We start from the raw sequence: 243,793 nt of genomic DNA on the forward strand, positions 1-243,793 counted from the left end.
TATTATTTATTTTACTTTCGTGTGGAGAACCTGAAACAAAGAAGCATTAAGGTGCTATTGTATTTTTTATAGCATGTGCCTTTTGGTGGACTCTAAGCCTTGTAAAATTGTAATATAATTTCATTTGCTAGCCCTGAGTTGTAACCTTGATGTTTTTTTGCAAAACAAATTCCACAGAATTCTTTTTTGTTTGTTTGTTTGTTTGTTTTCAGTCCTAGTTATAGTCAATTGCCCAAATAACAGACACTGAAGCTGACAGTGAATTGTAAAGATGGATGTTTTAAGTCCTGTGCACAAATGCACAATGTATTCTACATAGATTCCTGGTGTTGTTTTGCAAATATGTTCATCTTTTCTATACCATCTGCTTACCTGAACTGAACATGTGCTCATTTGCATTTCCAATCCATCATAAAAAAAAAGGCCTCAAACCTACATAAACCCATCTTCTCTTTGCCTCTCTCGTACAAACACATCCACCCTGAAGGAGCCTTGTTATCTGCACAGGGCATGTTCTCATTGCATATCCAATACATCATTTGCTGTGCACAAACCAAGACTTCTGTGTCCTACTTCACAAAGTGAAGTCAGGGCAGCTTTCACTTCAGGGGCTATGAGTCAGTATTGACTAAGAAATGGTATTCTTCACAGGCCCACCCACACTCTCTAAGCCAGCAATCACACCAGTGCTGTCTAATGTTGCAGTAACACACTTTATCTATGTTTTGCTTTTATATTAATTGATAGGTGCAGGTATATTAAAACTGGCAGCTGGTATTGTTCCTCATGATAAGAGTGTTTTCCAAAAATGGCAACATGAACACACAGCTGCTGATGGGGAAATAAACACATTTTTTTTATTATGCTACCGTGGGGACAATGACTCAGGGTGTCAGAAGACAAATAGGCAACAGTATTTTACCTTTTTATTTTATTTTATTTTTTTACTCAAATGAAACAGGGTAGCTGTGGCCTACTGTACATACTTGACTTCAGGGCATGTGAATCACTATTAGCTACTGTGTTATTCAGTGCACAACACAACATAAAAGTCATTGTAGCCATACTAACATGTTTGTTAGCTTCATTTTAATCTCTATAAATATATATATATATATTAAAGTTTTATAATATTTATAGCCTCCGGGGGATGTAACCTGTTTATTTTGGTGATCCCCTGATATTTGTCCTTTTTTCAAACATGCATCAGATATTCATAGTGCCCAGGGGGTGAACCCTAACAACAACAACAACAACAACAACAACAACAACAACGACACCATTACTTCATTTTGTGACACAATCGGTGAAACAGCTATTGGCCCACTTGGCAAAACATTTTTCACTTTGTGGTCCTCAGATAATGAATTCTTATGACTCTGATGGTTGCCTGATCTTACTACTGTGGCAACATGACGTTTTTGGTGTAAATTTCCCACAAATTTAGAACATATGATCATGACATTTTGCAGACACATTCACACTCACCTTAGTATGAATGAATCTAATCCTAATGTCCCTAGTCCCCAACGCCTAGTGCATTGCACTGCTGCATGAGGTGTTGCTCAAGTCACCAACTTCTATATGTCAAGGTGTAGCCAGTTTCTGTTCTAGGCAGAGGCTTGTAAATGTAACTCTCAGATGATCTTTAATATATGAAGTGATGAAATTTTTAATACACACCACAGAATTGCAAAATGCATCGTAACTCAATGTCAGTGTGACACTATTCTAGAGTGCAACATTGTGTTAGTCAGCCTAAAGACAGGAAAGCCCAACTTGATCAGTGATACAGATCAGTGGTTAGAGGGCCATGACAGCATACTGTAGCTGTAATATTATGGAAATGATACAACTTGACATTAAGCTTCAGTATGTGACACTGGTGTGCCTTTCCACTCATTTACCACATCATTAACTTTCACTTAAAGTCTCAATTGGCATACAGAGAACTTGCTGTTAAGAATAATTTGTGATCCTTGAAATCATGAAATCCATACTTCTAGGGGTTGCAATATTTTATGTGGGGGAAAAAAAGTGGTGTGGTTTTGGAAGCAGTTCAAAGACAGAACACTTTTGGCTTTAGGCACATACAAGAAATAGGTTTCAAAAAAATCATCCACATCACGTAGAGTGAAAACTTCTTTCACAGACTGCAGAAATTAATAACCTTTTAAGTTTCTCCCACACCTATTATAACATTTTACATTATTAGAAATAAAGTTGCTGTTGATTGGAACTCTGCTGTAACAGCATACAGCCTTGACTTCTGTGGGGTATTGAAAGCTTAAGAAACAATTGAACTAAAATTAATCCTAAAGAAAAAAAGCTGTCCTCACCTGTCCTCGTTTTTCTCATTTTGCAGAGTTCAGTAAGAACATTACAGCAGCCCTTCACCTTGGATAATCCACATATAATACATACTTATATGAGCTCAGACAGCCATGTAGTACTTCATAAGGCAATGTCAAGGTAGCTGTTACCCTGGGGCATGTGAATGACCATTAACCAAGACACTGTGCACAGCATCCAGGCTCTCCCGCTGAAGCCATATGTACATCACAAGCTGTGTCCAGCACTGAAAAGCCCTTTAATAAATATACAAGGAAGGCAGAGCATCATTGACAGGGCTGTCAGTGAAAAAAAAAAAAAAAGCATAATACCAATTATGTCTTAATTCAAATTGGAGATTAGTGCCTAATAAGGGGCAGCCAGTGTGGAAGTGAAGTGAGCAAATGGTTGGCAGGAATGACATCTGTCTGTAACAAAAGGCCAAGAGAGAACAGCGGGTTACGTTGAGGCTGATGGCCATAACGTACAGAAAGACATGGATATACACATGCATCTAAATTCACATAGACACACTCACATCACCCTCTTAAATTTTCTAAACTACTGTCCATAAACAAAGAAATTAATTTCATGTAGACCACTGGGAATGATTGTTTTGTTTTGTTTTTTATTGTTAAAATCAGCAAAAGAAAAGAAAAAAAAAAATCAATGGGAAAACCTTTTCATTTTGCTCAATTTGACAGACCACAAAAGGGCTAGAACACGAGTACTAGTGTGTGCATGAGAGAGAGAGGGAGGAGAAAGGTAAAAGGCTTTGGATTTCTTTTGGCAATTTGTTTCTTGGCAGTATTCTCCGAATCGCTCAATACAATCTCTCTAAAAGTTTTCATTTATCAATTGTTTTCTGTTTCTTCTGTCCTCTTTCCCCTTTCTTTTTTCCAAAGGCTTCAGAACTAGAGAGCCGCGGCCAGGGAAAATCCTTCATTCATTAATGAAAGGCATCCATTACTGTCGAACGGCGACAGAGTTAATGTAAATAAATGAATTCTCCAACCCACTTAACTGTGGTTTATTATGAGCGAGCAAGGCATAATTGTGTTTCTGATCAGTTCAGATAAATTCAGACGCACAATACCCCCACCCCCAGTGCCACTTCTCATTTGCATGCCAGGGTCTGCAACTAAAAGGGATATATCACATGGCTTATTACCAAGGCTTCAGTTAATGACACTGGAATATGAGAAGAAATATATTGAGTTGAATGTGGTAATGCTTGGCTTTGTAGGGGAAAGCCTCTTAAGTAAGTCAGCGAGCGCTGCTTGTGCTGCTTATAAGTTCTAAAAAAAAAAAAAAAGAAGCATATTTTTGTATGTTCTAATCATAAGAAACCCATCTGTTTTGGGTGTTTTAATTCAAGCCAACCTATAACTCTGACTAAAATGATGTGATTTCACTTTCAGCGCCTGCAACCCCGACATGAGGTAAATGGCGTTTCAGTAAATGTGGGCTCCAAAGGATAATGTAAGTGGGGATTTAATAGGAAAAAAAAAACATGCAACTCTAAGATGCAATTTAACTCGAAGTACTGTATCATAAGCACATGCATATTTAGCATAAGTTGTCCCAGTGGGAATAGAGCCCAGAACCTGTCAGACTTTACACACAGCAGCTGAATGTCACAATATGTTGTGACTGCTACCAAGCTGTCACTGGCATGATTTAAAGTCACTCAACTTATGAGAGCAGGTCTCTTAAGGTTGGGTTCCCACTGGATCAGAACGACACTCATTAATAATCTCTATCCTAAAGGCCTCCCTCGCTATGACACAGACCCTATTGATGGCGTACAGGTATTATGAGCCTGATGGAATAGAACACAATAAGAGTAATAATCGTCTTTAAATCTCGACCCATTTTGAGCAGTGTCGAGGATATTGTAACAATGCCAGCTGTGAAACACTGAATTATGGAATTTCTTGTGGGAACGCTGAGTCTCATCTCCCACACAGAGCTTCCGACACTTGTACGAGCTCTGCCAAGGCATGCAATACTCGTGTGAATGCTGTTAAACTCTGCCCACTGTTGTACATTTCTATTTTTCAGACTGACAGGCAACCATAAATCTGGTTTCACTTGTAACATGTTGCCAACTGTTGCATACGATGTGGCCCCGCTGATGTCACTCACACATGCTTTTTGTGCAGTCAGCCCCGTTTGACATTTTTATCTGAAAAATGTTGGCATACAGATGCCACATGTGAACCTCAATTAAAGCAGGTATGTACTGTAAGTGTTTTTGTTTTTTGCAGTCACTATTTATTGGGTGTCTGGTATTTTGTCTCTAGCCAGGGGTGCTCCATGTGGAGCAGCAGTTGCTTGAAAACACTATTAGTTAAGGTTCTATAATAGTGTACCAGGTCAACATTTGGGTCTTTTTCTGCAAGCCTCACAACGTGTTGCTACCACTACCATCATATATATATATATTTTTTTTTTTTACTGGAGAGACCTCTCCTCTGCAGAGATGGCGATTACCACTAAGGTTATAAAGTGAACAAAATGTTGTTGCTAAATATTTTAACAAGCTATTATTACTTTCTTTATAATCACTCCCACATCCATGTCCTCCAAATGCATATTATCGTTTTCTATATGGGACCTTTACAACAGACAACCAGTTATACTCTAGTCCAGTTTAGTCTGTATTCACAGAGAAAGGCTGCACGGCCCTGCTGCTGTGATCAAGTTTGATTCACATTAAGAAGTTTAATTTAAGTTTGCATGTAACTAATTTTAATTGCAGTGTAGAAACTCAAGTACAGTTGTCATTGATTGTGTTCAGTTACATTCGGATCTATTTGACCAATGTATGTCATATCTGACACATCAACAAGCTGCAGAATTGGAGAGACTTGTAAAGGATGTTCAGGATGTGAGTGGTTGGAGGAAAGCAGCAGAAGAAGGTGGACAGTTCTTCGGTCATACAGCCCATCATGTATTATTATGCTAAACCAGAACACAGTCAGGGTCTTGATCCTTATATGCTCATGTTTTCTTTAACATGCATCAACTGTATTTGAGTCCATATTAAATGTCTTCAAGGTGCAATTCCCCAAACTAGAACCATAAGTTAGGTTGGTGAAGTCAACCTTAAAACATATATTGTGATGTTTAGTCAATTACAGTAGCAAAACAGTTTAGCAGTTAATGAACACAAATCCTCAAAGCGAGAGTTGTTCACGTGCTGCACTTGCTGGGTGGTGCATTTGGACCCCACATCCCAAATACATGTATTGTTGCCAAATGAAGAAAATTGTAATTTGTACCACAGATACAAATTAGTTATCTGTTGTAGAAGAAGCATGACCAGAGTTAATTGTGTTTGTTTGTTGTTTTCACCTTGCTGCTTTGCATTCATTTACACGCACAGTTGGAACTGCCCAGTAAATTCCGAGTTTTTCCACAGTTGGCCACTGTTCATCTGTAATGGAGCATGAACGGGTGCTTCAGTGTTTTGCTGATGGTGCCAACTAAGTTGTTAACTATAACTCATTCACTTCCCTAAGCTATAGTAGCTTTTGATGCAATAATAGTGCAAAAAAAATGCAAAATAGTGTACTTGTTGATATCCCACACAGCTATATGTTGAGTAAATAAAGGCAGTTTAACAGTAAAATAAGTAATTTCACGGAGTCAGGGGACATTTACAGTAGAATATTACATTTTTATTGTTAGAATTCTCTGCAGTATATTTATCCGTACTCCATTCATATTCCACTAAATCCACTATACACATAATTTCACCAAGATATTTTTTTAAATGCACAACAATGCCTGTAGCAGGGATCAAATGCATTTACAAGATTTATGTTTGTTCTTTTCATGTCTCTTGGGGCAGACGTGCCACAAGTTTAGGACTCAACTTTCCCTTTTTGCATTTCAAGGGCTGTAAGCAGAGCACGTAGAGCCCATTGAGGGAATATGTGTATAATGAATCAGTAAGAAAACAATAAGCGTTCAGAGGTCGTTTGGTGTGTGAGTGTCTTTTCAATCATCACCACCAACAACTCTGAGGTGAAATTCCCAAGGCGGGAGCTCTCACCATTTGTCAGACAGTTTCCAGATATTCATGTCAGCTCAAGAACAAGGGAAGTGTTGTTTGTGGAAGCGGATGTATGCTGTATCGTGTCTACGCCTACATATGCACTACTGTACAATATATGTGCATATAAACATACAGGCTTTCTTACAAATCCAGAATGTTTCACAGCTACATGCAGAGCTCCAAATTATCTCAAGAAATACTTTTTTCAGGTGGTCTTTATAAATCTTGTTTAAACATGTTAGGGTGTAGAAATCCACACATATGCTACATTATAAGCATTACATCATGAATCATAACATGACATAAGAAACACGCTGATTTCCAGCAACAGATGAAAATAAAGTATTTGCCTATTATAAAAAAACAGTGGGTAAGCCGGCTGCAGTTGCACCTCAGGTCTGCACACCAATAGGAAGAGATTAAGTTTGAGGCTCCATAAATGAGGCGCCTCACATACATTAGGAACGCACAAATTGTACACACACACACACACACACACACAGTGGTCAGGAATTGAACCAGCTCCTATATGTGTATATATGTATGTATGTGTGTGTGTGTGTGTTTGTGTGTGTGTGTGTGTGTGTGTGTGTGTGTGTGTGTGTGTGTGTGTGTGTGTGTGTGTGTGTGTGTGTGCTATGTTACACGCGCGCGCGTAAACAAGTTTTGACTGACCATCACTGGCATGTTCCGGGGAGGCCAGTGTTCACAACTGTTCTTTTAGAACCAAATGTTGCACGACGATGTGCAGATTCTCGCCCCCTTTATTAGTGTTTCCTTGCTGTTACACAAAACTCTTTCCAAACTTGGCAGAATGACCCAAGCTACATTCAATAGCCCAAAACTTTTCGGGGCATTTGCAGCGTTACGAAACATAACTGACAGCAGCCTGCTCTATTTGAACTTTCCCCATCCCAGAATAGAGCCTTAATTTCAGCTGCCAGTTGTTGAGCAGACATCAAACACTCTGCTCTAAAAAAGGAAAAAGGAAAACACATATCAATATATAACAATTTTCTCTCATCTCCCATGATTTTTTTCCATGACTGGAAAAATACTCCACACATATGGGAGCCCTGGCATTATTCTGCTCCATTGACTCTGCTGTTGGTAGAGAAATTGGTACTCCTTCTCTACCTCCACTGCAAAGGGTTTCACTCTGCTGAATGTTGGCGCAAAGTGGCGGGTCTAGCATGGTTCTTTGAACCGGAGGATAGCAAACCTCATGCTTACCACTGAACTTTAACAGTTTTTATTTGGCCAACGGTATTTCTCAAAATACACCAGAAAATAACACACTGTACTGTGTCCACAATAGGCAGCTTAACAGTAAAGTCAGGTGTTTGCCCTGCTTGCATAAAGCTCTTTATGTGTATACCTGTGCTTCAATTAAGTTGTAGAACCTAAAACAATCAGCATTGTTTGAGGTAGCCATTGAGAGCTGGCATCCTACTTCATTTCCCCACTATATTATTATGCATTAGCACTAGCCTTACTTTTGGTCATACCACAGTACAGGGTGTTCTAGCTTTTAATACAGATTAAAGATTCAGCCCCATTGTTCCTTCCCAAGAGCACTGTAACAGTGGTTTGCAAATGGAGCTGCGAGTTATATCCCATGTGCAATGAAATATGTAGTTTGCAGTGTGTGAGCATGTTTGTGCCTACTGCACATGTGTACGAGAGTCTGTGTGCGTGCATGTGTTAGAGGTGTCTCTCTTACTTATTTATGCCAGAGAGATGCTTTAGTGCAAGAGAGGCTGCACAGAGTCCCTTCATCTGTAACAAGAGCCTTTGTATCGACACATGCTCAGTTCTCAAGTAGAAGAATGGATACACAGAGCTTATCGGCATAATTGGGTACAAAGAATCCTGGCAGAACTTTGGATAGTTTTCTTTTTTCCTTTTTCAATTTCCTGTTGAAATTATACAATTCTTGCATTCAACAATAATAATGATATTTAGTAAGATACAGTAGCTTGTGAATATTTATGAGGGAGAAGACTTGCATGAATAGCATTACTCAGGGTTACTGTGGGAGGTATACAGGCAATAACATAACTGCGGTATGTGAAATATTATGAAATAAATTTAATTATTTATTATTCTAAATTATTCCTATAAAATACAGTGAAGCCATAAAATTTACTGTAAGCGGCTTAAGCTATTTCAGGCTTTTGATTCAATTTCAAAACCATCATCATTTTGGTGATGATGGTTTAGAAACTATGACCAACTAATGAACCACCAGCTAATACTGTATATCAGTGTGCTGTGTGCCAGCAGATTACTAAGTTGCATCAACTTGAATGTCAGAGGACATTGAAATTACACTACATCACAACATGGCCTGTTTTGCTAGTTTGTGCATTAACACACTGCTTGAAACTTTGCAAAAGAAAAAAAACATTCTGTACTGCCACCTGCACCTCTTGATTGTCCGACACTAGGGAGGCGGAAAGAAATTTTACTAAATTGACAAATGAATATTGAATTACAAATCATCACTGTGCAGGCCCATGACATCATCAGCCTAATTAATGATACCCAATTAAATACACTGTTGTAGTTATTGCACTCCAACACCTCCACCTGCTCCTAATTATGGTTTTAAATTAAAAGTTGTAAACAGAGGAAACATTCTTGTTTTGTTATTGAACACTGAACCCTGTCCTGTTCCACTATGTAAATCCCAAAGTGATTCTCATTCTTATTAAAAATCTGATCTCAATCTTAATGTTTTTTGCTTAATTTAATCTAGGGTAGACTGATACAGACATATAATCTGTGGATGTCATTTAAAAAATATTATAGCTTTAAATCCTATGTACAATAGCATCGCAGTGCGTGGTATGATAACTAGTTGTGGTTGAATTGACAGCTTCTTACTTCTCAATATGTAAATTACTTTGGTGCCTAAGCTTACACAGTGGGAGTCACAGAATACACTGAAAGTTGCTCCAGCATGCCAGGCATCACCCCCTGTGGTTGTATTTATGTTTATGCACCATGTATTCAGTCCCAATGATCACGATGGCCCCGGCGCTGATGCATTCCAGACAGGCCCTGAATGTTAATGAACAATAAACTGCAGCAGCCCTGGACGTAAAAAAACATAAACTTTACCCCTCTGAGTAGGTCAAGCACCACACAATGAGCAGAGTTTAGTAGATTCAAAAGTTATGATGGAGGTTAAAAAATCTATTTGGACTGGTAACATTTTCCTCTGAGCAGCTGATTAATTCAATGTCTGCTTCTATTTAGATACACTGCCTTCGCCTTCACCATCTCCTGGGTAGCGAGCAAGCTGCAAGGTTACCCCCATCGTATGGTGCCATACCTCAAGAGCTTGCTCTTGCTTGAAGTATGTTTGCATGCAAATGTAATGAATAAACAAAGGCAGGCGAGGAGGATGCGATAACAAAGTCGAAAGTAAATGCCAGCTGTCTGCTTTATCACACAGATAATAAATGGGCTTGAGACAGACACTTCAATCAGCTGCATTAAAATACTTGCAGCAACATTTCAGAACTCAATAGCTTGGATCATTGCCAAGGATTTTAACTATAGCTAATCAGTTTTATTTTACTCCTCATAACTTAGCAGATCCAAGTGACAGAAATGAATAGCAGTTTTTGAAAATCCACACTGGCTACTGCAGAAAGTACAGTGATGGGGGTTTTATTTGACTAGAGTGACCTTCAGATATACCACACTTTGGAGTATTGATGGAACCATAAGGCTTCTAGAAAACTGTATAATAAAATACTGTTTACTACTTACTGCCAATGGCAATCTACTAATTCCATCCTTTATGTTCATATTTTGTGGACACATTGTTTACTTTGTTGCTCCTCACAGTTTGTGACCTTGTAAGCTCTGTGGGTGGTGTGTCTGTTCAATTTGCAATGTCAAACCACATTAAGAAATCAAGCTTTTGCAGGCAGGACAGTCAGCTCCAAGCTTCATATTTTTGCACACTGTCCACCCATACTTGTCCTCTCATTTCAAGCGAAACAGACAACATTTCCAATCACTGAAAACAGAACTTTTTTTTTGTCCTCCACATCCATTTCAGATCTCCACCGAGGCACACTGTAGTTTTGTGTGGGTATGTGTTGGATGCAAGCGTACTGTAGAACCTTTTAAAACAGCAATCCTGGAGACCACAAACATCACAGAAGGATAAATCAGTCCCACCCAGCAGATAACTGCACGTAGGCCCCAGCTAACTTAATTAATTAGCGTTATTATTTTTTTTATGAGAAGTGGAACACTTAAGTAAAGGCTGAGTCTGCATGCAAAAGGGCAGCGTATGAGACAAACTAGATGCAGTTAGGTTTATAATGCCACCAGTGCTTTGTGATGATAGTGATACTGGTGGCAGAAGCGACTTATCATAGCTCCTCTCAAGCTGGAGTCTCTCTGTGGACTGTAATCACCACATTTGTTGGGTACAGACACTCTGAGAAACAGTTATCGACCTTGTAAACAAGCCGGCGCTGCCTGACTAGCTAGCACATTGCTAAATGTCAAGGGAGAGAATGAAAGCAAGAGAGAGAAAAAATAAATAGAGAGAATTTTGGTGTGTATTGCATGATGCAGGATAATTATTAGTTACGATCGTTCAGATCAATAACTTACCGGGGTCAAGGTTGCAAAGGTCGTTTATGTGCATGCATATAGAACTATGTATTGATAAGTAAATCCATTTATTATTGCCCCCAGGTCACCAAGAAACGAATCAATAATAATAGTAATAACAAAAACAAAAACAATGTTTAATGTTTAATAAGAGAATTCAAAAGATATTTCTTTAAAAAAAATGTATATTTCATTTGGATTGGATCACAGGGATGAGTATTGAAATATGATTACGTTCAACAGCTTTTAAGACCATAATATAGTGCATGCTGTCTATTAGGGCAAATTAAAGATGTAAAACACTAATGTGATAAATCAAACCACATAACAAGAACATATGAAAAACGAGTCATGGATGTTTCTGCCAATATCAGATACACTAGTCTGGACAAATAAAGACATACCTTCTGTTTCTCTGTTGAGAATCTATGGAAGCAGTACATACAGACATGAACAAAATTGTTGGTAGCCTTCCGTTGAAGAAAGAGAAACCCATAATGGTCACTGAAATAACTTCAACTGAAAAAAAGCAATAATAAATAAAATGTACTAAAAATTAACTCATGAAAATCAGACATTGCTTTTGAGTTGTGGTTCAATAGAAGCATTTTAAAAAACTAAATAATGAAACTGGCCTAAACAAAAATGATGGTACCCCTAGAAATAATTTGACCATTAGGCAAGTGTGTCCTGTAATTAGAATCACGGATGTCTTGTAATCAGTTAGTTTGCATAGTCAGTCTTTAAAGGGTGAAAAGTGGTCGCTGTGCTGTTTGGTATCATGGTGTGTCCCACACTCAACATGAACCACAGAAAACTAAAGAGAGATGTCTCAGGAGATTAGAGAAAAAAATGATAGACAAACCTTGTAGAGGTAAAGGCTATAAGATCATCTCGAAGCAGCTTTATGTTCCTGTGACTGCAGTTGAACGTAATATTCATGAGTTTAAAGGTCCACAGGACTGTAGCTGACCTCCCTGCATGTGACACTTGTGTTGCATGTAATGGAATTCCTTTCAGGTCATCCTGAGATATTGTATTTATGAAACTGGGATTTAACAAATGAATGGACATTTCCATTTTTCTCCACTGTTCTAAGTTGTGGAGTACCTCAAGTATCTAATCTAGGTCCCCGGTTATTGTCTATCTGCATTGTTTATTTTAAGTACCACAGGTAAATGGAGAGCAGTCTTGTCCAATATACTTTTCTGTATACATACATACATACATACATACATACATACATACATACAAATATTACTCAAAGTAATTTTGTTGTGAATAGGCTGCATTCAAACAATCAGTGTTACATTGTAAGATGTTTAACAACAATGGATGCCAGGAATGAAATGCAATTAGGCTTTTCCTCATTGAGACATATAATTGTAATATTTAAAGAAAAAAAAAAAGAACCATTCAAAATCACTTTTAAAATTCCTCATTTTTTTTCTTCCTCATTTTAATTACAGAAATAATTACTAGAAGACTTGTACAGAAGCATCAGCAAGTTTTAAAAAAGCGCAATTAGCCATGTGTGAACAGCATTTAAAATGTCTCAATCAGAAAGCACTGACAGCATTATCTGCAGTGGCACTGAGAATGGAGAATGGTTGCCTTGTGAAGTAGCTCTGAAGTTTCCACAAGGCTTCACCCAAACAAATGGCATGTTTTATTAATTGATTCGCTCAATTTCCCTTTCCTCCTTTTTCTACATTAGCATCAATTACTTCTTTGTGTCTGTGAGGTATTCTGCAGAGCTTGTCTTTTTTTTAGTGGTGCACTGCATATCAGCATGAACAGACATGGAAAACAAACACACACACACACACACACACACACACACACAGGATTCATCATCAGATCATTGGAGCTTCAATTATTTGTCATGTTCTCTGATCTGGACACCTAAACAAGCAGATTTTCACCTAAAATCACACTCAACCATGTGATGTTTTTGTTTTGATTTGAGATTTGCTCTGTGAGAGTTAGAGACAGCAGTAGCGCTGGAGGCAGATGATGTTCTTGGGGGTCATTAATTAACTCATCCAGAGCCTTTATTAGCTCCTTAATGGATCTGGTTAGAGCGTATCAGGGCTTTGATTACCTCCCGTTGGCTATGCGGAGAGGTTGACTACATACATAGGCTTGCTTGTGAGTAAGTGTGTGTGAGTAGCTGTGGGAGTGTGAGCTGGGGTTTGCAAGCATGTGTGTTTTTATATGCACACTGATGCATGGGCATTTGCTCATACACCTCATATGATTGACGCCGACAAGGGTAGAAAGGAAGAAAGTTGAGCTTGTTATGCCAATTTAACCCTTTGCTACTACAAATACCTTGACCTCTTAGTGTACAGTATAACAACCATGGAGTTCAGATGTTTAGGAAGGAGCTCAATCTGCACTGAAGAGATCATAATGGGTTCTGTTGTGTTTTGATCTGCTGTATATAGCTCATATTTTATGCAATATACTCATCTTTAACACAGTGGAGGTAACATTGCTTGACATTTACAATATGGGGCAATGATCTTGCCACAGTATAGCACATGTGCATGTGTGTGTGAATGCATTCATCCAGTAAGTCTCCAGGCCTTTTAGCTGCATGTGGTGGATGTTCTTAATTGAGAGACAGAGGAGTTCTGGGCCACATGCTACATCCTCTCCCTCTCTCTCTCTCTCTCTCTCACACTCACACACACCTCCAACTGGCAGTATTCCTTCGATATCAAACACGTCGTCCTCGCCCCAGGTCTCTTCACTGCCTCACTCTCAGTTCCTCGCCGAGTCTGCACACTTTCACCCCTGAGCTTTTTTACCTGACAGTTCCTACAGAGGCTGCCGGATTGATCGGGGGCACTTAAATTCACCGGAGAGATAAGAGGGAAAGAGATGGTTTATTAAAAGGACATGTTGTGGAAAAGCATTACTCAATGTGTTTACATGCACTCAAGTAACCAGGTAACAGTCATCATTCTCGAGAAAGCTGATTTCATATGTTATATACATATAGTGTTATGTATGTGTGTCTAAATAAGTCCCTGTTCACAGTATATTTTTTATTAAGACAATTTGTGCTGTAAAAGGAACACTGTGACTGACTGATTATCGCTGCGTGTGTGTCCCTCTCTCTCACAGCTCTGTCAATCGCCTCCCCTGACGGGGACAGGAAACGTCTTTTCTGTCTCCATTCAGTTAAAATCTATAACCAGGCTTCCAAAAACAGCCCAGGGCAGAGGAGAACTCAGATTACTCTTTTACTGCATGTATACTCACATTTCCAGTAATAGTTCAGCATTAGTTCTTGAGTGCATGGAAACTCGTAACCAATTACATGTGAAACCTGATTTCTCTCAGTAACCCTGTTACTTGAGTGCATGTAAAAACACTGATTCTTATGCAGCTAAACCTCAGAAGACTGGCTTGTGGTTAATACATCCACCAGATTTTGCATGTAGTTTCACAAGAAACAGACAGGGAAGAGTAGTGGTGCAGCAAAGAATTTCCTTCTTTCTTTTTTTGACCCTACATTATAGTAACGTGAATATTTTTGGGTTGGTTAGACAAAACAAGAGACTTGAAGCCATCACCATGGAGTGTGGAAAACTGGGATGGACATTTTTCAAGTGTGTGTAACCAGCTGGCTTATATAGAGTTCTTGACAAGCTGATGCAGAGCAGGTGAGTGAGTGGTTGGGGTGGGGTGGAGCTGGTGAAAGTGGAGGGAAAAACAGACAAAGGAATGGGAGGAGCTGAGTGAGTTTCAGAGGACTGGGAGCAGTGCAGGAAGGGGTTGTTTGAAAATAATTCATGCAAGAGTTAATGATGCTGGATTACGCCAATTGAAAATCACTGAAATTAATGTGGAATCAATGTGTAAGTTGCAAAAATGATGTCAGACTCCATAGTTTTCTATGGATGCCTTCCCAATCTGATCAGTTGGCCGCATGTCGTCATTTAACCCCTGGCTGTCTAAGTGAAGTCTCTTTAAGCAACGTAGGCTACAGAGACAATTGGGAAAATATTTTGGAGAAAACCTGGGCTGATTAGAAGAGACGGCATCCATCCCACTTTAGATAGTGCATCTCTACTATCTAGAAATATGGCCGAACTTGCCCTGACATCTCGGAGTGGAGCCTAGTACGCAGAGAAGCACACGCCCTCTGCAGTTTCCTTACAGCTGCTGCCCCCTAAAACTACCAAAACCCTATAGAGACAGTGTCTGCTCCCCGACCACCTAAATTATTTATATCAAAGACCAACCCAAGAGGAGTTATTCATAAGAAACTAATAAAAATAAAGACGACTCCTCTCACAGAACAAAATAAAAAGAAAACAATCAAATGAGGACTCTTAAATATCAGATCGCTCTCGTCTAAATCCCTGTTAGAACATGATTTGATAAGTGACTATCAAATAGATTTATTCTGTCTTATTGAAACCTGGCTGCAGCAGGAAGAATATGTCAGTCTCAATGAGTGAACCCCCCCCAACCCCCAAGTCATATTAATTATCAGGTTCCTAGAAGCACAGGTCGGGGTGGTGGAGTAGCAGCAATCTTTCAGTCAAGCCTATTAATCAACCCCAGACTTAAACATAGTTTTAATTCATTTGAGAGCCTGACTCTTAGCCTCTCTAATCCAAAGTGGAAAAGTAAAAAAAAAAAAAACAGTCCTGTTTGTTATTGTGTACCGTCCTCCAATCATAACTATTGGAGAAAAAAATGATCCGATCCTCCCTGCAACAGAAACAGCACTGATAAAGGTCCCTAATGATCTTCTTTTAGCGTCAGACAAAGGACTTCTCTTTATGCTCATGTTGTCAGATCTTAGTGCCGCTTGCTTGCTCAAGTGGGGTTGTTGGGTTTTTATATAATTCTGTATACAGTTACATTTTGTAAGGTATTTAACCCTAAACACTGTAAAGTGCCTTAAGATTACTTCTGTTTGCTATTTGGTGCTATAGAAATAAAATTAAATTGAAAAATTTAATAGCGTGATCAGGTGATGTGTGTAAGTGCTGGATGAGAAAACTAAGGCTAAAACAAAGACATGGATCATATCAGTAATCCACCTGTCAGTGCAGACATTCCTCCTTATTTCATAAATGAGATAGTTTACCATTTTTATATAAAATAGACGTTCCAGTTCTTAATATTAAGCTAGTTGGGTTCAAACTCGGTGCTGCAAGAACATGCAGTCTAAATGGACCTGACAACATTATCTTTTTATCTGCCACAAAAGTAACTGTAACTAGGAAACGAATCAGCCATGTGTAAATGTCAAAGTGAAACCCTCTATTTCAGTTAGAAACTAGTTCTGACCTCACAGTGGTTCAGTCTGCTGGTATTCATGGAAGTTGACATCTACAGCATATGGAAAAATTGTTACACAAAAACTGTGATCTTCAAAGATATGTATATACAATATAAAACATTTGCCCAGTTAATTATGTCTGAACTCTTTCTTTGGTGGCCTTTCCTCACATGGGGAATGCCCTCTTCACAAAGTTTATCTTCCTATCAAGAGAGCATTTCCATTTAATCCCACTTCTTTCCCACTTTAACCTTTGATACATTGGTTCAGTATGCAAATGATCATCTTCATATTGTTAGTGAGGTGAATTAGCATTTGCTTTTTTGCCATATTATCTCACTTTGGGTTTACATAAACGTTCATTGTCAGTGTAGCAGTGGCTATTTGAATTATGCATGAGGCCCTTCTCTCGCCTGAATCCTAAAACTTGAGATCAGCATATTTGAGATATTTTCCCATTTTTCTTACTATGTTTGGCATTAATATGTAGTCCTTATCTGAAACTGTGATAGTACTCTCCCATAACATATCTTAAAAAATAGCAAAATACATAAGAAACAAAAAGACGAACACATTTATATTTTGTAACTTTGTAGTTTGACAGGAAGCGGATGAAATACTGCCGTGCTGTTTGAAATAGGTAAGATGGTTTTTACTCTTAAAATGTTTTTCCTTATCTTTCTGCATACTCAAACATAGTAATAATACTGGTCTTGGCTGAATGTAAACCAAATGCAAATACAGCGTAGTTAACCATGGGCACCTTTGATATCATATTTTAAATTTAAGTGATACTTGAAATGTCAAGTCACAGATCATGAAACTTGAAACAGTGGATGATTTCCACTCACAACTGACCTTTCTTTTTATCACTTTAACAACAAACACAGAAAATGCAGCATTAGACAAAGCAATAACAAAATCTAGAATAAAATATAGTACAGGTACAGAAAAGTAATGACATGTCAGACAAAATGTAACTATATGGAAATACCTTACCGCAGGATGAACAGTGGCATAGAATTGTCACTAATGACATCTTATAAAGAACTGCACATTTACATTTAATAAATTGTTCATGCTGGATATGCAAAGAGGCTGTCACAACAGATCCACACTGACAAGTACATGACATATTATAGAACACTGTGCAAAATATTAAAGGAATGATCAAGGAAGCTGTAACCCTAGGCTGTGGTTTCTCAATGTGAAAGAACGTAGCTGTCAAACTAAATGCTTTACACATTTTAATGTTGCACTGTGCACTCCAATGTATAGGTAAAACTTAATATAGTAAAAATCTAATATTGGTGTCGCAACTTACTTTTTGATGTGAAAAGTAATTGGTGCCTGAATTTTAATTCCTGGCAGTATTTTGTATTTCTAGTCAGTTTCTATAGAAATACCACAATATTTCACCAATTCTAACCATGAAAGAATTTTAAGTTATTTAGCTGCTATGAGCAGTATTGATTTGTGAGAGTAAATGTTGTTAGAAAACAAATTAAATACACTGTCAGAAAAGATTTTACTGACTAAACTCACTTACCCGCAGCATGGCTCTTAGTGTTGGCAGCTTTAAATGAATTGTGCCTTTTCCAATATGTACAGTGTACATATAGTATTGGAACAGTAAAGAGTCAAGTACAAGTAAAGATCCAGAGCTCCTCTTTTAAGGGGGCTGAGAGGTAAAGGCAATGACACTGTTTGCTTTTGAAAGATGTTGGAGTGTTCAGAAAAAGTCATATGAAATAGTTTTATTACAGTTGTTCATGAACCCATCAAAGCATACGTTTGTTTTTGTTTTTGTTTTATTCAGTTGTTAAATTCAGTTATTTAATGTATGAGTTTGCATGCTTGTGCAATTCTATTTCCATTAAAAGATAATGTCTGTAAAACACTAGAATGATCGTGGAAATATTTAAAATATGCTGAAGCTGCTAAAGCTTTTTACCAAACTAATGAGCTCATGCAAATTACTAGCAACTTTAACATAATGCCCTGTTTTACAATTAATCCAGTAAAACAACGTTTGCTTAGTGAATCCAAATTTGAATATTTATAGCAATATAACCAGAGAGCAAACTTTAAGAAAAGGAAAAGTGAGGAAATTGCTTCTTGGAAACTATTAATTAAAAAACAACAAACAAACAAACAAACAAACAAACAAAAAACACGTTTGCATAATTAGGAAACAGCGTAAAATTCAAATATTATATATTATTGTTTAAATTAACTACATTTATCGTATCTAAGAGTCGAATTGTTTATGATTAGTTTTGCATGCTGATCAGCACACCAGTGGTTTCTTTCTTTTCCAAATTGCTCTATTGGTTGTGCCCAATATTTGTGCAATGAATATGACTGATTTTCATAATAGCTTGCTTTTCTGTCTTTGTGTTGAGGTTGAGTTCACTGGTAAAACCCAAGGCTAAAATCAAGTGTAGCCATTTAGAACTAGTTTTTATTCTCAGTCTTCTTCAATTTCACAGGAGAAACATATTCTATTACTTTTCTCTCTTACATTTTGGGAAGTCCAGTACAATAGGTTTTATGTTGTTTAGTATATCAAGATGTAAATTCCAGCAAATAAAAGCTGAAATTCTGTATATGTTGCTCACGTTCAGCTTTTTGATCTTAAACTCAAATGTTTTTAGTGTACAGCAAACTCATTCCAAAACGTGAGTGTGATTCTTAACCTAAACTACAGGCCTGCTTTGCAACATGAGCACAATGTTGCTGGAAGCAAGTTGTGATAGTTGTTTGATTTTTCAGTTAATCTGCAAAAAGTAAAAATCCAGTATCAACCACACAAATGCTGCAGTCCCTCTCATAGTCAGTCAATAGCACACGCATGTCAGCTTGTCTTACATTTTCAACAGTCAGTTAACATACTGTGAATTCACAAAAATACAAAGGTGAGTTGCATCATTTTGAAGTTTCATCAAATTCCAATCAGCAGTGTCTGGGATATCTGATCTATAGTCCAAAGAATCAGGCATTGTTACAAAGCCGCCATTCCCCCACGCATATTAACATCCATCTCTTCTCAGCAGCAGGCAAATATGCACACAAGGCTCCTCTGGTACCAAGGCCGACATAAAAATCACAGATCAGAAAAGGCTACTCAAAGAAAATCCAATCTCATAAAACATTTTTATTAGAGTAAGTGCAATTTACTGTGGGAACAATCAAAGTAACTTACCATTTATAATTGGTAGTACTCTTAAGAGGGCGAAGATGGACAATAATAGCAAGATAATGATGATGGGAAGACAATAGAAAGACTGAACTGGGTAAGGAATAAAAAATATCTGAATTTATGATCTTTATACACAACTGGTCAGTGAGGCATTCATGTATATGATTATGACATCGCTTCATTTTTATAGCAGCTATATTTGGAAAAGAAGAAGACATTCTGAGACATTGTTTCACAGGTCAAAACTGCATTAGGTGGCTTCTTGACCTGAATTATGTTATCTGTGACTAGACTAAATAGAAAAGTGTGAAGGAAGTGGCACAACTCTACTTTGAACATCCACAGCTTGACATAAAAAATAGGTTGATCTTGGCTGCCTCAGTGTGATCCACTTTGTGTGTATTAAGAGCCAGAGGGAAAACATCTTCACTGAGATCATGCACACGACAGAAGTTGGAATCAAAGCTGTAAAATCCTGTCTTCATTTGCCCTACCACGGGAAAATATTCCCTTGCCTTAGCTGCCGCCACCACTGGTGGGCAGTTGTTGACTGAAAATGCCATCTGTAGCCAACGGAGAGGGCTTTACCTTATAGCATCCACCAAACATAGTAACTTCCCAGAGAGACGCCTTTATTATCAGTTTTTTAGTCCAGTCCAGCGCTGTCCACATGCAGGTTTAGGTGGGGAATATTGATTCTACATACTGGCCACTGGCCTACCAGCGTAGCAGCAGCTAGCTCCAAAGGCCCCACTTGGCAAGGTCAAATATATTATTAACTGACAAAAAAATATAGAGCGGAGAAGGAGAGCTGAAATAAATAAATCTAGAATTGATCAGTTCTGAGTAAATCATGTGGATGTGCTGTCTGTATATCTCTAAGTATAGATGCATTGTCAGCAAAATGCATTTAAAGTATTAAAAGTTAAAGAATAGTGGCTCCTGTGAGTGGCATATGTTTGATTGATATTGAGGAACTAATGTTTAAAGCATTTCTCACTATTTCATATGTCACTAGGTAGTTAGTTCAGTTGTTGGGTTTAGTTTTAAGATGAGCCAGCTGCACAAGACTTTGTCAGAAGTCACAGACTTTGCATTGCTTTTAGAGTTTGTCATATGTATGCATACGAATTTGCATATATTTGTCAGAGTGAATATGAAAATAGTGATCATGATGCTGGCTGGTTAGTGTAGTGGTAACATCACCACCTCCCATGTGGGAGACTGGGGTTCAAATCCCAGCTATGGCTACCTCCAGTAGGGGTCCTTAGGCAAGACCTCCTCACGCTGCCCTGCCTACCCTTGTAACTTGTAATGACTTGTAAGTCGCTTTGGATAAAAGCGTCTGCTAAATGACTGTAATGTAATGATGCTACTTTTTTTTTTATGCATCCATATTATTGTGTTATGATCTGTATAGATGTATACCATTTCAGCAGTTGAAACCCAGATGAATGGAGAATTCATATCCTGTGAAGTTTTGCTGCCATTCCACCTATTGAGCTAATCATGTCAATCTTTTATTGTCTGGGTATCTCCTGAGTGAATTTGAATCTCTAACTGAGATTAACTGGCAAATATCCTAAGTACAAATCCATTTTAAAATTACAAGAGTGCAAGTGGACAAATGTAGTCACATCCATCCAACAATTTCCACTGCACATGTTGGGTACAGTGGCAAATGGATGTTCCGAATATCATATCAGCTGGGAAGCATCTTTTACTTTGCCACAGTAAGGAGTGTTGCAATATAGGAGCTGCTTATAACCATCCATACAGTTACTCCCACCACTGCAGTTTACAATGAAATTTATCATTTAAAACATTAATCGAATAGAGATATATGGTATAGTTCTCGATCTTAGCTCCACTAGCATTTCATTTCCCTTTCCCTTTGAGGAATGCCCTATACTGACTTACAGAGGCCGACACATTTACATTTGGCTACTGAACTGCTCTCGTGAAACAGTAGGAGGTTAAACACCTCACCTACGGGCACTTCAGCAATGGTACATGAGCGAGAGGAGAGCATTTCTGATTTAACTCCCCACTGAGATCTTCATAAGTATTTCCTGCATCAGAATCACTGGCCCTGCTCCCCCATGCAACATAACCCAACCATAATAATGTGAAATAGACGAGCACTTATTCTTACATAATAAGTTGTTTTGCCAGTCCACAGATCAACAGTGATGAAAAAGTTGGATTTGTAAACTATTTATGGCACAAGTCTCAATATTATGTACCAGCTGGTGCTGGAATACAGACAGCATACAGAGGGATTGTCCCTTATCGGGCAAAAGCTCAGCAGTCATTCTGTCTTATTCACAGTTTGACAAACATTTGGCTTAACCCCAAGTCAATATGCAATTACCCATGGCCAAGTGCTTACAATAGTCCAAAGCTACACAGAATTCAATTTGATAGTGATTCATTATTCATGTGAGCCTTGCAATATTTATATCCTGATGAGAATAAATAATTCAAGCCAAGATTATCAATTATATATAGATTTGATACACCTAAATACAGTATTTCTATCTACAGAGCTACACACATGGAACGCTAAGGAAAATGCAATAATTAAGAGACAGAGGATTTTCTTTGTGCTAAGGTTTCAACTGTCAATCAGCGAGCATTCAGTCAATAGAAACTCATTTGACTCTATAGATTCAGGCTGCTTAGTCTATACATTACAAGCTCTCAAGCCTACGCTTGGCATGGATTTTGCAGCTCTATCCATTTTGACAGTCTCAAATGCTGTGTGCACTGCATGCTACCGCAGTGTAGAACTTCATAATTGCTCTATCACTGAGATTAATTATGCAGAAAATTCTCATTTTCTTCACTTCAGCTATCAGAAGGTGTGAGGTGTAACATGCCAAACAGAGGACTGAAAGACATGGGCTTTGTGGCTCACAACAACCCAAAACGTTGATATACACACTTGTACAAACATGTTCTGGCATCACTGAAGCAGTTCCAAGCAACACCTGGAAATTTAAACATTAACAGTTATTCTAATAGCAAAAATTCCAACATACAGTTTTCTTGTTGCATTATTTTTGGATATAGTTCCTACTTTAGCCAAAAAAAATTTCTGTTCTATCATTTAGAAATTCAACTGCAAAAATATTGAATAAAAATCTATATACACATTGCATTGGTATTTATGTACACTGATAAATCAAACTGTCAAAAACGTATACATCTTTAAAAGAACATTAGTTCAGCTTCGCTCTTTGCTTTTGTGATTATCATCATCTACCTTCTCATTTTTTAAAAAGATGTTTTGGCCTCCTAGAGCTTTTAAGCAATTAGATAATCATTCCACGTATTAAAATCAAATCACCACAAATTTTAAACAGCAAAGAAATGCAAGCACTTTAAATGACACTTAACACCTGCAACCTCTTGAAATGAAAGAACACATTGTGATTTATATGTTGTTATGCAAACAAACATCTTTGTGGCCAGTTTACTGGGCTAGAGCATGTCTGGAAAAGCAAGGCCTGTGGTGTAGGTGGTGAAACAGTGGTTCACGGAGAGGAAACAGACACAAACTGGCTGCAGGGTGTACTTACATGCAATGGAACTAGTCTGATCTACCGTCTCTAGAAATTACAAATCCAGTTACTAATGTCTTAGTGCCACATACCACAGGATACTTTCATTGGTCTTGTAGAATCTATGCTTTATTGGGTCAAAGGCATCTTGGCATCCTGTAATAAGACAAACATGATTTTGGGCAAAGATAGTATGCATAAATGAGAGAAATACAGCATCTCCAAGGCAGAAGTCCTGGTCTTCCCAGATAGACCTTCTATACAACACAGCAACACATCAACTGATCAACTTCGGATCTTCAACAAATCCTGGAGGTCATCACTAATGATCAACAAAGCACTGACCCTATGCTACCCAACTCCTCATGCTATCATCTCTCATCTCAATGACTGCAGTGTCCTAATCTAACTTCACCAGATTATCCAAAATGCAACACTTCATCTCATTCTTGCATGTCATTTTAGGTTGCTTGGATCAGGTTGAAAGCTCTGACACACACTCAACACTCACACTCCTTTTATTTTTAGGTTCCATGTATCTATATTAATGGTATTAAACAAAAAAAAAAAAAACAGCTAGAAACTCATCTAGGTTACATAAGCTGGACTATCTTTTATCCAAAAAGGCACATCCACATGTTTCTGTTCAATAAAAAAAGTATTTGGTTTAAGTAACAAAGGGTTTTTATCTGTCTGCAATCCCAAATCACAGACGTTTTTAAATATTAGTGCTTACAAAGATGGATTTTTGTGAGTAAGGGTGAAGTGGAGCTCGGGTGCTTCAGAGGTTTCAGAGAGTGCTGTGTTGAACCAGGTTTTCTTCTGCACACAGTTGCAATTGGAAGTGAAACAACTTGTTGTGCCTCACATCTTGATAAGGAGAATTAAATGAAGCTAAATTACCTAAATTGCTTTTAAGTGCAATTCAGCTCTTGAGTAATTTTTACATTCATTAAATCAAAATATCAGATCACGCATTAATTACACAGCAGGTAGAACACTGTAGAGAGGGCAAGAAAAATATCAAATGGGATGACTGCCTTTGAAAAAGTGGGTGAGGTGAAGATATATTTGATTCTATTTTTACAGGATAACTCTTTAGCTGTGTGATGACAAATGACTTTCACTGTGTCATAGAAAACAAAGTGCCCTACTGGGAGCCCTGTGCTATTTCACGGTTTCTCTGACCCTGGCAGTGACAAAATGAAAGTAAAGGGACTGGTGACAGCCTCACAGTATTGGAAATAAAGTGTAGGATTATGGTGCACGTTTACATGTAACAGGCAGCTTTTGTGGTATACAGGTGTTTGTGCGAGGGAGTAAATAGGAGATGCCCAGATAATTGATGAAAACAGCATGGGATGATTACACAGTGTGACAGTGTCAATAACCAACTGCATAACTACTGGACAGAATGTGTAATCAATGCCATTTGCTTTAGGAAGGAAGGACAGGTATTAATCCCATGAGCTGTGTCTTGCATTTGACATTGTTGACTCTCATTACTAACCTCAATTTTTCAAAGGGGCCTGGAAATCAATTTGTTCTTGAGATGTTCCGACCTCTTCGCCCACCTTTTGATTCCTTCAAAATTCCTATTGATTACTCCAACATACAAAGCCCCAGCCACATTTGCTGTAGCCTTTCCTTGGATTATTGGATTTTGATTGGTTTGCAATGTTTTTCCTTTACTTAAAGCTACAATAATCAATATTTATTGATATTAACATTAGGTTAAGTTACTCCCCAACAATGTGAAATTTCTATTCCGTTTTGGTTTTGGTCCAATTTGTCAAAGAGCCAAAGGAAAGAGGTGGCTCATGAAGAGAGGTAAATATCTCACACCACAAAGTCAGCCAGCTTGTTTTTGTAATCTTTGTTTAACCACAGTGGTCTCTGGAGTTTAAAAACTCTAAAAATGGGACTGGGAACACCAAGCAAAAAACGAACCAACCACAAAATAGGCACAAATAGATACAACTAACTAATAGTCATGTCCCCCTGTGTACCCACTCAAACTGCCTTCTCCTTTATTTTAACTGATATCCTGTTTGTAGACAGTTGGAGTGATATAAAGATGTTTTCCTCACTTTATTTAAGAAGTAAAGAAGTAAAGATGTTGTTCTTGAAAACCACTATAGATGCCAGAGATTCCAGCAAATGATTCTCTAAAGAAGTCAAAGTGAGAAGTGTACAAAAGAAAAAAAAGACGCACAAGTCATCTAATATATTTCAATTTGATTGACTTGTGAATAAAAATGTTACATAAAGGAATGTGAAAGAAGGTCATTTCAAGCTTTTTACTTTATTTAAAAGGAGGAAACAAAAGGTAAAAACTAGATCTTCATATGTTGAAGGTATGGTTTTATGCACAAAACCTCAAGTTAATTAAACATTTGTAACATTTGAATGGACATCTGTATATTGTGGACATAGATGGAAGATGCAATACAACTTCACAGCAAAACCCCAACGAGTATTAATGAATTCAAGGGATTGTGCAAACCCTAATGTGGAATTAAACTATGAGTAACTAAAAAATGATGCATTCACTCTAAATATTTTTGCTTTAATATTTTTCTACTCTTTAATAGCACTCATGCTCATGAGTTCTGAGATTATGTGCAGAATCAGACTGCAGCTATAAGAAATAAATCTGACCACAGGCTCCTCGGCTGACTTTCATGTGAAAATATTAGCAGTGTTAATGCTCAGCTAGTCAAACAAATGGGAAGTTTTACTGTGCATATCAAACATTATATTATCACAAATTAAGATCTGTCTGAGATAGCAGACTCCGCACACATCTCTAAAGAAGAGTTTTTAAGAACCATTTAGAAAAAAATCTGTGAAATGGATTGCAGGTCAAGATCTTGGCACTGGTCGAGTTGCTTTAAATGATTTCAAATATAATGTTGATGCACTATATTAGGGATGCGACTGATGCCTTATTTCTATGAGCGGGTAAGGTGGAAGGAATACTGAGAGGGTAAAACAGGAAGAAAATGAGACGAGGCAAACAAATGTGATTAAAGTAAACAAGAATGTGGAATTGGTCTGAGATTTGGGGGATAACTTAATTTCTTTCAAAAATCAAAATTCACCCATTGGAAAATCAGCATGTTAGAAGCTGAATTTATTCTTGGTTTTATTATAAATTAGCAGTTGCTTATTCACAACTAAATAATTTCACTGTGGCTCATGAGATCATGTGTCTTTTGAAAAAGTGTATATGATTGAAGGACAGTTTAAGATTTCCACATAAAAAGGCTACCTATATGTGTCTTGCTAATTGGCCTCTGCTAAACAGAACGTATGATAAATTGTCTAATTAGACATGATTAATTCAAATTAAGATATCAAATGATTTGGGGGATGCTGGGGAAGATATGTGATTCACTGAACCTTCATTGAGGTTAAATGAATTAATACAAGAATTACCTTCCGTGATGGGGTCTCCAAAAAGCCCTTCACCTAGCCAACAGGCAGGAAATGGGACTGCGTCTGGGGGGAAATTAACAAGGATGTACAACGAACATGGCTTTTCAAACAGATATTAAATTACAAGAGTTTAGCGATAGCACAAGTGCTTATGGCAATTTACTTTGAGAAAGCAGCCGGTTGACAAAATTTCAGTTTTCACCTAAGTCCACTTGGTTTGGACCTTTTGACTTTTTCTAAATTTGAAATGTGGTCATGGATGCTGCTATAAAAATGGAAGGAAAGTATACAAATCCTTCCAAAACATCAAAAACATGCACCTATAACATCATTAGTGCTGTGCATGACTATATTGAGTTGACTGTAATCAAAAGAATAGAGCTTCCCATTTTCATAAAGACACTTTGCTGAGCCTTCAATTATGTTCCAGCGATGGCTTTCTTCCTGTGCATGTTAGTGAAACTGTAAGATCTGAAAAGGGGTCAATGAATGTTGAACCAGATAAGAACCAGGAACAGATGATTCAGTTTTTCCTTGGATGTGTCACGATTAGAGGCCTAAGTGGAAGTCTGTGGTCTAAGGCCACTCTTTTTGGCCTCATGCGGCGCCATTCGGGCTTGATCTTATAAACCTAGCCTCAAGTGGACCGAAAGAGCACTTGCTCCCTCTCTAAGCCAAAGCAAGCATCTGCTGACTTAATTGACAATGACTTAAGAGGTCTGCCCAATGGGCTCTTGAGAGGCTACTTTGGAGAAAGCCTTGAACAGTGTAAACAGGAATACGATACAGTGCTGTACTATTTTAGGCAGAGATGCCCAACATCTGTTTCTGAGAAAAAGTTTTACTTTGAATAAGTGAAATCTAATACAGCAGTGCAACAGAGTTTTGGAAATAGTACCTAAAACTACAATGAATATTACAATATTGCTGGACTAGAGAATAAGGAAGAAGCCAATGCACAAAGCTTGAGTGAAGAAAATTGGTCTGAATCCACTCCTTTTAGACACTGTCAAGAAAAAACATATCGCCATTACAAGTAAAAAAATTTCAAAACTTATCATCCAATAGTAACATATTTGATCATTTCAGCTTCTTGAGTTTTTGATGAATTATTGATTATTTACACAGATCCTACACATTCATTTAATTTATACATCTAGAAAAGTGTAACTTTAGATTCAATATCATCGATTTGACTATTCTAAATGAACACATACAAGCAAAGTATCAAGTTCCTGAGATATATGCAAGTAATTAAAACCTAGTTTGCATTTGATGAGTAACAAATGGATGCAATATGCCTTACATATTTAGAAAAGTGAGTCCTACTGCTCTTGTAATCACTGCATAGTTAAGTGACTGCTCATTTGGCAGTCTGTCCACAAGTTTTAAACTAACAGGTTGGCTGTTTCATATGTTTTGCAAATTATATTGATGTATCTAGACTTTGGAAGGATTCCTTACAAAGTAAACATGGCTACTAACGCAATTGTCTCCCTAGGGACTCACAGCAAGTGCAGCAATATCAGAGGGGCTGCTGGGGAATGCCAACTGAGCACAGTTTGTGGCAACTGCCATTAAACTGGGAATTACCTTGTGTTATGTACTAGGGTTTTTGCTCTCTTACATACAGATTTCCCCCTGAAACCATTCATTGATCATGGAAATTAAGCCCAAGCATATTTATTTGCCAGCCAGCCTTTCCTACTCAAGTCAGCTCAACATTTGTTTCCTTGGTTGTCACCATGTCTCCAGGGAACCATGTACCACCTGTTTCCGGGCGGAAAATGATTGCAGGGAAGTGGGAGTTTTTTTTTTTGTTTTTTTTTGTCTCCACATTTTCAGTGAGACTTTGGTGGCATATTAGCCTGCAGCCTCGGCTCTCAATGCACCATGAACAAACCAGAAACCTTACAGCAAAAATGACTGATGAGTGGCTCTGAGCAAAAAACTCTCAGGGGTGTTTTCTGGAAAACTTTTAAATTAGGAAAAGCTAGTTGATTTGTTTTCTTTGTCTCTCGAACCTTACCATAATGCAAGAACGTTTTAATAGTAATAATTATTAAATTATTATGCCATTTAATAATATATACTATAAATAAACTGCTAAGTATAGAGCTAAAGGTCATTTATTAAAGGAACTGTTAACACTTGGGATGATGGAACAAGTTTTACTTTAGTTTTTTGGTTGATATTTTTGTTTGATATCCCCTTACAATTTTATGTCCACTAGCCTTTGCTGTTTGTAAGTTAGCGATTAATGATGCTGCTTGTTTGTGCGATAGTAATACAAGAGATATGGTTTTACAAGCAGGCACAATTAATGTTATTAGTAAATCAATTGATTAAGCAGCAAGTGCTCTAACCTCTAACTGAATTTGACACCTGATTTACATTAGTTACTTGCATTTACAGTCAAGCGAAAGAATAATGAGCCCTGGGGCCTCCTTTGTCAAAGCATTCTTGATCATTATTAATGTTCAGGGACATTTTCTTTCATAAATAAACACTTGTTTTAAAATGACCCCACACATCAAGATTTAAAAATGTAATACTAACTTGTGGACATACAGACTTCTTGGCCTGCCATAGGAACTCCAATAATCTTACTGGAGTAAAACTTGTTTTCCAGTTTTACAGGAAATCTAAATATAGTGCTAACATCTATAATTACCAGCAAGACTCCCTAAAAGATTTCATGTTAGTTCATACTTATCTAAATTGAGCACAGCACCCCAGCAGTTTGCACTGTTGCCCTGCATCAAATAAATCTGAACCACAGTTAATTGACTATGCACTTAGCATTTTCTCTTTACAGCCTGCTCAAATGTCCTCCCATTGTCCATAGACACACAGGTCAGGAGGACTGCAGAATCAAAACAACCAACAATAAGAATTTCTTTGTGTTTGTGTACTTTGGCCAAAAACCAGCAGCATCTGAGCAACATGTCGGCTGTTCTGTTAAAACTAATGTTCAGACCAATACCATGGGTATTTAGTGCTTCTGTTTTTTTTTAGGGACAGTAGTGGTGTGGTTAGAATAATCCTCCTTGTAGTTGTATGCCAGAACTCCTTATCAGTTCATCCAAGTGTTTAGGTGGATGTTTGTGTCAAATGTAACAAAATTCTCTCCAGGAGATTCGGACATATTGCATTGATGAGAATGAGATAGATATGAGGTCATGAGGAGCTTGAGCTTTGACAAACAGAATCTAATCAGTTCATCACTGAATCCAAGCGGACATGTAGTACAAATTTGAAAAAATTCCCTCAAGACTTTTCTTCTATCCTTTTCAATGACTATACTGCTAGTACTAGTATACAACCTTGAAATATTATGCCTCTGGTCTCGAGGATTAAAAAGGTTTATGTTAAAACACTAGTTGTAGATGGGGCATTCTGATGTACTTTGTTTATGGTTTGTGTGTAGATCGTGTGATCTCCGTTAGGGCCCTTACAACCTACTAGTGTTTCCCAAATTGTTTACATGACAAAGGAAGAACACCACATTCCACATAAAAGGTGTGCAATTCTCTCTGATGCCTACACAATACCTATCAGGGCAGAAAATGTCTGGTGAAAACCATACAAAGGGTCTGAAATCTTTGCACTGCCAAGTGAAATTCCAAAGATAGCCGTTTGACATATCTTCTGTATACTTCTAGTTGATTGTGCTACTTTTCTATAAATGAGGCCCCTCATTGAGTCCTCCCCGCAGCTGTGTAAGGCCAAGCTAGGATAAGGAATGGATACAGAATAGAGCAGAAACAGAAAACACCCACAGAGGAAGTGGAAGATTAAAAAGAAGTGTTCAAGTTGTTTTTTTATGGTGTCAAAAATTCTAGTGATTTAGTTTCATAGGAGCAGGCCGGGGTCTGAGGGGGCAGCGCCACTTTTGGTCATGAACCTTTGCTGTGTTAACCTTCAAAAAGAGTAGCGAGAAACGGGCTGAAAAAAGGAGAGAAAGTCAAGTCAAATAAGTAGGGATGTAGAGCAGAGAAACTACAGGGAAAGGTGGTGATGAAAAGAGGAAATGACACACGGAGAGAAACAGCCGAAGAAAAGGAGAGCGGGGCAGAGAAAAGAGCACGGCCTTCTGTAATGAGCCCTGGTTAAGAAGCAGCAGTATACTGTCTGTCGGGTTTCATTTTGTATCGATGCCTCTGTGCATTTTCTCTTTCAGTCCCTGTGCTGTAATCATGTTGTCCTGTAGAACTTCTAGAAAAAAAAAAAAAAAACATTAGAAATGTTGTGTTGCTTCAGCTCCCATAGTAGGGGGCTCTGTTCACTTCCCATTTCAGATATCCAGACTGGAAATGTGCACAGTGTTCTGATGTTTCCATTCGTGGACTTGCTCCGTTGTCTCTCCTCCATCAAATGCTTTGAGTTGACACAACGCCGCCTTTGCACATCCTTTATCCAGATGCAAATAGGCCTTCATAGTTAGCACTCCGAGGTGGGTTTGTCTCCTTATCACAGTGGTCTCTGGTGGCTTTTCTTCAAGATGATGGAACTGTAGCTTTGTCAAGATCAGAGTAATTGTGGATGATCATTTGAATACGAATAGGTAAGTGGAGGTTCTTCTCTCTTACTGAACAGAAGAGTTCCAAGGATCCGAGTGCCCTCAATCTTGAAAAGTTCCCCTCAAATTCCAAATTTCCAAAAGTTTTTGACAGCATGAATTGGGATATTTGCCCCAACAGTGTACAACTGCATCAGACCAGAAATACCACAGATCTCTTTGAGTTGCTGATGGCAAGAAAACTTGAATTCGCAATCGCTGTTCTAATTGTGTGGATGAAGGCTGATGTGTGAGAAGAACAGTGACTTTGACATCTGTCTGACTGCACATTCGCTGTTATTCTGAAAAAAATAAATAAAAATGACTTGGCTAATTACAAGGTTTCAAAAATGTATCCTGTTTTTAAAGACGTCTAATAAAAAAGGCATCGGTGTATGGTTAGAGAATAACTTGAAGATCAAATCTGAGCTTTTCTAATTACTTAAAAGCCAGGGGAGTCATTTTTGAGAACAGCTTGTGCTTTATTTATCCACAGCATATATGCTTGTGTCTATATTCCTGTGTGACAAGTTTTATTGCTCTCTGAGAAGCCGTCCAGCTCCCATTGTCGCTTTTACTTGTAAGGGGGTCGGGGGGGGGGGTGTTCAGACTCCTTCCATATCCCCAATGTTATTTTTATTTGTGTATCTCTGCCTTTTATCACTATGCTGTTTCTACTGACACATACAAAACGGGACTCCCTACGGACCAATTATTTTAGCTTTCTCATTGGCAGCGCAGTTTCTCTATTAGTGCGAGCTTATGGATGTAGCCAAAGCACTGTATTATGGCCTGTGTTTGTGTCAGGCGGTGTACGCGCACATTTGCGTGTGCATGTTAAAACTGACAGGTCAGTGCATCAGTGTGCTTCTATTATGAGTCTCCTCCAGAGTTCTAACAATAAGAGCTCTGTTTCCTGAGGGAGGCTGTCCAGCTCCACTAAAGAATCCAAATAAATAAGATGCTGCTGAGGAAAAAAAAAAAAAAAAAAAGAGTGGCGTTGTCAATGAAACATGAAGAGAGAACACGCAGGCCTGATGAAACTGGCAACATGAACACAGAAGACATTTCATGGCGATCTCATGCCAGGGTAACGATTGTGCACCTTGGATTGTGCAAAATCCAGCCAATTTAAGACAGGTGTTTACTCCAACTGTGTGGCCATTGCCTACGGCTTTCCACACAACAACACATTTCATTTAGATTGGTAGGCGCTATCACAGTGGAGCGGGGGGTACGGGCTGCTGCCTTACTGTCTATTGAAGTTTACTTGAAACATTCTACACACGCATGCTTCCAAGAGAGCTTTATCCAGCCAGCTGTTTTTTTTTTTTTAATTGAAAATATTACATCTTCAAAGGGTTTCACAAAAGTTCCTCAAACCATGCATGCCTTTTTAAATTCCAATGGGAAAGTGAGACTGAATGGAAAAAAAACTTCATGAAATGCAGTAGTCCTCCTGTGAGGTCATGCAAAATAACTTTCACAGGTAGTCATAAAAATATAGCTGTTGTTTTTTTTGTCTCTATCAACACAATTTGTCACAAGATAAAACACTCAAGGACTGGCCTCTTGCTGCCATGGTAACAAATGTCCAAATAGCTTACCCCTAGCGTGTGGTGGTGAGACAAGGTGAGCTACTGGTGTAAGGGGAAAGTAAAAGATGTAACCTCAAAACGGAGGTCAATTATGTTGAAAGTTATCCACGGCTTAGAGCAGGGACATTGCTGCCGTCACACAGGATAATAGCTATTACTGACAGCTTGGTAAAAGTCATGGAGTACAGCGCGGAGCTATAATTTCTTGGAGGCAATATGCCATTGATGTCAACTTGCATCTGGAAGGTAGTGTTCTCTACAAAAAAGGAAAGAAAAAGAAGCCGTTCTTATAGGTCACAGACAACAAGCCTCTAGAAATTTTGATAAATAGTTCCTGGCAAGTCTTTTGTGCAGTGCTTTTCTCTCCAATTTGTTTATTTGCTCAGGCCTGTTGTGATGCATTACAGATCTATACTGTTCCTAATCCTCTGCAGTCCTAGCTTTGACAGCTTTTGTAAAGGCATACAGAGCCGAGAGCAGCAAATTCCCTCCTTTTGTTTTGTTTGGAGTGCTAAACTTGTAGAGAAAGTGTCTGAGGCAGAGTGTGTGTGCCGTATGTTGGTGCGCACACACTTGCAATTAAGTATACTTGTGTAAATCAATCTGTATGTGGATATTAAAATAAAAATTGCCATATATTTTATATTTTATATCTTTTTTTCCTGTTTATTAGAGCCTCAGCACCACTGCAGACCCATAAAGATTCAAATGAGACGTGTGTTTAAAGAATAATCTAGAAACCAACTGTAATGCTGGAAAAATGAAAGCTCTCTCACTGCCTTTCTGTCTTGTTATCTCTTTAATTCTTTTTCCTTACATCTGTTTCTCTTTCTTCCATTGTTTTTTTTTTTTCCAACACTCTTGTTTTGCCTTTGTTTCAGTTTCCCCTTTCTTGAAAAATATTTGAAAATATCTCCTTCACCATACGCTCACTCTCTCCCCTCCCTCTGACTTGTTCCTTCCTTCCTTTTCCCCTGTCTGAAGATGGCTTTCATGCAGAGTGAAGGGGAAAATGAGCTCGGTGAGAGGCCAGCCCGGCGCAGTGTAGTCAGACAAAGAAACGAGCGGCAAACTGACAGTTCACACACCTACACCCATGTCTAAGGCTACATTAATTGAGGTAAGCTCTGCAGGTATGCTCAGGTGGCGCTATCCGCTGTTGGGAAGTGCTGATGCTTCAAAAATGACCACAGCTGGTAGTAATGCTCCTGTCATGCATCAGTCAGCGCAGCCATCAGTATAGACACGAAGGGCAAAGACTGCGTGTTCTGCTAATATCGCAAACTTAAAGGCTTTGAAAATAACATCAGGACTGTGATTGGTGAGAGTTGACTTTTAGGTACGATGCTGGGGAGCTGCTGGAGAGCATAAATCTTTTCTGATGTATCATCTGCAAGCGTAACTTCCCAGTTTTAATGTTCCTAACAGATGAGCTCACATTTGCTCTGTGGCTTGTTTACAATTGATACATTAAAAACCACAATGTCAGCACACAAACACTTTATAGTTTCACTGTTTTTTAATCAAACTATCCTCTTTTTACATCAGTTTCTGCATTATTTTCCCACCTGCTGTCAGTGTTCTGAGACTATTGGGGTATAATTGGCCATTCCAATGACATATTTTGGATTCAAAAAAAAAAAAAAATTATATATTGCACGCTCCAGGCATCTGTGAATTTAATAAGGTTTGTTTTGGCCCATTTAACACATTTGCACATCTTGCAAATGATGACTGATACAAGATACAACAGTAGTAGTCATGATAGATGTTCTGAGCAGCTGCCTGGGAAAATACTTGTTGTTTTGGAAAGCAACAGTCAAGTTGAAAAGTAACACACATTTTTAACAGAATTTCCAGAAATTCTGAAAAAGAAAATGCAAAGTAATCAGCACTTCCATCCCACACTGTCATATCACTTTTTGAAGTCGGGGGGGTGTCAGGTTAAAACCACTGCTTGTGTGTTCTAATGCTGTTTGGATGACATTAAGGCAATGCAGAATAAAAGGGTAACATAATAAAGTCTGAAAAACACAGTAAAGACTGAACTGGTGAAGAGTAATGTGGATAAAGTGATGGAAATACACACATGGCTAAAATACCAATTCTCTTTAACCCAAGGAGACTTAAACCATGAACAGAAAAAAAATACTTTACCTATTTTGCAGAAAACCCCATTTGAGGCAATCACTGCAATCAACTGCTTTCACTCTTAATTAGACTTCTCAACTTTTGCTGAGCAAACTACTGCATTCAGGTATATTTTCCAGGTATATTTTCCCATCTGCAAGTTTCAGCTCTTTCAACGGTTCCAGCTTTCCCAGCTTCTTACCGTTCTTGTTTGTGTCATTATCCTGTTGGAGGACCCATGACCTGTGACAGAGACAGAGCTGTGTCACTGGCCAGTATGTTTCCAGGAGGGCTTGGCAATCTCGAGATTTCATCATGCTCTGCACAGAGTCAAAGCACCCTGTGCCAGATAGAGTTTGTTTCCCAGTGGGGGATGCTGCTCTTTTCTTGGAAAGCTTCATTTTTTTTTTTCCTATGGTGAACATAGAGCTGATGTGACTTACCAAGCATTCTTGTTCATCTGTCCAAAGGACATTCTCCCAGGAGCCTTGTGAGTTGTCAACATGTATTTTAGATAACTCCCTAGCCCACTTTCAGATAGAAATGTATGGTGCAGCCAGACTCTGTTGTGTCCTAAACTTAGAGGTCATCTTTAATCTGTTTAGAAGTGTTCTTTGGTTCTTTCCTCATCATTCAAATTGGTTCAATGAGGTGTAAGAGTAGAAACAATTATAGCTGGATCTGTATCTGTTTCATGTATGTTTGCATCTGCAATGATTTTACATGATGATTGGTTTTGCCATGATCTCGTGGCGGACATTTGAGTGATGTGGAACCTCATAAATAAATATATGTAATCCTGATTTTTTAAGTCTGTTTCCATGGCATTTCCATAGATGATTAACCTCAATGTTGCCATTAATAGAGACAGTTGAAAGCTAGAATTTTCTAATTGCTTTATTCCTTTATTTCAGATGCAAACATAATCTTTCAGATTTGCTATGTTGAGAAGTAGTAAAAGGCCAATCATTGTTATTTTTCCTTTCACTGTCACAATTATCTCATTTCTGAAGAAACATGTAAATTTGCTCAACTAGGTGGAGCTCAGGGTTAAAGTACTGCCATCCACCATGACCAACCCTATAATAGGCTGAGCCACCTCAAGGCAACCAAGGCAAATATCCCTTGAAGCCCACTTATCTCTTAAAAGATAAACTAATTTTGCAAAATCAGCAGCATAACCACAAAGTATAGAGTTGGCATTTACTATCCAGCCCTTAACTTCTCACTGACATTTTATTTGAAAAAGTTGGGGGTTTTAACTTGGATGCAGGATCCAATGACATCATTATATATATGTGCTGGTTGATCACATTCAAGTAAAAAGAAAGAAAACAAAAAACAACAACAAAAAAACACAAGGTACATGAATGAGTGGGAGGAGAAACATTTTAGAACTAATTGGTGGGAGACGCCAATTGCCAACCGCCATTTTGTAGTAATTACACAAAAGGTAACAACAGTTAATATGAAAATCCTCTTGGAAACATTTAAAGGTTTAACATAACTGCAGTGCATGCTGTAATAACATGCGAGCCCCCTCTGACATATCCGTCGCCTCTGTTAAGCATTTAATGTGACACGAACACACCTCCTTACAATACGATGCATGTGTGGGAAGTCGTCTCTGATACTTTAAAGAGACACATTAAATGACACATCCTTTTAGGAACAAAGAGGTATTTCATCTGCAAAAAGCACCTTACTGATAGTAAAAATCACAAAGGAAAACCTTGCAATCTAATGTGGAAGCCAAGATAGGTAAATGACAGATCTAAATGGCATTACTTTGGCCTCAATATTCCATTTTCACTTAAACAAACAGCACTCTGAAGAGACGTTTTGGTTTCAAATACTGAGAGATATGAAATTAGCGCAGGTCACCCACTTGTGGGAGCTACAGTATTTGAAAGGGTGGAGAGGCTGCACTAAATAAAGGAGAAGCTGCTTTTTATATATGTGATGCAGCCATATACAGTAAACATTTTCATGATCACAGAAAGTAGCAAGGATGAAATTCAGAATCTTTAATTTAACCACGCTAGGCTGAAAACTTGAGGGTCGGTAAATTTCGAATGCAAACAGTTGCAACAGTCCAACAACGAGGACGACTGACAGGAGTAAACACTATCAACAAACAACCCTTGTGATTATGCAGCTCATAAGGGATGTCCCTCAATTAAAGGAAGGGATCCTCTTTTCAAATCAGACTTTCCACATTAGGAGGGAGCTTTACTTGCTTTTGGAGCTGCAAGACTTTTCTCACATTCAGATTCTTAATCCAGTAGCAGTCGCTAGCGGATGAGTAAACTCCTGGTCAAGTGATAAAAAGACTGATTCATCCCCATAGTAGGAGTTGCAGGAAATGTGAGTAACGTTCATCCAATTTGACTTCTCGGGCTGCTGATGTCCTCATCCTTCCAAGAGATTTCAGATGGGACCTCACAAAAGGAGAAATTAAGATAGAAATCCAAGAATGAGCACTCAGAAACCTTGAAATGTACAGGTTCCACCCCTAGATGTGCCCATTATGTAGACAAATGACTACCATTTGCATGGGCATGCCTCCATAACACTGGAGCAACAGACACTAAGCTTTTCACAGCAGTTGGCTAACTATGAGTCAACCAACCTGTGAAAGTTGTTTGATTCGGCTCCAAATATGAGGCATCACTGTGGAAACATGATCAAACCAAATATCAAAGACTAGCTCCAAATTCAAATGCACATTTCAAATGTTTGCAAACAGCCTTTTTATGCCCGTCTCAATGAATTTCTACTTTTGGCTCGCGGTATTTTGGTACTTATTCTTCTTTTACTTACTATCAAATGATGTGCAAGTGCAGCATAACATTTTTAAAAAATAAACAGACATAAAAAATGCAATAGCCTCTCGCCAAATTCGTCATTTATCTGTACCTGAGTGAGAACTACCTCACACAGCAATCATCCAGACGAAAAAAAAAAAAAAATCTATAAAATCAATGTGTGTAGGCAAATCCTAACTTTTCTCCCGACACCGCCTTGACAGAAATGAAACGATCCCTCTGTTCACTTGTTTACACTGCCGCTGATTGTCTCAGATACAACTGGGTGAGAAAATCATACATATCGCCTGCATTCTGATGAGTTGTTATCGGCCAATTATTTTCCTCTGGCTGTCAACAGAAATGAAGCTGTATTTCTGCAAGCATGGCTAACAACCCGCAGGGAGGCCTGTCTGTCGGGTGGAAGTGGTGCGTGCGCGCGTGCGTGTTTGGTGGGGGGGGGGGGTGGGAGGGGTGTGCTACATAAGCCTAACAAATAGTCTGCCATCTTATTTTACACCTCCCCTCCCTCTTGCCATTCCCCCCTCTTTGTATTTCCAGTTTTTTATGTTCCTGTTCACATTCCTGCACTCCTTTTTATATTCTTCTACTCCTTCATTCCCTGAGCTTCTACTAGTTTTTCCTTATTATAGTTTCACGGCTCTCTACGTGCAGCCATGTCTCTGGTTTTAGTACAGACTGTTCCTCTGTCTCGTTTTTTTTTTTCCTTGAGTTTTCGGTGTCTCATTTATACTGCTCCTGTCCTACTCCTGCTGTCTTCATATGCCTCTCATGCTGGTTTTAAGTTTGCTGTCGTGATTTATTTGTCTTTTTTCTCTTCAGTTTTCTTGTCTCTTGCAAAACACGTGCGTACGTATATTCAGAAAATAATACGTCTCTCAACAGACGTGCTCCGAGTCACACACACACACACACATGCGCGCCATCTATGCGAGGCACGCGCAGTCATCGGTGCAACACACAGGCAAAATAAACAAGAGCAAGCAACAGACACAGTCTCAGACTCCGTGCAAGGGAGCAAAGGCATAACAGGCCAGAAACAATTAAGCACAGAGAAGAGATGGACCCGCTAGTGAGGGACATTTACATTATTGAAAAGGACTTTGAGGGGAACCGTGGAAGCTGCATGCCCAGAAAACACACAAGCTTCCTGCTTCACTGTTGGACATGCCAAACAATGATCCATCCTCTGACTCTGTCCCTCGTTCTCCCCCTGGTATCTCTGTCTTCGTCTGTGCTCTCTACCACGTCTGCCTCTCTCACTATCCTCACTCTCTATTAGATGTGCCCTCTAGTATCATCCAAATCACCATCTAATCTTTACAAATGGCATACCTACGGAGCTGCGTGATGTGTCACTCCACATCAGAAACTAGGCCCAAAACAGGAGCGGACGTCTATTGTGCTTGACATTCCCCTCCCTCCTCTGTCATTTCATCATGTTAAATGTCAATGTGTGTGTGTGTGTGTGTGTGTGTGTTTATGTAAGCATGCATATAAATGTGCGCAACTGAGCTCTTGTAGGGGTGTTTGTGTGGCTGTGAACGAGATTATGTGCATTTGTTTTTGTCTCGCTCGATGCTTTCTTCGCTGCAACACGCTGTAGGAAAACTATCACATCATCTACTAAACTGCACACTAAAGGGTGGGTGTGTGTGTGTGTGTGTGTGTGTGTGTGTGTGTGTGTGTGTGTGTGTGTGTGTATGCGCACTATTGTATGGCTCGTCGTGGCTGTTTGAGTACAGTGAGGATGCATTTGATTTACCTTTAGGTGAGGACATTTTGACAAAGTGAGGAACCCTTCAAAGGGCTTAAGGAGGATAAAGACTTTAGGGGTTTTAACGTTAGAGCTAGATTGCTTGTTTGTCGTTATTGAGATTAGGCATGTAGATCCTGTAGCATCTTTTGTGCATTTTTGTTTTGTCTTTTTAAAGTTTGTCACTTAATGCATGTAAACACTTTTTCACTTGAACTTTTTTTTTTGTTTTGGAATACATACATGTGCATTCATGTCTGAGAAATCTTTTTGATAAGCAGAATTGTCTGTGCGGTGGCATCAGACTAGTGCTTTTGTAGTTTAAGTGTGTATGTTCGGGCTGGAATGTATGTGTCCTTGGGGATGTGCGTGTGTGAGAGCAAGTCTGACTGGGATAGGAGGAGACATGGGACTCATGGAAATGGTCGGCTAAAGGCAGCTCACAGGCAACCTGCCCCCTGGAGGGGAAGAATTCAGTGTGCTGTTCTTAGCAAGAGCTTGTCAGCTGAAGCAGCCAGGGGTCCAAAAATCACAAATGATTACATAATCTATAAGAACACACACACACACACACACACACACACACACACACACACACACACACACACACACACACACACACACACTCTCCCACAGACGGGGACACGTGGTGAGCTGCTCTGGTATTGGTAAGAAGTGAAATGAAGACAGCATTTTAGCCACAGGTAGCAGCAAAAAGGTTGAAACTGCAACTGTTGTTAAGCTTGAAAATGTCAAGGAAAGCACATTCATCAACACTGTGGAGACATTTTTCCCTTTTACCACTAGGTTTTCATGATGACATGGCTTTTTTTATCTTTAATATGCTGTAGCTTAGGCTCCAGCACTCTGCTACCCTTGAGAAGAAAAAGCAGTTAGGATAATGAATGGATGCTGTTAAATTCGTACAGCATGTGCAGCATATCCCACATCATACGCCGCATCCCTGCATCTGCAATTGCCCAATTTTTCTGCAAGGATCATTAAAGTATCATCTCACCTTATGTAATCTGATTTCCAAACAGCAAAACTTGTAATATTTAGACGACAGGAAAATAACGACCCTTCTTTTGTTGGAATAAAGGAAAAGAAGAGATTCATTTATATCATTAAATATCGTTTTTGACTATATAGGGAGATGTTCAGGCTAATATGAGATACTGACCTTTGATTCAGGGATTTCTGATAGTTGCCGTTTGGCGTTTTCTTGTCCAATAACTGCACGCTGGGATAAAATGAGCAGCACGACAGCAGGGAGGTGCAAATCAAAGCTGAAAAAGTACAAAGTACCATTTTAAACTTTTCGCATGCAAATCTCTCTTTTATTGTGTTTGCTTTTTGGAAAAAGAACGATAACCATTTAGTGTTGACAGTGCTGACTGCACTTTAAAGCTGAATTTCATCTGAAGTTGGCTTGCGGCCCCTCAGGGATCAAAGCTTGAAGTATTGATCTGATTGTGTGGTCACTTTTGGTCTGCCTGATCGTGCTTTGGATACAACTGATCCAGTTCCCTTAGAAACCTTCAGTCCAGGCATCATTTGATGCTGAGAAGTTGCTCTTTGCTTAGAATAACAATTTGACTTCTGACAATTTCACTTAGTTCTGATGCCGTGTTTCCCACTATCCCAGTGCTGCTTGAGGCGCAGCCATGTTTATGATAGGTGAGCAATGGCTGCATGTTGATGTGCTTGATTACACCTCTGATGAATAGATTGCATCCACCTGTGTGTTGTGTGAACATGTGCTTCAATTGCAGTGGAAAACACAAGGAGATCCTTTGAACAAAGGGGTTAACATGGTCAGTTGCAAATTTGCATAAATTTGATTTCAGACTTAGAACTAGTGCAGAATCTTAAACATTTAGTTTTACGTGTTGAAACCTTTGTTTCTAAATAATAAAACGTCCTCATTATTTTCAGAAAACCGCTACTAATCCTAACAACATTTATCTTACTGATATAGTCTGTGTATCTCATTCATCCGTCCAACAGAGCTAAATAATGGTGTATTTGAATACAGTACTGCAGGTGTAAATACCAAATCTCTATTAATCCACAGCTGAAAATAATCCCCAATGAATACACAATGTACTTCTTGGACTTTCACACAGGGATGTTACTTCTTACATGCAGCTCACGTCTCCCTTTCAGTCCACTCCGACTCCGACCTGCGTTCAGCAACTCTGTCAACACAACAGTACCCTGTGTGTCCGTCTGTCAGCAGGACAAAAGGGACAGCGGTCGAACAAACGGTGTCCCCCAGGCTGATCGACAGCAAAATTTGACTGCACAAACATAGTTTTCATGTTGATTTGAAAAAAAAAACTGGGATGTGTTCATGCCCAATTTTATTAATTTTCCATTGTCTGCTGCAGATGGTGGAGAAAATGAAACCACAAAGCTCCCAGTGACAGAGAATCACATCAGTCATTATAGATACCAGTAAAAAAAGTGTGCAACAAATTTCAAACAGCTGTCTGCGGAGATCACGCTTCACTAAACACGCCCGGGGAGAAAAACAAATAGACCTGAAGCGTAAGAAATGGTCAGGTTCCAGGAGTGACGCACATCTCACGCCTGTGTCTTGGAGTCGGTTTCGACTGATACATATGTGAAAATAGAATTCTTTCGGGTCTGTGACACGTGACAGACATAAAAACGCATCTACAAACCCTTTCTTTGTGAACTGGCCTTTAAAAATGACCTATAGCAGCTGATGTTGCTGGTCGGAAACTTGAAACATGAAACTGCTTGGCCCAGAATGCTATTCATGCATATTTCTACTGAGAAATATTATGTTGTCTTCTAAAAGACTACTCGTAAGTGGCCCCTTCCATCAAACCCACACCTCCATCTTGTAATTTGGTGCCATTGAAGACTATCCAGAAGTTTTCCATGCTGATTAGCTCCCATCATGACCAGTATACAGAACTTCATTTTAAATTTTTATTGTATAAATTAGTCATAATCATTCTAAATGCTCCCGATCGCAGTCCTTGCAGTTGTTGCTGCTGCTGGCATTAACTCCCAGCAAATTCCTCTCGCATCCTCACAGGCATTCAGCTGAGGAATAATAAAAGTCAGCTCCATAATAAACTGCCTCACTGTACCAGAAACACCAGAGTGAGACAAGAAAAAATGGTGGGAGTGCCCTGTGGTAAATATCGAAAGGAGAGCTTCAATATTTTTTTTTCATTATACAACAGCGACTTGGTACTTAGCACTTAGTGTGGGTCTAACTGCTTGTGTGAAGATGTAGTGTGTGAGGCATAGATAATTCAACCCCAAGTGATTTCCCTCAGCCGCGTGTAGGTAGCTGGTGAACCCGGTCACCCCGGCCTGATCTACCTCCTCTCTGCTGCCTGTGCTTCCTTTACACAGAAATGGCAGCACGAGTCCCGACTCTGTCGTGAACACAGAAGCTGCAGGTGCACATTTGATGTGTTTTCTTTGATTGGTCTTGGTTTTTCAACAGCAACTCCAGCATTGCGGCCACGGACATCTAAACTCCCCTATGCACATATACAAGTTTCTGCAAATGCTACACTCTAGACTAGTACACAAATTGCACAAGCACACACTCAGACATCTCATTCAGATGCTCAGCTGCCTGCCTAACCTCCCCCACAGTGCTGTTGCTGGGGAGTGGCTTGCTGAAATATCACCTTGAGTCTTGCCATTTCCCAACCTCATTTACTTTATTACAGCAAGTGTCTGCCACAAGCGAGGGGGAAACAAATGGGAGAAATAGAAAACTAGAGAAAGGAAACACACACACACACACACACACACACACACACACACACACACACACACACACACGCACACACACACACACAGTAGCTATTGTGCCAACACACAGTAATCAGTCTCGAGGGGGACTCCATGCTAACGTGGACACAAGAGAGAGGAGATTAATAGAAGGAGAAGGGGAGAGTGTGTGAGTTTGTATGAAAATATGAGGGTAGGGTGAAGTGTGTGTGTGTGTGTAGGTGTCGCGGGAGGGGGGGAGATCTGTTAGCACCAGTAGCATGAGCCAGAAGGAAATGACATCGTCGGGGTTGCCACACCAGTGGAGATCCCCCCAGTCTCTCTCTTTCACTTCATCCATCACTCGCTTGCTCACGCACTCTTCTTCCATCTATCTTTATTTTTTTTCCCTTCTACTTGCTCTCTATCTTTGCCCCACCCCTCTTCACCCTGTGTCTCTTTATCCCATCAGTCCACTCTCCGTCCTGTCCTTCCCCCCCCGCCGTCGTCTGGCGGAGCTCTCTATAAACATGCCAGAGACAGAGCCTCCTCTCTCCTCTTCCAAATTGTCTTCCTCCGTCTGAAACGGCCGTGATGATTGCATTCTCACACTCCATTGTAAAACAACAAAAAAAGGCGAAAGAAAGGAACAGAAAAAAGAAAAGGAAGAGCGGATAGTCACTGTGCGACTTGGCCCTTTTGTGGACCGCTGGAATCTGAATTGCCTGTCAAGAAGGGGACTTTCCAGCAGACACAATGAAGCTGTTTTGACGGGGAAGGGGGGGGGGGGATGCAAAGCAGAAGACTGTTCTCCACAATGCCGAGCAGTCATTATGATGTCCTGACTCATTGCTTGGCGGCCCTGCGTCATATTGCAACACACACGCGCGCACACACGCACACACACACACATGATGTGGCCCATGTAAATTATAGCTTGATGGTACAAATCAAATGCAAATTGCATACACAAACAGATGGAAACTGAGTGAATGTTAATGATATGACAGTCAAATGTGTTTAGAAATGTCGTTTGGCAAATACCAATTAAAGGGCAAAAAGAGCAACAATGTGGAGAGCTTTCTGTGTAGAAATGATGCCGATACAACATGTGTTACACTGACATATCTTCTTTGATGTTTCTTTTACCTCTGTTTACAACATGATTGTCCAAAAGCAGTTTTTAAACACATTCGCTACATACATATTCACAGACACTGCAGAATTTTTGGAGGAGTGTCATTCACATCAGGACTATTTCTGTATATTTTCTAGACCTGTATCAGGGGCTTCCCACTGCTTTTGGCCACTCACCACTGGTTAACCATTTACATCTGACTACAGCTGATAGCTGCTTGTCTTAACAGATGTATGTAATGTGATGTATTAACAGCTCTGAGTTACATTTTCTAACTAGGAATTCGTGCCAATTAGCCGCAACTGACTGAATTTACCAGTGACAGCTGCCTGTATGGTGGCAAAATGAATAGTAAGCAAATCCACTGCTTTAATCATCACAGTATAACACCAAGTCAGTTAAACGTCACGGACATCAACATGTAATGTGTGAATCAGCTTCACATGCTTTGCTGCAAACGAAAGCAACGCAGAGGCAAAAGCAAGGCAGCCCACAAAAAAGGGAATAGTGGAGCTCTCTCCTTATCCTTCCCGGGTTCCTTGTGGTGCAGGACAACGCCCGGCCACATGTGGCCGGGAGTGTGGAGGTCTCCAGGTCTCGGATGTTGTTGGGAGTGTATACAGGAACATGGAGGGACATACACGCTGTCATGATGAAAGTCATGCTGATGAGCCTGTGAATTCAATTTTTCAGTTTGATCTTGAGTATTAATAGATTTTGTTTTTTTTGTTTGTTTTTTTTAAATCACAAAATGGCTAAAGCAGTGCGTATATTGATACCCACGATGATTGATGGTTGCAACCTAAAGACCTTGCTGACAATGTGATTTGCGGCATAATAAATTGCAATCACTATTGATTGACTAACATTCATACAACCCACAACAAGATTATTGAGATTATTAACAAGATTAAGTGTTATCCAGTGTGACGCTGTCATTCTCTAATTGCATGATTTTTGTAAAGATACATATTCACATGCACACAAGGCCAGCTCAATGATCAATGTCATCGTATTGCAAAAAAGAAAAATCTTTACAGGCTGCAGCAGAGAGAGAGGGTCTCACACACACAAACACTCACAGCACTACAGCTTGAAGCCAGGAGGCATCGCTGACATTTTGGAGATAAAGGTCTTGATGAAGCCTCACTGCTTCTCTCTCTCTCACTCACACACACACACACACACACAAACACACACACATACAGGCGCACTAAAAACTAAAACCGCTTAAGTCGGAGCGGTGCAAATTTCTCGATAACCCAAAATCCTAGCATGAAAACATTTGTTTTATGAGATGAGGGGGGGGTTCGCTTAGTGATCAATAGCAGAGGCGCCTGCAAAATCCTGAACTTTCCCTTTTCCCTGTAACCCCGCCTCCTCTCCCTGAAAGTCTTTACCGCTCCACATTATTGCTATGAAGTCCTGACTCATCTAGGCCAACTGGCAGAATAATAAGCAGAGAGGGATATTTGGTGGGACTTTAAGAGAGCTGAACCTACATTGCTGTATTAGTGCCACTTTCACTCACTCAGATGAAGAAACACTGCCAGTGATTAAGCTTCTTGTGGATATGTGTGTTTGCTCGGGTGTGCGTCTGTGTGTGTGTGCGCGTCTTGGCTCCATTGGAAGCCCGTAGCAGAGCCTTAAATTATACATATGTTCTCATTCCATTACTAGTGGCAACGACTAAAGGCTTCCCAGCATTTCCATTACCAAAATGAAGGGATGCATGCACTCTCTTACTGTCCTGCTCTCTCAGACACATATATAAACCTGAACTTGAGCTTTTACTCATGCGATTACACCGAATAGTGACAATGCTGAGAAAAGTACAAGAAATAGCATTCGTTTTAATAGACCCCAGTGCATCTGTGACCAAACGGTTGCCAGTTCAGATCCTCAGACAGGCTGGCGAAATCGGGATGTAGGGGGGGATGAATGATTAATGCTCTGTCCTCCCTTAACAACTGCCACTGAGATGCCTCTGAGGAAGGGATTTAATCCTTTTCTCCAGTGGAGCTGCTCCGTGGTCAGCAGCAGTGGGCTGCAGTTGTACTGGGCAGCTCCCAGTATATGCGACCAAAGGCTGACTGATACATACTGATACATTTGAAGATGAGCGCAACATGAATAATTGACTTATGTGACACGGTTCCATTTTTTCGAAGTTTCACATGATGTTTACATGCATCTAATGCAAGATAGTGTTGTAATCCAAGAAGCCGTGCTCCTGCTGTTGTGTGCTGCAGCGGCATGCATAAGCCAATAACAATACTTAGGGGCATTAGCAAATGATTTGGCACATGCACTGCGGGTGCACAGTAACTGATGATACACAGTATATAACACTTTTCATTTCGTTCCTTTTTAATCCTTATTTTTCTATTTTTTACCAGGAGTTTTTTTTTTTTTTCTCATTAGTATTTCTGACACTTGGATGACATACATCCGAGACTTGCTTTAGCAATTCGACTGTACTCTTAACCTAGCTCCACTTCATTCCACCCCTCTCCACCCAGCTGGATGCCAGATCTTAAACCTTCTCTGGTAAACACAGGTACCTCGCTGTGACTGCTTCTCATCAGCTTTCAGATCAGATCGGAGGAGGCAGGCTTGGAGGAGAGGTGTTATCAGGGCGGCTGAACGAAGGGGCCCCGCTCGGCCGGCGCCGTCACTGTCATTCAAGCCCGGCTACGAGCTGAGACAACATCAGACAAGGATTAAATCAACAAACTGGGCTGACCCTGCGTGACCAGGCGGGCTACTTACAACTCTGTAGAGAGGGCAGTATTTAGTTTGTTGGAGAGGAGTTAGGAGTAAGAGAGGGGAAAAAAGTGGGACAAACAAATGAAGACAGAAACATTCCTGGAACCAACTTCGAAGCGAAAAGTTTCAGGAAGCAGCTATTGCCAATATATCTATTGTGCAAGCTGGGAATGTGGAATAATGAATGAGTAATGTGCATGTGCCAGAGGAACAGTGCCCATGAGCTTGTGGTTTATATGTTGTTTTTTTTCTGTCTACTCAGCTTGTCATTTGCAATTCCTGGAAGTCTCACCTCCAACTGCATCTGAGATGTCAAGCTGCATCTTATTTACGATAAGGCACAGGCCTTGTTTTAATAAGGGGAAATATCCTGAAGTAGTAGACAACATACAAACAGCCACTTCTACCCTTTGACCTACTGCTGATAGACAGAGGTGACTGCAGTTATACAAATCTGATAAAGTTCTTTAACATTAGATGTCAGAGTGATGTTTTTTTACTGCCTCATGAGTGGTGTCCCACGCCGTATGGGCTTTTCCAGACACAGCGACTTTCTGTTCGTGTCAGGTGAAGTCATTTCCACACTCTACAGTGTAGATTTGCTTCACCCTTTCCCCCCCATTTCCTGCATAACATAAATGATTAAGACAAATTATTGTTTGGTAGTTGCAAATTAGTTACATAAGAATCCATTTTTCTGCCAGCATTTTTGGAGCTTTCCCTGTGACACAACTAATCGAATGCCTGTCAGAGCACATAGTATCTAATAAATTAAACATATGAAACAGGAGCTGACTTCACAGTTTCTCCGTCAGTGGTTGCCTTGTTGTCCCCACTACCTTGTAAGCACTCAAAACCTCACCACAGATAATGTTTTTATGTCTGCACTAGTTTGCAGCACTGTTATTTGCCCCTAGGGCCAAAATCACTCCAGTCAAGTAAAATAAGCAATTTCGCGGTGCATTTTAAAGATTACACTAACTCAAACTTCAATCTCATTCTCAGCTGCACAAATAGGAAGTGAAACCAGGTTGTCGGTCGTTGTATTCAAACATTCATGATTCAGCTGAACTACTTTATCAGATCCTTCCACAGCAGCAGTGTGTTTCAGGGCTGCGCGTGGATTGAAAATAGGTTTTTGTTACATTCCTTAAACAATCTCTGAAAATGTACTCGGTGCCGTAGAGAAAGAGAGGAGGGGGGGGGGGAGTAGAGAGCAAGTGAGCGGGAAACAGTTAAACAGAGGCACTGACAAGGCATGAGGACAACTGCCAATTCAATAATAATTATAGACTCAGGAAAAAAAAATCTCAAATCAAAAGAAAAAAAACATATTGAGCTGTGGATTCCTGCCGTGGGTGAGTTGCTGACAGTATCTCTTCCTGCTATCTGAATCTGTCACAGAGCTTATTCCTCAATTTTCGTTCTCTGGAGTGCAAGAAAAAGAAGAAACTCCCCTGCACTCAATCACATCCACAGGTAAAGCCATCACTCACACGGCCATATTTGATTTAGTTGTCTAGACATACAGTTTGCCAAAGAACCACTCTGCTTTGTCGTCGAGGGTTTCCGTGAAGCCCTTATCCTCTATCAACATGATAGAGTCCCAGAAAGGATCCAAGGCTAGAAATGAATGTGGGTGTAAACGGATATTATCAGTAGGGGTTCCCTTGGAGCGGGTGGCGTAAGTCGAATAAAGCTCCTTTCTTAGGAAGGGGAAGGTAAAAAATCATCCATAAGATGGGATTGAAACAACACAGTGAAGTATGGTGTTGTAGGATCTGACTGAGCAGCAAGAACAATCATAACAGTGTGCATGGGGTCAGTCTATACTGGATGCAGGGTACTGTATTTCCTCATTGGAGCGAAATACTGTCATGCTCCATCATTTATACACTAATGACATCATCACGTGATGCATATGTTGGAATTTTAGTTGCACATTAATGCACTATAAGCCATTTTTCACATCTTTTAATTTCCTTAGAGCACGAGTACGTGCAAGGACTGCACTCGAACAACACCTCTCTTTGGCATTTTGTTCCCTGCTCGTTTGCAATAACCAGTGCTTGTGTCTCAAATCGCCAGCGAACAGAGAAACAATGTCACTGACCATTACCCTTTAAGTGATGCGTGCCGGCTCCTGTGCTATATAAAGACTTGGCTTCCGAATCAGATCAGAAGGTGTGCAGGGAGGTGATTATCGTCTGTGTTCATGAAGTGAAGTCACTCAACGCGCTCATGAGGCTTCAAGAAAAAAGGTAATCCCAGCCCCGGTGATCCATCGCCCTTTGTTGCCACCCTCTGCACTGATCACTCACCTACGCTTAACTTCAACTATATGCTGACAGCTCGCCCACACTCGTGCATCCATTTTCACTCATCTCACATGGGTAGCAATTGTAGCTGTTCTCTGATTAGTAAGTATTATTTATGCGCTCATCATCCGCCATCTTTCACCTTTCTGCTACCAGAAAAAAATAGGCCAGCTCAAATCTCTCACACAGATGAGCGTGGGGCCTCTTTGTGTGTCTGATTATTCACTAATATTTACGTGAGTGCAAATTTGTGGGGATGAATAGTGTGTGTGTGTGTGTGTGTGTGTGTGCGTGTATGTGTTTGTGTAAGGGTGGCAGTCAATTAAACAAATAGACACTGTCCTTGGATAAGCTTTCTGGGTTTCTCAAGCACCTAGCTTCAATTCAGGGAACACTACAGTTCTGTGTGTTCAATTCCCAGCTGTATAACTGGCTCCATCATACATGCTGTGCACAGAAAGAGAGGGAGAGAAAGAGAGAGAGAGAGAGAGAGAGAGGGAACTGGAGGGGAGAAGGAAGGAAGAGACAACACGAGATAGGAACAGAGACCTAGAAAAGAGGAGGGAAAGAGAGGACGGAGGATGGAGAATTGAAATTCACCACACAACAGTGCCATCTAGTGGGCTCTTTTTTCATCCATCCCTTTTCTTTCCTTTATTTCTCATTCTTCCGTCCTTCTCCCTACCTCCTCAATCTTACAGCTCACACTTCCATCCCATTTTCATCCTTTTACACACACACACACACACACACACACACACACACACACACACTCACCACATTGGTATCCATGCACATTAATATGCATACAGGGCAGTGCATGTACGCCTGCACAGATTCCCGATTTGGCATGCGAAAGCAGCAGCGACTCGCAGTCTTCTTTGTGTTCTGTGCTGCGATGATTCAAAACAAGCAAACGGGACTCACACACTCACAGACACGCACGCAGTGAAGAAGTTGCCAGCCAGTATAAAAACACTTGTTTGTCTCTGTTGTCCTCTTACCCTTGTTTACTTCTATTTTTCTGTCCCCTCGCATTGCTATTTTTGACCTCACTCTTTTTCTCACCCCTCTAACACATTCCCCGTCTCACCCTCCCTTCATTTCTACCTCTCCAGAGTGCCACCACCCAGACTGTAAACACCAGTGATGGATTACTAATTGTCCTACTCTAGATGCAGTGGGGTGGAGACAGCTGCGAGTGGGTGAATTGGGATGTGGTGTTGGTCCGTGTGTGTGTGTGTGTGCGTGAGCGCAGATCACACAATCAGACTAGATAGCAAGGTTTATTTTAAAAAAAAAAATCCCCACATAGACTCCAGTTTTACAAGTGTGTCATACTTGCTGTGGCCACAGTGATGATGAGACACAGTATGACAGGACTTCTGACCTTCACACTAAGCATATGCCCTCGATTGAGTATTTGTAGTTTGATACCTTGCCCATCAGTTTTGCTTTCATAGCTGTAATTAGGACCTTGGGGGATCTGCTGCAATTGTGGAGCAATAAACTCTGTCCTGCAACATAAAAACAAAGCAGGGCTTTACTGCAAAGGTTGTTTTCTCAAGTGTACATATGAAAAGGACTAAAGCCCAACACACACACACACACACACACACAAATTTAGTGGTCCTTTCTTTAATGCTAGAACTGAATTCCCAATGTGGCAATTTTATGTCATGCACAGGGTGGATTGCCATTGTGCATGAAAATAAAACCAAACAGGGACAGACCACACTCAGTATAAAAATAGACTAAATAAAAGGAGTTTAACTAGTAACAGGCTGGTTTCCCTGTACAACATTATTTCTATGACTATTCTTCTTCTTGCTAGATAATATGGGTAGGATCTATTTAATGTAATCTAATCTACCAACACTATGGCCAAGATGTGGTTAGCTTAGTAGCCAACACCAGAAACAAAACATACTCAACAAGCTCCATCCAAGGAGACAATGCAGGCTACTGAACACCCAGACTATTTCCATGAACACACATGGCGTTCATATTCTTGTATTCCAGCATACATAAATTTTATTTCTGGTTGAATGAGGAAATGATAATAAATAAGTTCATGTACACAGGCATGTTGAGCTGAAACCCACACATCTAGTCAGTCATGATTGTTCTGAGTGGAAGCTGACCCTTTCACATGGACTCCTGTGTTGTTGCATGTCGTAGCGCCCCTAGTGGCAACACTGAGACTGTGGCTTGCACTTGAATTGCATTGTGATTCTGCTAGTGACGCAGCCAAGAATGCAACAACATGTGAAATCTGTCTTCTTCATTCATTCTACAGTAAACAGAGGGGCCTGTAAGAGCACGTGGTGCATGGCGGTTTGATTCCAGCTGGGGAAACTTTAGTGCACGTCACACCCTTTCTCCATCTTCCCATGCTTCCCATCTTATGTGCATTTCATCTGGTCATATTAATAAACAATATATCTCAAAATTCAAATAATAGAAGATAGATGATCATAAGTTGCAGACCCAGAGGTTCATACAAAATGACTCTACAGAGTTACATTATGAGATTTGGAGGATTCAGCATTTTGGAACTTGACTCATACTGCAGACTATAAGTCAGGCTGCTCCTTCAATTTGACCAATTCCACTGTCCCATGATTTAATTTGTAGTGGGGATACATTTTAAAACAGTAATCTTAATTCATCAGGCAATGTTCTGATGTATCATATTAGTTGATACAGGATAGTTCCCGTCCATGAAACCTGCCAAGGCAATACACATTTTACTGCACCAGTTGGGATGCTAGCTGTACAGGATGTAGTATAGTACTGTTGTAAAATCCATAAACAGTAAAGTCTTTGTGCCACACTAAAACTGAGCTAGAGTCAGCAGACCACACATTCAGCCTCGCACATCCCCTTATCTTCATCCCCACCTTCCAATCCACCCTCACCTCTGCTTCCTGCCTACTTCCTCTCTCGATCCTGGTGGTCTCATCACCCATCAATTAAACCGATACGAGCCAATGTATGCAGATGTTATCTGTGCGACATTGGCTTGTGGTGGAGGGGAGAAGGATTTGATTGCCCTAATGAATTATATATGCATTATTGATAAGCTCTACTTTTGCCCAGCTTCTATAAATATATATTTATATAACATGTCACTTTGTCTAATCGTCACCGGCTGGCCCTGTGTCCTCAAGCTTCTGGCAGGAAGAACGGCTTAATAGTCATGCCAAGTGTGTTTATATGCAGGTTTGCAGCTTGGATTATTACGAAGGGAGTGTGTTTGCATGCAGACTAGACATTTGCTCAGTCTGACTTCACACAAAGTTTCTTGGGACGGTATTTTAAGCAGACAAGCTACAATGACCAGTGCAACAAAAATGGCATGCATACATGGATGATTGATTGATTGATTGAATGATTGATTTTGCCTTCCCTTGTAGCAGTAATTGAGCAACTCTACTGCTCAGCAAATGTCATTCATAATTAAAATGTACAAAAAAGATGAGTTGGGCTTCAGGAGATCATGGGGCAGCACAGCAGGCCAGACCCTTGCAGCCGTGAGGATTGATTCGATCAATCGTTATCATTATCATTACTTCCCTTCCAAACAATAAATCTCATGTTTGCTTGAGCTGCTTTGTGAATAATTTAAATGTAAACTTTGGCAGCTTCTCTCCAGTCACCCTGGGGGGGTGACTGAGCCGAGCAAGATCAACATCGTGCTAATCTGAGCAAAAACAACTTCCTTGTGTCCGCTTGTTGAAGGACAGTACAGTAGGTACTGCGCCGCACAGGCTGAACATGTACACAATACAAGCACAGAAGGCTCGGTCTCACCCAAGTGCACAATCGCAAAAACTAGAAGTACAGTTTATGATCCACATACTGTCTGTGATCGACAAATGAACTTTAACCTAGCGATCATCGTCCGCGTTCGTACAAAAACGACAAAGTATGCAGAGTACTCATAGACTCATACATCATAATTAAACCGAATATACGCAGACAAACATCTACACGTGCATTCCACCCTATAATGTTCAAAATAAAATGAATGTGTTGTACATGTTTTAATGCGTGCATGCAAGTCAGTAGTTGCTGGTGAGAGTGCTAATTTGTGTTATGTGTCAAAACAAACTGCGTGGAAAGCCAGACTACATGTTACGTGCCTCTTTTGATTCAGATGATAGTCATCCTTGGTAAAATCTCTATTGTTTACTGTTTACAAGCATTTCAAAATGAGACAAAATGATATGCCACCAATCACGCGGTTTCACGCATTGATTGGAGCCACGTGTTGATGTGTCTGTCGTTGGCTCTTCTCCGTCTCCTTATCTTAGAAATCAAGATAAAACTACTGTCAGTCGTAGTGACATTTCTTTTTGTACATCTGACAGACAGCAAAAGAGCTCCAAACATAAGTAGCACCAAAGTACAGTAGAGCTCCTTTTGAGGAGGAAGGAATAGCTGTAACTGCCATCCTTTCTACACCGAAGCCCCTTTCATTTTCCCGCATGGCCTCAGAAATTCAGCTTGACATTCTGAGATGCATCAAGCCCCTTTTAGACCTTCAGTTCTCATCTGCTACCCTTTACTTTGTCTCTCTACCCCTCTGTCATAATGTCACCCAAATGAAAAAGTCAAAAAAGAAAAGAAGAAAAAAGCCCCTCTATACTCTTCTGGCTATGTTCTGTAAAAAGCAGCAGCAATTATATTTAGTAGGCCTGGTCCATGGGGAAAGAAGGAAGGGGTGATGAGAGGCAGTTAAAGAGGTGCAAATATCTGTGTGCGATTGGTCATGCCTTAGCTTCTCCCCTGAATCTCAAAGAGACAGAATTAAGAGGAAAGGGACTGCCCATTTTATCCTTAGGTAGAGGGATAGAGTCGTCCCTGGGTCCACAGCTTTGAACCCTCTCAGATGCCACAAAAAGACAAACAGACACGGACACACACTCTAACACCCATGCACAAACAAATGCAGCCTCTCTGCTTTGGTCACTACACCCTGTGGGCCAAGTGATGACTCAGTGCTTTAATCGTTTTTGCAGGGGATTGATGCCTAGAGAGGAGTTTCCTCACTTCAGACAAGAAAAAGATGGAGTGAGGGTGATAGTGACAGAAAGGAGAGAAAGAAGGTGTAGGATCAGAGAAAAAAGAGAGAGAGAGAGTGGAATCTGAATCAAAGGTGCAGCTATTGAACCATGACGACTGTTCCACAGCGAACTCATTATTGTTCTCGGCAGTGAGAAGAGACGGCCTTATTATTCTCCTGTGCATAACTGGAACTCATAACAGGAGATTGCTCTCAGCATTTATGGAGTAGGGATAATGCTTAGGTGCTTCTTGTCCTTACCTTTGGCACACTCTTTTCTCATATAATCCAATCATTTAAGTATTCTTGAGCTTATTTTAGTTGTTAGTACTTCTCATTCTCCTGGAGAGTGGAAGGTGAGGTCGGTGTGAGGCACAAGAAGGTTGATGATTGGAGGGAATTTGGAGGTGTAGAGTGGTGGAGGAGGTGGAGGTGCAGCAATTTAGTTAGTGGGGGGAAAAAATAATTGCTCTTGGATTTGTGCATTGGTATATTTCTCCATTCTCTATTTCTGTTTCTACTCTGACAATTTGGCATGAACTAATAGCTGTGCTGTCATCGAAAAGAACTAAAGCTTGTGCACTTAACGCTTCGGCGCAGTTTAATTTCTGACAACATCCTTTTTTCAGTGTAGCTGTTACAAATACTTAATACACTTCTTTTTACCATAATCTGTTGGATTACCTGTATAAATGTTACCAGAAAACTGCCACTTAAAGAAGTATTACTGTTCTCAGAAAAGTTTCAATTGGGGTTACAGATGCATCTAGTGATAAATAACCTGTCCCTGGTCAATAAATGATAACTGTCAGAGCATTGGTAATAGCATCACATTTAGGTTAATGTCACATTGTACTTGTTGTTACAGATATCCTTGTATGTTCTCACACATTGTGTTATATTTCAAGGGGAACTCTTGACAGTATATTGCCAAATCATAACGACTTGAAATCTTGATGACTATAACTCAAACATTCCCTTGTAGTAGCTACTACAAGTAGCCTAGTAAAGCGAGGATGTCTAGCGGGTAAGGATTTACAAAGTGGCACCTTTCCTGTAGAAACACTGTATGTTTCTGATCCCACACCCTGAGAGGAACCACTAGATCACTGGCCAACGTATGAGCCTGGTTATTTCGGCATTAATGGATGAGTTTAATATTCACTACTCACTATAAAGCATTCTCATCAGTAACTGTGATGGAGGCGCGATTTTAAACAATCATGCTGCCACTGATTACATTTATGTTTTAGATTTCTCGGATCCAGCTAAATACACAGCTCGTGGTGTATTACACATGTCAAACCATCCGACCAAAAACACCATCAAGATGTCCTTGCTTCACTCTCCTGCGATGTCCTGCACAAAAACAACCTTGCTTTATCCCTCTAATTCTATTTTGGGAAGTGTCTCCTCGTTGGAAATGAAGAAAAACTACAGTCACAAGCACAGTCTGAATGGTTCCTGGCAAGAAAATGCTCCTTGGTGATTACTGTAATGACACTGGGAGAACTTCTTGACACACTTGTTTATTGTAGATTCTCAGAATGTTGCTTTTTGTATCAGAGCTATAAAGGGAAACACACAAAGGCTCTTATCTGGCTTTACATAACTTTTCATCATCTTTTCATCTGGGACATGTTAAATGCTGTTAAAGCTACACAGCTTTAACCCAATATGGCATTGAAGTACAAAACATGGTAAACTGGCGAAGTTCCCTGGAACAAGCACAAACAAATCATAACTATAGGCGCAGCTGGAAACACCAGTTGGCAGCAGCGGTTGGAAATGCCACCTTTGCTGTCTTCAGTGTCATCTTCTGATGGCGAAGGCCATTTGTTATGGGCAAAAACCTTGGAACAAGTAACTAGTCTCAGCATTGCTTTGCTGTTAGCTGTTCATCATAACTAGAGATAAACAGAGATGCAAGACACCTGAGTGATGAGCTAGTGTTTCATTTCTTATTGAAAACATAGTCTTTGTCCATACAAGCTAAAAAAAGTGTTGGTTTAAAACAAATTACATGGTGGACGTGGCCTGTTTTTATTAGGTAACCGCATATGAGAGGAAATTCAAGATGTATTGCTGTCTCTATAAATGATTAGTTGCAAAGTCTGAAAAGCTGTAATGTTTTTCAGCTCACTGCTTCAGCAGTCTAAAACAACTCAAACAAGGTTGACTTCTAAGGAATAGCTTTGAACTGCGCTTGTATCTGCATCTCCACACGATAGGCTGCTAAACCTGGGCTCGTGTTTAATCTCATATTTTTCAAAAAGATAATGGGAAACCAAAGCATACACAGTTCTGGCACAAGCTATTGACTTAGCATTTGCCATGCAAGGAAAATGAATGTAGAGAGTTTATCTCTATTTCTGTGCTTCCACACATTGCTGCGGTTGAATTGGTCCAGGCTGTTGCCATTAATACTGTGAGCACCACTTGTAGTGTTCACTCAAGTTAGAAAGCAGTCTGAAGGTTCTTCTATCAGTACTAGGACTGCTATCGCAAGCGCTTTGTGCCAAGTGGCTGTGTGCAAGTATGGGAGGTGTTTTACTGAAGCCTGTGTATAACTTCCTGACTTTTAGGAATGTTTATTTTTTTTATTTATTTTTTTATTTATTGGTTATTTTTTGGAGTTTGCACTCCACAGTGGCGGTGTTTGTGGAACAAGGGAGAGCATTAAACCTTCTGAATTCTCTTGAAAAGCTAATCAGCTGAGCTGTGCCGGGAAGACAACAAAGGCTAGTGTAATGAGCACAAGGCTTTCACAGCACCATTATCAGCCAGTGCGGAAAGATGAGGACCCTCGCACAATTACAACTCCAGCACTTATCTTGTTGAAGCAGATTCTGCAGGGGAGAAGGAAGCTTGTGTGTGGGTGGGCTGCAGAGTACACGGTCAGGCCTTTGAAAAACCTCAATAAACTAACAAACTCTGATGATCTAATATACTATAGAAATGCACACACTAAGCAGCACACCGTAACATATCTTTCTTTGCTGATTGCTATCATGTCATATGGGCCAGTCATTATCTGAGACATGGCCGTGACGTATATCGGTCCTTGTTAACCATTATAAAGTACTGAAATGTCATGTAACCATGATGGATTGGGTCATATGACATTTATTAGAGCAGCACCATCTGTGTTAAAGGGTAAACCCACACTGAATCATACCAGGAAGAAAACTGCTGCCGACTGATTCTGCAATTGTGGGACATATCATGTGGGATATGATATGTTGCCTAATATATATTTTTATAAGACTATTTTTCCCCAAAATACCGCTGCTAGTTAAAGCAACTCCAAAGTACCAAATGTGCCCTTTTGAGTTTTTCTTTTACACTGTGGCATGAGTTATTATGTTTTGAGGTTGTGCTTCTTTTTCTCATGAACATGGATTAATGGATTAGATTCTGGTGGTCAGAGGTCAACGTCACTGATCTCACATCCATCACATATTCACACAGAATTTAAATTGATGTTAAATGTATTTTCTGTATTCCTCATTTTCTTTTAGTAACGGCTCATAAACAACAACTCAACGCTAAATAATAACATAGTTTCGCTGTCACTGGCACGTAGCACAAATCTATATGGATTCATATTTTCAGGCATTGTTCCAATTTGCTCATAGCCCAGTCAATGGCTCGCTGTGGATTTACAAACTAGAGCACCACACATAGCCACACTGGTGCTTATGTCCAAATCTAGTCCCGTGCTGCTTTCTAAAAACCAATGTGTGTCAATTGCCATGGAAAAGTACGACCATTTCCCTGCCAACCAAATTGTACAGCAGCTGATTTCGCAGATTAACACTTTCAAACACTGAGGCGAAAACCAGTTAGTGGAATCAGTTTATTTGGAGGAAAAACCCTGTGTGGTGTTCAGTGAGGGTTTCATGATGTTGGACTGACACATCATTCTGTATCTTTGTCTCATATTTCTCTCACTCGCTCCTGAGCAGAAACGAATGTGATACATTTTCATGATACACCTCATTGTCTAGAAATAAATATACACATCATAGTTGATTTATGGAAAATGTTACAGTGGGGAAATCCTAAAGAACTCACAGCATCACTGAGTGATCAGTTCCAGTTTTGTTCAGCCAGTCTACAATCTGTCTGGTGACAGTGCTGCAGTTAGGACTACTCATTATGAGTTTACTACCACTGGACTTATCTTATCTGCAGGTAATTTCCTGGCGTCACAATGTCTTGAAGGTTGGACAATATTTCCACAAATGTCCAAAAATGATTCTGTAATATTTAGAAAAATGTGCCCAATAGTTGCATTAGGTGGTGAGTTTGGATTTACAAAGGTCAAAGTATAGGCTGGCTGCAGTATGTGTGTGTGTGTGTGTGTGTTCATGAGGGAAGTGGTTTCTCTGTGTTTAGTAAAGATTAATGGAGTATATTTGCACGGCTCATCTTCAGCTTTCTCGAGGCTTCGGGGCAAAAAATGCTCCCATGTTGAAATGCTGCAGTGCATTCGGTTGACATCAAATCTTCTCTAACGGTGGGAATTAGCAACAGTAATATAGTGGGCCATGCACACTATTCCATCTATTGCAAGGTAGTGGAATCAGAGAGCATGCAATGACCTCACAAGGCTGTGGTGCATCAAATTAAAGCTTTTCCCTCTATATTCGATCTACTTTTATGTGATGACTTCTTCAGTTTTAGTGTTTTCAGAAAACCTAAACTTGCCAACTTTATCATCTGTAACCTCATCATAAAGCAGCGAGGGGGTGGTCACTTTGTTGCTTCTGCATGCTAACTTTCAGCTCGTTTGTCGAAAGAGACAGACTCACAACACAACACATCTCACGTCGTCACAAATCTTCTGCGGGCTGTTTCATTACAGAGGCAGTTGGCTCATCACTGTAGTGTCAGCTGCAAACTTTCAGCTGTGTCAGGCACATATATTACATGCACAAAGCCATTTGGCTTCTCAAAGGGAAAATATGAGCATCGACACTAATGACAGGGGATGAACAATGACGATATGACTTACAATGCTGACAAGAGCCAGTGCTTTAATAGAGAGACTAAGCCGTCAAGCCAACAAATCACTCCTCTTCAGTGACCTCTCACAATGTGTTATTTAGTAATTGACATTCTCCCTCTCATGTTGATCCTAGCTTCTGGCTAGTAGTCCACCCAGCAGTATTCACGCCATCCAATTCCTAAAAGACGCATTTAAACAGAAGCACTTTGGCATCCTCTGAAAGGCTGCATCAAATGGGGAAGCAAATAAGCTTGTCAAATCTGCAAACAGTTTTGAAGCTCACCATGTTAGCAATGTATAGCTTTCTCTCGCCTTCAAAAAAAACATGGCACGATGCAAACAGAGACTTGTTTTTATATTATGCCCATTTAAAAAAAAAAACTGATGAAGGTTTGTGCCATGAGTCCTAATTTTCTCAGATTTCAAAGTTTCTCAGATGCACTGATCCACAGCCAATTCACTGGGGTGGATGGAAGGATTCTTTTCTGCAACACTAAAATCAAAAGATCCTTCAGATGCTCAGCAGTTCAGTGATCGACTGGGCAGCATTTTTTTCTCTGATCGCCACAAAACAACTGCAGACTGTCGCTGGCGCTTACATTAGAGTCCTATGATATTTAGTTATACTTTTGCTTCAAGGCTGTTTCACGACAAATCCTGCATAAATTCAAACAATGGGTGAAACACACACTTCAATTGATAAATCTTTGACATGTATGCAACACATGCATTTACTGTCAAGCTGAAATGTTCCACATCACCACTCCTTGCCTGGCACTCACAGACTGACACTTTTAATACCACTGCCAAAGAGGAAATATGGTAGGTGACCTAACATGCAGGCTTACTACTGATGGTCACAATGAGAAGGCTCAGTGTCAAAGCCATTCTACAAGCCTCTGAGAAAATACACACACAAATCAACCTCTGCTGCCGTGCCAAGATTCTCGACTCCACAGACAGCCTTCGGAGAGATTTCCCTTTTCATCAGCTTTTCTCTTCTTCCAACCAGAACCAGTTAAAAGATTGGGATTTAATATGCTGTCACTCATCTCCTGGCTGATTTGGATGACAGGCGGGGTTCATGAGCTTCTGTGGAGTTGATGCAAACCAAGCAGGGAGGAAATTTCGAGGCTTCAGAAGATTCCCCACTGAGCAGAAAGGCAATCATTAGGAATTATAAAGGGCAGGAGGAAGAGGGAAAATAGTTCAGGGGAAAGGGGAATAAATTTAATGGCGAGTCAATAGGTATTGATTTTTATGTAAATTTCGATACAGCACGGGAGTGCCTGTTCAGTCATGAGCTATCAGGGTGCAAAATAAGGCTAAAACAGATGAGGGAATATTATCCAGTAGTCACCGTGCCTACTCTTTTTCACTATTCTGGCCTTGCTACCTCTGCGATCACTGACAGTTTCTCATTGACCAACACGTTTCTTCTCTCCATCTCATTCTCCTGCCCTCTCATTCTCTCCCTCCCTTCCCTATGCGCTTTGTATTACTGCCAAGCAGTCAAATGGATGTTGGCATATTTTAGAGCCCTGTTGTCCAACTCTCTCTCGTGCGCAGGCCAACTCTATGGCTCAGCAGAGTGCAACTTGGCAGCCGACGAGACAAGCACACTAAAGCAATTAGCGCGGCCACCAACAGTCGCTTGGAGAACCGCGCGTCCGTTCTGTTCACGAGTCAAATAGAGAGTATTATTTATATCCAAAGGTCAGCAGCCTCACTGTCAGAGGAGTTCAGATCTGTTAATGTGGGGCGTTTAATCTGCGGGCACAAAAAAAGAAAAAAAAAGCAGAGTGATGTTAAAAGGGCAGGGCTGGGACACCTTTTCTGCACATGCACAGGAAAAGCAGAGGTTGTAGCTGGGCGGTGTTGAAAGATCAGGATTTTAACATCTTCACTTTCACTCTCACTCCCACACACACACACTCACACACACAGGAACACGTGCCTGAGCAAAGAGGTCAGTCAATGTGGCGCGCTGTTAAAGGCTGCGGAGTATGACAGCCTCAGAGGGCCTGACCGCCCTCGCTGTCAGAAAAGATGACCCCCATCTCACAGTCTTTGTTACGAACAAGAGAGGAAGCAAAGCGGGCAAAAATGACAGCGGAGCCTAAGAATAGTCCGTGCTGCAGGGATACCTGAGAGTCGCTGGCCCCGCTTTCATGTCACTCGCTTGGCATGAATGTGCTGCAAGGATCCGCATTGGATCAGTTGATGAATAATCTCAGATTGTGGGAGTTGTGTGAAAATTAGCACCTAAGGTGTTAAAACTGAAAGCTGAAGCTGAATGTTCATAATAAGCAGGTCTCTTGTATTGTCCATGACAGAAATTTACTGTTTCATGACTTTTTATTTGTGAAATAAAACCACTCTGCCCGTTATTTTACAACCCAAAGAGTAAAAACGTTTTGTATTGACTTTATCACGAGCGTCATGTGGGAAAAAGAACAGGAAAACTATCAATTAGATCCAGTTTACCGGTAACTAGCACTTTGTGGTCTGTGACCTCTGCTGAGACATTTAGTCAGTCACATGTATACAGGTGTATTCTGTCACCTGATTATTGTCACCAACATTTTAAGTCTATAGTTAGTCTCTTAGTTATGCTGCTGAAGATTAGTCTGCTGGGGGAACGCTCCTGTTACATGGAGCTCCTCTCCTCTATCCATCCAAATCCCACCATTGCATGTCATTAACTTTACCATAACTAACCATGTCAACTCCACCCAAGGTTTTTTTTAAACAGCAATAAATTACATATTCACAATGATGAACAACTGAATGATCATTCCTGACCTGAGAGAAAAGAGGAAGTAGAACTGTCATTTTACAATTTTATTTAAAACTAATTACTAGAATTAATGTATTTATTCAACCCTACTCTGAAGGTGATAAATCCAAAATCTTTCTCACACACACAGAAGAAATCTACAAACTTCTGGGATATAAAGAGTCATATTCAATACCACAACAGTAAAGGAAAGCAAACGTTATATTACTTGGTGAATTTCTGTAGAATATTTCATGGTTCAATCAGAGGCAAACATAGAATTAAAAATGTAATCCTGCCTTTAGTTTAACAAACACTCGCAGCCCCATAGGATGCTCACATTTTAAAAGGTTCTTCTTTTATACAATACAAGAGAGGACAGCATTTCAAGCCTCCACTGACTCTTCATCATGTAAAATTGGCATCAAACTCACACAGATCCTCAGCTCCCTGCTGTGGGCACGGCTTCCACCACAGAAAGAAAGACAATGAACGTAAACAATTCTTTTCAAAATAATATCCCCATTTGTTTCACAATTCTTTCCAAAACCTATGACAAGCATGTGTGAATATAATAAATCAGTGTATACAGCTCCAAACTACAAAATACAAACATCAACTCTAAATATCCACAGCAAGACATAGATTTACATAGATTATACATAGGTAGATGTCTAACATAGATTATTTTTTAATCCATGTTGTGAAAACAGACTTCTTCAAAACAAGGAACAGTGAAATAAAATAACATATCCTGAAATTGTTTAGGCGTATGTTTAAACCAGTGAAGTTGAGGGATATTAATACTTATGTATTAATGTGTAATGTTGGTGGAAAAGTGTCTCCATGACAAATTAAATCTGTTTAGCACAGAACGCCGCTTCAAGCCTCCTCTGGCCCTTCATCAAGTACAAATGGCACCAAACTAACAGAGGTGGTTGTAATTGGTTAAATAGTGAATTCCCTGTTGTGGGTGTGGTGTGGTAGTCTACAGAGATCTTCTCTATTGCATTACAAAAAGAACACAGCAATTTATTTAGCTCTGGTCTAACTCATTATTGCTTCATGAAGGATGCTACCTGTGGGATTTTATTAAAACACAAACATATTCATGAATACTTGTTTTTGTTCCATATAACTTATTTTATAAAGCTTCACCAGCTAAATTAATAAAAGTTATCTGGTAAAACAACATCGCAACAATATTAAAATGATTTCAGATGAAAATTTAACATCGCTGCATCTCCAAGTGGAGCATCGGTTGCTAATACAACTTGTGATTTATGATGACCACTTTTTTGTTGTGAGCAGAGGGCCTGGGGTGACGATGTCAGTCAATACCTGCAATATTGCCTCATTTGCAGCAGCTGTCAAAGTGACTTACACCAGCGTGCACGCACGCATACACACACGCACACACAAACATACCTCTCCCACTGTCAAAGTAAATTGGGTGCATGTTCTCTAAACCCTATTTATGGATCTCCCGTTGTTTTTCTTGATGCAGTGTCTGACATGGGGAAGAAAGGGCGAAAATCATCCACCCATCATCCGGGGAGAGAGGCAAAAAAATATATATGTATGTGAAGCTGAGAGAGACAGAGATGGACAGACAGGACAAAGGAGAGAGAGAGGTGGAAACAGACTGGCAGGCGTCAGAGAGAGATAGATGGATAGAGAGACAGTGAGGGAGAAGGTGAGACAAACACATAGAGAGACACAGGGATAGACTCAATGCCATGAACTCAGCTGTCACCACCCCCCCACCACCACCACCACCACCTTCTGCACCTCAGCTTCCTGTCACTCACAGCTGATGACAACCCCCATCCTGTCTGTGCCTCCGTCACCTCAATCACACAAGGACCTGATACTGTCACCATGCTATGAGCGCCGTATCAAACCGGTATACTGCTGTGTGTCTGTGTGTATATATTTGTGTGTATCTGATTGAGTATGTGACCCATTACAGGGGAGAGAATGTAATTGTGGTTGTGTGTGTGTGTGTGTGTGTGGAGATACCTGATTGTGTGTCTTCCAATTTGACAAGAGAGCCTTCTTGAGAAAAGTCTGTCTGACTGTTGGACTATCTGACAAGCTCCCATTCTGAGGAAAGCCTATGGATTATGCCAGGCCAACAAATACATCCATCGTAAATCTCAGTTGCCTCCACCAGAACATCAAATGCTTCTATCCCAAGGCTGCATTGAATACTCTGCAAAATAAAAGCTCAACACTCTGGTTGATGTAAAACCCAGAAAACATGTTTGGATGATTGATACTGATCCGTCAGTAGGTTTTTTTTTTTTCTCTTTACTCTTTTTCTGATCTTTTTTCAGAGCGACATCGTGTAGCTAAACGGGACAGGCATCAGTCAATGTCCTTTACATTCAAACACAGATTCCCTTGCTTAAAAAAGCTCCTTAAAAAAACATATTCAAAATTCTACAAACGAGGTAGAGCCTGAAAAATAGGATTACGCTGCAACGATGACGAGACCGACTCTTAAATAGATTTTATGTTTCGCAACTGGCATCTAACAGCTAACACATGAAGACAAGCCAAGTAAATGCTACCTGCTTAACATGAAATACTACGTAGGCCATAGTGGCCTCTGTGAAAAGCCAGAACAAATCTCTAGCTGGTGCAGGACATTCTGGCAACCATGAATGTCTGCAGGTAATTTGCATCCATGTCTTGTTCAATGTGACAACAGACAATAAGTCACAAATGTGTTAGCCATAACAATTTTATAAAGAGACGATAATCAGGGCTGTATTGTCAGAAATCACAATCACTTTATTCATGTTTTGTTCAAATGGTTGTTGAATGGTCGAGCATGCTGTGCACCACCTTAGACAGACAACAATGGAACATGAACAGAAAGGCTGGATGTAGCTTCCATCAGACTCTTGAAGATTAACGCTAAACCATTGTCCTGAATTATTTTGAAATGTGAATGTATTGAGACTTAGTGGGTTGAATTTTCAAACCTAACTAACTCAAAATAACTTGGCCGTGAACTAAGTGCTAAGGTTGTGAAGTTCTGTGTTCATTACCTTACAGCTGTTTTCACAGCTGTGCCCTGGTGCCTGTTTTGGTTTCTCCCCTGCACATTTCCAAGACCATGTTCTTGCCCTGTCGAAATCTATGTACATTATGAGAAATGTCCTTTCTTGCCTGTGCAGGGTGCCCCATTTTTTTTTTAAGTATAACTTATGGATTTATTCATTAACTTTCATTATGTCCACTCAGAGGACACGAGAGGAGACAAGGAGGAGAAAGAGTGTGTGCGTGTCTGTAGCCTTGCATATGGACAATGATGTGGAGGATTATGGCTAACCTTTAGTTTTGGCCATTTTAAGATGATTAATTTGCCACTGTGTTTTTAGCTGGAGGGCAGATGCAAGCAGAGAAAACTTATAATTGCCTCAGTACTGCATACCCTTCTCAATGTCAAGCCTATGATAGAGTACCCCTATTCAATAATATCTTATCTAGAACAGATTTAATCAGAAAACTGATAGAGCTGAAAAAACAGTGGGGTCATTAAGTTATTTTCCACTGACATGTTTTGTGGCTTTTCAAACACACTATTACTGTTCACCGTTGTAGCAAATCTGTGAGAAAGCCTGTGTGAAATATCTGTAGAAAGCCATAAACCCTTCATATACTTGGCTTTAAATTGAATTACTTATAATTTAGACTTATGTAAAAGATTTTCATCCATTGCCGTCGCAATTTCCTGCTGAGTTTTTACTTTTAGATACAAACCAGTTACTGGTTTAATCTGCTTCCCTTTTCTGCACGGTTCATTTAGCAGTATACTTTATATTCTCCCTTAAATGGATATTCTGACAATTTTGTAATGTGCTTTCCTAGAGTTTAGAGAGTTAGAAGAGATGGATAAAAAAAAAAAAAACTCACCAACCTGATACAGGAGAGTTTTTGCCTCATCCATTATCTAAACTGTTATTCCTGTTAAGGGCTGCGGGGGTGCTGGAGCCAATCCCAGCTCTTAGTTGGCAAAAGAGGGGGTTAAACCCCTAAAATACATTTCTCACTTTAGAAATGCAGTCTTTGGACTGTAGAGAGAACCCCACACAAGACCAAGGTGAACATGCTGACTCCATACAGTCAATTTGAACTTGGCAGCTGCTCTGCCACCATGCTGCCCAGCATTTACCCCCAAGATCCAAAATGTATAGATCCCATACTTCCCATGATGCAATGTGACACTCCAGTAAACATTCAAGTCCTATTAATGGAGATTTATGGTTTCAACTTAGCATGTATTCTCTACCCAAGGATCATCATGACATTACACACAACTGTTTGAACTGTTAAAAAGACAATTTTAATTTAAGATTTCATGTCAAATATGTCATTCCTATTCACCCTATAGAATATGGCGTTGTCTTTACCTCTGTTCTGTTTGGTATTGATTAGAGATGTCTAAAATATTATTATCCCCACCACTCTAGGCATATTTGAATGGATCAGTATCGCCCGAAACTAAGCCAGCAGAGTGGTTCCACTGGCTGCATGTCAGCCACTTTATTTACTATAATTTATATCAAAATAAATGCATTTCAATACTTGATCTTTTAAGTCCTATTAATAAAATACATTTCAATGTGCTTCAGCTATGACTTTTACTATACTGTAGCAATTAGAATCAGCAACATTACAAATAATGCCAGTGCAGCACACATGCATTCATCCTTTCCCGTGATATTTTATCCTCGTCTTGTTGCACTCGTCTTGTGCAATCCTTGTCCTCATTTGCATTTTAATTCCTGTGCTCGTGCAGCTCGGCGTGGCTAATCCTGCGCTAACCTAAATGAGGCCTGTGTTCTCAGCTAAAGAGTGTGTGTTCCTGTCTCGGCCTCGCCGCTCCACTCTGAAAAGCCTTTTCGGTTCTGTCAAAGACGCACACAAATTTTTCCTGCACACGTGAATACACTTGCACACATGAGGGCACTGTGTTACACACACACACACACACACAGGCACAGCAACATTAGAATGAACATGCAGACAGGCAGACACACATTTATCGATAAGGCCGGACATTTCTCTCTCAAATAACCTCACTTTATTTTTCATGCAGTATCATATCTTGGTGAAGAAGAGAAGATAGTCATTTAAATCGGTCCTTACACCTATGCAAATACTCTCACAGATGAGGGATGGAACAGGGTGACAAATTCTGGCTCTCAGCCCTCTCTCTCCTCTACCTACAGTAAAAAGGTGCTTAGATGGAAAGAGGATTACAGCTTTGCTACCCACCTGAGATGCCTGTTGGGGGCTTTATTGTGTTTGTGCGTGAAAAGCCCTTTAACTAAAGTGCTGACGAGCCATGGCGAAATGCCGAGACAGAGTGAGAGAGATGCAAATTGTGCTGTTGGTGAGTGCATCCTGATTGTATTTAGATAATGCTTAACACAGCAGCTGTTCATTTAGGTGTGAATGCGTGTGCATTTGTGCGCAATAAAGTGTGTGTTTGTGTGCACCGAGGTGTAAATGCATCATCTTGTATTTGTTCATACTTGGACGGCATTTCTCAACAACTCCTGCTCTTTTAAAAGCTCTCCGCCACCATTTGCTATCCCCAAGCCCTCCCCAGCATCATTTTGGATCCGCAGGGTGTCCAAGGAAACAAAAAGGCACGGATCTCAGTTCTAGTGTGAATGATCTAATGTGTTGCTTGTTGGATCATGTTTTCAGAATTTTTTCAATTTTGTCCCAGAAATTTACTTGATAGGAAAAGTCTGGACACCAAACACACAACATAAGCTCTGATGTGTCTGACCATGGATTCATGAATTTTTGCCACAACATAAAGTGTTTGCATTTTTTTTTTTTTTTTTTGCTGTTTGGTCAAGGTTGCCACCTGCTGTGGTGACCACTGGGCCAGTCATTTGCCTCTACACACTTGCACCGGTGTGCATCCAAGTGAAAGGAAGAGGATCAGAGTTGTTTTCGAAAACACAGATATTACTATGATGCCTCATTTACTATTTGGAGAAATTTTATGTGGCCCATGAAGTTTTTATTCATTACAATCTTGGGACCATACGAGTACATAATAAATCATTATTATATTCCTTTGACAAGCAGTCAGCCTTTAGTTATTGCTGATTGGGATTTGTGCTAGCTCCATTGGTTTTACATGTCAAAGTCAATGTACAGTACTAGTCAAAGGGAGTACTGTCTTATATGGCTGTGGAGGAGCTTTGCCAAATGTCAGAAAGTCCCTGGAAACACACAATGTGTGTTAGAGCATGGATTTTGAAATATGTACTGTAGGTTTGCCTCCATGTGGCTTCTCTTTTGTCGAGCCTTATTGTCTTTTCAAGGCAATTGTGGTCTTACAAATATATGCTAATGAGCTGCATAGTGGACTATAAGACCATACTGGCAACTAAAAGTCAGGGTATCTTTGACATTATAGAGGTATAAAACTTAGACATCAAATATTTTACAAATAAGAAGTAGAGCTACAAGCAACACGTAATCATTAGCCTCTTAGTCACAAGAACATATTACTAAATTCTGTCTGTTTTCACATTTTCCACTTCTTCCGGTTCTACTATCCACTTTTATGTCTACATAACAATATGTTTCACCAACTGGACTTCCTGGATTGTATTTCATTGTCTAACATGAAACAACAGTCCCCCACCAATGAAAGTCTTTGTGTTGTTTTTTGGCAGGGCAAATGTCTTGGTGAATCAAGTTGAGCCTCGACTTCACATGTGCTTCTGAAGATTTATTAAGTAAATTGTGTTTGGTTTGTTTGTTAAGACATCACATTATATTATTTGCAAAGCAGACAAAGAGTTGAATTATTTTAAGAATTTTAACAAATACTGTGTGTTTACATTGCACAAAACTTCTTTATGGATCTATTTAACATTTAATCCAATTTAATCTAACCTTTCAAGCAATGCTCGAGCAGATCAGATGGAACGAAGGATGAAAGTAAAAAGTAAATTAAAATGGAAAAAACACTGCAAATTACATTTTCATATAATTAAAGACACCTAATCTTTCATATTAAAAACCTGTGTGGCTGCATGACAGCACACTGAAAGGCAGAAGACTATAGCTGATGCACTTTGAATGTCATGGGCATTCTGCTAATAGTTTGCACACAAAAATCCATTTAGGACTTCAGTCACCACCTATTGCAAGGTATTTGTTAGAAAATGTAGACTAGCTCTAGCCTTTGTGTCTTGCAGCATCAGTTAAATGTATAAATGTTTAATCTAGTCATCCAGCTACACATGAGGATTTACAGTAAGGGGGAAGTGCGAATAACACGTTTTTCTCTGCTGTTGCTTTTTTTAGATACACCACAGTCAGACTCCTAGCACTCCTCACTCATCTTCATTAACATGGCTTACAGAAGCCAACCCCTTTGTAACCCTATTTAGCTCCCCACCCACCAGCACACATGCCCTCATCCACTCAGTCTCATTTCACGTCTGTTATTTCACTTTCAGACACGCCTGGCACAGGCACAGGTTGTGCATCGAACAGGACCCGACCGTGGCGAGCATCAGCGACTGTGTTGCGGCCCATTTAGCATTCGACTCAGCCTCCACTCTCTGGACAGCAGGCTTTGCAGGGACATCACAGTGTTAGAGGCTTTTAACATTCTATAGACGACTCAGCACTAAGAGAGAGAGAGAGAGAGAAATACAAAGACGTGGAACTGTGGTAAAAGCCGATAGAATGGTAAGAGAGGAACGGTGGATCATTCTGACGACAAGGAAACGTAGAAAGGGGGCGATAAAGAAACAGAGATGGCAGGGATTCTTTCTTTTTTTTTTTGCGTTAAACAAAGCAAAGTTGTGTTACAGTGTTGATCCTTGATTCGTCTCATCGTTCAATTATACTGCGTAGTAGGTTTGCAAGAGTGAGAAAATGGTAGAGGAGTGTCTTGTGAATGCATGGCGGCACATGAAGAATGTGTTTTCATCTTTATCCTGCCCGTGGCATGTCTTGTTTTGGAGCTGGTTAAGTGTCTGGAAAGACAAATTGCATCATATCTGGTTCTCTAATATTCTGTGCACTCCCAAACAGATGCATGTAAGGGGTAGTGGAGCTGCTGTAGGTGAACCATATGCCTGGGGTTGGAAATCTAAACTTGGCAATTTTAGATCATTACTGAAATACATCGTACCAATCAATAGCTTTTAGTCCTAATAGGCATCAAGAGAGATGTAGACATAGAGATGAATGGTGTCTGTATTAATATCTGAATTAGTAGGAGTGATTGTTCCAGTGTCTGCTGTCCACATCTGCTTTATACGACAGAGTATGTGAAATGCACTACATTTGGTTCATTAAATCCCTGCAGCCATCTGAAGGCAGCAGAGCCCATATTGACAAAGCTGATGCACCAGAGTGCAGTGTCATTATGGATCTAATGTGTTTACCTTGTTAAAATTATGTGTATGCACATGACACCAGGCTGGTACAATGTGTTTTTAGCTTTCGTGGAAAATGTTTTACTATATACCTTTGTCATCGACTCCTTTCCATCTTTATTTTTAGGAAAAGCTACATTTCATGTTTTATTTTTGAAATGCATTATAGTGCAGACGCTCTTGTCACATTTTACAGTACGCTGTGATTATTTAATATCTACATACTGCAGAATAGAAAATAAAACTAGAATTAAAATTGAAATTGCATTGTACCTGTGAGGTCATATAAGGGGCTCAGCAACATTTTTTTTAGGTTATTCATGTCATCATTGAACAAGTTTAAATCTGCACCGTCTGCAGTTTTGAGGTACTGTGTTCAGATTGCATTCTACACCATTCTGAACACGTGATTTCCTGGAGAAGCCCCTTTCCCATTGTTAAACCGCTGCTGGCAGTGACTAACTAACAGTGACTTTATCAATCACCACCCATTCCAATGTATAATTGCCAGGCCTTCTGTACTTAGCACTGCTGCACCTGCACAAAATAGCAGGTGTGCTTGGAGATGCCCACCCAAGAACGTTTTGCAAATGTCACTAAGCATAAACGTTTAAAATAGGCCCCTTAAAGTGATATATAATGTTGACCTACTAAAACTGCAAAGAAAAAAAGTGAGTGAGACTTCATGATTATTTCAAAATGTAGTTTGAAGTGATAAAAAGTTAAACTGCAATAGCATAGAACATTATGCTTGTTTTTCTCTCAAATTACTTAACTAAATGAGATTTCATTAAAAATACAATTCTATTCCCATTGTTTTGAAGTTTAAAGTTAAAGGCTTATCTCATAAGGTGAAGAAAGAAGAGTCCTTGATGTTCACCAGGTTTTCTGCTCAACGTGTCTCAAATCGCCTGTCACTCAAACAGTGTGGGTGGGACTGTGATGCCTTTCTCTTCTCTTTTGTTGATGAAACAGAGACATCCTTTGTTCTGCAAACACTTCATCTTTTGGTTTTCATATACAAACTGCTTTTATCTCTACCTGAAACATACAACACTTTATGCTTCCGTGTGTATTTTTATGATCTCATCTCCATGCAAAAATATCTAATAAATGCAAAATATGTAGGATGTGTTAACCGTATTGTGGCTTTACATCCCTATCAGATACAGGCCTCCACATAAATACATTTGATATATCCCCTCCTAGTCATTGGTTTCTATCAGCAGTGCTCACCTTTATGCCCTGCAGACTACATCATGTTGGTATATTTCCATGTGTTGCTGGCCCAGGGAGCAGCAGCAGGCACCGAGAGCACTATATCAGTGTTTTGAATCACATTAAACGTCTAAATGTAGACTTATCTGCTAGCTAGAGGCTACAGTACTGTAGGCAAAACTACTGCATACTGCCCTTTTACCGGTCCCAACTGGCTGATTAGCATTCCCCCAGGGCCACAGAGTTCAGTACCTGGGCTGCTGCCATATATAGTACTAAGAGCACCAGCTCTAGGTACGTAGGTAGGCATTCAACTGCAAGCACCAGTAATAGAAATATGCAGATACATTAATATAGAAGTATATTATATATATTTTAGAAAAGGTGGAAAGTTCATCACATATAACCTGAAAAACCTTTTACCACATTATACATGTAATGGAGTACCCCTTTGTGTATCAAAGCTCTTCCAAGTACCAATACTACTATATTTGAGCATGGGTGCTGTTTTAGCTTGTGGCCATTTTCCTTCTTAGTCCCATCCTGCAGATTTGTGTAGGGCATATTTCTGATTCCTTCACATCATACTTACTTGTCCCCTTATCTGTCTATCCTGTCTTGTTCCCTGTGGTAAGGCAATTCTCTGTTTTCTAATAGCAAATAACATTTCTACTTGGTCGTCTTTCCAATGCTATGATTCTTTTCCTCTTACCTTTCTCCCCTGTCTCCCAGCCTAACCTAAACACAGTTAGTTTGGGCCTAAATTTGCATTAACAAATCATACAGGCTGTTGCATCTCGGCGACAGTGGCTCTTTTCAGATGATTCACCTTCAGGTGGGTGTGTGTCTGTCTCCGTCACATCTACGCCGGGAGCATTTGTGTGTCGTCTTCCCTCTGTGGGCGTCCTACTTTCCAGCCACCAGTCAGACCCACACATTTACACACACGCGTTCTTACACATACCCAAATGTGCTTGAAGTATTAATGCTTTTGGAAATATTAGCGCGCTTGCTGCCGTGCCTGCCAAGGATTACTCCATCTGCAACAGCCCCTTCCAACCCTAATGAGAATTCATGCTACATTTTAAACAGTCAAGACGATGTCGGCTGACTCCCTATCATCTCCTCACTTCTTACAGAAGTATATTCATATTTGACTTAGAGGTCCCAAATTCTAATTCATTTTGGGAAGTAGGAAGTACATACATTGTAAAATACCTATGAAGCAAGAGAATGCATTTAATCCAGCAAATGTGTGCACTGTGTTCATTTTGCAGTTTAATGGAACAACTGTATTATTCAGATAGGCTGGTCTCAAGGTTTGTATAAATGAGAAATGGCAAATGAGCGTGAAGCACTGGCAAAGTTTCAACTCACAAGGCGACTTAAAAGTACACTCAGCTTTCCAAAAGAGATCCAAGCAAGGCTCTGTTTATGAATTTTAGTGTAGGAGTAGTGTGAGCGTGTGCGCTGAATGTGTATTTGTCTATTGTAATGAACAATAAATACTCTTGAAACCCCTGAGAAATGATTTGTATTAATAAGCCAGTGAGATGAGCCGCAATATGTGTTTGTGTGTGGCAGCATAGGTGTGTATCAGCCGAAAAAACAGAAGCCACATGGAGACAAAGCTTCACCATGTGCTGCGCTCCACCCGCTCTATTTGTTTGATTCTCCTCTTCAAAGCGTGAACAATCAGCAGGACACCGGCGTGGCACGATAAAATGAAGGAGAGGAAATTAAAAAGAGAGCTGATGTGAAAGCAAACATGTGATTCCTTCCTACTTTTTTCAATTTGTGTTTTCCATCAACATTAACACTAGAAAATGAATGTCCTACTTTATTACCATTTGTAATACAAACATGTATTTCTTCTCTTTTGTATATAGCGTACCTTGGTGCTATACTAAGTGGGAACTGAAGCACAAAAATAAAATAAAAGAAAACCTTCAGCAAAATTACTTGGCAACATGCCTTACATGGCATACAATTTATGGTAGGAGATAGCTGACAGACTTGCTGACTTGTGCTATCACCAAAACCATTACCTGTTACACTGGCGAGTATGTGAACCTCTTGGAATTTCATGATTTTCTGCATTAATTTGTCATAAAATGGGATCTGATCTTTATCTAAGTCAAGAGTATTAACAAGTATAATGTGCCTAGAATAATAACACAAAGAATTCTGATCTTTCATGTCTTTATTGAGAACAACCATAAAAACCTCATAGTGCTAGTGGAAAAAGTATGTGAACCCTTGGAATAATGACCTCACGCTGACACTCCACAGCAGCATTGGCCAAATGTTTTGTGAACTGTTAAAACTATATTAAACTATTTGGAGAGAACACACAGCGCTACATTTGGCATAAAAAGGTCATTGCCTATCATCATGAAAACATCATCCCAGTCATAAATTATGGTGGAGGAAACGTCATTATATGGGCCTGATTTGCTGCCACAGGGCCTGGTGTATCAAAAATTTCTACAGAATTATGTGAGACATCAGATAAAACACTTTAGAAGTTGAGTTATGTAAAAGGACAATGACCAAAAACACCAAAGCAAGCCCACAATAGAATTGCTTTAGAGAAACAAAATCCACCTTTTGGAGTGGCCAAGTCAGAGCCCAGACTTCAACCCAATGGAGATGCTATGGAACAACTTTAGGAGAGCCACACACGAGGCGTCTAAAGAATATGACATAGCTAAAGCAGTTCTGCCTGGAAGAATGGACTAAAAATCTTCCTGAACAATGTGCAGGTCTGATTTACAGATACAGAATGCACCTGGTTATTCTTGCCAAGGTGGGTCAACCAGTTATTAATTCCAAGGGTTCACATACATTTTCCACTAGCTCTGTAAGTTTTTATGATTGTTCTCAATAAAGACATATCAATATATCAGAATTGTTTCGATAGATGAAGATCAGATCATGTTTTATGACAAATTAATGCAGAAAACATTTTAAAAGTTTCACATAATTTTTCTTGCCACTGAATATCACGTCTCCATCTTAGTGTAGTCTAGCAGCTGTGTAACAGAGATTAGTTAAAATTTTTTAAAGGGGGAATAGAAAATCAACACACACACAACTTAATATACACAACTAAAATATTAGGACATGTTTCTTGTCTTATTTAATATAAATATTATATAAGAAGTGAGGTCTACAAGACTAGATCTATTCATGAAAAAAACATTCACTTGTTATTAATTAAATCAAACATCAGTCTATGCTCAGTTCTCCAGAAACGCCTCATTCAAATACCCTTCACTACCAGCTATTTTTAGATGTAACCTGCTTTTTTTGATCATTGTTAAAAAGTCTGTAGAATTTGACTGCAGTTCACCAGGGATCCATGCTGTTGATTGGACATGATTTCAGAAAGGTACGCACTTGTTTAAATACAGCCCATAACTATTCACGATGTCCATTTAAACAGATATAAAAATTTGCTAGAGCATGGTTGCAAACTGGGGATGTGACAAAGAACATAGTATTGTCCTAGACGCAGCTTCAGAATGAAAGAACCTGCGTGAGGAAAAACAATCACCCACAGTCATTTAAAGCTTGTAAAGCAGCATCTAGGAAAAAATCTATCCATTAACCTCTACCTTTCCTCTGGACAAGCCACCAGTCTATCAGTGTCTGGATAATGATAGTGGATCTGAAAGCCTTTGCATTTTATATTTGTCCACACCATGTTTAAAAATGGGGAAATTTACAAAACCTTAATTACTGCACAGAAGGAGAAGGATGTTTAAATGCAAGCAGTTTATGTGCTTGTATAGTACCAAGCTGTCTAGTGAAGGGATGCAGAGCTAGCTTGTCCAAAATTGAGAAAGACATTATAGTTTATTAGCTGTATTGCACAATTCACTACTCTTTTCTGTTGGGAGAATAAACTGCTGTGCAATAGTAGGGTGATTTGCAGACTTTAATGAGATGGATCAACAGCTTGAACAGATTGTCCTAGACAAACTTCTTGTCCTTTTAGTGGCCACGCTAACAATCTCACAAGTTTGCTGATCAAAGCATGGTAGCCCAGAGAATGAGTTATTTTTCCCACTCAGATAACTTGTTGAATGAAAAAGTTTGCAATGGTGACCAGAAACCCAGGAGGAGTAAACAGAACTCAGGCCAGAGTCACCCATCACCTAACAAATTAAAAGTGAACTCGCTCGTTACAGCAATACACCAACTAGCTCTCTGAGTAGTCAAGCTTCCAGCGTGTGCCTTTGAATTGGACTGCTGCCTTAAATCAGTGAATCAAAGAACCTGAGGAACATACCACAATTACCTTGATATACCTTGAACCCAACACTCAAACAAAGCTGTGAGAAGGACAATAACTCTCTATATGTCCTTAAGAAGTAGGGAGTGGCACAAAAAGTGTTTGGGTATATCTGGAGATTCTAGTAAATCAAGTTAAAAGTTTAAAGTGAATGACGATTTGAAGCCCCACACACTGAAAAACATGACAAATGGTAATAGATAAATAATTTAACCATATTTTACACATTAATCAAATACATATGTCCTTGAAAAACCCTGCAGTAAAGTCCCTAATCATCGTCCTGTGTGGCCCTGGCTCCTAATTTTTCCAAAATGTCCAACTTTCCGGCACAGAAAAAAAAAAAGCAATGTGAAAATCCCAGGGGGGAGCATCCTAAAATAAAAATAAAATAAGGAGGAGTAGAGAAAAAAAAGAGACAAGGTTGTCAGCTTCACAAAGCAGGGGCTTTTGACAGCTAGAGATGAGACTGGCCTCCTTTTCTTTCACCTGCTATTCATTCCCCTCATTGGGCTTTACTTTCTGATCTGTCTCTTTTAGCCATCTCTTTTCTTCTCTCCGCAGCGTAAATGACCCTGGAGGGTTGGCAGGCTGTGAGCAGAAGCTAGTCAATCAAGATTTGAGGGGAGAGGGAGAAGATCCAAGACATCATGCTGGATTTCAGACTACATGTGGCTAGTGTGTGTGTGTGTGTGTGTGTGTGTGTGTGTGTGTGTGTGTGTGTGTGTGTGTGTGTGTGTGTGTGTCTATGCGGCAGCAGGGGGTTGTCAGCACAGGTTGGCCTGACACAGGAGTCGGTTTCAGAGGTTGCCTAGGAAATGAGGCGGAAACGATTCCACTAACTCCGTTCTTAAGACAGACAGGGAAAGTGACTTTGGGGAGTTAACAACCACTCTCACAAAGGACAGGCTGAGCTGAAGTTAAAAAAGGACACTTTATTTATTTTTTGGGTTCTGAGAGTTTGGAGGAATGACCTAGACTTGGACATAGAGTTTGTAATTACCTCTGGAGCATGACGTTTATCTCATTTCGACACCTTGCCTGCATTATACATCCTAGAGACAAAGCAAATTAAAAATGCACAGTGGTCTGGCACCAACCTACAGTTCAGCAAGGTGTTATTACACACAAAGCAGACGGCTGGCAGTAAGTGAGAAAATGCAGCTTGCAGAGGCAGCACCGTTGATAGTTTTTTAAAGTGTTTTCAGCCCGATCAGTTCATTTCTCACTTGATGGATTTAGCTTAGAACCTAGTTAGTCAGTGTTTTTCGGAAACTTCCCATTATTCCCACGAGTGATCAAAATGAAAGGTGAGATTTACCTGAGGTCCAAAGAACGTCATCCAAAGCGACGGGGGAATATGTCTCTGAGTTAATGAACTCAGGGAGAAATTCAGGTTTATTCCACAGAAGTGAAAGAGGCTGAATCAAAATATGATTAAAAGCTAATTAAACACACCATTAAATCGGCAATGAATGCGGTTGCCTGTAGTGTACAATGAGGTTCATGCATCACGCCCAGCTGTCCACCTAAGCGCGGGCTGCTTCATTTTTCACCGCTGTGTGGCTTCGGTGTGGCGTCAGCATTCACAGAAACAGTTTTTTTTTTTTTCTGTTGTTCCACTTTCTGCACACATGTAGAACTCAGATATCTAGTTTCTGACGCATCACCCTACAGATCAGTTTAAACAATTCTGTAACATCTCTGCATGCGCTGAAGTATTATTACATTGTGTTTCCCAGAAGGCTTCCTTTTGATCAGCTGCTTTATGCTAATAATTCAATCCCTACTGGAAGCTATCGAATAAAACCTGGTTTTATCAGCTTATAAGAACTACAGAAAAGTATAAACTAAACATTTTCTGTATGGGCAATAAAAGCCTACCTGCTGCCATCCGTACCCTGTGTACTATAGATCTCTGCATGGTGTTTTGGTAACTATATTTGTAATGTACAGGGCACAGTATGTTGTCGTGTGTCTTCTTTTTTTTTCTAACTCAATAAGAAACAACTCTTCTCTACCTTCATGCATAAAATCCGCACCTTTCATCCATACATCCCAAAAGTGCTACAAATAGACAGTGGCTTTGATGTATAATTTTATGAGGCTGCATCTTTGATCAAACTGTAACTTGTCCATGAGTTAATGCACAAACTCACATGAGGAATTTAGAAAAAAAAACAATTTAATTTGACATCAAACACGAGGTGAAACCGCTTTGAAATGTGCATTTCTCTGCAAACCAGGCAAGTTGCAGTTCACGTACATGCACACGTCTGTCCAGATTCAGTTCATCCATGAGTTCAAGCGGACATTTGTGTCAGATGTAGTTAAATTCAAGGAGTTCCCAAGATTCCACTAACTGATGAGAATGGGACAGACCACCAAACATGTATATAGAAAAACTGATTGAGATTCTAGATTTTTTCCAGTTACTAAAACTTATTTTTAAATGTGAGAATGAGGGAAAAAATGTCTACAAATTTAGAATTAAGTGACTAAATACATTTTGCTCTTCGTAGTATAAAGAATTATGGTGGTCACAAAAACTAATTGTTTGTGGGGACATTATCTTCTGTATACTGAATGCAGTCATTTTCAAACCATATTTCCATGGTTGTGCACCAGATTGGCCGTTAACATGTGGTTTTCAACTCAAGTCTTCCAACAATATGATGCTCACAGCAAATTTTGTTGTTCAGAGTTCACAGTTGTTCATCTATGACAGTAAAGATATTTTTCTACATATCAGTCACTAGTGATGTTGTCTACTGTGATGGAGGACCTGTGCACTGGGACTACATGACATGAAGAGTGATGGACACAGCTAAATTCATCAGTTTTGGTTCTGTGCATCAATGCCCCTTATATGTTGTCACCACAGACACAAACTGCATGTAGTTCTGTTGTTTGTGGATGCAGGATGACCGTGGATGGATTTTACAGAGACTGTAACCTGTGTGCAGAAGCCCACTGTGTATTAACTAGAGATGCAATTAGCACAGCCTTCTAAGGTTGTGCACTTGATCTATAGCTGTTTTCCTTGGTGTGAAAGGGTTACAGTGATGCCTCTATTTGTTAGTGTGCAGGAACATTCTTTAGTCTACATGACGTCGTTCCTGGTCCAGTTACTGTGCCCTGACATTTTGCTAATCCCTACAGGGACTACCACAAGTTCACACATCACAATTTCAGAAGAAGCGTGTACTGTCTATCCCTCATGGCTCTGTTCAGCTTTTACAGGCCTATTTTTAAAACATAATATATTCTTTTGTTCTATACTGGAAAAAAAAATGCATAATGTATAAGGCCAAGAGAAGCTAATTGGCTGTTATGATGAACGTTTACAGAATGTATAAGTAAAATCGATAACAATCTTAAATCTTTACTTACATATTCGGCTCATATGCATTATGTTATTAGCTGGCTTTTTTTTTTTGCGTGGCTCAGAGGGATCTTTTAAATCGCATCACTGAATAACAAGCATCCTGGCTCTCTGTAATTGTACTGCAAGGCCTTTTCCCGTTTTTTTTTTCCCCATAAAAGACTGTGAAAGGAGGTGCAGCAGGTGGAGGTGGAGGACGTAAGGAAATGCTGTAAAACTGCAAATAGGTATTTAGCTCCTCAAACAAATAATGTTGGTGTCAGCATTATGCCAGAAACGCTTCCTAAACCCAGCCCAAAAGATAATGACCTGGCTACACCTTTCTGTCAAGCAAAATAAAAGTACTGCTTCATCAGCCTGTTCTTTTTATTATCTGTTTTTGGCATCAAGGCGTGTTTACAAGACAGCTCCTTATTGTGTTTCCCAATCTTATCCTTTGCTCCCTTTCATTTCCGGCTGGCGCCTTTCATTTAGACGACGCCACACAGTACCTCTCTTTGCCAAGTGTTGTCAAAGCCTGCTACTAAATATGCAGCAGCGTCAAAGGTGGTCTTTCCCTCTCGCACTACCTATCTCTCTTCTTCTTCCTTGTTTGTTTCTCCCCATCCTTCCTTCCTTTTTCTTTCCTTTTTCACCTTTACACTAAGAACTCAAGAGTGACTGCTGCTCTCAGAGGAAATTCAGGCCCTGCCAAAGAATTCATTGAATTTGTTGTTCAATTGATCCCTTGGAGGAAGCTGGGGTTGAGAGTGGGATGAGGGGGATGGGAGGATGGAGGTAGGGAACGGGTCAGGAGGACAGCTGGGGGGGGGGGGGGGGGGGGTTAATGTGAAGGGCTGGGAACTGCATCAGGGGAGTCCGATTGAAAATAATACAGCAAAATCTTCATTGGAGCAGATCCTGTTCAAATTTACTCCCCCGTTACCTACAACCGAACAATGTGAAGTGGGTAAAATGGGAGACGGGAACAATAGAGGTAGCTCTTGATTTTGTTCCTTTTTTTTATTTCATTGTAGATAAAAAATCAACCATTGTGACTGAAGACAAAAATCTGGAAATTAAACTGCAGAACTGCGTAATCGCATGTTCTTACAGTCCATTTCAATAATGTTTTTCAAATATGCAAAAATACTGAATAGATGTCTGTGTATCTGTCATCTAGGGTTGAATGAATCCAGTGTTGCATTACTTACAGTTCACTGGGTGAAATCAGTTTGGAAGGTAATCAAAGCCCTCGAGTGGTCACAATGATGATCAAGCAGCTTGGCTGTACCTTGTGTTTCTGGTATTTTGCATGAAGTTTAAAAAGAACACTGGAGCCGATCTGTTTTTCTGATCTCTCGTCACAACTTGAAACTAACAAAAGCTTTATCTACGCTGACTTGTTTCCTTTTATCTGCCTCCACGCTGTTTACGCCCGAGGATCTTAATAAGACGTAGGGTTTGCACATGTTTGTCAATGTCTTAAGAAAGGTGATGCAAAAACACTTGGGGATTTTGTCTGATCACCTTTTAGCCTAATGCAAAGAAAAGCGGGGGCGAGTATTGTTCATCACGGCCCTTCATGCATAAAGGTCCGATACTCCTGGCATATGCATTGTTTCCTTTCACTTTCTAAAGAATTATGGCCTCCGAGACTCGGCATGTGCCACAAGCACTTCAACAGGAGTCCAATTTATTTAGTTATATTGGAAGATGTGTGGCTACAACCTTCATGCATCTTCTCCCTGTTGGTGTGTCCATTGGTTAAATATTGTACAGTTTTGTGATGATAGGACACTAATAGTGGAACGTACATCCCACCCATCATCCACCCACCCACACACTCACATAGATTCAGTGTTATTACAGTGTTCAACACGTCTACCCACAGTAATTGAAATCATAATATTCGGGTGCCTCTGACAGGATTTTTGATGGAGTTTCAGTAGAATAGCAGGCTAATGGCTTCCACATAGATCTGATCATTAGAGAGAATGAAAGCTAGTTTTTGTAGGGCGCCGGTGATTATCCACCTGCTCCATTTTGAGCCGAAGAAAAATTGGACCTCCAGTTTGAATCTGCTTGGCGTGTATTCATTTTTAAGGTCGGCGACAGCATCAAAGGGTGTGAAGTGGTGCTTGTGTTCCTGTGATGAGACACAAGAAAGCCGATCATATTACTACACAAAGCATAATGATGGCAGCTGATGAGCAATTTATACAAACAAAGGCTTTCTGAATACACCGACCATCTTGGACAACAAGATGACTGGTTTTATCTTTATTTTATAATGTTGCTGCCATATGGAGCAGCGATTCACCCTCATTATTGTGAACGTTATTCATACGTCCCTGTGCTTTTGTTATGTTATTACAAAAGAAAAGCCTTGAAAAGAAAAAATCCTATTCTTTTTCAACCAATGGATTGTTTTTCTTTTACTTACTTTTTCAACATTTTTCTAAGTAATTTAATTTTTTTTTTTTTTTGCAGCAGCAGAAAAAGGCAAATATATCCAGGATAGAGAAAGCAGGGCAAATGATCTATTCCAATAAGAAGTGGATTCCAAAACTTATGTTCTAAGGCTTCTAAACTTATAGCAGTCTGTTTGGAGAATAACCAAGACCAGCGGCTACCGGCCTCTCTTCAAAGGGATTGAAGCGCGGGAGGGGGGGGGGGGGGACGTGGTGAATAAACCCAGAGTAAGACCACATTTTTGGCATGAAAGGTGTTTTTTCTTTTTTCTCCCTCATTTATTTCATTCCCTAAATTGTCATAGTCTCTCTGCTTATCAAGCTTCATGGGTATTCTACAGGTAGCAAACCCTGGCAGGCTTTACAAGCTGCAACGTATCCACAAGGGGCTAAAATCCCTCTATTTTTTTGGCTCTATAGAGTGTAACATATCAGGGATCGCAGGCTGTGCTTTCCCATCCGCCAGGCTGATTGGAGTAGAGGAGCTGATTCCCCCTGTTTCACTTTCAGCCTGACTAGTTCTCATAGCTCTTTGAAGTGCCTCACCCAGAGCTCTGGCAATCTGCAGGAGACAGATCTCCAGACATGCTGAACATGGAGAACAGAGGCCTGAACTGAGACACATGTTCGGCACGCGCTTGTGCAAACACACAGTATATCACCTTGCTTATCGATAACACATGCATAGTACTGCTTTGAATTCTAAATATATACATGTATTTGCTCTAAATTAGTAACATTACCTCTGCAGAGTTCACTTACTTACTCACAATGATACTAATCACAATAATAATTCTACGACAAACTATATTTCAGTGCATTTGTAAAGAAGCACCTGTGATAGAAACTGCATGCTGCATCTGCTGTTTTAAAGTTCTCGAATTGCCTCAAATGACTTTTAATTGACTTCAGTGTGTTGCTGCACTTCCAAATCTACACTAATTCTCTGGCTTGAGTTTCACTTCCAGTCGGCCCTGTTGCAATTTAGCTTCGTTCCTCTCAGTAATAATATTACCATCATTACATAGATGACTATTCCCTCCACTTCTCAGCCTCAAATGCTCCTAAAATCCCCAAATCTCTACCTTGAAATGCACTTCCACAGTGCTGTGAGCTATAAACCCCGAGCTACAATCCATCTGGGCAATAATTCCATTAATATACAGGGCATAGCATATAAGGGCAACGCTTCAGCCTCAAAACACACTGACTCACTGGATTGAAATGTGCCTTCAGTCTGAATCACTTTCACAGCATTCATCCCCATAGTAACATCTCCAAAGATGGGCAGACATGCACATTTACATGTACACACCTGGAGGAGACTGGCTTCTACCTGAGTCTAGCATTATATTTCTTTCAGAGAATAAATAAATCAATCACAATGCAGGAAAATACACACAATATGACACTTTTTGTGTGTCAACACAATTTATGTTTAATGCCTTTTCCCCTGTTTCCAGATTGAGACATTTAATTTTCAAGTACTTAATTACAATCATATCTATAATAAGTATTCTATATCAATGGTTTATGCTAAATATAGCATGTCAAGGTTCTACTAAAAGAAGTAGATGCACATGACTGTACTTTCACACTGCTTCTATTTAGACTAGTTTTGGATACATATACGAACACGCTTCACACAGGTGCACTGCAAAACATGATGGCAACTCTGGACATCAGCAACAGCAACAAGAAGAGTTTCTTGTTCGCCGTATTTGACCGAACAGCATGAAAGAAAAAGTACAGGGTCAAGGACTTTGAAATAAATGTTACATACCATACATTTATTAAACCAGCTAGTTTACTTGTCTGCCACAAGTAAAGTTGGTGTGTAGCAGCTGTGAGGTGGTGTCTAGTAGGCTGAAGAACACCAGGTACTGTACAGTACACCAAAATCCTCTGCTGCTCTGCTGTTTTATTCACTATGACAGAGCAGCACAGGGTACAGGTAGTATCCACACAGCAACAGACCCTTTCTCTCTGTCTCCAGCACCAGCTTACACAGCAACACACAAACATACATAAGAAATGCATGCACAATGTGCACTAATAACACCCACATAGCTGGAATTTTAATGATTACAATAAACAAAAGTCAATTTCACAATCATCACTGAAATACCTGAATTAAACACATGGATTCACATCAATTATCTGAATGTAGTGTTAAACAAATGTACATTATCAAGATCTGAAATAAGAAAAAGGTTCATTTAAATCTTAATACCATGCCATAATGTATGTACAAGATGGCATCATTTGATGTTAAGTGCTTATTTAGTACTGTTAATAGCCACTGATGTTGTCAATTTTGTCAGCATTGTTTGCAAACGCAGCTTTGTCACAACTACCAGTTGACTGTATGGCACTCACCTTCACCTTGCACTGATAATTACATGGTTTGTATGTGGGATTGTTCTATATAGCCCTCTATCTAGAAGGTTTTCTTACTTGCAGCAACATAAAGACCGCAGATGATTCATAAAGTGTTTTGAAGCATAAAATAATACTAAAGCATTCAGGTAATTTAACACAATCAGCCAAGAACATAGAGTGAGAAACTGCTTGTGCATATCTGTTAAGAATCATTGTGAACTCCATAATACAAAACATTCCAGTCAGACAACAAATCACTTTGAAGCTGAAGGGGGAAAATATATTTATTAATTGCTGTGAGTGTGGTGCAAAACCAGAAGGCATCAAAGTAAACATGGCAGTGTGTGAGCGATGTTAAAAGGACCATTATAGCAGGAATGTTGTTAGTCGGAGCTATTTAAAGATGCGTAAGTGCAGTGTAGGCGTTATTTTGTTGAAAGAACATTTTCATCACTGGGTTGTTTAAGTGTTGGAGACTACATTCAGTCATTGTGGGTGTATTAGGCTGCAGCAGTGCCTTAAAGCTACACAGTTTAAATATTTGCACAATCACTGATTGTGTTGCTAAAAAGTAAAATAAAAAAAATAAAAAAACATAGACTCCAGTAAGAATTCAGCTGCGTCAAGAACAGAGATTCCTTGTCCTGCATTTCCTCCTCGCTATTTTACCATTTAACCTCCGAATATTGTGGCTCTATTCTAAGCCTCACCTGTGGTCATGAGCTTCGAGTAGTGACTAAAACAATGACGTCGCAAATAGAAGTGGCCTAAGTGGGCTTCCTCCGCAGGGTGGCCCTGCTCAGCCTCACACAGGCAGCTCAGAGTAGAGCTCCTTTGTGTTAAACGAAGCCAACTGAGGTGTTTCGGGTGCCTCATCGTGATTCCTCCCGGGCATCTTCAGTTGGAGGTTTTCAGAGAGGGTCCAATGGATGGGATGCCCCAGGGGAGGCCCACAACATGCTGGAGGATTATAGAATGCCTCAGGATCCCACCGGAGAAGCTGGAAAACACTGCTGGGAAGAGGGATGTGTGAACTACCTTTCTGAACCAGCTGCCACTTCAAGTTAACTCCGAACGAGCGAATGGAGGGATGGATGGGTGGATGGATATTCAACTTCCCCACTTTAATCTCCAGCACACATTTTTCCAACACTAATCATGCCTGGCGATATTTCAGACGCTTACTGGACAGATTGTTTGCAGATACAAATATACTCGCACACAAACAGCACACGTGCCCGCATGCATTCATACATGAACGCAAACTGTTAGAGGATGCCCAGGGAGCATTACTATTCAAGGTGTTGCCAGGGTATTTACGCCCTTCCTCTGGTGTGCGGATGACCCATAAAATTACTAAGCCAAATGGATGTTTGACTCAAACAACACCCTTAGGATGTTTATGCTGCACTGCAGTCAGCTTCAAATCGCCCTGAAGTAATTGCTGGGCTTTCCAAAAAAAACACGATTTGCTCTTAAAATCCCCAGCGTTGAAATGTCTGATTTGGAGCAGAGATATAAAGGTGGTTTAAATGTGGGATGATTTGGTTAAAGGATGGTTGTAAAGAGGCCTGCGTAGATACATAAATCCACACCTTGGGCAATGTCTTATGTTGGAGCTAGAAACGGGTGGGTGGAGGAAGCAAAAGCTTTGCAAGCTGTTGCACACGGGGACAGGGAAATGATCCCAGGCATCTTGTTTGTATTGTCTTGCGTGGCTATTGTTTGTGAATGTCAGGCAGCAGCTTCCAGCTCTGTGTGCTGGAGAGGGTTGAAGCTTAGTACTGTGACAGATACACACATAAACACACAAAGTTTCAGCTGTGAAGTATTGCAAGGGCTGGAGAGTAGCTTAGAGGAAAGGCTCCATTATAGTGTGTGCATCACCCTCTGCTGGCCAAGTGCATGAACAGCACCAGCACAGCCTCACTAACTGACCCACATTGCCTCTCTCTATCTTTGCATGCTGTTATCATCTTCTCACAGCTCACATTCGGTGCTTTGGAAGCCGGTGTGCTCTGTGCTGGCACTGACATACCCATGCTCGTGTCCTGCCTGATCGTAAACCTCATCATCAGTTGCGTCAGCCCGGTGCTGCACTGGTAAACCACACAGTGAACCTATTCATCTTTGTGTCTGTTTTAATTTCTAGTATCTGTGACACCACAATGAGGCAAAACAAGAAAACATAACATTACCTGCTATTATCTGCTGAAACATGCAACACTTTGATGCTAAGTCTCCATGTACCCTCTCATTTACTTCATTACAATAAGAGGATTAGTTTGTAGTACTGCAATAAATATTAGAGGGTTAATAATACTTTTTTATTTTTTTGTTAAAAGTGGGATTCAACACAAAAATGAAAACAAACAGAAGTCCTGCAAGAGTGTGTGGGGGGACATGAATGTCATTATGAGATGGTGATCTTCAGTCTACAGTTACAGTCTCTGCTCACTTAGGGTGTTTCATTTATCAGAAAGCTCGAAGAGTTACACGCATTGTTGTTTTATTGCTGTTGTGTTTGTGCTTTTTCCATTTAATAGCAGCAAGTATGGATTATTGATTATGGCTGAGAATGTCAGTAGAGGGTGTTTCCCTTTTTCTGGGAGGCACTTTGGAGATTCTTGTTAGAGATGAATGGATGTAGCCGTTGAGACCTTCTCTCTATGTGTCAACATTAAGGTGAGACAGACAATTTAGACCTTTTAGTATTTAACATTAAAAGCAAAACCGCGCACTCCAGGCATAGACCACTGCAACAACCACACATCCACAGTGCAATTGTGCTCGTACAAATACAAGGACCACTGACTTTTGAGCTTATCCCTGTCACCCCTCATCTACTTCAGGCCCACCATGGTTCAATACATACTGTGTGTAGAGAGGTATGTAATTGAATGTTACCTATGCCTTTCCACTGCTCACAGGCTCCTAGAGAGAACTGAAACTCCATCAAACACCCTCCTCGAACAGCAAACAGCCTCCTCGGGTCTAATGGCATCCATCAGTGTGAGGGGAGCGGCGCCTGCTTCATTCATATCAGCTGTGATTTCCTGGTTTTATCTTTGATAGCAGGCAGCATAAGATATAAGCAGATAAGCTTGTATTGGATGAGATAGCTATTTATTCATTTCCTTGTTTTGTGACAGAGTAGTAGATATGTAATCATGTGTTTTTGACAGCCTTAATAATTTGCCTGTAAATTGCATCCACAGAGTTAGAGTGCATGGACATGATTGACAGATGCTAAATGATGAAATAAACCATGTGGCTTTGTTGCTTTGCTTTAAATCATGTTTTTTTGTTTGTTTGTTTTTGACTGATGTGTCAATCGTGGACCCATTTTCTGCCCTGATGAAGGCATTTCTGCCAAACTGCACAGGCTTTTATTTGACAATAAAAACAGTTGTTGCAGAACTTTTCTTTTTTTTTATCACCCTTCTCTTTCGTTCATCTTTTAATGGTCTATTTTTCCTTCCTTTGTCTTTCTTTTTTTATTTTTTTACAAGGTATATTCAAGTAAATAAGGGATGGTGTTTCATACAACGTGTGAACTCAGGGACAACCTTCCTGAAGAATTACACATTATCATTCTCCTTCCTATCTCACCTTGCAGTTGAGGGGCATTTATTTCAGTCCAGTCAATTTTAAGGAAGGTGCTCGCAAAAGGACGTATTTCAGTATCAAATAAATAAATGTTCCAGCAATAAGACCCTCACTCTCCACTTTCATTACGAGATGGAATATATTTTTTTTTCTTTGTCATTATTGCAAAAATGTTATTTAAATCAGCCGGATGACCTCTACACTCTGTACTCTGTGCACGGAGATATTGAAAACCTGCTCAGGGAGCAGTTGTTGATATCGGTAAGTGTCACTGTTTGAAATCCTAATTTGCTATAAATCAGAAAAACAGCACCAGTTTTTGACATTTTCCTTTTCTTTCTGACCACAAATGACAACTGTGATAGGAAAAAACAACGTACACATTAATGAGCCGGATTCAACCCTCGGTGTGATATGTTATTTTCTAATGGGAAACATAAGCATCACTAGCTGCAGCCATCTTCTAAATGTTTGTGTTCAACTTTTGGTCTTAAAATCCTGGGTTCAGAGTTGAGAATCTATTGTGTGCATGCACAATGCACACTGGTACTGGTAGTTCTGACTCTCTTGCCACGGTACTCTGATCAGTGCAGTGATTCTAGTAATAATGGTGAACACAAACAACTTGCATGAACTAGATGTCAAAAAATGTCGCTGTAATAATTTTGTCAGCTGTTACCACATGGAATTGAGCTGAGCTGCAGATGATATATTTAGAGAAATGTTGTTTTTGGCGTGTGCCTGCCGTGTGTGTTTAATAAACAGCGGTGACATCCTTGGAACCACGTGTGTCGGTAAGATGAAAGAGACAACATATCCCCTTGGATCTGCAAACACTCACACACAAGCACAGCTGCACAGAGATAGGAGTGGGGGGGGGGGGGGGGGGGGCACAGACAAGGATACACACACGTCAGACAAAGCAGAATCAACCTCTCGCTCAGGCCGGATATGAACATGATTCAAGGAGTCACCTGGGTGTGTCATTTTTAAGTATCTCCCGTGGGACTTGCGTCAGGTAATCCATAAGCAATTATTCTGGGGAGACAACAGGCAGGCCTGTCATATCCGTTCTCCTCTGTTCAAATGCACTCAGGCAGGAACAAACGCTGCGAGTGCGCACATACGCATACGCTCATCCACATACAAATCTTCCCCCTCACCTTTTCTGCCTCTTCGTCTCTCCTTCACACAAACACACGCATACACTTTGCTTCTCTTCTTGCTCATCACATTCAGGTTTTCCCTTCATCTCACATTGTCTGTGTCCCTCATCCTCGCCTTCTCTCCACACACACACACACACACCAGCGTTACAGCTCACTCCTATCTGAGGTCTCACCACCGGCCACATGCATTCGTTCTTCATAAACTTACTTGTTACGAGGACTCAACCTGTGGATCTGAAGGGAATCTAAAAAATGAGAGTGTAACCCTGATGGAGACCTAAGCAAGCAGATACTGAGCTTCACTACGAGGACGATTCAGTGTTCCTGGAATGTGTCTCATAACGGCGACTAAAAGTCAGCATATCTCTGGCTCTCATGATCCAATCTATTTCAACCACTCTTTATTTAATCTCTCTCTCCTGTGAGTACCCCAACTTAATGGAAGTAGGATAATTACAAGTAATTTGAGCCCTTAGTCTAACCTTAATTGATCTAACATAATCTTTCAACGGCCCCATTTTACAACCCCATTAACATATTGTTTGGATAATGACATCTGATAATGGGTTTTTGTATTTATACCTGCTATTAATCAGCATTATCTTAATTCTGTTCACATGGGTATGGGATTTTAATTAGCAAATTACAGTACAGAGGTGGAACTAGCTGACTTGTCAACAAACATAACACATCCCAAATCGAGGGAAACAATGCTGCTGTATGGGCTCCACTTATTTTTCATTGTTGAATATGCAGATGTTTGCAAAGGAGCAAGACTAAGGTGATCTTTAAACATTTTATATCTGCTTTCTTTGATTACCACCTTGGTTTATCAAGATGTCTTAAGCAGTAGAGTATGTCTCCCCTCCATGTTCAAGCAAAACAAACGCTCCTCTGGCTGATCAGATATCAGCCTGATTGTGATGTGTTCTATATGCATTTGCATCATGTGTATCTTTGTGTGCCCACGCAAGCTGTCCAGATGCAGACTGCAAGCTACGCAGGTAGAATTAACACAGTGTCTGCGTGATGCAGCAATAATCGAACAGCGTCAAGTGGTGATGTTTTAATCTAATCCTATAGGGAGGCCGGCTCTTCTAAACCTACTCACGACCCAGAAACGCCAGACGTCTAAAACTCAATTTGTTTCTCACAAGTACAAAAAGCAACAACACAAAATCACATACGCACAAAGAACAAGAAGGGCTTGTTCCACCACCTTCCCGGGTCAAAGAACCTCTCTAGTTCTTTCTCTATAAAAATGAAAGGCGATGTGTTGCTGATACAAGCAACACTGTCCTGAATTTTAAAATCAGAGATGAAACACACCCGAGTCCTTAGACAACCTGTATTATACGCTGCCCCACTGGGACTGCTTTTTAGAAAAATGTCCCACTCCTAGTTAGAACTTAGTCGAGGGAGGCATGAGCAGAAATGGCTCAAACACCTTGCTAACAGCCTGCCCCTTTTCTGCTACCTTTTAATTCATGCCTTTATCATTTCTCGTCGCTTGGTTGCTCCCCTCTCTTGTCTCCCTTATATTTTTTTCCAATTACTTGAGTGCACAAAAGCCCTCACCCATTTGGAGTGCAATAAATTATCGTCTCTTAATTAGGCGGTGAGGCAGTAAAAGCATGTCTGTCCAAGTTTGTTTCAACCTGACTGAAGATTTTATGATTGAGAGTTGCGAACTAATTGGATTCTTGACTGGCTGTCTGGATAAAATTGCTGGACTATCAAAGAGGGATTGAGTGAGTGATTGAGAAGGTGGGAGAGGAGTGCAACGTGCCAGTGACTTTTAAGAAAAGAAGCCTAGAAAAGGGAGAAGTGCTGAGAAAGACTGGTTAGAAAAGAATGAAGGGATGTGCCAAAGGATGATGGAGACTGGTGAGCAACAAAGACATAAGCTAAGATACAGTGTTTAGATATAAAATACAATTAGAGTCAGGGTCAGTCAGAAGTTGTCAGGGTCACACTGACTCCGTATATCAGTTATTTTTTAATGATGAATTGCAGTTTGAGGATTCAATGTTCAACTTTTTACTTCCTGGCCGAAACTTTTCAAAACTCTATCATTAGTACAGTGAGCATACCTTCCTTGTGCCCCAGGCTTTGTCTGATCAATAGGCTAAAATGTTCATCACAAAATCCTTTGGCTCCTTTGGTGCCATTAGCATGCACGCTGTATCCGTCCGCACTCCTTTCATGGGGTGCTGAATTTGGGAATGAAATCAAAGCTACAGCGAGTGTGGGGTAAATGTGAAATTATGCTGACCTATGAAGAGAAAGGTGTTAAGTATATCCATTCAGCCCTTTGAGAATGCCCTGGTAACCGGGCTACTTGAACATCTTGAGCATAACGCCCCGCAACAACCTCTAGAAGTTCATGGAGGATTTGTTGGTACGTATGGCTGACCAGACAGCTTCTGGGGAGATACTCTGCAGATACTGTACAATCGCTCACAGGTGAGTCCCAGCTAGCAGCCATTTACTTTGCACCTCTGCATCTCTGCTCAGATGTGCTTAAGCAAAGTAAAAAACACCTTTCTAGACTCAGAAGGCCAAAAACCTGGTGTTCACGGACATCAGCCAAGTTCCTGGCAGCCAAGTCAGCGGCTCCGGTGGTCATCAGGAATCTTAACCGCCCTCAGCGGTGAATCTGTGCACAGGAGCGCAGCATTACACAAAACTGTCAGGGAGACAGTCGGAAACGCAGAGAGGTCTGCACAACTCTCCATTGTCCACCTCTCTGCTCATGATTGAGTTGAAACCTGTTAGCCACAGTAGTTAATAACTGCACAGTAATAATGGTCATTTTACTGTCATACTGGGTTATTATTTTGTCAGCTTGAGTTTTAACTATTACTTGTTTAGATTGCAATGTTTAATAATACTGTGAAAGTCAAACGACCTTGTTAGAAAAGGCACAAACCACAGAGCACCATCTGTTGAGCTGGTGTGGATCCACTTGGTGTTGTCTTGCGAATGCTTAGGTGACACTTGCAGAGCTTTTTCTTCAGCTATCTGCTTTTTATGAAGCTGAATAAAAAAGACTGAGTGAGACTTTCACTTATTACACTAGAAAATCTATTTCTACTCATACAATACTGAATCGGTCGTATGTCTTCTCTGCTATGGTACACGCAGTTTCGATTCTGAACACATTCAGCATTTCTAAAATTGCACATACAATCAGGTAAACCCTGATTCAAAAGGTACAAGAAAAACATGTTATCGACAGCCCCACAGTGTTTTTAACCTGTAGAAACAAAATCACAGCCAGAAATTCATACAGACAAAGAACAAAAAAAATCACTTTCAGTTTTTCAGTTTTGCTTTTACTTCTACTCAACTTAGTGTTGCCTTCCTTTCAAAACACAATGTTTCTATGCAGTCAGTGTGGTTGAGGTTAAAACACATGGAAGCAGACTCAATCTCACAACTGAATCACCTTCAGGAATAAATGATAAATGAACTGATTGCATATTGATTATTTCAAAACACCCATGGAACATTACGAGTCAAGGAAAATCTTACTGAGGACTTACGGAGGCACATTTCCTCTACCAATACTCACACTCACAACACTCAACTCTCTGTTTTAGTGCTCTGGTCTGTGAATAAATGCCGTAGATCAGAATCAGATTCATAGGAGTGACAGACACATATGATATTCATCTGCATTTAGGTGTAATAAAGATATATGATAATGAGCTATAACGTGAGAAATGGTCTTTTCTCAAGTTAGACTAGAAATCTGAACCATGTGGAATCTATAGATTATCATTGATAACAATCATTTTATTTTCTTCTAAAGGAATGCCTGTGTGCACACAGTCATTGTGATCAATAACAGCCATAATCCAGTTACATTTTTGTTAGGGGTATGTCTGCATCACTTCTCAAATCCTAACAGTGGCATCTGCTGGACATTTGCAGAAGTGACTTCCATGATGTGCTGCAGTACAGCATGGAGGACAAAACGTAGCACAGCATGTCTCAAATGAACAAGTAAAACAAAATCTTTCATAATAATGAACGACCCTCATTTACCAAAGCATGATTCTGTTTCCCATTCGTTTTGGACCATGTATAGACTCAGATGAATTCATAATGACTGCACAGACTTTCAAATGTACAAAACGGCTGTTTGTAATGCAGATGTGCAGCAGTTTCATGCAGGTTCCACCCGACGATTTAACAGTATGACCCAGATTTATTTCATTATTTTATACTGATTCTTTTTCTTGATCAACTCCTGGTGGAGTTGCTGTCTGCTTGTTTCTGGAAATGCTGGCACTGTTTGCATAAAATGGCAAAATGCTTCTTGCAAGTAGGAGTTCACTTACACACTCAGACAGTATACATTAGGATGGCTGGAGCGTATAGTGTACATGCTGATAACTGTCCACAACTCCCCCAGGAACCCACAGGCTCTGTCTTTTGGAATCTTGTCTGTCTGAGCTGGGGCTCAGCTGTAAAAACCCACTGGGGACTGGGGAGCCTCGAGACTGCCCATATAAGTGCAGATGCAGTGGTACCAACACGCTGAGAAGTCTGGCCTCATGCTATGTACAAAAGTGGGACAGTGTTCGCCTAAAGCAGAGTGAAGTGGTCTTTTGAAGGAAGGTCAGTGGTTCAAATTCCCATGGGAGAAAACTGACTAACTAGGAGTTTCTGCTTCTTGCTAAAGTATTTTCAAGGTGCCCTTGAGGCAAAGAGGGGCCTGAGCTGGTTAAGCAGTCAGACTTTAACACCCGTTCTCAAGTGGGAATACAGGGGTTGGTCACTGTATGTGAAGGTTGTGTAGAATAACAACACACAAGCTCAGCAAATCCCTCCCTTGATAAAGGTTAATAAAATAGTTGGTCCTCAACCTTTTGTGCTAGCAGAGCAACAAAATCTCAAGACACATTAAGTTACTGTATCGATTGTTTGAAATGTCACGCAAAGTCTGGTATGGGAACACAAGAGGGGGTCAGTAAGCACATTTAACTGCTGAACTTGGCTCAAATTGTATTCAGTTGGAGAAAAAAAGGTCAGAATTTAGGGGCCAGTGAATTTTATTTGTTGAAAAGTAAATGCAGTTGCTTCTCAGTGACTTTGGGGAATCTCAAGTCGTGCCTCTCGAAATAAACAAATGGTAATTAAATGATTCACGCCATGTAGGGAACAAGGAGACGTGTCACCTAAGTGTAGAGCCATGGCGTATATATGACATGCACGGTAGTCTCAGTAGCAGCTTTTAAGGAGATAATTGCCCTCTATGGACAGCCACAAGTCAAGAAATGTCACAATTCACAGACTTTATATTTTGACTTATGATGGTACATGTTTAATACGCAGTGGGTCACGGATGAAGATGGCTGTAATGTCATGCTACTAATTATCAGTCAGTAACTCCGATTTTTTTAGCTGCTCTTAATCATGTTTCTCAGTTATTGCTGGAATTCATTGTAAATAATTAGGGGAGCATATGCCATTTATAAATGTTTATAATTTTATAATGTTTTGTATTCCAAAGCAAAAGTAGCACCAGTTACAAGTGTCATCAATATTTGAACAATATAAGCCTGGAGAAAATCCTAACCATGCTACAGTATCTTCGTCATACAGTATACCCAGTATTAAAGGTTGGAATACAAACAAGTACACACCTCCATCATTTGTGGTTGGCAAACTGTAAATTGTCTTTGTCTCCTTTTTTATTGTTTGTTCAATGGAGCGCTAGGTAAACTCTTCACAATCACACCACTGAACCATGTAAACAACACACACAAAGCTTCAGTTAAATCCTACTGTGGCTGTTCCGCGGCGAAGCCCCTGCTGATCTTTGGTGGGCTGACAATAATTGCTCCCGGAAAACCTGAAAGAGCCCCTGACGCCTACAGGACGTTCACATGATAAGCTCAACAACTTCCACAGGAAATTCGCTTCTGCATGAATCTCCCAGGAATTTCTGTGGAGTGGTGCTGGGCTTAAATCAGTAACTGGATATGGAGACGTTTAAATTGATGATTTCCAACCCAAAGGTCGAGAGCTTTCATGCTACTGGTAACAGCAACCTGTGAAGGAATCCCCAAGCTGGCTCATGAAGGGGGCCTTGAAGAAACAGGAGCTATAACAAGGGGGTGAAAAAGGAACTGTATAATGGTCTATTAAGAGAAAAATAAGCAGTTTCTAGAATATGGTCTCTTTAAGGAGTGAAGAAGTTAAATGGAGTAGTCAATCATTATCCAACACGAAGGCTGAATTTTGTTTTCTAATTAGACAAAAACATATTCCTGCTCACATACTGTATAGACTGCTGTGTGTTTCTGAAGGGCACCAGCGACTTCACACTTATTCAAGTCGGGGACTATTTGAATTTCTTCACAAAGTGATCTTTGTTTGTACATCTGACATTTCACTGCATCCAGCATTATGACACTGGCGCTTGACATTTTCTCATGCACAGCTGTATTACTTCAGCGGAGAAAATAAAAAGCACACTTTAATGTGAAAAGGAACAATGTTTATTTCTGACCTTCTCATAGACTTATCTCAGACGACAGTGATGCGAGCACTCATATCCTGCTTTCCATAAAAATGTCCACAGAGACAATACAAATAACTGTGCGATCAAAAAGTTCAAATGGAAACATTAAATGACGTATTTGTATCATATACAATGAAACACAGTTCAGTTTTATTGCCAGGAAAACACAGAAATGAAGAATATTATTTGTTATCCATACTAGAAGTGTACCTGGTATTCAAACAAAGCAACATTGAGAAATACAACCAAATTTATACTTACACCAAGGAGCTCCCATTGGTCACTGTTAAACATTTAGAATTGACAATAGCATCCTGACTAATCAGTGACTCAGAGCATCAGTGGCTGAATCTCATTCAGACAGTTTTCTCTGTTTTAAATACATAAAAATCCAAAATGAGATTCAGTCAGTGACTGGAGTGAATGCTGAGGTGCACAAGACTGAAATCATCACTGTGCAATATGATGGAGGACAGACCCCTGTGCATGGCTGTGCTGTCTTGATACAGTGCAGGAGGTGTGCTTCAATGCAAAGGACTGGAAATTCTATTTTCTTCAACAATATGTTGCACGTAGTTTTGATGACCTTAGTGTGGAACTGACATATAAAATTGAATATTTTCTAAGATAAATGGGAAAACACTGTGTTAAAAGCAAATGAATGCTTCTGGAGTTTTGGCACAGCAGCACAAACATGTCTCACTGAACAGCCATCAGATTGCTTTACAGAAAAGTGAGGCAAAAAAATAAATCTATACCCAAACGTGCATTTTACCCCTCAGCTCACGTTAACTTGGGGCTATGACTGTAACACAAATCACACATTATGTATCACATAAAATCAAATCGGCAGGACTTGTCTGGCTGCCAAAAAAATAAAATAACACAATAAAAAACTAAAACAGTTTTCGCACCAACAAGAACTAGACTCTTAGGCTACAAAACCATGAATAAAGTAGGAACGATGTGCAAAAACAGGGCCTACATTTAAGGGAATCCTGCAGTTAATATCCATGAAGTGCTATCTCCTCTCCTTCGCTTTTTAAAAATATTTCAGCACTTATTAACAGAGTAGAATTTATGACTTCTGAGCTGATAGCAATGGCTACTTTGGTTCCTTTTTAATGAAGTAGGGAAAAAAAGGGGCGAAATGTGAATTTACAAAATATACATCTGTTGGGGTTTTTTACGGCCATTGTGATTGAATAAAGTTGGAATGGTGTGTATGCATTCATGTTTTGCATGTGTGTGAGTACTTTAAGGAACTTTCAAAGTGCTATTTTCTGATAAGATGATGTAAAAAGAAAAAAAAGTTCAAATTGATCCGTGGCTTGTTTTCCTAGTAGCTGTGGTGCAAACATGCCCATCGTAGCCCAAAGTGCCTTAAAGTCGGAATTTCTGGCCCAACAAGGTCCATTTGTCTATACTATCTCCAGCATAATGTTATCGATCTAGACAATTTTTTAAAGAGTTAAAGACAGCACGAACAAGCATCATATTTGCTGTTGGAAATCACAATGAACAACCCAGGCGTTAGTTTATTTTAACATTAAAGCTGCACTATGTAGCATAGCAACAATTGTACTGTAGGGTGTTGATCTTGTTTGGGCTGAAAGAGATGTCATGGGCCTACTCATGTTCAAGAAAACCAAGTATGAAAAGAAGGAATGTCAAGTACATGTAATTCCAGCTTCCTTCAGGCAGCACGCCCACTAGCTGTTAATATTCCACTCTTCATTTTGTAACTGCCCCTGGGTGCAAGAGAATTTAATTAGGGTAAATAGAGCGGATCTGTGTGAATTTGAAAGGATGGGACACTCGTCTGTTCTCTATGCAAACATGAGTATTTTTTCAAATCTTGCCCAGTGCAGCTTTAACATAATGAGGCCAGTTTATTCTGATTTATTCTACTCTCTCTGCAGCGCTCAGCTGTGGGGTTCTAGTCCCTCTAGGTGGTCGGGGATGGGTAGACCAGTGAGAATGGTCAGACATTTATTCCACACGTTGAACACGGGACACACAGGCTGGACAAAGGACACGTGAAATGTGTGCAGGTGTTGGGAGCCCACAGCGTCGTAGAAGGTCAGGTATCCAGCGTCGTAGTCCAGAAGGACCCCGACGCGACGCAGGTGGGGCGAGGGCTCGATGGCCAGCTCCTTGCTGTTGTGGCGAACCACCCAGGAGTTGTTGCACCGGCAGAGCACCCAGGAGGCAGAGTTTTTACCGATCCACTCATGCTTGGGGGCTGATTTGTAGGCTATACCCACAGCGTACCTGTGGAGGAGTGGAAAATTCTGTTATCCACATGTGAAAACCACTAACCGTCAAAGGTTACGCAGACTCCAGACATTATGACTCACCATGTGCTCCCCCCTATCAAAGCCTCCCAGTAGTGACGCCCGCTGTCGATGAAGACATTTCCCACTACGCCGTAGCTGCTTTGGCTGGAGAAACGATCCTGGCTGTGGCCTTTCTTGGATGTGGTTTCATCCCGCTCCACTGTCAGGTTATCGTGAGACACCTTCAGCTTTTTGTGAGCAGACTTCGGGTCCAGCTTGAACGGCTGGCCTGGTAGACGAGGAGGAAGGGAAAAAGGAAAACTGGATTTTAAAGAGGAGACATACTGAAATCTGTAAAAGGCAAGCAGAGCTCATTTGTTTAGAGCTAATTCAATTTTATATTTGCCCACAGAAAAAAAAGTGGAGCAAGTAAGAAAATAAGAAGCTATTCCTGTGTGAATGTTTACACAGGAATTTTCTCACAAAGGTTGGAGCTACACAGAGTATTCAGTTTTAGTCATCAGTTGCTTACTGTTGGTCTTCAGCGTCCCTGGTTCACTGCTCCTGCTTCCTGCTTGGTTAATGGCCTTGACAACAAAGATATATTTGGTGCCGCTCTGCAGACCGTGCACTGTGTAGTGGTTCTGCTTGATGTTAGGAACAATCATCCAGCTGTCTAATGAGTTACACAGACCTAGTGAGAAAGGAAACGTAGGAAAAATATCAGATTATGGTTAACGTTAGGTTCCTTAAAATACTCATTTTAACTATAGTAGCAGATATTATGGATTCTTTTCAGAAGAGAAATTTGTTGAACATGTATGTAATTATAACTGCAGGCTCTTACGAGTCAAGAAAGACAAAAGTCTTCTTCCTGGACATACTGTAAGTACTGTTCAGCTGTATGAAAGGACAGTTTACCAACCGATGGAGCCTACAGTGTGTGAGCGCGTGGCAGTACGAACAGGTGAAAGGGTGTGAAGAGGCTCAAGGGGAAACCATTCACACCTCGTTGGCTTCATAGCTGCACTGTGCTCTCTCTGCTCTGTCCGTTCTCTTTTGGTTGGGTTTTGTTCAGTACTGCTGCATCAGCACCTAAGGCGTGTGTGTGTGTGGATTTCTGTGTGTATATTTGAGTTTACATTTTCCTTCTGGGTCCATGGTTTTGTTTGCCTGTGGAATTTACACAGGAAGTGCTTTTTCTTTGTCGGCCACCCAGAAGTGGCAAATAACCGCGTTTTATCATTATGTTCACTGCATTCTCCCAGAGATCTGCCACCTAGACCACACTAAACAGAAATAACCTGGATTTATATTAGTAAATTTATGGATAGGCTGAACTGCTACCTGTCAAAATTGCATTTAGAGTGCACTCAAACTAATTATAGAGCTCTAAAGTGAAACTGGAAGTTCTACATACTGTTCGAGATATAGGAAAACCTTCAATAGACTAATTCTCCCACACTATAACTGCACATTAGTGGAAATTCATTAAAGTAAATACACCTACTGCTTGTATTTGTATACACATTAAACTAAGTGTAATCATGTATTACATTTAAACACATGCAGCATCATTTGATCAGGCTTATAGTCCTGTGAATATCAAACAGACATGGCACTTAAGAATGAGAGTGTGTCTCCACTATCATCTCCACACACAATTCCCACAGGAAATCTTATGCAGGGGGGCCGTATAGCACAATGATTCGTAGAAGTAAAGGATGTTGTTCTTGTGTTTTTATTACCCCGACATTACAAGACTGTTTCCCTTCTTGCATAGTGATTCATCTGAATTGGACCTGGGGGAATTTCCTGGCACGTGACTGAGATGCCAACAGCAAAACCTCTGCCATTATCAGATGTGAAAGCAGGAGGAGAGAAAAATCACAGCCTCTTAGAGAACAGAAGGAGATAGAGATGTGAGAACAAGAGGGGAACGAAAGTGGGAAACAACGTGTCACATTAGTTCAATACAGTAGTTGCAGGTTCTAAACATGCTTTTACCTGCAAAGTAATGAACAGGCAATGGCAAAAAAGAGAAAAAGAAAGTAAAACCTGAGGAGACTGAGTGGAGGATATGGAGCAGGAGAGGAAGAAGGGAAGAAAGAAGGACAACAGAGGAACTTCGCTGTGAGGGAAATCTAAAGAATAGATGAAAGACAGAGAAATGGCAGTTTGATTGAAAGGGAGCAGGGAATCCTGTCTGTAGATGCCCTGACCCCATTTTCGTGCTTGCAACTATTGCTCACTCGAGTGTGCTCCTGATTTTCTGGGTCTAATGTGAGCAAGTGTGTCTGTGTGTGTATGTCAGCATGTACAGTAGGTCTGTTGCTGTTGAACAAGACACCGTGTCACCAAGAGTGTGTCTGCGACGCCGATTCATTTTCGGCTGTCATTTCTCCTTACACGGCATCTCGCCCCTTCAGTGCCACTTAAACTTAAACGCTCTGCATGTATAAGAACTCTATACTCGTTCTACGCCCTGCTGTCAAATCTTACTCCCCTTTCTTCCTGCACCGGCTACAATCATTCGATGTGTGACGAAATCTGAGCGTGATAGTAGCATAAAGGCTAGAGGCTTCACTTCTACTTCACCATGAGCTCAGCTTTTAGAAAAGCACTTCAACTCCCAGCTGCCTCGCGGGGCTGGAGGCCACCACTGAAGCAGCATGATCAGCAGAGCAGATGTGCTGGTATTAAAACGTAAATCTGCTGCATGACAAAGTTAGGATTTTAGAAATATTCTATGTCCACAACAGTTGTTGAAGGATTTTCCCATATTATCGTTGCATTCCTTCTTGGATTAAATAATTGTCTATGGTTTCAGTGAGGAATAATTACAAAGTATGCTGAATTGAGTATTAGCACTTCCAGAAACAAAAACATAATGATTCCAGGTCTGAGGAGCATCTTTTTTTAAGCACATTTACGGATGTTTATTCATGATGGACGATGATCTCCCACAGAAGTCCACTTAACCCACAAATGTGTGCATCGTGACTGCGTATTCAGATTAGACAGAGATATGACTCAAAGACGGTGTGCTATTTTTGAGGCAAATTGCAGTAATCGGGTGCCAAGGGTTTTGAAGTGCCTCCACGAGTAGTGTGTCACAGCCACAGCTGCAGCTCCAACTCCTGACTCCAAACGGCAATAACTACCTTGTGTTTTTACACCAGCATGTACACGTTTTTTTCCTCTTGTCATCAGGAAAACCTCTGGCATGAAAAATGTGCACCACCTGTTCTGCCATAATATACCCCCAGGGGTTAAATTAAAATCCATTATTTTCCTATCTAACACTTACTGGCAATGTTAGACTGTCCCGTGAAGATGGCATACTGCAGCTCATAGGACACCACTGTGAATTCATCGTCGGACGTCCAGTGGACAGTGATGGTGTCGTACGAAGCTGTGCACAACTCTTCCCTTATGCATGGAGCAGTTGGAGCTGCAGAGAATGGGGAAAAATTGAGCATCATTCAACAGCATTCAAGGCTTTAGTAGGTTTTGTTTCAACATAGTTGCTAATTGTCTTTGTAATATTCCAAAATGATGAACACACTCAGAGTTTGTTAGTTGTTATAACAAACACTATCCCCAATTTACCTTAGTAATTTGGTTCGATTTGTGAGTGCAAAGGATTCATTACACACAGGACTGAAGATGTTCTTTCCAATTGAGTGGTAGATTACGCATTAAAAGCAATGCAGGAATGAAATTAAATATTCAGATAAAAAGCAGCTAACATTATCACAGGGGGAAGACCAAATATCACAATCCTTTTAGCATCATCATTTAAGAGTTGTTACATAACCAGATGAAGCTAAATTCTTATTTTATTATGTTATGGCTGTTTTTGTTCTACGGGGAAATTAATAAAGCACATCTATTTTGCATTTAAGCCATTAAACCTAGTAGGAAGAGAATGAACTAAGGTAAGGAAACAAAGATGCAGCACAGCTTAAAGTGAGTGTAAAGCCACTTTCTATCTATGTCTGTGTCACTTTCTCCCTCTCCTGAGCCTTCTGTCATGAGTGGCTGCACATAGTCGAGTGATTCAGACTGATTCACTTAGCGAAAAGGCCCTCCAGCGAAGCCCTCATTGCATTGCAGAGAACAAATACAAGGCCACCAAAATCCACTGCACAGGATGCTTTGTTTTTGTCCCCAGCGTGCTCTTAATTTATACAGTGGCATTTTGATGGGTCTTTACAAAGCGAGCATTGGAAATTAATGGTGAAAATTAATTTTGGAGTTAATCAGCTGGGGTCTGTTCCTTCAAACGCAGTGCTTGAAGACAGCAGATACTTCAAAAGAATGATAAAAAAAAAAACACAATTAGAATTTAAAGTTAGAATAGAAATGTAATTAGAGGCAATGCTGGCGTTTTATGATCAGCGAGAAGCGAAATTAAAAAGCTCAACTTTAGATCCAGCAAAAAGACATTTGGTTGGTGATTTTCAGCTTGAAGGAAGTAAATGAAAATTAACTGAAATCCCAGTGAGTAGTTTTAAAACACTCGGTTGGGATTGTAAAGTGAATTAATTGCTTTTAGTTCAATCAATTAATGGCTCTCAGAATGGAAGGAGCCTCATGAAAACAGGAATGTTTACCTGTGAGGTAGTCCAGACTCTCCAACAGCTTCTTCTCTCTAGTGAAGTCCAGGGCAAAAGTGTCGAAGGTGTCCGTAAGGTGTATCTCGGGGATCAGCACTTGGGTTGATGCGGTTGCCATGGAGACCCTAGGTCATTACCAATAAAAAATTAAACATTTCTTTTAGCTCAAGATGAAAACTGTCTCTTTAAAGTGACACTTTAAAGATGACGTAGATTTTTACATTTAAAAAGTCTTTAAAATAAAAAAAGAACTGATGAACATTTAAGGGTTTAGATGTAGGAAAAAGTATTTTGGCAGTTGCACTGGCTGATTGGATAACCCAGATAACAAACTTCTCAAAGGTTGGCAACTTAAAAAATACTCAGCTCCAAATCGGAATAAAAGCAGCCTCCTAATTAGTGAAGCTCTTCAGATAACATTCTGACTAAAAGACTTCTTTTGTTTCAAGGACTAAAGGATAATGATTTCTTTTTATATCACTAAGCATTGTTTCTCCTGAGGATGCACATGTTGGACACCAGGTTTTGCTCTCAAAACCACTGCCAACTCTATTAGTCGGAAAACTTAAGCAGGGAGTGGAATATCATTAGGCTAAATAAGCTGAAATCCCTCTGTACTTGTCTTTGCTGTTAGGTAAGTCAAGCACACGGAGTCCTCAAACTCTTTCTCAGCATCTCTTTGTTCACTCTTTAACCTCTGCTTCCAGCTAGACCTTGGTTCGCTAAGCCGAGTAATTCCAACATGCGTGGCAAGTGTGTGGGCGGTCTGACCTCTCGTTGATGCTCTTGGCAGTCTGCAGGAAGCGAGCGTGATCAGTTTCTTTTAATGTCTGGTCGGCCTGTGTGATGAGGGCTGAAGACCTCTCGATGCACTGCTTGCAGTTGGAGATCTGTTGGGCGAGCTTTCGAAGTCTTTGTGCCTGAAAAAAGAACACGAGAAGTCTGAGAACAGTGCTGCTGTTAGGTGAAATAGTCGATTAAAGAATCAACCAAATGGTCTTAATAGTTAAAGTGTGTGGGATCATTAGGGATGAGAACATTATCTCAGCTGACAACAGGAAATGACCCCAAAAATTGGGGGTTTTCTGGGTACAAGAAGATGGATGTTAACATTTTACAGTTACTTAGACACAAAAAGGTCAAGTCACCAAAGGTTGTGATATCAATGAGAATGAAACCGTCCCTCATGTTCTCCTAAAGGTGCTTGTTTTGACCTCTGTATGTGCAAAAGCCCTATTCTAACGTACCTGAATACACTTTTTCTATGTTCAACAACCAAAGAAACGACTCAGTGGCTCTGATTTTACCACTAAGCTTCATAAGAAAGTGGATTACTACTAAAAAGAGTAATCAAGAAATGACTTGACTAAACAAGTTAAGCTTCTCCCACGTCAATGATTCTACTGCACGCGAATCTAGTATTTCATTCATTTCCCATCTTTGGCTCCCACCCCGCCCCCAGTCACCATGAGCAGAGATTTTAAAAGACAGATTGAGGTCAGTGGCTGGATTGAGGTCAGAGGACATTTCATCAGCAGTTTGGCTTGTAAAAAATCCCAAAACAGTATAATCACAGCTCAAATCCACTGACATTTGTGAAGTCAACACGGTTTTCAATATACAGCGAGGACAAAAGGCAGACTGACAGCAGATTGAGAAACTTGATCTTGGGGCAATAAAAGAAAGACCAAGTTGACTGATCACGGTCCAGCACTCTTTTAAAAAGTAATGTGTAGAAATATGAGGCCTAAAAATAAACACCTTCTCTGATGCAGACCTAAAAGCCTTCATCACATGGTCCAAGTCTCATTAGAAACAGCTTTTAAAAAATCATCTGGGTTTAGAGTACAAGTAAATGCGTCCTCCCATATGCTCGGGGATCTAGTTTTGGCCAGTCGGACTGTTTTCACCGTCTGTTCAGAATGTGTTGGAGGGTTTGTAGTTTGCTGCCTGTGCACGGTGGAAGGATTAGGCCAAGTGGCTGTGACAAAGTATTCCACTTGACAAAACATTAGGTCCGATGGCATTTTCTTAGTGCGTTTACATAGTAATTAGTTATTTCTAGTTTTTGTTTCATTTTAATGATAGAGAATGGATAAATTGTTGTTAAAGCTTGTGAGCATGGCTACATCTGCACCATGTCAAACGAAAAGAGGATGGTATTTGTGGTGAAAACGCTGTAAAATGGGTTGCACATTCGTTCAACTCACCTTTCCCTCCTTGATTTTGCTTGCAATGAGCTGCCTCCTCTGCTGGATAATGTCAATCAGGACATCGCACTCCTCCATCAGTTTGCCCTCCTGACGGGATGCATTCACCTGGTGGGGAACATACAGAGAAATATATATGTTTAGTGGCTCCACATCATGACTACCAAGGGAAAGGATGCCATTTTCATCCATCAGCTGGCTTTCCTCTGTGAAAGTAAACACTTAACAATAGATAGAAGGGAAGACACACATTTTACCTCCTGCTGACTTGAGCGCTGAGTGACAAGTAAAATAAGCAGGAAGCCCTGTGGTTGTTAGAGGTAGACGTGACACAGCGAAATACTCAAACAGTTTGTGTCCTAAATGCTAATATATATATATATATATGTTATTCTAAATATAAGTCTCCGGATGGTGAATGTGATATGCATACACAATGCTAGATCAGAAATTCAGACAGCCAATAAGGTGCCGTCATTCTAATTGTGAAGCTGGAAAAAACTACTCGGACAACGGTAAAATCACGTTACCATGTTACATATGACCATAACACAAAAGAAATAAACTAACGTGTAGTCAACATGCAAGCTCCTAACTGGATGCAAGCAGTTAATGTCATTGGGTTTGTCTGAAATCTGTGTTTATATCCCAGCAACCACTAATTTGAGCTGTGATCAGGCTACAGGTCAGAAAAAAAAAGTCTTAAATAGCATTTCAATGACTGCATTTCAAGCTGCAGCAGATCCTAACTGCACAGTGAAACAGACACTGAAATACACGGTATAGTGAAAAGTCAAACTGAAATCTTTGATTTTTAACTCATCTGAGAAGCTCTGAACTCACAACATAAAGGTCAGATACTTTTGAAAGGCAACCTGCCGTTGATTACATGGGTTGTTCTGCCGTGAAGGGAGAGTAAACAGAAACATGGCGTCCAGTTCCCTCTCTGACGTCTTTGATTTACTTTACAGTTGGTACCTGTCTGGTCTGTGCAGCCTATAAAAGTTGTTTAAGTCCAATTAAAAAGACAGCAGGTCCTAACATAATGTGTAATTTCGTATTGTGGTCATTTCCTAGAGGTCCTTTCAGCACCTTGTAAAGTGTTTTCGTGCTGCAGCGAAGCGATAGCACGGGGAGCAATGAAAGGGAAGTCTGATGTGAGTGTTGCCAAGCCAACAAGAGATTGCACAGTGACTCTCACTCATACACACACACACACACACACACACTCTGACAGGTGTTTTAATAATGACATCATGGAGAGTCATTTGCCTTTCCTGCACAGAGCCAAACAAAGCTGGAAAGGACTTCCTCAATATCCTCGACGTCCATTCCTACACAGCAGTTATGTGCTTTTCTGGGCTTGTGCTGCCAACAGAAACAGTTTGCCACCTGGATTACTTCTCAGTGCTTACAGTGTGTAAGACATGCTGAGCTGGCCACCGCAGCTCTGCGGTACAGTAGCGGTCACTGTAGCCGCGTTGGCGCGTCTTTCTAATTTTTCTAATTCCATCTTTCTGGTATTTGGTTGATTTGGTTTCCGGCAGATTCGTACTTTGCTGTATGTTTTCATGTGAAATGGTTTAGGAAAAGTGTTCCACAACTGATAAACAACTATTAAACTAAAAGAAAACTGTAATTAAAAGTTTTTTTCTCCGTGCTCCGTTTCGTTTTCTTTGGCCTTTACGAGTGTCAATCTCAAGGACTGGATGTGAATAAAGATGACATGCCCCAGTATTGCTCATCAGTCTGGAACAGCCACCCACGAGGCTATGCAGACTCACACCATGTCACACACATACACACACACACACACACACTATCCAATAGCCCAAAATGTTAAAAATAATCCGTCTGTGAGTAACTGGTTGACATGGTGAAATTCGGACCAACTGGACAGTGAACTAGTCACATTATCATCCACATACACACATACACAGTGTGTGACCGAAGTGGATCGTGTGCCAAGTAAAGATGAGTAGCGTCTAATGACTGTGGGCAGAAGCCTCTGGAGATTATGATCAGAATGACAGATTACATCCTGGCCAGGACATTAAGTAGTTCATTTAACCGAAGAAACACACACACACACACACACATGCAAATGACTCAGACCCTGGGGATATCCAAACTTACATAAAGGCACATGAAGCAAAACTTGCTCTAGCTGAACTTTACTTAATATATTTACTGACACTTTGACACTACATTTGTACGTGTGGTGTTTCTTCTGCTGTAGCTTTTACAAATACAACTCTCAAACTGGAGGCAGCACACCGTCTTCCTCGAGTGGCTTAATGGCACTTTATAAAACTCAACAGCAAACTGCCTGGAATTATCCTCTTTGGCTAATTGTGACTACTTAATCAAAAGCATAACACTTGAGTTTGCAGTTTTTTTATATATGAAAGAGGCAGCAAAATTAAACATTGGGTGGCATTGGAGTCTAACAATTGCAGCATAGTATTAGTTCACATGTTCGCAGCTGAAACGAAATGCTGGGATACGACACAATGTTGTGTTGGATCATTAAACTGTTGGCGCAGGAGAACCCTGGCACTCATAGTGACTCAGAGGAATGGCAGTCATTTTTAAAACATGTTAAGTGGTAGAAAAAGTTGCCATCCACGCTGTTTTCAATTTGTTTAAAAATCTAATTTTCCTATTTCACCAATACAACGTCTCCGGTATGCATGAAGACTTTTTATAGAACATCTGGAGTCTCGAAGATGTCAGAGAATCTCAGCAGCCATCTCCAGAGAAGCCTTGGAATAGATTAATCTGATTTAAAATATTCACAAAGCTCCATCAACAGCACGTCAAGCTGCCCGTACAGGGCTTCTCCTCTGCGGCTCTCTCTTTTTTTAGTGCTGTCACATTCATCTCTCTCATGGGCAGCTGCATGTGTGCATGTCAGACTGCTTCATTGAGAGTTTTTTTTTTTTTTAATATGAATTGATGCATTTATTTTTGGCTCATCATCAGATCACCGTCTATCTGTCTGTGAATTTCTACCTTCCACTTGTGCAATGTGACTTTTCTCACCTAAAGACAATGTGCTGCCACTGTACACTCCTCGAGCTATATTAAGGCTTTAGAGTGTGTTGTCAAACCCTACTGTACAGTATGTGTGACCATAATGCACTGGGGAAAAAAATAGGTCAAGCATTTGTTTTTTTCTCCTTTGTATGTGCATCATTTATTTATTTCTGATTTTTAAAGTGCAGTGTAGTCTTTTTTTTTGTCCCTTTGTGATGTTTAGAAGGATTGGAGTGGGGATTTTATTGGAAGTCCTGCATCATCGAAATGTGCCCTCCAGCTTAGCGTTCAGGACAAAAAAAAAAAAAAAAAAAACAGAAACAAAAATCAGCTCCAAAAAAAAAATCCTCTTTATTCATATTCTTTTTTAGGCTTTAGCTACAAGTGAACTCCGTTTTTCTAAACTAAGATGTTACCGCCTTTTAACCCAGTGGCATTGCTTTATTTAAAGCTTCCAAGTGGGCCAGCATAACACAAACAAGCAGACGTAGCACAGAACTGTGTACAGTACACACAGACATGAATAAACACACACAGACATGGACACACATTGTTATTATCCTAATAACAAACATATTTGACAGACCTGACGTTGAGTCATTGCATAGCTCACGCCAGCTTCTGCTCTACAGAAATGGAAACAAACTTCCCTCAAACTTTAAAGTGGAACGTACAGTATTATTCTACAACAACACTGGAGCAAAGTTACACAACCTAATGCAGACTTCTCAAGTCGGACATGAGAAGAAATTACTGATTACTTTCATCACTGATTAATAGTTCTTTCATGTCCAAATCTATTATGTTTCCAATGATGTAATTTATATATCACACACAAGGAAGAGATTCAAATTCTGCACCTTTCACTGAGAATTTATGTCCCAAGCTTTACCAAAGCTAATGCTAAGCTAAAGGATCTTGGAAAACTGTTGTTTTTAAATAAATATATTTATATAAACTTGACAAAAGGGTACGGTACAATTGTAAATGCTGTAATAAACAAAGGCTACATGAGCAGCCACTGATAATGTAGGACAGCGGTGACCTCGCCGGGATGCTGGACTAACCTCTACGTGTTGACAAGTCTGGATCAGCTTCCCCATGAGCGACTCCAGCTCGTTGTTTCTCTTAATCAAACTGCTCAGGTTGGAGTCCAGGGCTTGCTGTAACAAACACATAAAAAAGGCGACAGAGAGAAAAATGAAAGAGCAGTTTTAGTTTAGTATGCAGGGCAGAGCCGACAATCAAAGGAGAATAAAAATGCACCCAGATCTTCCCCTTTAGTTTTATGCGCTTTCACCGGCCAAAAAAACAGTAAAACAACCTCAGGTGCAACTTCAGAAAACAATAAAACTTCTAAAGCAAGTGGAAAATAATTGCATTGTGCAAAACACAAGATAAAATCAGCAAAAAAATGTTTGATCTCCCGGCACAGAATCACCAAAAAAACAGCAAAGAGAGGCAACATCCCTCCATAAGCATCCCCAGAAGATGAAGCGCCCTTCCCTGTTTTTGTCCGGGTACCTCTGAGCGCGGGTGATACCCATCATCCCTGTACTGCCTCCTCATCCTGCCCTGTCCGAGCCTCCGACAGAGGATCCTACACTAGGAGAGGATGTGACTGGGACAGCCACTCCACTGAGCACCAAGCCATGCACAGACCCAGCCAAGCGGCAAATTAGGCATCAAAAGCTTCCCCTATGAGAGCACGCAGCAGCACACTCAGCTAACGAACCGGCAAACAGGTGACAGCACGTCAGCTCTGTCCCTTATTGCTCCTCCCTGTTTTTTATTATTTCCCTCCCCCTTTTTTCCCTTTTTTCCCCCCTCTTTTGCTGCTTTTCATCCGCCTGGGCACAAGCTGTCTACTTTAGATCCGAGACCATCATATTATTGCCAAACCGAGCGTGCTTAAGCCTCTGTGATGCCACGTCTCAACTGTCCCGTTCCAAACCGTTTTCCAGATGAATTTAAGCACAGACGTGCTGAGATTTCGTGCATGTCACGAAAATGGTGCACCGGAGCAGCAAGGCCGGAACAGCAAAGTGTCAAAGATAGCTTCACTGGGACACAGGTATCCACATATATTTTGCAGGTGGAAACTTCTTTTTGTTTCGTTCGACATGCTCAAGAACAAAGTCGGGTGCTGAATGCTAAATTTGCATGAACCTCATTAATGTGAACAAATACAGGTTCTAATGTTGTGTTAATTGAAACTGAGTTGTGCCAGAGGAAATATTAGTAAGCAACAACAATAAACCCAGAGATTTGTATGTGTGTGCGTGTGTGTGTGTGTGTGTTGAGGGCTTAATGGATGGCCTTAATACAGCAATGACACACTAAAGCAAAAGCAGCATAAAGGTCCACCCAGAGAGATGCATGCAATGCTGAATCCCAACAGCAAGTCATTAGCTGCATCCATGCATGTCACTGTATAGAATCTTATACCAGCGAGTGTATTCACACACAACATACAGACAACCTTGAGGACATGAACTACACCGTGACATGCACACAAGGGAAGTCGGATTTCCAAAAATGAAACCTGCTGTCAGTTACCGTGCTTCTCTGCGTGGTTGTGTGTCTGTTATTTCGTGTGTGTATGTGTTTGGACATCGAGGGGTTAACCCACATCTACAGTCTTCATGTTGCCAACTACTATTAATCTTTAGGAGCTGAGCTGCCCCTCAGGTTGATCACCTGTCAGTAAACCTGCTTGTTTATCCTCAGTGTCTGCCTTTCCCTGTCTCACTGTGTCTGTCTCTGTCTGGCCTCGTGCTTTGCAGCCATTTCTGGCTGGATTTCCACCTAAAAATGTGTCTGTCCAAAGTTAATCTCTGCTCTAAACCAGCAGACTAAGCCGTGTTGATTTGATGAGTTTTTTGATACACAGTAAGCCAATGGATTCAGATCATCTTGAAAAAAAGTCAATTTCATAAATTAAAACCAGTAGTGGAAAAAAGTAAAGCACATTATTCAAGTACAAACAATTTTGAGTGCACTTCACTTGAGTATTTACTATTTTAGCTTTTCTACAAACTCTGTAGTTTTAAAATAAGTTTTATAAACCTAAACTTTAGTAATTAAGATAATTCAGCGTAACATAAGAGCAGCCTTGACTTCTTGCCTTGACTTTAAAAAGTAATCAGTACATTTTTTTGTGCAAAAGTGAACTATAATCTATTTCCTGGCTCAGTTGCTGCACTTATTACATATTAACAATAACATAATAATGACAAGGCGGTCAGTCTCTAATCCGCAGTGACGTACATGCCACCAACAGAGAACATTCTCCGGAGTTTCAACTGTAGGAAACAAGACAGGTCAGATCGCTTGAAATATAAATACATATCTGAAAATAAGATTTATTTTCCTCAAGTGTGGTCAAGGTTCGGTTTTGCAATTTTAGTTTTCTCTGAGGAAACATCTGCTCTCAATCAGTGGGAAGCTGTTCTCTCCTTGCGTCCCACCCACTAAGAATCCACTCTTCTTCAGTGATGAACGTCTTCCTGACAACTTAAGAATTAAGTTGTATGTCTACAGTTTCTAAAGTCTCACTCTTGCTTCCTTTCTACCATTTTGTGCAAATGACACACGTGAGCAAACCGAGACACCTTGCCTGCAATGATCAGAAGCAAAAAATGTATGCAAGGGGATCAAAACATGCTCAACCAGCGGTCCAGACAGGTAGGAAACTCAACTTTGGAGGAGCCTCATCCTGTGGAGATTTACTCTGACACTTAGCAGGATTGTGTTCTCACACATTCTTGCTGAACTGCCAGAATTTCACTCCATTCTTTTCCTTGTTACTCATGCATATGTGTGTGTGTGTGTTAGAGAAACATCAGAAAAACCTGAGTCACACAGATGAAGACAGAAACAGAGGCAAGTATAGAAAGAACCAAAGTGGATGTTGCACAGCAAGATAAAAATGAAAGAGAGGAAACAGTGATAGAGAGACAGGAACTGGGAGGATTACTCATTGATTTGTTTACCACTGTGGTCTATAGCGTGGCCACGCATCTATACTGTGTGTACCTCTTATTGCTAAGTCATCATCGTATTGTATTGGATAGAGAGCACTGGTGTCTTTGATCGACACCCAGTAAGCTCCTCAGTAAATTGGAAACAATGTTGGTTTGTGTGTTTGTAACAGTCTGACAGAAACAGAGACGAATCCAGTAGGAAAAAAAAAGCAAAGGACAGCAGAGAAAAGAAGAGAAGAAAGAACAAGCAGCAAGGAAGGAACATTGTACGCGGGGAAATCGGGAGAGGATGCAGCGTGTGTTAGATTGAGAGACAGAAAAGCCCCAAGCAAAGGGAACTTTCAGTACATGAGGAAAGAAAGTGGACTGATTGGTGAGCGTGCACTGTATAGTAAGGATTGCTTAGATGTAATAGTTTAAAAAAATACTAACACCCCATTAAAAAGTGTTAAACAGTGGTATGTGTATGGTGAGGGTGTGGTCAGAGGCCAAACCAGTTCAAAACCTTTAGCAAACACTGATTTTCAGGCGGTTGAGTTTTTCTTAAGCTTTAATCAGCGGGTAACTCCGTACCAGACGGAAGAAGAACCGTGTTTCAGTGCAGGTGACTGGGACTGCTCTTTAATGGTTCACTTTAATGACAGCTTGTTGAAGTTAAGGTTCAAATTTAATGGTGGAAACGGCGTGGGTTACATTAAGGAGGGATGCAAGGGAATAAGCGTGTATGCAATTTAAAAGACGAATGAGACAGCTGGAGGGCACGAGGGTAAATAACGTGCTTATTCGTTAGGCTGTGAATCATATGTAGTGTTTTGTGTCTGCTCACTTTGGCTGAACTCTAAGTATGTTGGCTGCAACGCTAGATGACAGCTGATTTGAGCAAACAGCATAAAACAAACGCAACAAAGCTGTGATTTGACACTAAAGTTTGTACCCACACACACACACAGCAGCCCCCCCCATCTTTTATTCCCAAGGTTGTTTCTCCTCAGTCTCACAGCCAAGGACTTTAAAAGCTATTTCCAGAGGTCTTCTCTGTCAATTTCCTGTGACAGGGGTAATTTTATCTTTGGAAAAGGATGGGTGTTCCCACAATAACCTCCATAGCTCTTATCAGACACAGCACTGCCACTGAAGAAAAAAAAAAAAATATTCCAATCATCTGATGTTCTTTTTGCTTCATGTGCAGAGTGGCGATATCTCAAATTCCAGCAAATCAGAGCAAAAAGTGATATGCATGAAATAGAGGGGACGATGACCAAAACAGTTTTAACTTGTCAGACTCCAGAATGAAAGAAAGCCGTTATATCTGAGTGCCTGTGCTAACTGGGGCTTCCGTGACTGTGCTGCACCTCCTCTTTTAAGAAGTTTTCTGACTTTATGAATTAAAAATCACATGTGTTGAGCGGCATAAATGTTGCATGCCGTGTTGTTTCTCACCGTAATTAGCTTGGATGGAGACCTCAGTTTATCTCCTGCACTGCTTCTATTCGGTCACAATTTTTTCTTCCTGTTAAAAAAGCCTCAATTCACAACATCTGGCAAAAATAAATAAAAAGTGTAGCATACATTAGCTGTGGAATATGTTCAACTAAAACTGACTGTCTCCTTTGTCTTACAGCTATAAATGTCTACACTGATTGTTAACTTGTGATTATTTGCATTATATAATCATAATTGAAGATGTGATTACTGTTTCTGTCAAGAGTTGTTTGCTTGTGCATTGCGTGCTTTTACTAGATGCGCACCACTAAGTGTCGCCACGCACTGATTTAAAATAGAGCAAATTTGTTTACGGAAATGGATTAAAGTTAAGTGAACTGACATGTATGATTCTGGCCTAAGGCTTGGATCCATTTAAAGCTTTGCTGTTATCAAAGATGCAGTCAAAGCACGACAACAGCAGGCCCACGAAACTCATTAGCAAATTTAAGAAAAGATTAAATGTTTTTATTTAGGAAAGTAAAAAAAGTTTTCAGCTCATTTCGCCGTTAATGTCATCATTATCGGCTCGTCCATCCATTTATCCCCTGGTCTATTCATTCAGATGCCACCATTGCATGTCATTAACTTTGTCTTTGTCTCTCCCGGAGCTGATTATCTCCAGAGTGGAGTTACTGTTCCTACAGACCTGCCAGGTGATTTTCCTGGCTGTTGTTGTTTTTTTGTTGCCTGCTGTTCTTTTCTCTCTCCTCTTTCCACTCACCCCAACCAGTCGAGGCAGATGGCCGCCCACCCTGAGCCTGGTCCTGCTGGAGGTTTCTTCCTCTAAAAGGGAGTTTTTCCTCTCCACTGCCTCCTAGTGTTTGCTCAAGTGGAGTTGTTGGGTTTCTATATAATTCTGTACACAGTTATATTTTGTAGTTTTACAGTGTAAAGTGCCTTGAGATGACTTCTGTTGTGATTTGGCACTATACTAAAAAAAAGAAATAGAAATTGAAAAGTTTATTTCCATCTAATATAATGACTTTCATTGTTAAAACTCTTCCACATTACACTGTTTCATTTTGTGTTTTTTTTTTTTTTTTTTACTTTCACAAACTCGCATATCGCATGTGAATCCTTTCCCTTGCTGTGTCCTTACTCTATAAAAGGTCAGCTTGAGGTTAAAGTGGTCTTAACCTACTGTCTGTTGTGATGGTCTTAACAGGTAGTGAAATCCCCTTAAAATTATGGCAGAAAAGACACATTTGTGTACTCCTAGTGGAATCGTCGGTGCTGCCTATTTATCCACAGATTAGTGAAAGGACAGAGGGCAGATGGGGAAGGTTGGGGGTTTCTATTGTATTTGTGTACAGACATGCAAGTCTGTGCTTATGTGAGTGGGCATGTTCAAAAGTTAATGAAGCAGTCTAAAATGTTTTCTGTGCCCATCTGTGTTATCTCAAAACAAAATAAATTCATTTTAGGGATATACAAAATATATATTCTGTTACATATCAGGCTGAGTAGTGGATCCAAGTTCAGTACACAATGTATGTTCCATTTAAGAGAAATTATGCTGGTTGTCTCTTTTGCACATATGTCAGTGCAGGAAGAAATATACCATCTCTTTACCTTATCTGTCATAGCACATAATTAGCATGTATGATAACTGCGGGGTGTGCTGACCTGTGGTATGTTACATTCTCTCCTTGGATGCACAGAGAGAGAGGAGGAGAAAAGAAGCATGATAATTAGATGATGCACTGACCTGTACCTTTGCTGCTAATTATTCTCCTCTGGTTAAATTTGCTGAAACACGCTAGATGAGATGCACAAACACACACAGCAACTATGATGAGAGATGAAGGAGTTCACGGCCATCATTGGAGGTAGTATGGAAATTATTTGTAGCTTGTTGTTGTGTGTGAATGTCGCTGTCTAATGCTGGGCATGCAACAACATGGAATTAACATTAGTGTGGTAGAAACTCTGATGCCTTTCTTTTAAGATGACACCACTAATGATTAATATGTGGAATTGTTGTTTGTTTGTTTGGAGTAGAAGTTTTAGTTTAATATTTGGGCATTCGTATTTCAGGTGTAATGGAATCAGTACCTTTCCTTCCACTATTTCAACTTGGAATCAGTTCTTATGATTCAGTTTCTTCCATAAGGCACAACCCCCCTCTCTGAGAACTCACTACAAATGACTTCACACTTGAACGTGGGTGGCAAAACGGAAAAAACCTGTTTCTCACACAAGTCACACCATAGCATTTTACTCAAAGACGCCTCACAAGGCTGAATAAACAATGAGTGACTGTGCAGTAGATTGTTGCTAAAAAAACATTACCTGGCAAAATGATGGTTCGGAACAGTTAAGCAACTACAGCATACATATATGGACAATATGCATGGTCAAAAACTATTTTTGTTGAATGGATTAATAACCCGTCTCTCAACTTTACTGGAGGACAATACAAAATCAGTGGAGTAGACCTTTATAAAAGGTTTTATAAGGACCTTCAGGTTATTAGTGCACCAGCATCTAGCAGACATTGCAGGTAACAATTTAACCTTCCAAAGCTCAACACACATACACCATATAAACACACACACACCCAGGCCATTACCCGCACACTCTAATAGCCATGCTCAATTAAGCACACCTACACCCAGCAGGCAATTGGAGCTCGTTAACCTGCAACCTCACTGAAGACACCATGCGTCGTCACTAATGACACTCCGCATATTCAACGTGTGTCCGTGCCTCTGAAAACCCTCCTGGCGCACTGGCATGGTGTAGTGATTATGCTAAATGCTTAATTATTCAGGATAGATAATAAGTCAGCATGAGATGATAAAATCTCACTTGATAATCGAGTTAGATACCTGGGTAAGGATAATAGGAAATTTCACACTGCAGAGGAGAATAAAATTAAAGTTTAAAATTCATTATGTGCTAGATAAAGAACGGAGGGAATCTACAACCTTATCAAATTAATCAAATCCATGTGAAATGGCAGCAGTTTTAATAAGGCCACTTACAAAACGGACACATTTGCAAAATGTGAGACACAAAATCACCCCATCAAAGACAGCAGATGTAAAAGTGAAAAGCGTCTTTGCTTACCTTGAGCTTTTCATAGCGGTCACTCAGTGCTGCCACCTGGTGTTCCCTGTGCCTTCCAACCAGTTTGCACAGCGAGCAGATCAACTGATCATCAGTCACACAGTACATGTTCACCTTCTCCTCCTCATGCTCCAGACACTGGAGCCCTCTGAGGTGCGAGTCCGGCATGGGCTCGATGAGCCGGTGGCCAGTGAACGGCTTCTTGTTGGGATGTGTCGCTCTGAGGCACTCCTCACAATATGACACCTCACACGTCACGCATGTTTTGACAGCATCCTGTGGGGGGTCCTGCTCACAGAACTGGCACTGGACCGGTTCAGGAGGGGTGCCTGGGCTGGACATAGCGGCGCTGACGGGGACCAGCGCCAACCGGTTATTCCCTTCCTCACCAGGTGAGTTGGGCCCGCTGTGGGGTGCAGGCAGTGGCAGTGGAAGAGGAACCCCTGCCGACGATGAGGCTCGCTGAACTCTATCAATGATATTCTGCAAGGTAACGTTTCTCTTCAGTCCCTCTAGTCCTCGCTCCGGACTCAGGGAAATGACATATCTACAAGTGGGGCACTGAAAGGCGGCGATGTTCTGAACAGACTCGTTGGTAGTGCAATGGGAGACAAGGATGCGGTGGGCACAGCCGAAACACAGGCTGTGGGCGCAGGGGAGCAGAAGTGGGTCTTCGAAGAGCTCCAGGCAGATTGGGCAGGTCAGCTCTGACTCCAGAGTGTCCATTCTGCTCAGAGGAGGCCAGGCGGGACCAGGCGCAGCGTCAGCAAAATCCAGAAGAGCCGCTCAGCTGTCTGTGCGCCAGAATCACAGAGATAGATGGAGAAAAGCAAAGAAACAGAGGGGAAAAAGGGGGAAAAGAAAGCACAGGGATTTGTGATTAAATGGTGTGAAACGGCTTACTTCACACTGCTTTCTTGGGAGGGCTTATATCTCAATGGAACAGACCACAGAGTAGACTTAAAGAATAGCAGAGTGTTAAGTGTCGGATTTTCAAAGTCTGTGTGAAAACTGAAAGTAATCATCAGATATACTTGACAAATGTAGCATCACGTTTAGATCCACTTTTAGAAACTCAGGCTGGGAAACAGTCACATCTGTCCACACATGATTTCAATTTTCGCCAGACAAAGCTGTTGTTAAGACAGATGATTCATTGGTGACGGAAGTGGGAACAGCGGACAGAAGATGCAAAACCTTTTCTTACTTCTCTTTTGAAACAGGGGAGTAGCCAAACTAAGATGAAGATGTGATAATTAGAGGCCATTTTGATTGGAATGATGGAATAATTGTGCATTGATGTCAAGACTCACAAAGAGAAACACACCAGAAAACAACCCCCGAGGACTCACCGCATAATACACAGTGACAAACATGACACACAAACCAATAGCAACAAATCTATTAATTGTTTAGTCACGCTGTGTACGGCAGCCCTATTCTCTAGGGAACACACACCACTTTAGAGGAATCCTATATTTTTCATTCGCTATGGTAAACACACGTACTGATAATACTAGAAAAAAGAAGCAGGAAGAAATTCGACTTGACTTGTTTTTCTTGACAACCCAGATCAAACAGCAAATGAGCAATGGCTCTAATTAGTCTTTGTGGTTCTGCATTTGCAAGCATGCACTTTCATTTGGACTAAACTCAGGTTAACAAGATTGCTGATTGTTTCGCAGTAGAAGCTGTGGTTCCAAAGGATGTATGACGATGCTGTTCAAAACACCTTTAAGAGACTGTCAGATGTACGATTTTTACAAAGCTGACACCACCTGGAGGAGTTTGGTTTTTTCCAGATCAACTAAGACTACAACCTCTGCAGTATGAGGAACCAGTTTACCATTCAGATGGTCATCATAACAGCAAACTCCTCTAGATGATGTCATCTGGAGGCTGCGAGAAGCACAGACATATATAAATATGTGCGACTCATTGTGACAACATTTATATCCACATATTCCTGAAATTAGAATCATAGGAACCAAGATGAAAATAAAACTGATGCAGGAGAAACTGTGCTGCTACATGTTGTTATATTTGTGTAAAGTAACTTCACATAAATTGCGCAATTTAAAGGATTTGCAAACTAAATTCAGTAAAAATCAGGAGCACTGGACTTATTGTAGCTTGGAGTAGAGTCCTTATGATACATGTGACATTTAGTCAGCACACAGCAGTGGGGGTGTGGCATGTGCATTTGGTGCAGTAGTGGCAGCTGCAGCCACAGCTGTAGTCAGCTGGTAATTAGTGCACATGTCCATTAATTCCACCTGCAGAGGCGTTGGCTCTTGATTCAGGTCTGACCCTGCAAGCGATCAGTGCGTCTTCTGGCTAAAAGAGAAAAATAATGTTTGTTGCAGTTTTGTTATGACAGATTTGTTTTTTTTTTTTATGCATTCATGTGAGTTCCTACAACGGTGGCTGTCGTCATAACTAGAGTACTGAAAATAGAAGCCACAGGCTCATCAAAAGTAATTTCATCAGCTTTTATTTGACAGGGCTATGAGCAAACAGGGACTCTAAAAGTGAACTTACAGTCTCTGACTGAAAGATAGAAATTCCAAGCTGAGTGCGCGGTTTGTTTTCTATCTGCCTTATTCAGAGGGCTGTTAATAAAACTGCATGCGTTTGTTGCAGCTAATGGAGATTTCACAACAGCCGGGGCAGAAAAAAACTTTCACCAGGAAAAGCAAAACTTCACAAGATTTAGATGAAATCTGATCAAGCCCTTCAGGGGAATCACGAAGATATATGACTTCATCAAGGCAAATTACGGCACAAATGGAATCAATTGATGTCTTGTTTGGTCTGTTTTAAACCTCCATATTGAAAATAAATCTTTTGGATGTGTTAGGAAGGAAAAAGCAACAGATGTACTAGATAAGAAAAAGACTATTATTGACAAAAGCATTTTTTTTTTTATATCTTTACAATGTAGACAAGCAAAAATGAATTCAACTATCTATTCATCATGATTATTGTGGTAATAAAAACACTGGAACGCTTCCATAACCAAACTGGCACAAAATCCAACCACTCTTATCTCCACAGTGTGATACTTTCAGCAGATGTCACTGTTTGCTGAGCTTACAGCTTGTGCACATCCGAGTGTGCACCACACTCAGAATACCCCTCCCATTTGTTCCCTAACCATCTTTATGCATGGTTTCCCTTTCATCATCTAGGGGGGAAAAAAGGGGAAAAACAAGCGCTGCAGATAAACTCTCCTCTCTTGAGCTCTCTGCAGTCTAAGCACTTGTGTCGCCCGTGATATTTCAGGCCAGATTACGATCATGTTGCAGTGCAGATGAGCCGCAGGAGCAAAACAAAATGGGTGGAAAGAAAAACATCGATTTTCTTATTTCTCCAATAAGAACGAAAAGCTGATTATGTCAAAAGAAGCAAAGTAAGGAAATATGGGAAGTTATAGAGGGAGAAATCACTCAAATTAAATACAATGTGTTTCGAAGGGATGGAAACAATAAATCCTTAGAGACACACACACAAGTCCATGTCGATACACATCCATACACCACTGAGCCTTACTCAAGTGTAGATTTTGCTATGAAGACTAACTTAGCTGACAATCCAGTGAAACCTGAGAGTTGTCAAGAACTTTATGGATAGTTTGACAGCTCAAACCATCATCCCATCATCATGTAACAGGGTGAGCGTGTTAACTTTCTGCCTCACAGTATTTACTATAGGTGGTCTCATGGTTGAGTTCCCCACCCAGCGTGTGGACGCAAAGATATTAGCATTAAACAACAAGCACTTAAAGGGACTCTGTGTGTTCTGTACTAAGCATGACACATACTGTAGTGAGTGGTGGTGTGTTTAAAGAGCAGTGGTGGAGGAAAAATACTATTTTTGCAGTTTGTCCTTGCACAAACCTGTCAGCCAAATAACAAACGGCAAAGAAAGTACAGGGGAAAAAAGTTCCTGACAAAGCCGTGGAAGTTGGACATTGATGGAGCTCCGACAGGTTACTGTGTGACAGGAGGGGAAACCTGAAGGCACTAAAGGATAAAAAGAATAAACCCACACACCTAATTTTTGTGCCTACACATAGACATACATAGTCACACAAATCCAGATTGGCAGGTGGAGGCAGGGTGAAATGCCTCTCGGCACACCGTAGGTGACACTGTTGAACCGTACATCGAGGTGACAAAGCACGGAGCAGAAGACTGAGGAGGGGGGAAGAGAGGTGCTGAGGCAAAGGAGGAAAGCGAAAATTGGGTACGAGAAAGGAGGAAAGGGGCCATTCAGGCTGGAGGAGGTGGACGTTGACAAAATTCAGGCGAACTTGTTTATTTTTCCCACCATCAGTTTGTGCCTCTTGACTGTCGGAGCTGCCACTATGTGTGAAAGGACTGCCTCCTGTCTGTCTGACACCACTGAAGCAGCTTCAGCTGGGGGGGGGGATACAAAGCTGAAGAAGCAGTGGAAGAACCCTCCACATTCTTATTCTCCATTTTTGTTCAACACCGGCATGCGAGCAACGACAATATTTCTATTAAATGTACTAGATTGATATGATAAGTATGAGTGATTTGTTTATGACATAGACAACGATCTGTCTGAGATGTGGCTGCATTGAATGGCTCTAAAAGTACAGGCTTAACAAATGTCATGCTGCAAAAACAGATTCCAGATGGAGCATTGATGAGCTTGTGCTCCTTCTACTGTATAAATGTTTTTTTTTTTTCAGCAGAATGAAAGAAGCTTTTGCCTGCATCTCGTCCTGAGTTTGTGATTTCTGCCTGTTTTGGGAAGTTGGCAGCTTGCTCCCTTTTTCTGGTCTAACTTTTACTTCTAATACTGCTGTGTTTTGAGGCCTTTAACTGGAATAGGTTCACCTGGGACCAGATATACAAACTATGCCTTTCCTCACACATAAACAAAAGTGCACACCTCGCACATACTGTGCTTCGGACCACTCGCACAAACCAGAGATAACAAAGCGATGCTGCTTTACAGTTGCATATGAAAAAATCAGCAGGGGAGCCACAGATGGTTATGGCCTTGTGTAACAGTGTGTGTGTGATAACACTCTGATGCTATTGGTGAGCCTTGCAATGTGAGCACCTGTGGGAGTGGAAAGGGGACTCATGCACGTGGAGATTTATATAATAGAACCAGGCATATGTGTGTTAGATGATGTGAGGTAGAGATGCTCATCTAAACAAAAGGAACACACTCACATTTCTGGATCTTCATCTTCCTGGTACCTTTGTTTTCTCTCTCTCTACAGCTACAGGACTGCGACTGAAGTCTAAAATGCCTTTTTTTTTTTATTATTATTATTATTTGGATGGGTACAAATGTCATTGCCCTGATGGTATTCTCAAATGGCTGCCGTTTTATTCTCGAACAAAACCTTTTTATGTGGTCTCTCATCCACAAATGTCAGTGAATAACATTTTGCAGCTGAACATTTGTAAGTGTTCAGTCGGTGTGAAATGAAACGTCAGGGAGTGTGTTCAACTTGTGTTTTGGACGAGCACCTTGGACGACAAATAAGCCCGACTGTGAGAACAACTAATGAAGCCCTTCACAAATTAAATCCCTTCAACTTTTGATGTCTCTTCCTGTTTATATTTGGGCAGACTCTCCCATTAGTCTCTGCTCTGCTACTAAATCTTTCATCAACTTTAGGTCCAAGGAGGTTGCAGCATTCCCTTCCCCTCCTACTTTAAAATGTTAAATTTTTCATGGTTGCTCTTTCTGTTTTTTCGTTTTCTAACAACTGATTTGACAAGAGCACGATCCGGAGCGGTTCCTGTGCTTGTACACAGCACATGGAGCCACTCATAACACTGATGCTCTGTTATAATTGTTAATTATTGCGGGGCTACGCACAGTTTCTATGTAACTAACAATAAGAGCTATTGAATTCAATGTCGTCAAACGCACAGGAAATTGTACTGAATTTCTCTTTCAGCAAAATAAATATTTAAAATGTAACCTAACCGCTTAACAAATAGATGAAAACCTCACACTCCACTTCATGAATGCATTCCAACGAAAGACCGTCCCACTCAAAATGATTACATTAACCAGCCAAACACAATTTAAACCCCCTTAAAACCCATTTGGAGGGGTGGAAGGGCCCATTTGGTAAGTTGACATGAGCGGCTGTGGCAGTCCACGGAGCAGAACCGAGAAGTAGGTCAGCCCTGTTGACCTGACTCATAATCAGCACACACTGTGAGCGTGTGTGTGTGTGTGTGTGTGTGTGTGTGTGTGTGTGTGTGTGTCACGGTATGATTGCACCGTTCCAATTCTCTCTCAACTCACAGGAGGCGGAACACGGCAAACACACATACGAACGCTGGACCTAAGCGAAAATGAGCAAAGCATCTGAGCCACAGTGTAAACATGATCATGAACATGATGTCGTCAAGCTCCACTGAGTCACGTTTTCACAACAGAAACCTCTGAAACTTATTAAGAACATTGAACATTGACTATTGTAGGTGGCCTTGACTTTTATTAATAACACTTTAGGTCTTCTTTTCTAAACATGTCAGCATCTTGAATCTCCTATTTAAACTTGACATCACCTACTTCCACAGCAGAGACACACAGGAAGATCCGATGCTCAATTATTCACATTTTTGTGAAAAACCAAATAAATTATTGACATTTTCTGGAATTTTTGAACACAACCTCTACCTTTTTTGTGTTTTTTATTTCTAACTTCTCTTTGTTCCTCCAGCATCTAAACAGTTTAAAACCCTGTTTACATTAATCTGTCCAAGAATTGTAAAGACCCCCCTCCAACCACTTATGGGATTTGCATATTACAAAAGGGAAAATAACATAATCTGCTCATAGCAGAAGCAGATAGCATGGTATTAGAGATTAACCCTCAACCTCTCTGAGTTGTTGAGAATAAGTTGTCTTTTCAGGGTCATGCTTTTCGTGCCAAGGTCAATTCAAATTTCCTCTGCTTCTTTTTTTTTATCCAAAAAAGGAAGAAAGGACTTTTTTTTTTTTTTTTTTTACATGTCCCACCCGCTGTATGTATCCAACCATGCGGAAAGAGTGCTGATGTGCTCCCCTGCCATGTGGAGCAAGTGCTAAATATTTTTCTACAGCATTTCCTTGCAAAATATTTGTCTTGAGCGCCGCTGTAGGAATGTGATAAATGTTACTCTGCTTGCAAAGGAAGAAATTCATTTCACGGAGTCAACAGTAGACCGGCTTGGACATGTAGGTGCTGTAAGTTCAATTAGGGCAGAATAAATAACGTATTCTTGGGTGATGATGAACCTCGGCAAAGAGCTGAAGAAGTCCAGATTCCACTTTAAGGAGAATCCGCTTTGTATTTTAGCTGTCAAATACAAAGGAGAAATAACATTTGAAAATATCACTCATCTCTCTCTACTACCCCTCCTTCTCCTCGTCTCCTCTCCTCTGACTCCTAATTAACTTCCCCTTCCCGTCTTAACAGTATGAAGCTGCATTCTCTGCATTTACAACAAGTTACCAACACTAACTGTTGCCGTACGGAAACACACATAATGTCTTTGTCTGGTCCCCGACACCCTGCCATGTTGATCCGTAATCCGCTTTCTACCACACTGGCCGTGACCAATCACAGGCTTTCATGTTTTGAAGTAGTCAGTCACACCTAACAGGATTGGCTGGTCGTACTCTGGGATGCTGAAGCTGTTTGTGATAATGATAAAGGGTAACATTTGTGATTGGTGTGTGTGTGTGTGTGTGTGTGTGTGTGTGTGTGTGTGTGTGGTGCATGCATCTGTCTGGCATCTTGCTTGTGTGACCCAAATCTGGTACAGTGCCCAATGTGAAATTAGATGTGATGTTTGGGGGCCAGAGATTAAAGGGGACAAAAACAAGTCTGGTGTTGACGTATTTATCAGGGAGACTGACCTTCACACACACACACACACACACACACACACACACACACACACACACACACACACACACACACACACACACATAATCTTTCTCTGCGGTTCTTCCTACGGTACAGGTGAAAAGTTATTATCCTAACAACAGTATAATAAAGTCGTAAGACAGTGACAGAGCGGTTGATCCTGGTCCTGTGCGGATAAAGTGCAGATGTGATTTAGGATTTATTGGGGAGATAATCAACATTTTGATACCTCTCGTATCGGTGTATTTGATACTTATGTTAATATACTTTTACATAAGTTTGTCTACACTTTCTCATTAAGTTAGTAGAAAACATATAGATAAATAGATTTATTTTAGGGGGCAGGTTTGCTTCTGCATGTAACAAAGTACATCTTGAAACAATATTGCAAAAGGCTAAAAGGAAAATGGGATGAAAAACCTGATGCTCACCCAAAAACTAACGGACTATAGTACTACACAATACCATACTCTCCCTCTTCTTTGCATGCAGTTATTGTATCAGACACTACCGAAGTCCAACATGCTGTAGTTCTGTTTCACTTTTCTACATTTTCTTTATACATTTCCACACAAGGTCTTCATTTAATCTTGCTGATGTGGTAAGAAAACCCTTTGGGACGATTGTTTGGGATCATGAACCCAAACTCACTGGCGAGGCCACAAGCGCCCCATTTCCTCTTTAAGACACTTCAACATTAAATAACGCCTCTTTTCATGATCACAGTTGTTCCATAATGCATTATTGTTGCCTCAAAATATGTGCTTAGGATTCCCTCGTCGCGATGGAAGTGATTAAATAGTGGTTATTCCCTTAAGTACTAAAATCTCATTGTAAATTTGATTGGATAATGAAATGTTTTTAATGAAAGCATCTCCAGGGGCCTGGAAAAAGAGTGTACGCATGTATGAACAGAGCACCAGTGCAGTAAAGCATGATGCATCTGCATGGCTCACACAACACAGCTGAAACTGAGTCATATGACAGAGGCTGATCTTTCTATTTTGGAGCATTTGTTTATATATATGTGAGACTATTATTCTCATCGAGACTTTCAAGTGGTGTCTGAATCCTTAAAACAAGTGAAAAGAAAAGCAACAAAAGTTCAAATGCTTTTCAAATGTGTGACTTGTCCTTCCATTTGCCAATTGTCTCTATTTCTTCTTGCATAAAGACACTTTTCTTTCTGGGAAATTATTGAGACATGCAGATTTTTACTGGACACTAGTTGCAATAATTTCATTAAACTGAAATTTTATAATTAAAACAAGGTTTTAGTTCCTTAATAACAAACATAAATGTTCTAGGATTACTTTTTACAGTGAGTGAGATGTGCACACTTAATCTTGTGCATTCCTCAAATGGCTCTGCTAACCTTCATTCTAGAGGTCAAGGCATGTGATAATATCTAACACATGGACTTCAGCTTTGAAATATGCTCATGACTACACATGATTTTAGATTTTCACTATGAACATGAACAATACAGAGCAAAGGAAGTTTACGCAATCTGTGTTTATGTTGAATCGGAATGAAAGCGATGTCAAAAAAACATCAAACTTTTGAGAGCACTCTCTCGTGGCTGATATTCCAAAATGATGTGACCTGACTTTTAACATCTGCTGGTTTGCAGCAGATTATCTAAATCCCCCAATGCATATCAAATGACAGTGAAATATTTTCAGACTCAAAATGTGAAGAGAAAAATAAGTAAAACCAAACCACAGCTGGCACCTGTGATAGGCGGCGTGTTCGGAGCCGGTGTTGATTTTTGCTTTCAATAGCTAAAGGGTCATGTTGTGTCAAAGGTTTCAAAAGGACGTGCATGGTTTTACTTGCGTGCACTTGAAGAAGTGACTTGTTCAACGAGCAGTCGGTGCTGACTCACAGGTACGAGATTGCAGGACAGTTTGACATATGAAGCAGAATTCAACTGTTTAGCATTAAACACTTAGTCTAAACAGAATTAAAGTGCCCCACCCAGCAGGTATATGTTTTATTGCAAGCAGCTACGACCATGATTTATTTATAGATCAAATGTTAAAACTTTTGGGTGATACCCGTCTTTGGATTTGTGAAGTAACCCACTGTAGAGGGCCCTGACAACTGTAAAAAAATTTGAGGAACCACTTATCCTCTCCACAGGACTACACAAGCTGCCAAATCTCACTGAACCGACTGTGCTCATTGTCACAATTTCTGAAGTTTCCATGGCAACACTGCACTCTCATCTTATTCGGTTGGTGATTAAAGAACGCACTGGGCTGAATAAAATGAACTGGAATGGGAAAAGGGGGGGGAGGATAGGAGGGGAAAAAAGTATCCCAGTCTGTCTTTGTCCTTTATGAAGGATGTTTAGATAGCAATTAACGGTTTGCCCCCCAAGCATCTGAAGTGGGCGACTGCCGATGCTTTGAAGATCAAATTAACCAATTAGGAAGTGATAAGAGTCTCATGAGTTATACCTCCCCATTTTATCATGTAAGCTGCACGCTGGTGTGATAACAGGATATTTCAGGGGGTAACGTAGGTGGCTAATGCTGTGAGCAACAGGCAACTTAGTTTTCCTGAGCATATTTTTTTCTCATGAATAAAGCAACAACTCTCAAGCAATTCCTTGGATTTTGCTGCCAAGTTTAAACAAACTGACAGATGTATCCCACACAGGAAAACAACTGACAATACTGCCTCTGCTACGTGGTTCCCACAGTCAGTCTTCACGTTGGACGGGGGGGGGGCTACTAAAGCTACAGTAAGATGCTTTTCTCGAGCCCGCCCAGGCTGACAATGCAGCTAAAACATGTCAAGGGAAACAGGAAAAGAAACAGCAACAATACTATTGTTCCTATATTGGTCAGCATCGTGACAACTACAAACTGGACATCAGACAAAGCCTTTTTGTACTTCCTACTCTCTACTTGTCAAAGCAAATAAGCTCTCTGCATCAAAAGTGGTAGAAATTCATGTTTTTATTAATAAATAAAACTTTTTTCTAGCACAAAGTACAATATACAGTATTCCCACATTCACTGAAGGACAAATGAGTTCAAAGCTGCTTCAGAAACTTTAGAAATGTGGACTTTCAGGATTAAATTCTAAGGAAGCCGCCACAAAAGTTGCACATTTTTCTATTTAATGCTGAGTTACAACCATTGTTCTTGGAACTAATGCCATAATCTGCAGTTGCAGTGGTTTCCCATTGTATCGCAGATCAAACGCTGAACCTGTATTTCCTTGATCACAATATGACCCGTAGCAGGTGAGAAGGATCAGTTGTAGCAATGAGCCTCTGGCAGCCACCTGTCCCACACACACACGTCTGCACATATCAGACACACACACACACACAACCACGTAAACACAGACGCAGATGCACTCCAAACATGGCGCAGCACATGGGAGATGCTGTGAAAATGAACAACCTGAACTCTGGGAGGCTAAAACCACCGGAGCCGTACAATCATGAATGGAGCAGATGTGTATGCACATAGATATGTTATATTTACCTACATTCAGGGAAACAAACTGGCAGCATCCTAAATGTGCCCTCTCCCCTCCAGTCCTCAAATTTGCACTGTCAAACGTCCTCCCTCTTAAGTGCAAAACCATCCAAATATTCAGTTCCTTTTTAAAGCCACTCATACTTTCACACACGCACTACAGCGCTGAAGTACACACACATTTTAAGCATTCCTCAAGGCACTGTCTCCTGTCTTTATGTGTCTTGGGCTTCAAGCAACCACCAAAACACACACAGTGGCTCTTTGAAATTGGGTCACACAAAACAGACACTCACACGCAGCATAACCCCACCCATGCATACAATTTAACGGGCGATTCAAAAGTCAACCTGTGAAGTATAACACAAACATTTCACTAAGAAAATGGTCATGATCAGCTCTGCTTTAAGTAATTCTGTATTTAGTGCAGTGACTGCACATCTTAGGACACTGAAACTAAAGTTTTTGTAAAGATGAAGTTGCTCAGAACTTAAAGATAAATCAGGAATGAACAACTCATTCATTTTCCCATATCTTACACCATATGGCAAAAACAGACTGCTTGTTAATAATGTAAATTCAACAACTGTTTGTGCAGAAGTTTCTGCTAAACCACGATACAGATGGCTCTGCTACACTCATTGGCTGAGTCCCGAAGCCACTGCTCTATCATTATCATTCCAGTAATGCTGGCACTCAAAGCTTCCACTCCTCATTTCCACCGAGAATGCAGCCTGAGCTTAGGTTGAGGCTGAAACCAAGCGGGAATCCCCCAGAGACTGACAGAGACTTAAGTGAACTAACAGGAACACAGTCCCCCACTGAGATGGGCCCTGTACTGTATGCATCAGAAAACAAAACACGCGTGCACATGCTCCTCATCCACCACCTCTTGTCCCCTTACCTTCCACATGATTAAAAACCCATCATCCACAAACAAAGTGAAAAAAAGAAAAAGGAAGACAGAGAGGTGGGGAGAGAGGACGGAGGCTTTCTTTGGCTCCCTCTCTTCTCTGTGGGAAGCAGTTACAGCAGCAGCAGCAGCGGCGGCGGCAGAAACGGCAGCAAGCAGCAAACTTGGGAGTCAGTGACGATGTAGATATGTCTCCGTGGCTGTGTCATCACCTCTCATGACATGTTTCCTCCCCTGCCTCTGTAAGCCTTTCCATCCTGACCCAGCAGAGTGAGAGAGAGAGAGAGAGAGCCGGGGGGGCGAAGCTGGGACAAACTAGTGCACCGCCCCCCTCTAACTCCACTCCTCCTCCTCTCTGTCCATTTCTCTCTGCCTGTTTCCCTGTATTCAAATTTGCCAGTGGGCTGCGCTGCCTCTAAGTGGGCCAATCACTGAACCTCTGGGGGTGGAGTCTGGGCTGCCTGTGTGCAAGTGAAGTTTGCAGTCAGATGTGTCACACAGAAATACAGTACTGGTTTTAATGATGAAGACATTTGTCATCAAAAAGGATCTGTCAAGACGAAAAGCAGACGGCTATCTATGGGAGAAAAGCGAATCGTTTTAAATCAGAGGAAAGATGTAAAACCATACAGAGGTGCTGCATGAACAGTGGCCACAGCCACAATTTGGACTCCTGAAAGAGAGAGAACCCACAGGTGTAGTGAGCAGTGTACAGAGAACAGCTCATAACAGAAGCACTGTGAAAAATCCAGTGACACCCCCAACAACCTCCACACAGTGGGGAAGATATAACACACCGCCAGTCAAGGAAGAATCCATGAACAGACTCTTAGGGCCTGTAACACAACATGCAAACCCATCATGAGCAGAACGATTCAGAAAACCAGGTTGGAATTTGAAGCAGAAAAGTGCAGAGATGTGTGACAGACCTTACAGGTGAAAGTGAGGTCACTGACTCTTCTACTAAATGTAGAAGACTCTGTCAAATCAACACAGAACAGCAAACAGATAAGTCAAAGGAGACGTATTGAAATTAAAGGCAGAGAGATTCTTGATTCTAGAGATTTGTTTGAGTTCCTTCAGAGAAGAAGACACTTAATGTGAGGCAAACGAAAGCAATGTTTCACTGAGTTGGAGAACTCAGCGTTCACCTTTTGTACAGTACTGTAGTGTATGTGACTACAAAGTCCAGCATTTCTCCCACACACATTTTAAAAAACTCATACTAAAATATGACAAAACAGACTTATAAAAACGAAGCGGTGCATTTGAAAATGCCAAACAGTAGCCACGTCTATTATGAGCAAATAAAGATCAGAGAATACTGTGTGTCTACAACAGAAATGCAATATGGTATTTACTATATTTTTATTTTCCATACAGAGACTTGAACGTGATAATTTACCAAATGATCAGACAATCATGGAGGAACATTTGGCTTTGTGCTGACAGAAAACACCACTAAGAGCAGTATACGCATTACTGGACATTATAAGCCCTCACTACTACTATTCACCACTGTGCTTGAATTTACTCTGCACTCTTTCATCTGTCTCCACTTTTGCAACCACGGCACATCCTCAGCAGCAATGCAATTTTCTAATGTCTCCCTGCTGTCTCTGTCTGTCCTCCTCCACCTTGAAACTTCAGCTGTTTTGGCCCCAACTCATAAAAACAACTCCCTTTTTATATGGCCCACAAGGAAAGCCGCTTAAATTAATCTCCAAGATGCAAGTCAGTCATCTAACCTCCCACGCAAGGAATGCTGCCCTGCAATAACTGCGATCTTTGATCAGAAATCCTCAGCATTCGTCAGCTGTCTCGTTGAAAACTATTATCTCCCTGTCATGTCTGAAACACTGCCGGCGGTGCTCTTACTCCTGGCAACTGCGCGTAACGAAAAGCAGAATTAAGCCAAAATAGCTAAAACTACCAGACCAAACCATTATTCAGATCTTTACAGTCCATGTGATGTGGATGCTTTGAACGCCAGCTGCTCATTGGTAGCTAAAGCGCAAGTAATCCCTAACATTTAGCCCTAGGGGAGTGAGCCCTACAGTTCTAAAAGTGTAGAACGTAGTTCTTGCTTCACAAAGTCTTATGGGTTTAATCCATCCTGTATCCTGGTTGTGGAGTCAGAAATGGTATTTTGGCCCCAAATTAGGTTTTATGCATCACATGAAAATGTTTGTTTGGGTCTAATAAGTTCCAGAAAGCATGTCCAAAACCAAGTGCACCACTCAAATGCCAGACGCTGACAGAGATCCCTGTCTGATAAAGTGTTTTAGAATTACTGTTAAGGGCAATTCAAATCTTTATTTTTACCACTGTGGCTCTAGGATCTGGAATGAAGTTTGAATTATTGTGGTGATGTGGATTTAAAGAGTTTCAGCAACAAGTTTGCATTGATCATGCAGATAGATTATACATACCAGAATTATCCCATTTGCTCAAAGTCCAACATCAGGGGTGTTGATGTTTCATTTCATCAGTAACGGGCGACAGCATATTTGTGTGTGTGTGTGTGTGTGTGTGTGTGTGTGTGTGTGTGTGTGTGTGTGTGCACTCTGTCATGGGGATTCGGTCTGTGTTTTTCTGGTGGTTGGAGTGGGATCAGTTGAGGTGAGGCGGCAGCTAAAGAATGCTTTTCTGGAAAAGGACGAGGAAAGAGTTTCCATCTCGGGTCATTTCTCAGCAACAGCCTGAGCCGTAGCTTTCTGAACGATCACAAAGTGCAGACGCACACGCATTATTGTGACTTGAAAGAGAAACATACCCACTACTGATGCTTTCAAATCTACAATATGCAACCTACTGTAGACAAGCATTCGCAATTAATCTGCTCTGCTCCGCCCAGCCCTCCCTTGAGCTGCTCTGCTGCACTCTGCAAAAATTCACCACATGCTGGCCAGTGCTTCAGCTTGATGTCGTTATGAAAATACTCCAAAATGTATTAATCATTGTAGACACTACATGCTCATTCGTGTCCACTTGTTCAAAGTCATGGTTGAGTTTACTTCACTGTGATTCACTCTCTGTGTACTGCCACAGTACACAGAGAGTGTAAAGTCGTTGCATTATCAGGTTTTTACTTATTTTTTACTTTCACCTTATTCAATAGCACTCATCAGAATAAAAGCGCACACACACAAGGCCTCTTTAGCCATTCAAGTCTCAGCAGAGGCCGTATCTGACGCTTTATCAAGCATCCTCTTTCTCAATACCGCAAAGTCGAGTGGCTGCTTTTCTCCTTGAACTATATGTTCCCATCCTGCCCCAGGTGATATTCCAATGTGCTTGAAATGACATTGTTCAAACAGAGACGGAGGGTATTGAGTTCAAAAGGATGACTTGTATTTGCCAGGCACAAAGGAAATGTGAGTTATGTTTGGATAACATCTTTGCACATAAATTATAGAACAAAAAATAGTTTTTTAATACTTGTATTAGCTGTTAAAACTATGTAAGGCCACGTAAGGTCGCCCTTTACTTTGAGTTCAGAGGTTTTATTTTTAACGATCAGGAATGAGCGGAATGCATTGCAGTCCCTGTCTCCTCTCAGGGTGAGACTGTTACAGGCATAAAGCACGGCAGGGTTATGACCAAGACCTTTACAGAGGGCACTGACGCTGTGGGTAGCCTGGGATTTGTAGGATTAATACCACCCATATGTGAAGACGCAGACACGTGATCACAACACCCTGGTCTGGTAAATACCTCTCAGTCAGCATAATGACTAAGGTAACATGACATGAGGTAAAATAAATACAAGCACACACACTGTTGGCTAACCATTCATATTGCATGAGGCTTAGAAGCTACTGAGCTGCTGATACATGTATTTGCTTCTATGTGCGACCACATTTCGCTTATGTTTCCCACAAAATTGCATTTATGACCTCTTTTAGAGCACCTTCACAGTCACAGCTAAGGCCCCTTTTTGGAAAATGTCAAACACATTTCTCCTCAGTCTAACCTCTGACCTTCTAAAGTGAGTTCACATGCATGCAGTAAAGGATTGTTTTCAATCAGTGACGGAAAGATGTGCAGCTGGTACCGGACAAGCGGAGCCACAGCAGCTGCTTTAAAGCACAGTTTGGGATTAAGAGGAAAGGAAAGTAGGAAAGATGTTGTTGTATTGAGTATTTCGTGTTTTGCTGAGGAGATTAGAGCTCGTGAGCTATCTGTCTCTGTCAAGTGACCTCAGTGAATAAACTGATGTAATCTGAGAGAAAGTAGTGCACAGAGAAGCCCTGCAAAAAGATTTTAAGAGAGGAGGAGGAGAGGGAGCAAGATTAAAAGATAGGGAGTGCAGGAGATAAAGACGTCTAGGTGATAAATGTTACAAATGTAGCTGCACTATTTCCTCTAGATGTTTTTGGTATGCAGGATAGACGACTAGGGTACCTTGATTCTTATTATTTGGGTGAAGTCACCCTCTAGCAATAGTTGCAGGCACCAAAAAAAGCTATTCATAATAAATAACAATCATACGTTTGTGTGAATCAACAGAGATGAAACACAGAAGCTGAGGTGAGTGTGAGTGTAACATCTGAACCAAAGGTCGAACCTAATATAAACGGCACAATACAGATCGTGTGACAAAATATGGCTCGTCTGGCTTCAAACACCGCTGTGAGTCACAGAATCAGACAGAGTTCAGCCGACCGACGGAAATATCTTGACTCACTGCTGTTGTTTGAAATGCTATGTGAAGAAAAGCGTGGCAACTGAGGTTAGCCTGACTAACAATGAAATCCATAATTGTGAACATTTTCACTCTGCTGCTTTCTCTCAAGCATGACATCAAAGCTGATGTGATGAACCAGGAAATAATAAAACGGTGCACTTTATCAGATTTCAGGGTTTAGGTGAAGTTGAAAGCAGCTCTTCTGGATATTATGACTGCAGACACACATAAATTGTTCTGCCCCTAAACACAATTTGTAACAACAATGAGCATTAAAGAGCTTTTTATGCCTGCTTCATTCTTTTTCTTACAATATCTCATTTCTTTTAGCATGAAGCTGTTTGTTTTAGTACCTGTCGCTTTAAGCACAGAGTGGATTCACCCTGAGTCTACACTGTTATGATTGGCCAGCTTGCCAAAACCTGGTAGGTCAAGCAGAGCAGTGAACCGTGAAATATGCAGTGAGATGTGTAATATCAGAGTCGGCCCAAGTATGTACTTGGGCGTGCTGACCCAAAATGGACATCTGTTTGTATGTAGAACTGTAGGGGACTTTTTAGAGAGTCTCTATCGACTGTCGTGCTACGTGAGAGAGAGAGAGACAACATTTAGTTACTATGTGGTTTCTCTATTTGAAATTTTCAGCTAATATGTTGGAACCTGGTAGTTGTAGTCTCATCATCTCAGATCAAAAACAACCTAAAAGAAAGTAGAACTCAACACACGTGCTGTAGAACCTTTACACACAGAAAGTGCAACACGAACCATGGCACAAAACTGTTCTGCTTTGACTCCTTTCCTCCTCCGCTGCTGTAGACCGGTCCATAGCACCCACTACAGAGCTGGAGAGTAAAAGAGCAGGGCCTCTACAGGTACGAGCACGTTGATTGATGCGAATGGTGCATACTCACCAGCAGAAAAACTTGTGTACTCCTCCGCAAAGGCATGGCTTAGGCTTTAGCCCCTTAAAAGTCATCTTCAGTTATTACAACCAGCCACGAACTAAAAGTTACAAACACAGGAGGATATGCATGTACACAAGTACTAACACATATGTAGATCTATTGCCCGAAGCTGATACATCTATCAGCAGGAGCTCAAGCTCATCTTCTGTCACACCAAAGAAATTCACTGCAACATCATCCAGCCAAATGCAAATATGCCCGTAAACAGAGACAAGAGCGCACGCACGCATACATGCCCAAAAGCGGACACACAAATCCACAAGGACACGCACAGACGCCGATAAACATAAATGCATACACACAACTGCACTCGCGCACACGCACATAATCACATGCATTTATGCAGGTGTCAGACAGCATCATCATTAGCTGTCAGCAGGCCCAGTGTGTCCTCAAACTGTCACGGAAGGAGGCACGTCCCCGCCGCTCACCCTCAACCCAAAGCAACACCAGCTGGCACACTGTGAGAACTGTACGTAATCCTGCACAAAACAGACTTGTCGAGGGGGAAAAATGCTCGCATTAGCATAAACGTCATCTGAAAACAAGTTAGAGAGAATTCATGATGATGATGACCCTGAACTGATGGCCATGAAATTCTAGTGTTGAGCGTCTCATCATTTTCTTAGTTAGTAGTTTTGGTTTTCTGTTCTGCAAATTGAACACATCAGTTTTGTTTCCAGATGCAGAATCTGCTAAACTCTGATTGGTTAAAAAGGTGAGCCTCACTCAGAAACTTTTACAGGTCAGTATCTCTGCTCTGCTGCCAGGTTGGTCTCAGTCTGACCTCACAGGAGTTGTTGACAGCACCTCTCCACAATAAGATAGGTTCGGGAGCATGTTTCTAGTCAGGACATTACAGACATACATGTAGTTTTGCTAACAGCTACCATAGCATGATAACAGAGTACATTAACTAACTCACTGGAGACAAGCAACATCAGAATAATCCACATCTCTGAAAAAAAAGTAAATGTTAAAGTAACTATAGGCTGCTGGTGTTCTCACTACTGGCTGAGCATGATTTTCCCATCAGGGCGGGCTCCACTCCGTCGTACTGTCCTAAAACTTTGTGTGCAAAGATTTAAACTATGAGACACATGCATGCAGCACAATAGTGATGAATTCTCATGTGTCCTGACCATTCTGACAGCAGTCACATAAGCACAGATGGATATGGATCCCAATTGGCCCAGATTTGATATGAATATCTCTGATTGTGAACTGTTTGGTGGCACTTATCATCTGGAGGCAAAAAAATAAGATCTGGGCAACTTCAGCATAAAGTATAGGTGGACAGAAAATGACTTCATGTATGTGGTTGTGAACTTTTAGGACAAATCTCTTTAGTCCATTGACAATGCATCAATCATCTGAGCATAAACTGCTCCAGCTGAGACACCGATTCCCACTCTGGACCCATACATGCATTTGTAATACTATGCTGCAGCTTGGGTACAAAATAAAGTTCAACTTTATCATCTGGGGCCCTGGATGAAGTGGGGTTGTTTGGTTTCTATATAATTCTGTATACAGTAATATTCTGTAAGGTCTTAAACCTTGAACACTATATAAATAAAATTGTATTGAAAATACTGCTGCTTTAGATGATCCTTCTTGCTGTGAAAAAAATTGACTTGTTCCCAGGTGTGCGGAATGACGGCGTGAAGCATGAATAAGTTATAAGTGAAAGTCAGGCTCTCAGACCTCCCCTGCTCTCGCTCTGCTGTGTAGTGTGTCTGCGTGAGATGGTTCATGAAGTGCAATGGTTAATGTGCCATAGTCCACGTGCCAGTGAGAAAATATCCTGATTTATGGGGCTGCCATCATCTCATAGTAGAAAGTGGCAACATCTCACTTTCCTCAAAGTGAATGGAAATTCCTATGTATCTGTTTTGGCCATAAAAGAATCAGGGCTGCTAACGGAGGATGCAGACTCTGCTGCGGAGTACGAAGTCGGTGAAAGCTAGCACATTAATCAAAGGACATACATTTTGTATGAAGGTGGGGAGGGCGCTTTGTACAGTGTGGTGGCAGTGAGACTACAGTATAACACAGCGATGAATTATGAATGGGATAAACGGTGGTCTCAGTTGGATCATTAATGGTTTGAATTATTAATAAACTCTATTATTGGACTCAGGTGTGACTTTTAATATTACTGAATCATCCACTTTAGCAGTTCCAGGGCTTCATTATTATTATTATTATTATTGTTGTTGTTGTTGTTGCTGTTAACAATAATATCAATAATAATCATCATCATAATTTTTCTAAACTTTAAAACATTAAATGACAGAATTATAAGCTGCAATCATATGAATTATAACTATGTATTTGTGAACGTAGGTCAAAGGAGATCATTAAAGAGTCTATACTGCATTTGAACATGTTTAAGAGGAGCTGAATGAACTTACCCAGGCCTTTTCATGCACATGAGCTTTGTGGGGAATATAGTAATCATTGCATCTTTTTAATGAATGAATGATGCAATGTGAAGTAAATGCATCCCTTCTCATAGATAAAAGCAGTTTCTATTTCTATTCATTTTTTTTTATCTGACCAACATCATAATCTCTGTTTAACCTTAACCAAACAGCATGAACACTTTGCCATTCATCATTTGTAATACTTCATATATCAACTGTAATTATGTAGTATATAAATATGTCCACACTCCAACCGTTAACTGTCAAACGTCAAACTTGTTCTTGTAGTATTGTTGATTTAAAGCCGCAACTTTTTAATTAATTGAAAATCAGGAAATTGAATTAATACAAGAACTTCATGCACATATTACTTTCATGCACTTTGCTGCAATTTGTTGGATAGTTAACAGCAAAGACAGAGACAAAGCAGGGAGCAGCCAAGGCCCCCGGCAAAGACACACTGCAATAATGTGGTATGCAACTTACCCTCTAGTCCACCAAGATGTCCCTTTTTTAATGAGCATGTGCTCAAACTTGATTTACATCCATCCGTTATCTATTCCTGCTTATTCTGTGCAGGTTCATTACAGGCTGGAGCCTAGCCTAGCTTAACCAGACACTACATTTAGAACCAGGTCGCCAGTCTATCATCGCGCTTAGAAATAGACGATCTTACTCATCACATTAACACCTACATGCAATTCTAAGTCTTTAAATGGCAGAGGGAACGACAGCTCTCAAAAGAAATTATGCAGAGCCAAGCAGAACATGGATTTGAAGCCAGGACCTTCTCGCTGTGAGGCAACAGAGCGAACCACTGAGCCAATTTGGATTTTAACTTAAATTTATCTGAATAATCATATTCAGCTCAGAGTCCATTGCAAATGTGGGAACATGAGAAAATTGTTGCTCACTCTTTTTTATTTTTTTATTTTTTTAATGAAGGCAGTTCAAGAGGCAGGTACAAATTTCTACTTCACTTATGCTGCAGTGTTCAGATTGACAGATGGGTTTTGCTGGCACACAGAGGTGCATCCCAGGGGACAAAGCTTCTTAAAGCCAACGACATTTGCTTCCAACATGGCTACTTGCCCTCTCTACGTGTCTTGTTTCTCTATCGTGCTTGAGCTGTCCCCACTGGCCGAGCCAACACCTCGTCGCTATTCTTCTAACATCAGCTTAGATAAATAGTGCCAGCTGCAGAGACACAGGGTTAGTCTCCAACATACACACACACACACACACACACACACACACTGACCTGAGAGTTTCAATCAATAAACCACCCACAGCACTTTTCCAAAGCTAAGAGAGAGACACTGTGGGACTGTGTGTGTGTGTGTGTGTGTTTTGTTGCTGTACTCTAAAACAAACAACACAATCCATATGAACATTAGTGATATTGCATTACTCCCTTGGAATGCAAAGCTTTTGGACGTTATCTAGTGCACAAAGGAATTCATTCTCAGTTCGACTGAAGAGAAAAGTATTTTGTGCAAGTGTTTGATCCTTCCTAAGAAAGAGATCCACTCCCTATATGACATATTGAATTGATCAATCATGAGCACATGGTGTGAGATGAGCATCAGTTGAACCACAAGCTGGTGCACTCATGAGAAGCTACGTCATTTGGAAGTTAAAATACATCCATAAGGACATAGTGTTAGAGAAATCCTCACTGAATTATCCTTGAAGATACAGACATGAACTTCCCCTGCAGCGCTGCATTGGAAGCAATTGTCCAAAAAAGTTTGGTTGACTTTTCTGACATATTCTTTGTGGACAGGCAGCTGCATTTAATGCACCAGGGGTTCAGAGTCGTGTCCAGGGATACTTAAACACGTGGCCAGTTGGAACCAGGAGTTGAAACACTGACCCTGGTTCATGGACAACTTCTTAACCGGTGGAACACAGCCACCCCATAGTGTGACTGTAATCCTGTTGTTGACCAAACACATTCCTTCTGTGGACCAAAAGTAATCAAACCTCCAGTAATCTTCTCACAGACACGATTTGGTCAGAAAGCAAGCGGATTGCAAATTGTTCTCAAAAGTGGCCATAAAGACTGACTTGTCCAAACACAAGTCCAACAATACAGGCTTGTAAATTGCAAAGCGGACAATATAATCTTTTGTTGCCATTACTATATTGGTTGTCTTGGTAACAGTCCATTTGTGCATGATGACTAAGATTATGTTTTCTCAGTAGGACGGCTGGGTGCACCACAATGTTTGGGTTTGGATTTATTGGTGGCTGTGCTGTGAGACGTGGCATAAAACATCTTGACTTCATGACCCCATCCCGTTGAGGCCCTGAGTGTCCTGTGGATAAATGATGTGAAAACATATAATTGTAATGAATGAGTTCAAAGAGAATAGTTTTCAGGTTTAGGTTAAATGCTGCACCTAGAAAACCTGCATGCCATAATTAGTAAGCATTTAGTCTTGAGATCACACAGGGGAGCATGATGTAATATCATGATACGCATTTTTAGGAGCATTTGTAATGATGAAATAGACTCTTCCAGCTGTGGGAACCCTGCTCCCAACACTGCTCTCCCAGTTTATGAATTCTCCACGAGGACACATTGATCCACTTCTGCTTGTAGGCCAGACATCGACTCTGAGCTTCAGCCAATCAAAGAGCTAATTAATGCAGACAGCACTATGCTCACTGTGCTGCAATGTTAATCAATGGCATACTAAGCTGCACAGACACAGAGAGTTTGTAAACTAGAAATGAAATGATCTGGTTTAATTACCTCCTGCTGGTTTTTGGACTCTTCTATTGTATTCTATTCTGTTCACTATCACGGATTAGGTTTTGTTAAGTCCAATGAATATTGAAAGGATCAGTCTGTGAGATCAATAATTTTCCTTCAGTTATGAGACCTCGGGGTCACCTAGGGCAGCAACCTTCTGACTAAGAAATTGACAATGTATTTTATTTATTTATTTGTATTTATTTATTTTTTTTTTTTTATATGGGGAAATTTTCGGACCATAATCTCCATAGGAAGTCATTGAAATCACATATATCCAATGCAATCTGTATGCTATGAACCTCACAACTCTATCTATAATAAATGATCAAAGCACCATTTGTTTTTTCCTTTTTTTTTTTTTTTTTTTTGTCTGTACACATAGAATGGTGGAAATAAATCAATAAAGTACACGTATGAGGCCTTCAAACAGTCTAAAGAGTGTTAAATTGAAAACACTACATGTAGAAATATGTGGAGAGGTGCTATTGATGCCTCCTATGAGCCAGGCTCAATGAACAGCACTGCCAGAAGTAAGGCTCACTCTTCTAAGCAATCCGATACTTACAGTTCTTTCTGTTTTATTAGTAGGTTTTCTCGTCATAGCATTTTTCATCTCTGTTCTACTGTATTCTAAAAATCACTTTAAGAGTGAATTTGCATTAAGCTAATGCTACAAGGTTCCCAGCATATTCAACAATAGTAGAATCCCATGATTGTCTTGTAGTGGCTGGCACAAATACATCATGTATTGTGAGAAGTTGGATCGCCAACATGGCCAAAGCTGCAGATGAGCCAAAACTGCGTGTTCAGCGGAGATAGAATGGAACGGACACTTGACTAGTTCACGGTCCATCTCATCACCAAGTGTCTTTGGTTTTCTCAAGCTTTATCATTGTGCAGATAAACATTCAAGTGCCATGTTTGGTCACCCGTAGAACAAACCAGCCCATTCATACAGACCAATACCCCTAGGGTGGATGAAAGGGGGCCATTCCAAATAAAGTGCCTCTACTTCAATTTAAATCCCACCTTCTTCTCCTCAAACTCACCCCATGTCTTTTCTTTCATTTTCAACTAATTTTCTTGAGCTTTGGTATAAGGCGAGGAGGTGGCAAGGAGCCAGAGTTTGGCTGTTGGGGAGCTAAAACTTGCCAAGCTCTCAAGTCCTCAGCAGAGAGATGGGATTTTATAGCTGGAATGTTGGAGCTTTGGCTGAGCATGAAAAGACTGGGCACACTGTCAATCACTGATGCCAAGGCCTCCAAGCTTGAGACCCTGCTGGGCTCCAAATATGGCAGAGAGGGTAAAAATCCTTTGTGCATGCTACAAATAGTTAACACTTCAAAAGGAAGGAGAAAGCCACATTTAGGTAATATTCCAACATTTAAATCGGTTGAATCAATAAATATCCACTTTTATGACAAGAAGATCTTAAGTTTCTTGCAAAAACAAAAGCATCTGATGCAGACTAGAGGAAAAGAAATGGACAGTTCGCACTGACATTAGCACAAACTAACAAACAAAGAGTGTAACCTCCAGAAATGAAATAAATTATAATAATAAATAATAATAATCCAGTCCTCTTTGGTTTTCTCCATTACTTTTTACTTACACAGATGCTTGAAAGAGTGTCATACAACCACACACTCCTCCACAAACTGTCACATCCTGCTGCATTCAACACCTCCCTCTTCCACAGGGCACGATTGATAAGGTGATAAGAACAGAGCTTGTGGAATCTATAATGTGGAGGAGAGGGACTGTGAATACCACTGTGACCAATACAGTAGTGGCTACTTTACAGTGTTTGTGTTAGCTTGGTTAGAATTTAATAAAATATTGAATTATCCATCTTGAAGTAAACTAGAACTTCTAATCTACAAAAGATGAGCATTGTTTGGTGCATATTGAACCTTATGAATAAAGTAAAACAAAGCCATAAAGCCAAGATTACTGCTGCTGAGGGGAAAAAACATCCCAAGCAAGTAACACCTAGATTCTCACATACCAAAATTTACACATTAAATCAAGTGCCATGAGTGTAAAACCTGAATTTCTGGAAAATAAATAAAGACGCTTCCACAGCAAATTCATCCTGCACTTAAGTAAGTTGTAGATTCATGCAGCTCAGCCAGCCATAGAGAAATCCCACTGACTGCAACGGCAACTAAATGTTTTTTACATCATAATTCAATATTTACAGCTGTGTGTGTTCATGTCTGGGCCTTTTAACAAGCCAAATACTAGAAAGCAATGCTGCTGTATAAATGGTTTAAATGGGCACAGTGATGTCTGAAGCTGGTAATCAGAAAATACAGTGCAACCTCCTGAAGAGTGTAGGTAAATACACATGTTCCCTCTAATTCAGCATACATCCTAGCAAAGTTGTTCATAATTGATGACAGTGTACGTACAGTTGTTGTATTATTCACTGGATATGTCAGTTGCACTTCAATTCAGCCACATTGCATTGGAGTCAAGTAGGGGCAGGTGTTTAATGCTGTAACCTCACAGAAATTCATGCAGACCTGAATGAAATGAACTATTTATCGTATAAAACTCACTTTTTAATCTTTGCAGCAGAATGAGTTCACATTTGCAATCATTAAAACCCAGCAGTTTAAAACAGATGGAGGAATTTCAATCAAGAATCTTTAGTTTGGGGTGTAAAACTAAATAATGCCACAAAAAATAATGATTAGAGCACAGTGTTGATGCTTTTTATTAAAGACAGGAATGTGGTTCGGCAATGAAATCATTCCTGATTTATTCGTTGGTAATCATTTTTTGTCAGGTCATGGAACAAAGTAGTACACTCATTAAAATTATACTTAGTGTCCTAATAAACTTTGCCAGACACTGTTACTATGCTAACAGCATGAAAACTTAAACTGCGTGTACTATCTTATGTTTTATGTATTTTCAACAACTCTGCATCTAAATACATTCATAATTAAAATGCTGACGTCCCCTTAGAGACAAACCCAACAAGCCAGGCCTATTAAACTGACTAGCAGAGGGCTGAGCTTTATGATATATTTAGTTCAAATGTGGAACATCGCCCTTCCATAAAATGGACATGAGTCCAAACAAGCAGTTTGTCCACTGGCCTGACATACATGGAGGACAATGAATAAATTGGATGATATTTTGGTATAAATAAACAAAGGTTTTGCGAGTACTTGCAGGATACAGCTAACAAGCAAGTGGTAAAACGTAAACATAACAATTTGTTTGATTTGACTTGTAAGATCAGATCAGATCAGATAGTTTGAGACCTCAGTTTCAGCTAGTTGAATCATATTTCTGCATAAATTGGTACAGATTTATTGACTAGATAGTTTAATGTCCAATTGGCATCCAGTATACATTGACTAGAATGGTTGGATAAATGGATGAATGAAAGAAAGATTTTTCCAGCCATTACTGTTCGGCATTTAAACATAGCTGTGTTTAATCAAACGTTAAATAATAGTAAAGAATAAAGTGCAGCTACAAACTATTGTATTTCTACTGTTTACTTATTATTTTTGTTTTGTTTTCAGTGATAATATCAGAAATTACATCATCAAACTAAAGCCACACTGTGAATCTCACAAACACGAGTTCATGTTTGCCAGTGACAAACAATATAAACCCGGCAAAAAGTCAAGGAAACAGCACATCCAGTATTTTAAAGTTAAACGTAAAACAACAGCAGTGTAAAAGCTACGCTGAAACAATCACAGCAGCATGCACGTGCATCCAGCTCCCATGCATGGACCACATGGAGCCATCAAGCCCCCTAAACACCCCCACCCTATCCAATTCTGACCCACTCCACCCCTCCGATGTATGACATCCCATTGTGCATGTGCTATGAGGGGAAAAAAAAAAAAATAACGACCCTAAACCTACTGCCTCTAAAGAAATGGTCCCAGTGGAAGTGAATTAAGCAACAAAGGAGGCACTTACATTCAAGAGCCTCACATGGTCCTCCGACAGAAAAGAAGAGAAGCGTGCAATGATTCCAGTCTAGGAAAACAATAGTGAGTAACCTTGAAGAGGAAAGAGAGAGAGAGAGAGAGAGAGAGAGAGACGGAGAGAGTCAGTGCAGGAAAGAGAGAGAGAGTTAGAGAGATGGGAAAGAAAGGTGAGACAGAGAGAGTGCGCAGATTGATGCATCCACACACCCAGCACGCACACAAATCAAAACACTTAAGATCTTTTCTTGCATCTCTTCTTCTTCTTCTCCTCCTCCTCCTCCTTCTCCTCCTCCTCCTCCTACTGCCCCCCCCTCCTCCCCCAACACTAGCCTTTGGGTTTTACTTGTCATGTGTTCAGACTCAGGCAACCATTAAGCGGACGGAGGAAACCAGCGCTCCAAGTGCTTTGTCCAGCGGTTGGGAAAGTCATGCTTCCATTACGTGGAACACTGAGCTTCTTGGCCCCTTCTGTGTGTTTGATCCACAACAGATGGATGAAGAGGCAGGAGACGATATCCAGCACCTTGGCTCGTCCATCACACCTTCCTGGGATCTCATGCTGAAAATAACAGGAATAGAGATGGATGTCTCTGGCGGAAAATGTAGATAAATCTCTTTACAGGCATGTAGTATAAATCTGTTTCCAAAACCAGTTGGCTATAACTCTAATCTCAGTTAAGTCAGTCCCAACAAGGATAATAAGTTCAGAATTCAGAGATACACTCACTTTACTTCAATTAAAAAATAAAAAAATGCCCATGTTATGCAACCATTAGGCGATTACACAAGATATACTTTTGGCATTTTTGAAAATCTTCTCTCGCTTTAAAAGCTGATGCAAACTACCATCATTTGTGGTAATGCTTGCAATTTTTTCCCAGCATTGTGATGCTTTTACGATTTAATCTAAAGAGAATACAAGCACAAAGCAACAGCAGATGCTTTCAAACTCAAATTCCACAACGTAACTTAACACAAAGGGCTAAAACTGCGTTTTACTTTGTAACTAGGTGGTGGTTACCTTTTACCTTTGGTCGTGGTGGGAAGTGTTGTAGACCACCATGTATATTAAACACTCTAATCAGAAGTATATGGTTTTCATCTTCTGCCATTTAACTGGACTAAAGTCTCCCAATGTAGAGCATGAAAAACATATTTTTAAATATAATTTTTTAAATTAAGTGGTTACTTCAGACCAGTGCTCTTCCATGTTAAATGATCTGCAGGTTGTTTCAAAGAAATTGTACAATATTCTTCTGTTTGCAGATGATATCATTGTGTATATACCTACAAACCGTTGTGGACAGCTTACACAAAACTCAACACTGAGTTTTAGCTGATCAGAGATGTCATGCGCCAGAGAAAAGGAATTAGTTGTGTCTCCCAACCCAAATCTCTTTAGAGAAGGTCCTTAATAAGAATGCTAATATTTTCACCAAAGACAGGGACATGACTAAAGCAATTAACATCTCTGTGGAGCTGTAATGAGGCATTGCTTTGAGCTAAATGCTAACACCAACATGCTCCAGCTGTTTTTTTTAGCAAGTAAATGTTAGTTAATGCACAGTATGTTCCCATCTTAAAGTTGGCATTTTACTAATTGACGCTGAGGTGAATGCAATTTGTTTGCCGCTATATTGGGTCACAAACCACAGTATAAGAGAGGGTAGCATTATGGGTCCTGTTTCTTTCTTTTGTTTTATTAATTTAACAGATGTAGACATGTTTCACTGGAAAGATGATGAAGCACAAACACACACACACAAACACACACCTAATTCAAGGGATCACAAACATTTTTATGGGTTATTATCTGATCTCAGACAAATATGAAATCCAGACCAGTGTGCCAGCAAATACAAGCTTCATTGCCAACAAATGTCTTGTCTTAGGATATGGTTAGTAGAATATTAAGGGTTAAAAGTGGTGCATGGGCAATGTGTCTGCGTTTGATTGACAGGTGTCTCACACTATCACACTCAGCTTAGCTGTTTACCCCTTCGCAGCTTCAGCCAGCATTTGGATTATTTTTATTGTAGCATCCAGCATCTGACAAAAATAAAACCAAATCCAAGCTTCAAAACATTTAAACCTCAAAAATGTCAAATCTTCAAAACATCTCTCTACAGAGAGATGTAGCAGAACTGTAGCAGAGACCTTTTTTCGGCACACTCTGATCTCTAATGACTCTGAAGGCTCAAAACCAGGCTGCAGGTCAGCATACAGATTTAACCACATCCCAATCGGGTCAGTGACACGAAATGAAACTCAACACAAATACACGAATAAGGATCCCTCTGGTTGGCATAATATGTTCTGCTCTCACCTTTCTCATCTGCCGCCGCGCGCGCTCAATGCAGTTTTGAACATGAGCAGAGCAAATCTGAGCACGAGCGGGGACATTTCGAGGGCGAGGGAAGTGTTTTGAGAGAAAGCATGACACAATCTGAGCATGAAATCATTAAAGTATGCTCTCAAATTAAAAAAAAATCAAAACTATGCTCCTGAGTATAGAAAGAAGTCTCATCCCATATGCATCCATTGGAGTTTGTATTTTCAAATGGCAACTTGCTGTAATGGCTTTTTCACTGCACATTGCTTTGGTAATGGGGTTTGCTGTGTACTCTAAGCAATGTTACAAGATCACTGAGGGATGGGGACAATGTACAGTGTGGCTCCCATGAGTAAGACATTTCAAAGCTGTGTTGCGGTTGTGTTTGTTCGCTTTGCATCTGTCTCAGTATCTACCCAGAGCTTAAGAATCACTTGTACTATGTTTTGCATCAACCTGTGGCACATTGTAATGCTTTCATCCTTTCTTTTCTGCAGTGGAACATATCATGAAAGACGTGTTGTGTTTTACATCAACACAGAGGTGTGTGGGATACTTAACAGTGTAGCAGCTGTGATAAGCTGTTTTTCTCCCATGTCCAGTTCTGGGTGCTGTTGGACACGGTGGGTGGTGGTGGTGGGGGGAGCATACAGAACATGTCAAAATGAAACAGATGTTTACTGCATGGCTGCAAGGAGGTCTACTGGTTCAGAAGTTAAGATGCTGTATCGCTATTGTAATCACATCACAGAGGGTCAACTGTTGGCCTTAATTCTATTAGATGTTTGATCATCTGATTCACTCAGTTTAAATGTCATCACATCATCCCAGTACTTGTGCAGGCTATTACAATGTACTGGTTCTTTATATCCTATAGCAGCTTGATAGCAGAGTGGTAACATCGCATCAGCTGTAGCCGACATCCAGAAGACCTCCTTACGCTTACCCTGTCTTGGCCTTGTACCTTGTGACTTGCTTTGGATAAAAGCGTCTGCCAAATGGCTAAATGTAAAATGTAAACCTTCATTTCTTACAATATTTGTACCAACATATTCATCAAATTAGTATTTTAATGTACCTAACACAGATCCCAAAAAGCTGGCGTTTGGTTTTGTTTAGGATGTCTAATAGACACAATCTCTATCCAGAAATGAACTTCTACCACTCCCTCCAGCAATTAATTAGAAAGCAGAGTACAAGGAAATTGTGGTGTAATTACATTGTTTCATAAACTCTGAGTACTGGAGAGGCACAGTTCACTACCTTGCTGCCTCAAGGTGCAAACCGGCCGTAATGCAGCAGGAGTTTGGTTTATAACCTCCCAAGTACAGCAAAGGGGATAATTAATGGGATCAACATGTTCCAAAGTTCTTACCCAGAGTCCTTTTGGGATTGGCTCCAGCATTCCCACAACCCTGCACAGGACAAGCCGTGCAGTTAATGGATGGCCGAATCCTCCAAAGTGCGCTGTTAGTTTATTTAGGTGTTGACACCTTGTGCACACAGAGTCCAGCTGTGTGCTGTATGCAGTTTGAAAGTGAAACAAACAGGTCAAGGCTGCTTTTAAGTGAGCATCAGCAGGTTTTTTTTTTCTCTGCTGAATCTCCACAGGCAGGAGGTCAGCTCTGCACCAGAAGGGAATCACTGACATACACCCACCGTCTGTTGACCCATTTAGCCCATCTGTACAGCAGAAAAAGGCAAAAAAAAGTACATCACTGCTATTTGGAGATAATATAGCAGGTCACAGTTGTCAACATTACACTATGTGGTAGCTACTCTCAATTATAAGTCATACATTATCACACTGGTTTGGGTGAAGAGGTGGGTGGCAACCATTTGATGTTTTAATAGCCTGTTAGTGTTAAACTGGATTTTAAAGATAAAGATTTACTTCTACTAATACTCCTGTTTGTATTGCACTGTTCCTTATGGCCAAATACACACTGTTATAGAAATATTGCTTTCTATTTAAAAATCCAGGACATGGCTGACAGGAGCATCACGGCTGCAGGGCCTGTTCAGTTCAACAACAAAGGAAATGAAATACTTGTAAATAATTTTTATGAAGAGCTGTGGTGACAGAGATGTGGATGTTTTGCATAAAACATTCTAACAAGACAGACAGACTGTTCAGTTTGAACGAGCAAAACCACTGTTTCCACTCTTTTTCCCACAAGGATTCTCTCTGTAAAGCACAGAATGTCCTCCGGGACGTATCTTAGTAAGTATAGTATCATAGTAAAGGACAAATGAGTCAAATCTGAACATATTTAACTGTGTTGCCTTTTACCATCATGACATGATATGGGTGACCTATTTGCTCTTGGTAGTGAGTAAGTCGTATTAAAAGAACAGTGATCTGTGAACCCATTGATGCAATAGTTTGCAATAATGTGAGAGTCAAGAGGTTTTCACAGAAGTTATACGTTGCACCCAGTGAACACTACAACAGCAAAGCTCTGTATTTAAAGGGGCAGAATGCTTTTGGTTTATTTCCTGCTATACGCTCATATTGTCTTCATATTGAAGAACGCCACAGTTCTAAGACTTGAGCTGAAAATATGCAGAATAAATCACACAAAAATAAAATGTTGTCTCTTTCAACTCGTTTGCAAGACTTTCCCTAGGCTCCCAAAGACGTCTGGACCAGGATAGAGTTTGTTTTTTTAGGACAGAAACAGCCTTACTCCATCTGTTCAGGGAACTCCAAGCAGCACTTTCACAACCTGCCCAGCAACTTCAAAAATGTTCTTGTTTCATAGTCACACTATGCTGGGATTTATCGCAAATAAGTGAGGGGCATAGGTCAGTTATGTGTGCTGACAGTAAAATAATGTTACCTTGGATCCCTGTTGGTGAGGTTTTTCATCTTCATTTTAAACTATGTGAAATGGTAAAGCTGCAGTTTAAAGCTATCATTGCTATTGACAACTGTACAGAACAAACAGGGTAGACAAACTAAAAGAATAAAGATTGAAGAAAATAAAGTTTGGTAAAACTATCTATTTCAAAATAAAATCATTCCATGCATTACTTCAACCCTTTCTGCAAACTCCATAGTACATTCAGTGCTGTCCGTTTAAAGTGCCTGCAGCACTGTATGTGTTGATGACAACTGTGATGCAGTTGCAAAGAGATTATAGTAAACTGAAGAGCTGATGTGCACTTCATCAAACGCAACTGCACATTAAAGCTGTGGCTGACAATGAGATGGGACTGTCAGCTAATTAAAGTGCACATACAGTCCAATTACACGAGATACATGACCCAGCTATAGTTTACGACTTCTGGCTGTAATTCCTCTTGGTCCTTCACTGATTATTTATGCCTGATTATCTTTTAGAGTGTTGCGGGGGACTGGAGCCTGTTACAGCACACACTGAGCAACTCAAAACTCAAAATAAAGTGGTTTAGATAATCAAGTTATTCTTCTGGCTTTCTGACCGCTCAGGACTTTGTTTATATATACATGTTTCCAGATCTGACCACTGACTTTTAATTTTATCTACTGTATCCATGACATTTTGACTAAGACTTCAAAATAAAAGCAAAGAAGTTTTATATCTGCACTGGTTGGAAATATTCAGGAAATGGTCTGCATCATTTTTAAAGATTTCCACAAGATTCAATCTGATATGTTGCTTACCTTTGGAAACTTTAGAATCTAGACTAGAATTTAAAAGGGGGTTCTGTGCAGGTCGGCATGTTAAAACATTTAAACTTCGTGGCCTCGTCATTGCGATTCGCGCAGGTTTTTCTGTGTCCTGACCTCCTCGTGTCCTGGATGTTTTGGCAGTGTTGCTCTCTCCTCGTCTTTCAGTGCATTTTTGTCCACTGCCACTGTAACACAACACCACAACAGAGACTGGCATTTGCACTGCCACAGTTTTATGTGGCTTTTCCGCTTGCCATATTACTCAGCATTCCTCTGCCTCTTCCCTGAGCCATCATAACCTCAGGCGATGCCTCTGGGCTTTGAAACATGTGTAGGGAAAAGGGCAAGCATGTCATCACCACTTAATCTTCATGCCAGCTTCTCCTTGACCCCAGACCATCTTTAATTACTGCTTTCTATATGTGCTGTGCTAACAGTAGGCAGCGAGACGCAGCTGGGAGAGGCAAACATGCGAGCTGACCTGGAAAAAGAATGCCTTTACGCTGAAAGGCCCGCAGGGTTTAAAGGGCACTATATAGGAGAGAGACTGGCAGAGCTGAAAGCACTGGCAGCATCGCTCCCATCAGCCCCGGCTGTGTTTGTTCACCCTCAACTGCTGTTTTGAAACCAACGCGCACAAAAGCAGATGCTAGCCTTTGCATATTAGACACTGAACTGCTGTTTAGCTGTTTGCCAAGAACTTCACTTTTTATTCCCAAATAGATATTCGATATAGTGAGTGAAGGAGTCAGAGGACACTTAAAGACCTCTGAGCATCCCCTTGACTCTCATTCTCATTAGATAAGGGATTGAATGTTCACTATTTCCTGCTCCTTCCTCTTCTGAGCGTGCATGGTAATTTAATTAAGTCCACTGACTTTTCTAAAGGGCAACTCCTAGAACCAACACAATTAATAAAATGGGTGACTCCTCTGCTCTTTGTTCCCCTGTCCTCATTTGAGTGGTTCAGCACAGTCCCCCCCACAGCCCCTGACTTGATTTGCATTTAGAAAAGTCAAATCTGGCCTCTCTGCAGTATTAATTCATAAAAAATGAAGTACAAAGTAAATAGCACAAAAAGAATTTTGCAAGCAAAGTTCTGACAGGTAATAAAAAACTTCTTTTTTAAAATTTATCCAATCATAAGATTTATTTACATGCAAGAGGCAACACAAGGAAACTACATTTTTCACAATATATGCAGTACGAAAAATGCTTATGGGATATGTTTGATATGTGTGAATGCTCAGCTTTACAGCATGATGACTGAGATGCTAGAAAAGTGGCTTCAGCCCATCCATGGTCTGCAGGGAGTCTACTTATCCTCCTCAAATGTCAGTGTTTAACTGATGGTGTCGCTTCTCTTTGGGATTTCTTTCCAAAGCTGAGCTTTGATAGCAGCCTAGCTGTGGCTCATTGATGGCTCCGGAGTCCCAAAGGACAGTTCAAAGTGTAATGAGGTTAATTAGCATGAATCACGACCCAGACTGAAGAGAAGCGCTCGTGATATATGGTATAAAATTTATGGGTAATTTGTGACTCATTAATTGACTTTAGACAAAGAACCATAGCAGTCACAATATATTTTTATCGATCTAAAGTAGGCGCTCACTGAAATTAGTTTTTCCAGGCCAGTGGCACTACAGTTTGGGGAGTTACTTTACAGACCACAGGTCATACAACATCTCATAATTTTACAGTATACATTTCTCAAATGAAATCCAGATCTGCTCAAAATGACATAAAACGAGTCGCTCTTGCTGACAAATGTACAGTGCTGAGTGCAAAGAGGACAAAAAAGACGAAGAATGGGAATTTCCATGGACCACAGCTCATGGAAATCTGTGGTCAAAAAGCTTGAAAAAAAAAATCCTGCAGACAGTCTGATAAATTAGTGTTAAAAAAAAATCTGGGCTGCTCATTGAAACCAAATCTAGCCAGAAATCGCTTTCCAAATGCCACACACACACGCACACACACACATTAGGTCCACAAGGGTGGTTTGAGGACACACTGGTCATGCAGCTACCAGTAGAAGGTCAGCGTCTAGAGGACAGTTCCCTACGGCGGTAGAGAGAGAGAGGTTTTAAGGTCAAATGCAAGACAAGCACCCACACAGAGAGACGGAAAGAAAATAACTGGTGCTGTGTGTGTGTGTGTGTGTGTGTGTGTGTGTGTGTGGTCAGTTATTGACTAATTTAAACGATTTCATTTGTGGTCTTTTGGCTTTCATGCTTTTTCTGCCTGCATGAGTTCACAAACACACACACACACACACACACGCGCGCGCAGCACATGTGTGGCACTGTTGACACATGTGAGACACGTTGACAGGATCATTGGTCCCCCAGTCTCACGGTGTACCAACATCTGTTTTCCATTGCATGTCCTGAATTATATAGCTCCTCACCTGCTTTTAGCACAGACAGATGGTCCGCTTTACAAACATACAGTACATACGGTGCTTGTGTGATTTTATTTTATTTATTTCTTACATTTAGCTGCAGTGAGGTCCCTGTGTTGACTTCATTTTAATTTAAATGACCAGCCTTTATGAGGCTAATATTCAAATCAAGAGGATTGATTAGAGATGCCTGCTACATGGGAATATTTATAGTTCTAATTGTATTTGCCCCTATTTAACCTGCTTTAATAGTCCCTCATTTAATCTCCTGAGATCAGCCACACTGAACATGTGACCTTTTGTGTTAGTAGTAAGTGAAAAAGTCCATAAAGGTGTTCTGTTATCCCATCAAATAGCATTTCTATATTTGCTTTATCATCCGCCTCTAAAATTCCCAGATGAGATCATGTTGAGAGCTTTTCAAATAAAAGGGCAAACCACAGCATCCACATCCTCACATATATATATTTCATGCTCTCTGATTCTTGAACTGTATTTCTACATCTGTATAAGTCTATATTTTTACTTTTACCAAGCAGGGCCCCCGAACAATGCAGGCTTTGGCTCTTAGGAGGCATTAAGGTCTGTTAGATGAATCGGAAAAACCATGCTTCGAGATGGAATGAAAAGCTCTCAAAACCCACATGAAATCTTAAAGACTTTTTCAGCGACTTTTCTTTTTCTATTTCTTCGTTTGCTGAGTGGTGCGGCTGCAGCACTGAACTAGCTTAAAGGTCTCAGCTCAGCACCTCGCTTTTGTTCTGTTTGTGGTTTGTTTGACTTGTTTTCTGACCGGGTGAGAAATGTCGAGTGTCACCCAAAGTTGTGAGCAGCGAGTATTTAGCTTTTTGGAAAGAAAATAAACTTGGTCTTGTTTTTTCTCATGGAAAGAGGTGTGAAAGCAGTAAATGTGCTCCGTTTCATGAATTAATCAGAGGCTGTGCTGCACTCAGCCACATTGATGCTTTAAGAAATGTCATTCGAAGTCTTACTTTAAACTGCACTTGAGGTGATGTAATAGCTAGTTGTGCAAACCTTTCACTTGAAGAGACAGAAAAGCCCCCGCATTTCTCACATTGTCCTCTACTGTATCTACATTTCCTGCTTATTTTCACTCTGCTGTTTGAAGCAACACGATTAGGTTTGATTGTGTTTTTCCACACAGTAGACCTAAGCTTTGTACTAGAGGTCTCCATGAGTCCAAACGTTTGAACCCAACCTGAAACACACTCGTGAAAACCATCCTGAACCCGACATGCATTAATTAATTTTAAAAAATCAAAAGGGGGACACGAGGACAGCTGAACTTGACCTGAACAGACCCAAGGATAATTAGTCCCAATCTACCATGCAGATCAATTAACAAGCTGTTCAATATCATTTTACCATAATAATGTTATCAGGATTAATGTAAAGCTAAAAAACTAAAGCAATTACTTTAGGTTTCAAAGTAAAATATACATAGGCTATAAATATTAAGCATAATAAAGCATTATGTTGCTGAAAGAAAAAGGCAAATATCTGTGAAGCAGGTTCATTTAATAGCAGACGTTTTGTTGGCGACTTCAGATCCCTCATCAGAATACAGCTCTGGTGACTCAGTTCTCACTCCGTCTCTCTCTCTTGCATGAAAACACAGTCGGGTTCATTCACATCCACTCGGGGGGATTGGACAAATTGGCAAACTCACCCAACATAAGATATGTGGCAGTAAAAATCTGTGTCAGACCCAGATCATCTTTGGTTCTAGGATGGGTCTCTGTTGCTCAGAACCGAGGGGACCCCTTAAGACCTCTACATATATATACAATTGTGGTTTTGTCTGTTAGAGTTTGTGTTGAATTGTAGGTTAGTGGGTTTAGTGACGCTATCACATCCTGCATTATAGAGATTCTGTGAACTAAGCACGGTCCCTATGCAGTTAGCAATAATAACTGCTCTAGATGACTATATTTTGCACTTGCAGTCCTTCTGACTCATAGAGAAAACGTGTCCTGAGCACTCTTGGAGGCTGACATACAGTAGATTGCCTCGGTGACTGTCGTATAATGCAAGTTCTCCACTCCCTGAATAAGAACAGAGGTGGTAATAGCACAAAAAGGCCCCTGACTACAGACCTATAGCATCACCAGACCAACTTTGAGACAAAATAAAGCTGGTTTAAAAACAAAGTTGTCCTTCTGCTGCAAAAATACTTTTACTTTAGCTAAATATTAAGACCATGTGCTTTAAGCGTTTGAGTTTTAGAATCTCTAAATCCTTTGATATACCCTAAAATATATTTAAACCATGGCTGGCAGGTCATTCAAGGGGCAATTCATGCAAACCTGGCCTAATATTAGTTCCAGCACAACGTTTGATGGAAATCCTCTTGAAAGTTTATTTAATGAGCTTATAGATTGTGCTGTTGCCCTAGATAGGGGAATGTCTGGCAGATGATGCTCACCGAGCATGTCACACTTTCTCTGGGCGTGAAGTACAATATGCAACAGCGTGTTGTTCTTCACTGTACACACGCACAGACGCCCCCTCTACGTGTGCCGTGTCACAGGACAGGGGGCGGGCAAAATGTGGCCTGTTTGAAGTAAATGTGGATTTAATGTTTAGCTCTGTTTGCAAAGAGGAAAAACATCTGTTTGATGCACCAACCAGCAAAATGCCACGGTCGTCTGCTGCAGTGCAGCATGTGGGCCCACGGTGCAGAGGATGTCATGCGAAGCCTTTTCTCTCTTCAACCACTATCTGGAGGAAGAAGAAAAACAAAAGTCACACAACAGCTGAAAGGTAAAATCTTTCAGCAAAACCTTCTATCATGACCAGATTTACTCAAACTCATGAGGCCTTAATTCCTTTTTGGGACTGTTCCTAATATGGGATCGAAATCTTCAAGTCTTTTTGCAAGACTTGAACACACACATACACCACCTTAGTCACTTTTTCCACTGATTTTTCAGAGGCCTGTGGCTATGTGAAGCAGTTTCTTTGGCATTTCTAAAGCCCAACAATCTTCCTGTGCTCTAACTTTTTCAGATTCACTTTCTGTCAACACATGTAAAGTCTTAAAAATGAGGGGAACATCACTAAATTTCATATGTCAGTAATAATGTTTTATTATTGCATCTCTTTTTCATGAGGCTCATGACTCCAAATCGCGATAGATTTACCAGCACATCTGGCACATGTTGCATGAATAGCAACACTATGTAACAGTTTGCTCTCGTGATACAATGATTCACACAATGAGTGGTCGAGACAATACCACTCTAGCACTACTAGCATGGCTGAATGCTAGTAGTGCTGTGAGGATGGTGAGGTCAGATATATGAATGTTATCGCCATTAAATCATACTGAAACACGCATGCCTCGCCGTTTGATCCCTTCACTCTCCATCTAGCACCATCACTGGGTCAACATTATCCTGAATTGCAATGTAACCCGAATTGTCAGCTGTAATTCTGTTTCTGTCCAAGATGATTTTTTCTCAGCATGTGTAATTTTGCTGAGTACAAAAAAAAAGAGTTAAAATTATCATGAAATTGCAGGCTGCAGGGGTCCACCAACACTGTTTCTCATGCATTGTAAGTACTTTAAACAGATACAGAATGAAGGAGCAAACTGAGATCATGAGGGATGGAGGGGGGGGGGGTGCACATTGGACATAAATTGATGGCAGATGTGACTTGAATTTGGTGGGTTTACCCTCCAGAACTCGGGTCAAATGATCACTTTGGATTTCTGTCAGCCATTGACAGACTGAATGTTTCACATATTCAAAGCTACAGCTTCATATGATCATGGTTATGGTGAAAACAATAGGACAGTGGCTCTCTGTCAGGGAAATAGAAAAGACTGGCTGCTGATGCAGTCATTTCCAACTTGCTGAAAGACCGCAGATGTGACTCGACACGCCCTGCTCTAACCCCACGCTGGATATTTCCACTCACTGTGGACACCGTGGAATTTTAACTGGACTTCTTAAGGCAAAGCTGAAAAAGAAGTAAGATACCACTTAACATTGAGCATACTACTTTTGCTTTGATGTATAGGAGGAATAAATAGTGCAGCAGTACTCTTGTAGAGTTCATAAGATATTACAAGCTATGTTTTTCTGGAAGCAACCTGCAGCATGACAACACATTTGAATCTGCCTTCCCGTCATTCATCTTTCAAGGGCGCAGGGTGTGTGTGACCATAAACACTGTCATCTTCTATCAGCCTTCAACATGCCTTTAATTCCTTGTATGCTGCTTTATTCGGCTATGATTGCAGTCAGTGGTTTCTTTTGAAATCAACCATCCAAGTCAAGCCAATATTTTTATAAAGCTGTAGAGAACACAAGAGGAGGTGTGAGGTTAGATGTCTCTGGAAAATAAAACAGAGAAGAGTTGTCCTTGTAAATCCACTGCCAAAGGCTTTTGTCATCAATTGTCCTTGTTTTTTCTTTGTTTTAAACCAGCAGCAGTAGGAGGCATGCATCATCTCTGTGTGCACAAAAATGAGCAATGATGGGGAAACATGGTTTGCTTACTAGAAGAAACACAAGCAAACAAATTGCACAACATTATCTCTACCACTTCTCGTTTGCTGCTGTCGGGCTGGTTTGCAGTTTCTTCATAGTATCAGTATATAGTGTGTAAATAAGGAGCCTGAACTTTCTCCCTCATTTTACATGATGTAGCATGAAGCAGCAGTTTATTTTTGTTTTTACCTGTAATCCTGTTCAGGGACTTGAATTGATGGATCAGAGAAAGTTCATTAAGGATCCTCTTCCCTACAACTATCTATCCCCACTGATCTCTCAACTTTCTGACGCAGCAATGCATTGATTGATTGTTGTTAGTTATTTTCTTGTTTGTTTGTTTGTTTTGTGAGAAGTCACAGTCGTCACTAGGCGAATTTTTTTGGTAGCTCTTTCGTAGCTTTGTGGGCCTGTCCTGCGTCACCTCAGATCTCATAGTTCCTGATTTAATTGTGTCCCATGAAAAATGAATGGGATCAGGCTATGAAGCACACTGCTCAGTGGGTTCTCATCGTAAGACAACAGACTGACTTTGCCATCTCTATAGCGACACCACTATCCTAGCTTAAAATATAACAGCAAAGATAATCAGACAGATCATATCTCTGATATATCTCTGAAAACTCTGTATACAGCTAGATGTACCATAAAGAAAAAGCTCTACAGGAGACCAGACCAGCTTCTGTGGCTTCTACTCCTTACAGTTAACTAATTCATGAGAAATCCCCTTCACTTGTAGAGACCAAAAGCTAAAATGGAAAAGAAAAACTGGTTGGAAAATATGCAGAAAAGAAGATGGAAAAAGTAGAGAACAGACGTTATGCAGCTCAGCAATTAAACATTAATATGCCCACTGTGATTGGCACGGGCAACGCTGCACATTTCTGTCAGACTCATTTCCTGTTGTAAAAAAAAAAAAATCGAGCCATGCCTAAACTAACTGTATGTATGAGTCAGTTAAATACACTCTCACAACAGGCATGTACATTTTTGTGTGATTTCCTCAGGCTTCATAAACACAAGTCCGTCTGGCTGCGGGACAATGAAAATGTCAGTAAGTTTCCACTTCGAAGAAAAGCAAAAACAGACACTTCCCCCTCGAAACCAGCAGTGAATTCAGCAGGAATGTTAAACGGTTTTTATGGCACTTGATGTTTCTGATATGCTGGGCACAGAGAGTGGGAGGAATTGAAACACGGAGGATGGTGATATTGGGTTGCAGAGCACAGGAAGATAAGTAAAAGTCATATGGAAATGTGACAGCTTACTAGGATTTGTTATCAGCGGCTCTTTACGCTTGTTAGTCTCATGAAATCACAGTGTCTGAACATTTGAACCGTCTGATAACAGTGGAAAATGTGAAGGAAGTGTAAAGTAAAGCGAGGGATAGAGGAAAGTTGTAATGTAAAAAAAACATTTTCCTCAGATGTTAACCACAAAATAAGAAAACAAATCCCTTTGGTGCTGAGCAGGATATTTAAAAGCATTGAAAAAGAAAAGAACAGGCTCTGTAGGAGAAGTATGGAGGTGTAGCAGAGCATGTGTAGGGCCGCGCTGAAGTGACAGCCAAGTTCTCATATGCTATAATTACAACTTGACCATTGCTTCTCTTCACCTTCTCTCTTGTCATTCCTCATTTTGAACCCGCAACCTCTCACTTCCTCTCATCCTCGTGCGGTTCCTCTCCCCTTCCTGCTCCTCCTCCCCTGTCATCTTTCATTCCCTTAACACTCTTCCTTATGCTTTGCCCGTCTTCTCCTGGAGAGATCTGGGCCACTTGATGTTTGCTCTCACGGTTCTCATGGCTCGCCTGTTAGTTTATCTAGAGAGCCAGTGTTTTGTCACACACAACTGCTGTAGGAAGGCAAATTTCACAATGAATTCAGGGTGAGAGATCAGTTATGCTGGGACAGTTGTACCGTGGTTTGAAAGGTGCCATGTGTTACATGTTAACACAAATACATTATAACAAAACATTCATGTTAATATTCTTGACTTAGATGAAGATCAGATCACATTTTATGACAAATCAATGCACTGGCTCTGTTTCTCAACTATTTCTATTACTTTAGCTTCTACGTAACAAATCAACTGAAGTAAATCTGGCAAAGTTTGAATGCTGCACACACTGACACAGGCTGAATAACAAGCATTGATCCTGTCTACTTCACAAAATCTTGGAATATTAACAAACCAGGCTAACGTGGTTTCATCTTGCTGAATAAACCAAAAATGCCCAAAAAAGACACCCCGTTCACCCACCTGACCTGACGTGAGCCTTTTATGTTCCCCGAGATCCTCGTTTCAACCACAAAACAAAAGGAATAGCAAAGGGAAACCTCCATTCACATCCCAGAAAAGGAGCAGCATCCACACAACAACTTTTAAGTGGTGAATCAATATTTCACAAAGTCTCCTGTGCTGCACCCTGGGCTACAGAGGGCCTTCACCAAACAATAGGATCCTGACCTGCATTATTCATCGTTCACTCATTCACTCGTCTCTGACTCAGACACAGAGCACACGGGGGGATTCAACTTCCTCAAACTAAACTTGAGATAAGCAAACCTTTATAAAACTCTGCCTCTCCATCCTCGAGTCTCTGTGGTATTTTGAGTCACCTCATTCCAACCCTGGTAATGTAAACTAGGCTGAATAATGCATCGTTTGACAGTGTGTTAATGAATAGATCATCTTATTGGGGATTTTTGCAATCTACAGAGTTTTTAGTGGTTGCAACACACTGTGTTACCACATGACCATGTGAACCTACTGTTGGATCACAAATTTAATTGCATTACAAAAACCAGTGTCCAGTAATATAAAGAATGAGTCCAAAATACCTGTACATAGCATAAGTAATAAATATAGAACCAATAATGAGTCAAATCTGAATCACCGTTACAGTCTCCAATGAGCGTAATTACAAAACTGGTTTAAATACTGCCAGCCACTTTTTAATCAACTTGACATTTAATGCTTCATAGCCTTTAGTAGGTTTCCCCTAATGTCTTTTCTTAATGTGTAATTAGGCACGGACCTCAAATAACGTGTGCGTGCAAAGGTTCCTAACAGAGGAGATGAGCCTCAATCATTGTATTATCTCTGCTCCAGACCATTACTGGAGCTGCCTCCTTAATAGACCCTGAATTAGATATGGAGTTGATTGCACATTGATTATAAGTGAATGAGGGCGGGCGGGGCGGTGGGGGGTGCAAATTGCAATGCTCAAAGTGACTTTAAAGAGTAGAGGTGTCAAGTCTGTCACTAAATGAATATTTAAATGCTCTTTAAGTTCAGTGACTGACTTCTCTCTGAAGGTCCTGGAATCAAAATGGTTCAGTAAATGATACGAGTGCAGGAACACACTCAATCTGTCTCCTCTTTAGTTCAGCATCAACACGTACATACGAATGGAACCGTGATGAATCAGTGACGACGCGGCACCAACGTGGTACCAGCTCCTTCCTTTTCCCTGTATGTATGACCGTGTTTCTCTTTAAAAGCCAGCAGGTGAACTAGAGGTGAAGCGACCTCCGCTGAGCTCTGTTTGGACGGCTGTGCAGCAGGATGCGGTGCATCCAGAAGCCAAACGGTAAGCTGTGATGATGTGCCAGAGACCAACTACAGACAGGATATTCTCACTATCACAGCTCTGCACACAGCACAATGTTGAGGAGCGATCAAGAGAAACAAGCTGGCAAACATGCTTTGATGCTCATCTATTAAGAAAGAGAGAGAGAGATGGCAGGCAGGAGCTGATTGGATCAAATACACACACCTGAGTTCATTTATTTGGTCACACCATAAATAGCATCAGCGTAAGCAGTGTCAGTGATGCTGACGTCATAATGTTTCTTGTTGGCTTGAGTGGTTCCAACTAAGGCAACGAAATTTCAAGTTACATCCAAGCAGCCTCATAAACGATGGCGCTCCACATTTAAACTGTGCTAACGTGGCTGATTAATTTAACAGTGAGCTCCTCTGCAATTTAGAGTTCAAATGTTTTATTCAGCTGCCATAATTTATTCAAGTCAATTTATGAATGACTACCTCGCACACTGTATATCTGCTGTATAAATCATGAGGCACACAGATTTACAGGCCATGGAGTGAAATTACAGGACAGAGGTTCAGTGCAATGTCTTAAACTTTCTTTACAAATGATCTTATGCTTTGTATAAACAGGTGTGTTTAAAAGCTAATGTGCAATTTTAAGGTATGCCGGACACATCCACAAACAGGGTTACAATTCAATTCAATTCAATTCAATTCAATTTTATTTGTATAGCGCCAATTTACAACAGAAGTTATCTCAAGGCACTTTACAGTGTAAGGTTTAAGACCTTACAGAAAATATTTATACAAAATATTAGAGAAAACCCAACAATCCCATTTGAGCAAGCTTTAGGCAACAGTGGAGAGGAAAAACTCCCTTTAGAGGAAGAAACCTCCAGCAGAACCAGGCTCATAGTGGGCGGCCATCTGCCTCGACCGGTTGGGGTGAGTGGAAAGAGAAGAGAGAAAAGAACAGCAGGCAATAAAGACAACAACAAGCAATAAAGACAACAACAAGCATCAAGAACATTGGGCAGATGAACTGGATTCTGGAGATGTACAGCTCCAGGCCGAGGATACCTGCAGAAAAGTACAGAGAGAGGGAGACAGAGAGGAGGAAACACAACTAAAAGAGAGAGAAGACACAAAGTTAATGACATGCAATGGTGGCATTTGCATTGATACAGGAGAAAGGAGAGAGGAGAGGAGCTCAGTTTATCAGTAGAGGTCCCCCAGCAGAATAACCTATATCAGCATAACTAAGAGATGGTTCAGAGTCACCTGATCCATCTCTAACTATAAGCTTTATAAAAAAGGAAAGTTTTAAGTCTAGTCTTAAATGTAGAGACGGTGTCTGCCTCCCGAACCTGAACTGGGAGCTGGTTCCACAGGAGAGGGGCTTGGTAGCTAAAGGCTCTGCCTCCCATTCTACATTTGGAAACTCTAGGAACCACAAGTAAACCTGCAGTCTGAGAACGGAGAGTTCTGCTTGGAAGATAAGGAACTATGAGGTCTTTAAGATAAGATGGAGCCTGATTATTAAGGGATTTATAAGTTAGGAGAAGAATTTTAAATTCAATTCTGGATTTAACAGGGAGCCAATGGAGAGAAGCTAACGTTGGAGAAATATGATCTCTCTTGCTAATTCCAGTCAGAACTCTGGCTGCAGCATTTTGGATTAACTGGAGGCTCTTTAATGAGTTATTGGGACATCCTATTAATAATGAATTACAATAGTCCAGTCTGGAAGTAACAAATGCATGGACTAGTTTTTCAGCATCACTTTGGGACAGGATGCTCCTAATTTTAGCAATGTTTCTTAGGTGAAAAAAGGCAGTTCTAGAGATTTCTTTTATGTATGAAGTGAAGGAGATATCCTGATCAAAGATAACTCCGAGGTTTCTTACAGTATTACTTGAGGCCAGAACTAAGTCATCAATGGTGAGAATGTGTTTAGACATAGTGTCTCTGAGATTTTTAGGCCCAAACAGTATAACCTCTGTCTTGTCCGGATTTAAGAGAAGGAAATTGGAGGTCATCCAGGCCTTTATGTCTTTTAAGCATTCCTGAAGTTTGACTAATTGATTAGTTTCTCCTGGTTTCATAGATAAATATAGCTGGGTATCATCTGCATAACAATGGAAATTTATAGAGTGTTTCCTAATAATATTGCCTAAAGGGGACATATATAACGTGAAAAGAATCGGTCCAAGCACAGATCCCTGTGGAACTCCATAGCTGACTTTGCTGTGCATGGAAGACTCATCATTAACGTGTACAAACTGAAATCTATCCGATAGATACGATTTAAACCACTCTAGTGCTGTTCCTTTGATTCCAATGACATGTTCCAGTCTGTGTAATAAAATGTTGTGATCTATAGTGTCGAATGCAGCACTAAGATCTAACAAGACGAGTATAGAGAGTAGACCATTGTCTGATGCTAATAGAAGATCATTAGTGACCTTTACCAGTGCTGTTTCTGTACTATGATGTACTCTAAATCCTGACTGGAAATCTTCATACAAGTTATTGCTACGTAGGTGGTCGTACAATTGCTTAGAAACTATCTTTTCAAGGATTTTAGAGATAAAGGGCAGATTGGATATTGGTCTATAATTCGCTAAGACCCCTGAGTCCAGAGTAGGCTTTTTGAGTAGGGGCTTGACTACAGCAACCTTAAAAGCCTGTGGTACGTAGCCTATTTGTAAAGACAGATTGATCTGATCTAATATGGACGTGCTGATCAAAGGTAAGACATCCTTGAGGAGTCTAGTTGGGATGGGATCTAAGACACATGTTGATGGTTTAGAGGAATTAATTACTGAAATTAATTCAGAATGATCTACAGGGAGGAAGCAGTCTAAGTACGAGCGTGGATCTAGAGTTGTTGTACAATCCATGCTATATGCAGGGATGATCTGATCAATTTTTTCTCTAATAGTTATGATTTTATTTGTAAAGAAATTCATGAAGTAATTGCTGCTGAGAGTTGAGGGAATACTAGGGTCAACCGAGCTATGACTCTTTGTCAGCCTGGCTACAGTGCTGAAAAGAAACCTAGGGTTGTTCTTATTTGCCTCTATTAATGAGGAGTAATATGAAGTTCTAGCTTTACGCAGGGCTTTTTTATATATTATTAAACTATCTTTCCAGGCTAGGCAATATTCATCTAAATTGGTGGAACGCCACCTCCTTTCCAGCTTACGTGATTTCTGCTTTAAGCTACGGATTTGTGAATTGTACCATGGAACTAACTTCCTCTGACTCACTAGTTTCTTTTTCAGAGGAGCAACAGTATCAAGTATTGTTCCAAGTGAAGCACCAGTACTATTAACAAGATAGTCCAATTGTGCTGGAGTAACATTGAAATAACTGCCTTCCTCTGTGTTGGTACATGGCTCTGAAATAAAAGATGGAATCAGTTCCTTAAATTTGTCAACAGCATTTTCACATAAACATCTACTGTAGTGAATCTTATCTGTAGGTTTAGTAAAGTCTGGTACTGTAAATTCAAATGTAATTAAGAAATGGTCAGATAAAAGAGGGTTTTGGGGAAAAACTATTAACTGATTAACTTCCACACCGTATGTCAGAATAAGATCAAGGGTGTGATTAAAACAGTGAGTGGGTTTATTTACATTTTGGGTAAAACCAATGGAGTCTAATAGTGAATTAAATGCAGTGTTGAGGCAGTTATCATCAACATCTACATGGATATTAAAGTCACCCACTATAATGACTTTATCTGCACTAAGAACTAAATCAGATAGAAACTCTGAGAATTCAGTTAAAAACTCAGAGTAAGGGACAGGAGGACGGTACACAATAACAAACAGGACTGGTTTTTGATTTTTCCAGTTAGGATCAGAGAGGCTAAGAGTGAGGCTCTCAAATGAATTAAAACTATGTTTAGGTCTGGGGTTGATTAACAAACTTGAGTGGAAGATTGCTGCTACTCCTCCACCCCGACCTGTGCTTCTAGGAACATGATAATTAACATGACTTGAGGGGGTCGACTCATTCAGAGAGACATATTCATCCTGCTGCAGCCAGGTTTCAGTAAGACAGAATAAGTCTATTTGATGGTCAGTTATCAAATCATTTACTAACAGGGATTTAGACGAGAGAGATCTGATATTTAACAGTCCACATTTGATTGTTTTCTTGTTATTTTGTTCTAAGAGAGGAGTCGTCTTTATTTTTATTAGGTTTTTATGAATTACTCCTCTTGTGTTAGTTTTAGATATAAATAATTTAGGTACTCGGGGAGCAGACACTGTCTCTATAGGGTTATAGTAGTTTTTGGGGGGTGACGGCTGTAAGGAAGCTGCAGAGAGGTGTGTAAGACTGCGTCTCTGCGTCCTGGGCTCCACTCTGACATGTCAGGGTTTAGGTTGTCTAATAAACTCTGTCATATTTCTAGAGAGTTGAGACGCTCCATCTAAAGTGGGATGGATGCCGTCTCTTCTAATCAGCCCAGGTTTTCTCCAAAACGTTTTCCAATTGTCTATGTAGCCCACGTTGTTAGCGGGACACCACTTAGACAGCCAGCGGTTGAATGACGTCATGCGGCTAAACATGTCGTCACTGGTCAGATTGGGAAGGGGTCCAGAGAAAACTACGGAGTCCGACATCGTTTTGGCAAAGTTACACACCGATTCAACGTTAATTTTAGTGACTTCCGATTGGCGTAATCGGGCGTCATTAACTCCTGTGTGAATTATTATCTTACTATATTTACGTTTATCCTTACACAGGAGTTTCAAATAGGATTCGACGTCGCCCGCTCTGGCCCCAGGAATACACTTGACTATGGCCGCTGGAGTCTCTAACTTCACGTTTCTGACTATGGAGCTGCCAATAACCAGAGTGGGTTTCTCAGCAGGTGTGTTGCTGAGTGGGGAAAACCGGTTAGAAACGTGAACCTGGTCGTGGTGAACCTTGGGCGAGTGTCTAGGGTTATGCTTCCTACAGAAGCACTTTGGTTACAGAGAAGGACTGTGATGAACATGCTGTGCGTCCATTAAGCCAGATCACAAACTTTCTCCAACCTAACAATAAAACTGCATGTAGTACTTCACCCAGCACCTTCTGTTTCTCTTTCTACCTAATTAAACTAAAGACTCCTTTACTGCACCTGTGCCGGGTTTATTTCAGCGATCTGTAACCTTACACGAGGCCTGAGGGAGTTTACTCTCGCTTTTAGTTCATTTTTTACACTACAAGCAAAAAAAAAAAAAAAAGTATCTTGGCCGCAGATGCATGACAGTTTTTGGGCTTTTCGCCTCATTTATATTGTGTTCAGGTCACCTTCTCCCCCTGCAAACTAAACCACTACTGCCAGCTCAGAAAACAATGAAGTTTGACCTTGTTAGAAATGCAGTTGAATGGAAATAACAAATTGACTGTGGCAATTTATCTGTCAGGGTTCTGTAATAGAACTGGGCCACAGTGCCAGTAGATTGGCTCATTACTTTCTATAAGTAGCTGCTGCTGAGGGCTGTGTGTGTGTGTGTGTGTGTGTGTGTGTGTGTGTGTGTGTGTGTGTGTGTGTGTGTGAACATGTGTACAGCATGTCTGTGCATTTCTGCTCCCAAAGACAGATCACCATATGTCACGGTTGGTTGTACAGCGCCCTCCTGTCACACGGCTTCATTCATACTCATGAATGAGTACACACTTGTTACAATAAATCATCCTCCGCCTCCTCACAGTAGCTTTTTCATAATCATACACTCAAACGTGAGGTATAATTGTAATACGTTTTGGTTAATGTCTCTCTCCATTGCGCTGTAACGATGTCTGTGTCATTACACCAATGAGGTCTGTTCCTAATTTACCTTTGTTTTATTTTTTGTCATGAAATGCGGTCGAAAGCTTGACAGACAAACGGATGACAGTTGGGCATTTACAGGAACATAAATGGTTTAAAGAGATTTGCCAAAGTTGGCAACATTTAGCATTTTAGCATCTTAGAGTTCACAAATCCCCTGAAAACCCCCTAAACCAACAATGACTTGGCTCGAATTTGCAGCCGAGCTTCGCTGTCACTTGGGCACTTCGGTTTACTTTGAGTCAATCACTCGTGCACCGCTGTGGGGAGGTAAACACCCATTCGCACCGCTGAAAACAGTCCTCAACAAATGCACTGTTTACTCCTTTTGTGCAACATTTTCCATGTCGAGCTGTTTTCTAAAAGCGGTTGGCTTTTTACAATAAAGAAAACAAAAGCCACGGATTTGGGACCCGTTTGTCGACTATTGGGAACATGTGGGCTTTGGGGTGGAAGTCGAGCTGCAGCGTTGTAAAGGTATTGACAGACTTTTGGTTTTGATCTTTGCTGGTGTTAAGAAACATTTTGGAATATGAAAACATGTAAAACATTTACAAGAATCATCTATTTACCTGAATGAAAGAAAACTTTCCCACAGTCTTTGTCACTTTCGGACAGTTTCCACTGAAGGAACTGAGGAACTTAATTCTTCAGCCTGCATCTGCAGCAGAAGAACCAGAGTCTACCTCAGTAAACTTTCCGGGTCAGAGGAGAGTCCCAGAGGCCTCTGTGGTTATTTGCTTTTTCCTCCCTGCTATAGAAATGCACAATGTCTTCAAAGAGATTTGTCTAAGAGGAAAGGTCCCAGACTTAGGTTCCTTGTAAAGAAACGGAGGAATTTTCTCTTTTTAAAAAGATTTCTCAGTCATGATGTGATGATTAATTCAACAGATGGGTTCATTTAGGTCAGGGAATGCATTCAGATTTTCTAACCTTTCTATCTTTGGGCAAGTTTGTGGACTATAAGAAACATCCCATCATGAGAACGAACACAGCGTAGCTGCTAATGAGGACCTTGTGGGTACAAATTCCTTTCAGAATATGTGTGTGACCGTGTGTTTCTGCACGTATAGGTCAAAGATAAACTTTTGTGCATACGTTGCTCAAATAGTTGGGCTCATAAAACATGTACTAGACCTCACAGGCCTCTCCATAATGTGATAAAAGCAATTCAAATGCATATTTTGTTTACTGCTATACAGTCCCTCCAGGAGCGGAGCTGAACTCTTACACTAGCAATTACAAGTGTATCTATGTGGATGAGCTTGCACATACCTATTTGTGCATGTGTTCTTTTCTGGCAAATTGTCTTTTAGCTTGGCCAACTGGATAACATTACTTCAGGCCAAGTCATTATCCACTGAAATAAAGCAGCTTTGTTTAGTTGTCATGGTCCACAAATTTCTATTTAAAATCAGGATCCCTTCCAGACGCTGACAAAAGGGAACAACAGAAACTAAAAAAAATAATAATAATAAAAGGTGCAGTCAGAGTACAGTATCTGCCTCTGTGCCTTCACTGATCACAATTAATCAGAACCATCTTTAGCAGAACGGGACGTGATCAAACGCCACTGGTCCACAGTGCACGGCAAAGGTTTCAATTGGTGTGAGGGATGGACAGTGGAATGAGAGGTTTCCTTGGATAAATAGCAGGAGAGCTAAGTGCAAAGAGGTAGTTGATAAAAACAGAAAGAAAAATGCAACTAATAAAAAAGGTCCCCAGGTTGTTTTGTTGATAGGGTGTGTGTCTGACTGTGAGATGCAAGGAACGGTTCTAATTACTTTCCAAAGTTTCCCGACTTAGTGAGAGTTGATCCAAACTCGCGATAGGCTGCTAGCACACTTGTTAAATTGACTTTATTCCAGTGATTCCCTGAGTTCATTACAAGTAATGAGAGAAAGCAAGTGTTCATACTGCACATTGTGTCCATTTCAATTATTAGCTCACTCCCATCTGTCAGTCACGCACACACACACACACACACACACACACACACACACACACACACACACTTAGTTTCTGTCCCCTCACACACAACGTCACACACCCAAACGTTCATTCATTACCTTTCCCAAAATGTCTAATGGTCTGCCAGCAGTTAATTCCACTTCTCTGAGGGTGTGTAAGGTGATTTAATATGCTATCAAGCTGGGCTGTGGAAAATTGAAACCAAAAGCCATGAAATCTTTTTAATCTTTTTTTCCCCTTCTCCACCCTCATCGTTCCCTTTCCCTTTTCTCACAATCACAAAACCATTAATCAACTGCTCTTCTTTTCTTTTTAATCTTTTTTTTTAGCTTAAATATACCTCCATTCATCACCTTCAAAAAGCAGTTTTGTTAATCAATTGGTTTGCGAGATATATGCGGTGACAAAGGTGAAATATTTGTTCATTTCATTTGTGCATCTGCTCCAAATGTGAGGCTATTGACTGACATCTAGTGGGAGAAATGGGAAATTACATCCATCATGTTAAAAATCCTGCACCAATTAAATTCAATTAATTGTAAAATATTCCAGATGATTTTTATTTCATGCTTCCAGACAACTGTAATTAAGAACAGCTGCTTAAGCAATAATAAAAAACCTAATTAAGCTGCCTTGGCTTGCAGTTTCTTGTCCTCCTCTGTGGAAATGACATCATTTTTCCATAAGAAGCACTGTTAATTAATGTTTTAAGACCGATTTGAAAAATACAAACTCATGCACCTCATGCACATCTTTGTAGTCCACTGACTTTGCACCAGCTTTGTGTTTATCAAACCATGCAGTGGTCCGGAGTCTGATGATATTTTCGTCCTGGGTTATTCCCACATCAAATGACGAGCAGATAGCAGTCCCATATCACAGGGTTCAGGAGTCAGATATCATCTTCACAGCACACGAGATCACAGACGAATTGTCTTCCTTTGGTCCAGCCCTGTATATACTTTTTCTGACTCATCTCTCCATCTGACATTTTTCCATTGCTTACTAGACCACTGCCTCTATTCTTTGCAGATCTCCACTCACAGACATGTATTTTTCAGGTGTAATATCGGGTTTACTCACTCTAGCCCAACCACTGTGCTCTGCTCCATCACGTTTTTGAAGGTGAGACTTTGAAACCGCCCCTCATGGCTTACTTTGACATTTACAATCGGGTGACTTAGATATTTTTCTCTTTGTCCTTGTATATCGAGCCCGAAGCGTGTCAGGATGACATCTTTCTCTGTGCTGGCTGGTTGAGGAGCCGTCATGTCTGAATCTTATCTTATATCACCTGTCTCCTAACAATCAGCAGTGTCAATACCATCTGCTTTGATCCTTGAACCCAAAAGCTGTCAACAAAACGGAAAGATGACACACTCAACATTGAATGGTTCTTTAAAATGTTAATTTGCAGTGGAAATTTGAATTTACCTGCAAATACATTATTAATTTTTTCAGTATGAAAAATACCTCTTCAGGGCTTATTGAAAATATTTGTGATGAGTAATATTCCATTTATCGTTTTTTAACACAACACCTGATCAGAGAGTGCACTCTGTGTAAGCAAGCGAGAGCGATGTGTGAAGTCTAGAGTGGAAATTTTTCCTGCAGTAACCACAAACACACCGCATCTACAAAAATGATGAGACACCTAGAAGCAAAACAGTGACACAGCTTTCAGGAGGACACCCAGGACTACGATTAAGTAGAAAACTTTAAAGAAAATGATGCTTCACACAAGGAAATGCTGCTTATATTAGATATGTAAATTCATAGGTGGAGATAACACCATTAACTACAGCTGTGATATGTTATTTTTTATTTAAAGCTTGTACAGTCAGAAACCTGGATGGTATTTTTAATTTGTAACCTCTGAATCCAACTCCATCATTAATGCACAGATGAGAGAGCTGGGATTGATCTATCACATTCTCTGCAAGAAAGCAACTCAAGTCGCCAAGTGATGTGTTTAATTGAATCTAATCCAACTTGTCATCATATTTGTAATATGATGATTTGTAGCCTGTAATGTACAAATAATGTTTTTTTCAGTTTATTAAGATGTTCTTAAACACATACTTTGTCTTATTTGACACTGCAGTCATCCTTTCAAAGCACTGACTCCAACAGCAGGTGTAAACGTTATCATATTTAATTCCATTGTAGCATATTGATGATGACACACGGTACAAAAGCAGTTACCTTTACGTTCCATTACAACTTGGACCCAGTAAACCCCACCAAATGAACAACAAAAATACCATAGCACTGAGTTTCTCTTTCAACAAGACAAACATTGTCTTGGTCCAGAGACAAAGTTAGGACCATACGATTTTTTTTTTTTCCTTTTTCCTTCTTGATAAAAATCGTTATATATCATTTATATATTACAACACTCGACAGGAAAAGAAATAATACAAAAAAAATTCACACTTTTAAGAGCAAGACCAATGGCACATGGATTTCCTAACACAGATTGATAATTTTTCACAAAAGGTGCTTACAATCACGAGATCTGATTCTAAATGTGAGCGCCGATGGATCCCATAGAAACAGGGAAGTGTGCGAAGCAGCAGCATGTTAATGCACGTGGTCTGACAACAGATGGAGCTATAACCCTTACCACAATCATTCCACTTACGAGGCTCCAGTCCACTGTCCCCACAAATAACTTACATATGACAAGCAAATAAAAGACAACGTACGATGTCAAATAGCACAAACTGTGTTTTCCAGATTCAATGCTGAAGTTTCACGTGAGCAAATGTCACAGGATTACTTGAATATGTGAAATATTTGTCGTTAAACAACCTCTTGACTGTCATGTTTAAGAGGGCTTCAACTGCTTGGCTGAGCCTATATTAAAAAACTATATTTCCACCTGGATTTGCTACAACACTGCCTTTGAAGTGGTGTGGAAAACATGAGCATTTATTTTTCAGCACCTCAGTTGGACCACCGCTGAATTACAGTTTTATGAAGTTTGATGATCCCTAGAAGGAGTCATCCACCCTCTTTCAGCAAGTTTTCCGCCAGAGAGTTCCTGATACTTTTCTCCAGGCCAGGAACCTTCGCGTCTCCCAGTCCCTTCGATGGAACTGTCAATTTAATGTAACTGTACAAGACAAATCCATGTGCGCAGCAGGGTTTTCCAAATGTTGGTCGTGTAAACAGCTGCGAAGTATTTGACCAATCGGCAACATCCATAGCTACAAACCCAACCTCCACAGTTCCTGGACCTTCATTAATACCATGTTGTCACCAGCACTAAATTTAGTTCCTCTGGTGGAAATCCAGAACTAAGTTCCTCAAAAGGTTCCTGGACCCTGAAAAAAGTTCCTGCGGTTGAAACGGGCTAATAGACAAGTATTTATTCTGATTTTGGTTCGAATATTCAGTCTATTTATGAAAGACCATCTAGATATTAATTACACAGGCTTATGTTTGATTTGATCAGTCATGCGGAAATACGATCCTCACACACACTGAACGATAAAATGCTTGTGTACGTCTCACAGTAAAGCTCACTCCTGTACATCTATGCTGAAACTCCTGACAAACACCTGCCAGTGTCACAGGCTCTTGGAAATGAACGACTGGCTGAAATGAACTGTACAATAAATGTCATGAAGTAAATAAAAAAAAGGACTTTGGCACATTGTTCCTGCAGCACAGCAGGTGGCAAGAGCGCATACACAGTAAGCAAACTAACATCTGAGTGCTTAGTTAGATCTAAGCCTTTAGCCACAGTGAAGCATCTTACATTCAATACTAAAGACGGAAAACAGCAGCGTCTAGACTGCCTGTTGGAGGGCTGACTTACTTTTAGGTAGGCAAATCGTTACTTTACATATCAATTTACATATATCTGTTGTATATGTATGTTTGTTTATATACACAAACATAATCTGATGTGGTAATTGAACATTTGATCTTTTAAGACGAATGTGGCTGCACTACATTAACAGTACACACACACAGAAGGCCTACATTTAGCAGCAATAACTAATGTGTACATCTTAGTGTCTTATTGTGAAATATAAAATAAAAATGTCAAATGGATGAAATGAAAATATAACAAACCAAAGAAACACACGTTGCTTTCCTATTGTTCTTAGTTGAGATATGAGGACTGGACTCGTGGTAACATTCTGGAGAGTTGTGGAAGAATGGAGTTGTTTTTTGAGGTATTTTTTAAGGGCATTTTTTTAATGCTCCCAACTATTTGTAGGCAAAACATATTGGCCAGGAACAAAAGCAACTTTTGAACATCCATACAAAACATGAAATACTAGTGGCTCTTGGATGTTAAAGTCTGTATAAGGCAGCAGCTGCACACGTAAACAACAACGCCATGGCAGGAGAGGAACAGAAAGTTCATGGAAGGGATGAAATCCATGGATGAATGACTGAAAGCCAGGCCAAGAAGAAGCTGGCTGGAGTTCGTGGTGGAGTTCATCACACCAGCGTTTCAGGCAGTGTGTCAGCATTGTCCGAGGACAGCAGTTGCCAGATCTGCCACCGGTCCCTCTGCCAGTCCTGCCACTCTGGACTCTGTGGAACCATTTCGGCCTCTGTTGTCGAGGCCGAGTTACTCTGCCCTGCAGTCGGTCTCCCCGTCTGCAGATGGGTCCTCTGAGCCGGTGTGGGCTGAGGTGAACTAGCCAGTCGATGGAGGGAGTTATAGGGGGGAGGAGAGCGGGCGTCGTTAAGCGTAGCAGGGCCACCGTCACCAGTGTTCAACCCGCCTTGAGATCTGGAGGTCAGGTTAACTCCATCATGTCCACTCGCTTGCTGGGCTCCCTGCGTGCTGTTGAGGTGTGACGTCTCAGTGGGGTTGATGCTTAGCTGCAGGCGGGGCCGTCCCGTCTCTGCACGAGGGCTGGTGCACACCCGTGTGAGCGGGGGGTGGGGTCTGTATTCTGGGACGCTGGCCGCTGACTGGGTTTGCTGTAGCGTTGCCTGCTGCTTGCCATCACCGAAGGATCCGTCGAGACCTTCCTGTGAGCTGCGGGAGCTTCCCTCTGACATGTTACCGTGGGAACCTAGAAACACAAAATCAACTATATCAGTGAATTCATTATATTTTAATGAATAACAAGGGATGCACACATCGCTGGTAGGTGCTTGTTGTTAAAAATGCCCTGAGATTCTCCAATATTTATTTTGTTTACACCTCCTTTAGAATTATTTGTCTTGACCTAAATTACATAAAAACATCAGAAGTCTGGTTTCTGATAACCAGGAGTAAAAATCAGTGAATCAGTGATTTTGAAGGTTTAGATACTTGAGTTTTGTTCATCAAAAAAATAAAAAAGTTGCTGTCGGCATGAACTCATTGAAAACATACCTGTGTATGTTTGGTCTTTGAGTATTGGTTTCAGAGTACTGTGCCACGTCCCCCAAATGTTTGCATGCTCCTCTGTTATGGTGTCTGAAGGAAGCAAACGAGAAGCCAAATGACTCTCTGCACTTTTTTACACAGTAAAATCTAAATATCTATCACTGACTGACTATCGTAAGCATTGTAGATTTTACCTCTAGCACCCCAAGTGTCAGCTCCAGGCTCCCGGCTCCAGCCGGCCACCTGCCCCACCAGACTGTACTGCTCTGGGACACGGAAGAGCGGCTCGCTGCCTGGGCTCCCTGGTTCCCCTCTCCGCTCACTCAGGACCGGGGAGTTGTTGTCATAAGGGGACAACTCGCCACTGGATACCTTGTTGGAGTCGCTTGAGGAATGGCGCTCGCTCAGGGTGAAGGGCTCCTCTGTCTGCAGCAGGTCAGGACTCCTGTGGAAACAAATATGAACTGTTGGATTTAAGGGAAAAACAAACACAAAGGGAGGCACGAGACCACATGTTATGTGTATGTGTTCCTCACTGTGTTGCTTTTCTCCTCAGAAGATAGTCCACCACATCTGGATCAGTCTCCAGCAGACTCATCAAAACCTCGTTCTGCAGATCAGGAGGCACCTGCAACACGAGGAGGAGTCAGATGTGTCTATTTTACATTACACCTACTTTAGATTACAACTATCAGATGGCATTCATACAACAGGAGCTGCCTTGAAATCTGCTTTTACTCACAAGAACTAAGCAAGTCAGTTCTAATTCACGAGATGAAATTAATAGCCCCTCAGAGGCTTACTGCAGGAATGTAAACCTCAGTGGAACAGGGGTGGCAGATTACAAAACATTAAAGTTTAAGGTTTTGGTCCTGAAATGACCAGAACTGTCTGTCTGCACCCTTTGAGAATATGGGAAGAAAGGAAAGGAACAAAAGCAACTGATGAGGCGGTAAACCATGCAAAACCATGACCTCTTCTGGCTCCACACGTAGGATTTCATGCTTTTATTGTGGAAATAACGAGTTCAAGTATCTGGGTGAAAAGTTCATGATGTTCGTTTCAGTCATCAAGAAAAATGTTACTTCCAAGAAATGAGGTGTGTTTCTGACCAAAACCACTCATCCATCTGTCATCCTTTAGTCTTTCTGTTTACTTACACCCTTTATTGTCTATTTTCTGTCTCTTCTTTCTCCTAACTAAACGAGACCGACTGCTGTTTTTATTAACTAAGACACATTGTCTGCTAAGCCACAAGGGATTGTCTTACTTTAAGCCTAGAGGAATGTAAGCGGGAAAGCGTGCATGAGTAGAGGGGAGACTGTGTGTGTGTGTGTGTGAGGGGCCAGGAGAATGGAAAGAGGAGGTACAGATAAACTGAAACACTGACTGTGAAGAGGGTCTGGTAGCTGGCGATCATCCTCTGCAGCACGGCGATGACGGCCGTGCTCTCCTCAGCTCTGGCCGAGCTCTGGACGCTGAACTCCTTGTCGGAGCTCTTCTGCTTGTGGAGCAGGTTCGGGCCGAAGATCGTGGCCAGGTTTAAAGACGTCATCTTGTTCCCTGTGATCTGCGATTGGGACAAAACATCACATTTTGAGAAAACACTCAACAGGACGAGCTGTCCAGGGCTTCTGTGACCCAGACGTGTTGAAAATAAAACTTTAAAGTCATTGAACCAAAAGGTTTACTCTGCTGTTTCCATGTGTATTGTCAGTAAATAGAACATTAATGAACAAATGTAATAATGAACATTGTTGGTTTCTTGCTGGGTGAACCAAGTGATCGGTTTGTGAAAATGACTTAAACAAATCTAGATTAATAAAAATGTGTGCTAGTTGGAGCCTCACCGAGCGTCACAGATATTTCAGGCCTTGTTTTTGCTTCCTATGAAAACGATATCACCTTGTTTTTCTTTGATAACACAATCTCTCCTCCCTCGCCACTCTCTTTCTCCTGCTCCCATGCTTTCCTGTGAATTTGCTCACCCACGTCACCCTTGCATCTGCTCTATCTCTTGTCATTTGTCCCTGGTTAAAAGATGGCTAAAGGATGTAGGGGTTTTGTTAATACTGGAGGTGTTAGCGGTGCATGGCAGCTGCCTCTGTTTCTACTTGGAACTGCTGATCATATGATTAACATCTGAAGTTAGAGGAGCGCCTGAGTTGGAACAACTGTTTAAGTTTAGCGATTAGCTACTTTCCCACTTCCCAACCACTCCGCTCCAAGTCCCGAAAGAGAAATGGGAACCAAAAGCTGCCAAAGTTACTGATGCGTTGTTCCAGATTGAATGTAAAATCCTCCGACTTCCTGTCACGAGGATACTGGAGCCGCAGAGTCGTGAGGGGAAAAGAACACACACACACAAACACACTTGAGTCTGTTCGTATGTATACTCCCAGTCAACAAAAACACACTTCCATTTGTGCACACACACACACACACACACACATGCCACAACACACTATGCTTCTCTTTCACACATACAGTGCAGTACAGTACAGCGCACACACTCCCTTGCACCAACTGGTGAGATTAATACCCACACACATGCAGAGACACTAAAACAACAACACACACGCACAGAGTACATGCACGACTCCACGGTGGGGGAATGAAAGAAAACTAAAGAGAGTGTGGGATACGGAAAGAGCAGATTATTTTTCAACCACACAGAGCTTTGATCACAGATAACGATGTTGGTTCCTCTAGCCTGGTCTCAACTCCCCTCATTTCTTCTATCGCATGATCAAAACCAATCACGAAGCAATTAAGAACGTACAATTAAGAAGGTAAGGGCTCTTGAAGATGGGTCCTGACTGACATCATGGGAACCACGGTTCTGGTGGTTACAAAATGTGTTTTAGATTATAATCATTCTGAGCAGCACCAGGGTGAATTTTCAAGTTAAATAGCCTCAAACAAGTTAGTGGCTATGGTCGAGGAAGGAAGACAAAGATATGCACTGTGATTTAAAAAGTTAAGGTCGGACTTTGTCCTCAGGAATTTAGACTAGTTGTTGTTTCCTTGTAGCAGTAAAAAGCTGAATCACTCCAACTTTCCCGAGGTCAGATCCGGAATAAATGCAGCCTTTTACTGTACGTCATGATGGACGCTATAATCAACAGGAGGCTGTTCAGCTATCTTACATCAATGCTAGTGCTGTTTGAGGAATATGTACCAAACCCACATACTGATTCATATCACTCCGCTGGTAATTTCCTCACAGTGAGGTGGAGACGGAAGGCAAACAAAATGTTAGTAACAGGCCCTTCGGCTGTTGCACCATCTAAAAGCAACTGCACTTAAATGTTGCTCAAGTCACCAATGTAATGATGACTTTTTTGAGTTATTTTCCATTTCAAGCTCACCTCCTGTCCATCTTTATCTTGACGGTTGTGAGCGTGGTCAGCAACGGTGGACAGAAACTCCAGAAGGCGATGGAGCGTGTCACTGTTGCATGCTGGGAGCAGGTAAACCAGCAGCTGCGTAACATTCTGCTGCTCATCACGGTCGAGCACTGCAACACAGAGTAAGAAGGGAAAAAAATAAAAGACATAGAAACATGAGAGAGAAAATAAAAGGAGAACGTAGGAGCAAGGTCAAGCAGAGGGAGGAAACAGATGATGAAGTTTACATGTGGTGTTGATGAAAGCTGTGTAGAGCTCCTTGGTGAGGAGAGGGTCGGGCATGTCCCTGAGGAACTCCTTCAGCAGGGCCGCCACATCGTGGACGCTGTGCTCCTCATCCAGCTGGACGTCGACGCCGCGGTCGAACTCCTCACGCAGCTGAAAGAGGGATGAAAAGAAAAGAGGAGGGAAAAGAGAAAGAGAGGAAGAGGGTTTAAGAAACATCCTCTGCACATAACAATGGACATTATATTTTAAGTTGCGCACACACCCTCGCAGGCTCACTTCCTCTTGGTCCTCCAAGTGACCTGGTAGACTCTGCATTCAAACTAGTTTTACCAGTGTGGCTCCTAATCTCAGCCATCTGACCCTTGGATGACTTCCAGAAAAAGCCTATTGTTGGCTTTAGGTCATCTAAGGACAGTTTTCATTTCACTTTCACAGTGAATTAAGCCAATAAATTATAATGTCGCAGTCGTGGTAAATGCATAAATGTTGACTTCGGATTAAATCAACACAGAGCAGCACAATGGAAAATGGATATTAACACTTGTTGCACATAAAACACAGATGTGTGAGTACAAACTGCTGCAGTTGGTGAGTTTAAAACTGCAAAGACACCCACCTGTCGGACTCTCTTCTTAGAGCTTCCCACTCTAAAGATTCCCACAGTCTGCAAACCTGAGTAGTAGAGAAAAGAAAACCCTGTGATTCAAGTATTAAAACAGCAGTGGCCGCGTGTTGTATCTGTTGTAGTGACTGGATGCACATTAACTATGTTATCATCACATGAGTAGGTTGCTCACCGTATTTCTCAATGTGCTGGCAGCAGCTGTCAACCACCCGCGGCACCTGCCGGTAGATGGGATTGAGGCTCAGCCTTTTGTCCCGTTGCTTCTCCTTCTTGCTCGGCGTCTCTGCCGGTAGAGAGAGCTGCAGAGCCTCGAGCAGGCGCGACTGGTTGTCGTCCAGGTCTGTGATCGAGTCCACTGACATCCCTCCCTGGAGGATAAACGGCGATTTCATTCCATTTTTTTTTTGCTACTTGCTACATAATGTAGTTCAGACTGCGATGCCTTTTAGAATTTAGCCTCACCCTCCTGCGTGCTCGTGGTGCAGCTTCAGGGGTGTTGGGTGATGTGGACTCATTGGCGGTCTCTGATGTGGAACTCAGCGAAGAGTTACTGCTGGACAACTCCTTATTGGACGGCCGTTTGGTGGCAAACTGCAGAACACAAAAACAAAGAGTTACATTTGGCTTTGACTTTATACAGAACAAAGGTTTGCATCATTCTGTACAGTTCAACACAAAGATATCCCTAGAATTATCTCAACAAAGAAAAAAGCATATAGGGTTACAGATGTAGCTGCAGACCTGTAAAATGGACGAGACGAGATCGGAGGAGTCCTTGTGTTCCTCGCGCAGCGAATGGTCCTGGCGATAGCTGTCCTGCCGCTGCCTGTGTGTCCTGTCGTTAGCAATGACCTGGGAGAGGGGGATGCTGAAGGCTTGGGGTATGCACTCTGTAAAAGTAAGGTGGAAACAGGGAGATGGGGGAGAAATGAGAAAGGATAAAAGAGGGCAGCAATGAAGAGGAGAACGTTTATTCTAGATAAAACCTCTATTTCAACTCAGTGAACTTGGAACAGGAACTTCAAACACATCTCTAATTAGACTCCTGCTGCCTTTTACACACCCACAATAAAGACATCAGTGCACATGTTTACTATGTCAGTTAAAACCGTATAGCACTAATATAAGTAAGTGATACAGCTGTTTTCCAAAATAAGACATCACAGGAAAAAAAAAATCCAGCATTAAATAACCACTAATTCTAGTGCCTTTGACCAAAATAGCAGAGTGGAAACAACTCTCACCCACAATCACTGTCATGTTCTCTGTGTATGTCACTTTTAGGAGCTGCACAGCACTGACACATGTAAATAAAACTTGCTGTTCTTACTTTTTCCCCTTCCAATCGAGAAGCAGAATGGAGCTGGCAAGAATTTGCTAGAGACATACTGAGTTTAAACAACATTTAAGTGACGCAATTAACTTGGGAATAGCAAATTTGTGCTGCACTGCTGACGGATGCAAGCCGTGGCAATTTTCACATGGCTCGCTGCAGAAAGAAATGACGTCACACAAGGGCCATCACAAGCTATATATCCAGTAATGCTGAGTGTGTGTGTGAGTGTGTGTGTCTGACAGAGAGAGAGAGAGTAAACTGAATTCCACAACCACAAGTGGAGGTCTGTGGTTCATGAACAACACGACCACTAACACTGTGACACAACAAATTTGCTCCGCAGCCTCACAGTACTAACAGAGCTTATGTAAGCCACTCACATACACAAACACAGGAACACACACACACACACACACACACACACACAGATGCTCATATACACAATCTGGCTCACATAATTCACATGGCTTCGGGAGCGTAATGCATAGCACTTCACAGTGCGTGCACTGCCAGACCACATGTATCACGACATGTCAGATTTCATATATCTACATTTTCCAAGTCTACAGCCAGGATCTTAGCAATAACAGCCGCGGTTTGTTAGCACTCTTCTTTCTAGAACCATTTCTTACTCATGTCCTTGTGTGCTTGTATTAGCCGAATGAGTTCTGAGTCCATGCAGGAAGTCACTCACAGCCTCGTGAAAGTTAGAAATGAAATCAATCTGTTGTTTTTAATGTGCACTGATTGATGGATCCCTCACTGGGCAATAAAATGAAAGAACCATAAATATTTAAAGGAGCAGTTAAGAAATCTGTGTTTCAACCTCCTCCTTCAGTGTTTTTTCTTTATTTTTATTATTTTGCACATGAAAGAACGCATATGGAATAATGTAGTGTCAAACAACCCGGACCATGTTTAATCAGATTAACCTCCTTTTGCTTTGGACACTCTTGCCATTCACTCAGTCAGCTTATTAAGATAGTCACCTTGACAGAGTTCCCAGAGGTGTTGAGTATAGGTTGGCTGCTTTTCCTTCACTCTCCAGCTGGATTTAGCTCTTACATAGACTTCCATGAGTGTGCCACAGCTAAATGTAGCTACCTTTTACACTCTAAGATCAGATAATATATCAAATAAAATAGAAAACATATCCCGGTTCATTAAACGTGTTTTTGTTGACTACGTAATTCCATCACAGTTTCAGTGCGTTCAATAATTTACACTGTTAATTAAGAAAATAAGAACAAATAAAGAAAACACTATGAGCTACTTAGATGAGAGAAAACCAACACTCACACACTTTTACCATATGACTCAAAGTATGTGTCTACAAATGTTTTTTTTTTAGGTAACCTACTGGTGTATTTACAGTTGTCACAGCTGTCGCCAACATTGGTTACTTATCATTCGCCAAAGCATGTGTATTATTTTCAGACAACACAGCTGTGAGATAGCATCATTCACTCCGAGCTGTTCAGTATGTTAGTGGTACATTTTTCCAAAATGAAACTGCAAACTGCATGTTTACTTCTTTCACTTCTTCTACTCTTTATGCTAGAGTATGGTGAATGTTTTGACATCTGGTCCTTATTGACAGTATGGACTGTCTTACTGAATGCTGTGACAGGCTAACCCGTGCTAAACAGCAGTTTAATTTCAGTCCGAGCTTGTTTTTTATCCTGCTGTTACACTTTAAATGTATCATATACCTGGGGAACGACAAAAATGTTCAGAAACAAAATATTCAGAATTTTAGTCAAGCTCCAAAAATGCAGCAACCTACCCATGGTGCAACCAGACAGCATCTTTCATGACTTTCAGTTGAATCACATGCTTTCTGCTATAATTTGTAGTCTTTACACTTTAAACTCTAATGACATCACAAGGACATTGTCTGGGTCATGTTCTGTCCTCTCAGTTGCTTTGTGTAAACATTTACAACCTGTGGCTGTAGGTGACGACACATCTCCCAAACTGTTATTAGGTTTGTGTATATTACTTATTCTTCACTTGGGAACATTGCAAGCTATGCAAAAATCAGCACTGGTTTAAGCGTTGCAGGCTATCGAAAACAAGTAAATGCACGAGTGTTTATTGTAAACAGAACCCGGGATCAGCGCCCACGCCCTCACACATCTGACAAAAAGAAGCCCATTTCATTGCACCTCCTGCCCCCTTTCTATGTGGGCTTCTTGGCGCAGCAGAGTGGCTGAGTCTCAGCGACAGTCCCCTAACAATTGAAACTGTCGGAGACCACGCACGAGCCCTCTGTCTCAATAGCGGGGATGGCGAGATGTTAGAGTCGAGACAAAGAAAGGCTGAGAGAGAACTGGGAGAGAAAACCCTGTGAACTGGCACAATGTCTGAGAGCACTTTAGAAAAACTTGGCATACCTTTGTCTTTACTCTTCTCTTTTGCTAGCGAGTCCAACTTCCTCCTCAGCGACTTTTTCCTCTTTTGCCCATCTGCGTCAGAAACAAAAAAAACAAGAAAATAAATCATCTGAAACCAATGGTCTCCATAACTGCTGCATCTAATCTCTCTTAATATATCTAATAAGCTTATGTCAGGAATGCAGACATAAATTAACCACGGGGGGAAAGCTGTCTATGAACCTAAATCCATTTAACTGAACCGTCAGACAGGGTCAGCTGCGGTAATAGACAGCAGAAAAGATATCTGTCAAAACGTATTGAATCGCTCATATTGTTTATTTACACTGGCCAATATGGATTTTCTTACTTTGGATGGTGGGAAATATTATACTTAGCAAAGGCATAGATAGACCGCCGTGGACCTTGTTGTCCTTGATTAATTAAATAATATACAGGGTTTATACATAGCACTAAGAGAAGAACAGTCTTTTTAAAATTTTTGAAAAAATTATTATAAACCTGCAGTGGGAAACATTAGATACATTATATGGCTTTGAAAAGGACATTTACAGTATACGTGTGTACATGAGTGCGTTACATCCAGGTGCTCTAAAAGAAGGAAAGCCGTCAACGCTGTCAACATGATGAATAACTCATGAATTTGCTGATTATTGCTCAGGAACCCGTGGAAATTGTGACACGCAACTTTAAAGTCTTGGAATCCTGATCTCAGGCCAGGATGTCAGTTTGTGGAAACCTCAGCAACTTCTGATGCTCTCATTTGGTTGCACTGCTTTTGGTGGTTTGGTTTCCAAAAGTAACATCTTACACTTCAGAGACTCTGTGCCTTGACCTGGTGTTTAGAAACCTGAGGTTGAACCCCAGACGTTCCCTTCAGCTGTGCCAAATTAGTCAGTTATAGAGCTCAGGAACATGTATCTAGCTCCAACAACATGCTCAATGGTAGAATTAGCTCCTTATATCAGTCCACCATGAGTGCAACAATCTTGGACAACTCTGAACCAGCTGCCATCTTTGACAATTAAATTAATGCCAGAGTGGAGATATTTAACTTAACTTAAATGTCCCATAGTCTCAGAACTAGAAAGAAAGTTGCAGCCAAGTATGAGATGAAATGAAAGCCTGGGGTATATGGGAGAAAAGTAGGTGCAAAGCAGCAAAGAGGGTGTGTGCGATAGAAGGAGAAAGAAAGCAGATGTGATGAAGAGCGCGGGCAGCGAAAAAGAGAGTGAGAAGGGAGAAGCAGAGATAGGAAATGTTTTAGATTTTTGACAGATGGCTCCCAAAGCTGTACGGAAATCCCCCAAACCTCCCCAGTTCAACTCCCAACCAGTTGTGAAACTGTCTGATGAACCTTTGCCGCTTTTCTGTTCTGTCTGTTCTGTTTTCATGACACCCTCATCCCATCCCTTGTTGTCTTTCACAGTTCCCTTCTTTAATCTGCTTTTCAGTCTTTATAAAACACTAGAAACATGACCCCTGGCACTCGAATAAATATGAGAAAGAGCAGGGCTGAGAAGCCCACATTAACGGTGCTGAAGTAGCACTCACACTCACACACTCTCTCTCTTTCTATCTTACACAAGAGTTGAAATATTCCCTTGCTTGCACATGGCGGCCGTCAGGGGCTCTGGAATTCATAAGCAACACAGACAAGTACGTATTAAATCATGATGGGGAGAGGTTTAACCTTCAGCTGGAATGCAAGGCCCTGGATTATCCACTAACTACACTATACTGCTGCCATGGCACCTACTCCGCTCCTATTCAATAAATGATGCGCACCTATTTGAGCTTAAAGTGACGATTCTGATACCAACACTAAGTGTTAAGTAGGAAATTATAGTTATGAAAACAATTTGCTGAACCTAAACACATCTACAGCAAGTCAAGATGGGCAAGAAACAAGTGTCCAAACAATCATACTGTACAAAAGTCAACAGTTCTCTAAAGCAATGGTTCCCAACCTGGGGTCGAGACCTAAAAAGACAGAGGAGCCACTGGAGAAATCTGTGGGGTTAAGAAATTATTACTTTCTCACAATTAAAATAAATAAATCTGCATGGGAAAAATAGTTTTGGGCTAACTGATTATGGGTAGAAGATATGCTGCCTGTGACAACATGCCAAAAATAGACATGAATTTGACACAAAGCAAAAAGGTTGGCAGTGTACCGTGTGAGTGCACCAAAACCATGGCTAGTACCACAATTACTGCAGACTGGAAACCAAACCTCAGAATCAGTTCACATGGTGAGGTATATTTACGATCTGTTTACTGTTTGCTGTTTCCAGATATTAGCTTTTATCCCACTGAGCATGATGATTTTACTGAACTGTACATTTTAGTGTTACTATACAGTGCCCTCCTGGTTTGCCCACTTTTTTTTTTGCTTTAAAGCTCCACTATGCAACTTGATTGTGTGTGAAGTGTGATGCGTGCAGCCATTTTTAGTATGGGTGGACCCAGGGGGACACAAACCACAACATTTAGTAGTTTCACTGCAGTGCTCTGCCCATTTCTGCTATATCTGGATTAATTTGTGTTGCAATTTCTTCAAACCCTTAGTCATTTAATGATGTGGTTTAAAACACCAAAACACACACTTTAACCTTATAATAAGACCACAAAGGCAAGTGCAGCCCTTTTTTGAGGAGCTATCAGTAGTGGGCTCACCAAACAGAGACCATACATTAAATACACTTGCGAGTGTTGAGTTTGCTGAATGCGACACCTGACAGTAGCTGAAAATGCTTGCAGAGCAAACCTGGGCTACAAATATCAAATGAGTAGAAAACACATAGCTCAGTTACTGCATGTTGCCACACACAGTAAATGTCACGGTTTTGAAAACCTTTCACCACAGTATCAACCTGAAGAAAACATCCATATTGTGTAACATAATTTAACCCGTGTCATAAGCCCCCCACCTTTTGGCATGGTAATCTGACATCCCAGGTCATAGTCCTGATGTAAACGGGTGTAGGCCACTTCCTGCAGCCTGGCTCTCTCGAGCTCCGACAGGCTCTGAATGTCAACTGGTGTCAGACGCACGCTCCGCCCCGACAGGCTGCTCCAGGTGAAATCACCCTGAGGTAGACAAAGGTTAACACAAACAGAAGGATGAAGATCAGAACATTTTAATCACACAACATGAAGTATGCTGAGTTTTCTTATCAAGTGCTGATCCTTCTGCTTTTTTCCACCTTGAAAAATAAATAATTAAAACATACATCCATGGCAAATTAGTTTCAGTAACACACCAAAAACGAATACAACACCCCCATATTATCAGCTTTTGAAAAACTTGAGAACAGATAAATCGATAGATGGTTCCGTGAAAAACAAACCTGTCTTTCTCTTGGGAGCAAGTAAGGACTTCTTCCACCCCCGAGGTGGCCTTGCACTGGTCGATTTTCTATATGACAGCTACAATATGCAACTTAAGATAGTGCTAGCATGAGACTCACATTCAATCCACTTTGCTTGGTAACATACTAATCAAGCAGAAATAGCTGCAATTCTCTGATTGGTCAGAAGGGTGAGCCTCACATTAAAAAACTTTATAAGCATTTATCTCTGCACTGCTGCTACTGCAGTTTAATTAATCAGACAATCACCCGTTAGCAGCACTTCTCTACAATAAAAATATTTTGCAGCATATTTCCCCTTAAATGTTTTTTTTACAAGATTATATACATTAGCTTTAAACACATATTGCTGTATGACAAAAATGAGATGTGAGTTGTAAATGCACGTTGTATGCAAAGCACTCCATAATGTTTTTTTCAGCTGTAGACAGGTTTACTTTGCAGATTTGGCTTAATCTGTGATCAAGGTGAAACTGAATTGAAGTGAACAATAATGCATTGCTGGAAACCAATACACTGCTTTGGCTTTGATGAGCATTTGATTCATCTGAATCTCTGGTCATGCATTCCTGTCTGTCTGCTGAGAGAAGAGGTCAGGAAGGGAGAGAGGTTAAGAAGGTTTCTAATGCCTTATCCAGACAGCGGGTCTACAAATGCACACTAATGTGTCTGCGTTTATATACTCTTTATTTTGTACTCCCGCAAGCAGAAAGAAACCAATTACGTCACCGTTTGTCTTGAAAACATTAAATTGCATCATGTTGCCCTTTGAACTTCAAGTCATCTGGAAAACCGCTTTTCTCTGAGACACACTGTGGACTATCGAAAACTTAAGAACTACATTTTGAATCTTACCATGAAACCTCTATGAACAATATGTCCTGCTTTATTTCAGCCCACTCACAGGCAGTGGAGTGGTGGCACCTGGAGAGCCACCTGAGTGTGTGTGCATGTGTGTGTGTGAACAAGCGTGTCCAGCGAAAAATTAGCTGCACGTTGTTCCCTTCAACGGCGTTTTATCAAGCACAGCTGCTATGTGTATTTTTTTGTGCGCGCGCCTGTGTATGCCATTCCTTATCACTGCTGGAGGAAACCCTTTTCTCTCCCGCTTGACCTAACACACAGCTTGATGGGTGCACACATGCACATGGTTGCACTCGCCCACATGTACACACACACATGCACTGCTAAAGAAAAGACAAACAGTTGGAAAAGTTAAATAAGAGGCCTCTCCTCAGGCGAGCTGGTTCTGCCCAGCGGGATTTCTGAAGGGGATGGATAAGCTTCAGTGCTTGAGCTTCAACCTACAGTAGAAAAGCTGGAATGCTAACAGGAAAAAAATGAGGTGGGAAAATAAACGTAGGTATAACTGCTTGTCTTTAACAACAATGACATGAATGCTTGTGTGGCCTGCAGGAGATATTTATTATAATATATTTATTTATGTATATTATACCAAATTCAGTGTCATTACTCAGTTACTTGCTACCTCTGGCTAACACACTTGACTAATGCAGAGCTTTGGTAAACGGGATTTTTGTATATGCAGCTTGGAAAAAACAAAGTTATGTGGAAAAAGTATGAAAAAAATGTGTTTCAAAAAGAGGATGCAAGGATGCAATTCTGTGATAAAGGGTTAATATCAATTTAGAAGCCATGATGGTAGTAAGTAGAGGAAGTAATAAAATAAAAAGAGATTTCTATGCAAAATACATAGAAAGCTACAGTTTTCAGCTCTAAGTGAGCATCTTTCCATGTTGTCTCTCCATTTTAAACTTGCTGCCTATGTTTTTAATTTGGGGAGATCTGCCTTTCCTATATTCAAATATCCCTTTGCATCTAGCTGAAAACCTCTTTCAGATGAGTTGAGTTCCTGATGAGATTTGAGAAGAGCTTTTAAGATACAAGGAAGACTGTACTCACAAAATAATAATAACAGGAAACAAGCTGAAAATCTGTGAAGTTGCCCTTTAATGCTGCACTGAACACTGATAGGATCTATTTTGGCTGTTCAAACCATTAGAGTTGCCGGCCAAGTTTACCTAGTAAACTTGGCTGACGCATTCATGCTTGGCCTTCGCAGCTGCTGACACACACAGTCCCCTATTGCCATGGTGAAAAGTCACTTTGAGTTCATGATTACATTTTTTTAAGGATTATTTTATATCATCTCAAATGTTACCGGCAGCAGTAAATGTAATTACGTGTCACTGGACCACAGAATCCATCCATTCATTCACTCAGTGCGGTGACAAACGTCAAGCCACAGTGCAGCTTAACATGGAATTGCCCTGGAACATACGACTAAAGCATTAATTATGTTGGATCTCAGTGTGACGTGACTTCTTAGTGAGATGTAACACTGTTTGAATAGGCTGTATAGAGACAAATCTGCCATGCAGCTACTGTCACAATCCTTTAACCTCCAGTGTTTGTCTCCAAAATATCATTGGTTGCTAAGCCTTTACACAGCTGCCATCATCTGTTTTCCTGCTGTATTTATTAGACCTATCAAACCCCCCACAGATGATGTTTGCAGATCTAATCAGATAAGTTTAACAAATGGTATTTTCTGCCAGTTTGTTACACTTAATCCAATTTTGCATAAGCAAAAATAAATCAATTATAAATCACAAATATGTTTTGCAAGAAAAAAAGGAAAAAAGGATTCGACACATGGTGTAAAAGAATGCAAACAATCATTCGTGTGTGTGTGTGTGTGTGTGTGTGTGTTTCAGCAGTTGTTTTGTTGTGAGTGTTGTTGTTTGTGTTCGCATGTGAGAGAAGTTGCACTGAAAAGATTTATGACTTTACTGGCTGGACTGGCACCGTGCAGTTAGATGACTAACGCCATTTGAACATATAATGCTGACAGCATGTGGTTTCTGTTCTATTTCAGACAAAGGGACAAATGGCGCAAAAGCCACAGGCAAAAGAATATGTCAGTCTCCATGGTAACGCATACACAGAAAATCAAAAGTGCCAGGAAGTGAGAGAAATATTTCTATGGTAACGAACCTGGAAGACACACACACACACACACACACACACACAGAGAGAGAGGCAGTGGGACACTTGTTGCTGTGACGCACTACATAGATCATTTCCAATTCAAGGTGAATCGCATCAATGTGACGATAGAAAAACCTTTTTCACGTCAGACTGTCCTGACTTTACAGCTACAGAGCATATATACAGCACACATACTGTAAATGCTGTGTATTATACTGTGTAAGTGCTCTGTCTCTCTCTCCCCTCTCCCTCTCTCTCAATCATTATTGTCCTGGATGCTTTATTGACAGCGCATCGCTATAATGAAGTCAATAATACACAACAAAGCAACTCCAATCCCGCTCTAGAGAAGCATGAGTGTGACCTTTATTGCCCTGAAGCACCATGGCAACCCAATGACAAAACTGTGTTATTATTGGCCCCGGTCTGGTGATATGCACGTGACTGTACGGCCGTGTGCAGTATGTGTGTATATGTTTGATTTAGAACAAACAACAAGTGGAAACGATCCCCGCATCTCATAGATATATATATATAAGATATACGTGCTGCCTTCAGGTGCAGCTGACTATAGTCTTATTATTAAAACTACAACAGCAAATAGACAAAATGAAGCCAATCTACTTTTAATATGAAGAATTACTAAACTGTGAATTCACTGGTTTAAGCAATAAACCTGGTGAGTAGCTTGCAGGTCACGTCAACAGGTCAGCCTTGTACTGATTTTCATTGCTGTGGTTTAAAACGTGTAACTGATGATGCTCAATTCATGTTTGTTAGACAATATTATGATGACACTGGGCAAACTGAATTCATTCATGCATGTCTGTGCACTTTTATTTAGTAAAAAAAAGTCATCCAATATTCACATATTGTACCTATTTCCTCCTTCTGCGGTTCACTCCAATCAATGCAACATTTTCCTGTAAAACAGCGTCGATACACTGACAGAGCATTACATAATTGCAATGACACATCTGCCAATGGGTGAAAAACATTAAGCCATTCAAAGGAGTGGCTCCACACTCTTACACAGTCTGGCAATGAGCAAACCATGCCGGTTGCCTCATTGACGTGTAGTGGTATTCCAGGAAGATACCAAGGGATCAGAATGAGATCCAGACTTCTGGTGAGTCTTCACATTGGACCTTTGGCTTGTTTTCTTTGCCTTTTCTGTTAACTGACCCTTGAGCGGAGCCTCTGTGCCACAACACTGATCTAGAAGAACATTTTTGTCTTTTACAGGTTGGTTTCACGCATGCGTGTAATAGATTTCTTTCACTGACCTGGAACTTCCTCAAGGTTCACATCTGGTTTTAATTACTGACCACCCTTGCTTGCCAGCCAGTGCTGTTGGTGTGTGTTGTTGTGCATGTTTGTACAGATACCTGTTGAAGACTGACAATTAAAACGCTTATTTGTCTGTTTTAGGTCCCTGACACTGCCTGAGGGAAATTTACCACCTGAATTGTGACTCCCCATTATACAAATTCCCAGTGTTGCATAACCCAGTGTGGAAGTAATTCATCCATATCAGGCTTTGCATTGATTGTGAAATGTGAGGTTATCACCCTTCACTATGGCAGGTCAAGCAGCTGGAGCATTATGGAAGGAAAACAACCTTTGAGATTACAGTTGTAAAATGCTATTATCATACCATGCATTCCAAGGTAGAGAAAAGGAAAGCTGCTATGATTTAGTCATGACTTGTGGTGTCTATATATAGCTGTGAAAATATTATTTAGTGCAATGACAGAAAACAAAATCAGCAAATCAATGAAAACACTTTATAAAGAAACTCTCATATGTGAGGATTCACCACTTCTGTTTGCGTTTTATATCCCTGTCACCTTTAGCTCAGACATAATGTGATGGAAAAAATACTCATGTAGACATTTGAATAACAAGGAGAGAGGAGAGAGACTAATTGGAACTAAATGGTGAACACTGAGACAGAAGAATCATATGTTGAACAGTGATTAAACCTGACACAGAATCACAGAATTCAACTTCAGCTTCTACCTATTTTTGAAAAAGAGCAACTATTGCTATGTACATATTGTTACATAAGTTGCATTTGGACTGGCCAAGATCACAGTGTAATAAAAAACACCCCAACAAAAAGCACAAATTAAATTAAAGTTACACAACTTGACGCATGTTTAGTCTTTTTGAAGATGCAGGGGAGAACAAGCTGTCCAACATTTCCCTCGGAGAACACACATTCTGACAACAAAAGTGATATTTACTCCAGCATATTGCAACGCTTATTTATTATTTTGTTTCCCAGAAGGAACTAAAATGCGAAACTCGCTTGGGCATAACTGTCAAAACTATTTTTGTTTCCCCCTTCTACGCCTTCACACAACGTTTTCCAGCAATGCACAGCTTGATTCAGTTTGCAAGATCTGCATGCATTTCCAAATTTTAGATTTTAGAGACATCTTTTATCCTTTTGTGGATGCAAGAAATATAAGATTTGCAATAAAGTCCCCTTCTATTCTATTGCTGTATCTCTCGAATCCCATCATTTACTTTCACTGCAGTTACTTTTCTCTTGGGTTGGGGTTTTTCTAACCATGCACGGCCACCATACGCCATACATTAATATGTGGGTATCACGTTTCATTGCAAATTACTTTTTCATCTGCCTATGCATTTAATGAGTCGTTCCTGGCTCGGTGAAAACAATGACCAACTTGGAACAAATATTTCCCCCAATCATTGGCAGGTACATCTAAAGCTTTGGGTGAGTTTAATTTTAAAGACAGATTAAAACCACCAAGGGCCTGCAGCGATAATGAGGGCCGACACAGAAGCCCTTAGGATCTTGCATAATAGTTACGTAAACTGCAAAAGCAAAGAAAATAAGGTATCGTGAACATCAGTTTGTTAGAGCGGGGCAAGTTGAGGTAGTGTGGGGTTTTGTGTGTGTGTGTGGTTGTACGCAGAGGCATCATGCCCATTCAACTCGAGGTAGCCCCTGGATTTTTTCAGATTTTAAGACTATAGAGATTGTTTAATTTCACTCACAGCCCCCTCCCTGTTTAGGCAATTTGGTTTCTTCCAGCTGCAGAGCACTAATTACTAACAGACAGCTAGTAGCGCCCGTGGTTGTGTTGTAGTCCACTACTTGGGCGTAATACTGAATACGTTCTGGTTTATTTGCGTTAATAATGAAGGAATAAATGTATTTTGACTTTGTAACAAAGTGGGTGATATTGTCTTATCGTACAAATAAAAAAAAAACGATTTACTGCTTTTATTGCCTTTTTTTTGACTGTACCACAAGTTCAGTGTCTTGTCTTTTACATCCATATAAATCATAGTTTTAAATTTGGAGGTCAATAAATATGGATGAATTGCACATAAAATCTCAATATATAACACCCTGGCTGTGCTTGTGTGTGTGTGTGTGTGTGTGTGCGGTATTACCTCGAAGCAATCTTCAAGACTAACCACAAATTACATCCAAGAATCTGCCAGGATATGTCTCAGCTGTCTTTGACAGACTGGGTTTGTGTCAGAGACAGAATACTCCTGTTCGCTGTTTGCAATGCTGAGCTTTACCCATAATAACCCCAAGTATTTAAACTGTATTTTGTCTGTGTGTTTGGGCTGGAGAAGACAATTGAGACATCTGAAGTCTGTACACAAGCCTCTAACCCTTTCCCCCATTTCTGGCTAGAATTACAGCCACTATTGTTTTGCCTCCTAAGAGCTGCCACAACTTTTCAGCAGTAGATATGATATGTTTGTCACACTTCTGGGTCTTCTGTTGTTCCATGTCCATGTGAGAGCTCTTTCTACAACACAATGCCCCACAGTTCTGCATATGCGAGAGTTGGGGGAGGTGAAACATTGCAGCTTAAGTGTGAAGATCCATGTTTACGGGTCAATAATAACTCGGCTCAGCAGGCTTACATGATACTCTACCTCTGCACTGATAAACTCTGAAGGCAGATAGGAGCAGACACATCTCATTCATTCAATTCTCATGGTGATGTAATCCAAAGATATGTACGTTCCGCTCTTCACAAGTATGTTTCTATCACAGAAAACCAGGGTGAGGTAGAGTACAGCTGTGTTTAACATACCAAGAATTGGTCCTCACCCTTATTTTGTCTTGCAAACCATTGATTTGTTTTTAGGGAAACTTCATATTATTTGGAAAGTCCCATGAGTCTATCACTACACAACTCTGGTTTTAGTCTGGCCTCACTTGGATCACGTCGTTAACGTAGACAACCACGAGTGTTGTTAATGCTGTTTTTGATTCACATCACATTTGTCAGGAGATTAATTCAATGTATGTGTTATCAATGACTCCAACAAAGCCACCTACACCACTGATTTGCTTGCTTATAAATGCAGCCGGTGCCCTGCAACGCAGCCCCGCCCTCGTGCGTGTATAAGTGTGTGAATGACAGGCAACATAAAACGCTCGATAAAGTAGCAAAGCGCTGTCACACGAATCGGCCGCATCTTTCCTGTTAATGAACAACATGAAGTTTTGTTTGTCTTGATGGAGCAGTGCATCTGGAACAACATCTGTCATAAGAAAAAACAAGTTCATTCCAAACGGTATCTTTCAATGAGCTGTGTGTCATTGAGTGTTAGAAACATCTCTCCTCCCACAGACTTTGCTGCACATCTCACTGTCTGAACGCCATCTGGCAACTCCTGAGCAGCAGAACACCTCCTGAGCTCTCCTACAATTTGTTGGAGATAAGAGTGATTTCCTAGGTTAAGAATGTTGATAAATTGCTTTCACTCCTACACTTTTCTGAGCAGTTTCCTACTCTGAGACATACACTCGTCCTGCACACAATGTAATATTGTGTTTGTGATTCACTTTGCTTTGCATTGAGGAACAGCGCATGTGACCATGCTATAATCTAAATCTAAGCAGAGTCTGTGCATGGAGCATATGGAGCCTTAGAGGAGCCCTGCAGACAACACTCAGGGCTGACAAAACATGTCAAACTCCTCCACCTGTTTTTAAGAATAACGTAAAGACTGTTTAGCGCGAGGCCGTGAAAACATGACTGCTGTGCAACTACTATGACATATTATCTGCTTTTTATTGGTTAAAGTAAATGTGTCAAATATTTTGCTGCAAGAATATATATATTATTTACTCGTAAAGTAAAAATGAGTTCACTCTTCATACACATTAATGAAAACATACACATTGTTTCAGGATTTTTTTCACTTCACCATCTGTGTTCCCATCACTCTTCTATGCTTGTCCTCGCACACACACACACACAATCTGTCCAAGGAGTGTGTGGAATCTCTCCTGTCAGTAAATTCTCCTCCTCTCTCTATCTCTCTCTCTCTCTCTAACCAGACTAGCCAGGGGAGCTAATGAAGCTGGTTAATTATTACAAATCCTGCAAGAAGCGTAGAAAGAAGAAAATGCACTTGTTGCTCCACTTGAATGAATACAAACTGAATGTGGCAGCAGTTGAGACTGAGACAGTCTAAGCAATCATCACAGTTGTTGACGTGCATGTAGGTGTGTGTCCTTGTGTGTATGTGAGCTCCATACAGGTTTCCATATGTGTCATGTAGTTATCTGAACCTCAATTGATGTTGCAGTTCAGTGGTGTTCAGCCTAACCACTGACACACTGAACTACCTGTGTTTTTGCTTTTGTTTTTCTGTGATGAAGGGACTTGTGTCCATCACATGAATATCAAATCCAAAAACTGCTTCGACAGGGAATGTCGTGCCACCGCACCGCCACCACCACAGTCCAGCAACTGTTGTGCATATGTTCTGAACAAGAGTTCAGCACTGAAAGTCAACAGCAACTGTTTCACTGTTCATTGGCACTGATTTTCTCCATTACTTCAGTAATAATTTGATTGACTGTCAATCAAGTTGAAGTTGATTGATTAACACATATTATTTTTGTTTTACATTTTACTAGTCGCTGTCACAGATGGATCACTGTGGGAGTGGGAATAACACACACAAGCTGAGGGGCCCAAGGTGTCAGCTGGGTCTACATGCCGGAGCCTCGCTACCCAACACAATATTAAGCTGAGGCAAATGTCAACAATAAAAAGATGCAAAGTATTCCAAAAACAAGAATCTGAAACTAGAGAAACAAAACAAGCAAAAACAGAATTTAGTGAGTCTCCAGATTCAGTTCGTCTGTGTGTGGCACATTTTGTCAGTCGTGTAAGTGCCCCGATGGGCATTACATTCCCACTGAACCCAGTCAGAACAATCTACTATGTCAACTCTATGAGAACATGGTCTCACACACACACACACACACACACACACACACACACGCACATGCTTTAGAGAAACCACTCCCAGAGAAATAAAACACCACTCCATCATTCCTGGAATGTTCTAAAAAAAAGATGCAGAGATTAGGACTGGCATCTGTGCCAAACAGCTACAACCTACTGGATCTCAGATGAGTGCTTTAAAATCTAAAGCAGGAATTTGACTTATGTGGCCACGACTCGCCTTTTCTTTTCCATTATAATCCAACACACAGACTACCTACTACTGCCATCAGGGCTCCTCAAGTTTCCTCCTCACACACACACACACACACACACACACACACACACACTCACACCCGTGAATGAGTGATGATCTTTTTGACAAATGTTGAAATGGTTCTGGAGTGAGCAGAAAATATATAAGCACAGTCCCACACCGAAGTATATGAGAGTTCCAGACACGTTTGCCCTATTACTTGCTTCTGTGCAGACAGACACGTGGCAGCTATGACACTGAGACAAAAGAGAGGGAGGCCAATTTTAATTACAGAAAAAAAGTGATACTAACACGACCAAACTCATAATGTTTTCCAGAGGTCTTAAAAAAAATGGCCCAAAGCGCATCAAATTCAAGAATTTCTGGCAGGTAATTTCAAATTCCAAGCAGCTAGTGTCATTAATCTGTCATTTTCGTAACAGCTGCTGTTTTCTTCTTTCTTTTGAGATCATTTCTTCTAAGCAAACTTCACACAGTCTGGGCCCTGGAAGTTTCAGCCGAAAAGGCCGTTTTGCAACAACGAACTGGGCCTCCTGGTTGCCTAAGTAGATTTCCTCATTGTAAACGCCCCGTGCCAATAAGCTGTGCATGTTGGATGTGTCGGTATGTTTTCAGGAAGTGGGGTTACAACTGTCATTTAAGATAAGTCTCACTTCTGACTGAATCATTTCACATTCTTGAGCTGATCCAAGTCGTGGTGAAACTGTTATCATATTTCTGCACGTAGAGCTAATCACCTGCTCTTATCACACACACAGTGTGAGTGTATTTACTCAGCACCTCAGTCTTTATTTTGCACTGATCTAAGCATGTGCATGATTATATGCTGATCCCATTAGGCATTTTTCACACCAGTGTCAAGGACGTGAGCCGATAAAAGTACAACACATTCCCTGGTTTTTCCCTCTCTGTGTTTCTTCCACCGTATCGATTTAACACAGCGGGATCAGAGTAAAGTCACCGTAAGACTCTTTATTTTCCACGTGGTGCCAGTTAATCCTGCAGGGTAGTTAAGGAGCGGGGATTATTGCGTGCTGGTCTGCTCCTGAGGATCCGCATGTTGAAGATGACAGAGTTGAAGCAGAGCCGGTGCCGCTTTATGAGACACATGGCAGCATTTATGCACAGTGTAAATGCAATGTGTGCGCACGAGACGTGCACGCGGTCCCACATATGTTCAGAAGATTGCACGCATATGTGACATGTGAAAAAAAAAAGTACTTGATTGAGCTTTACATCTTCCATATCTCAAGGGATGCAGATTTGCCCTTTATAACATCAGAAAGATCAGACCCTATACAACACAACTCATTGTGCAGGTTCTGGTCATATCTCCGACAGGGTTACTAGCATGCACCGTCAAACCCCTCCAGATGATCCAAAATGCAGCAGCACATCTCCTTTTTGAACATCCTGGTCTACAATGCCTCTCTCTCACTGCGCTCTGCAAGTGAATGACGTCTTTTGGTCCCCTCACCTCACAGCAAAAGATCCCAGGTAAAACTCTTCAGCTCTGTGGTTCCACTATGGTGGAACGACCTTCCCACCTCTGCACGCTCAGCTGCTTCACTCTCAACTTTCAAAAACGTGCTGAAAACAAAACTCGTCCAATTCTTTCTCAGCACTGCATTATCCAGAAACACTGTTAAGCTTAATAATACAGGAAGTTATACCTAAGATTACAAAAATACCATTCACAATGGAACCAGTCAATTCCCTTTCTTACCTAACTTATTAACTATAATACACAGATTAAGTTAGATGATATCTAGCCAGTCTGCTCCTCCCTTCTACGTTCTGCTATACTCTGCCTATTTAAACAGGAACAACTGAAATTGATTGATTGGTTAGAAGGACGAGTCTTGTTTAATAGGTCTGAGTTGTAAGAGGCTTCAACTGTATCTCTCCACATTAAGTTGAGCATGTTTTGAGTAGAAAAAATATCTGAAAAAAGTAAGTATATCTTTAACTAACAGCAACCATATCCAGACTACTCCTGGCTGGATTTTATCAATAACAATATAATGTAAACCATTCAAATACAAGGAACCCACAGCATAGAGTGTAAGAGAATACACTTCAAATGGAATTAAATCATTGTGTAAAACCATCAGCCTTGTTCCAGTCCAGGGCGTTGTGGCCAAGTGTAACTTCCTGGACACCCACGCCACACCCGCCACTGCCCAGCGATGCTTTTGTTCTCTCTGGACAGTGGCTGTGATAGTGTGTGTGCGCGTGTAACACAGGTCATGCCTGGGTCAGCTGGTCTATTATTGATTTCCTTGCGGAAAGAGATTGAGCACAGCGCTCTAGTGCCGCCACCGTCCAACCTTCAACTGACCGAAACGTGTGTGTGTTTGTGTGTGTGTGCATGAATGTAGAGAACATTAACAGAAAGTGCCAACAGTAATGACTAGGTGTAGAATGTTTTAAACAGAGGCTGATAAGTGCTAATGGGGTGTTTAATGAACGCTGTAAACTACTTATCACCTTCCCACTGGCACGTCGGAGTGTGCTCCGTCAAAACTCAACTCAAGTCTGTTTCTCACTGGGTCTGTTTAGTGTACGTTCGATTAATGGTGAGAGCTGAGCAACTAAATCAACAAAGCTTGCACCACAAGGTTTAAATAAGAACCAGCACTGAAAAATGATAACGATAAAATTTAGCTCTAGAGTCCCGAGCAACAAAGATGAGGGGCTCTATTGCTAACAATAATAATAATAATGATAATTGGCAATAGAGAAGCGGACTTGGTAATTGGAAGAAGGATGGAAAGCATGGCACTTGGATGAACAAGGGCAAGAGCTCCAGTTGGATGAGTGCATCACCTGATATAGATCATTTCATATTAAGAAAACAATACATATCACAACATGGCACGTTTTGTGTCAATTCAATGAATTACCAAAAAATGGCTACTTGGAAGAGCCTATCCTTCTATTATGTTTTGATTGCCTATGTGAATATTTAAAAAGCTACGATCACTTCTGTTAGGCACTGTTTTTCTGGTCAGTCTGATGCAATAGAATGATCTTTTCTTCCACAATCAAGGACTTTTGTAAGTGCCCTCAAACTTTTGTTTGAGGTCACAGTATATTTGTGCCTCTCAAAATCTAAATCTAAATATAGATCAAGCAAAATCTTATAACCTTTCCAAGATGAATCATGAAAGTTACATTTTTTTAATCCTTTGTATCTGTTTTTAGCCGACACTTAAATCATGTTCACTGTTTTCATAAACCACAGAGTGGATTTTTTTCCCCCAACACTTAGTTTGAAAAATAAACGCTAACACACCAGATATAGTGGGGTGTTTAAAACAAAATAAATCCTCTAGTTAAACAAAAGTCTTACTTTGGACAATATTAGATTCCAGCTACCAGTCAACACTGCTACTACTGATACTGTGGAACACTGAGGTAAACTATTTCCTAAATGACACAAACAGTTTTAAAAATAAAAAAATATCCAAAAGACCCAAATGAAAGGAGACGCTGGTTCTGGGAAGGTTTGCATCTGACTTTGTTTCCTCATTCAGCAAAGCAAAGTTGGCAATTGAGAAAAAAAAGTTCTTTAAAACCTCTAGTTTGTTCTGTTCTGTTGCTGACCACAAACATGAGGACACTATTGTCTGCTACAATACTCCTACACAACCTTCAGTGAGAACAACTATTCATCTGAAGCTTACAGCTCACATTTGAAGACAAGCTCATGCCTGCATCAATATTTAAAAATGTGCTTTGTAATATTTATTGATAAGAGAAAATTAGGGATGTTTTAAGCAAACATCATGAGGATGCAGCTGTGCAGAAGTCAGAGCATCATTCAGCATGTGCATGGCCTTGCTGAGTGTGAGTCTACACACACACACACACACACACACACACACAAACAGACACTTTTCCGGTTTGCATACTCTCATCGTTACTATATAAAACTAGCACAGAAGGTAATAAACTAAAGAATAAACCATATTGTTGAAGCTTTTTCCGCACATGGAGCTCACTGCAACTTTGAGGAGGTAAAACATAAGCACAGCATCAAATAATCTGTATTCTTCTCCACGCCGTGTGATGTAAATGATAAAAATAGCTCCTTATTTCCTCCTGCCACTAGTGCTGCGTTCATGAAATCTAATTTACTATAGTCCCAGTGAGAAAAGAAAACAGAACAAAGGGAGGAGTGGAGGAATATTAATAGACTGGAAGGTAAATAGTGAGTGTGGCACGAGAGAATAGGCGTGTGTATGCGTGCACGAACTGCCACAACAGACTTGTTGATCCTCACATTCCAGTGGCAGCCTTGAGAGCAGCTAATCCAGTCCCTTGAACTCCTGGGTCACGCTTCTTAACCAGTCCACACAGTCGTAGGTTAAAATGCGTGAGCACACACACTACATACCTGGCACATGAATGCACACAAGTCTAAACTGTTACTGGCGTCTCTGACGCACCAAATGTGTATGTTATTCATAAATATCTGTGTTATTTCTGGCATCATCTGTGTTATTCCGTGTCTGACTCGGAATATTTCCCTTACCTCTGACATGTCACTAGACTGGAAATTTGACGTCTGCCCTCATGTCTGTCTGATTATCGGTAACTATCAGTGGGGACTTGATTGTAAAACTCCATCTGTTTCCATTTGTCTGCCCTTTTTTCTTTTCTCCTTACTTAACAAACAAAATCACCAGGCACAGCAGACACCTTCAGGCAGGTCCCTGGACATGCCCAGCAGCGAGTATCAGCTAACATGTGACAGGCAGCTATCATCATCTTGACACTGACCGGAAATAAGGGAGTTTATTTGAAGCCATGTGTGCTACGTGTTCACACTTGTTGGTAATAATAAACTTATGGGCTGCCTTGAAAAACTTAAAACACTCTTCAGGTTAAAGCTAAAAACAACTGCAATTGATTTAATACATTCTGTTAATGTAAATTCACATTGCTGTGCATTAGGACCAATAGATTTCCAAGTCCAAAAACACTATGGGTTTTTAAACATCACCAGCTTGAGAGGTTAAAAGGCCGGTGGCTGCACTGTGTGGGCCCTAAAGTACGTAAAGGTAGATGCTTCGAGCTCTGCAGCCTCAATTTGATTTCTTCTTCTTCTTGGATGTGTCCTCTGAATCATCCTAAAATGACACACTCTGCTCGTTGCCACTAGGGGCGCTATATCACAAAGACACAGATTGGGTTAACTTCCACTCAAAACAGCTGCGACTGAAGTTATAGCTGAAACTGTCTGTATATGTAGCCATATTTATGATAGATTCATGCAACATGTTCATGAAAAACATGAAAACATAGGTAGGTTCAAACAAAAGGTGCTATCTTCTAAAGAGGAACTGGCTTACTGTTCCAATACTTTTGGACGGGAGTGTACGTCTGTGCACTTGTGTGAACCATGTTTGGTGCCTAATGCTGACAAAGGGAGACAGGACAGTGAACGGACAGTGCAATTAGTCAAACTAGTACAAGTCTGGCTATCCTGGATGTGATGTCAAGACTTCCTGAACCAGATCTATATCATGTATAATTATTAACCAATGTCCTATCAATCCACTCAGAGTCTGTCTGTGTGACGTAGAACAGATCGGTACATGAGGATTCCCTCAGAAAAAGACACATATGCACCTCGTTACAGAAAAGCAGCCTCAGACCCACTTTGATGCGTGCCCTTTGATCTTCAGAGACACACTGAAGCAGTAAACCAGATGACTTGAAGCTTGGGCCAGAACGACACTTTGGACTTGTTGACATTCTGAAAATCTCTAAGCCTTACTACATGGGTTTTTCTATATACATTTGACAGTTTCTGTATTGCTCTTAATTCTGCATTCGACATCTTTGACCAGTTTTGCCATTGCTGTATTGCTAAGGTCACCGAGACAGCAGCAGCTGTTAGAGGTGTTGAAAATATAAGCAGGGATTTCTCCACCGTACAGCACAATCTGTTCCTATTATTTAGCATTTAGTTCTCCTTTGTGTGCATGACTCACACAATCAGTAGTGGATTACACAGCTCTTAAAGCCAAAGATTTGGATTTTGATTCCAGTTTATTACACTGTTTTGCAGCCCGGACAAATCATGTGGAACATGCTGTTTTGGTCCTTTAAAAATTCCCAAATTATGATGTAATACCTCTGCACCTCACACATGGTGATTGACATCTGCCCTCATGGCTCTTACACAAACAGCCAAAGAACATGTCTAACCTTTTCTTGAACCTACACTGACCACCTTCCTGAAGAAAGCGACACCTCTGCATGACGTCATGAAAAAACAAGGGCAAGAGCTCCAGTTGGAAATCAAACTCTTTAAAACATCTGAAGCCCATATTGTGTTCGGGTCCAGAGAATGAGACCTGCCTCTGGAAGCACATCTCCCATAGCAAACAGAGGATCAAATCTTGCCAGGACTTTCTCCCCTGAATTTCCAGCGCTCTGTTTTCCCCTCAGCCTTCGATCGTCTCCATAAAAAGACAAGTCTTGAGGAGGGCGGACTTCTCTTTCGCTGTTGATAATAAAACAAGTGCCTTTCCCTGACAGGGACTAGAAAGAAAAACGAGGGACAGGCGGTGTTGTCATGACGAGCCAGAAGTGACGGCTATGGAACGTGAAGAGGCAGTTTGAGGTTTCCCTTTTCCTGCCATGCAAAACAGTTCTAGACATCCAATGCCAGAGCAAGAGGAAGATTTCAGTAGTGTAACAAACACTGTATGTATTCAATATGTGTGTGCATCCCTGGTGACTGCACTCCTGCAAACCAAATGCCCACTTCTGCTAAGTTCTACTCGGTCAAAGTGTGCTTAGGAAAACTTGTGATCAATGTAAATAAACTCTCTGTGCTGATGACTAAGCAGCCGCATGGATGGTTAATGCCACCCACACCCAAACACACACGGATATGCATGAGCACAGCGTTCGTTATCATCACTTGAGTACCAGCGATGGGCACTCTATAGAAAAGGACAATTAAAACCAATAAAAAAGAATTCATTCATGCATTCTGTACAACCTCTTTAATACTCTTCAAGGATTTGTGGCTTGCTCTGCCAGAGCTGTTTGTACTGGGAGTGGCGGTAGGGGGGTAAAACAAACATACCTACCTGCAAGAGAACAAGCTCACATAGCAGCAGGTAAGAAGAAGACAGTGGGTCATTAAATGTTAGCTTCTAGCGTTACAGAGACAGAGAAAGAAGAAAAATAAGATTTAAATATTCTATAAACTGGATGCAGCAAAGCAGAGAAAAAAGGGCCCAATATGTTTAATTAAACAGATCAACAGCGGTAAAGGAGGGGAATCAATCATTTCATCAGTGCTTCCTCTGTTGCTCTCTGACTGCCACTTCACTTCCCTGCCAACCACATCCTTCAAATCCAACATAGTCGAAACTGATTAGAAAATCAATTCGAGATCTTTTCACACTTTGCGAGCCTCTTTAAGTCATTAATGCTGCAAATACATTGTGCACAAAAAGAAGCAGCATGCGATTGTCACACAAGTCCTACACTTGAATGTCAGCCTGCTTTAAATTGTGCAAGTTTGGCCACACTTGGTAGACACAAGTGTTTTCAAGACAAAGACCATCATTATTTGACTATTGGGAAAAGCCTCGGTGCGGGCTGGCTGCTCTCCAAGATTAGCTCACACACATAAAACCCGTATTCTAAAACTGCCTTATGCTTGCTCCATATTACTTCACTTTGCACATGACCTACAACTGAGCCTCCGTCAAGAACATTAATCAGTGAGGAGAAAAATACTCCAGTAATGGTTATACAGCTGTTCTTACTGGTGCGTGTCATGCTGTATAAATCCAACATTTTCAGTACAGGTTCATTATTGGCCCTTCAAAAATAACAGCATCCATCAGCTATAACAATCCAATATGGAACAATCAACTTTCTAGAACAAACCCTGCAGAAACAGGTTAAATCAATCACCCTGTTTAAGGCATTTAATGTGACTGGTGTCTGTCTGAAACAACAGATAACCTCCGGTTGTGGTTTACATGACTCACATCCTCCCTGAGCTAATGTGTTGATTCTTAATTTGTTCAGTCAAAGTTAATAGCTCATCTGCTGAAGCTAAATCAATCCACCGGGCTGACCAAACTGTTTAGTTGTTTAAATGATCGAGGCAAGAAAAAAGAATTTGTTTAGTTGATTGAATTGTGTTAGCGTGTGAGTTAGTAGACTAAAAAAAATTAACAAAACATTCAGCAGGCTAATGTAATGAAATGCACAAAATGCACAGTGTTCATTGCTTTTATCTTAGTTATTGCATGGAGAGTAATAGACGTGCACGGCCCCCAGAGGGTAAAACCGACAGCACCACAATGAGGTTGCACTGTCAGGTCAAACGGTCATCGGGCCAATAGTTTGGTTTAAGACGAAATATCTGCAAAACTAACGACATTCTTACCAGATAAACTGTGCAGTGTAGGGGAGACTCTGCAGAAGATCAAAATAAGCACAGTGGTTTTACACTGTTGTCAATGGTTTTTGCACCAGATTCATGTATGTAATATCTTCGATAACCCTGTTCTAATCTTTACAAAGCAACAAAAAGTCTGACAACCAAACACTTCTCTGTCTGAAGATGCTGCAAGAGCAAGATAACAATGATACTGTTTGAGGAACATGCTCTCTCTCACTGACTTTAAAGGCCAACAAGCATAAATTTGGATCTAACTCAGCCTGGTATTACTATTACTGATAAACCATTACATTAGGAATGATTTCTTCCTCTTGACATTTTCATCGCCTTCGCAGATGATGAATTCTCCTTCTGTTAGGTAAAAATGTTGGTCGTGTATCATTCTTATAATCCTTGTAATACTGCGTAAACCTGTAATCTACGATACTGAGTAACAAATTCCTTACAAGACAAGAGCTGAATAATCAATCCAGACTGTTATATGTTATCCCTGATGGTGTTCATCACCAGCACAAGGCCCTGACGCCATAAGCAGAATACATCACACGTCACTACAAGTGGATCAAATGCATGGCCGCCTCTGGGAGGGATTAAACGTTTACACACTGCAAACCACGAGGTGCTGTTACTCATCTCTCTCGCTTGCTTTCTGGATCTCTGTCTCATTCTTCTCCATCCCTGGGTGCATCCAGACTGCTTACCTAGAATGTGAAATATGTATCTGCTCTAGCAGGAATGACGAAAGCCTGCATTTGTTTATCACTGGCAGCTGAAGACGGGCCCAAAGAAGACATAATCCTCCATTAACACAAATGCAATTTTATTTGGAACTTCTTCTTTGTCATATTTTAACTTTATTTTTGTAGCAAGTTCAACCAAGTGTTGGGGATTTATGAGACAGCAATGAGTAGGCCTGGCTGGAAGCGTACTAGGATTTGATTGTGATGCACTGTCAGGACATAACTCTTTTGCCTTTAGCTGATGCTTGTTGTAATAAAGCGATGGTTTATGGTTTCCTGATGAAAGATTTAATATGTTTGCAATCAACACATGTTGTCTGAATGAATTTCTTACCTTATAAAGCATAGTTTGCTTCTTCTGTTGAGACCCCTTTTCCAATGCGAAGTGCAGTGTACTCACTTTTCCAGACTTAACTTGCTAAATTACTTTACTACACTTTTACTGCTTCACTGCTCATGAGATGCAGAGCATCAACAGAAACTTGTCCATAAGCTTTCAGTACACCCACATACTGTGCATGTGCAAGCTGGACAACAGCGTCTTACAGCCAAAGAGGAAAATCACTGTTGAAAATGTTACAAGGAAGCCAGATCTTTAATAACGCATCAGAATGATCAGTGGCTGAGGAAATAAATGTCTCCAAAGAGGACATGCACTGTAGTGGAGACAGCACACTTTGGTCAGTGCACTGAGGCCTCATCAGCCTGTAGTGGATGAATTTTCGACCCACTACCGTGGGACATGTGGCGACAGCTTTCACACAACATAAGCCAACTACAAAGCACTATTCCAGACCACAGCATGCTGCCAACCGAGCCAAAGAAAATTGTATTGTTTTCCAATCAATGCTTGTAGGTTTACGAGGGCTTCTCGCCACAGAAACATTGCTCATAAAGAGGAGACAGACCGCTGGAGCAGTCAGCAGAGGATTCCTCGCCACGAAGAAAAAGAAGAAGGGGGAGAGATGGAAACAGAAGGAGGGGGCGGTGGACATAGGGTGGATGATAAAACACTAGCATGTGTGCGTGTTTAAATATGCATGCGCTGAACAAACCACCTCGGTTCCCACATTTGAATGAACCTGTTCTGCAGGCAGCCTGTTGCTTCTTCAGACTTTGACAGCTCTGCAGACTTTGTCAGATATTTGCCAAACTGCTAAACACAAGCTCCAAATTGCTGAGGGCTTCTTTTTGAAGGTGAAGTTCTCACTGGAGCCCTCATGGGTCTTCATAGCAGTGACCCTTATCTGTGTGTTTTGCCCTCATCTGGCCACCAGCTCTGAGGTATAGAGTGTCAAACACCAACACCTGTAGCTCTTGAACAGCAGTCAGCTGCAGGTTTCTGCATCTGAGCCACTTTCAGAGTAACAGTCTTTTCTTTAAGCCAGGAAACATGTGTGGTCTTGTGTGAACGCATGTCTACGAGCTCTATGCACCACATGTCACTTAAAACGTTCCATCACAGGAAGTTTTTGAATGATGAGGCCCCTTTGCCCTAGTCACTTTTAAATGTCTGTTAAAGACTCACTCCTTTTACAGAGAGTCTTATTCATTTTTATTTACTGCATATGTTAAAGTCATGCAGCATATGGATTTAAAGAAGGTTATAACAGCTTCTTAATACATTTCTGTGAGCATCCTCTAAAAAAGAGACTATATATATTATAAATTCTTTGTATGTAGTGTATTGTTTTAGATAAGCAGGAAGACAGGTTTCAAATTCTAGATGCAAATTCAGGGAGGAAATGTGCATCTTTTGTCACAGGAGCACACACTAACACACACACACACACACACACACACACACACACGCACATACAACAGAAAACTCTCAGACCTTATCAGTGCACCTTCAAGTCACTATAATTAATTTATGGCCACTAAAACGAGTACTTACAAGATAGGAATTTTGCCTGTCGAGGAACACGGAGTCTCCCATGGTCCAGAATGAGTATCCACATATAGTACACCCCCCCAAAAATCAACGCAACAAATGATATCCTGATAGATGGAATATAAACTCCAAAAAAAGAGTCTGTGCGCGTCGGACTGGAGTGTGGAAAAAAAACACTCACCACGAAACACTTGAGTCTTCTCCCTATCTCCCTATTCTACATTAAAGCCACACAGAGAGAGAGAGATCCTGTGTTTGTTTGACTGCGCGTCACGGCGCAGTCTGCTTTCAACTGTTGATGCCTTTACACGAGTCAGAAGCGCGTGTCAGAAAACCATCCGTGCCAGATAGGACACCATAGTGCGTAATGCGTAAACGTCTCCATACTGCGCGCTCCGCGGACTCTGGTGAAGACAGATGCTGATAAAAGCGCGGAGAGGCTGAGAGACCACTGTCAAGTCAGAGTCTGTGTGACGTAAGGCTTCCGGGAAAGATTTTCAAAATATGGCTCTGAAACTGTGTTAAAGAAAATAGATAATCGTGTCTCTAGTAAAGTATAATCAAAGTCATACGGTAATCCAGGGTGTCTTACACATTAAATAAGCAAATAATATCGTAAAAGGCTCAAGGTATCATGTGACATTAAAACTCTAAACAGGTGAATTTTTACCATTTTAAAATATGTCTAAAAATACAATTATTACATATTTCATATTTCATACATTTGGATATTCCTCTGCATTTATTTCAATTTAGTTACATAACTAGGCATGAGAAGTAACACTATTTAATTAGTATGTTGAAAATAATCTCTGCATTTAAAAATGTTACTTTTATTTTGAAAGCAACACCAGTAGTCCCTGGTGTCATTTTACGCTTTTCTGGGTGTTTGACACTGTAAATCTAAGCGAGGAGGCAGTGAAGGAGGGGCGGGGCACTGAAGGAGGAGGACTAGAGATGGAAGAAGCTTTTGATTATCAACAGCAGGGCTGCTCAAATGTTTTCATGTCAGTGACCCACAAATGGAGCTTCACAGACTTTGAGATTTGACTGAGGAAACCCCTTATCAGCAGTGGAGGGAGGGTGTTTGGGACAGTTCATGGTACAGAACCATCTGTTATTGTTAAAATCATAACTTCAAATGATAAAGACAATACAGAAATGATCACTTTTCCTTTATTTCTTTGAGATCTCAAACTTATTAAGGAAAATAAGATATCACATGTCAGAAATGTTCAGCGGTCAAAGTTGTTTATCTCAGTTTCTGGAAAGTTAATATTTTGAAGATATGTGGCTTCTTCCATCAGTGACAAACAGCTTTTTGTTGTTGGCTTAATTACTCCAGGAAATCACAGCAGCAAGAATTTACCAGATGAGCCACAGAACCAAAACAGTAATTGAGTGCTTCAATTGTAAAATCAGTAATCATTTAAATTTATGAGCGTTCCCTCCTTCGAATATGCTCTTAATGGGGACCATGAAAGCCCAGTCCACTACTGGAAAATGTGAAGCAGAAGGAGGAGGCTTGTCTGGGTTTGTGTAATACTTAATGTGGAACCAGCATTGGGCAATCTGTGTCAAAGGCTCCGAAAGCACCCAACCTCATAAAAAACAGAAGCATGCAAAACAAATATAGTACAATGTGGTTTTATCAAGAACACAGTGGCCAAAATATATGAGCTAGCCTCATTCACACTCACACACACACACACACACACACGTGCGCGTGCACACATACATACTTAGGGAGAGTTAATGAAAACCATTTGCTTTGCTCTGCAGGAGCGGGGTTTGGTTGAGAAAGTCCGAAACTCAACGCGGTCCTCTCTCTTCTGCAGCACGTGTGAATGAGTGTGTGAGTTAATAAGTGGGAGACACTGAATTCCTCACCGCTTATCAAATTGTGAAAGTAACCATTTAAAGAATGCTGTGAAGTTGAGAAGGAACACTTTACTCTGAATCTGGAGATAACAGACTGACTTAGCCATAAACCAGGCAGTGTATCTCATGTAGGCATCATCAGAATCCAGTGTTATAGAGTCACGGGGGACAGAAAACCTGTTCTTGCAGAGAATAGCTCTTTGATAAGCTGGCTGCTTATCAGATTTTGCCTAAATGAGGTTTGGATTTTGCTTCAAACATTTGAGATATTGAATAAAGTTGCTCAATAGAGGAAAAAAACTCCTTTTTTGGGCTGAATGAAACTGGGGCAGAATGTCCAGTTGTGTTCAGATGTGGGCAATTGTGATGCATTGTGTTCAATGTGGATAACTTTAGACTGCGATATTCATTTTCTGTGTTTACCAGCTTATTCAGATGTTCAAGACTAGCCCAGCATGCATTGCACACTCACATTTCTATCTGCACACAAATCTCCTACATGTGTTTGGAATGGGGAAGAATACAGTGCCAGAACATGGGTGGAACATGCAAATACCACAGCAGTGAGTTATTTTTGAGTATACAAATGAAAAAACACTGATTTCCAGTTTTGGTCGCTTTTCTGCTGTGCAAATCAGAAGCATGCAAATCATTTGGGATGAGGTGTACTGCTGATGTGAGGAAATGAAGAAGTAAACAGTAAAAGTGACTCACACTCACATTTGCAGAAACTTTGCAAATATTCCAGCAAAGTTTAAGGTTTCTGCAAAATAATGTTTGTGAAGTATTGCATTCAGAAATTTGAACTGGAAAGTGGAATACCTGCAGTGTTGCAGGAAAGCAGATGAAAAACATACAAAGCTTAAACTGATGATGTAAGCTATTTCTTCCCTTAAAAACACTCACTGAAATTCAGTAGTAAAGTTAGGAGCTGTGTTTTATGGTCCTGCGGGAGGAGCCCATTGTCTCCTAAAATGGTGTTTCAGTTGTCCCACTGTGACTATAGCTCTCTCTCTGTCTCACACACATAGAACCTGTGAGAGGGAGGGATGGCTGCAGGAGAGACGGTGCAATAAGAAAAGGAGACTCGAATCAGCCACTATGTTGGTGCACAGTGAAATAATTTGTGAAGGCTACTGTAGCGCATGATGCCTGGATTAATGTGCACGTCCTTTTAGCTTTTCATTATTTCTCATTTCATCTTTCATTTGTTAAAATGATCATTTAGCTATATATATATATATATATATATATATATATATATATATATATATATATATATATATATATATATATATATTGCATGACCATATATTAGTTTCAAAGCACATTTAGGATTTTTGGCACAGCCTCTTTGTATTGATAAATCACACGTCCGCAATTAAGAGTTGATTTAGTGAAAACGCAGCTTGCAGCCCGAGCAGGAGAAGCTACATCAAGGAGTATTTACTGCAATCTAAAATCAGCATCATGATTTCCCTGCTCCACCTCGGCTCAAACTAAACTGCCTAAATTTGCTGCTATCTTGAGAGTTCCATTATTATTTGACAGCGAACATATGAACCCAGGCTATTATTCTGTGCAGCCGTCTATATGGTAAAGGCGTGCTGCAAACTGTTAATGTTTACATCGTTCAGCGGGGAAGTGCAGCACCATCCTTCCAAAGGCCAGATGCCTGAGTTGTGAAATCACTCCATTGAGTGGAAAGTATTCTGTTAAAGTGCTTTAAGACGATCCAGTAAATGACAGAGAAAAATCCCGAGAAGCCTTCGATCTGTTTAATAAACACTGGTAAAACAGATGTCGCAAGACTAAGATCGAACTATGTGCAAGTGTTGCGTCACAAACGTAAATTGATTTCTTCAGGGGACACTGGATGCGAAGTGTAAGGAAAAGGTCAGAAATCAAATGTTATTACATTATATAGCTGTAACTTATGATGATAGTTGGAAATGTTAGTATCAGTATGTAAATCTATAGTAAATCCACTTCTGATTGGTCTAATTGATCTTTATTCTCAGTATAAATAAGCCAACAACCACATATCATACATTTTAGTTTTGATTTTTAGCAGCTCCAGCAAGTTAGCAAGTTTAGTAAGTAGTAAGTGTTGACGTTGTTATTTTAAGCAGTCATTTGGTTCAAATTAATTCTGCAAAGTATCCGTGCATGCAAAAGCACATTTAACAAGCATGCTAACTGTTTAAAGAACAACTATGTATTGCATCATTTTTTTTTATAACTTAGAGATCAAAATATCAGAGGGAGTAAAGTATAGAGAAAAAAATCTATATTTCCCTGTTAATTAGATTATAGTTCTTGAGTTGCATTACTCTCTTTTAGATCAAGCTGAATGAGAATAGGGGGAAAAGAATGAGAGCAAAGGGGAGAGAATGGGGGAGAGTGGTAGAAAGTGGGCACACATCAACAAATTTACAGCGGGAGCAGCACAAAGCCGCTCTGGGGGATGACCTCAGAATTGGACAATGTGCGTGTTAAAGAGAGAGAAAGAGTGCTTCTCCCCCCAATGTGGGCTCATTTCTTCACCTGGGAGACAAAGAGAGAGAAGTCACACAAATACAAACATTATTACCAAATAATGTCTTCTCAAGGGTCTCCACAATCAGCCCTCATCCAGCTGAAAACATGTTTTTTTAGAGGAACCAATCACTCAGCAGCCAACAAACACAGGACATACTCTCTCTCACACACACACACACACACACACACACACACACACACACACACACAAAGTGACGACAGCATGGGTCTGGATTCAATCTGGACTCTTCTATCCACAGCCCAACCCACTTGTCCTAAATCTTCATACTCTGCCCTGAGGGCCAATAGTCAGGGAGAGAGGGAGACGGGGGGTGCAGGGAAGTAGGTAAGTAAAGAATTCTGGGTCTTAGCTCAACATTGCTACGTGATCTTTCATGTCCGCACCACATCCATTAGGCCAAAGGTAAATGGTTCTGCAGTGGAAATGCAACAGATGCAAGACTGAAAATGTTGCATGCGTGAGAATGAACTGTCGATTTGATAACGTCAAATCAACAGTGGAGAGGTGATTTTTATTATAATTGAAAATAAATAAGAAATTAATAATAATTAACATAGTTTGGAACATTTGATTCTTTGGGTTTTATGATGATGACTCTTTATTTTTGTTTATTTAAATAAATTCTAATTGCTCATGTTCTGCATCATACACCCGAGGCCATAACTCAGCTGTTATAATATCTGACTAAATGACTCCCCAGGACTGTTGTTTGCTCACAGTTAATGTTGTTACAACAGCCTCAGCGAACACTAGGAACCACTTGCTCATCACTATTTTCTGGAAATGCTTTTGTTTCTTTTTTGAGGACTGATCTGAACATGTTTATATGGACATGATGACGGCAGCCAACCTCAGTCAAAAACTACAGCCAGCATATGTGTTCGTTGTCCAATTGTAACATGTCCCTTTAAAACCAGTATTATTGACTCCTGTTACCTGTAAAGTGCACTGAATTAATTGCTACCTGTATAAAACTCTTTCAAAAATAGATTATAAGAGCAGCACTTGACGTTTCATTCAAGTAGGGCTTCAGATGAGTGTGTACTTTGAACATACTACAGGACGAGCGCTGACATTTTCTGCTCACAAGACAACCCGTGTCTCCCAGATATCCAGTTTGTGTGTGCAGGTGTTATTCATATCATCGCGCATAACTCTCCGAGCCCGTCTGTTTTCATCGGCCGACTTTTAATGACATCATCGCAGGGGCAAGAAAAGCAGCATGCATGTCACGCGTTCCACTCATCATTGTGTATGTTTATCTGCACATGGTGTCATCAGTCTGTCTCTCTGCTCGTGTGAATATCTACGGATCTGACCTTCCACCCTTCCATCCATCCATCCATCTTCCTGCCTGCTGCTCTGTCAGCTTGTTTGCCTGACCGGTTAGCTGGCAGCTTTTCCCCTTCGAATCCCTAAGTAATGCTGGGTTGCTTTTCCACTAGATCAGGTGTTCTGACAGTGTGCAGTAAATGAAGCGTGCAGCAGTGGTCGAGTTATCTGAAGAGCAAAGAGAAATCAAATCTATGAGTTGATTGATTGAAAAAAGTCCATCTTCCTATAATAATGATCAAATTCTCTTGATTTTTTATTAGTATTTACAGAAAACAGAGATGGTGCACTTTGCTTGATGTCTTTTGTTGCTGTACATACCTGTACATGTGCAGAACAATGTTTTCATCTCTAAGCTTTTAAGCTCCATATGTATTGTGGCATAATTTCCTTTCAATCCAAGAGCAAGAGTGACAACCACATTCAGAGACTGTGTATTTATCTTTCCTATGATGGTGTGTGTGTACTGTGTGCTGTTTATTAATATGTTTTTCCTGAAATTAATATAATGAGGGCTGGCACACTTCATATGGAGCTTGGACACAACCAAACACAACCTGTTTGTTCATCGAGTGCGATTCCGTGGACTCGTCTGTCTAATAAGGGCCATTTTCACATACAGATATCTTGTCTTTCACTTCAAGCTTCTCCACCTTTACACACACACACATACACACTGTCCTCCACCTCCCACACCTCCTCAACTGTTCTGCCACAACAGTTGCCATGGTGTCTCAGCTCGCCAGCTGTGCTGGATATAGCACAATAACAAGGATGTGTGTATTTCAGCGACAGTGCAGGTTGCATGTGTTTGTACGGTGTGTGTGTCACCGTATAATACGATGCATTTTAAACCAGCAATTGTGTGTTTCACGTGTGGTGAAACATTTGTGTAATGTCCAGTCTGACAAATCTCATTCTGTCTATTGTAGTTTTGAATGAATGTCGACTCCATTCCTGTCATTCAGAATTATTTTCACATCAGACCAAACCCAGCTGAGAAAACATTGCAAAATACCGTGGGAAAATAATTGTAGTGCTTTCTGTGCTTTTATGCTGTCTGATGCATTTACTGGTTGCAGGAATGCAGAAAATGGCCTTTAGTTGTTGCCATAGCACCAAACTAAATGCGTCTGCTTCATTATGGGAAACAAGGACAGGACTGGGAGCTCCACATGCTCTCTCTTAGATTTGGGATACACAGTCACTGAATTACCTGGGGTTTTTAAATAGTCTTTCAAAAAAGATCAAACTTCAGGTTTGAGTTATTGTGTTTACTAAAACAACAGACCAAAGATTAACTATGGGTCGAAGTACGCCATAAGTCTAAGAAGAAATATCTTCACTCAGTAAAAAATTCATTTAGTGTCTTATCCACATAACGCAGTGAGACACACCGTAACTCGTACGTTTTTCTCTCTCCTGCAAACTCGGAGGAAAATGGATGAAAGCACTTAAGAAAACACCAGTTTCACGCCTGCTACAATACATCTAGAGACCCACACTTTGAAAAACAACAAAAACTCCTTTTCATTTAGTCTTGTTGCCTGACGTGGAAAGTTTAGACCCGTTTTTGGACTGAAGACACAGCTGTTGAGGAGTTTCTCTGGTGAGCAAATCTCCAGAGACACCCAAGTGGAAGGTTTAGAATAGCTCGAATAATAGAATAAAGCGTCCACTGAGTGATGTGACGTGGTTGTGTTGGCCTAGGCTCGTTCAGCTGAGGGATAGCATCTCCGTGTGCACATTTATCCAAACACTTTGTGTCTATGTGTATATGAATCCGGCATCTTGGATGCTTGCAATATTAATGACCGTTCTGGGACATTTTCAAGATTCCTTTAATGCTTTAAGCTTAATTATGACTGAGTCACACAAACTAAGCTTTGCTTTTTGTTGTAATTGTTTAAAGACCAACGTGTTGAAGTTCTTGGAGTCAGTTTTTGTTAACTTTGCACACAGCCAAACAAGCTGTTTCCCATTTCCAGTCATTTTGTCTATGCTAAGCTAACATTCGTGGGAGTTGTACCAATCATCTCATCTAACTTTCTCAAAAACTGAAGTATATTCACCAAAACCATGTATTTGTGCTACTTGAGCACTGAACCGCCGACCATGTTGTTGACTGTAAAACATGATAAATTAGGAATCACAACCTTGTCTACGCAGCATATTTGAAATATTCTGAAATAGGGTAAAGGGGAGGTCAGAAAGGTTAATCCACACTGAATTCTGGAGCACTTTCACTCAAAGCCCTCAAATTATCCCTCTAAACAGCTCTGTGGGGAAAGCCTCCAAAATAAAGTAAGGGAAAACAACTTGACTACAATAATAATATAAAAGCAGATTCATATCATGTGTGCAAATGTGCCCCTTATAAAACCATGTGGGGCTGATTATTGGGACAATTTGTGCCATTTCTTTGATATCATCTAAATGATCTGCCAAATAAATAAATGTAACATATCAAATCAGTCATACAGCACAGCACATCATCCATGGTGATGGATGAGTGCATGTCCCATCGCCTGCTTCCATGCAAGCTGGTTTATTTAGTGCTGCCTGTGCTTTGTTTAATCACATTTTTTATGCAAATCCTGTTTAAATGAAATATGCCAAAGCACCACATTCAAAACAGAAGGACACGTGGACAACACGGAGCTGAAAGAGCCTCACTAGGCTGCGTGTGCTCTGTGATAACCCAATCAATCTGGTAATAATTCCACTTGTTTTCAATGCAAATGAACTGGACTCACGCATTTTTAATGTGTCAGGTGTTTCTCTAAGCTGGTACGGGGCATTCACAGGACGCTCCTGTGTTTTACTGTGATGCAGTAAATATGTTAATATACGAAATCACTTTGGAAACTGTGGAATGAATGAGTCGTGCTGGGATTGATCTGTTTTCCTCCACTTCTGCCTCCTTCCTATTCTTCCTCCCTGGAGTCATATCTCTATCTCTGCCACACCTTCCCTTTGTTTTCTTTGTATTTTACTCATATCTCTCTCTTCTGGAGACAGGATACCGTTTATCTTCACACTGTAGGTTAAAATCTGCTTTATTTAAGTTAGTTTAACTGGTGTGTGGCTTTAGTCTCCTGCAGACTAGGAAGTCAGTCAAACTCTTACATTACAAACAGGTACCAGTGACACTGACTTTGTGTGTGTGTGTGTGTGTTTGAATTCTGCAGATTTTTCCAGTATTCATTTTTATTTGAATGCATCTTCAGTATTTTCACACATTCATTTCATGCCTGCAAATGCTTATGCATCAAAAAAAAACAAAAAAAAAACAGCATGTAGACGCTGTATCGTATGTTTATGTAGCTGAATACACAGTCTCTGAATGTGGTTGTGTGCGGTCCCTGCAGCGCATAAGTCACCTGGCTTTGAGCATATCAAACCTTTATCAAAGTAAAACTGAGCAGCCACCAGTTCGTGGTGTAAATATTTAGTCTGCGGGATAAACACACCGGCCTTCTAGGAATGCCTCTGTTCACCAACAACAGTGATGCTTTTATCTTCACTTCTATTCTGTCCTTCTGGCTTTATCCTACTGATAATATGGGCCAGACACTAAACTGTTGATTCATCAGAATCTGCAAGATGTGTAACTTTGAAGTTATGCTGCTCTGCTAAACTGTCGGGTTTAGTTACAGTTTGAAATAACCAGATCAGGTCTAGGGTTCTTTGTTACTTTGACAACCTTGCTACAGCCTGTTGTAAAGTATCTGCTCTAAACGGACACAAAATAACATCATTAGAGTAGAAAGGAGTTAAAACTCTGACATGAAGAACAGACATAGAGCTTTCTTCACCATTACGTTCTGTGCCCTGTATCAATAACTCAGTCTTATCTCAATCTGGGATTACCATAATCTTCAAATGATAAAATGTGAATTTGTAGCAGCTTTAGAGCTAAATGGTATTTGATCTGAAACAATACAGCATCTAACTGAAGCTGGCTTATAGGTGAAGTCAACTGACTGACGTAAACACACAGGAACTACTTCAGTAGAGGCTTTACAACTTAAAGTCATCGCACACTTACGCAAAACAACTTGAAAAATCAGGACACTTGAGTTATTTGGGTTTATTTCTAATTGCAAGGCTTATTAATAAAGAGTTACAGTGTCTGCTCTATTAATTTTAGTTACGCTGATCCCTAGCCTCACGACTGTACCAAATGAGAATTTGATGGTCATACTTGTTCCACTTGAAGTACGAAGTTGGCTTATTCTGCATTTGTGCTGCATGAAGATTTCTGTGAAAACACTCATCGTCGTGACCCGGTCATTTCCCCAAAACGGCTGGGAGCTGTAGTTTTATTTAAACATTGGTCAAACAGGCATGAGTAGAGCATTTGTAGAGGCTATTTTCAGCTGTGGATGAAAACACATTTAGAACTCTTTTACTGACAGCAGCAGGACCGTGTACAAGGAAGCGACTCAAAATAAAGTGCATCAGCTGCGTTCAGGATAATGAAGGAACACGTCACATGCTCCTACACATGCTGCACGTCATATTAGGATCAATCTAACACTGGTTGGAACGTTTTCATTGGGTTTTTGGACAACAGGCCATCCTCAACACAAAAAGACGCCATTCCTTTCAAGCGTATGACTTCTCTTCCCATTATTCTTGCCGTGCTCTGGTATGCTCCACTTGTAAATTGCTCAGCTGCTTCAACAATTTGTCCTAACAGAACTCCTTCCAATAGAACGTGTCCACAGTTAGTTTAAACATTTACTTAGTCTGATTTGGATTTGACCACTAAAACATCTAAATATGGAAAAGCAGCATAAACACAACATTCTCATGCACACACACACACACACACACACAGATACACAGTCGAATGTACAAATTCCGAGGAGGTTTTTAATTTCTCAGACAGCATTGTCATGTGGTTTAACATGAGTTTCAACAGGCAGTGTGTGTTTGGGTGTAGGCGTAGGATGAGAGGAAGAAAGAAGTGGAAGAAAGACAGGAGGTGGGGACCAATCCATCCCATCTCCTTTTCCCTCTCTGGAATGCAGCTGGAATCCAAGCTCGACTCCCCTGCCGGCTCCACCCACACTCCCACCACCTCATAACATGCACGCGCGCACACACACACCCACACACACACACGTACACAGTCTTTGCACTGGTTAGTCTTTCTGCTGGGTCATTTAAACATGACATAAGTGGGTGCTCGTTCTAACCTGTCCAGCTGGTATGTAGCCGTTTGGCAAACTCCCTATGTGTGTGTGTGTGTGTGTGTGTGTGTGTGTGTGTGTTAGAGTCAATGAGTACAGGAAAGAGGCCTTGACTGCAGAGTAAGTAGTTTCCACACTGTCAATCAGGCTTCACTTTCAGGAGTTCATGTAAAAAACAAGGAATGTAAAAAGGCAAATTTATATAAGAGAGTGTGTACGAGACATTTACAAAAGACAAAAGAGTCAGATCAGACTCTGCAAGAACTCCAAATTACCTGAAGCCATGTTAACTTCTTACTGCACAACCTAATTGATCCATCTAGACGTGTGTAACTATTCTATCCTGCAACATATTGTCAGTCAGGCTTCAAGAGGAAGGATTGAACTTCTTTTATCCCTCGTGCACTGATCAAAACTGATCCTGGATGTCTAACATCTGTGTTGAACTTGCTGCACCTACTCAGCCGTGTTCCTCAGAGTGGAATTAGAGGTAAATAAAACTGAAGAACTCACACTTTAGATGATTCAGGCTTTTCAACATAAAGCATCCCACACGTTCTAGTTTCTCTTTGGGAGTTGCACAAGTCAAAAATGTAAATGTTCCCTGTAAATGCCATTCTCAATCACGCCTGTATGTGACGTTATGTGGTCATAATGTCCGATAAGGCAGGACGGATTTTAAGGTAAATGACGTTTTGCACCTCTGTCTGCTATTTTCACTTCTATTTATGATTCTGTCGATGCTCCTCGCGTCTGATGTTTCCATTGCCGAGAACCTGCTCTAACTGCGTCAGAGCCGCTGGACATATAAACTATCTTTTAATGCTTACGTTGGAGGAGGATGTTTCTTTGTTCTCACTCCTACAGCCAGGGTCAGCGCCGTGTTTACATCACGGAGTTGTTGCCGTGACAACAGACAGAACCTCACAGTGGGAAAGAGGAGAGTCTGCAGAGTTAGGTTTAGAAATCCTAGAAAAACGCTACAAAACAAAGCACACAGAAGAAGAGACTAGAAGAATGTTCCTCAGATGTCTGGTTCTTCATGTTAGAAGCTATTTGCAGTGTAAAATCATTTTTCAAGTGCTGTAGCAACTGACGCCTCAAGACGAGACATGGCTTGAGTTTGATAAACACAGAAAAACACCAGTTTAAGTAGAAACAATAATAAAGGAACTCAAACCCAAATAAGACAATTACAAATGTTTAGCTTTATTTCTGAAGTACAGGAAATTTTACTGCAAGATGAGAGCACGCTGAAAAACATCTGTAAAGGATAAGGATGGCTAGTGCTGCGTTCATGTCAAGTCGTTTAAATCGCTATTGGAATCAGGCAAGTGGGAAAAAACATTCACATCAACGTGCCACTTGTAGTTCTGAGTTGTTGTTTTGATGCTTCCTAAAGGGCTACAAAACATCAATAACTAGTTTTTAAACATAGATAAAATCAATTCAATAACACTGACGAATATACTTAAAAAGTAGTTATATATGGTGCATTTACGTCTGATTTAATTCTTTTGTATATTGTATCTACTGTAAGTAGTAACAACCAGAAATATGTAGCTAATAGAAAAATACAGTCAGGTAAGAATTATGAATGATGGATGTGGCAAAATAATAGTTTCCAAAAGTGCAACAGAACCAGCATCACCCGCAGCTAAATTTATTTCATAACTGGTTGAGTAATATCCTTAAGAAATCTTTGCACTTAATTGATCTAGTGTGTACAGTATATTGTGATAACCACAAATATGTACTGTAGAGGCTGACACAACACTTTAATTAACAAAGTTATGTAACTTCGGCTACTTTAGGAGCAGAAATGGTGCAACAACAACAACAACAACAACAACAACAACACAGGGATCACATGTTGTCTCTTTGGGAACTATCGCAATCTTTAAGAAATGACGTGGCTGATTAAAAAGTGTAGATGTCATAGATGTATGGGTGTCAACCGCCATCACCCACTCCAGATTAATCTCATAAACATAGTTGATCAACCAAATCTGACATCGATGATCAGATGTAATAATGTCATGAAGCAGGAAGCCATGAAGACGTGCGGGTTAGCATTAAAAATACACATTTGAGCACACACGCCTTTGCACACACAACACACACCCACTGCACGACTGCAATAAGTCATTTCAGAGCCTATTAAATCTCCATTAACACACAGCCTCCCTGCTAGCCCCAGCTAATCCAATCCAGGTGTGTGTGTGTTTGTGAGTGTTTTTTTTTGCTCCATCCCTTCACTGCTCCCTGATTCTCTTGGCCTCTCCTCTCATTCTTTTTTTCTTTTCCACTTTCTCTCTATCGCTCGCTCTCTCTGTATCTCTCGGTTTCAGTTGCTATGACAGAGGTCTCCTTTTCCCACGCTCTCCCTCAAACCTGGCAGCTCTGCAACAGCAAACCTCCTCCAATTAGGTCAAATTAAAGCAAATTGCAGCTCTCAGTGGGAAACCAGACTGACACAACTCAATGTTAATCTTATTAAGCACGGTCAGGTCTACATTCGCCAACAGTTCTGAAAAGACAAGCGTGGGTTTCTCCCCTTTGAATCGATTTGTCTCTCGTCACCATCAGCTCAGGTTAGTGGCTTTCATGGATTCTTAGCTGCTGCATCCATTCTGTTGTGTTTTGATTTCAGGTGTTTAAAAAGTTGCTTTAAAACCCGTTCGTCAGCTGGCATTAAGTGGAATTGCTCATGTGTAACAGCAGCCAATCAGAAAGAGCGTAAAACATGAGTTTTATTAATATAAAGTGTTATTGAAAACACTCTTTGCCCAAAACTAGGCCAACAACACTGGAGTTTTAAATCTTGTGGGGTCTACTGGCTCTCAAAAACTAATACCTCATGCACTCACTCACTTATTCTAACACACACATAGATGCATGTTCTGGGAAGGTACTCTGCAGGAGAGAATATGATCTCTGCTTGGAAGTGACGCTGTTCCCTACTAAAGCAGTACAAACACACGTTATTATGCTTGTGAGTGTATGCGAGAGTATGTGTGTGTGTGTGTGTGTGGTTATGTGGGTGTCAGTGACAGTACAAACAACTCCACTCCACTGGAGATGTCTTATGAGAATACTTTACAAGTGTGTTATAATAACAATACACGTCTGCATTTAGTCATTTTACTGGTTAAATGCTGCTAACAGTGCTCAACAGGTTTATATGTAACATGATGTCAGCTAAAATTAACACGCTTTAAGAACTAGAATCAAACTGATGGCTTTGTCCAGTGCATTTTAAACAGTTTTATTTGGCCCTGGTACTGAGAAATATGTTCTTACTGCAGCTGGTATCAGCTATTGTAATGTTTTTCTAAGATACTTCTGACATAAAGAGGCTGCGGAGACAGATGTACGCAGCTGTGACTGGCCACAATACAGCCCACCCACATTTTTACTGTGATTCATCGTGTGTGTGTGTGTGTGTGTGTGTGTGTGTGTGTGTTCAGTACACCTCCTAGGAGATTTATTAGAATCAGTCTGGCGCCCTCTGCTGGCAAAACTACTCAACTTAACGTTTACTTTAAAAGTTGCAAATGAACTTGGATTTCACTTCTATATCAACATCATTATTAGCAAATGTTCCATTGGAAGATGTTTAATGTTATTGATTTAGAACTTGCTTATATCTGGTCGTACTGAAACTTCACAGACTACTAAGCAAACTTTTCAACTGAGGTTTAGAGGGAAATTTTAACTGATCAGCCGCATTAATAAAACACCTGGTGGTTTTGAAGTTGTTGTACATAAGGGGTCAGGACATCAAACTGCACAGCTGTGTCCTGCTGACTGCCGTCATTTTAAATATGCTGTAATTTCTGCTTTGCTTGAGCAGTGGTCCAATAACATTGCAGTTTGCCTTCAAAATAAAAAAATACAGTAAGTACAGTCTTGAGTTGAGTTTGAGATTGTTGAGGCATTTTTACTTCTTTTTAAAATCTTTAAACCTAACCATAAGGGAGTAAATGAGAGAAGGTAGAGGAAACAGGTTTGCAGTACATAACACTGCCCTCCTGCCCATTTAAAATTACAACTTCAACATGAAGGTGCAAAATCTGGATAGGTGTGAATGGTTTCTGAAAAGTCCACTAGATGGCATTACGACAACGTGATATTATGAAACCTTCAACATTCTCATATTCCAATAACTCTGCATTGTGAAGTTCAAGCACCAACTTTATTCAAACACCCACCACAACTTAAGGGGAAGTGTATGTATGAGCTGCACAATCCTTGACACACATACTGTATATACACACACACACCTGCAACCAATACGCTTCTCCGTGCTTCGCTTGTGGAACTTGAGTGTGTGTCGGTCCATTCCTCCACTGGGCTTTTTCTCTATTTATAGCCGCAGGAGCTCTGGCTGTGACTAAAATGCCTGCTGTCTCATTCTGTTTTGCTTCCTTACTGTCTGGCAGGTTTTGGGAGGGAGGGGCAGGGGCGGTGAGGGGTCCTCCGGTTTAAATCACTTTGCTTTTCAGGGCATGGAATCATATCTGCATGTCTGACATTTGTCTGATTTTGTCCTTAATGTCTGTCCATGCTGACCTGGATTCATTAGTAAGTACAGAGCAGCTGTGTCAGCGTCACTTGAGTATCTGCTTTAACATGACTTCACTTCTAGTCCTTACACCCTGCCGACCTCCTGACCCTTACAAGGCTAACTGACTCCTCAGTTCGTCCCTTTAATTAAGTTGTAGCAGCATGAGTGTTTCTCCTGCATGTTGAGGCCGAACTAAAATAGAAATAAATGTTTATGTTTTACTTCATTACACAGCTGAGTTTGGATACACTTCCAAGGGCTTTTCCAGTTGAATTCCAGGAAGTGTTAGTCAGTTGTTTGAGCTCGTGTGATGGGGATGTTTGGCAGCCTGGCAAAGATGAGCAAGGAGACAGTGGCGGTGATAAGACGCTGGGAAGAAGCGTCTTCTCTTTCCACATCCATACAGCCTCAACAGTCAGCACGAATTAAACATTTGAGCCAGCTGCACTTGTGTGAATATACAGACAGCGTGGATGACGTGATCGTGTTAGAGGTGAAACAGTCAGTTGATCGAGGAGATTTTGAGGAGCCCAGTGTTTGGTGATTACAGCCTGAATCATTGATTCTTTTTTATCCTTATCTAACATCACAGTTCAATCATTATGTTTGAGTTCTGGACTAAAAATAGCAGCAGTTTTAATGACTCACTGATGTTTGATAAGCCAAATAATGATGACTCAACAATAACAAGTGAATAAAGAGAGAAACTCTTGTGCACACAGTTTATTTTCAAACCTTTTTATAATTTTGCACTAATGGATTTTGCTGGTTATGGTCTAATAGTAATGCTTGGTTACTAAGTTAAGAGGTTATGAGAAACATTTCGATTCATCCTCCGTGGACATGGAGGGAAAAGCAACAATATAATTCTATAAAAGGTTTGAAAGGTGGCGCTACTTTAGCCTCCTGCACCTCCTGAGGCAGGTCAGTTCAAAGGGGCCTTCATGACAGGGAATAAATTGCTGTGTGCTTTCAGTGTAGTCTTTGGAAGGGCAAAGCTGGACCTGTCCAGAAAACGCGGGCTGTTATCTCAGCTACGTTCTTGCTTCCTCAAAGGCAAAGTCAAACCGACGTGATCTCATGTTTTCGCCTCAGCTGCATTTAGCCTAAGATAGAGATTGGAAAGGAAAGAAAGGGGCTTTCCCATCCAAAAGAGAAGCAGAATAAAGTCTATGAAAGTGAGTGATTAGGAGTAAGGAGTGGACAGGAGCGAGCTTCTGTGGGAAGAAACGTGAAAGCGGGGAGAGAAGACATAGGTGAGGAGAAGAGACGCCGGTGGAGGGATCAGTCAGTAGACATGTCTCCTTCAGTAGGAGCCCCGGGGCCTCGGCATGAAGCTCTGACCTGGAATTCCAAATAAATAATTCCCTAAACCTCCACAGTTAAAGAGGCTGGAGCAACACACACACACACACACACACACGTATGATAAGGATGCACCAAGCAAAACACACAATTTCTCTAAAATCATGACTTATTTAAATGAATTCTCCGAATACGTGCAGATATATTTGAGGCTAAAATCCCTCACACGCCTACACATGCACTAAAGCGCGCACACAAAGCTTAGAGTAGCCTAAATCCTGCATGTGTGAGCAGGAACGCTGAGTTAAGCCTTGTTAAATGCAGCATGAAACAGTTTTACTCAATAGTAAATACTGAAGCAGGCAAAGAGAGGCACGACACCGAGGTCAAGTACACTGCAGTATATTCAAGTAATTAATATACACAGAGCACAGAGTGACAGAGTGACGGGGACAGTATCGTGCTAAACAGATAGGAATTCCCCATTTAATACCAAGTAGAGACAACAAATACATTTTTCTAACAGCTACATTCGTGAGGGCTGTAAGTAACATGTCCTCAGCTGAACTCAAATGAACCATAAAACTGTTTTTTCACATCACAATAAATATCAAGAACAAAATTGCTCTTTATTCCTTTGGGCTCATTTTTCAGCAACTGGACAGGATATGAACATGCAGCGTCCTTATGAAGACTGATGCAGACTGATACACGGCCACTTAACCTATGTCCACAAACCCCAAACAGACACAGCACAAAAACTGTCTCTGTGCATATCCTGCAGGATAACAGCCATCTGTGGGACTGAGGTGATCTGAGGCCTCCTTTTCTCACACTGATGCTCTTATTTAGCAGAAAGGGAACTGGATAATAGTCTTACTTTACTTTGCTACTTTTGACAAATGGTGCAAGTGCCTACGGGTGCTCATCAAAGTGAAGCCGAGATAAGGGAGCAGGGTGACATTGCTACAATTAGAGCTGCAAGAAACACAAGCACTCGGGTGATTACAGGCCAACACATGCAGAGGGCGAGAAAGGGTCATCCAGCATATAGACTGAACCCGGTTCAAGTTTGCCACAACTGTCACAACTCCTGGCCTGAAGTTGTTGTCTGAAACATCAACCAGCTAGGCGCTGCTTTGACCAATCACAATGTGTGCGATACACATAAGCAGGGTTGTGGAACCACAATATGAAAACAACCTTAAATAATTCTGTGGGCTGTGAATGTGCGTTTGTTTTTTTTTTACACTTCCAAGTTACTGTTCCAACATTAGACAAAGGGGAGGGTTTTGAGATGTTGTGAAACGTTTTCACCCACTGTGACTATCATATCACCAGAGTTCATGCTGATTGAGACAAATACATAAATGGGAAGTCGTAAATTTAACATAGCATGGCAGATGTGGGAGGATCTCTGATTTCCCTCTGGCCCGTGACAAACCGCATTAGAAAGAACATTAGTGGACGTAGGGGTCACTGGAATACACACATGTGAATACACAGGGGGACACACATTTCTGCCTTTCGAGACTCGAAAGTGTACAATTAGATCATCCAACCCGCCGCCTTTGAATTCTCTCCCACACACACACACACACACTCACGAACCCAAATTTAAGGCGTGTAAAAAGTAACTCAAAACTGCTGCTTTCTCGCTGGAGTGGAGGCTTAATCGGCAACAGACAGAGAGAATCTGGCTGCGGAAATTAATGTTTATTTTTCAGCTGTCTCTATTTCAAGCCGCTCTCCTTTCCCTCATTGTTGAGAAAACATCCCAAAGGAGACGGGAGATTGCTGAACTGAAACACAGCCAAACAAGCCGCGCAGCTTCATATGGTTCTTTTCAACGCAATATCAAGCAAACTTGTCAAAAAAATTGCCCCGTGAGGTATCATGTTTCTGCACAGCGATATTTTTTTACACAGACATTCTGCAGTATTTGGGGGGTTTTCTCAGGCACTGGTTACATCTCATTGGAATTATTAAGTGTTGATGTCATATCCTCTTGGCTTTCGCACTGCGTTTTGTACCATATGCTTTGCTATGATAATGAGTTAAATTGCTTTATGGCACAAAGGGATATTTCACATTTGTTTTATAGCACATAACAATTATTGGCTCTTGTTGTGCTGCTGTGCTCAAAATAAATTCAGTTAAAGGTTGAATTATCATTCTGTGTGCTGCACGCAAGCAAGAGTATACAGATTATGTTTGCATAGTTATTGGCTTTGTTTGCATACTTGTACAAGTTGACATGTCACGTTTTGCAAACCACAGTTTAATGAAGATGTAGAATACATTGTATTTTTAATATTTGGATAAAGATAATTCTGTCTTATCTCTGGATTTCAAAACATGATCTACACTCTGAAACTAAAGTAAAATCACTGATGTGCTGATCGAGGGATTCCAGCACTTTAGAACCACAGTCATCAAAACTACCTCACTCCATTAAAACACAGAAAGCTTGACATTAAAGTGAGCGACCTGCTGAGAGACAAAATTAAAAATAATGACACGGCAGCAGCAGCAGCGGAGGACGACCCAGCAAGCAGCCATTTAGCATACGTTTTTTAACCAAGGTTAATGCTGAGGTGCTAATCTGCTGTCTAGATCTTCCTCAGTACAGAAATTAAATACATATATAACATAGCTTGATATTTCAGCTACATCAGGGTGTTTGTGAGCTTCCTTGAAAGCAGGAAGCGTTCTGGTCTGCCATTCGATTGTACATGTTTACAACCAGGCTTGTTAATAAAGGCTATAATCAAACTACGGCTCCGTGCAGACCCACATACATAAATCCAGAGCTTCTCCCACAGGAGCAACATGCTGCAGAGGTCATCTATACCAGAACCATGAACGTTTCGCAACAAGAAACATAGTCTCAAAGTGAATAATATATGCAAAAATAAAAATCTGAATTAATAATACGTGACTTACACATCCTTCAAATGAAAGGAGCCCCAATTCAGGGTGATGTGACATCAGACTTTAAGACAACTGTGACTAGAGCCAAGGAAATTACTCCTGTAAGCCAAGGAAATCAGTCTGTATTTCATCATGTTTCGGTGTTTAGACGGAGGTTCTTGTAACAGCGTGATGACATCCTAAATTTACCTCACTGATCTACAGAACTAGTTCTTCTGTGCTGCCTTATTGGTATCGTTTGGCGAAACAGCTCCATAAAAATGTAACTCTAGATTTGTGAGATTTTGCAAATCTTGGCTGAACTGTCCGACTTAGTGTGCGAAAATGTTTTCAGTATGTATTTTGGTTCGAGCATTCCACAGATGTCGAACCATCAAGGTCTCGTTCCTCCAACGCAGCCTCCTCACTTTGAGGGAACTTAGGGAGGAAATAAGGGAGGAGAGGCGCAACGGATCGCAGTGAGGTTCACTAGTTCAAGCCTGTCTGTTTGCTGGAGCATGTCAGAGAGAAAGAGAGAGAGCGCCGTGCACATCAAAATCCAACTTGGTGATGCATCAATAATTCATAAAAAGCCAAAGATGCATGTTTTCCCTGAATGCACCACTGAAAGTTTGTTTGTGTTTTTTTTTATTTTGTACCAATGTACAGGTGAATCTATATGAAAGAAGGACTTGGTCAGTGTGAGGGAGTGTGCAGACTATTATGACTTCTGCCTCATTTGAGTATAATAAGATTATAATTGGAGCAGAGCTGAAAGAATGAATCTCTTAGTCACAAATGCAAATGACACAAAAATCTACTTTTAATTAACAAACTAATCAGCAGATTAAATGATGACAAACATTTATTTCAGCTTCAGAGAGGATGTTTTAAAAAACGACTAAATACTTACGGCAAACAATGACAAAAAGCTCAGGATAAGAAGAAGAAAGTGACAAAATAAAGACTTGTTACCACCTTGGTCTGGTCAACGTGCACTTCACATGCATGCTCGCTCTACAGAAGAACAAACTTTACCAGAATGTGTGTGATACACAAACCGCTGCTTTAAAAAAACATCTCACTGAGCGCGCTCAGAGATCTGACAGTAAAGGAATGGCCACCTTTAGCCTCTCCTTCTGTTCAGATTAGCAGCTCTGCTGCACCATATCTTTCCAATACACAAACCAACTGTTACTGCTGTTATAAACACTTCAATATGGACCACCTGGTAAAACTTGGTTTAAAAAGAAAAAGAAAAAAGCTGTTGTTGTCCTGGCAGAAAGCCATGGTCCAAGTCAACGCCACAGCTTCTTCAGTGTAAACAATGCTGGACATTTATGCTTCACAAAATATGCATACCCTCTGATAGACTGAACATTATGAAAAATGTTTGTATGAGGAAACTTGCAACATAAATGTTTTAAATAGATGTCACATACCATGTGAGGGATGTGATAAAATATATCAAGTAATGTCACAGGAGGTTCTGCCCAGTAGCCAGCAAAACGTCCCACAAGGATTTGGGCTGCTGGTGATGGTTGTTTTATTATGCACATTGGAGAAAGGTGTAAATGTGAAATGTAAATGTTCAACTTTAAAGGAGAAACTGCGGGTCATGCTTTCTGTGATAGAGTCCTGTTCTTAGAAAATCCTATTTGCGATCTTAAGAAAGCAAACAGCAGACTGTTTGACTATCTAAAAGTTTATTTCTCTGCTTCTTCTCCGAGCCCAGTCCACTGACGTAGTTCAGCACTGACGCATAAACATAAATTAGCATGTGGGCATTGAGAGAATTTTAAGAATGGTAACAAGTACATGTAAGCAGCTGTAATTCTACGTTTTTCAAATAGCCTAATGACACTAAACATTGAAATGATGTGTTTTTATCCGTCCCCATTCCTCTTGCAAGAGATCATAATAGTGATTCCAGAAAACTCCAAATGGTAATCTTCCAGTTTCCCAGTTGTGGTTCATTGAGTTGTAAATAGAAAATGGTACTGTGCTGTGTGCAACATGCTGTAACATCTCTCTATCTATCATCTGGGAAAACTATCACCACAGGCTAAAGCGCCAGATCAACAGTTATTGCACATTTATAGCTCCTCTTTACTCTTTATTGACTTACTAAATTAGATTACTCATGGGGCCAAAGAGAGAAGAGCCACATATTTTCCTCTTTTCCCCTTTGCACCGCTAAGTCCTGCTCTGTGGGTGTAATAGTTTGTGAGCTTGTGAATGCATAAGGTTCTGGCCTCAAAGAACTGGTATCGCTTCAAGTCATCTGTTATCAATATGAGGTAGTAGTAGATTTATTTATTTCTTTTACTAAAGGAGATCCTTTTGGAAGGATTTTCTTCACATTACTCTCTTTTTTAAAGCTTTACAATAAGCGAGTCTAGAAGAGGAGGGAATAGTGTCAACATTCAGGTGCCCCATCAACAACCAGGATTAAATCATTCGACTACTGCTTCCTCTGCGAGCCTGTGCATCTTCACACACACACACACACACACACACACACGTGTGTAAGTGAAGAACAGAAACAGAGAGCACTTTCTGATCATTTTTCTGTCACTGTTCTTTAAACATCAGCCACCTGGCCATGGTGAAATAAAGCTATTGAGTAATCCTGGTCAACATAACTCTGCTCTGTGTTGCTTTCGGTGAAAACCATTACATCTACAACACGTCTCCGCGTCTCCCTTCCACTCTGTCTGTCTCTCTGTTCATGTCTCCCTCCTTAAAAAGGCATAGCACAGGACCAATCTGCACAGGTTGCCCTACACACACACACACACACACACATTGATATGAAGTGGATCTCCCTCCCAGCAGTGCATTGAGCAAATCATGATACCTGAAATAGCACCTATTGAAAATACATCTTCTTTCTTTGTACAGCTTATTCCTGTAGCACACTATACGATCAGAGCTTCCCCTCCATCTGTCAATCATGTCATAAAAGTAATATATTATCAATAGTTTGATTTTAGAAGGGAGAAACAGTTTGTACCTGTAAAGTAAAAATGGTTTCACATAAAATACGGTTGATCCAGATTGAAGGAGGCATTTAAACAGTGGTGCAGTTTTTGCATCTATGTATCATGGTGGCACATATGTGAATAAATGACTCTATTTTTGGAACCTCATGAAGTTTGCTGAGTCTGCCTTCTATCTTATTAGCCACTTTGGCAGGACTACACCACAAAGAACATGAGTATATAAAGCTTGTTTGCCTGTTTTGGAAAATAATGACTTACATTACCTGGAAATGAAGTAATTTATTAAGTTACAATATGAAAAAGCATCAAAGGTCGTATAAACAAAGTATAAACACTCAACACTTCAGGCGCCGTACTCACAAGCATTCTTAGAAAACTCTCAGAGAGCTCCTAACTTAGTCTAAAAAGTCCAAGCTGAGAGTCCCAGACTAAGAGTGATTTAGGAAACAAGTCAGAGCAACTCTGACCCAGGAAAGGACAAAAACCCTTATCTCAGTGAGGAGTTGTGGGCCGACCAAACTGTTCATTTTCCGTTGGTGTGATGATGTGGTTTGTGTCACATCATTTGTATCCAGTTGGAGGAATCTGCTGAACGTCACAATGTGAAGCTATAGAAGTTTAGAGTTAGGAAGCTTTGTGAATACGGCCCCAGTGCTTTTATTGCACCTGACAGACAGGTCACATCTCCCTCAGAACTGACAAACACACTGGCAAATTGTGAATTACAACTCCCAGCCTCGTCAGTAACTGCAGGAGGGTATTTTTATGTTCTTAAATCAACATTGTCTCTTCTTGTGCATTTGGAAAAATACAAACTGCCACAAACTAAATTCGACCACATTCGGTTTATTTCCAACATAAAGTCTTTGTTTGCACTTCATTTCTGGGTTTTACTTCACACCCAACAGTGAGAGAATAGTTTACTGCAGACCAGCAACAGTTCTTGGCTCAGTACTTTTACAAACACTCTAAGGTGCAATAACTTCATGGTCCAGATTGTACTAATGACTCCAAACTGATGGCCTGATGTTATCCTCTGTGGGCCATAGCCAGGGGGGAAAACAACATGGAAAAATCTCGGAAAGGAAGAGAGGGAGGAAAAGAGAGTGTGGACGTGTGCTTGTGTGTATGTGAGAACGAAAGACAGGCCCATTGCAAGAAAAGTGAGTGAAGTTGGAGCTTTGTAATAGGAAATGATGGGAGGGTTGTTTGGGGGCAAGCATGGTTTTAACCCTGTGACCGCTCCCACTCGTGAGAACCGAGTCCCAGGCCATGTGTCCTTAAAACCCTTTACTTCAGCACACACACATGCTGCTGCACGTACACGCGCAGTGCAACTCGACAAGCAAAACACATCACAACAGGCCGAGAAAGAAAGTCAACAATAGAAGCAGGAAAATTATCATACCTTTCCACCAGCGCATGTGGCCCTGTGCCAACTATGCAGCCTATAAAGCCCCCCCACTAAAAATAAGTCGCCCAAGTATGTTTTGGTAAAGATTTCAAACACTACCTTTCTCCGTATTCACATTTAATTAGAAGCCTATATGAAGACAAAAGCCCAACCAGCCCAGTGACGACAACAGCAGGAGGAAAAGAAAGGATTGTGGGGGCAAAACTATCTGTGCACTTCATTGCACCTTTTGTTGGAATTATTTAATCCTTGAAAGCAGGTTTTATAGCTTTCCCAGAAGGGCTGTTGTGTAAGGTGTGACTCTCACACAGCAACGATCATACAGGAAACTCCAGGTGGGTGAAGTGAAGTAGTACTGCTGGTCCCCTTCCCCCAGTTAATTACCTATGTGCCCTTGGGCAAGACCAAGACAACTACTACTACAACTGGTTGTAGGCTGTTGTGTAGTGGTTTCATACTGGATGACTACCAGGTGCAGATGTCAGACTCAGGTCAACTGTCCCTCTTAAAAACCCATAAATCTTCCATTTAGGCTCCAACACCTGAAGTCGTGGCACCTCCATCTCTGCGCTGTCAGTTTTAAGATGCGCAGGCAAGAATGTCTGTGTCATCTGCAGACTGGCTGGTCTGTAAACAGATTTTCAGCCCATGTGTTTTCTGCTTCGCTTCTGGCAGAAATAAAGTGTGTGTTGAGACTGTTGGTTGTTTTCCAGCAGCAGTCATATTCTTTCTAGAGCTGTTGGAGAGCACCTACAGTCTGTTCAGCTACTTTTACGAACCAACGTACAAAATGTTTCAATGCTTTATAAAACTACAAACATATGACATGTACTAGAATCAAAGCTTTAAATCTTTACCTCCGATTTCCACACAACATATGCATGAGAGCTGGACGGCTGCACTTTTCTCTGTAGCCACCTCCTCGGAGAGAACAGCGCGCCGGTGCTGCCGGACGGCGCACCACCGGTCCCCCTCACCAGAAACGGTAAATCCCCGGCAGTATTCCTTTTGGCACGCTTCACTGTGTCATAGTCAAAGTGGAAGTTGGAGGATGGAGAAACATCCAAAGGTATGGAAGGGGAGGAGAGGGACGGGGTTATGGGTTCCTTTAGTGTCGGAATCTTGGTGCGTAAAGCCGGTTTCACAGCCAAGCGCTCCGGGGACGCACCTGCGTCTGCAGTGGCCGCTCCAGAAAACGATACTCCGCTTGCTTCATCGGTTCCAGTGCCACAGTGTCTTATGATAGCGGGATCCAAGCTGCGGGTTTGCCGTAGCCTCCGTTTGGTTATGGCTTTGGAGGCAGGAGAGGAGCAAGAGAAGACGCTGTTGAGAAGTCCTTGAGCTGCAGACATGTCTCCTTATTATGGATCTCACATCAGCGTTACTCACAGCTTTTCTTTAAAGCTCCAACTACAAGACAGGGCCTTGGTGTAGCCCCATCAAAAGAAAGTAGCAACCACCAAACAGTAAAGAGCTGGAATGTGCTGCATTTGGCTCCAGACGCTGCGCGAGTGAGGAAAGGAGCAAGTCAGGTCTGCCTTTTCTCTGCTGTGCTTCTCAGTACGTTGGTCAGTGCCACACTGGAGTGGAGTGAGAGCAGTCTGACAGTGTCAGAGTGTCTGTGCATGAGTATGGGAGGGGGTTCAGAAAGAATCACAGAATTCACATCACTTTAACCCTACTAACTTACTGCTGCCTTTAGTGCACAATTAAAGATGTGGGACTCCATGCGTTTCTATAATTAATAAGCTCATTTTCTTAAGAGTAATTAAGGAAGTAGGCAGTTAAAATAATTAGACAGGGAGAAGGTCATGCACACAGACAGACATGATTTAGCCAGGGATGAAAATAGGCCTATTAATCCTTGTCTCACATTAATCCACCTCACTGTCTGGGAATAATAGGCCTATCAGTGAAGCCTGCTGGGTGCTATTATTAGCTCAACAATAAACGAGTCATAGGATTAATAACCTTTCTTTATACACCTGTGCATGAGGCTAGAGCCTATGCCAGACATTAATTTACACACACGTGTAAAAAGTCTGTGTGACTATGTGTGGATCTAAGTAGATAGGAAAATAGTGTGTGTGAGAAGGAAACACACACTGAGAGAGAGAGAGAGAGATCTGGAGCTGCGTGACCCACTGTGTGAAAGTATGGGAAAAATGAAAAGAGACAGCAGGAGCCTGGAGAGGAGGGTGCCGACCGGCTGATAAAGGAGCTTATGAAGCTGCGCCGCATGACACACTCGCACACACACACAACACACAGCATGACATGACACTGATAACAGCTCAGATAGATTGGACCCTTCTAAAAACAGTCTGTTGGGGCATAGAATGACACAGAGTGAGAGAAACTCAGACAGTGGAATTAAAGACAGAAAACCTAGTTTATATATATGTATATTTATATATATATATGTGTGTATAATAAATTATGGAAAGACACCAGCACTGGAGGCTTGTGCCTTTACCACCTCCACTCGGGAAAGCAGCCAAAAACAACAGTAATGTGGGGGAAGAGTGCATGAGATATAATACAGATATGCTCTCATATACAGATTTAAAAAGTCGAGTGTGACCCTTGCAGCATCCTTGACTTTTCATTTTGCTGCCTTCAAGCTCTTCATCATACGTTAAAGACAGTCTAGGCCTTGCAGGTCTCAGGTTACTAACATGGCAACATTTAATGTAAAACATTTGACGTGACTGTCAAAATACATCAGATGCAGCAAAAGGAAGGAGAGTAGCTAAATCTACAGGGCCATGTTTTAGCCAGTCACATTTGGTGTTTTACACACACTGTCCATATTTGGTATACAATAGTAGAGCAGCACTGCCTGAAACCATTTTAAGCAAAATGAGTCTAGATTCTGCTATAGTTGCAGAGGCATGGTTTCCTGTGCCAGGGATCAGTGTAAATTTCATTGTCTAATCCTGTTAGACAGATATGAATGGAAAGGTTAGAAGGTCAGAAACAAAAGAAATCAAATCTGGTATGAAAGGCGTAACTGTCTGCAAACTTTAATGCACACACCCACACACTGTTTTAATTACCCTCGAGCAGACCATTTATCCAACCAAAGATTTCAAATATTCCTGGCTGCACATATATCTCCATACAGCCTACTGTTAACATTATTGAGACATCATTTTCTTTTACTGCATTTTAACTGAAGGTAGGGGTCTTTCCCAAAATGATGAATGTCAATACGGCACAGATCAGATCCTCCTCTATACTGTATGACAGCCATGCTGCTCAATTACAGGGGCAAGTTTAATCTTAGAATAATCAGCAGAGTAGCTGGGGTATTGGTAATAGGGCAATTACCTACAGGGTATTGTTCATATTCATCTCTAAGTGGACACAGATGGTTTTTCCTCCTCTATTTCATCCCAAGGATCCTTATAGGGCTGTGAATAGGTGGTGAATATTTAGAAAAATGTGGAATGTCTGCTAAAAATTCAGCTTGATCAAATGTTTGTTAGTTTTGAAACAAATATAACAAAATCAATTTGGTATTGACTTAATGTGGGAAATGTAGTGTAGATTTCCTGTGCTCTTACACTGACCTCTCTTGGCCAGAGTTTGATGTCGCACTACGAGTACGGTGTCTGTGAGAGGTCATTTCAACTTATCCAATTGCGTTTTTCACGTTGCCTTCAGGGCTGTAGGAACTCCTGCATTAGAAAAAAAAAAACAAACAAACTACCCAACAAAGCATTAGAACTGTTCGCGCTAGACGAGGTTGCAGATCCCAACATAACACTAATGGAGACTAATGGTGCACCATTTAAACTACATAATACAGCTATGCTCCCATATCGCAGAGGAAAATAATCTTTGCATGTTGCTTGCAGTTGCACTCGGTTGTTTATTTTACGAGAAGCCTGTGAAGGCAGCTCCGGTTCTCCCACAACAGCGCCATCCCTGTGCAGCCCGGCTTGGTGGGAGACCCCTCACCGAAAAGAGTTAGGAAAGGAAAGGGTTAAGGAGTTTAGAGGGTCCGGATCGATGCCTCCTCTCCCACACGTCGCCATGAACAAATGAATTCGCGGGGAATTAAATATCAATTTCACAAAGGAGAACGAGTCCTGTGCTTTGAACCCGACCCCACCAAGGCTAAAGTGTTGTATGACGCTAAGGTAACGCTCCATGTAAGCTAGTGGAGCTCTTCTGTGCTTTGACTTTGTGCAAGCGAACTGTTTTTGTTGTTGTTTTTTTTTTTTTGTTCTGGAAAAGCAGGATTGTTTCAGTAGATGTGGGATAAGTTACAACGTTATGAGGCGACAGCGAAGAGCTCTCAGGCCTTGGGAGAAATGGCGTTAGCGTTAGCGGCTAACGAGGTTTCCGGGTGCGTTTGAGTGCACGTTTCTTTCCCGAAGCTCCGAAAATCAACGTTAAGTAAAGTTAGAGAAGCAGCTGTGTTGTTGTTGTTGTTTTTTTGGAGCTATTGGTTTGTTTCAAATGGAGCTTGTTGGTGGTGCACTCCGGCTAAAGCTGTTAACGCTCTCCAATCGTGCAATGACGCTATTTAACCAAATGTAAAACAATAACTTAGAGAATATTAAAGGTAACTGTCACACACACACTATAAACAAACGCACCAACACAACTGTGCCGCTAATTTCACCAACACATGACCACTAACCTGCATGTATTGACTATTGTGCATCAGCTATTGCCGTCTAGCTATTTTAATGGTATCGTGTGCTCGCTAATAACACAATAATATTAAGAATATCCCAACCGAGTAATGATAACCTAGTTAATTCTCGTCTGCTAGCAGCGTATTGTTGTCGCTCTTTTAGCTAATGCTAACAGAGGGCGGTTCTGGGTATGTTTACATCAACGCAATCTAGCTTTGCTTTGCTAACACAGGCTAGCTAGCAGCTAGCATTAGCCAGCTAAGTGTTTGACTCAAGGTTTATACGTTGCAGAAAAACTTTTCTTTTTCTTAAGTAGCAGAAACCTTTTATTCTGAACATACAATGTAGTAAATATATTCAACATTTGTATAGCAAAATTGTCACGTAACCGCTTTGTTATTAATGTTGATCTTGTTTCAGGAAAACTGCAGCTTTGTTGGTTTTTGATTTATTAATAGGGGTCTATAAATTTCATCATGTTTTATCAGGTCAAATTATTGTAATGTGTCACTTTAGTACTAGTGCACGAATTGCCATTTTATATTGTGCAGCTAAATTCATGTCGCTTACATAATAAAGTAAATGCAGCTGACAGGACAAAATATAGTGGGGCACAAACAATATGTGCTTTTACAATTTAATGAACCTCATCTTATACTTGGGGAAAAACGAAAACAATCAAATTCTAAATAAATTATTATAAAGCACTTCAGGATGCGCAACAAGCTGAATTGTGAATGGATGCACCATCCTTCAATCCACAGGTACCTTAAGCAAGACTGAAAGGATTGTTGTGCATTCCCATTACAGGTCATTGATGTCTTGATAGGTACAGATGAACATGGAAGAAGAATCCCAAAGTACCTGATTCACTTCAATGGTTGGAACAGGAGGTAACTAACTGTATCTCTTAATTCATTGTGGTGCTTATAATTAGGAAGTCTCATTTTCATCAACTTAGCAATGTAGCTTTATACCAGTGCTGTCAAACCATGCATGTCCTTTTTATAATGTCTGTGTTCGTGTAGCTGGGATCGTTGGGCTGCAGAAGATCATGTCCTAAGGGACACTGAGGATAACCGTAAATTACAACGTAAACTGGCTCGCAAAGCTCTAGGTCGCATGTAAGTTCACACTATGTTGGTTTATTTGTGAACATACTTTGAGATACTTTTGCATTACTGCCCACAGAAATTTAGGTCAAGATCTTTTCATGAATTTTTTTTTTTTTACACAGCAATACATGCATACATGCATGGCATGTGTTAATCCACCAACAACTCCAGTTCACTGTGTATCACTGTGTCCATTACCACACGTTTTAGATTCGATTTTTCTGTTTGTTCATTGGAGCTATAGGTGTGATTATAAAGTATAATCTACATTTTGTTACCTGTATTGACTTTAGGAAGAGAAAGGGATGGGCGAAGAGGCGTCGTCGTCAGTCTGGTACTAAATCTTCTTTGAAGACTCTCCCAAAGGAGGACGACAGTGATGACGCATGTAAAAAATCTCTTTGACTTTTCATTTTGCTCACTTAGTCTCCCTTAGTAATCAAATTAATCGCTCCATATATGCTTAATCTAATGAATCTCTCCAGGTTTAATTTCATCTTCAGAGAGCAGTGAAGGGGACGATTCTGACCCTGAATCTTCGAACAGTGGGGACAGCACCTTCTCTGAGGATATTAACAAAATGGTAATGTGGATGAGTACAGTTTTCTGTCTCAGAATATACAGACAAGCACTGACATTTCAGCTCAACTAGTTTTTGAGGCCTTGCAGGCTAAACACAAAAGCAGCCAAACATGTCTCAGAGAAAATGACTTTCTATTCACCATGCACCTGAAGTTTCATCTGTTCTGTTTCAGAGGGTTGAACCAGACATTAATGTTAAGAGGGAATGTGAGGAGAAGATTGTGCATGTTGACATCAGTTTCCCAGACATTCTGAAGAAAAAACTGGAGGATGATTGCTTTTACATCAACAAGAGAAAGAAGGTACATACAGCAACTTTTAAGCAATAAAAATATTTTACTGGTCTGTGTGCTCTTAAAAATTGTTTGTCCACAGTGCATTGTTTACCATATACAGTACACCTTTCATGTGGACTCTTTTGATTATGCAGATTGCTCCTGTCTTCAAGACTAACATACAAATGAATAAAATTAGAAAACCCTTAAAGTTTGATTGACAGGAAACTTGCTTAATATGAATTGAAGATTGCCCATAATTGGTTGTATTTTTCTCTCCTAGTTGGTGATGGTTCCCTGTCAGACAAATGTTGTGCACATCCTAGAGTCCTATGTAAAAAACTTTACCATCAACAAAGCCTTCATGGCCAATGAGAGGTACCGGCGGCAGCAGAACACAACTCAGAGCACCAGTCCACAGCCAATCCCTCCAGAGAAGAGGCAAGTCTGCTTAGAATATTAATATAAGGTTCACGGTTGAAATGTGCTCAGTCCAATTTTTAATATTAAATGCATGTTGAGCCATACATTAACTTCATTTTTGTAATATATACTCTTCTTACCATGATCATCATTTATTATGCATGTTATTTAATTGTATTCATTTTTTTCAAGTGAGGAGCTGTGCAAGGAAATGGTCGACGGCCTGAGAATCACGTTTGACTTCACCTTGCCCATGATTCTTCTCTATCCCTGTGAACAAGCTCAGTTCAAAAAGGTCAGCTCCACCAGGCTCTTTATGGCCATGAATGAAAGTTCCCCGTGCTCCAGCAAGTAAGTCTTCATAAACTGCTTGGCTGCAATATACTGTAATACAATAGCAAGAAAATTATGTGAAAATTTTGTAGTTTTCTGCCTTAATTTGTCATAAAATGCGATCTGATCTTCATCTAAGTCAAGAGTATTAACAAATATAATGTGCCTAAGATAATATTATCAAAAAAGAGGTCTGTTCTCTGACTTGACAACTCCAAAAGATAGATTTTGTTTCTCTGAAGCCATTCTGTTGTAGACTTGTTTTGGTGTTTTGGGTCAGTGTCCTGTGGCATCACCCAACTTGACTGCAGAGTTTCAGCTTCTCACTAAAGACATGAAAGATCAGAATTCTTATTATTTTAGGCACATTAATACTACAATAATACTACATTAATACGTTACTACGTACTCGCTTAGATGAAGATCAGATCACATTTTATGACAAATTAATGCAGAAAACCATGAAATTCCAAAAGGTTCACAAAATTTTTTGCCCCTGTATACTGATTTCAACTGTTCAACTTCCACTTCAAGCTAAAAATCTTTGTCTTTGTCCTTAAAGTGCCCAGCGAGAGCGCAGTCCGAGCCCGTTGGGACACAACCCTCCGACTCCTCAGTCCACTGACAGCCAGCCGGCATTGAGCGACATTTCTGCCACCACTCCCACTGCTCCAGCCCCCACCCCAAAGCGCCGGCGCCACCCTGACATGGACTGTATCTCATATCAGTCCCAGTCACTCAGACGCTCCACCAGGAACACGTCTGGAGGTGACCGGCCAGCTGAAGGGAGCAGTGGAGGTAATCAGCTTTTACTTGATTTGATGCCCTTTTTGAGTCATCATCATTTGGAAACTGATCTGACAGTGTGTTGCACATAAATTGAGTTTAAGTAATTTGTGATCTCTTTGTTCTGGTATATTTTAAGATTTGAAATGTGAGCTATAAATACAATGTTTATTATAATATCCAGGTGGAGGCAGTGCCACAGCGTCCCCACAGCTCAAACGCCGTGTGGTTGACACCACATCTCAACCCAAATTCTTTCTCAACCTTGACAGAAGTAAGTCGACACTTCATTTAAAAATCACATGGCATTTTGTGGTATTATTGTATTTTGAGCATTTGACCTGGTTTTAGTACTGTTAGTAATAACCATTTGACCCAGTAGATGGTGCTATCCTACTTTTTTTTTCTCTCATCTTTATTTATTTTGTACTACCCAAACAAGAAATGTGATGTCTCAACATTTCATTTCACCTGCATTAATTCTTGTTCCACTGTTTTTTCTTCTTAACCATAATCCAGCACTGATAAACTAAACTGTAAGAAGTTTATCTTTACATGTTTTGGTTTAACTCTGTGCTTCTAATACAGAAACCCCAGTACATAGTGGCTCATCTTCCCCATTACCCTTGACGCCAAGCAAAGAACAGAGTGGGCCTTTCTATGGCCTGGAGAGCCGGAGAAACAATGAGCTTAATGAGGTGATGCAACTGTGTGTGACGAACATATTACCTGGGAGGGAAACAATGTCTTGCTCATGGATGTAAGGACAGTTACATAAATGCAGGGAGAGAATGTGGTAACGTGCATGAAATGAGATTGTGAGTTCCAGCATAATGTCAGATGCATAAAACACTTTAGTCCTTAACGTGTGTTTGATGACGTTATTACATAGCGGTAGTGATATTACGTTATGTTCACATTTACCATCAGTAGAAACCTGAAAACTGTGTCTATGTTCACTAGAAGCCCTGTGCTTTCAAAACGTAACCGTGATGACATTATTTTAATTATTTATATATTTATTTCTTTTCTTTTTTTTTTTTTTTTTCAACCAGGTCCTAAGCTGGAAGCTGACTCCTGATAACTACCCGTTGAATGACCAGCCTCCTCCACCCTCTTACCTGTATGGATCACAGCACCTTTTGCGGCTTTTTGGTTGGTACTCTCTTTGACATCAGTTTGCTTTTTGTCTCTTTGTGCAGCTTCTTTCTGTTCCCATGATCAGCTGTGTTGTCGTTTCTCCAGTGAAGCTTCCTGAGATCCTGGGAAAGATGCAGATCCCCGAGAGGAACCTTCGAGCTCTGGTCAAACATTTGGAACTCTTTCTCAGGTACCTGATTATTGTGTTCAACTTAAATGATCATATTACTACCTTTTATGCATAAACGGTTTCCAAGGGAAGTGATTTAGAAACAGAGAAAGAGACAGACACTCTTCAGTTAAAATATTAACTGAGATTAACTACAGATTTTTTTCACACTGTGTAGATTAAGAAGTCCCAATCTTTGACTGACCCGAGGCTAAAAGCTTTTAGTTTTTCCACTAATACTTTCAGAGCTAATATTGAAATCTCACCCCTCTTGTTGAGAAATAAACCACTCCTGTCCACTTGACAGAAATTCTCAAGTGGACAAAAATTATGAAAAACTATATATAATTTCCTCTGAGGGTAAATAATTAATAGAATGCAGTGCTATATTGAATTAAAGGGATATCAATTGGCACACTTGATTAAAATGCACCTTGCTAATAATGACATTGCTCATTAACCCATGCTTCACTTCACAGTAACTGTCAGTGTTGAAGTACAAGAAATTCTCATTTTACAAGAAGAGTGGGACACTCAGGTGTCAGCACACCTTTGACAAAAGCTTTTTACATCTTATACTCCAGTGTGCTGAAGGGTTTGGTGGTGTGATGTGTTGGTTCAAAGTAGAATTAAATTAAAAGATGGAGGGCAACAATCGAAGTCAGAAAAAGATTTTAAAAAATGTCTCCAGGGCATTATCGACTCCTCAAATAAGCCAGAAACACCAAAAACGAAAAGGCCAGGAAGACTAAAGGAAATGAGAACATGGGGGTGAAGTGGAGGGAGTGATGGAGTGAGAAAGAGCATGTGTTAGAGGGAGGGAGATGAGTGGGCATTACACAAGCATGGGAGTCTAATCTTTAAATCCTCCCTAGCGATCTTCAGTTCAGCCGGTCCCAAACCTGAGGGATTTAGGTCCTCTCATTCTCTAATCAAACACACACAGTACCACCTTTAGCCACTGAGCAGTGCTGTGGAGCAACGCTGAACTTGCTAAGTGGCACAGGAATAAAACCCGAGCCTGAGCCAGAGTTACCTCTATTTCACTACTTCACCAAAACAAATTGTGATTAAGTCCTTGATGCCACAATAATCACAAGTTGATCTGCCAAAAACTTGAGTCATTCAAACTGAAACTGCATTGTCCACATCATCCACAGCACCTGCAGTGCAAAATACAGATGCTTCACTCTTTTCTGCAGCAGTTCCTCTTGGCAAAGCATCTCCTGCTGTGTCATCAGTAGTAGGGGGAACATGGGTAGAAAATCTTTTAATTCACTGGCAGTGGACCGCAACTCACTGGTCCGTCTCTTCTCATAGAACATTATTCTGCTTAAAAGTAAATTACTTTTGTAGTTTGTAGCCCCCGTGTGAGCTATAAATTGTTGGGACTGGTAGTAATACAGCAAATACCACCACTTTGTCTCAGCAGTTAGTATATTCATTAAGTAGGAGTCTCTGCAGGACACTGGACACAAACTAAAACACTGGTGTCTTTTGGGAAAGCCTTCATGCTTTTACTCTGAAATCAGCCTCGTGGCAGATTGTGTCAAGTGGGCCAAAACTGATTGATGTTGCGGAGACTGAAGTGCAGTGCATTCTGGGATTTGGCTACATCTGATCTCTCACTCTTCCTTTCTCGGCAAAAATGATTATGATTAAGTGCTTGTGTGTGTGTTTGTGTGTGTGTGTGCGCACATGCATTCACACACACCATGCTGAATTACAATGTGTATGCCTAAAGCAGCTTGTCTTGTGTTATTATTGATCTAAAAGCAATGAAGATAAGCACAAGCCCGAATTTCTGGCACCAAAGAGCCAAAGAGAAATTATTTCCCCATTAATAACGATGTATTGAAACCAGTTTTGTGCCTTATTATGAATCAGCTGGCACAAATAAATGTCATTTCTTTAAACCAGCTCTTATCTTTAGTCTGCTTACTGTGGGCTACTTGCATATTTCCTTTATTGTGCCATTAAATTGTCTCGTTTGTTATTGGTTGTTGAAGCGCTCTTAAGTTCTCGTCTGATGAGGATAATTTGTTTGCATTGAGATTAGGAAGGCCGGTGGAGCTAAGATGAGATGGCAAGATTTAGAGGATTTGGCCGAGTAGCGGATACTAAGAAGATTCCGGATTAGTTTTCCCCGCTACTGATTAGATGGGAGGAGGGGGGGATTTTTCCACTCTTCCCTCTGTGACGGTTGGTCAGTCATTCTCATGTTTCCTTCCGTCATAATGATTGTGTATAAGGCTGGATGAGGGTGCTTTGTCTCTTACATATATACCCCCAGACAGAGGGCAAGGGGTCTAGGACTGATCTCAAATGAGCCAGGAATATCTAGGAAAACCAGAAGTCAAAGTAAACTGGGAAGCTGCGTTTAGCCGTGTAAGCTTATAATGTGTGCGCGGTTTGTCATCTGACAGCTTATGTTGAATATTTAATGTGAACAGAGGACTGCTGAACACTGTTGGAGTTGAAATATGTCATAAGATTTCCTTCTCTTGTACTTCCTTTTTCCCACCCCCTTCTCTTAGGTTTCTGGCCGAGTTCCATGAGGATTTCTTTCCCGAATCTGCGTATGTGTCAGCATCAGAGGCCCATTACAGCATGAAACAACCGAGGCCCGTCTTCTGAAGGAGATGATGGCGTTGTTTCCTTCCCATGTCGTCTTTACCCTGACTTCCCCCTTCAGCTTGTCTGACCCGTGCTTATGCACAGAGGAGTAACGGCAGCTTTCTCTGGGCTTTTGTGCTTTTCTGGACTTTCTTCTCTTCTCTTCTGGCATAATGTTTGTTTGCTGCCATTGCCTGGTGGAACTAGTTGCTTCTATCATGCCACTAACCTTCACCCATACCCTGTCTGTGGTGCTGTCCTGCATGTGAAGCCTCCCCCCGCTGCTTTGCTTCAGTGTACTGTTCCAAGGCAGGCATGTGGCATACCGTGTGTTGATTCCTTTTTGTAGGCCCCGTGGGTGATGACGGACACTGAACCTCTTCTCCAGTAGTTTCCTCATTGTCATCTGTCTTTTTGGTACCTGGCCTACATGTGTGGAATCGAACACAATCAGCGCTGTTTGCAAAAAGCCTTATTTCTCCCGCTATGCTTTAGCTGGAATACTTTGCCCTGCTTTTAGAAAGAGAAAGACTCACAGATTGAAAAGCTCTCGTTTTGCCTCTCTAATAAACTAATTTGATTCTCATCAGGGCATTTTCTCCTGTTTTTGAAGTTTGGGCCCCTTTTTATTTTGTACTTTCTTATAAGTGCATCCCAGTGATCATCTTCTGGATATAATTGCTTTATTCTACAGCAAAACCTGCTCTTACTATTCTGAATATGAGCATTCGCTGCACAATTACAATGTACTGACTCTTAGAAACTTTGTTATTGTACTGTAGGATAACAGTTTTCAGATTTGTAATGTCTATTCAGTGTTAATGAGATTTGTTTTTCTTGCTGTGTCTTGCTTTTTATGTGCTGTGCATGTTAGATACATGTCTATCAGCTTTATATTTGACTTTTTTCTGCCTGTTCCTCATAAAGTATCCACCTTCTCACAGGAGGGATAAGTTGCAGTGACAAAAGATGAAAAAAGGACAATTGGTTCTGTGAACAACATGTCAGCAGTGTGTGTAGTTGAAGGGAATCATCAGTGATCAGTGAGGACTGAAAAGATTAGATCATAAATCATTCAGCGTTTGTATATAGTTGTGATTTTTACTGTATAAACTGATACCATTTGCTTTGCTGTAGTTAATAATACATTCTAGAAATTGTAAATACTTTTCAATTCTGGATGCAACAAAAGCCATAACTCTGGTTACTCACAATGACATGGTGAAACTGTAAAAGCCAGATACACCACATCTGTCTGTCAATATATTACTTCTACTGTTACTGATCCCACTGGTAATACCTGATACTTTACTGTTTCCTAATGTCATCAGTCCTGTCCTGTTTTCTTCATCAGTTCAATAAAGCGTGCCAGTTTGTTTACATATGCCGAAAAGCTCCATGATTGTGCCACAAAAAAAAAGTGATGACGTTCTTCCTTGATACCTGCTTAGTCTTGCGCCATTTCTTGCTGTTGGACATTTTGATCTAAGATGAAATATGAGGGAACATAAAAGGTTATTAAAAGTTTTAAGTAGACAAGAGACTTTTTCAGCTACCTTGACTTTGTGTGTCACTAGACTGTAGCTGATTAAACTGCTGTCCTTCTGAAGGTGACTCTTTTGTTTGCCTTCGAGTTACTTAAAGGAAGTTCTTATCAAATATAGTGCTCCTCATTTATATGAAAACCTGTCACTACTCTTAAAACACTTAGTCAAATGCAGTAATAAGAGAATATAAGCCAAAAGGGCAGGAAAGGTTCTGAGGTGCTGGTGTCCTTAAACATCGCAAAGTGCAACAACTTTTGAGTGACGCTGTGGGCAAAGTCATACGCCACTTGACACGAGGTCACGACTGAATATGAAATATTGTCATATTTGATTGACAGCTGTTCGGCGAAGTTAAAGAGTTAGAGGTCATGGGACTATAATCCTAAAAGTAATTGTGCTCTTGCAGCTGTCAGTGTTGTGTCTATCAAAAGAGATGTGTGAGGAAGTGAGACACCTTAAGACCTTCGTAAGGACGTTCTGAGCATCAGCATTCAGAACAAGTAGAACACTTTTGGTTGGTTGGATGGTGCAGTTCATTCAAAGCACACTGATCCCTGTAGGCCGCTTGTGCTTTTCAAGAAAACAAGTGACCAGCTTTGATCTTAAACTACCACGAACCAGTCAGGTTGCACTTTATATGTATGATTACGGTCCAAACTCCTATTCTGTTCAGTTCACCTCGAGTCCAAGTGACATCTGTGCCAAATTTGAAGAAAGTCCTCAAGGA

General features: G+C 40.7%; 3 protein-coding genes across 6 annotated transcripts; 1 reads left to right on the forward strand and 2 right to left on the reverse strand.

Moving 5' to 3' along the window:
• Positions 1 to 95,740: 95,740 nt before the first annotated feature.
• LOC113164753 (E3 ubiquitin-protein ligase Midline-1-like) lies at positions 95,741 to 143,666 on the reverse strand. Of its 2 annotated transcripts, none has more exons than XM_026364206.2 (10): positions 143,616 to 143,666; positions 116,480 to 117,273; positions 109,004 to 109,099; positions 104,898 to 105,005; positions 103,459 to 103,607; positions 102,685 to 102,812; positions 101,376 to 101,519; positions 98,598 to 98,759; positions 98,147 to 98,354; positions 95,741 to 98,060 (listed from the first exon to the last, which is right to left on the reverse strand). In XM_026364206.2, the coding sequence occupies exons 2-10, from the start codon at positions 117,203 to 117,205 to the stop codon at positions 97,712 to 97,714; spliced, it is 2,070 nt and encodes a 689-aa protein (XP_026219991.1). In that variant the 5' UTR covers positions 117,206 to 117,273; positions 143,616 to 143,666; the 3' UTR covers positions 95,741 to 97,711. The 2 variants fall into 2 exon arrangements, with proteins under 2 accessions (XP_026219991.1, XP_026219990.1); XM_026364205.2 differs by lacking the exon at positions 143,616 to 143,666 and adding an exon at positions 128,805 to 129,071.
• A 28,567-nt stretch (positions 143,667 to 172,233) lies between these two features.
• On the reverse strand, positions 172,234 to 230,948 carry LOC113163774 (rho GTPase-activating protein 6-like). Its single transcript, XM_026362725.1, has 14 exons — positions 230,286 to 230,948; positions 184,181 to 184,340; positions 181,248 to 181,319; positions 178,257 to 178,405; positions 177,978 to 178,106; positions 177,688 to 177,883; positions 177,507 to 177,562; positions 176,890 to 177,040; positions 176,624 to 176,772; positions 174,643 to 174,822; positions 173,789 to 173,880; positions 173,447 to 173,697; positions 173,259 to 173,342; positions 172,234 to 172,953 (listed from the first exon to the last, which is right to left on the reverse strand). Exons 1-14 carry the CDS (start codon positions 230,778 to 230,780, stop codon positions 172,367 to 172,369), a joined length of 2,751 nt encoding a protein of 916 aa, XP_026218510.1. The 5' UTR covers positions 230,781 to 230,948; the 3' UTR covers positions 172,234 to 172,366.
• Positions 230,949 to 233,333: 2,385 nt separating this feature from the next.
• LOC113164046 (male-specific lethal 3 homolog) lies at positions 233,334 to 242,903 on the forward strand. 3 transcript variants are annotated; one of them, XM_026363142.1, is made up of 14 exons: positions 233,334 to 233,588; positions 234,891 to 234,973; positions 235,109 to 235,204; positions 235,489 to 235,583; positions 235,681 to 235,778; positions 235,951 to 236,079; positions 236,336 to 236,493; positions 236,668 to 236,826; positions 237,371 to 237,606; positions 237,779 to 237,868; positions 238,183 to 238,292; positions 238,650 to 238,749; positions 238,840 to 238,924; positions 241,441 to 242,903. In XM_026363142.1, exons 1-14 carry the CDS (start codon positions 233,478 to 233,480, stop codon positions 241,538 to 241,540), a joined length of 1,650 nt encoding a protein of 549 aa, XP_026218927.1. In that variant the 5' UTR covers positions 233,334 to 233,477; the 3' UTR covers positions 241,541 to 242,903. The 3 variants fall into 3 exon arrangements, with proteins under 3 accessions (XP_026218927.1, XP_026218928.1, XP_026218929.1); XM_026363143.1 differs by having other exon boundaries at positions 233,334 to 233,576; XM_026363144.1 differs by lacking the exon at positions 233,334 to 233,588 and adding an exon at positions 233,888 to 234,004.
• The last annotated feature ends 890 nt before the right edge of the window (positions 242,904 to 243,793 follow it).

This window comes from Anabas testudineus, chromosome 2 (assembly GCF_900324465.2).
Source record: "Anabas testudineus chromosome 2, fAnaTes1.2, whole genome shotgun sequence".
Classification (NCBI taxonomy): domain Eukaryota; kingdom Metazoa; phylum Chordata; class Actinopteri; order Anabantiformes; family Anabantidae; genus Anabas; species Anabas testudineus.

Bases quoted from the DNA above. Each gene is read 5' to 3' on its own strand.
- LOC113164753 (XM_026364206.2), bottom strand. From the start codon at position 117,205: ATGGACACTCTGGAGTCAGAGCTGACCTGCCCAATCTGCCTGGAGCTC. The intron at 103,608-104,897 runs GTGAGTTGAACG...TTCTTTTTTCAG, and splicing joins GCAAAATCAAGGAGGGAAAG to GCACAAAGACTTCGAAAGCT. The intron at 98,760-101,375 runs GTAAGTGTTAGA...CTTTCTCACTAG, and splicing joins GGGACAGTCTAACATTGCCA to GTCTGTGTAACTCATTAGAC.
- LOC113163774 (XM_026362725.1), bottom strand. From the start codon at position 230,780: ATGTCTGCAGCTCAAGGACTTCTCAACAGCGTCTTCTCTTGCTCCTCT. The intron at 181,320-184,180 runs GTGGGGGGCTTA...TTTCTGACGCAG, and splicing joins TCAGATTACCATGCCAAAAG to ATGGGCAAAAGAGGAAAAAG. The intron at 172,954-173,258 runs GTATGTTTTCAA...TTGTGTTTCTAG, and splicing joins CAAAGACCAAACATACACAG to GTTCCCACGGTAACATGTCA.
- LOC113164046 (XM_026363142.1), top strand. From the start codon at position 233,478: ATGAATTCGCGGGGAATTAAATATCAATTTCACAAAGGAGAACGAGTC. The intron at 235,779-235,950 runs GTAATGTGGATG...GTTCTGTTTCAG, and splicing joins CTGAGGATATTAACAAAATG to AGGGTTGAACCAGACATTAA. The intron at 236,494-236,667 runs GCAAGTCTGCTT...ATTTTTTTCAAG, and splicing joins CCAATCCCTCCAGAGAAGAG to TGAGGAGCTGTGCAAGGAAA.